Here is a 264,314-nt window from a genome sequence, read left to right as displayed (position 1 = left end):
AAAGAAGAGATCTACAAAATAGTATTTACAGGAGAGCGTATTTAGTAAAAATAATGACTACTTTGAGATTAATGGACTGATTACCATGAAATTTTCTATGATGCATTAAAATAATGTTCTTGTTCAACAGATTTTATTTCTGTAACATTATTTTAATGAAAATTGTAGATGTCTTTTTTTACTTTGAAAGAGCTTAAACGTAGAGGAACAGACATCTGCCTGATATCCGTTAATGCGTTGTAATGAAACAAACGCCTTTTCCGTTATAAACGAATAGCTAAGGTAAGAATCTCCGGTAAAACTTAGAGGAGTGTTTAGAGATAATCTAAAACAACATGCAACGAGTATTCACCCTTTTTTTTGATAAATTTTGTAGATGTCTTTATTTACTTTGCATTAATCATTTTATTCATATTATTAAATGAGTTATCTACCACTCAACCTCATCGCTGTCTATCATATAAATTAATTTATTTCGTTAAAAACCCCCAAAATATGTGTTAAATAAAATAAAAAAATTTGTTTTATTTTGTTTACTCATATATGTTTTTACGTACTCAAAAACTAAGTTATTTTTTATAGTTTTACACTAATAAATTAAAAAATCAACAGTAGGTACAAGTAATAAAATTACGTACAAAATATATCCCAAAACAAAACAATATAAACTGTAAAAATAAAACAGTATTATGTACTATAATAGTATAAACAATATAATGCTATAATGAATGTGGATAATACCAAAATTGTCATCAATGGCCACATGGATCAGAGGCCCGTCATCGTTAGTGGAAATCTTCTTGATGTTGTTTCGGAGTACACATACCTCGGCCTGATTTTGCAGTTAAGGTACCAACACATGCTAGTTACTAGCACGAAAGCATGCTACTATTCAGCAAATGCTACTTACTAGCATATGTGCAATAGGGACGTGCTACTATTAAATACTAATAATCCCAGCCTAATATACGTCCCACTGCTGGGCACAGGCCTACTCACAGAATGAGAGGGCTTGGGCTGTAGTTCCCACGCGGGCCCAGTTCGGATTGGGAACTTCACACACACCATTGAATAGCTTCGCAGGTTTGTGCAGGTTTCCTCACGATGTTTTCCTTCACCGTAAAGCTCGTGGTAAATTTCAAATGTAATTTCGCACATGAATTCCGAAAAACTCAGAGGTGCGAGCCGGGGTTTGAACCCACTATACTCTGCTTGAGAGGCCATAGGTCAAACCACTCGGCCACCACGGCTTGCTACTATTAAACATGCTTTTTCTGTGTCATACAGGTACAGCAGGTACTAGCATGCTTATTAGCATGCTAGTAACGAGCATAATGTAACAGTAGTCTTAGGTAGAACACAACTTTGAGAAGGAGGCCAAAAGAAGGATTCAGCTGGGCTGGGCAGCATTCGGAAAATTATGTCGAGTTTTTTCGTCAATTATACCGTAATGTCTGAAAACGAAAGTTTTTAACCAGTGCGTCCTACCCGTCATGACATACGGAGCTGAAACGCGGCTCTGCCAGCTATGGAACGAGCTATGCTCGGAGTTTTTCTGAAGGATAAAATCCGCAACTAGACTATCCGACACAGAACTAAGGTCATCGACACAGTTCATAGAATTAACAACTTGAAGTGGCAGTGGGCTGGGTCATATCTGTTGAAGCACCGACAACCGCTGAAGATATTGAGTGGAGACCGCGTCTCGGCAAACGTAGTCCAAGACGCCCTCCGTTCAGGTAGAGGGACGATCTGCGAAAGGCTGGTGGTAAAAGCTGGATGTGTCTAGCCGAAGACAGGGCGCAATGGCGGTCTATGGGGAGGCCTATGTCCGGACTGCTATTGGCTGATGATGAATAGTATAATCGATATTCTACTACTTCTATACCTATTAGGAAAAAAACAGATTGCTGTTCAGGCGTGTCGTTTCCAAAAAGCGGTAAGCTGCAAGCAATAGAAACTTAAGTACTTACTTACGTTAAGAATTTTAATTCATTTGCTGTCTAAATAAAAAAACAAACAAGTGTATGAAACCAATGTTAAGTAATATATCTATTTGTTTAAATATTTTAAGAAAAAACAATAATTTTCTCATAGAAATTAGAAATAATAAATTTGTAGATTGAGACATATGCAAAAAGTATGACGTATAAACGGACAAGTGGCATGTGACTTTATTGACGTCACAAGCATCCTGTCAAAGCTCCGAAGTAAAAGCGGATAAATTCAAATGTCCGTTTCTACTGCGATGTTTTTTCAAAAGCTAGTGTAGATGTTTTCTTTTACGTGCCAAATTTTCTTCATTATTTTGAAAATTTGAAATATTTTTTTAACAGACTTATAGATATGGTTGAAATAAGTTATTTTTTGTAAAAAAAGCATTTTTGAAAAAATGTAGATGTCCGTATCTACTTTGCTGCCATCGATACTATGATAATTAGTACTTACGAAATTAGTGCAAATAAGCATTAGGATATTCAATATTAGGAAAAAACTATATTTACATTATGGCAAACGTTATTATGGCAAAGATCATTATGACATAAGTTGTTATCCAATATAGATCCAAAATTGACATTCCACACCGCAGTGCTGGAGTCTCCAGTTTATATTAGGCAATAGAGAGCCAAATACAATAATATTAGGACTACGTAGTTTACAGCAGGTGGTGCATCAACATTAGATCAGATTATTAAAACTCAACAAAATTAACTTTGACTTCATAAGAATTTTATTTACCCAATAAGTGACCCTCACACTAATAAGACAAATCTAATAACGTATCACTTGTCACAATTGAATAAACCGTTTAGTAGTTACGAGCGAACATAGGAACATACGTACATACTTAAATATATATACACACAGATTCAAAACATAACCTTCGCTTCAGTTAGGGTAAAAAGGTACGTGGTAACAGAGTTGTTCGACCTACTAAATGGCCATTCAAGAAGGATCATGGTTTCGAATCCAGTCTCGCATCTCTAGTTTTTTTTTTTAAATATTCAATTGCTGTTCCCAATCTGCACTAATCCTCCGTTGTAACTTTTGTAGATAGTAAGTACCTAACGTCTGTTGTGCAGACTTGTTTATATAGTTATATTTTTCTTTATGTATTGTTACTCGAAATAAACATCTTTGTCAATGAACATCTTTTTGCTAACTCATATCTTACAAATCATTTATTTAATACTCTTCCAGCTCTTTCCACCAAATATAACAACAGAAACTATCAGCCCAGTAGTATACTGGGGTATACTACTCGAAGTGAAAGCCTGTGCTAACAGTGGGATTATAGGTTGGAATGATGATAACACAATACAAGCAATAGGAAGTATTTTGACTTAGCCGTATTCTTACCATCAGGAGACCCACTTGCTCCTTTGCCATCCAGTCGAATAAAAAATAAAAATAAATAAATTCTTGAAATTTATACTACAGCTGGGCGGAGCGCTATGGTTGGCGTCTACAAAAGTGAAACAGACGTGTGTATATTTTTATTGTATGTGTTTAGTTTTAGGGGTAGGGATAAAACATATGTTAATTTTATGATTATTTATTTATTAGTTAAATTATAAGTTGGTCATACAAAAAAAATGCGTCTATTGCGGCAAGTTCGAAACGACTTGTTGTTGAATTTAATCACATGAAAAAATTCGAGCGCTAGTATCTGTGGCTAGTATATATAGTCGATCTACTGCCTATTACTTGTATTGTGATGATAATGTGAAATTACTTATGTGTGGCAAAAAGAAGTAAAGCAGGTCTTACCTTCTCAGTGATCCACTGGAGTCCAATTAGTTGATTTTTAGTAAAAATTAGTCTAATTCCTGAAATTAGTTTTTTAAATTAGAAATGACTACTAAGTCGGTTTACATACACTAGTTATCTCTATCTGAACTCAAATTATACACTTTGTCACAATCACAATCACGTTGAAGAGTCCCTGTGAATTCGTGTCATTTACATGTCAAATTGCGTCCCTTTTCCTTGAAATCAATCAAGCAGCGTTGTTGTGATACATATAGGTAGGTACCTACGCAAAACATAGACATAACAGACTGCTAAAATTTCTTTCGGCTTTGTTGTTATGCAGGTATAAAACGCTCTTATCAAATAACAAGCTGTTGCCCGCGACTCATCATCATCATCATCGTCATCATAAACATCACATCATCATAAACATCACATCATCACCATCATCTGCAATACCCCTGGTGTTGCAGATGTTTATGAGCGGTGGTGATCTCTTACTGAGTCTTACCATCAAGAGACCCACTTGCTCGTTTGCCATCCATTCGAATAAAGAAAATCATCATCGTCGTGACCATCTTCATCTCATCATCATCATCATCGTTGTAGTTGTCGTCATCATCATCATTATCACATCATCATGATCATCATCATTATCATCGTTATCATCATCATTTATTGTATTGTACTTTTTAATAAAAGATTTTTGCTGACTGAAGTTTTTGTTGACTGTACTTGCATTGACATCAAAATTAGTACATTTTTGTACCAAATTTCAAGTCGATGCCATTTACCGTTGAGGAGTTCCGTCCTGACGATCGAGACGTCAGGCTGGTGGCTGGACCACTCGGGTGACACTACCAAATAATTGTACTGTCACAAGATTAATTTACTAAGTAAGTATGCCGACTTTCAAGTCTATCCTACTGAAAGTGGGTCAAATTCAACTTGCAAGGTTTGAACCGCACATACATACACATATTATATACATACATACATTGCAAGTTAAATAAAGCTTGCGAAAGAATAAATGAAAAATACTGACTGAATGTGTGTGTGTGTGTGTGTGATTCGATGACAGACAGCGCACCACCTATAACTAGCTACTGGCTGGAATCAATACCAATAGGTATAAAAAATATAATAAGTTTCTGTATTTTTGTTTGCTGACTGCACATTTTGTTTCGTTGACTGAACCTACTTACATTGTCATCCAAACTAGGTACGTCTCCGTATCACGTTTCAAGTCGATACCACTAAATGTTGAAGAGTTACATCATGCGGAGCAACTGTGACCGGGCCAATATAATTTCATTACCAGATTATTGTATTACTAGTTTTTACCCGCGGCTTCGCACGCGTAAACTATTCGGTCTGGTAGTTGCAATTGAAATTTTCGGGATTTCCAAAATTCCCCTGGAAATTTCCAAAATTTATATCGTGGTCTTCATTGAGGTTGTGTTGTGAATAACTGTACAAAATTCAAGACTCTAAACCCAGTGCTAAAATTTCAAAAAATTTCCCTATCCAAATTCAAATTCATATCATTTATTCCGTAAATAGGCCGCAATGAGCACTTTTACACGTAATTTTTTTAAATACCAGCACTTTCGGAAAGACCACCATTGCCAAGAAGAATGCGCCGCAAGAAGCTTGGCAGAAAGTCATTTTTTCAAAATAAAATAAGTACAAATAAAATACTTAAAAACTACGTAAGTATACAATTAAAGAAAAAAATACAAAATAATAATAACAATAATACACGGATGTATGGGGTCCCTTAGTTACAAAACTATCCCGTGAAAATATCGGGATAAGAAGTAGCGTATGTGTTATTCCAGACGTCCGGCTACCTACATACCAAATTTCATGCCTCTAAGCCCAGCGGTTGTTATTTCGAGATTTTATCCCTATCCCGTGGGAATATCGGAATAAAAAGTAGCCTATGTGTTATTCCAGAGGTCCAGCTACCTACATACCGAATTTCATAGCTCTAAGCCCAGTGGTTGTTATTTCGAGGTTTTATCCCTATCCCCTGGGAATATCGGAATAAAAAGTAGCCTATGTGTTATTCCAGAGGTCCAGCTACCTACATACTAAATTTCATGGCTCAAAGCCCAGCGGTTGTTATTTCAAGATTTTATCCCTAGGTATCCCGTGGGAATATCGGGTCAAAAAGTCACCTATGTTTTATTCCAGACGTTCAACTACCTACATACCAAATTTCATGACTCTAAGCCTAGCGGTTGTTATTTCGAGATTTTATCCCTATCCCGTAAGAATATCAGGATAAAAGGAGCCTATGTGTTATTCCAAATGTCCAGCTATGTACATACCAAATTTCATGTCTCTAAGCCTAGCGGTTATTAATTCGAGATTTTATTCCTATCCCGTGGGAATATCAGGATAAAAAGTATTCAATATCCAAGTTGTTTTTATCCAGGTTATAAACTATTTTTTTACCAAATTTCATCCAAATCTGCGTAGCCGTTTCAGCGTGAAGAAGTAACAAACATACTCACTCACAAACTCACTCACTCACAAACTCACTCACTTACAAACTTTCAAATTTATTTATTATTAGGATTATATATTTATAGGTACTAAATTTCAAGTCGATGCCATTAACTGTTGAAGAGTTCCGACCTGCGGAGACGATGCTAGCCGGACTACCAGGATGTCACTACCAGATTATTGTATTGTCACGCAAAATTACATAATCATTCCAAATTTCAAGTCAATCTGACTACTGGAAGTTGGTCAAATTATACTTGCAAGATTTGACTACAGACAGACAGACAGATAGACAGACAACGGGACAGGTGAAACTAAATAAAAGCTTGTAAAAAGCTTGTTATAAAAAAATACACACTTCATCCGAAAATCCTATACCTATAATATTAATTGCTATGATCATGGTTTACCGGTATTATAAAAATCTTACAAAGCGTAGGTACACTTTTAGTAAAAAAACACTCAATTTTATAGTATTAAAAAATGTGTTGCGACTATACCTGTGTCAGATTTCACAGCATATCCTATGCTGTAAGGATTATATTGTAGTCCTTTTAGCGCCTTAGATATTTCCTTCCTCCAGACAATAAACTTGTTTGTTTTTTGGAAAACTGTGGCTCTGTCCATTGGAGGTCAATTTTGCCATTGTGTTGTAGGTTTTACCGTTGTACGGTAAAAAATCTAGGAAACGAAATATGAGACAGCGCGGTTCTTCTACATTAAAATTATTGAACTGAAGACGACAATAAATTTAAAAATTACTGACATACAAATAAATGTGACTAGTGGTGATAGTCTGGATGACATTTCCATGACATTATATTTTTAATTATCTAACCAGCCAGTACTTCATTCTAAGTTTCTTTCAAACCTCTTTCATTCAGCCTATTTTGTTATGATTGCTAGACTAATATTACAACCGATATAACCTAATGCTTTCGTTGTTAGTGTCTTTTTTAGCGATTTTTTTTCTTTTTTAGTACAATTTTTTTAGGGAACGTGCCAACGGAACCCTATTAGTGAGAGTCCGCTGTCTGTCTGTCTGTCCGTCGGTCTGTTCCATCCCAGCCTCCTCTCAGAACAAGAGGGCTTGGGCCATAGTTCCCACGCGGGCCCAGTGCGGATTGGGAATTTCACTTCACACGCTTTTGCAGGTGGTAGGACCTTGTGCAAGGTCCGCCCGGATTGCTACCACCATCTTGCTCGCTAATCCTGCCGTGAAGCAGCAGTGCTTGCACTGTTGTGTTTCGGCGTGGAGAGTAAGACAGCCGGTGAAATTACTGGCACTTGAGGTATCCCATCTTAGGCCTCTAGGTTGGCAACGCATCTGCAATTCCCCTGGTTTGCAGATGTTTATGGGCGGTGGTGATCTCTTACCATCAGGAGACCCACTTGCTCGTTTGCCATCCAGTCGTATAAAAAAAAAACACGCACCATTGAATTGCTTCGCAGGTTTGTGCAGATTTCCTCACGAAAGCAGTGCAGGGTTCCGACTGTTACAGGGCTCTATCTCTTGAGTCGTAATAGTCAGACACTTGAAATTTTCACAGATTATGTATTACAAATACTAAAAACAGAATAAAATAATTATTTAAAGGGGGCTCCCATACACCAAATGACTCGCATTTGGCGGTTTTTTTGTGATAGGGTACCAAGGAATTCCAAAAAATATATTACTTATATGACCGCGGCATGGCGCTAGCGTCTACGCAAAATGTATGCAAAATATTTAGTTACATTTTACAACACGTGTGATATTTTGCCCGAGAACTATGAAAGTTTATCTAAGTTCAGGACTGCCAATGAAAGTAAATAACGCTAGGCTAGGTATTTTATCCTAACACCCGGTTTTTACTTACATACAGCCAAACCATTCAAATTTTGACCCGCTAAGTGAAATTGTAACAAACAAATTACACTACGCTTTTGTTGCGATACGCCATTATTTTACAAGCTTTTTATTAATTAATAATAAGTATAGAACATTCTTGTGTTGTTGACCCAAATGGTGGAACCGATGCAGATGTCGAAGCGCGCATAAACAGGGCTCGTGCCGCATATGCACAACTCAAACCGGTCTGGACGTCCCACGTAATAACACGGCGCACAAAAATCAGAGTTTTCAACTCAAATGTCAAATCGGTTCTCCTGTACGGGTGTGAGACCTGGCTCGTCAAGAAAGCAATCACCAGTAAACTCCAGGTTTTTGTGAACAAGTGTTTGCGTCGCATATTAGGAGTTTATTGGCCACGAACCATTACAAACACTGGACTGTGGGAGTTGACGAGCCAGAAGCCAATTGATAAGGAGATCCTATTGAGGAAGTGGCGCGTGTTGCGGAGACCCGATGCTCATCTCGCCAAGCAAGCGCTGGAGTGGCAAGCTGCTGGTAGTAGGAGGCCAGGCCGACCCCGAATCACCTGGAGACGGTCGGTTGAGAAGGAGATCTCCCTAATTGGGTACCATTGGCGAGACCTAGAAGCCACAGCACAGGACCGTGACGCATGGAAGTCCCTACTGCGAGCCCTATGTCCCTGCTGAGGGACTACAGGAATTCATCATCATCATCATAGAACATTCTTGAAGGCATCTAGTTGTTCAAGCAAGTTTTCATGTGGTAGAGCCTTACTGTAACCACTTGCTGACTGCAGTACAAATGGGCCGGCTTGACCGGAGTAGTACCAACCTCCATCTGAATACCGGCGTGAAATAGTACCTTTGCCCAACTCCCCCTCCCCTTTTATCCTGCCCCCATACCGCCCAATTTAGCCCCCCCCCTCCTCCCTTTTAGGCCGGCAACGCACCCGCAGTCCTAATAATGCTGTAGGTGACCAAGGGCGGCGGTGATCACTTACCATTAGGTGACCCGCATGCTAGTTTGCCAGCTATTTGATAAAAAGAGTAGATTGATGACCTCAAGAAAAACATTACTTTCTTTGGTTTGCCCTGACTTAAAAATACTGAATTTCATGGTTAATTGCACTTTATCGAAATGCTATTACTTATTCTTTGTAAATAAACATAAAAAAGTAAAAAAAAAAAAGAAAAAGAATCATTATGCGTCATCGAGTTTCGAACTCCTTCTCTTACTACATACTTCTAAGAATTGGTACCACTGAGCCAAACTAGGTGGTCACGTGACCGCCCGAAATAGTCAATACCTTTTTACAACAGATTATATTTGACATTAGCTACTCACACCACAGTAAAATGGATCAAATTTACTGCATCATACTGAAATTTAGGTATTATAGATCCTCTCCATTTTGTGATTTGCGACCACAATATGCCCATAAACTAACTATCCTCAAAAAATCGCGTCGAAATAACGTCTGTGGAAGAAATATGATTGTACCAAAGTTTGTATGGAAGACGACGCACCTTAAAGTTAGATTATTCACCAAACATTCGACTCCTGCAGTAAGTTGCTAAGATATTAACACCAACGCTATCTATATCTTATACCTGTCAACTTACCCATAAAGGCCTCATTCACTAACTTGAAACAATTCCCATAATGCTGCGTCCACCGGTCGGGTTGTAAAAGGGTCGGGACGGGAGTGTTCCCAACTGGTCCCTCAGGAACATTATTTATATACGAATACGCTTCCCGCTTTCCCGTGAAGTATGGACCCTAGAGTGAAGCTAGATAATTATTAGTTACTTTAATACGCTGAAAATAATTACTAGCAGAACCTGACTGCCGATGCGGTCAGAAGGTTCTCGAATGGCGTCCGCGGACCGGGAGACGAGCTGTCGGTAGGCCTCCAACAAGATGGAGCGACGACTTGGTTAAGATCGCGGGATCGCGGTGGATGCGGAAAGCACAAGACCGGTCTGAGTGGAGAGCCTTGGGGGAGGCCTATGTCCAGCAGTGGACGTCTTTCGGCTGACATGATGATGATGATGATGAGAACCTGATTCGGTTATGTAACCTGAATTACCCTAATTTGGTCTGGTGTACCAACAACAAACAACTTCAAGAGAACTTTATTTGATTTGCATAGCTTTAATTTTGTAATTCATTATCATTTTATTTTTAAGCTGCTGACGAATCAATCATTTTTTTTTACAGCGACATGCTGTATTTTTGATAAAAGAGAGCTAGTATCGATTTCTCAAATTCTGTTTGTGAAATCCTATAGTTAGCATTGACTTTGCTATCGAAATAGAATTAACTTTTTCTGTAATTTATAGCTGTTGGTTCTCCAAAATAAAAAAGTGGTTTTCTACCTGGCTATAATTTGGCAACTGTAGAGGACTTCTTATGGTGTATTAGAGGATAGAACGCTTACAATCACAATTTACAGCGCATTTGTTTTACTGTAATGCTGTATTTTTTTATTGGCAAATAAATAAATAGTTGCGTTCGTCTCATTCATATTATCAGGGCTAATAGTAGATTATTGTCGTGGCCTGGAAGTAGGCAATTGCTGGCTGAGTATGCGAGTCCGTTTAACTAATCGAAGCCAGCAATTGCTATTCCAGCCGAGACTAATATAAAGCTTTTCTCAAAAATGGTGAATAATTCTGAAATAGAATAAACTTTTTCTCAAATATATTGTAAAATTTAATTTTTATTCCAATATTTTTCTTATGCTTTCCCGCCTTTTTTCATCAAAAATAAACTGCAGGTGTATTTTTTCCACCGAAAACACCACAAGCTATTTCAGACCCAATAGAAAAGTCCGGAGTTTCAATAAAATATCTAATACCGGCCATTAAACTTGGCTGTATACGACTTGAGCCAACATTTCCATGGCCTTTTTAACTTAAAAAAAAAAATTAGACTGATTGCAGGCGCGCTAATTCATTATTCATCATTATTCGCCTGCAATCTTTTTAACTTTTTAATTTTTCGCTGACCATAAACTATGTACTTCACCTTCTGATATGTAAAAATAATGTCAACTTTTACGGACATTTTTGAGAAAAGGCCTTTCCATGTTTCGGCCCCATGAATACCTTTCAAATGACTGGGTGCCCATGGCCCCTGATCGGAAATCCGTACCAACAATGATAATATTACCATTTCTGTACCATATTTCTGTTAAGTATTTTCCTTTATTCGCTCTTTGTTTAAAATAGTATGAAACCTCTTGGCACGCACTGTAGTTTCTAAAAATCTGTAAAAAAAACTAGTTTCATGCAACAAAGTAGGTAGCGAGCTCGTTGTTAAAGCGACGGAAATTTTTGCCTCCTACAAACGTAGAAGAGGTGCTTATTTTTATTTAATGTGAATGTTTTCAGAGCTGAGTCGTGTTCTGCGGTCCGGGTGTTAAGGATATGAATGGAAGGATCGCTGGTGTTCAGAATATGAAGACATAAACTTTTGACACAACATCAATGTTACGAGGAATCTGTTTTAATGAACTATTAGAAACGCTTAATTTACCTATTCTCGCTCCACGCAGCTTTTTCCACTAGAGCAGTGGGCGTTAGGCCGAGGCCGCACTACGGCTAAACCGCCGCGGTTTTTAATCGCGTGACTTTTTTTATACAAGTAAACTTAAAACTGCCAGTGCGGCCGCTTGTATCAGTTTACTTGATTCACAAAGTCACGCGTTTAAAAACCGCGGTGGTTTAGCCGTTGTGCGACCTCGGTCTTTGTACATGTTTGTCTATAATAGCAGTTTTTTTACAGATAAACAGCCGATTTGTCTTTGATTTTTTTATCTAGTTAGCAATCCTGTTATACAAATCCACGTTGTTGCGGTTTACGGCTGTCGTCGCGAGTTCGTTTCAAGCTGCATAATAAGTACTTAAAATTTCGTGAATACCAGAGCTTGTTTAATTTTAAATTTTTAGCTTCAAATGTGTGGAAAATTCGGTTAATTTCAAAGCAGTTCTAGTAGACTTTTAGTAAAGAATGTTATTTTTTATGAAATTGTTTAATTACCTACCTATCAACTAAAAATCAACTAAGTATGAAATATTATCGATATAATTAGATTGCCAGTGTCATTACACCAATACAGGATGAATCACGGGGATAATCAAATTCTTAAATACAAGGTTTTATTCAATTTGTAATGTTCGCAAGTAATTAATTCAAAATCATCCACTTAAAAAAAACAAAAAGTACAGTTGGCAAAAAAGCTTCTGTCACAATTATTTTTTGAACAAAATCATAAATTTAAATAATCTAGTAGCCGACCTATCCGTGACCTAAACAAAGCGCAAAAGGCACAAAACAATGACAATAATACAGGCTTAATAAATTAACCATGATTAAATTCAAAACAGTATGAATATTACTTATTAACAACTGATGCAACAATAGCCATACCCGGGGCAAAAATTCCCATAAAATCACCCGCGTGGCCCTGCTGAATGGCCATTTCAAACCTGAATTTAGTTTGCCTTTAACAGACGTCAAGTTATGAACCAAGATATCATCTTTATTGTACTTATATATGCATGGAAATTAAATGTAGCCAGGAGAGTCCCACTCGGTTTTATTAAAGTCATTTATTTCCCAAGCTTTCATAACGTTTGGCAATATTTATCTAAAATGGGGAATCGCAAGTGCTTTTAAGTGAGCAAACTGAGAGGTAAACTAGCTGGGAAGTTGTCTAGACGACTAATGGTTTCCTTTGTAGCGTATTTTTATTTACCAATTTGCTTTATGTTTGTGTTCCAATTTGTTTTATTGGTTTCCACAAAAATAACGATTGTATGGTTGATTATCTTTACGCTGACGGAGACTTCAGATGTTACTCGTTTTTGCTCCAAGATTGTATTTGTATACTTATTTTATAGATAAGTACTCATCATCATCATACCAGCCGCAGGGTATCTACTGTTGGTCATAAGATAGGCCTTCCTCATAGACCTCTAGATGCTTCGGTTGGAGCGGCCTGCATCCACCGTGAACCCGCGGCTTTACTCTGAGGCCTTATTGTCTAACAATCTTATCATTATGGATTGTAGAAGGGATGAGGGAAAAGTTGCAAAGGTGTGCGGAAAATAACAGTTTCAAACTCCTTCAGATTGGTGCTAGAGTAGCAAAAGCGCCTGAATTAATTTAGTAAATATCATCATTAACTGATTAAATTCGTCTGGAACAGACGCGTAGGCCTGATGGATGATGATGTGACAAAAAGTGATTTAGTTTTAGTTATCAGTTAAAAACATAATTTAGTGATTTTACTATTTACTACATAATAATAAACAATACCGTAAACTGCTTCAACTTTGCCCTCTGGCCCCAACATTGCCTGAGTTGATTTAGAGTCGATAACTTAGCACTCTTATAGGTTTTAAACTTTTATCTACACGGGAATTATTATTACGGGGGGATAAAAGTTTTAAAACCTAAAGGGTGCTAAGTTATGGACTCTAAATCGAATCAGGCAATGTTGGGGCCAGAGGGCAAAGTTGAAGCAGTTTACGGTACATACATAATAATTATTATAAATATGCGTTTAAAATTTACCCTCTTGCTTGTAACTCCGCCTGTTTAACACTTTTCGATGTACAGTCGAGGATACTTACTTACCAGAGTGAAACCTTTTCATAATCAATTTCGCTACGATTTCTTTGGCAAATGTATGGGTTGTTAACATGACATTAGTAGCACGAAAGTTCCACCCTGGTACAGTGAAGGTCAGAAATAAGTGATCACTTTTGTACCTTGACACTCTCAGTCGTTACATGATTTCGTATGGCTTTTCAAATATGACGTTAAAGTGACATGACAAGGTACAACAGTGATCACTTATTTATGACGTTGACTGTACGTGATTCTGTTCCCTCGAGTGTACACTTTTTCATACATAGAGTTTGTATTTCTTCCCTCTATATTTCATTTGATATTTCATGCTTGTCATCTGTCACAGCCATAAACTTCCTTCTGTCAGTAAATCTAGCATAGCATAAGCGGAAAATGGAATACATTAGGAAAAAATATCATAAGTTTTCTTGTAAATGGGACTTATCTAAATGCTGTACATGTTGCGACATGGATCAAGTTTGGATGTGTGGGCGCAGCCTCAAGAAGCAGCTCTCGCTTGTGTCGGTCGGTAGTATTGTGAGTATCTTCACAGGAAAGCAGCGTGTGGCTGCGTGTTCATCAGAGATGTGAGGATGCGTTACAACAAACACACAAACATCACGCCTGTATTCCCAAATGGGGTAGCCAGAGCACACGAAACGATACCGCTTCGGAGCCACTTTTAGCAATTTTAGGTTTTAAGTGTGACGAAAGCGGTACAATAGTGACAGGTTGCTAGCCTGTCGCCTACGGTATACCTTAACCTATATCCTCAGTCGCCTCTTACGACATTCAGGGAAGAAATGGAGAGGTGTAATTCTAACCCGACACCACACGGATGCGGATGATGCGTAACGAGTAATGTATTTGTCATAGACCAATAGAAACGCTGCATATACCAATCCTCGTTCAGCACAGCTCTAGTGGAACAGCTCAGCAGAGCGAGGATGGCTAGATTTAGCATTTGTACTGATTCATGACAAACACATTCCGTGCAACGCATTCTCACACGTTTCTTGTATAAACGCAGCCTTAGAGTAAAAGCCCGTGAGAGCCAGACCTTCGTTACGTTACAAAAGTTGAGAGTTTCTCTGTGTGGGTCTCCAATAGGTACAGGTAAAAACGATACCCGGCTATGAAGTTTGGGTCACGATAGCTTTGGCAGATAACAAGAGATGGGAAAAACTAATCACTTGAGAGAAAAGATTGATATGTATCATCACTCATTTAGCTCGCTATATCAGTAGCTCGCAAAACGAAACGTAACGTTGCCTTATTGCTCATTCATTTTCTCAAATCACTTTCATGCTTGAAACTTATATTCTCCGTCGATGATATATGGTTGACAATAAATGACAAATGTTAGATCTTGACATCTAACATCGGAATGTTGTCAGCCATAATCGCATTATCTAAGGCACAATAAGAGTCAGTGCAAGTGAGCTAAATGATAAGATTTTACATTTGGATTTAAACTGATATACCTAAAGAGCGATACAGTTCAGGGAACTGTTTTCTTTTTTGTGTAGCTATATCATTCGCGAGCTACCCATCTCTACAGATAACAGATAGCAAAGGTGTAAAATAGGAACTTTTCGGCCCCTACGTTTCTCCGTGTTATATGACCTAACCTATTTCAATTTAGATGCTATTTTCAGGTTATATCCATAATAACGTTCCTTATTTCCATGACTTGGCTGATATACATGTCGGATCGGGACGACGTGCTGTACAACAACGCACCAATAACTGCGGCGCATTTGATTATTTGCCTCGTGGTCTCTTTAATGTCCGTCTACCAATTTACTATATCTGTCATGCTCTTGCGACAGACTATGGCGGTACGTATAAAGACAGAGTCTCTACTTTGAGTTTGCAATAGGTCCTATCACCATATTACAGATCTATTGAGTAATGTTTTTCCATCGTATTTTGTCGAATAAATTCGTATTTATCTTGTTTTCTCAAGTCACAAAGTAGATAATATGTTTCAGTAAACTTCAGTAAGCCGTGGTGGCCTAGTGGTTTGACCTATCGCCTCTCAAGCAGAGGGTCGTGGGTTCAAACCCCGGCTCGCACCTCTGAGTTTTTCGAAATTCATGTGCGGAGTTACATTTGAAATTTATCACGAGCTTTGCGGTGAAGGAAAACATCGTGGGGAAACCTGCACAAACCTGCGAAGCAATTCAATGGTGTGTGTGAAGTTCCCAATCCGCACTGGGCCCGCGTGGGAAATATGGCCCAAGCCCTCTTGTTCTGAGAGGAGGCCTGTGCCCAGCAGTGGGACGTATATAGGCTGGGATGATGAAACTTCAGTAAGCTAGTTGAGAAAGCAAGGTCAATACGAATTTTTCCGATAAAACACGATGGCAAAACATTATGCACTACATCTGTACTAGCTAATCCTGCCGGGTCTCTATGGTTTGTCTGAATTTAAAATACTAGTGTATCGTTAACCGTAATTCTTATTTGTCATGAAGTAGGTAATTTACTTCTGAAACAGTATTTTCTTTAAAAATATTATTAGGTAAAGTAACCTTACAAAACCTCTAGCATTATTAAAAACTTAAAATCAACACGGGTCTCTAGGTACGTTTTATGGAAAACGTTGGTATGACAAGTGAAATTATGGGAACCGGAGTGATTCGAACCCCGCCGCCAAGGTGCACAGCACAGCATGTGCTGCAGTGTTTCGACGTAGAAAGTAAGACAGGAGGCGAAATTACTAACACAGGAGGCATTCTATCTTAGCCCTTTAAGTGGCAACGCATCTGCACCCCTGTAGTCACTTATGTATGTACACTGAGTAAAGAAGTAATGAGATTTTAATAATGAACTTTAAATTAATTTATTGATACTGAATTACAATCTTGGAGGTAAGTATCGTTGCTGACAATTCTGTGGATGCAATTATGGCAATTTAATGTTATTTATTTTACTATTCACCATCAAGTGGCTCACTTGATTTATATTTTACAAGATTACCTGCATGATTATTTTCAGACGGAAGACGACGTTTTCTACTATGTTCTATGGTACGTGTCACACCTGAGTATTCTATCGATGTACTGGGCGTTTTTCATTTTGGAGCTGTACTTGTGTTTGAAGAGTCATCAGTACGGTATTGCTGCTGCCGCTGTGGTTGTAGCAGGAGTATATCAAGGTTATTATTTTTATGATTTCGAAAGCTATGGTTTTTTTAATCAACAGCAGTACTTAGGTATGACGTCACTGAAAAGTTGACAATGTTTTGACACTGGAAAAAAATAAAACGTAATGCCCGTAATGCAAACGAACTTTGTACAGTCAAGTGTAAAAATATGAACTTATTCAGTTTTTTTTATTCGACTCCTGATGGTAAGAGAAGAGATCACCACCGCCCATAAACATCTGCAACACCAGGGGTATTGCAGATGCGTTGCCAACCTAGAGGCCTAAGATGGGATACCTCAAGTGCCAGTGATTTCACCGGCTGTCTTACTCTCCACGCCGTAACACAACAGTGCAAGCACTGCTGCTAAACGGCAGGATTAGCGAGCATGATGGTGGTAGCAATCCGGGCGGACCTTGCACAAGGTCCTACCACCTGCAACCTGACCTGCACCTGTGTTTCAAAAATAAGTACCACAGACTCTTATTCCGACACAATGAGGCCGTAGTAACATATTTTTGAGTGGTTCGAATAGATAGGTACTTATTTTTGCACTTTCGCGCGCCTGTGGGAGAACTGATAAGTTTTCGAGATAAAAATTGACCTTCTCAGGGTCCTTCTCTTCAGGGTCTCCAACTATCTACATACCAAGCTGCTTCCTATGTACTCTAAAAGTGAAAGCGCGGAAAAACAAAAAACATCCTCAAATTCGCGTTTATAAATTACTTATGGAATATTCTCAGCTTAATTGCACACCAATTTGCAGGTTTTGAAATTACCATATGAATATTGTTGGTTCTAATTAGCGCGTACGCTTTTCAGGTGTCTACAGTTATTTCACCGTGGTGGTAAATGCAGCTCTGTACGCAGTCCCTTGAAATCCACGCCTCATATTTGTTCAGTAAGTAAGTAATTTTATTATTTAGTAGCCACAGTCGAATACAAAGAGATCTACATAGCCAAAGTTACAAAAATATGTAGGTAGTTGTATACTTCAGCTACGTTATCCAGATCCAAAAGGGTGGGCCGTAATGGCCATGGACAGGAAGCTATAAAATGGATGGCAACAGTATGGTAGACCCAGGAGACGCTGGTAGGATGACCTAGATATGTTCCTTACAACTGGCCGTACATCGCACACAATGGGGACGAGTGAACAAAATGAGTGAATGCGTCTTCAATATTTTTTATTAAGTAACCTAACCTGTTTTGGGTCCTACTGTTGGACGCAGGCCTCTCCTCTCTTGAGACTTTGTGAAAAGCGAGCTCCCGCCATTCAGGTGACAAAGTATCCAGTCGTCCCGCCATCTTCAGTATAGTTTAGTTAGATTTAGCTTTCCGTGTTCTTGTTTAGAAGGATACCGAAGCGGAGTTGCAGGGACAACCAGAGGCCTTATTGTTATGTCATGTCTAATCTAATTATTATAATCGTTTTCACCATTTCTTTCTGTCACACGGCATAAAATGAGGAAAAGAAAGAGATGATGAATGCGTTCGCGAACGTCAGAGCGTTAGACAATATGCATATTGTTCACTTTACCAAGGAAAATGTAACCAAAAGGACACCGAAAATTAATCCATCAGATTAACCCCAACTCTTAAGTCGAATTTTATTTACTCGTTTCGTAAAAATAACCCTCTTCTCAACTCAGGTAAATTGGGGGCCAATTAAACATAAAAGTAACTCCAGTTAACGAAGGGTGGTAATCAAGTAAACGCTTCTCATCGCCAGGTTGATTGGTTCGTTACTAAAGTAAATACGCTGCTTTAAACGGTGTCCTGGCTTTTCAATCATTTGCTGAGCGTTGAGGCGTTGAGTGAAACTTGGCCTCGGTAAAGGAGAAGAAGTAGAAGAACTATCATCGTAAACATTAAAGGCAAAGTGGTAGTTAGAGCAGACTTATCAATATAAAAGCCCAAGTTGACGAGTATTTGTGTAACTTTTTATTAAGTTGCCAGGTTTTTAAACGACTTTGCCGTTGTTGCTGTAAAGTCACAAGCTCCAAGAACACAGGAATAATTAATTGCAACATAGTCTCTTATAACCACATGAAATCCCACAGCATTAAGATTATTAACCTAATTGTTATTATTTTAACTAAAAAGTTTTACGTCAGATTTTAGCCAAAATTATTCATTTTCTAACATCCACCTTCAAACCTTTTTATGGAAAAATCATCACAATGAAAATTTGTGATTTGTTACTTTTGTGTTAATTGTATCTTTCTTATATAATACGAAGCCATGAAGATTCACGTTGCCTTCACAGCGCCCATCAATTTATCGGGATTTCGGTATGTTTTCATAACCCAATTCCTCCCTTAAACAGATAGTTATATAATGTATACTTAAGCGGTTACATAGCAATGGTCGTAAAGAGGTCGTGGCGATTAATGGGCCACTTGGGTTCTGTTGACCGCGACCAATCTGCCCCTGAGGGATCAACTTAAGAGTTCGGTGGGTATACTTAATTTAAGACATGCGTGCGATAAGGACTGGATTGGGAACTGCAGAATAAATTATTTGAAAGAGCAAAAAATAATTAAATCAGTTAAATAAACGCATTTTTAACATGAATAAAATTTTCATAATTTATCAGTAATTCCTGGGCGCAATTGTAATAAAGCATTTCTTGGTTAATTTTTAATTGCCCCGGGTTGAGAGCCGACCACGCCACCTCGGCGTCGGCTACATACGGTATATTTGCCCTGTCGCCATCCAGAGATAGAATATTAGCGACCAGGTCTGCCATCCCATTTGTTGATGCCAAGAAGGCTGGCAAGTTCACATCCCGCAAAACAGCCTGTGCCCATTGGTCATCGCTGACTGACTCGATCGCCGACTTAATGACTGGTTCAGTGATATGAACCAAGCAGGGGCCATACGCAGGAGGTAGGTTAACTTTGGGGCGCCAAAAAACTTTTGCATGGTGGTTAGCTTTTTGAATTGAGTTAGCACATAAGTAAAATCACTGCTAATATTGCGACACAAAAACTAGGGCAATCGCGTTTTGGAACACATAAAAAGTAGCTACCTATAATAAATAATAAAGTATTTAATAACAGCATGTGAAATACCGTTAATTTATTATGTCATTGGCTTTTATACTATTTTAAAAGATACGCTATTTAAGTTCATGTAAAAGAGGTAAGAATTCTCGTAATTTTGGCGAATCTCCAGCTAACCAGCCAAGCGGGCATGATTGAATGATTCTACTTTTTGCCAGAGGCGTAGATAGTTGCCGGGTTATTCCACTGTACAGGCGCTCGTGTTCTGCCTACATATATTAGCAAGTTAATGTACGAAGTATTCATACATTAAAAAGACATTTTACCGACATTTGTGTTCGCGATCGTGAAAATAAAAATGGCTGGAGCATGTTCTAGGAAGTGAAACAAACTATAGAATAAATATGCCTTTAAGGACGGACGTATTTCGACGTATCGGATTTGTTGCTTTGTATAGAAATGTGCGATGCTTACGATGCGGACAGGTGGACGCACTTATATGAGTTTCTATACAAAGAATACTACGATCCGTTGCGTGCGATGCGTCCGATGCGTACGATACCGACAAGTGGACGTTTACCTTTAAGCAGTATATTTAAAATAAATAGGTATATTTTTTTAAAATCGATTTTTCTTTTTGAGGCTCAGTTTCTCTATCGTTAGGCATCGGACGAAATAATGATCTAGAGTTTTCTCATATTCTAATTCTTTGTATGCCGTATCAAACATGCTGCTTTTATTTAAACTCTTGTATCGTGCTAAATAATCTTGAATCTTTCTGTACCTAATGTTGTTCATCTCAGTCATCATTCGTCAGTTTACATTATTAGGGTTCCGTACCCCAAGGGTCCAAACGGAACTCTATTGTTATCAGTCACGGGTCTGTTTATGTGTTGTCTGTCACATACGTTGCACAGTCATACGGTTTAAGAAATTGTTTATTAAACTGGATATTTCTATTTTATAGGCCTACTACCCTGTTGACCGCGACTTCGTCCACGTAGAATTCGCTTATCGCCATCCCGCGGGAGCTATACCATTTTCCGGGTTTAAAAACTATCCTATTTCCTTCCCCAAGACTTAAACTATGTGTATACCGCATTTCATCTAAATCGAATTAGCAGTTTGGACGTGAAGTAACAAACAAATAGACTTACAAAATTTCGCATTTATTTTAGTGGGATTACTCGAAGCGAATATCTACACTTCTACAGGGTGTGCCTATCTGTCCATGGGGCTTTAAATTCAAGGTTCGATAAGCTAGGTACGTTTGATTTGTAATATTTTCAAATAACTTGAATTTAGATAATTTATTGATCCTCAAAGATTAATCGTTAAATCAGTGTATCGGACATCGCTGTGTTATCGCTGTATCTTGGTACGGATGGGGCCTTTTAATAATTTATCATAATCATCATCCCAGCCTATATACGTCCCACTGCTGGGCACAGGCCTCCTCTCAAAATGATAGGGCTTGGGCAGTAGTTCCCACGCGGGTCCAGTGCGGATTGGGAACTTGACACACACCATTGAATTGCTTCGAAGGTTTGTGCAGGTTTCCTCACGATGTTTTAAATAATTGTTTTCATTAATTTGTCATTTCTTACATAAACATTTAAAAATGTGCTGTCGATTTTGTATTGTATCGCATATTGAAAATTACATTTAAACTGTATGAAAAAAATAAATTTACAGCGATCATATTTTTAAAAAGTTGCAGAACAAAAGTAGCTCAGTTATCCGATTAGAATCAAACCTTGAATTTAAAGCCAGTGGTCAGAGACTGCCTGTATACTCCGTACATTTTGTAGTAACGCTACCGAAACACGGGAATTAAATGGCTCGAAGGCAGTACGTGCAGATAGCGTCGCGCTGGAACCCTTAATCAACGTCGGCCGCCGCATGAATACTGAAAGTGTAGACTAGAAGACTGGGATGGCGTGAACAAGATACCTTTACTTAAGCCCAATTTACACCGCGAGCGGAGCTGACTCCGTATGGACACAGTTTAACGTAGGTACGATCGGTTGCATGAAAGTACTTACACCGAACCACTATGAAGTTGGTCGATGCAAGTTCATTATCATCATCATCATCTCAGCCTATATATACGTCCCACTGCTGGGCATAGGCCTCCTCTCAGAATGAGAGGGCTTGGGCCGTAGCTCCCACGCACCGTTGAATTGCTTCGCAGGTTTGTGCAGGTTTCCTCACGATGTTTTCTTTCACCGAAAAACTCGTGGTAAATTTGAAATATAATTTCGCACATGAATTTTGAAAAACGCAGAGGTGCGAGCCGGGGTTTGAACCCACGATCCCCTGTTTGAGAGGCTTTGATGTAAGTTAAACTAAGTCATTTCATTACTGAGTCCGTTCCGTTCTGCTTTAGGCTGCGTTTCCACCAGAGATGCGCGAGGAACGTGTTTGTCATGAACCAATATGCACGCTCCATTAACCTATCCTCGCTCCTCTGAGCTGTTCTCACTAGAGCTGCGCTAAGCGATAATGCGGTGATCCGGTTACAACCACAAACAAAAAGAGAGAGAAAGAGAGAGAGAGAGAGAGAGAGAGATTTATTTACACATATTCGATACACATAAAAATACATTAGATGGAAAGAATAAAAATAACATCGAATAGTATATAAAGTGGGCCCCACTCGGCATAATGTTACGGCAAGCCGCAACGCTGTTTTTCAGTGGGACCCATAATTAAAGAGTAAACTATGCAGAATGTTTTTCTACATTTTTGCCCGATGTCTGCGGAATGACAAGGAGTCTTATTATAGGTATTACCCCCTCTGTTAAACTTCTATGCTAACTCAGGTAGTATGACATGACAGCATACTAAGGTAAACCATATTTTTCGATGTATTTTACTTTTCACAGGTATTTAGTAACACGCTGTAGATATATATCGCTGATGAGGTTAATCCCTATTTTTTCCCACTTTTATTATATTTTTTAAAAATAATTCTACAGAAAGTAATATAACATTGTTAGATAGTTTATCGCGAAGGCTTAAGTGTATAAATCAATTTCCACACGTGTGCCCATTCAGCGAGTTACGCAAGTGTCGTACCTACGAGGAAAACTTTTCCTATGTCTCGTGTCCGGGAAGGGTTGATCCGGCCGATTTGTTACCGGCTTAGTTTACCAACAATTCGCCAATGAATAGATGAGAATTAATGTGGCCAACTATAGTTCAGGTGGTAATATTTACCAAGTATCTGTTTCCAAGGGTTCACTAATGTTTCACCGAAACTTGGTTTACAAAAGTTCATTTCACAACCAACGTTTCATATACTATTCATTTCACAAATATGTTGTTTTGAAAAATGTTTCGACTTAAAACATATCGTTTGATAACTAGTAATTCAGCAAATAGTATAATACATAAATGATTCATTTATGAACTTTTTAATACATAAACTCTTTGATTTACAAAACGACATTTAAAATAGATTGTTTTTAATAAATATTGCAACTACACGCCAACCAAGAAAAAAGATGTGTGTCATATTGCTGATGTTATCGCTTACTTCTTTTCTGATAGCAGCTCGTTTTTGTGTGGGGTCGCAGTTCTAACCTAACCTACTTTACGGGTGCCAGTTAATTTTTTGTGGGGTCGCATTTCTAACCTAACCTACTTTGCTGGTAACAAACTTCCGCCCAAATGTCCTGAAAGGGCTGAAAGTTTTAAAACGTAACGGCGATTTTATACTAAAGTTTATATAAAATTAAACCTATGGCAAAGAAAACAATACACCAAACGTTTTGTAGGTCATACGTTAGTTACTATTTGATGATGATAGTGTTAACTGGCGGTTAGGTTTAATGCCGTCTCTATTTGTTTTGTTCGAATAGACAGAGACGGCATCACACCTAACTGCCACTTAACACTAATCAATGGATGGTGAAACAGACCCTAAGTAATCTATTTGCCAAACCATACAATATTAAATGAAAATTTATTAAGAGACTATTCGGTGAAATGAATAATGATAAATTGATAAATGATGTATTTGTCAATCATTGGTTGCAAAATGAAAATTTGCTAAATTACTGGCGATGAAATGATAGGACACCGGTTCCAAGTCTCACGAAAGAAACAAATCGAAAGCAGAAGTAACATTTCCGAGTTTGATTGAATTTGAAAACAGCGATGTTGCTCGTCTGGGTGAGCAGTATTTGTTGTATGGGAATGTGTATACATGTTGTTGAGACATGCACCGGCGCATAGGTACGAGTATACGGCACTATTGGATACGCTTAACTATTGAGTAAGGACATTCAAAAAACAAATTAACTGTATGAAAATGGCAATAAGCTTTTATTTACCTCACAACAACGGTCGTTTGTATGTTCATTTATTATTATTATTACTGTTAGCCTATTCTGTCCCACTGCTGAGCAAGTATGATGTATGCTTATGTTTAGTACGGTCAATCATCGCAACTTTTTATACTTAACATTTTAACTTGACATTGACTTGAAATTTTGGTACCTACGGATTATTATAGTTTTATAGTTCGAAACAAGTACAGCCAAAAAATAGTACAACTAACGAAATTGCTTGTACCGAAATGAAATTTGTCCAAAATGTACTTATTTTCTCTTTAGCTCGGCAAAGTATTGCAACTAGCATTATTTAGCAAATGTATCACAATAGGAACACATTTTCATATGTACGGTCGAGGAAACTGAATTGCGTAGGTACCAGGGTGGGGCCTTTTTAGGGTTCCATACCTAAAAAAGGAAAAACGGAACCCATATAAGATCACTTTGTTGTCCGTCTGTCTGTCAAGATCTTTTTCTCAGGAACGCGTGAAGGTATTAAGTTGAAATTAACACCACTCATGCCCGCAGCCCCTTGAAGCTGTAAAATAATAAAGCTTCTACATTAACGCAATCAAAAGATACGGCCATTTGAGCCTTATTTTTCATACATTTCACAGTGGAATCAAAACCTATATAGGGTACTTCCCGTAGACCTAGAATCACTAAATTTGGCAAGAAGGAAGGTCTTACAAGTAAAGGAAAAAATCCGGAAATCGCTAATTGTTGCTCCATCACAAAAAAAAATTTTTTTTGATTACAAACTTATTTAATTTGAAAGCGATGATTTATTTCTACACTGTGCGTAGATCAAGGTGGCGTAGTGGTACACGCGTGGACTGTGGACTACGGTGCACGAGGCCCTGAGCTCGAATCCTAGAATAGTAATAACATTTTTTTTTGTGTTCGTTTATTTATTTTTCTTTTTCCATTATGTTAACTATTTTATATTCTTAGATATTGTGTTAAATATTTTCTATTTTATATTTTAGAGAAGAAGAACAATCGGATAAAACGGGAAAAATCTATTTACATATAATTTTGTAAGGAGCCCTCGGTGCGCGAGTCGGACTCGAACTTGACCGGTTTTTTTAATCAAATTTATTATGATTTTTTTGGCAGTTGTATAGAATGTCAATATGAAATCAATAGCACAAAGTTTCCACCCTGGTACGTACGTGATTCAGTTTCTTTGACTGTACTTTCGTTTTTAGAGCAAAAGTTTACGTAACGAAAGTTAAACTCAAACAGGGCGGAAAAATTACTATTAGGTGTTTTACGTATTTTTTCCTCTATACTGTATTTAAGTTGATTTCGTGCAAGATGGCGCTAACGACGACGTGCGAACTTACATTAACCGATAACGACGGAATCGCGAATAGTGATGGGATGAAGTAAGGAAAACTCATAAAGTCACTGAATAGGCTGTTACTGAACCAGTGAGATACACCTTTGGCCTCATCTGGACTTAAGACGTGTCAACGTTACAGGGGTCAATCATGGTCAGTTTTATGTAAAAAAACTCTAATTTCAAAAATATTTTCTAGCTCGAAGTGACAGGAAGTCAGAAACGGCACTAGACGTGGACATCGTGGACCACAGCCTACGGCCTCGCGGTCTAAGGGGTGCCAGGAACATTTCTGTTTTTTTTTTGCTTATTTAAAAATTTGTCATCTACATAATGTGTGATGTGCCATCATAGGGCCTAAAATAAGTAATTTATTTTGCTCACGCCAAAAACCACGTCCTGCGCCGCTACGGCAGGAAGTTTCCTAGCTTAGGGTACCTAATGTGTGGGTTTTTCTCTCTTAATAATAACTCGTGAAATCTATAAATTAGCATTGTACTTTTATGAACGAAATAAGGATTAACGATCATTATTAAGGCAAAAACCTAAAATAGGAAGAGACTCGAGTAGCTAAATAGGATATGATTTATTTGTTAAAAAAGTAGTTGGTAACAGAAAGCGTTACAGATATTCTTGGAGCTTTAGCATTCGCATTAATTTCCAATCTGACAATACCTAAGATTTTATCCACATCATGTAGGTCTAGTGAATGTTATTAAATTACCAAATAGGTACTTAACAAATCCAAAATCGAAATATTACAGAAGTTATCCATCACTAGGTAATCTTAACGCACGTGTGGTGCGATTAAGGTAGATTGAAGGCGTCAAAATGCCTTAGAGACAGAAGGTTGTATCAGCAATGAAAATTTCTACTAATAGCAACTTTATCATTTGGAACATACTTTTTAAAATGAAATGTCCCGAAAACGTGAATTAATGACTTTATACATTTGAAGTTTTGGCAATGTTGAATCTTCGATCATATAATCTTAACGTAACATGTACGGAACCATCGGAATTTGAGATAATTTGGATATATTTAGACTAGTTAACTAGTTTTAAATTGAGGATAATAATTAGGTTAATAGATTTGCTTTGAATATTAAACCAACTTAGTACCTACTATACAATGTGTTATTTTTTTGTTTCCGTTAACCTTAAGGGAACATTCAACATTTCCAATGGAGTTAATTTCTCCAAGCCACTAAGTAGTAACCTAGCTTTTACTATTAAAAAGATAATCAAGAACTAATTACGCGTAGTAAAACAGTGTAAATGTTCTCAATTTATGACTTTTCTGAAGTCCGTTACTAAAGTATTTTCAATTCACACATACATAATAAACCTATTTAGCAAAAGAAGGATTAAAGTGAGTTTTTGAGGTCGCCTTTTTATGTGTATCACTACACCAGGTAGTTTCTATTAATAAACTGAACCGACAGTCGAAGTTAACGGCAGTCAAGAGAAACACGGCGTTTTTTTACAATATTTATGCTTTATGAAACTGAAGGTAGATTTTTTTTATAATATGTATGTAATTGTTTTTTGTCTGGATTTATCAAATCCACATAAGTCTACAACAGTCGTGTGGAACACGGTATAATTATATGTGGGTACCCTGAAGCCCTGATTTTTTATCTTTTTAAATAGTCTGAGTTTTTCAATAATTCTGAAGGTGCGAGGAATTTTAATTATGCGCCGGTCGTCGAAGCACCTGAGTTATGGCGAGAGGAAATGTATTAATATAATGCTTAAAATATATTTTTAACTTCTCTTAGCCTTTGTCATAAACATAATGATTAAATATATCCTAAAGAAAAGTAATATTATATAAGTAGGTACTTAATAACTAGGAACAATAACTAGGATTTTATTACGTAAAATTACATGCTCACGAGATATTGGTATAAGACAATACGGTTGTATCTAACTAGGATACCAATAGGCAGTAAGCAAATAGTTATTTATTTTGAAATATTCTGTATTATATATTCTATATCTCGTGAATTTGACAATGTTTTACTTTATTCTAAATCCTTTCATTAATTTTTAGTTTTTTTTTCAGCGGTAACTTCATTGTTGATGATTTTTACGCACCAATGTATGCGTAAACTCATAACAATTAAATACCCAAAATCCAGTTCACAATTCACAGCGAACCGTTCCGGGATCGTGCATGTGGACATAATGGAGAAACATTTTTCATTTAATTTCCCGTAATGCCGTCATAAATTACTGCACTTTGGTATCTTTCCCCAGTTTAAAATATAAAACTCTGTTTTAAAGTATTCGGTGTACGCGTATAATGAGAAAGCATTATGGCTTTTTTTGTTTCATAAATTCCATTCAATTCCGGTTTGTTTTTTTGCTAAATGCTGTTTACGTCGTTTTAATTACAGAGTTGGAGCAATATTTGTAATGGTAACTCCGGTGTAATATTTTATTTATTTATCCAGTTTATAATTTGGATTATACCTATATCAAAGATTTGGCTTTTAGAAAAGGTTGAAGCAAATAGATTTTTTACTTATCTTATCATGCTTATGAAATTTGTATTTATGCTGGATGTAGGTAGCATGGAATGTCTTTTTATTTAATACTCAAGTGCATAAAGTAAATTTTTCATCTAAGACCAAGACTAGTAAAATAAAAACTACCAAACTTTTTAAATATTTTTTAAACTTTTCTTATCATGACGACGACAAATTTCTACTTTTATAAGCTTTGAGGAAAACTGTCAACATGGACATTGAAATAAAAATACCAATCTTCTAAAGACACGTAATATTATAATAGCATGTTATTGAATTACTTATTATCCGACCATACCACGCACTGTTATATTTACAAGAGATACCCGTGGGGTTCCAACCCAATTTACTTTCTATGGCTTTAGTCACCCTTCTGAGATGAAATTACAATTGATAGAAACTTGGACGTCTTATCTCCGCTATGGAGAAAACTATTTTTATGCTGTTAAGATTACTTTATTGGAAATTTATTTCTATTCTATGGGGCCTTGATGCGTATGGGCTGACGTGCGCTTTATTAAACTGTCAGGTTTCATCGCAAAAAATGTCAGTGATAGATAAGGGACATTTTGCGGCCCAATTTTGGGTTAATTTGAGGATTTCACAATTACATATTTTACAAGCTTTTATTTAACTTGCAATATATGTATGTAGGTACGAGTATGTACATACATATGTGTATGTGTGGGTCAAATCTTGAAAGTCGAATTTGACACTATATTTTTCTGGTGACAATAATACAGTAATTATTAGTGACATTCTGGTGGTGCAGCCAGGATCGTCTCCGCAGGTCAGAACTCCTTAGCGGAAATTGACAATGCAAGTACAGTAAACAAAAAGTGCAGTCAGCAAAAAAGCTTGTTTTAAAAATGTTTTTTTTTTTAACTTTAACTTTGTATGCCTACTCCATTGCAGTGACTCATTAATTAAGTTACTATAAGTACTTACAGACTAAACTGATACTATGAATGTTAAATCATATTAGTTTGTAAAATCGCAAAAAGATTTATTTTTCGCGATTGTATCGCCAATGCAGTTATAAAGCTGCACCATTAATCTAGTTTTCATAATAAAAGCTTAGCCGAGCTTTCGCCGACCGGAACCTATAAATCATTCAGGCTTCGAGGCTTTTGACAAAAATATAGTTAGCTTTTTGATGCAGTTCGTATCACGGTTTTACATTATTTTATTCCGGGATAAAAACTATCCTATGGAAGGACACATACAGGACTATGTAGGGAAGGCCCCGGGACTCAAATTATCTGTATACCGAATTCATCTAAATCGGTTCAGCGGTTTAGACGTGATGAGAGGTAACAAAAAAAAACAGACTTACAAACTTTCGCATTTATAATATTAATGGGTTGAATAAATTCAGTGTACTAAATATTAATACAGTAAGTAAGTATAAAACGGGTAATTTACTTTGAAAAAGATGTCTTCCAAGAGCAATCCAACCAAGACAGCGAACGGTGAAACCAAGCGTGCTTCAGTCAAAGGCAATTTGCTTTTGTCTGCCACAGGCGAGTCGCTTCCCGCTATAAAGAATAACCTATCCCAACCAACAAAATGTTGGAAAACCCCCGACTTTGCCACTTCAAAGTTCAATATCTCAAAAACGGCTGAACCGATTTTGATGATACATGTGTAAGAACCATCGCTAGAAAACCTGATTTTAAATAAAGAAACCGCATTCAATTCGGTCCTTTCGTTTAAGAGCTATGGTGCCACAGACAGACACACAAAGCGGTTAAAATTATAACACCCCTCATTTTGCGTCGGGGGTTAAAAATGACCATTTCTGAATATTCACTGATTGTGAGCGTTAGGCGTTAGGCGTTTATTGGAAAAAAGTTCCAAGTGTTCGTATTGTGCGTGTTTTTGACAGAAATATTCGTGAGACTAAGGCTGCGATACCACCAGAGATTTGCGAGGAATATGTTTTACATGAACCAATAGAAACGCTTCATTACCTATCCTCGCACAGCATAGCTTTAGTGGAAACAGTTGAGCGGCGCTAGGATAGGTAAAGCCACACGGCGGCCACGCCGTACAAAATTCGCGTTCTTGAATCTACATACGCACGATAATGTATATAGGTACACGCGTCAATGTGTGCGTAAGATACACAGGGCTGACTATCGCAAAACCCTAATAAGTGCTACCAATGACATTTAAAGGTACTTATAAGGTATGGCTTAGATAGTGCAAATAAATGTAATCGTTGATCTTACCTATTTATTTAAACCTACTTAAAATGTGTCTGTCTGTGTATTTAAGCATTATTATTTTCAACTACAACAGATGTCTTCACTACTTTTAAAAAAGCTCGTACTTAACTTAAAATTGATAATTTTTCTGAGTGAACTTTATCCATGCATTATTTGAAGGGTTGATTTTGTTGACGAATTGAATTGAGATACGAGATTTTTTCAAAGTAGTGACGATATACGACTACAAATTTAAACGAATTATTCCGTAGGTAGTTATTTAATGTATTAATAGCGATAATTTCAGAAATCATTATTTATTTAGAAAAAGGAAGTAGGTTACCGTTACCATTTCGCAAAATAATTGCTCCGGAACTTGGTGCCGTGTGGCCGACTTACATCGCGGTACTTTCCTGCGGTTTTCCTGCAATCTGCGCTTGAGGGGTGGGGTAACTCGAACCGCTGCGGGGCGGAGCGTGGCCATTCTGTACGTTAGTACTATTATATATTCCGTGGTAAAGCGTGGTATCTATTGCTTCATGAAAATTACATTCCTCGCAATCGCAACACATCCTCGTACATCTCTGGTGAAAACCCAGCCTCACAGAGGATAAACAATTTTTGGGCTGATAAGAGCCGAAGAGAGCGGTCTTGTTTCGCGATCGCCAATCTATCATTATGTGCTTATACGTCGTCTTTGTGCGGGAGTGAAACTTCACTTGCACTATTACTTACTCCGTGCCTGAGCGTATTTCACTGTAAAAATAGTACAGTAATTTTCATAAAGCATGTTTACAGTGCACCATCTTTCCCATTTCCACGGTACCTCTAAGCTGAAACGCTTTACCGAGTGCTAAGGAAGCGCGCAGCAATTTATGTTTAAGAGGCAGCTGAGTAAACATTGCAGGAGTAACACTCAAATTGAATCATAATCAACATGTGTAATGTCAGATTTGGGATTTTCCTTCGCGACGTGACGCGGTGAGACTGAAAATGTCCGCAAGTTGTTCAGCTTGGCTATAATAGACTTAATATAGCCAATATTGTATTATACCACTTGGTGGCGATCTACTTGTCTTATATGTTATGCACGTATAACTTTATAACCGACTGACCGAGAAACTGCACGCAGCTACGATTGAAACGTAGGTATAGCCAGAATGCAGTCTGTCTGTAACGACCATGAGTGTTTTTGATCACGTGGTGTACTTTATATATACGGGCTGCAGAGCCTTGAGCACCGTCGTAGAGTTGCTTGTCTGTCTGTTTTTTACCGAATACATTTTGGTCAGTGTGTGCAGGAATTACATGATCTAATTCCTCCATCTCCATTTTGCCAACGGACTTCCAGGCGGGGCAGCGTCTTCACTCTTATTTATCTAGTTAGTGTTCCATTGGGCCCCACGAAACGGTTTGCTTCATCTTTCATAATGCGAACTGCTAAGGAATAAATTCGCTCCCGTCGTCTGTATTTCCGCATTACAATCTAGGGCTCTTCAAGGCTAGAGTGAATAGGCTGTTACTGAACCGGTGAGATACACCTTTGGCCTCATCTGCACTTAACATCAGGTAAGAGATAGGGGTCAATCAGGGTCAGATTCATGTAAAAAATGTTTAATATGCGATGACTGAACACTGATAAATCTGATATTCGACATCCATAATATTATCTGGCCATCGTTCGTCTACCATTATCCCCCATATTTCGTTTTCAAGAATGTTTTACCCGACGGTTAAACCCACTAGATATTGGTCAAATTGTCTTCCGATGGATAGAGTAGTATTTTTTTTAAACTAACTATTATATATTATATTATCTATTGTGTATTATATTCAACTCAAGTGTCATAATGCTTCCTGCCCTTTGGTCCTACTAGAGACTACAGCGTTAGCGATAGTGGCTTAGCTGATTATTTTTAAAACAAATTACATTATAATGCCAGATTCATCTTTCAATAAGGTTGCCTTAATCTTCTTTGTGAACTCATTTGATCCGAAACTTATCGAAGGATGTTTACAAAGCTCACAAAATTAAAAACTTCAATCCCTACATCCTCAAATCCCGTTCGGCTATCAACGTATTCCTGGAAAACAAACAAGGGAAACTTAAAGATAAAAATAAATTCTTTGTCCTTATGAATCCCGGCTGAGAGCAAATTCAATTTGGAAAAGTGCGCCTTGAAATTCGCTCTGAAAAACAGCCAGCAAACCGAAAACTAGTCGCCATGGGATTTGAGAATTCATTTGAAACGTCGTTAAAACTTAGCCGTGGAATGTTATTCGAAAGACAAGGGTTTAATTTAATTACAGTGTACTTTCCTGTAGGGTTGAACGCGGGTGGCCGGAGTAAAGGTGGGCTTAAAAGGATACAGTCATGCGGACGAGTATCTATACCTAACTTTTTCCCAGAAACTAGGTAGGTAAAACGTTTTTAGGGTTTAGTAGGTGCCCAACAGGATCTTTCGCTGTCTGTCTGCATCTCTGTCTATCTGTTTGTGTGCTCATTTGTCTGTTTTTATTGGTACAGTGGAACGGTAACTTTATGGTCCATCCGAATAGCACTTTTTAAAATTTAAGTATCAGAGAAAAAATGTTAATTATGTATTTTAAACAGAAAAATAAAATAATTTATTGAATCAGGCGTTAACTTTGCGGAGGTCCATATCAATGAACTAAAATAATTTCTTTGCTCACACGCGACCTTGTGATAGCTACGTTTATGCAAGTTGTGTTTTGTTCTGTTACAGCTCCAAGGGGTAGCAGACCTATGGAGGGTGGTCCATACCATCCATTGGTGGTCCATTTTGATATTAAATCCAGCTGGATACATCCTCGTGCTCCAGAGAAAAAGGGTATTGACAGACGGACGGCCGAACGGACGAACGTACAGACATACAGACTGCACAACTAAGTGATCCTATAAAATGAATAAACAATAATTTTTTTTCGTTTTTTTTTATATCATTTTATTTTCCATTTAAAATTCCTATAAGGGTTCCATTTTGCCAAATGAGATCATCATCCCAGCCTATATACGTCCCACTGCTGGGCACAGGCCTCCTCTCAGAACAAGAGGGCCAAATGAGATATGAAACCCTAAAAATGTAAATAATCCCTTATGAAAAAATACTCCTCACACACACGCCACACTGTTTTACCACCCAAGCAGCTTGGATTAACCTTCCGTCACAAACAGGCAGTTAATAAAAGAAACCCATTAACTTGGCTTAATGGTGTATTAATTATTATGTACAGCCGTTTAAGGTAAGTGCCGGCATTAATGTTAATCCGCTAGCTGTTAACATCCTGTATCAACTTGGCACTGCATCTTAATAGCCCGTAGTTGATTAATAATTTATCGCGGGCGTGAAATATAGGGCATATTTATTCGTACATTTCACACATACATACGTAATACGTATGAGGCGGATTTATTGTTTTGTATCAACTTGGTTCTGCATCAGCCTGTAGTTGATTTATAGTTTATCGTGACTTGAATGCAGGGAAGATTTTATTTATACATACATTACACATATGTACGTAATACCTGTGGTAATACGTATAGTGTTTGATTTATTGTTTTACTAACTCCGCTCTGTATCTTAATCTGCACCTAAAAGCATAGTTAACTTATAGTTTATTGAGGTTTTAGTGTAGGGGATACATTAGTCATGTGTAAATTGCACATACGTTTGAGTTAAGTTGGGTTTATTGTTTTGATCATTTTGAGCTTTGTGTTAAATTCAGTAGAATCTCTGTTCTGCGTTATTAAAAATCAAAACAGAATCAGCTGACACATCTGTCATCTATGGCATTAGTAAAGCGCAATGCTTTTTGAATGGTCAATGGGTGTTAGGGAAGATGGACTGATTAGAATACAATGCACACGTCTAGCAGCAATTTGTAATTTAAAATGTATGTTTTCGTTTGCGTTTCAATCATGCCTTAAAAGATTCGCTCACCATGCTACTAGGTGGTTGAGTTTGAAACGCGTCAGCGTAGTGTGGTGGTGGTGATAGTTGGGTTTCTGTGATTTGTGGGGAGCTGTATGAACATATGTTATTTTTTTTGCATAGACGTAGCTATCATAAAGGTCGCGGGAATTGTTTATAATTCATAGTCTCTATAAGTATTTTGACTACCCTTTACCCTTTTAAATGTATGTATAAAATAAAAAATATATTTCTTATAAGTCAGTCCATTTCAGCATAGACATAGATTCCAAAATGTCATTCAAAACAATGCAACCATTCAACTGAGGCCTGCGATTGATATTCCACTATCCCGAGACCGAATTACAGGGTAACACAAATCGTAATGTTTGGCGGCCAATGTTCAAAGCCTGATTCTGCATAATCCCAGTAATGAAAATACATAATGCTGGCATGCTGCCCTCATTCCAAATGGTCTGAGTTAAGAGGAAACACTGGTAAAGAGCCGCAAGTAGAACTGAATTTTAACGACTGGTGATGAATAGTATACGCTATCGCTTTCACCAAAATAAGATAAAAAAACAAATAAAGTAACTTTTTGTATTATTTATTATATTTGGGTACAGCTGCACACTGCGCTTCTATTGTTTTGCTTTGCCATGCTTTACGTTACGATACCTTTACCTATGTCTTGTGATTGTCTAAACGGATTCACTGAAAATCAGCGTCTTTGCATTTCATGAATTGAAAATACAAACTGAAATATAGATGCACAGAAAAACAGAAAAATAAGACCATCACTGAGAATCGAAAGGTCCTCGGTAATCCGTACCGCGTGCTATACCGCTACACCACTAATCCCTTCCTTCCTTGGAATCACCCTTCAATCCTTTTTTGGAATCACCTCAACAATAAATTCACTATATGTTTGTTTCTTAGACAGGCTTTGTAAATACTGTAATATTGTTGTGATGTTTTTCAAAATAAATAAATCATTCATTCATTCATACATTTATTGACTGGAATCACATTGTCATTCAACTGACATAGTCCATAGTAAAGAACTCCGTGCCAAATTTCAAGTCAATGCGATCATTAGAAGTAGGTGGATTGAAATCCTATCTGAATGACCTCGCACGTTCCAATTCCCTCGATCGCCTTTTCCTGTTCTTACCTTATAAATTAAAAAACATTATTGCGTCTGTTCGTTCACTTATAAACCTAAATAACAGTTTTCTATCTCCAATTGTTCACGTCATTTTTAAACGGAAAAATACTACTCAAAAGTCAAAATAATTGTGCACGTGTTGCGTCGAGTGGCACGGGGTGGCTCGGGGTGACAATATAGAAAAGCTGTTGATAACGGGTAAGGTGGATAGGAAGAGGCCAGAACTATGGCACTATTCAGACTGGATCCACTCTGCCATAAATACCTCGTCCTACGATACCATCCACGCAGCCGAAGGTAAAATGGTCAGGCTTAATTAGTTCGGGAAAAAAATATTCAACAGGGCCACGACTCTCAGCATTGAGGATAAATTACACAAGAAGAAGGATTTATTTTACAAGTGACCACATGCAGCAAAATATTTTAAATAAAATACTGGAAATTACGTAATAATTTTATATAACAAAATAAGTGATATTCCACAAAATATAAGCGTTTTAGCTTCAAAATTTTAGTAACGTATCCTCTTAAAGGTGGCGTCACGTTTTTAAAGTCCATTAAACCACCCCTGCAATTATACCACAGGCTGTCTTTATTAAGAGTACGCCATAATATCCCCAAAGGAGTAGGTATACTACACAGTAGATATAGATACATTTACACTAGCGGGTATAATATAGAGTAACGATACGCTGCCTGCAGGCACTTATTTAAATTAATTTAGTTTTAATGTTATGCTTATTAGGCAACACGTGTAGGTAATTAAAAATGAATGTCTTGTATTTTAATAACAAAAGGTGGAAAATTATTGTATTAAATGGCTGTGGTACCCTACGGGCTTGACCTATAATCTCTCAGGCAGAGGATCGTGGGTTGGAATGTGGACTCGCAACTAAGAGTTTATGAGTTTTTCGTAATTCGTGTGCCATTACTTTTTAATTTACCATGAGTTATGCAGTAAAGAACACAGCAAATGTACAACAAAAAAATTAATTAGGCATGTGAAGTTCCCAATTTACACTAGGCCCGTGGGAACTACAGCTCCAGCCCTGTCATTTTGAGAGGAGGCCTGTACTTAGCAATGTAGTAACAAATGCCGAGACGATGATGATGGTGATGATGATTTAATTCTTGTGTTAAGATTATAGTCTGTTTCGTTTAAAAAACTATAGATATCTTAGAAATATCGTGATCAATTTGTATAAAGTTGTAACATTATATTTTATTCCGGTGTCATTTTACTTTGGCAAAAGATATTTATATTTGCGCCGCAGAATATCAAAGCTGCTTTTATTTTGTATTTACCATGTGGCAATAATTCAAAAATATGTGTTTGCTTCGGATTTAATATTCCTTATGACAGAAAGGAACAGGAAGTAGGATACGTAGGATACGATGTAAGGTATTACAGGCCCTATTCCGATTTGAAGTCCTATTTCGTTTTAATATTTATGAAGTACCCAATTATTGAAATGGATTTTGACCGCGCACTGGTTTCTTATTTTGAAATCAAAATATACAAAAGTATCACTGTTTTGCGTTTAAACAATTTTAAACGTAAGCGTAAGCGTAAGGGTTTAAAAAAAATGACAAAATAAAGACATTTATTATTATTATTGTTATTATTAATGAATAAGTATTGGTGCATGGATAAACGGGACTTTGGAAAAGGAAATCAATAAGACATATTTTTTGTATCAATTATATAAATTGCAATTCGATACTGGATGAACATGGAGCACAGTCTTGTTTATAAATTGCATAAAATCTAGGAAAATATTTTAATTAGAAGCCTGTGTTTTTTTCAACCTTTTCATTACTTTATTATATTTATAATTTTAATTTTTGTTAGTTACCTATGGCATCCTTGTTTTCTGTGCGTGCGTGCGTGCGTGCGTGCGTGCGTGTGTGTGTGTGTGTCAATATCAATATCTCCATGTATAAGCAACGATGTATGTTAGCTCCAAAAGATTTAATTTTATGTGTATATAAATAACTAGAAACCTAGAGCCTTGGCAGTCATATTCCTAGGACACCATAGAGTTGCACTAAGGACGGATTTTTCCACATTCGTGTAGGATAGGTAGCCAATCTATTTTTATTTTCTACGAGGGTGAAGCCTTGAGCCTAAGCTTGTTTATACAAGCTTTTGTTTAACTTGCAAAAAAAATAACTATGGCAAATGCCAATTATTTTCCCTTCCAATGTGCTATTATGGTTAGCACAAGTAACCTTAGCTAATTTTCTCTGTGTGGCTTTTTCTGACTAGTGCAAAAGAAAGAGACACGCTGATCACAACAAACACAAAAGAGCTGGAGGTGTTAGCCGTTCTGGGTTTCAGGTTTATTTATCTCAGGGGGATACTCTCTTTATCCTTTACGTAACATGAGTTCAACAGAATTAATGTAAGAAACGAAGACTAGCACACAGGTAACCGCGACAAGGTTTTGCGTCCTTTTCTAAAAGTTTTAGTAGAACAGAGAGGAACCGAGCGATAAACTCTTATTTTACACTTAATAAGTATCTACGTGCCTAGGAACACACACACGCACACTAACGTGTCGTGCAAAGAGATTGGTTTTCAAGATACCTAAGCAAGATATGAGGAATTTTAACCTTGACTTTTCTTATTAAATTTAATAAACTTTCACGTAACCTATTGCTTGCGGTTTAAGCTACGCGGCAATATAATAATATGTATGTATATTTTAATTCTTAAAATAAAATGTAGGTAAGTAGTCTATGTATACTTACCTGGGTTTTCTGTGCTGCTTACTATGTGTTGGTGTGCAATAAAGAGTTATGGTATTTTATTGTATTGTATTGTATTGTAGTCTATTTAGTAATAGCTGGTATTCTTGGACCCTGTTATAGCTTTAAGGTGATTTTCCACCGGCGAGGCGAGACGAGAATTGAAATATGTATGGCGCGCGAGAATGCATACAAATTTCAATTCTCGTCTCGCCCCGCCTCGTCTCGCCTCACCGGTGCAAAAACACCTTTATGCTTCTCGTTTGGTACTCGTTGCCCAGATTTAAGAATTTTACCTGCCTCTAAAAAATGCTTCACTCGTTGCCCAGATTTAAGAATTTTACCTGCCTCTATTTTTAAATACCAGGCGATATCCTGGCTACTCAACACTGCAAACCTCACAGTTGATAATTATTTTCCACTATCATGTCTAATAAAATAACCAATGACAATGAAGTTCCTAACACCACCTGGTTGTTGAACTGCACGCTGTTGATTTCAAAAATAGTCGCTTTTTATGTGTGATTTTAAATGAAAGTGACACTTCTGTTAGGTTGGACACACGTTGGACATTAGTTAGTACATTATTTAAGGCACATCAATGCCCCAAAATAAACTCATAACGTCGGGCCATAACGTGTAGCCTACGAATAGAACAGACCTTTGAAATTTTCTGTTTTTTAGACATACGACGAAACATTAAGAAACATTAAGCTTTACGGTATCTGATAAATCTTTCATAAAACACACTTATTTATAAAATAGATTTACGTAAACATATTTTTAAACTCGGCTCTAAAAATCTCGCCTTCAGAAATGAAAGACGCCTCTCAGATGATTATTTTTTGATATTTTCCTTCGGCAAAGGGCACGTTTTGTCAATAAGGGACATTCCCCCAATCGCTTTTTTTCGATTCAATACCTCATGCAAATATAGGGGAAATAGCATCCGCCTTTGATTTTTTTCTCGGTTTGTCAACAATTAAGCGTTATGCAAATAAATCCCTTAAAAAAAAACAATTTTCATATTTTCTTGCTTATAAAAGCTGCAAAAAAAGCAATCAAGTGTCTATCTCAGCTTAAGTCATTGTTCTAAATAACGAAATGGACTTTAAACATCGTAAGATAATGCTTATAAAAAAATTAAAGCTAGGAAGTTTGAGAGAGTTGCATAAGTTGGATCAATTGTTCTTTATTTGCAGCAAATGTCACTATTTTGTACTATAGGTTAGTTTTGCATGAAATAGTTCAGCATTCATAAAAATATTACAACTTGTCAAACAAAATCAACTGCGGGAAAAACTACAGGAAGTACTTCGGTAGATATAAGACCCGGTTACCCGCGAACACACATTTTTTGAATCAACTGCAAATATCCCACGTCTACGCACCGGCCATTATCACACGCGGAGGTGTGCAAATAAATCTTCGATTTTCCCCATTTTCCCCGACTCTAGTATGTTTCAGGGCTGAGTGAATGTAGACTTTTTGTCGCTGAGCAATACCACGACAGATTCGCGCCTAATGTCCCGGAAATCGCATTTTTGCTCGTTTTGAAACAATGGAGCATCGCGGCCGAAAGCCTCGCGTCATAGTTTCGGAATTTCTTTTTGGAATCGCGAAGCTGTCGAGTTTTTATGCTTCAACCCGTTTCAGTGCCCGTGAACAGATAAAATGGTGCGCTTTGTATTATAAAGTTTATGGTTCGTATTTAAGTATTGTTCGTTTTACAAAGTAATGGGAGTTGTAGTTTCTTCAGCAATAATATTGACGCTTGTTTGTATTATTTTAGCAATGATCATGTATTGTTATGAAAAAAATACTACCGAATTGATAACCTCCTCCTTCTTTGAAGTCAGTTAAAAATCGTGTAGATATTTTTTAAGAAATTCGTTCGAAAAGTAGTCGTAAAACAGATTAAAATCAAAAAACACTGTTTAAAAATTATCCTAACGAATGCCGCTGTGCCAAAAAGGAAGGATTACTTGAAGCCAGGCTTGAATGGGATTGCTGGCGCGTACTTCAGACAATAAGGCCTTAGTATTCCGAATCGCTATTGTAAAATAAATTCGCCGACTTACAACTTGGTCAATGAACGTCATCAAGATGAATTGCGGGTGAACTAAATACCGGATCCATAGTTTGCAGTGGGGATCGATCATAAACTATGTACGCCTCGGATTACAAACCCACGGACACGAGCGGCGGTCGGCTCCCGCGATATTAAGGTACTTTATGACCGACCGATTTTAGTTTAAAACTGTATACCGAGTTTACATTTTACGTTATTTGCGGACGTGGTCGTATACTTTGTTGAAATTTACAATGAGATACGGTACAGGAGTGGGAGTTACCGTACTTTGTGGGTGTGGGTATAATCAGATTGTATTACTAGCTGCTCTCACCGGCTTCTCACGGGCTAGGTTTATTGACTAATGAAGAAAAAAATACCAAATCTTCCCTGCAAATATCTTGTCCCACACTTTCTCTCTCTATTACGGCGCTTCAACCCTTTGTTGACCTCTCCAATATTTTTTCTCCATTTTACTCTATCTCTGCTCTCTTTTCTCTGCAAATGTTCTTTTGCACGCGACTGAGGTATTTCTCTACACAGTCCTTCCACCACTTCTTAGGTCTTCCCCTGAGCCTTTTATGTTGTGGGGTCCACGCGGAAATTGTCCTAACAGCTCTGTTGTTACCCTACTCACTCGTTTTATTATAAGGAATTATTTTAACCCTCTATTTTTTCGAACATTTTGTTTTATTAAATGTTATTATAACGGATAACTCACGTCTTAAACTGAGTTTAGCTCGACATGTTTCGGGCTATTTCGTAGCCTTCCTCTCAGCCGTGAGTCGTGCGAGCAGAGCGGTGGCACGTAGTGTGCGTGTTGCGGCAGCCGCCGGTTCGCGTGCTCCTGAGAGGAAGGGCTACGAAATAGCCCGAAACATGTCGAGCTAAACTCGGTTTAAGACATGAGTTATCCGTTATAATAACATTTAATATGAGTGAGTCTCACGGTAGTTTCATGTTCAAAACATTTTCTTTCACAAAATCCTTGTCCAGATAATTTCAGGATAACGTGAAAGGATAGATAGGTACAGCCGTTCTGAAGCGATACGTTTACATCCATCTGCATTTGATTTTTGGACTTTGTGTTCTGGATTTTTTTTACACTTTTTTCATTTCTCGTGAATAACATGCGGATAGTTTAATTTGACAATATAAATTGAGCATGCTAGGCACGAAATTAAGCTTAATTACAAAACGTATATGTGGTTTCCAAACGTCGCAAACTTCGGAGCGTAACTTTAAAATGTTACTACGGGTAATTTACTCAAAGTAAACTTCATGCTTACAATACAACAGCGAAGCGATGTTACACATTATTTAACTGCCCTGATAAAGTTTTCAACTGCCGGGAAAATACCTCTACATCTCCCTCTCTGGTGCAACGCTAGACCAATCATACGTGTCCAAATTGTCCCACCTTCTTCTTCTGGGTCTGCCTCATCGTCGCTGGCCGTTTACCAGTACTCGACCGAATGGCTGTGTGAGCTACCGTTGCCAGACATCCCGATTTTGACAGGACGTCTTGAGTTTTAAATCAAAATTAAATGTCCAGGCTCAGTCCCACTTTAATAACTCGCCCCTGGATAACTCGTTTGACTATGCATGCAGCGTGCTGAGGAAGCGCGTCCGGGTGGCACTCACGCTCTTTTCTTATTCCCATTTGTTTATATATTTATATTTTACAAAACGCACGATTGCTTACGAATGTCCCGCTTTCGACTAAAGAATCCCGCTTTTTTCACTCAAAAAGTTTAAAAATCCCGACTTCCCAAAAAATTCTGAAATCTGGCAACGCTGGCTGTAAGCCCACTTCTGTGCGTATCATATCATAACATCCGCCTGGAGAGAGATCTCTCTATTACGAGTATGGTGTCTTCGCTTTATAAGGTACGTGCGACAGAATTGTCCAACTTAGTCCCATTTCAACTTTTCAGCTTTTTTCCGACGTCAGCTTTATTTTAATTTTATTTATTTGGGGCATCAACAGAAATACAGTTGATTTATTAGGACCTAGGTACTAAACAGAAGGCCAATAACAGATGTCCACAGAAATACAGTTTAGCGAAGCATACTTAACACCCAACACAGACATTATGAGTTAGTATGAGCGTATATTTATTTATCGGAGCGTTTTGATATTCTACCGGTTTTATTACACCTATTTAATCGCTTTAGTTCATCGCTCTTTGACAGACTTTAAACTCGAAAGATTTCCCACGGTCATATTTTTATTGTATTGAAAAGGTAAACGCTACTGTTTTCTGCTAGACGACATGCTATCATTTCCTTAACAAATCGTCAAGCATTCCGCCAAAGTCTGATGCAGCATCCTAGTCTAACTAGTTCGCTCGTCTCATATTATAACAAATGGGTCCATATATCAAGCGGGCAGGTGGGCTTCGTTACACAGATCCCTGGTTGGGTAATTCCTTGCCCCTTTTTGGGATTTCCTCGGTTTTGGATTTTTGGGGCACAGATTCGATGATAGTTTTATTTATGGGTGTTGCGTGCGAGGGATTTATTAATTGATGCTTTTCTGAAATAATAGGTCCAGTAATAATTGTTAGTCAAAGACATTATGATCTCATTAAGATCGATTATGTTTTTTACAGAATATTAATGTATCAGTTTGACTATGTTGGGATTCGGGGGGCTGTATTACTCTTATATTATATATTCAGACTTATCTTTTACATACAATTTATAGTATTGAAAACTTATAAAAAAATACAAAAACAATAACAAGAATGAAGACAAATTACCCCCTTAGTTCCCCTTATAATTTAATCAATTATTCATTTTACAAAAAAATTAATTAAGTCTTCGAATAGAAATTTCACGTGGGTGTTCAATCAAACCCAAGCAATCTAATAACTTGCTGATATATTCCAGAGTAATTTGTAGATAAACTTTATAAACCATTTTGTACTAATGTAACCGCTTGCACACATGCGAAACGTGTGACCTCTTCTTTACACACCAATTTCGAGGCAAAAAGGTTCCGCGGTCGCCGGGATAATCGGATTGCCGGCAACTTGCGTAAATTGTTTTACTTGGCGATTAAAGTTGCCGCAATTACTGCTTGATTTACTCGCTTAGCGCGAAATTAGAGGCAATATACTACAAGTCAATACAGAAAGTATATATCCGGAGTAAATGAGAAGGTAATATAACTGTTTTAGATAATCCTATCGATCTTGCTAATATTAAAACTGTGAAATTTTAGTAGTTTGAATATTTAGTATTTTGTACAATGTGGACGTACGTTCACAGCTAAGATAGGCAATATATAAGCCATCTTAGAGCGCATGAGCGCCAAACAAATAATCACGAGTCAAAGTAGTCGTCATGGTCGCAATCAGTCGGATCATCATCATGATCATTCCACCACCCAAAAAAAGCGAAATATGTATATTTTAATGAAAAAACCCTTAACACACGTCTTAAATCAAGTTTAGCTCAACTTGTTTCGAGCTAATTCGTACCTAACCCTTCTTACCGGAGCAAAGCGACTCGGCGACTGCTGCATTTGGGTTTTTCCATTAAATATGAGTGAGTATCACGGTAGATTTATGTTCAAAATTTATAAAGCTAAGATCTTATCGTACTTTTTGTTCCATAAAATGACATAGTTATTCCCTGACTGAACGAGTTATTCGTAGAAAAAAAATCGCAAATAATAATTGATAACCATTGTGTATTTAATTGCTAGATAGGGTTCGATTATACCTTTCTTTGAGTTGGTCAGTCCCATCTTGAAATGTGACTATGAAATTTAATTTCATATACGTAATAAAATAATTCATAATCTGTTTTTAATAAGAAAATTTGTAATCTTCGCCAGAAAGTCCTTGTTATAATTTCTCCTAATTCTTGGTAATACTCGTAGTCCCAAATTACTTTAATTGTAGTTACAGTTACCAAAACTTAAATGAAAACTTAACTCACGTTGCTTCAATTTCTAGGAAAGTGACTTCTGCTTTAGGGCCATATCTCCCATCGTCCAATTCGAAATTTAGACCTTACGAATTTACTGGTAAAACTCACACTGGATGTTCCCGAAGTAGAAATGAGCCCTTTTGAAAAGTCAATCATTAACTCGCAACTTAACTTCGGTGAAGTTTTCACCTCAGCTTGGAGGTAATGTTCCTTAAACGTTTTCTCATATTAATAGTTCGGTCAAATATCGAGCGTGGTTTAAATTTAAAGTCGTTAAGGACTGTTTTTACAGACATCGTTTTTTCTGCGCGTATACGCGCTAGTTTAAATCGAACGCACGTCGTACTCTTGCGTGATCAGCGCTCGAAGAAAATAAAATTGCAAAATTCGAACTTCGTATCTTGCTGTCCAGTTTACGATTATATTATTTAATACGAGAGTGAGAAGGACGGTACGATACGAACTTCGATATTCGAATTTCGTAGCCCCCCTGTACGCGCGATAAGGTCCTCACTGAAAATCAGCGCCACGGCTTGCCTGGCCTTATGCTGAATCTGGTCGTTAGCGTCATGTAAGTCTTTATCCTTGTTCTATTGTTATGTTAATTGTGATGTTTTTATGGCGTTAAATAAATGTGTTTTCTTTCTTTCTTTCAGTTTAGTTTTTAGATAAGGCCCTCACTAAAAATCAGCGCCACGGCTTACCGTGGCATTATGCTGAGTGGGGACCTATTTAGCGTCATGTATGTCTTGTCTTTGTTCTATTATTATGTTAATTGTGATGTTTTTATGGCGTTAAATAAATGTATTTTCTTTCTTTCAAATAAAACACTATATTGAACGGGAAATAATAAGTGCAGCGACTAAAGTTTTATTTTGCATCCGCAACGGAACATCTGTTTTTGTATGTAAGCAATGTTAGAGTCTGTTAAAATTGTTTTCTAGATGCATTAGATACACTTATTAGAAGCTTAATATTTGTAGGCATATTACAAATGTAGTTGCTATATAATAATCGTCATGCTGATTTATAAAAACGTAGCTTGGATTACACAATTTACAGTCGCATGAAAAGTATTTATTAGGCGCTTAAAATTAGTCGCTGATTTATTAATTCAGAAGTCAAATAATTAAATTTGAAGGCAAAAATGTCAGTTTAAAGATTCTGCGTTAATTACAACCCCTATTGAACTACTGCGGGTCAAAGGACCGTGGTAGCCTAGTGGTTTGATCACGGAATTAGTTATAAGAGGAATATAATTATCATGCGAACTAAAAGCGTGAGCCGCCTTCGTGTAAAAGGGCGTATATCAAGGTTTACGGCAGTGCCCCAAAGTAGAGAACGCACCATGCTTCTCTAGAAGCAACCCACTGAAGTTTTGAAGTTTTGATCCCCTGTATCCGTTTTGCATAAAGTAAGTAATTTCAATTTTTAGCATCAAGTACACATAATTACTAAAACTAGTTGTATTCCAATATCTATTATAGGTATAAGTATACATGGTGTTAATTATAAAACTGAAAACCTCAGACACATTTTTTTATTACGTTAGCTTAATGCATTAATGGTTACACAGTCTTAGAGGTATTAATGTAGTGATTGTAAAATATTATTTTGATTTTACTGTTTATATCGAATCTGTAAATTATCATTGCAAAGCAAAATACTAATGCAACACCAGTCGCGCAATTAGGTCAACGGATTAGCTAATCTAATAACTGGGTCAGTGGTGTTTTCATTTGTTTTGGACCACTAACGAAGCCTGCCGACGATTTTCAATTGTCATTTTCATAATGTAGCTGTGAGAGTAAAATGCAAAGTATCAGTGACCAACCGAAATTTTAATTTCTGGTTCAACTGATTTCAGCGTTTGTACCTTGCTTCATATCCCTTTTGCTCCTGGGATGCAAAGCATACGGTTGCCATTTTCTTTGACGATACAGGGGTCTAAGACTCCACTTTGGTGCCTTTTTTACTTTTTTTTTCAGTGAACTAATTATTTATCTACTTTCATTGGTGATCCTATCGCTTTTCTAGAGATACCAATGATTAATACAATTATTGCAAAAGCGCTTACTGTAATGATTAGAAAGACATCTTGTAAAAAGATGAACTGAACGCATGTTTAAGAAAATATTCCTACACTAGAATCCTTCTAAAGTTAACTTTTGGTTTCAGCCAAAACCAAAGTAGAAACCGAAATTCGGTTATGGTTCCAGATATTAGTTTCATTTGGACACTATTAATCAAATATACCTAGTGCCATCCACGAAGACGCGTGATTTTGTCAAAATTAGACATTAATGACATTGTAATAAGAACCACGGCACGCGTCATCGTGAATGACTCTACCTATAAACATATAACGTAGTCATTGTGTGCAATTTAAACTCGGTGGTTTAGGCACTCAATGATTTAGTGCAGTTCGTAATAAATTGTAGTATTTAATTGCCATGTAAGAAGGAATTAATTAGGTAGCATTAAATCATAAATGAGAGCATTTTTACTAGTCACTAATTTTAATCAAAAATATCATTTAAGGTTAATGTTGTTTAATTTGAGATCATTGGTTGGTTAAGTTGAAATATAATGTTTTATGTTCTTCCCAAAGTAAGTATACGTATAGTAAGTAGGTATACGTTCTAGGTTCAGACATTTAAACTTGAAAAGTAATGCTAAAATTAAACAAACATTTTAATACCAATACTTCTCCTGGTTAGTGGCAATGTTATTTTATTAGTTACGAATATTACTGCTATTTCCATGTAGCTGATAGAGTGTGCGCAATGTCTCGACGAATTCTATGGTACGGGGTAACATAGAATATGATATTTCCATACAAATTATTTGGGATCAGTGATAATTTTCGGGATCTGTGATAATTACGCTCTGCATCATTATATCCTGCCTGCCTGCGATTTTTTGACAAATCGTCTTCTCAAATGTTTTATTTTTTTAGAAATGCTCAAATATAACAAAAAATAGATCGTACAATTTGTCTTGTCTATGAAACAATTTCACATAACATAACTAGACTGAGATTTCCTTAAAAGTATCTTTTCACCGGTGGATTGCAACTTCCCTCCCTGCCAGTAGTCCCGTTGATTTGTTACGACATTCACCAACTTAATTGCCAGGAAAGATGGCAATATTCTCTGGTGCGTTCTGCCAAATTGCTCGCTATGGGTGATTATAGTTTTAAGCGATATTATATCCATTATAATATAAACTATTTTGGCACTAAAGGCTGGGATGCTTATTGCGTGCTCGGAATGATAACAAAAGCGTTTAATTGTCTTACATTTCATTCCACTTTGCGGTTTGGCCGAGCATCCTGCGGTTTATGTTGCGATATCTATTAAGAACTGCTTTCTTTAAGCCGAGTTTAGACGTGCTAGAAAAATCGTGCAAGTTGCATTACATTGCGGCGCTCGATTGACCACTACAAACTCGTTGGCTTTACGGCCTCGCAATGCAACGAAACTTGCATGTTTTTTTTTTGCAAGTGTAAACTCGGCTTTATTTATCTGACTGCGTTAGCTAAACACTAAGAGATAGGTAACAAACAAAAAGGTAACAACGTCGTCGAAGTTATAAACAAGAGGAAGTCTCCCATTTCACATTGTATTAGGTACATTTTGAACATCGACCAATGTATGGTCGAATCATTTGGTTCCTGACCCACCGTAGAACGTTCTCACAGTAAGTGTCATAATAAATTCCTTTGTCAAGCAATGCGAAAATTTCCACAGTGTGTCATGACTCAGTTGGTTCGAGTGTACATAAACCTTTATATTATTATCTTATTTAAAAACTCTCGTAAGACATTTCCGTCAAATCAACTCGACCATTTTCGGAAATATTCTGGATTTTAAGACACAATGTACGAGTATGTCCGATCGGTTTTAGGTTTAATAAAGAAAGAAAGAAAGGAAACATTTATTCGTGACAACATAAGAATGGATAAGAATAAAAAAAAAGTGATAAAACATAATAGGAAGATAGACAGCCTTATCCTTTAGGAAAGCTATAAATGTAACGATTGGTTTTTCATGACCCACTTAGATAAATCTGGGTGACATTTATTGTAAAGTATTCGTTTAACCATACAATCAATGCGTGACACCGGCCAAATTCAAGTTGGAATCTCATACGAAAGATGTATCACACCATAGACTTTTAATGCCATAATTTCGAGCAAAAAACCCTTTTTTGTTATTATAGCAGCCACTGATATATATTTATTCAGATTCAAGGGATACAAAGCGGACGGATGGAGAGCGGAGTCATAGCAATACAGGTTTCCGTTAAGGCCCTTTAAGTACGAAACTGTAGAAAAAAATATAGTAGGTAAGTATTCTAATTTTAGCGTAGGCTTTTCCGTTTTTTTTTACTTGGCGTATATCTGCGAGATAAGAGACGAAGTTTTACTTTATCTGTAAGGATTACTTGGGATGCCAGCAGTTCGAACCTTTCATACAAATACAACGCCCCATGCAGCGGGGCTCGTATCGCATTTTCCACGTCATAAAACTAAGTGGATTTGGCGACGATTCAATAACGAACGTCGCCGCGGACTCGCACAATGTGTTAGTGGGGAGGTTTTGCTTTCTTTGAAACACAATAATTATGTATTTTGTACTCATTACGTAATGTTATGGTTGATTAAAAAAGCTTAAAATATTTTATTACAAAAACTTGTTACCTGTTCCTGCTATTAAAATGCATTGCATAATGTTAATAAGCACATGTTATATAGGTACAGTACCAACGAAATTTCAATTAGATGCGACCATTGGAAGTGGATCAAAATAAGCTGGTAAGATTTGAGCAATCAAGCTTGGTAAGCGGCATTTTTTTGATTCATTTGGTGTCGAATTATTTGATAAGAAAACCTATCCTAGTTCATGATGACGTGTTAAATTAGTCTGTAATCAATAGATGGCGCTGTGTGATCGAACGATGTGCTTTAAAAACGTTACCGTAACCTTTTTCCAGGCCAAACTCTAATATTGTTGATAGTATTTCTTCTAACGCGGACGAAGCCGTGGGTTAAAGCTAGTACACTCTAACTATGTTGATGCGGTTTACTACAATAGCAACGTCTTGCCATACACTAAGTTGTGGCATGACCTTCCCTTGGCAGTCTTCCCGATTAGATTCGACATTAGTCTATCTATTTTTATTGAAAGTCAGCAATGTATCAGTGACTTGACATAAATCTATTTATCCAAATAAATAAAAATAAATTGAAGAAATTAATGTTTGCAGCATCACTTCAAAGCCGCTGCAGTACCTATTTACCGATTACTGATATCTTGTATTAAATTATTTATCTTCTCGCACTTATTTTATTACCATGGATAAAAAATCACAAAAGAAAAGGCACTGAAGCGCCTCAATGCCAAGTATTTTTTCATTAAAGAGGTTATGTTGTAAATAGATATCTAAATGTAAATTTAATTATTTGTCGGCATACAACAAGGAACACGCACGCGGCGCACGACGTCGTTATTGCTTTCTACTCGTTTATGAAAAACGTGACAATATGGCAATACGAGTGGCGTCGGTGGCGTGATGGTGACCAATCGTGGTGTGATCTCTTTATTTAAACTTGTGAATGAGAAGAAGTATAAGAAGATGAGTCTACATTGGGCTAAGAAAAAATATAAGATAAATCTTTAGATAAGTCCAAATCTTTAGCTGTAGCATTAATACTGGCAAGAAACTTACTGGGTTGTGAAAGTGCTCGAAATAATTTATTTGAACTGTAGTAACACTGTAGTGTCACCTTTTTTTTCAACTTTGGCTTGACACACTGCCGCGTGCCTAGAAAGTCTGTCAAAGTTTTTATTGCCTTGACAATCATTTATAAAGCTTTTATTTAAACTATGTCAATTGTTTATAAATAACACTTATTTAATATATAAATATATTTAGGTATAAATAGTTAAAACAAATAATGTAAATTAAAAGTTGGTCGTTACATTGGAAGTTATATTCCTTTTTCAATTAAAATAAATCATAAAAATCATCCCATATTGAAGTAATAGTAATTTAGAGTGATCACTGTTTCAGTAAAGGTTCAGTAACGTAAGCGAAAAGTTCAACTCACTTTCGTTTATTTGCTCAATGATCATTATTTTCTGAAGTACCACCCCAATTTAAAATCAGCGCCCAGTTTTCGAAAGACTGATCGATTTTCACCTTATTAAAATAAAGTATGGAATCTATAATATAAAAGTGAACCGCCAGAACGGGGCAAAGAAAATTTTGACACGTTTCTCCCAAACAATGCATTGTTTCTCTGGAATTTTAAAGAACTTCGATTCTTTGACCTTGGGAATTGCGAAAAACTTGAGAAAATATGATATTGGGTGTGTACATTTTGTATATTAAGCAAAATAAAATCACAAGTTCGAATTTCGAGCCAAAAACGAGCGATTATCTATGCCAGTGTTGCCGTTCAGGGAAAAATTAATCTATTAATTATCCTGCATTGCAGTCTGTAAAGCTCTTTACCCATTCATTGCCGCGCGCCAGATTACGCTGGGCTTAGAGTCATGAAATTTGGTATTACATAGCTGGATGTCTGAAATAACACATAAGCTACTTTTATACCAATATTATTCCCACGGGATAGTTGTTCTTAACACAACACCTCAACGAAGATTACGATATAAATTTTGGGATTTCCCACAGGAATTTTGTAACTTATGCAATTGTAATTACCAGATCGAATAGTTTACGCGTGCTAAGCCGTCTATAAATAAAACAGAGTGTTACAAATTTGTAAGCTACGTCAAGATAACTATATAAGAGATAAGATCTTGCTGTAATGTCTCTACGAAGTTGTAAGCTTGCTACGGTCGCTACGCCGTAGCCTGACATTTACACCTGCCACTGTATATTTAATGAGCACTGTTATACTGTGAAAGTAAACGCTTAGAAAATTTAGTATTTTAACGTAGTAAAGCATTTTTATCATTGGTTAATCTCCCACCTGAATCTTGGCCAATGAGTAATAGTCAGTTATTAACCGACTTAAAAAAGGAGGAGGTTATCAATTCGATTGTACTTTATTTTCAATGTGATTCTGTCCGTCAGTTTGCCAGTGTCTAGGTATTCGGGCATTATTCAGTAAAAAAATCTAGAAAACAAGATATGAGAGGTAAGGGTGGTTGCACGATGAACCCTTATTTATTTTCTTCAATGTACCTATGTAAAACATCATATCTACGATGTAGCGAAGAAGCTAAAGTCACACTATTTAAAGCGTATTGTCAGGTTTTCTACATGTGCAGCCTTTGGACTAGTTTTTCGCAGAGGACCATCAGTACTCTGCGTGTTTAATACAACAATGTCTTTAGGATGCTGTTGGGGCTGCCCCGATTCTGCAGCGTGTCGGGGATATTCGTGCAAGTTAGTCGCGGACGACTTTTATGCCATAATGCGAAAAAGAATCGCCTCGCTGCTTTGCATTTGCAGAGTGCGGGTCATCTCCAACCCCATCTTGACCACTATAATGGGCAGGTATAGCTCCACTATCATGCGACACTTCGAGCATGTAATGACTGCAGTGAAATTTTTACTTAGTACTTATACCTATTTTACTAGCTTTTGTCCGCGTGGTATTCGGTTATCGCGCGCTGTTCCCTCGGGACCTGTGCATTTTTCCGGGATAAAAAGTGTCCTATGTCGTTCTCGGGCCCTTAAACTATCTTTATGCCAAAAATCACGTCGATGAGCCGCTCCGTTTGGACGTAAAAGACAGACAAACATACAAACACACACTAACGCATTTATAATATTAGTATGGACGTATGGATTTCCTAGTAGCTTTAAAAACTAAACTATCCTTCTACTATCCTAAGTTTAGTTTGTAAATTAACAATTATGGACCTCGTAGTTGTCCGAAATAAAAATCTTTATTATTATTATTATAAACCTATAAAATTAGGTATTGTTTACCTACAAATTTAAAAATTAGAACAACTTGAAGATATTATTCTTATTCAGCCACTAAAGTAGTTAAAGCTTTCCTTCATCTTTAAAATCATGAAACTCTTGTTTGAACAAAACTCTCCACTCAACGGATTGATCTTCATTCTTTCAATAATTCAAGTCTTTGGCAAATATGCAGTTGGGGCTGTGAAATATTAAAGGTAATCCCCTTACCTTAGGGTATGTACCGCCTCAACTCTATCCAAGTTTGCCGGATGCTTGCATTAGCCAGAATTTGAATACAGTCTTTCGTGCATTCTTCGGCGTTGTTGGGCGTTGAAAATTTTATAGCATTTGTGTTGGGCGGGTTTTACTGCGCTTCTGAAATTTGACCGATATTGGAAAATATTGGAAATCGTGTAAAGTTTCCCGCAAGCATACTATGGGAAAGGCCATTCAAATATATTCAACAAAACTCTATTCGTATGGCCGTTAGTGCGTTTCAGATGTTTTTAACCCTCGACGCAAAAAGAGGGGTGTTTGACCGCTGTGTGTGTATATATATGTGTGCTTGTGTGTGTGTCTGTCTGTGCCACCGTAGCTCTTAAATGGGTGGACCGATTTGAATGCCGATTTTAAGTACTTTGTCCTATCTTAAACTCGTGAGCCCCGAGGTACTTTATAAAGTACCAATTAACACTAAGAATAACGGCCGAATCTACTTTATAAAGTACAAAAAACAAAGCTGGTGAACCACGTCTAGGTCTTAAGTATTATGTCTGTTAAAAAAAATGAGGACTCGGGAGGATATAATATTGCAGGTACTGTACTTTTAGGATTATTTCACGGATCTCTGTTTAAGGTAGGTAGGTAGATGATGCTGGATAGCCTATCTTGAGTGTCATAAGCGGGTGAAGTTCAAAACGCTGAGCACAGTGCCGGAGTAAAGATTAGCAGTAGTGATAATGAAAAATTCTCTTTACTTAACTTTTTTCCGTCAGTAGTTTTGTAAAGTTAACTAGCATTTATTATGGTCCGACTCTTTAGTCTCCACACAACTGTAATAAATATTTAACAAAATGTAAACAAATCAACGTCAATTGGTGTCTTAAATATTTAAATTCCATTAAACTAGTATCTAAACATTTACGTTTCTGAATTGATATACACTAGTCAGTATTACAATGATAGATAAGTTAAATATATAAAACCATGAATGTACCAAATCTGGCAACTGATGTTTGTTTACATTTGTTAAACTCCTATCCACACCAAGTATACCTAACTGTAATTCTTTGATGAAATTGAGTTTGGCTTAGCCAGTCAGTTTCGTTAGTTGCCACGCAGTAGTCACGTTTAACAGAAGTGAAAATGGTTAATAACATCAATCCACGTCATTATACGTACTTACCTAACCATGAATTTTTCACCCCCGGATTAAAAGTTGAAAACAATTATTTAATACTATAAATTTACGATTATCAGATTCAGTCTAAAATCGTCATAAAATAACTCAAAAGCAAGCTAACGCGTAAGGGTTATTAAAAGTACCTTACAACATTATCTTCTATGTTCAACTTGTACGCGGTCTAAATACCTATATGTGAAAAATCTTACTGGTTACATTACATTGCGAAGCTAACGAGTTATATTGTGTTGAGCTAAGCTACACACGCAATGTAATTCTACTACACGGTTATCATATCGTCCTTAAGTTATGCCTTAAGCTGGTGTTAAAGTTTATCGTCAAAGATCGCCAATAAAAGTATGTAAAGCATATTACTTATATCTTTGTCGTAAATTCGGTCGTAACTATAAAATTTTGAATCGACCGGCGAAATGTCATCAATGTTATATTAGCCTAATATATAGGTATTTTTAGTACGGTTTCAAGGTTTTGCAGGAATTGAATTTGCTGAAGAAGACTATCTACTAATAGTGGTATAACTCTGTATTTATATTTATTGAATCAGGCGTTACTTTATTTATTTTATTTAGTTACTTTATTTTTTATTTATTATTATAACAGTATAAATCGGTTGTATTTTGTGCTAAACATTCCATCTATATTTATAACGTCTTCGTGTGTTAAAACATATTTGTGGCGTTATCTGGGAAAAGGTACCTTGTTGTCCGTATTGAGTTATTGATATCCCTATAATCTACATACATTTAGCTATCGAACCATGTAAGAAACATGCATGTAGGTTTAAAAGATATTTAAAAAAAAATGTTGAAGCTCAAAAGCCAAAAAAGGTGATTATGAGAAAATTGAATTCAAACTTATACACCAATAAAAGTATGTTATTGTTGGAAGTTACATAGATGACATGCTATTTGAGGAGTAGATTGTACGGGCTTTCAAGGTTTCAAGAAAATTTTGGACAACGGTTTTCCTATAGTTTACCTTGCCAAAGTGCATAAAGTAAAAAAAAAGGTTGATGGATTTTTTAATTTTTTTTTCTATTTATAGTATATTTCCATTGGATTTTATCGAAGGAAAAAATATTATGCGTAAATGGACACTAAATTAGAACTACTCCGTTTTGAATTAACGTTGTTTATTATATAAAAATACTTTAACAAAAATAACTTTGTTGTTTACAAATGTAACTAAAACTCAAAATTTCAATTTAAGTTACACCAAATTAGACAAATTAGACCAAATTATCAACAAATAAAATAGTTTTTTCAGTCTCAAAATTCAAGGTAAAGTTTAGTAATAATTTGGTACAATCACTATATATTTTCTAAAAGGTACCTTATCGTCGGTGGTAAAATATTTAGTGATTATGAAGTGATATCATTTGAAAACGACTAATAACCTACAATTAATTTTAATAGTCTTAATTTAAGAACACTGTAGGTAGTATTAAAACTCTTACCCTATAATTTTGTCTCAATACACTAAATGATTAACGTATTTGAAAAGGTACCTTATTGTCGGACGTAAAATGTTTAGTTACATAGTTGAGAATAAGATCTAAAAAATGCTTTTGATTTGTAGTTGTAACTATTAATCGTTATTATTATTACTATAAATCAACCTCTAAAGACCAGCAGGTGATAGGACCTTGTGCAAGGTCCGCCCGGATTGCTACCACCATCTTGCTCGCTAATCCTGCCGTGAATAGCAGTGCTTGCATTGTTGTGTTTCGGCGTGGAGAGTAAGGCAGCCGGTGAAATTACTGGCATTTGAGGTATCCCATCTTAAGCCTCTAGGTTGGCAACGCATCTGCAATCCCCCTGGTGTTGCAGGTGCCTAAGGGCGGTGGTAATCTCTTACCATCAGGTGACCCACTTGCTCGTTTGTCATCCAGTCGAATAAAAAAAGACAAATTGGCGTAAATCGTCAATAAGGGCCTGTCACACTAGCTATTCGCGGGAGAGTTGAAAGCGAGGCAAGCGTGCAGTGAATTCGCTGCGAACGTATAACGATTTCGCCGCAAGCGCGCAACGATGTCGCTGCTGCGAGCGCATGGCGAGTTCGCTGCTTTAGCGCCAAAAACGCCAATTGTAGACTTTCGTATAATAAATAGGGCGTCTTCGGCGCTAACGCAGCGACATCGTTGCGTGCTCGCAGCGATATCGTTTCATGCTCGCGGTGAAATCGTTACGCGCTCTAAGCGAACTCGCTGCGCGCTCACCTCGCTTTCAACTCGCCCGCAAATCGCTAGTGTAATAAGGGCCTAACTGGCTACCGCCTAAGGGTGGCCAGCTATTGATGATTTACCTTACTCTACTTAAACGCATTTTATGGTGATTCTTGACGTTTTTTACGCGCCGACAAGCACCGCAATGGGCCCGCGTGGGAACTAATGCCCAAGCTCTCTCATTCTGAGAGGAGGCCTGTGCCCAGCAGTGGGACGTATAGGCTAGGATGATGATGATGATGATGACGCGCCGACAAAGTACCGACGTCCGACACGTCTTCCAAACGATACCGAGCGCACAGAAAGCATTCAAGAGCGGCACCGACAATAAGGTACCTTTCTTACTAAACTTTAAGGGATGTTTTAACTCATAAAAATCGATTTAAAAACTTGTGTCTCTGTCAAATTAAAATTTAGACCCTGCTTATTAATATAGAGTAAAAAAAGAAAAAATGATTTTTTTATACTCTGGAACTACCTACTTAGTACTTAGTTAGTTTCAAGCAAGGAGTTTTGATAGTTGTTCAATAATTAACTATTTTTTTATAAGTTTTTTTTTTTACTTCTCACCCTCGTAAACTTCATAATTATGCTGGATCGGGCATACCTCGGCTATTAAAACACAAGTGATTCTTATGCATCTTATTTTTAAACGGTTTTGTAATATTAAATGATATTGTAACGGATAACTCAGGTTTTAAATAGAGTTTAGCTCGACATGTTTCGGGCTATTTCGTAGCCCTTCTTCAAGGGAGCACGTAAAGAAGGGAGGGCCCGTGAGTTATTCGTTACAATATCATTTAATATGAGTGAGTCTCATGGTATTTTCATGGTTTTGTAATAGTTATATTTGTGTCTCATCGTAGTTTTAATTCAAATAGGGTAAAACTTGTTCCTAAATCCTATTGTACTCTCGACTTTACTATCAACCCGCGCCTGAGTCTCCGGTACATAAAAACCGCTGAAGTAAAATGACACGTTTTATGCACTTGTTGTATAATCTACTATTTCAAGCCAAGTCTACACCAAATTGACTTTTTAGTTCAATATATCGCCCAGTGAAAATGTCACTTTAAGGTGGCACGATTTCCATACTAATATATTAACACAATCATGTGCGCTTGAAAGAATAATTTGAAACTAAAATCACATGTGTTGACTTTTATTTTGTTCTTTATTTGAGGCATTTTTTATTTACCTGAAGAAAGCTTTTGATTAATAGCTTAATCTAGATGATTATTTTAGTTAATTTTTGTCAATATGTGAGTGGACGGCGACAGTATCGTACGCCAACGGCTCGGTTAGTAGTGTGCGTTTCAGCTACGTTGTCAACTCGCTGACAATTCGATGCTAAGCGACGTTGCCAGATTTCGTTTGATTTTTCTGATCAAAATCACATAATTACCATTTCAGTATTTATTTTCAGTATTTATTTATTGCAACACCTTTTACAAAAAATTATAAAAAATGATGCCCTGTTGGGGCGCGGCAATTTTAAAATTAATTACATTAATTAACTTATACATAACATATTATGCTATTTTAACCTCATTTATTTTTTAGGAAGAGGTTTAAGGAACACTTATAAATTAACTTTATATAATTAAAGTATCTAAATAAACTACTTATACATTTATCTATCTATCTATCATTTTGTAGCGCGTTTCCCTTTTTTTATAAATATTTTTGCTGGCCATAGGTACAAAGTCCGTCAATCAAAAGACTGAAGCGCAACGGACAAATGCATTGCCAATTCTTTGGATTTCCGACAGAAATTAGGAAGAAAATCACATAACATGAACGTATTAACAAATAAGTACGGAAAATTGCATTAACGGATTATAAATTAGTAGTGATAAAATCAGACAAAGGCTGCATGGCTTGTGGCTTTAGCTTTTTCCATAAAATAAAAGTAAAAAAACTTCTCAATTGTCAAATGTCAAATTCGTCAAGTCATAATTTTTTGTTCGTTTGTTGTCATGACATTGTTTAAACTAATGGAGTAATTTTTTCCTAAATTAAATTATCGTAATTTGTCCTCGAAATTGGCTAATGTGCTATAGTCTAAAATGTGAATGCAGTTATATTTTCAAGTATTGAACTGAATTATAATTCACATTGGAAACTATGAAGCCACGAACTTTGCGAAAAAATTATATAAAGCATCAATACTCTGGTCTCGAAAAAGACACATTATAAGGAAATTAAAAAGTAAGTACAGTAGAGGCTGAGTACAACATACAACTTCTACCACCCCCGTGGGTACCGTAGGAATCGGCTGAAGGATAATATCAGAAGATGGGCAGCAGCGTTTTCCAAGCAACCCCACATAATATACTGCGCTCGCCAACCCGCTTATCAAACGTGGCGAGTATTGGCAACACGGGAAAATATGGGGGAGGCCTAAAGTCCACCGGTGAACGTCCTGAGGCTAATATGAAGATGATGACGGTGATGATAATATTGAAAACCATATCCATACTTCCAATATTAAAAATGCGAAAGTTTATGTGTTTGTTTGTATGTTTGTCCGTCTTTCACGTCGATACGGAGCGACGGGTCGGCGTGATTTTTGGCATAGAGATAGTTTTATGGGTCTGAGGGTGACATTTTACAGATTTTTTTTTACTGATTTTTTCCAAGTACCTACCTACCCAGCCCCTTGGTAGCGGACTTACTTTTGAGCCTCATATTATCGCGGTAATTTTAGAGTTCAGAGAAAAGTTCATTTGACAAAAAATGCTTCTTCAAAATATGTTTTGTTTTCATAAAAAAATATTTAATTACAGAGTGAAAAACACTGTCAAAACATACATTGTCGGCTGGTAAGCTGTGTATGAGACTGGCACAAGACTGGAAAAGTGGCGTAAAAATGCAAGAGGCACTCAGCAGTGGTTGTATGTGGGCTAATTTGATTGATTGATGTAAATAAATAAATAAAAACGTACTTAGTGATGGACTTTTTTATTTGTTGTTCAATAGAGCCTTAGATTACTACCCAACCAATTAAATTTGAAATAAAAATAAACAAGTCTAATTTCATATTTTCACGTGTTTTTCGATGAAGGAAAATATCGTGAAGAAACGTACACACACCTGCAAAATAATTAATGGTGTGTGCTATATTTCAATTCACACTGGGCCTGCGTTGAAAATAACGCCCAAGCCCTCATTGTGAGAGGAGGCCTGTATGTATGTATACGGATAATGATTATGACTAATTTTCTCATAGTATGTAAACTGTATTGTAAAAAATAAATAAACAAACGTTGAGTTACGGTCAAGGAAACTGAGTCACGTACCAGGGTGGAACCTATGTGCTACTAATGTCATATTGACATCCCATACATCTGCCAAAGAAACCACAGCGAAACTGAATATGAAAAGGTTCCACCCTGGTACGTTATTCGGTTTCCTTGACTTTGTAAAGGCGAACTTATCCCTCGAAGGGATCTCTATCAAGAAACCCTTGAGTGGATAAGGGGTATTAGAGTCTCATAGTAGGTACTGTAGTTGTGCATATTCATAGATAGATTCACTTAAAAGTAAAAAAAAAACAATATTTGTGCCTAAATTAGGTCTTATAAATTTTTAGCTACACATTTCAAAAAATATTAACATCATTAACCGGGATAACTAAAAGAAAAAAAAGGAAAAAGCTTTATTTTTCAACGGGTTTGAACCCGAACTTCCTAAGCTGTGCGTAGGGCAAACTCTAGCCTAATGCAACTAGGCCAATCTGCTCTCTGACCGTAATAGCGAAATTAACAAAGACTTTTGTTTACACCAAATTACAAGCATGTGTGCGAAAATATCTCAGTCGAAACTGCAGCGATCAAGTGAAAGTATTTTCTAAATTAAAATACATCTGAAACTTGGTAGGATATATCACAAATTTCACGCTATTGGCGGTATGTACATTATTTTATAAAAATATCCACATTTTCATTCCTAAAAAAAAAAAATACGTGGAATTTGCACACTAACGTCATCTACTGGCGCTGTAGTGCCTAGCTGACCGTGACAATCCACCTTAAGTTTCAGAAATTTAATAAGGCTCTAGACAAATTGAATTGTTCCTGATTCGTCGTACCTATTCCTGTTTAGTCGGATTCCTGTTTCGTCGCATTCCTGATTCGATCACGAAACAACGAACGATGCAGGAGGGATTGCTAGTATCGACTAGCAAGTTTTAATTTGATTTTTGGTAATACTTATTAATTGCCATTCTTTGGTGGCGAGTTTTTGCCACTGTTTTTTTATAAATTTCATTGTCCTCAAAAGTTTTCTCTTGAATTCTGAGCAAAGAAATGCCGGTCTAGATTTATTGGATTTAAAAACCCACTTTAACTTTCAATTTGAGAAGTCTTTTCGTTTAGTTGGCCAACATCAATCTGAGTTAGTGCAATCCATTAGTAAATCGACGCAGCCAGTCGGCACGCAGATTTAATTTGATGACAATAATGGATACAAATGCTCAAAGCTTCCCCCTTTTTCTAGAGCGAATTTCGCAAAAGTGGATCACACTATTTAAGTGCCGAAACTGTATTTTATTTTAAACTAATGCAAGAGTAATGCATTAAATGAAATAATGCTGAGTTATTTTTATTGGGAGCTCAAATGGATTATTTAAAATTTGATAATGTTCCACCTTGTTTTTTTTTTCTTACATTATGAAAGGTAAAAATATTTTGAAATAGAGGGTAAAAATGATATATGTTTTAAGTTTTTTTTTATGTTAAGAACGCAGTAACGCTTATACATTTTCTTTGAAATTATTGTGTCATACTTTCTGGCGATGACATGGTGTCGTACGGAATTCAAACTCACATCAAAAAAATGTACGAGAAATGCACGAAATTGTAACTACGCTGATTAAAAAGAAGGTATTACCCGTACTTACGAGAAAACAATGATCAATATGTCATCGCTAGTACCTAAGCACACTTTCTGGTGGGCGCTATCTATTTCATTATGTAGCCGCCGAGTTTTCAACGTTCTTATGAATCAGAAAATATGTACGAGAAGTGTACTTAAATAAATTTACGAAGACGACAACAATTTGGGCACAGCATAATTAAAACAGCTGAAACACGGGCTAACTTAAAATTATTTTTATGAATAAACATGTTTTTAATTATCCTTTACAAGAGTCTGGGTCTGTTCTAAAGAGCGGAGCTCATGTATTATGCAACGGCCAAGACAACACGTGGCTTTGCCTAGACAAGCGCTATGATTGGATTGCTACCTTGTGATCCTAGGATCATAGTATTACAAATGTTAAGTACGAATGTTTCTTCTCGAGTCTTGGATATTTAATATATGAGTATATATTTCGCTGGGTGAATGCAAAAGTGGCACAAGTAAAAATGTTATTGTCTCGACTTATGCCAATTTTGCATTCACCCGCCTACCTAGTAATTATAGGTACCCATACTATAACCTGATTTAAGCTTTTTACTAGGGCAATTACTTAGTGTCAATTGTACCATGATATTTATTAATTCTGAGTTATCAACAGCCAACAGGATACAAAACGAAACGCGAATTCCTTTTTCCCCATGCCAATTTTTATAAAGACTTTGTTACTTATGTGCGAAACTAGTGTGATCGCCACTCGGCACGTAAACGTACCCGCAATTCTCAGCGGCCGTGAGCTGATAATGGGCTATCCTTAGCTTACATAGCTATCAAAGTGTAGAAACTATAGCAAACTTTTGGGTAGTCACTGGCGTATATGGGCTTTGTTACTTGCGGTGTTTATTAGGTAGTCCAAATTTTTACATGATTGGCGGGATCAGCCGCATAGATGACGCTGTGTCACTTTCAATATTAAGCTGTTTTTTTTGTCAAAATACAATAATATGCCTTTACAATAATAGGTTACCTCCCATAGACGTAAAGTGGGGGTCTTTTTTTTCTCGACTAACCCTATATTGTGGGGTATCGTTGGATAGGTCTTTTAAAACCATTGGGAATTGCTAGACAATTTTTCTATTCAGTGATCTGTTTGCGAAATATTCAACTTTAAAGTGCAAATTTTCATTGAAATCGAGCGTCCCCCCCCTCTAAAATCTAAACTGTTGGGTTGAAAATTTAAAAAAAAATCAGAATGGTAATAAATATATCAAATTTACAAGGAAAATTATAGCAGCTAAGATTGCTCGAGAATTATTAGTAGTTTAAGAGTAAATAGCAGCCTAAGGTATAAAATATACCTAAACTTGGAAGATTCAGTACACAATACGAAATCCTTAGAAAAATATTATCTGATTTTTTTGTAATGGCTACGGAACCCTATCCTGGGCGTGTACAACACGCTCTTGGCCGGTTTTTTTATTCTTTATGTTTTTAGCTTTATTGTAATGCGAATGTTTCACGTAAATAGAGGTACGATTTAAAGTGACTTGTATACACTTCCTATGCAAGTTGTAGTGGCAATGGTCGGGCTACACCGCTCGAATAACAGATAACCGTTGGGGGAGAAAAGGCCTCGAGTGGCGACCACTAATCGGAAGACGAAGCGTTGGCAGGCCTCCCACCAGGTGGACTGACGACATCGTGACAGTTGCGGGAAACCGGTGGATGCAAGTGGCGAGTTGTCGTTCATTGTGGCGTTCTAAGGGGAGGCCTTTGTTCAGCAGTGGACGTCTTACGGCTGATGATGATGATGATACACTTACTGTGTAGTACAAGCTTTATATGGAGGCTATATTATCATTATCAAACGTGTGGGAGCTCACGCTCATATTCACCATCTCTTTCTAACCTCATTTAAATTCAAATTCAAATCATTTATTCAGTAAATAGGCCGCAATGGGCACTTTTACACGTCATTTTTTAAACTACAAGCGCTTTCGGAAGACCATCATTGCCAAGAAGAATGCGCCGCAAGAAACTTGGCAAAGTCATTTTTTTTTTAATAAAATAATCTATATTAATAATTTCGTACCGGTCTACGGTAGACTCGAACGAAATGCACATCAAATTGAAGAGCGTAAAAAATTGGATTGACAAATTTTTTACTCGGATTGAGTCGACAACTTGTAGGCGGAAAATTACGATTATCGAGTATTTTCAATATAAACTTGAATAAATTACTAAGTATATAATGGCGTTGCGAAGTAAACATGTCAAAGTCATCACATCAAAGTGGCGTTAGTGTCACGTCATCACGTGTCACAGGTGTCACAGGTTTGCATTTCGTTCTCCATTGTGACCTTTAAAGGGCCCCACACACGGTACGATTCGTCGATTTTCATCAGATCGATCGTACAGACGAATCGTACCGTATATGGGCCCTTTAGGTCTAATTTCTTTGATTATGAGACAGAGACATCATAGTTATTTGGGCAAATAAGATTTAGGAGAACTATCTACTGGTGAAATACTGATACGTAGGTTAGCTGTGAAAGTACGTTTGTGATAATATTAAGGCTGGGATCATATACTTCAGATTTTTCGATATGTACGACAGTCTTTACAGTGGTAAAATAAAAATTGAAACATATTATTATGAATCTACATTTTACCGAGCGAAGCCGGGTTTTCATCTAGTTACAAATAAAATACTTAAATACTACAGTATACAATTAAAGAAAAAATTACAAAATAATAATACATTCTATACCGTATACAGAAAGAATGGGTGAAAATTATTGTAATTCCAAGTCTATAGACAGACAATAAGGCCTCTGATTACGTCTTTAGAATCATCTGTAAACTTTCGTAATACACGAGACATATAATAATTATTTTTAGGATTAAAATGAAAAGTTTACTATATAAAAAATTAGTCTATCAAAACTGGTATACCTATGATGTTATGTCCTGCCGAAAGGAAAAGTACATTTGATAATTATTTTTATTCTTGTTGCAGTGTGAGTATCTAATATGTTGTGGAGGTAGGTGCAGATCAACTAATAATAATGTAATTTTAACCAGTTCCTTTTAAAAAAGTTTTTTTTTATAAAAAGATACCCTGAAAAATATCCTGTCAATCGTTCAAAGGTTAACTGGAAGAGACACCTTTAAGGGATAAGTTTGCCTTTGTACATCTTAAGTACATGTTAATAAAGTATTATGTTAATTTCATGTTTTTATGCACATATAATAAAGAGGTTACAATACAATAGGAAGGGTTACCTCTCTTGACCCTACAAGAGTTCAAGATAATCCAATTTAGATAGTAGTGACAGAAAGCCCAGGACGCGAAGATTAAAAAACTATCATCCGTCGCCTGGGAAACGGGCGTCTCTCATGAATATGCGAGCGGCCAACAAATGACGCCAGCCGTGTAAGTTCATCCCTTGCGGTATGTCCTGATTCTGTCGTATCAGAGTTCAACTGCTTCAAAACTTGAGGATGTTTCTGAAGCAATTTTATGAGAGTTTTTAACCCTTAAAAAGGTAGAGGCGATTTACATGCACTCAGTTGGAAATTCAACCTTATTGTTTTATTTATAGTTTACAATATCCGTTGTAATTATTGAAAATACTACTAGCTTTAAAAATATCCTTTGTCAGGTATGTATTCGATAGCTGTGGTAGTATGCTCCAATAAATGAGGCTTTATTAGAAGGAATCTCGTGTGAAAAGGCCCTTTAGGGTTTCGTTTTCTATACTCATCATGTATAAAAGTCATTGCAGACAGCATACACATTTTAAAGGGCTTTTAAAAGCTAGTATAGTAGTTATTATAGTTCCCGGAATCAGGCACTCGCGCCGTATGTTACTTAATCGTCATCCGTGCGGATCCGTTGATAAATTTCTAATTTCGGGTAAATCAGAGAGTTCCCGGGCGTGCGTTCACTGACACGCTCGGATAATCAATAATAGACGTTCAAGTCGTTCAATTACTAATGCCCGGTTCACATTATTCCAGTAAAATCGTGCTGGTAGGTATACATTGCGGGATCACAATCCAAACGAGTTACACAAGATCGGTCGAGCACCGCAGTGTCATGCCACTGGAACGGTTTTACTGGAATACTCGTAATGTAAAACGGGCATAAAGCACGGTGAAATTCTATGACGACTAATACACAGTCGTCATTTTCTTACGTTTACCAAGGGATGGAAATCTCATTTTAAAATCTTCTATGTCTTATAGGTACTTGAATAGGTACCGGTGAAATTGAAACTTTACTATGGCCGACCATTGCATATAGACGACAGGATAGACCAGTGGTTAGAAAAACTGACTACGAAGCTTTAGGTCGCGGTTTCGATCGCCGGTTGAGGCGAATGTTTGTATAAAGAATACGAATGTTTGTTCTTAAGTCTTAGGTGTTTGTATGTTATTGGTGACAAGTGTCCCGTGATCTATCTCTATTCTATACAAATAAATAAAAATTAATCTTAGTAATGTATGCCAGCCACCTGAGCAGGCAGGGTTTCGTCCTGGACTCTCGACCACTGATCACCTTCAAGCCTTGAACCAAATACTGGAAAAAATTCAGAAACACAACTACCCCCTTTATCTTGCCTTTGTCGATTACTCTAAAGCCTTTGACAGCCTTACCCATTCTTCCATTTTCGAAGCTTTGCACAACCAAAACATTGAACAAACCTATATTAACCTCCTCGAAACCATATACACCAATAGTACAGCCGCTATAAGACTGGATTCAACAGGACCATCCTTCCCTATACAAAGAGGGGTCAAACAAGGAGACCCGCTATCGCCCAAACTTTTTACCAGCACACTTGAAGAGGTCTTTCGGAAGCTAGCGCCGCGCTGGGAGGACAAGGGGCTGGTCGTCGGTGATAGAAGATTAACTAATCTTCGATTCGCTGACGATATAGTCCTCTTCTCTTCATCAGCTACCGACCTCCAAGTTATGCTTAGTGATCTAAGCAAAGCAAGTCTCGAGGTTGGACTAAGGATGAACATGTCGAAGACCAAGTTAATGACAAATAGCACCCAACGTAGGATTGAGATAAACGGTGAACAAATCGCATATGTCCATGAGTATATTTACTTGGGCCAATTAGTCTCCTTCCAGGCGAGGCAAGAAAAAGAAGTCGAAAGACGGACAGAAAACGCCTGGAGGAGCTATTGGTCAATGAAACACCTTATGAAGGGTAACTTCCCAATTTCCTTAAAAAGGAAACTCATGGATATGTGCGTACTACCAACTCTCACCTACGGTGCTCAAACTTGGTCTTTGACAGAAGCTCTAAAGTTCAAAATCGGGGTTTGCCAGCGAGCCATGGAGCGCAGCATGCTAGGTTTAAAACTCGTCGATCGGATCCGGAACACCGCCCTGCGCTCCATGACCCAAATCACTGATGTAGGTCGATCGGCGTCTAAGCTGAAGTGGGACTGGGCTGGCCATGTTTGCCGCATGCCAGACGAGCTTTGGGCCAAGATAACCACCGAGTGGATGCCTACCAACTCGAAAAGGCGACCTGGCAGACCTAGGCGGCGATGGCGGGATGAACTGGACTTCTTCTTGAAGGACTGGCCCTTGTATGCAGGGGACAGAGAGCAGTGGAAGTATTGGGGGGAGGCCTTTGCTCAGCAGTGGGACAGAATAGGCTAACAATAATAATAATAATAAATAATGTATGTACGCTCATAACTTGCGAACGACGACACCGAATTAGATATCTAATTTTTATTGTTGTGTTCGTTATTGTCAGGACAAGGTTTGTGCTAAAAAAAATTAAATAAAAATACTAGAACGGGGGCGAAGCCGCGGGCAACAGCTAGTTTGAAATAAACTATATCCCTTACTTCAAATATCGAACCTACTGTGCTAAAAATTAAGTTGTTTTAAATACTTGTGATGTATAGATATTAAATCTCTTAGGAGGTATATGGTGTATAGTCTCGTGCCGGATTCTCCTCAACCCTCAACAGAGGTTGTTTCCGTACCGGTGGTAGATTTTTTTTGACGTTCATAAGTGCTTGTTATAACCTAAATTGAATGAAGATATTTTGATTTTGACCTTGCACTACAAACGTCTTTGTACTTCGTCCGCATAGCAAAAGGTTGAAGTTAGTGTGCCGCTGCAAAGTAACGTTTCAATAAATCAATCCTTCCACTGGTAGCTACTGGAAATCTCCATTAGTGTAGCAAAGAAAACATCTTGTCTTCTATAGCTTATATTGTTTCTAATCAGACCAGACAGTACCTAAGGTTTCATTTGAAAAATAAAAGAGAATTAGGCATCGCTAACATTGTTGCAGTCCTCTAAGACATGTCCGCTTCTATCTTAGCCTACGATACACTGGCTATTCGTAGCCAATACCTTCAAAACTAGGTAGAATTCACTAACCAAACCGTAATAATGACGAAAGCCGTAATACGAGTATTATAAAGATAAATAAAAAGCACAGATAAATCAAAAACTAATAAGGGAGATAATGCAAAGTCATTAGTTGGTCATAGCTGGTTAGGAAAGGTTACAATGATACTTAAAAAAATGCATTCCTAGTTCGAATTACATGTTGACGTAGCTTAGAGATCACATAACTGTGGATGGTGGATGAGAGTCCAAAATTAATTTGGCAAGTAAGATCGTCGAAAGCCTGACAAGTCGAACACATGAATATTCAAGGGAACGTGTTATGGTGGACTTTGGATATTCATGGATTTATATGGATGCTCCTTTGAATATGTTGAAGCTACCTACTGGGTTATTACGGAGTGTTTGAATTAATAGACGCTGTTACTGTTAATAGACTGTGTTTTTGTAATGTAGTGTTAGAGGCATGTTACAATTGAGACAGGGATACTCTTTCTCTACCGATATTTAATAATAAGATGAACTTTGTTTGTTTGTATGTACCCCTACATAGTAATCTCCAGAGCCACATACTTGTTAAGTCATTTAAAAATATATTTTGCGTCATATGTATTGGTAGAGCCACACTTTCCATAAAGAAGAAAAATAGGAAAGAAGACAGGTATAATAAATCTTACTGCAATTCACAATTCTCAATTTATAAGAAATTCGTAAGATTAAATTTGTAATGAAATGGCAAGGAATAAATGTTCACATCGAATAAATGCACAAAATGCTTTCCCATTAAATCTGAATAACTGAAAGGCGAAACGAAATTATAGGGTACAGAAATGGTATGAAATTTAAAACTTTTGTTGGCAGCAATCGTAACAAATAATAGTGCATTTTCCCCTAAACGATTTAGGACAATGGCAGTTTAAGTCGAATGCTAAACACGTGTCAAACGTCGCGACATCGTCGACGTAGCGACAAAGCGAGAAATAAAATAACCGTCCACATGAGATAGGAATAGGGGACGCTACAATAAGCTTATGATGTTCAATGCGCGTGTCGAATCCACGCACCCTGTACATGCCATAGAACGCTCGGCGAAGTAAAAAACAGAATTAAGCGCATCAGTTACTAGCGTTATAATATATGATTGTAAAACGATTGTTGGTCCAATTCGGGAGCCACTTTTTCGTATTTAGACGTAGCCGTTTAATCCCAATTGATACGGATTACGCACATTTGTAAATCTTTTGGGTGAAATGAAAATAAACGGTGGAGTTTTAGATATAGATCATGAGACACCGTTTTGGAGAGTGGAGGGTTAGGTAACAAATGAGTTATAAAATATAATATACACCGTGGGCCCGAATAACCCGAGGGATTTTAACAGGGTATTTCTGACGATAATACGAGTAAAAATGTTATATGAACATAGGTTCAATTATGTACTTTAATTAAAATTATTTTTTAGAACAAAATAATTCAATTAAGCTTAGCACGGCCTTGTGAACAAGTCTTTAGTTAAGAGAGTGAGTAAGAGGAACCAACCTGACGTGACAATCAGTAATCATTTTTAACGTTGACATTTAGTAACATACTTAGGGTGTATTACACTTGAGATTTTTCTACTTATGATTTTTCTTAAATAACGATTATCTCAAAACGGGTTGTTATAGGACTACATGTTATACTACTTTATATACTCCAATTGGGCTCTTAAATCGATGGTTAAAATCCCTCGGTTATTCGGGCCCACGGTGTATAATAACTAATATTTTAAGCTTAAGTTATGTGGCAAGTGTATTGGCGCCTTTGCGCCTGGTATGACGCGGATTTTTTTAATATTGACTTGTATTTTGTATTTATAATCATCATAATCATCATCCATTCATTGAAGCCGTGGTGGCAGAGTGGTTTGACCTATGGCCTCTCAAGCAGAGGATCGTGGGTTCAAACCCCGGCTCGCACCTCTGAGTTTTTCGAAATTCATGTGCGGAATTACATTTGAAATTTACCACGAGCTTTACGGTGAAGGAAAACATCGTGAGGAAACCTGCACAAACCTGCGAAGCAATTCAATGGTGTGTGTGAAGTTCCCAATCCGCACTGGGCCCGCGTGGGAACTACTGCCAAAGCCCTCTCATTCTGAGGGAGCCCTGTGCCCTGCAGTGGGACGTATATAGGCTGGGATGATGATGATAACCATCATCAGCCTATGTTCGTCCACTGCTGAACTGCTGGCTGGTTTTGTATTTATATGTCATTTTTTTTGCTATGTTTGGTATAAATAAATTGTCTATTTTGCACCCATGCAGACCCATAGCTACTAATACATTATTAACTGTGTAGGCATTTACTTTTGAACTAGCTATAATTCGATGAGGTGAAAAGTTAAAATACTGCATTGAATATGTTCAACATAATTATTTTAATCAAACTTATTGAGCCTGTTAACTCTTGTAACCTAAAGTGCCTAAAATGAATGAATATAAAAAATATTACTACGTTCAACAACGGAGAACATCTAAGTACTTAAACTAACCACCAAAAAGCGTCAATAACCTAGTTAAAGTTGAAATGTTTACCCTGGCAAGTAATCTAATAAGGGGTAGGAAAGAATAGGTAGGATTTTTTTATTAAAAATAAAGCCGATATGCCAACACCACGTGCTCGGCTGTCATCGGAAATGACATGTGAGTGACAGCTCGGAATGACAGTGACAATCAGCGCTGGGGAACGCATGAGAAATAAAGAAAATTTAGCAACATTATTCAACGACAGTTACGACAGTGTTGCTAATTTTTAATGAGAATTTAAGTGACTTTTGCTAAATTAATTTTTAACTCAAATAACTATAACACATTTGTAGTAAATAAATAGGTGCCTGTTTTTAGCAGTAAAGAGTATTAATAAATGATGGCGTGATAGACAACAGTTAGAAGCAAAACCAATTGGCATTTAATAAAGTCCTCCGACAGGCAATTCCGATATTAGAGATCTGCAATAACGTGGTTTACTCACAGCAAGAATCAAAGTTTTTTTGCAAAGAAAAAAAGGGATTTAAACTTTTTGGAATGTTCAATAGTATATTTTTAATAGGGTTACTTAAAAAAAATCTATGCTTCTTAAGAAGTAAAAATAATTATAGATAAAAATTAACATTTTTGGTTTCTAAAGATTGAAGCACTTTATCTTTCTATTATCTATTAAATCAAAAGACGATCGAATGTAATTATAAATTAACAACATTACGTTAATTATCTATCTCTTTATACTTCTTTACTTAAATCATAGTTAATGCACATAATAAGCCTGGTCAAATCGCAAAGTAGAACCAAATGAACGAAAAAAAATATTAACATAGTAAACTATGTTTAATATCGTTTAGGATTATAATCGCATGCCGAACAAATCTAACGCGTATACATGTGATTCTATTTACAATTTACATTATCTTTGCGGGTACCTACACCTGAAATCACAACCAGAACGAAAAGGAACGTATCCGGAATGTCATGAATCGGAAAGTAGTATAGAACTCGCATTATTTGCAGACAGTATAACTTGCAATAAGTAATTTGGCAACCATTACATTTTATCTCCCAATTTTCGATAGTAGGTTTTGTTATCTCTTCTAATTCTGACTAGATTCTGGGACGGAACCCGAGCGTTGTTCTCGGCACTTTTACGATTCTTTATTGTAGTTTAGATACGAAGCCCATGAATGGTGGGGTGGGGGCGATTTAATTGCACCCTGGCGCGCCCATTGGTGCGTTCATGTGTGCATTATTGGAGCTACTACGTCTCTGTTCACCAACTATAAACTACAAACTCGCGTAATCTTGCTCGCTCCAAGTTGGCCAACATGTTAGTCAAAATGTAAAGAAACGGGACACGGTGAACTTATTTTTCTCGAGTCTGAAACTCTTTGATACCCGTGTATCGCTGAAGATGGCTTTGAAAGTCGATCTTGCGAGCTGAGGAAATATAAGTATCATATCCGTAGTTGTAACACCGTAGATTTTATTTCGTTTACATTGCAAGGATTTGAAAATAAAACTATTTTTAACCCCCGACGCAAAAAGAGGGGTGTTATAAATTTGACCGCTATGTGTGTCTGTATGTCTGTCTGTGACACCGTAGCTTTTAAATGGGTAGACTGATTTGAATGCGGTTTTTTTATTTGAAAGCAGTGTTTCATCAAAATCGGTTTAGCCGTTTTTGAGATATTGAACTTTGAAGTGACAAAGTCGGGGGTTTTCCAATTTTTTGTTGGTTATTTGAACTGATTCTTCTTTTACTTTCTCACAAAAATCTACTTTTTATATTGTTAATTATGTAATTTTGTATGAAAAAGGCTTTCAAATGCCCTGGGTTTTTCTCTATTACAATCTCTAATTTCAACTTTCAGTACATAACTTTTATAATCTAAATTGTTCAAATTATTAATGTCACATAGCAATAGGTACTACATGTCGAATTACAAAATTAAAATTAAATCAAACTAAATAATTATTAGTTATAGTTTTTTATAATTGTCAGGACAATATCTTTGTACCTTAACTTACTTAATAATTACAATTAGTTATTTTTACTTACATATTTATGTTGCTATTGTATAGATCCTTTTTATAAGCCTTTTTTCTCTCTTAGATTTAAGGAAACGAAACAAGTAAAAAATATCTCTAAACTTACATCACCAACTTGTAATGGCAACGCGACGATTTGAAAAGAAAAATGGACAGGAGGGGTGTAAAAATACTATGACAAATGCAGTTTATTGAACGTGAACCTGAAATCGACAGGTATTAAATTGATTTGTGAAACTTCTATGGCTAATCAACATTTTTACCGACACTAATCTGTCCGCGACATTTTTCAAACAATTGCAGATTTTTGTAAGTAAACATGTTTTTTCTGTAATTTAATAGATGGTGTACATGAATACATGCCATCCTACGTAAGTTCAACCTATTAAACCATCGAAATATCTTGTTGGAAGTACGATTTTTGGTAACGTTTACATTATATCTTTCCCTGAGATTGGCTCACGTTTGACCGGTTTTTATTATTTGGTGATATGCAGCATCATTACGAGTTTGACCAAAAACAAAAAGCAATAAGGGGTCCCCATACCTACCAAAAACATATTATTTTTCTTGTCGTTTAATTTGACTAGATACTTATGTAGATGCTTTGAATTGAGTGCAGATTTTGAAGTAACTATTAAAGTTATGTATGGAACCCTCGTTCTACTAGTCCGATTCTGATTTTAATCGACACAGGACTCGTTCAGCGAGGACCCGGTTAAAGAATCTAGATCTAGACCGACCTCTTTGGGCTACACCCTCTGGGTCTTTTACCCTCCACTTTGCCCGTCACATCAATCATACTTGCTCGTACTAATAAAATAAATGTAAAATTTTGTGCGTGTGTCTGTTTGTATCTCTTACAAATTTGCCGGGAGTATTTTAGGTATGTGCAATTTTCATGAACACCACGATGTAATTTTTAAAAGAATTATTGTGGGAATTTAGTAAAATCCTGGAATTCAATTCAACTGCTAGATCTAATGGTTTACGTGCGAAGCCGCGGGTAGAGGCTAGTTTCGTATTAAGTGTGTCATTATAGGTGGAGCCACCAGGGTTGAGGTCACGCACACAAGAACGTGTGACGGCCGTTTCACTTTTGCGGGGACACACACCGTGTATGCATTTTCATTTTTGTAATTTTTTGTTTTATTTGTGTTGTTTATTTTTTTTTGTTGTATTGTGTGTGTTTGTGAATGTGAATAAATGGTTTCCTTTCTTTCTAATGTAATGACAGTGAAATTTTTGACATTCACTCATTAATTTTATTCCTTTTCCTTTTATGCAATCAGTAAATTTCTTCATGTAGCTATGTGTAATCACTTCACATTCACTTCAACTCTCATGGCACTGCCTATATGAAAGCTTATTACGGGTGAACATATATGGAGATTATTATGTAGAGTTACGATTTGGCTCGTTCTATTTTGGTCGACAATGACCTGGTTACTGATCGATCGCCCTTTGCGGTAGGTCACTCCACTCGCGAACTGTGCAAGTGTACTTTCCTCAGAGAACATACGAGAATAACTCGAAGCTTTTTGGATCGATTCAATCACATGTAATAGGCCAAAGTTTCAGGGTACGAGTACTTTAAGCGGAAACTTACACACACCACAATGTCCACTGTTCAAGAAATATAAATACATATAATTATATGTTACGGGATGTAGACCGTGTTACCTTAATGAACTCCTGCTATTTCCTGTAAAAAATAAATTAAATATTTATGTAAATAACCATGAATTATTCAAAACTGTAAATGCTCAAAAAAAAAACTCGTAACGACGTTATAGTCCAAAACATACAAAATAATAAAAAATACAAAAAGATAATCTTGAATCATTTGGCTTGTGGTGCACACTGTCAATTTAACTGTTAAAGGTATTTCTTCCAGTTTATGTGTTTCTCTCTCGTGTGTATAAATACACAGCTTTTCACCTATCTATTAAGATTCGATAATTATGAGAAAACATCATAATTTGACACCTCATTAGGTACTAACTAACCCCGTTTCAATTGTAATAGAGTGTATTCTCTCGTTCACACTCTCTCGTTCCGTGCAAAGAATCGCGTGCCTGTCCTCATGAAAAGCAAATGACGTACATTTTTTACGTCAAAATCGAGGTGGAAATGGGATTTCTCGTTATCGGAACGTGTAAACAAAGGTTACCTAAATAAGTAAGAGAGTGATTTATTTTTCTATTAGTCTGAGCTCGTTATTCAAATATACTTTGGGAAATTAATTTGGTTACAATCGATAACTTGCTTTGGTTAACATTTAACACAAGAAACCGTTAATTGATACGTAAGTAGTTAACGCAGTAGTTATTATATATTTTTAATTAAATATTAAAAATACAAAACCATACAAAAGATTACGTGGCCCACCGGTGATGCTAATAGCAGCCAACGTGTTAAATTATTTTGAATTGTTTTATCAATATATCTTGGTAAAATATTATTTCAAAACAAAAGCTTTTGGTTGTAACTAATTTTGAACTTTTTTCAATTATTTACCACAACCGGATACCCGTAACACTTATATTTCAGTGGCAGAAGTACAATTATGTGCTATTATTCATTACGGTACTAACACGAAATGTACGTCGCGCCTTTAAAAAGCCTTTAGCAATCACTCTTTGACAGAACTAGTAACATGCGATGACGCAAAGGCATAACTATGGTTTATATCAATCCAATTTATGAAAAGTGTAAACATAGAAAAATGACCCTATTTCATATATATAAAGACGCCATTTTTATCCGACCATAGACATTTAGTGATGTGAAAACCGGGAACCTAGTGCAAAATAATTGATCTGTTCAGTAAATCGATTAATTTATTAATTGAATACTTAGATCAAAGTTTTTTGTCTACTTTATTATTTACAATACTTGATTTAATTCCAAAGACTGTTTATTCAATTATAAAAGCAGTAACTATTTTTAAATTTTAACGTAAGTAAATAAAAATCGCTTATTAAATCGAGCATTAATCGATTTTTAAAATGTAAAATTTTCCACCATCCCTACGCTAGGCTATGCTACTACAGATTATACCCATGTTTCATTCAAGAAATCCCGTCAGATTTTGACGAAGATTTTTCAAATAAAATCAAAATTATCTATCTAAGTATACTTACACGACTACAGTCAAGGTACTAAGATAGTTTCAGATCACTTTGAAGTTTGACCACCACCAACCACTGTTCATCTACTTCTGCTGCTGACTGTATAGTTAAATCAATCGAAATGTCATTAATATACTAAAGACAGGAGTTATAATTAAAACTTTGAATCTACAAAAGTGAGCCAATTACACAAAAAAATTACCGGTTTTTTCATAAAAAGAGAATAGGTAGTTAGTTTTGGTTTGACCACTGATCACCGGTTGGCATGTGGTTCGAACAGGCAGCCAGCCGTCAGCACTTCAAATTGTAATGCATCAGTAAGTTTGGTGGGTAGTACTTTCCAATTAACGTGGGTAACAGATGTATAACAATACTGCCCTCACAAAGCAAAAGGCGGTAGGTATCCCAAAAAAATCACTTGGTTTATTTACATGTAGCTTTGAGTAAATACTCAAAGACATGTAAGTACTATTGTGGACCTTAAAATAATTCTGTATGAGATGGTAGATATAAAAAAACTTAAAAGTGTTTTTTTTTTATATCGGCAACCTATCATAACATTTCTTAGAGCAACGTGGGCTTCCTATGGAAGGGAGTAGCCATTCGCCGCGTTCCCCTCTGTCAAAGTACAGGCCCAACTGGGCATATGAATTTTATAAAACAAGGCGCGCTCGGATTTCAAACTAGACCAAATCGAGTCGTGCAAGTGAACGCTGCAGTGCTAAAAATGCCGAATTGTTCAGTTTTCTGCTGTAAAAAAAAAGATATGGGACATCAAGCTTGCTAAAACATGGTGTTACATTTCACATGTAAGTAAATTGTTATCGTATTATTGCTATTTAATTACATTTAAACAACAGAGTCGTACATTATTGTCGGATTCGTTTACCAACATTGAGTCTGCTAATCCGTACACATTTCGGACCGGTCAAGCGATAAATCCGACTTTCGCCGATGAACAACTTAGTGATGTTACTGTCAATGTGTGAGTTTTGAGTCATCTGTACACGAATTATGAGTGCATTGTTGGATTAATTATGTGTTAACGTCGTCATTACAGTGAGTTGGCAGTTTTGTTTTTGCATATAAGTGTGCGGAGCTGCACTTGTGTGCACATTTCCCCCCGCAACAAACGCCAGAACTATTTTAAAGGTAATCTACCGCTAAGGCTGCTCCCTTCAAGTAGGAAGCCCGCGTTGCTCTAAGTAACATTTAATTTTAGAAGTCACGACTTCTGTTGGAAAGTCTACTTGTATAGTTGTAGTATTAAGTATTTATCTTTATTAGCAATATACTTGCGTAATGAAATCTAAGATTTTTTTCATCCCGGCGGGCGGGGCGTTTAACAAATCCCATAGCAATAGAATTTTTATCAGGCGTATTTCCTTCAGCAATAGATGTTATCACTTTTCGCCTCTCTTGCTATTATAATACTTGGTTCTAGCTGATGCTATGGTGCTAATCTGAAAAATGTAATCTCTTCTGAAACACAATCCCTGGATGGAACACACAATTTTTGACTTAACTTCGTATAGGTTAAACTGGGAAAATAAATTTAAGGGCGTTTTAGCCATATAAACGTCTCGCTCTTATAGCTCGCGTGTCATTTCTATTCCCTTTTCGGTGGTTGAACCTTTGATAGTACAGTTGCAATGGTACGGTACCACCTTGCGCATTAACTCATGATGCACGAAGGGTAGATAGCACCCGACTGAATCTGCCCTACTTACTTTGCAATGAGTTAAATTTTTAACTCATTAATTAGGTGGGTTATGTATTGACCTATTTAAGAGTACGCTGGGTCAGTAGTATAAACTATGAGAGATAGCGAAATCTGTTCTTAGGAACCATGGCGTCGATATTAGATTTTTTTTTAAATGGCATTTAATTTTTTTAATAAGGATTCATTGTATTGTATTTTATTGTAACATCCATCCATGCTAACACATAAGTGAACTGATTTAGTTGAAATTTGGTATGGAGAAAGTTTGAGACCCTGGATTGGACGTAGAATAATTTGTATCCCGGGTAACTTCAGAGTTCGCTTCGAATAGCGACAAATAAATTCTTCGCAGAAGTCGCGGGCAACTTGTCAAATCAGTTACTTCTCAGCTGTTATTTTGTTCAACGCATTTTGTTTGTACTTTACTCAAAAGCATTGACAACATTATACTTACCAGTACTGTTTGTACTTAATGTTTCCTTTATGTACCGCACTTATTACAATACATTGTTATTCAATAAATCTCTGTTTCCCTTAAATAGCGGTGCCATATAGCAGTTTAAACGGTAACGTTTTCAATAGGATTCCGTGATTTTCTAGAGATATGTGTTAAGACAAGCTCAACTCTTATTTTGTTGCAAGTTTAACTCTTATTTTGATAGCTAAATAACTTTTGAAACATTGACATTCCCGACAACGTTCAGAGTAAGAATTGTCATACTTAAGTATTCACTTTCGTTTACTCTCGACATATTTTCGCTGATCACGCACTTCCTCTCAGATACCAAAGGATGCATTACTTAACAGTAAATGCAACATGACTCTCGAGATCTTTCGGAAATCTCGCATGTGAGTCGAGTCAATGAGCGTCACTTTATTCATACCTACTGGCTGAGTCATTCCAGTCCCGCGTCAGTCGAGACAAAGAATAACAAAACGTCTCAACGCAGGGGTGGTTAGGCAATAAATCAAGAGACATCATAAATACTACTCTCCCCTCCAAGGGTAAGAAGTGTCGCATTTTCCAACTCATAACGTGGGACTCTAATGCAGTCTTAGAAATGCGGTTTTCTGGAGAGCGGATTGTAAGGAATTCGGAAGTCCTTATTGAGTTTTGGAATCTGAAATGTAAGTAAAATACAAGGTGAGAGTGCTTATAGAATCAGTGCAAAATAGTTTGTTTTAAAATTATTCATCCCAGCCTATATACGTCCCACTGCTGGGCACAGGCCTCCTCTCAGAACAAGAGAGCTTGGGCCATAGTTCCCACGCGGGCCCAGTGCGGATTGGGAACTTCACACGCATCATTGAATTGCTTCGCAGGTTTGTGCAGGTTTCCTCACGATGTTTTCCTTCACCGCATAGCTCTTGGTAAATTTCAAATGTAATTCCGCACATGAATTTCGAAAAACTCAGAGGTGCGACCCGGGGTTTGAACCCACGACCCTCTGCTTGAGAGGCGGTAGGTCAAACCACTAGGCCACCACGGCTCGTCAAACCACTAGGCCACCACGGCTCGAAAAATTTAAATTATTATGAATCACATATGATTCATTATTTGAATTCTAAAGAGTTTACATTTAGACTATGCGCTGTCGTTGAGATCCATATTAAAATTATATATGCATTATATATGTTGTAGTACAACACATAGGTACACATACAATTAACAGATAACAAGAAAAAGAAACGTACAAAGCCGAACTCATCCCTTAAAGTGATTTCTTCTACCTTACGAAACCTTTCCTTACCTTTGAATGAAATACAAGACATCAGAAACAAGACTAGAAACTACAATGAAAAGATAAAAGAGCCGAAAATCTGGCATGGCGCGAGAAACGTTTAGCATATTATGATCCTACCTAAATAGTTTCAGAGAAGACTGTCACTTGAGGCATGCCAAAGAGGATTTTTTACATCACAATTAAAAAATATCCTAGTAGTGACACGATACGGGCCTAGAATAGATACATCAGATCATGAGTAATCTGTAGGTACTCGAATGGTTTTACTCGTGTTATGAAACTCGGCATAGAAATGTTTAATTTTGGATTTGTAAAATATTGCGCGGATAGTCGGATTGTCCAGAGCATGTTGGTAGAGTCGTGAGATTGTTCGTGCCAGAAGTTTCACGAATAGGTCTGCGGCCGTGACCGCGTCCGCTGCTGGCGGTACCGGCGGCGCGCACGGTGTCGCGCAGGAGCTCCCCGCTGCCGCGCGCGCTGACGCTGCTCAATGCGCTCCTGACGGCAGCACCTAAGTGTGATCTGCTCGCTAGTCCTTGGTCGACTATATGCCATGAATGTCTGAGATTTTGTGAGGTGATGGATGATAGGCAATCTAGTGTTTTCTCTTAAGTTCTTTCTATTTCTGTTTTTTTTTTGTGTATAATTTTTTAATTTCGCGGCGTATTGGTAAATTACTGTCATGCTGTGTAATTTTATTGGAATAAATAAATTAATTAAGTTTTTTGTGGTAAAGCCAATAATGACTTTATGATTTTAATTTTAAAACGACACCTCAAGCATAAGTGCCACCTAAAAGGCAAATTATTTCCACGAAAGTTACACACCGGTTAAATCGACTTTTCATCCCGTGTCTTGGAGTCGAGCGTTAAAATAAGATAACTGTAACGGAACTATATTCCATTAACCTGAGTGCTCGGTAATATCTAGCAAAATGAGTATATTTTATAGTATCTCAGAGTCAACGTCATTTTAAAGTTGGATATCACCGTACAATCCGTTAAGTGCTACTCACCTGATTTGTTCGAGAAACTGTCAGCTCAAGACGTGAAATTACGTGAATGTGAATGTCAACGATAAGTGAAAGTTGAAATAACTTTCAGTTTGTGACAGTTTTCATTAATACATTTTGGTATTTTAAAGATTTCAGTCAAAAAAATCCATAAGCGTCACAAAATCCATTAATGTAATTAACGAGTGAACATTAAAACCCCTTAGAATTTGATTTGGTGTTTCTGATAGTTAAGCCTAATAGCAGTCTAAATAACATCTGGTAGCATCATGAACGGTTGTGTTGCTCTGAGGACGAACTTTGGTTGAGTTCGAAACGTGTAAGTGTTGTGTGGTGTTCTTGCAGTTGTGGAGGTGGAGGTGCTGCATGTACACAAGTTGCATAGACTTAGCTATCATAAGGTCTCGATTGAGTAAAGTAATTGTTTATAATGCATTGATATGGACTTCCGCAAATTACCACCTGATTCAAAGTCAAAGTCAAAGTCAAAATACCTTTATTCAATTTAGGCTATAACAAGCACTTATGAATGTAAAAAAACTGCCACCGAAAAAATTATAGTTGAGCCTGTAAGTTTTGTATTGTTTAATGCGGAAGAATAGGAGGGAGGATTTTACAGTCGCCATCAGAGATTTCGGAGCAGCCAAGGTGATCAAACGTGGGACGTATACCACCTTGGCCGCTCTGATGGCGAATGTACAGTCACCAGCATTAATATCTGCCACAGCGGAGCGTGCAAAATAATCTGACACGTCCTTCCGGCCCTAGAAGTAGAGTCGTATAAGATATTTATGCACGCTTGTTGTGTCAGATATTGGTGCTGGTGACTGTACCATCAGCCAAATATGTGGTCTACCACCCTAAAGCTGATAATCGTTTGCATGTCATAAAACAATAATGCCAATAGACGTGTCTGTCAACTTGAAAGTTCGACTTTAGCGACATATTCATTTGATAGGAACTTGTTTTTTAAATTGTCAGACCAGAGACCACTTATTTGGCTGATGGTATAAGTTAAACCAGACGTAACCCTATGGTGCACGGTTAGTAGCGGAGAAATAAGATTACAAAATATACTTGTTCATCGATTATGCACTAGATACCGTAAAGTACATATTAAATAAGTGAAAAACCAAAGATAATTATTATGTTCCACCAGCACTTTTGCCAGTCATTAGCCATTAACATGGTTTCACTTCTTGAATACCCATAACTCGATCAGTCTTAGGGCCTGATTCACCAATTGTCGACTAACTTTAAGTGACGGATATCAGTGATGCAGTCTCTGTTTGTTTTGTCCGAATAAACAAAGACGGCATTACTTTTATCTGACACTTAATCTCGTAAGGCCCAACGTCCTTAATTTATATACATAAGTCAAAGCTAATGTCCATTTCACTAATTGGCATTAAGTTTCAAATTCTATTGATCAAAATTTGAAGTGGGTCTTACGAGGTTAAAAACATAGTCAATGAAAATCATTGTAGGGTTATTTATTGCATCCCTATTCTTCATAATAATATAAAAGTGATATACACACTTAATATGCACACTTTTCACGCGCGTGCTGACGTGATTGATGTCTTTTAGTAAGAGTTTTAAATTGAACCTGCCCACAGGTGGGTGGAGTGCTATTAAAATACAATTTATACCTTTCAGTAAACAGTGACTGGGGTGTGGTTTCAGAACTTAGTTAACAGCAGTTGATTTGCTTTGATTGAGCATTTAAGTGTTCTTACTTGTATGTCGGTAGATTTTTAGAATGGAAATATTTCATCATCATCATCATCATCCCAGCCTATATACGTCCCACTGCTGGGCACAGGCCTCCTCTCAGAACAAGAGGGCTTGGGCCATAGTTCCCACGCAGGCCCAGTGCGGATTGGGAACTTCACACGCACCATTGAATTGCTTCGCAGGTTTGTGCAGGTTTCCTCACGATGTTTTCCTTCACCGCACATAGCTCGTGGTAAATTTCAAATGTAATTCCGCACATGAATTTCGAAAAACTCAGAGGTGCGAGCCGGGGTTTGAACCCGCGACCCTCTGCTTGAGAGGCGATAGGTCAAACCATTAGGCCACCACGGCGAAATATTTAAATAAGATAAATTTTACCCGCGGCTTCGCACGCGTAATTCATTAGATTCGACAGTTGAATTGAAATTCCGGGATTTTAATTAATTAACTTTGTATAATGTTTTGGACCATTTTTCATTAATCATGAATCACAACAATAACATTTAATACACAACATTAATCACTTGTTCCATAACATTACATAAAACATCCGCGTCAAAATTCTATGTACGAGTAATATTTCAGACATCCACAGGCCTAATACATATAAAATTTCATCCAAATCGATCTAGCCGTTTTAGCGTGAAGGAGAAGGAAACATACACATACTCACCAACTTTTGCATCTAAATATGATATTAGTAGGAATGTTATAAGACTAAATTTTATTTTTTCTTCGGAAGGTTTATTTGAGGTGCTAAATAGCAGTTTTGAATATAAAATCAATTAGGGTGGCTACTATGAAATGGCAGACTATACATATACCTAGTGCCATCCACAAAGACGCGTGGTTTTGTCAAAATTAGACATTAATGTCATTGTAATAAGAACCACGGCACGCGTCATCGTGAATGACTCTACCTATACATGATGTAAAAAACTAGTGGAATAAAAATCTAATTAAAGGTACCAACACAAAAATCATTCCACTCTTAACAAGACAGCAGAGGTTCTTCACAGCAGAGGTTTTTCCGAACCGGTGGTAGGTTTTTTTTTTGACATTCATAAGTGCTTGTTATAGCCTAAATTGAATAAAGATATTTTGACTTTGACTTTGACTTTGACTTTGACAAAAACACAGAGGTACATAATAATGGGCAATTATTTCGTAGCCTGGAACCATTTTCATAAATAATAAAGTTAGAGTAAGAAGCAGATGTCTCAAAGGAAAGTCTCATTGCTACTTGCAATGATGCCACCCACTCTCATGAATTCGTAGAAACAATTACCTGCTTATTTCTCTAATATTCTATTTACCTAGATTCTTTCAACATTTCCTTGCTTTGCATTTCGTCACTCAACAGTCGAAACGTGGAAGTAATTTTAGAAATACAGATAATCATATTATTCTGTCTGACACAGAGGCGATTGCATTCACCATCTCTTTCTATCCTCGTCTTATACCGTGTGACAGAAAGAAGTGATGAAAACGATTGTGATTCCAAGTGATCTGATCAGAAACTCGGGTGATATAAAATTATGAACGAGAATCGCGAAAAATGAATATGATATAGGTATGGCTATTACGTGTATACAAGAGCTGCGTCAGTTACTTCAATATCATTTGTGGTAAGTACTTGGTTTGGATGTAAACAAAACAACGTCAATTGGTGTCTTAAATATTGAAATACCCCCATTAAACTATCTAAACATTTAGATTTCTGTATTGAAATACACTAGTCTAGTTTGTATTACAATGATAGATAAGTAAAATGTATAAAAACCTTGAATGTACCAAATCTGGCAGCTGAAGTTTGTTTACATTTAGTTAAATATCTATCCAAACCAAGTATAAACTTGCATGGGTTCACTTTCGTGTTATAGTGACCTAGCCTTTGGCAGTGGCTTTGGTCGCGTGAATCATTCACTTAGTTACCTCTGGTAGTTGAAATGAAAATCTGAGATTTCACTAAAGTCCTTTTGGAATCACGAAATTTCTAATCGTAAGTAGTTCTTATAATTAAGTAGTTTTATGGTCCCATCATCCTATGCTTAAAATTTTCTCTACTCTAAAATCTAATTGTACCACTTACGAATTTTAATACTCCAACCCAAATGATAAAAATTAAAAACCTCGCTTGTAATCAACTCAAATTTCGAAACAGATCTCCACCTCGACACCTAAATTTCACACATGATTGCGGCTCCATATTGCTTTATTTAGATTTAGGTAACATTTTCACCTTCCCTTAACGATATCGGCGCGGATACGGGCAGCCGAGCGTGAGTAATCCGTCGGGACATCGCTGGGGTGCAAAAATTTACCCCAACGAAAGCTGTCATGGAGACCATAGACCGAAACTTTGAGATGTGGACTAGTTGGATTGTGACTTGTTTGGTGTTGGACGTGCTTTGACAGAAAGAGACAGCGTGCTGGCATTTGAGATGTCCGAAGGCAAATTCTTGGGAGCCATTTTTGCTGATACATTTTTAATTATGTTTCAACATTATACTTTATATTTTTATACCTATCTTTTTATTTGTTGAAAGTTTAAAAACAGACACGAAGATCCTATCGCTCTATTTCTATGTCATCTTCACTAAGTTAGCTTATCTTATTCGGGAAGGTGATAATTCAATAAATATTATTGTTTAAACGAATACATACAGACAAAGCATACAGACCAATTCTACCTGTGCCAATTGACGCAGCTATTTGGCATGGAGATTGTTTGAGGCCTAAGAAGGATAGAGGATAGTTTGAAGCCGAAAAAGTCGAAATATCTACGAAATTGAGAATATAAAAATATGGTGCTACAGCCACGCCTCGGAACTATAGGATGCTGTTTTGCTATCCTGAGTCAACTCACTGTCATTTTGCAATACATTGTCAACTGTTACAATTATTTTCCAAGGGTTGACATTGTATTGCAGAATTAATCAGGGTTGACTTTTTTTTTTTTTATTTATACAAGAAATAAAATAAAGTTCACAATAAGTAGCTTAGGAAGCGAACTTAAACCGAGCACGGTTTATCTGTCGCTGCATCGCTTAATACTAGACTACATTTAAATAAATAGGTACATTTTAGTAATTTAATTGACACGCTATATTGCATAACAGCGTTCTATGAGCCTAACAATCCGATTATTATTATAACTGGCTACAGAATCAGGCTACACATCCACCAGAGCTGTGCGAGAAAGTGACGTGCGGGAAAAAAAAATCCTAGCCTGTAGCTGTAGTGAAAATGGGCTTAGCGAAGAAATGTTTTAATTTATGTACCTAGTTAGTTATACATAAATATACTAAACAAACCGTGCATCCGAAGACATACCTAATTTAAGCTTTCTCACTCGCTCTTTCTTTATTCGTCACTAGCCGTTACCCACGACTCTGCCCGCGTAGAATTCGTTTATCTCTGGAACTATGCAATTTTCCGGTATAAAATCTATCCTATGTCTTTATCCGGGACTTAACATATCTGTATACCGAATTTCATCTAAATCTGTTCAGTGGTTTAGACGTGATGAAGTAACAAACAAACAAACGTACAAACAAACAGACTTATAAACTTTCGCATTTACATTATTAGTGAGATGGGATAGTGAGAAGTGGGATTTTAAGATAGATGTATTTTTGTCCCGGGTCATTCAACAAAAACTTTCACGCCGCACAACTCAGACAGACCTACAAAAAAAGCTAGAAAATCGTGCTGGAGATGTCATAAAGTTCATTTTCGAGTGATAATAGTCGGGAATCTGTCCATGATAGTAGTGGTAAAGTACTTTATTATTATTACATGGAATAATAGAGCACTGGCGCTATCTTCCACAGCTTTGGTGGATGCACAGCCCAAGAGAACTACAAAAATAGGTACCTGACAAGCGCCTCATTACTCCTAACAAATTCGTCACAATTTAAAAGCTTCTGTTGGATTACCGACCTCATTTGGAATTTAGGACGCCCCACCGTAGATTTATTTCTCTTACCCAATTTATTCTTTCATCTAAATACTGACAAATTTTTTAACCAACAAAATGAGTCGGGGAGAATATGATACAAATGGAAAAATCCTGTATAACAAGTCAATAAATTCTTTGTTCTTTTTGTTGTGTTATTGTTTTTATTAAAAAAGAAAACGCTCATACTGTCTACTGTCAAATGAAATCTAATTTGTCGTTATTAAAAAAAAATAGAAAGTATTTTTGAGGCGGTCCTTTTTATATAGGTGGGTAGATCAACTTTTTCTTGTACCTCGTTGCCATGGTCACGTCCCCTAGACAACTCTTTAAAACCACGAGTTTCAATATTTTAATTCTATATGTTAAAATTCATCGAGTATAAATTTTTGCCATACTTAGAAGCTCATTATTTTATAGAATATCTCCTAAGCATATGAGTCGCATATATAAAAGCAGTTTTTTTTTAAGAAACTCTGTCACTGTTGTCTCTTGGACAACGGGACAGAATAACAAACAAGAAAAAGTTGATTGACCCAGGTAGACTGTGCTTGCATCGTCGTCCAATTCAGTGAAACATACTTAGCAAGTTGAATGAAAGCTTGTCAATAATCTAGTCTGCCAAGAAAACTCTATAGTACCTAGATGTCTTTAGCTTGACAAAGAACTCGGTCATAAGAAATTAATGTCACCAAAAAGAGCGTTATGCTTTTTTCTTCAAAGTGCATCGCCGCTGCATCTCTGTCCAGTCTCTTTTACGAATCAAAAACTTTTTTATTTATGAAGGGGAAAAATGAGCATGCGGGTCACCTGATGGGAAGCAATCACCGACGCCCACGAGGGGTATCACAGGTGCGTTGCGGGCCCTTTGAGATACTGATAAGCTCGTTTTTAGGGTTCCGGAGCCAAAATGGCAAAAACGGTACCCTTATAGTTTCGCCATGTCCGTCTGTCTGTCTGTCTGTCCGTCCGCGGCTTTGCTCAGGGACTATCAATGATAGAAAGCTGTAATTTTGGATATACATGTAAACTATGCCGACAAAATAAAAATTACAATTAAAATTTAAAAAAAATATATTTTTAGGGTTCCTCCCATAGACGTAAAGTGGTGGTGATTTTTTTTTTGTCATCTAACCCTATAGTGTGGGGTATCGTTTGATAGGTCTTTTAAAACCATTAGGGGTTTGCTAAGACGATTTTTCGATTCAGTGATATGTTTGCGAAATATTCAACTTTAAAGTGCCAATTTTCTCTAAAATCTAAGCCGGTGGTATAAAATATACCTAGACTTGGAAGATTCCGTATAAAATACGAAATCCTTCGAAAAATATTACTTAATTTTTTCGTAATGGCTACGGAACCCTATTTTGGGCGTGTTCGACACGCTCTTGACCGGTTTTTTTTTTAAGATCCCTGAGCTGTACCGATCCGATCGGGACACACTTTAACAAGATGCTGGTTTCATATTTTTGACGTACGTGGAAAAAGTTTTGCTTAAAGCGGATGGTGCTAGATTGTAATGTTGATTGTGTCTGAAAGGAATCGAAATTGGTATTTCTCACTCAATCGTGTGTACCTCTGGGAGAAGTTGTGGGAATGCTAGATTTGGACTTCTCACAAAATAGTTCTTCCGTGTTCAATTTGTTGGAACTAGTAAAGGATTTATTTCAGTTACCTGAGTACATTTTAACCAATTTAAAGTGGTTTAAATTCGTCTGTAACTATGTTTTTGTTGTATTATGATTGTTGATGTCTTCGCCGGATGTGAACAGATTTAGATACCTAACTCATTTTTTGTGATAGAGTATGTCTCAAAGTTGGACTCATAATAAATCAATTCGAATTCAGTTTAGCAATTTTTTTGAGAGAATTATATTCCTACCTATTTGAATACTTTAAAATCTAAATTCTTATTGGAATCTAATTATTCAATTGGAATCTAAGATCTAAAGCGTGGAAAGTGTTGATATTTTCTAAAATAAAGATTTGGAAAAAAAATGAAGAGTAACAATTATTAATTTTTATCTCTGAACTAGTAAGTAAACCTAGATTTGTCTAAAAAAAATATTTTTTTTTGCTATAGGTAGCAAACACTGGCAGTAGATCAAAATTCATATTTTGGTAAGATTGAAAGCTAACAAATAATAAAAATAAAAATTACGTATTACTTTGTAAAAGCGTTATTACTTTGTAAAAGCGTATTAACACCAATAAGTACCAATTGACTTAGGAGTATATTTTAGAAAATTATATTGAAAAACAAGTTTCTTTGACGATAGAAGTTAATTCCTTTGAAACTAATTTGGAAGCTATCCTTAATTGTCAACTTAGCGAGCAGTCGTGGACCCAAGGATCCCTCCCCATTCGGTACGGTGGTTTAGGGATCCGCAAAATTTCGGATGTCGCGTTACCAGCCTTTTTGTCGTCAGTCCATAGCTCGATCAGTCTCATAGGCAAAATCCTACGCACAAACTATGAGATCTCGGACTTGGAAGACGCCAAAAACGCTTGGTCAATTGCTTGCCCCAGTCAAAATTTTTTCCGGAAAATCCAAAATCGCAACGGAGCTGGGACGACACTATATCTAAATTATCCCAAGAATCACTACTCCGCGAATCCTGCACTGCTGGACGAGCCAGATTATTAGCTGCAGGCACAAGAGAAGCTGGTTATTGGCTCCACGCGCTCCCCTCCCGAAACATGGGCACCTTCCTAGAACCCAATACCCTGCGACTGTCGGTATGCCTACGCCTCGGGGTCCCGGTCTGCGCCCCACATCGGTGTCCCTGCGGAAACGACGTGGACCGGCTTGGGCATCACGGTCTTTCCTGCCAGAGAAGTGCGGGTCGTTTCTCAAGACATGCTGCCCTTAATGATATTATCCGTCGGTCTCTTGCTACGGTCAATGTGCCGGCTATTTTAGAGCCAACAGGCATATCTAGAAATGACGGCAAGAGACCGGACGGAATGTCGCTGATTCCGTGGAGTATGGGACGTGTGCTAGTGTGGGATGCAACTTGTGTTGACACACTGGCCCCGTCTCATCTCCACCGAACATCAATAAGGGCAGCAGCAGCAGCAGAAATGGCGGAAACTGCCAAAGCAGGAAAATACAGTGGTCTCGGTGCCGAATATGATTTTGTACCTTTCGGCGTCGAGACCCTTGGTCCGTGGGGCCCTGGCGCTCTGAGTCTCTTCAAAGATCTCTCAAAGAGACTCAGAGATACCACAGGAGACCGAAGAGCTGGCAGTTTCCTCGCTCAACGCATCAGTCTTGCGATCCAGCGGGGAAATGCTGCCAGCATCTTTGGTACCATGCCGCAGGGTCCATTTTTAGATTTATTATAGTTTTAGTTTATTTAATTTTATTGTACCTAATATACCTTTTTTATAGTTGGACCTGTATTGTTCTGGAAATATATATATTTAGAAACCACTTGTCCTCGTTAGGGTGTTGGGTTGGACGTCGCGTCGTGCCTTAATGTAATGCCTCGATAATTAGTGCCTATTCATTTAAAACCCTTCTTAAAGGCTCAATTATTTTTATAATTATTTATTAAGGTTATCTGTCTAGCTAGGCTAATTGGGGATTAGATCAGACAGCGCTCCGACTCAATTTATTGAATAGTTTATCGAAATTCCTAATTTAGCGATTATTATGTTTAGTTAGTCGAAATGTTAACTTCGTTAATTAACGATTAGCGGATTAACGAGTCCAGCTATGTTGAAGCCTAAGGTCTGACTTGGCTTGTTCTCATATACAAATTATTATTAAGTACCTACTAAAACAATCATGAAAGAGCCCTATGTTCCAGCAAACCAAAGAATAAGAACTTACAGCTTTAAGAGATGAGAAGGCTATAATATAGTTCGTATTTGAAAACTAGCCAAGTCCGACCTTAGGCTTCAATATTATCATCCTAAGTTATAAGAAGAAATGATATTTTAAGTTGTTATAAAATATTTTATATTGTTATAAATAAATTTCAGACTGTCCATTGAACTTGGCACCTTGGCACTTGGCACCCATTTAGATCTCACTTTAGAGTAGTCAGGGCTTACGTGTTCTACCAGTGTGGAACAGAAAATCCCGTCGACGGCAAATTGGCAACCCTAACGAAAATAGTCTCGCCTAGATTGATTCGTACCGAAAGCGAAATGAAATTCGAGCATCATATTTTATTTACTTTGGTCAATAGCGCGTTTGTTATCGTACCTATGGGGAAAGGTTTAATTCTATTTGCCCAGTCAAAACAAGGGCCTGATCCCCTTTCAATTAATTTAGCCGAGCATCCCGAGGCATGCTTTTTATTTTTACCTGCGTCTGGTTAAATCGAAAATTGGTTGGGTCTATTAAGGTTACATGCAAATAAGATGTAGAATTCTGTTTTTTTTTTAGCTGAAGCACTTCTTATTCTTAACTAGCCAGAATGTTCAACCATTGCCAAGCAACAGCCTTCACTGTTACAATTCACTTGTCTCTGACCACAACAAGACAAGTGATATTTATTAATTCAAATAAACAGCAACTATAGCAATCCTATTAGAATTAGGGTGAAGACCAAAAAGTTGCACACCGTTAAAGTTATAATTTCCATACAAATGTATGATTAATTTTCGTGTCACAATGGAAAAAGTTAATGGAAATTATAACTACCTGCTAACGCAGCTTTAACGGTGTGCAACTTTTTGGTCCTCACCCTTGGCCTTCACACTTCACTTAAGGATTAAGTAGTAGTTATTTTTTTGTGAAAAGTATGTGTATTTTTCTATTGAAATGAATAGCTTTAACTTAAAATTTAATTAGCAAAGTTATTTTTAATAAAATAAAATAAGTACTTCTACTCTTTTCATCGTCATGCTAAGGGTTGTTAATTTACCTTTAAATCGTTTATCAATGAAGTATAGCGACGATTGACTTGATGTATTTATGTACAAAAGTAGGCAAGTTAATTTTTTCCTCGTAAAAAGTGGGTTATATTACAACGAGACCCTACCTCGATCACATAACAAAACAAATTAAGCTGTTTTGGCGATGGTGTAATTCGATAACTCCACCGCCCAGTGGGGTAGATTCGATTAAGGAAATGTTTGAATTTTGTTTCGTTTAACTAATTAGATATTTGATTCATCCTCAGAACGAGTTTTTGTTTTTGTGTAATGTGTGGGGACCTGTTTAGCGTCATGTATGTCTTTATTTGTTCTATGTTTGTTCCTATGTTTGTTTTTATGGCGTTAAATAAATGTTTTTTCTTTCTTTCTTTCTTTTCTTTAATTTTCTACTTATTGTCGTTAAGAGTCGTTGTGCCGTACATCAGGAGTTCTGACTTCACTTAAATTCTATTTATTTTTATTCTTAGACTTCATGAAATGTGGTGGTACCTATAAGGCTGCGAACAGTTTTAACCACTGTATCTTATGCAAACAAAACAAAATGGACAAATACGCCCATGAACTAAATCTAATTCCCTTGGTGCTCCAATCATCGTTCTTAATTTATTATTTTAATGGTTTTATTCATGGATCTTTTTTGATTTTAAAAATATTAGAGAATATATTACTACTAATATATACACTGAACATGGAAAGATGCCAGCAGTGTAAAAAGTATGAAAAATTACACATTTGAATTAGACAGTTATTAGGGTTCAAATTCTTCATAATACTCCAGAGTGTGTCACGTCTTGAAGTTCCTATGTATATTCAATTCTTCATAATTTCAACCTGAACCTGTTTTACCGGTCCTAGTGCGGGGCACAGGCTTTTTTGAAAAACTCAAATATGCTACTGGGCTCGAACCCATGAAAGGTGTTTTAAAAATTTGTTTGAAAGGTGGGCTGCCATGAAGTTGTCATAAGCAAATATACCACCGGTTCGGAAAAACCTCTCTGTTGAGAAGAATCCGGCAAGAAACTCAACGAGGTATATTTTTTTAAACAGATTTACAATATTCATCATCATCATCATGGGAACTTCACACGCACCATTGAATTGCTTCGCAGGATTGTGCAGGTTTCCTCACGATGTTTACAATATTATTAAACCTATAACCCTACCTATAACCTATCTATACCTACATCACAATTACATTATAGTCTTTATTTTTAACGCAATAGGTTCGCCAATGCGGATCGGATCTATAAGAAACATATTTTGCTAATTCTTGAGTTACACTACAGTTGGGGCTGGCGCTACTCAATTGTTCTTCAAATCATCACCTGCCATAATCTTCATTAAACAAAAGAAAATCTTAATTCAATCACAAGCCGAATGCAATGGTCGGTGAGAAACTTCAAAAGTCAATTCAGTCTATGATTGAATCCAGAGGTCTATGAAGATTTTAATGTGAATTGTGTAGATTAAAAAACTTTCACCGTTCTCTAGCTCTGTGAGTGACAGCATGATGAAGCAATCCCATCAATAATTTTGATTATCAAAAGAATTTGATAGGGCGGGGAATTCAAAGGCTATCATTAAAACAATAGCTTTATATTTATTTATCTACGCAATCTGGTATTTTGTTTGCAAGCTCGCGGTAATTTTTAAAAGCAAATTTTTGGCAAAGTGTAAAAGTGATGTGGGTATTTTAATAATGACATAATTCTATTGGAATCATCAGAAAAATAAAATAAAAAGCAAAATATGACATTGGTCATGAACCCCGATTTAAATGTAAGTATGTAAAACTCTTTGTTCAACAAAAATAGACAAACAAACACAATTTACAAACTTTGAGATATTATGTACAACGGTTGACTTATCCTTTTAAGGGATACCTGCTAGAATTTCAGAAATAGTGGAAGAAACAACTTTAATTTTATAACATAACATACGCGTTTGGAACGGAAGACGTTAGGTATGTTGCTGATTTATTGATATAAAATATGGCTCTAAAATTTAAGTAAGTCATCATGTGCAGCATGCCATTGAGTTCAATCATTGTCTTACTCTAATCTAAATAATACTAGCCACAGTGCACTTATTTATTGAATTACCATGTTGGATTGATACAAAAAGTCAAGTCCACCATTCACTCAGTATGTAATCATTCATTCGTTGAATTTATATACATGTTCATTCAAGTCAAGTCTTTGCTCTGCATTCGAATACGAGCGTTGTGCTGCACACACTTGTCTTTTATTATATTAGCCTTACCCTACCAATATTTACTTATACCAGATAATGTTCAGATGATGACCTTACTAAATTCGCACAGAAAAAAAACCTCAACCGACTCTATCTATACTGCCTTCTCTGTCTTTACTGCCTTCAACAGCTTTATCATCAAGCCTTACACAAGGATACTTGAGAACCTACTTGAAAACCCAGCGCCCAGAACTGGATAAATGCTTCACGACCTGTTTAAATGTATCGATACCTAAGTCCGGGAACACGGTATAGGGTGATTTATTTCAAAGGGGTGTGAGCTTGCGGTAACAGGCGTGAAGTTCACTCCTTTAAGCTGATCGCGAGCCATTAGTTACTTTTTGATTTGATAGATGGCGTTGCTTTGTTCTAATTCAGAAGTAGTATTATTTCCACGGCGCAGGATATATCATACGAGTGGCGTTACGTGGCCTTTTTTTAATTAACGTGCGTTAACGCTTTTAAACCAGATTCAGTCGCTTTTGTACAAGCTTTTTCAAAATTTTTGGTGCTACAAACGTGTATTAACGAAACGACAGTTTTCGCATAAAAAAGACCGTACGACAAACAGAAACACAGACAGACAAAGATACTTTCGCATTTATAGTATAAGTAAGAAGTGCATATGTATGGATAGACCGCCATAATATGTAAATTGTGTCAATGCCATTCATGAATAATTCACGATGTACCTAATCACAATCAGTCATACCTATATAAGTATGTGTCAAAAATTACCTCGCTGTGCCTCGGAAAAATAATAAAATGCCCAAATTTACATTGTGTTTGTAATTGCGGGTGTGTTGGCTCTGATGACGCCAATGTAGCCATTATAGGTATTTTCATCTCTCCTGTTCGGAAAGTTTAATTTTCATGGGTAGATAGCCGGGTGGAAAATTGCGTTTTCATCTCTAGGGTGGAAAGTATTTTATTTTTAATTTTTTGATTAGCCTCGGAGTCGAAGATATTAGTTACGTTACGTCAATGATACTTTTTTTTTCACGTTTCGGCATGGCCATCTAGATGCACGTTGTGACCAAGGAGTTTATATACCTACAACACTGGAGGTTGAACGCCGAACATCCGTTTGAAACACGATATTAATTGATCTTTATTACGTCACGAACATATTCTATCTCTTTCTTTAGTAAGGTTAAGAAAGAGATCGAAGTCATTCGTGAAATGTGAAAGAAAGATATGGAATATATATTATAGCTTATTTTATTACTTATTTATATAAATAAGTAATATAGGTCAAACTTCTTCGTTCGGCGTTCAACCTCCAGTTTTGTATATATATAAGCTCCTTGGTCGTGACCAACTCGATTTTTTTTAATACTCGGCCGTGGCAAGTGGCCAGTCGAAAAGGTACCGTTGGAGGTTGGATATAAGTAAATTCAATATATTATTATTCTCATATTTTGTATTATATTTTACTTTCCTCACAGTCGAAATGAAAAGTAACTCGGGTGAAATTATCCATTTCCCCTCTTACCATCAGGAGACCCATTTGCTCGTTTGCCATCCAGTCAAATAAAAAAAATAAAAAAATAACTATAATCGAATATCTCGGGTGAAATGGGTCACTTTCCACCCTTTGTTATCAATCTACTATTTATTTGTTCTCAAATGTAGCCAGTTTCGACTCATGACTTTGTAAATTAAAAAAATATGTATAGGTATAGTTTATTACAAGTTTTGTACTGGAATATCGATCTCATTAAATATCAAATACCTGTGGATTACGGATGCCCTGTCTAGCCTGTAGATTAAAGAGCGTTACACACTATAAGTATTAATGAGTAAGTGCCTATATTAAGTAATTAGTACATGTTATAGCTCAGTGTGTGACGCTTTCATTCTACCCATTTAAAGGTTTAAGTATTAGGTAAAATAGGGCCAAAATTATAAAATTATTTAAGGTTGCCTTAACCGAAATGAAAAACATCAAGCCATAGTCTGAGTGTAGCCCCTGCATACAAGATTCACTGCTGATGGTAGGTACAACGTTGACGTTAACTGTGGTTGCTTTAATAAGCAAGTATATATTGTGCAGTATAGTTTTATTTAAGTATGTAGTTATATTCTTTTTAATTAATATTAAACGCAAACGTTACACTACAATGTAATATAAAATAAATAGTTTGTTTCCACATTACAAGACCGCGAAGCTAATAGCTTATTAAAGTACCTCTAAAGATACGACAATATGAGATGAGCAACCAGTCTCGTTTGGATCCTTGCTACACTTGCATAGTTTGCGTGCCAGCTACTCTGCAGGACGAGCCGCTAACTGCCAGTCTGACGCCGTGTAGTTCCGCACTCGCCCACCGCAACGCCGTGTCGCTTCGGTCGCGCCAGCCAGTGTTGCTCAGAGCTCAGCGGAGGCGGACGCACGCTTCCCGCTTCTCCCGCTCCAATCAACTTCACGAAACAAGTTTTCCTAATCCAAATCTCAGGAAGAACCCACCAAAGTTTACCATCACAATGAACAACAGTGAAATACCAATTAGACTCACCGTTTAATAAGTTTTAATAACTATTTTTCGTGCGATTAGTGTTTTTATCTTTATCGCATGATATTGTCGAAGGTGTAACAAAAACGCGAGTGAAATTGTTTATTGTTTTGAAACAAAGACACATCTACCGTTGAGTAGTTTGAATTTTTATGTTTTTCTTGTTTACGAGGACGCAAACCAATAGCGTGTTGAAAAGAGACAAGATGAGGTCTCGCGTAGGAGCGACAGGTGCGGTGGCCGTGGCGTTCGTCCTGGCAACTTTATCAGGTAACTAACTTTTTACAAGCCATTGTTGAAGTACTTCAACGCTTGTTATTTTGCCAATAGGATATTGCTAACGTTTAATGTCAATATATGAGTTTGTAAATTTCTGTATGACTGCTACAGGAATGTTTATCTTGAATTGTTTTTTTACTTGGGTCACCACGCACGTGAGCTATGTGAATCATATCAATAACGATTTGTAGGTTATGTCACTATTAAAAGAAGGTGGGCCGGCTCAACGGACCGGTGCAATTTATTATGTTGATTAATTTGATTTTTAATTAATGCGTGAGTCGTGTGTATTATCTAATTTGTTAAGAATACCTATTGTGTGGCGTTTAATTTGTTGGCTTTTGTAATTTCTCAGTGAAGTAGAAAAGCTTGAAATAGGTATTATGGTACTTAGAAGTATTTTAAGACTAGCTTTTGCCAGCGGCTTCGCCCGCGTGGAATTCGGTTGTCGCGCGCTGTTCCCTCGGGAACTGTATATTTTTCCGGGATAAAAAGTAGCCAATGTCACTCTCTGGCCCATAAACTATCTCAATGCCAAAAATCACGACGATCAGTCGCTACGTTTCGACGTGAAAGACGGACAAACATACAAACACACACTTTTGCATTTATAGTATTTGTATGGATGTATGGATTACTTATAAAAAATACCGATGTAACATCTACCTGCAATTAAAATTATATTTGAAAAAAAAAGTGCGGTAGTCAATAAAATTGTAAAGGTCGATAAAGTATTCTTTAAAAGGTAGGTAAAATACTTAATACAATATAAAAAAAAACAAGATAAGGTTTCAAATAAGCTTGGTTCTAATAACTATAATATACATAATATATTTAAGATGAAAATTACCTGGGGAATACTACCCGTTAGCGACATAAAAACATACTTTTATAAATCCTTACAGCCCAGACTCAAGTTGAGGAGACTGTTACAGTTTATATAAAAAATGCACTAACTTAAAAAAATACTTATGTAGTGTATAGAAATAAAAATAAATTTGGGGCTCAATAATGGCGGCAAGCGGTCCCGAGGGAGAAAGCATAACCGCCATAAAACTCTAGGGACTTAAAGAAATTGAAGAAAAAAAATAAAGCTCGAGCATCGAATATTTACTTCCTCAACAGCGTGGGAGAGAGCAAAAAAAAACTGTATTTTAAACAGGCCAGTTTTCGCTATGAGTCAGACTGCCTACAATTTTGTGCATTCACCTAGTTCTTGTAGAACAATTAGCAACCGAAGCGGCCTGACTGAAACGTGATGATTACAGCGACAGGGCGAGGCCTAGTTGTGCAAAAACCGTTGTCGTCCGTTATGCGCACAGGTGACGCCACGGAAACGCGCTTTCCAGGAACAATAGCAGACTCTGCTACATTTGTTCTGGGTGCATCCGTGCGTTACTTTCTCGTCCGAGAGCCAGCAAATCAATCAATCGGAAACCTGTATCCGTTCTTTTCGTTTGTTTCAACTAACTGAATCGGTTTCGCCACCTTAATTTAATTTGAAAGCATCACCAATGGTAGCTATTAAATTCCTAAATCAACATTTATTGGTAGCTCGCTCGCTAAAGTGTTGTTCGACAGTGATTACTTCCTTTATTTCTTTGTGATCATCTCAAAAGATGAGATTTTAATGGAAGTTAAATATTATTGCTTTCAAAAGCGCCGACGCTTCTAGCTTATTCTTACCTCATTAGTTTAGAAGGTATTTCGATTTCGTGAGAATTACTCTCAGTAAACATCTCACTAGCTGGGGAGAAATGCTATTATCGAAGGTTTAATATTTTTGCTGAGCGATATAAGAAAATATAAAGTAAAACTGAAACATGAAGGATACATTTAATACTGGAGTAGTGTAGAACCTGCAGAACTTGTGGAATGTTCGGTCGGTATGCCGCGTGAGTTTCTATTAACATTGATACTAGCACGATACACGGGTACATATTAACTGAGATACAAAATAATAATCACGAAGTCAGCGCATCTGCCGTGTCATTAGCCTCAGTCATTTAAGCCTGTTAACGCTGCGGTGCTTGCTGTAATGGCGTTGACGGCCCTTCCACGGTCGTGGTCGTTTTAGATTATGACTAGCTCGATGTTCTAGGAAACAGCAAACTTTACAAATTACACGATAGTTTAGATGCTATCAGTGTCAAAGAGCAATATTCACGTGTGACTGACGCCACTAATGTTCCGGCGTCGACGTTTTGTCTACAATTTGGGTAAATTTCACAGCTTTTGTGTTTGCCGACAGTTTAACGCACAACCAACTATTTCTGATAGTATTTGTTTGGAGATCTTGGAACGGTATTGGATAAACCCTAACCGTTGCGTTGAGTCCATTAGAAGTTATTACACGAACTTCCTGAACGCAAATAGTAACTGGAATCGATAAGATGCGCCAACGATTAGGCAACAGGGAAATCGTTACCCATAATAAATACGAAATAGTGTCTGAAGAGGGATTTATGGTTTCGAATTATAATTTACCGATACAATAAATTCTGATTCTACAAATTCAGACATGCAAGATTTACGGTGTCGTAAGCATGGCCGTTTCTTTCTTAAAATACGAAATGCTAATGCGGCGTAACGCTTGCCCTATTTCATGAAGAATGAAAAATGTGCACGTCAGCATTATTATCATGGGAGTTGGAATCTCTCAGTCATAAACTTATGCCGTAAAACGACAATTTCGAAAGTGGGCTTGAGTGCACGTCTCTTATTATACCCAAACAGTAAAGTAAGCGTGATATGGGTCGCGATGATGAATCACACGACCCATGTATCATGGCGACACGTAGCGTCGTTGTCGTTATGACGCTAACTGACAACATAATCTCGGACGCAGCCCCGCAGGTATACGAGATGTCATACAGAATCAGGCTTAATTTTGAACCTGATTAACATTTTCTCCGAACAACTTCTAACTGAAGATTGATTTTTTGGAATCTTTTTGTATTTTTTATTTCAATTCCAAATTTATGTTACTTTTACGGTCATCCCGTAAAACCTATATCGAAAATACAAACTGAAATATCATCTATATTTTAGTTTGTATTTTTGATATAACTTCTAACTGGTTGCTACGAAAATTAAGATCCTAGGAATCCCAGAAATCTTCTTGTTTTTAAAAAAAGTTACAGATTTTATCAAACCTGCATTATCTACTTTATAGTTGGACTTATATCCACATACAGTGCCCGAAGCATAATAAATAATTTTCGTCTGCTTGAGAGTGCAAGATGAAACCATAATTTAATAAACAACTTTAAATTGAGCAAGATCCTGTCCACAAACGTGAAATTCCGACTAACTAGATTGCAGTTTATATCACGTATTGTTTGTTTAATGAACTCGGCGTTTACGCGTTAGTGGGGTATGCGATTGATAAAGATTTATCTTATCTGTAGCAGGTCATACAACAGTAGGTGTAGCGCAAACTTCAGCTGATATTGTATTTTTACCGGTGCCTTATCACTTGCAGTGCTGAATGGACGTCTCTTTAATATTGGAATATTTTATACTGCGTTTATTGCTTATCTCCAGATCATAATTACCTATCGTCGAATGAGACGCGTGAGATTTTTAGTTTTATTTAAGACGGAGCTATTTATTGGTCAACTTATTAAAAAATGTGTATTTACTATTTGAGATTTTAAAGCAAAATTGAATTTCTTAAAGGCTTAAATCCATGTTTAAATTCAGCTTAAATTTATATTCTTTCTCACAGTATTTTGCCATGACAAAGTATTTAAATTGAATGATCATTTTTAAACACAAAAGCCTCGCCCCGATGAAACTACCCATGCCCAAGCAAACTTTTCTTTACTTCCGTTTTCCTTTTGCATCCGCTGACACAACTATCGATATCGCTTTCGTATTGGGAATGGTGGAGTAACCGGTGTGACCAGTTGCCTTCCTTGGACTGGTTTTGCTGCAGCCAGGAATTGTAGCTAATAATATCCGCGACCATTTCACCCTGCTGACTTGGTTTTGCTATTATATCAATAAATTTACAGATAACGTCCTTTTTGCGTTATTGAATGATTTTATGTGCTAGAAACCAATTGAATACACTTAATTTTAACATAATTTCTATGTATGTATGTATGTGAAAAATTGTTGCTAGTCGATTTTAACGAAATTCGAGTAATCGGATCAGCTTTTGAATTTCGATATTTATATGGAGCTCCGATGACAATGAATAAAACAGTATCATCAAGAAAAAAAGCATGGTTTAATACTTATATTTTTGTTCAAAATTTCGCATGAATCCGAAAAGTTTACTTAATAATATGATCCGGATTTCAATATGTCCAACTCTTAACTGAACGATTCAAACTTTGCCAAAAACTTAAAAGAATTCTCGGATTTCAAATTTCCTCAGAAGCGAATTTTATACAAAGTTTTACAATGTGAAATAAATTTCACAACGCAATAAAATTTTGAACCTTAACTGCTGGCTGTAACACGCTCATTTAGTGAAGTAAATGAGGCTTCAAATCTTCGTGAAATCGTTACGTCAAGAATTCGTCTCATAATTTGCTTCACTTGCACAATCTGACTTGTAAGGCACTAATTTTAATATTAAATGCTTTAGCTTTCTATCTTACGTCTGAAAAGTGTGCAGGGTTCAAGCGTACATTTAGTTTTTTTTTTACTTTGGCTAGAGCGTCGTTCCACCACGGTACACTGATTTCCCTTTGATGCTGACAGCTGAGTGTGACGGATCGCCAGTAAGTTTGATGTCATAATTTGGACTTTCTTTTACTATGACATGGAAGATTTTTTCGTTTTATCATGGCCGGTGTTCTAATGATGATTTTTGTGAATGGTTTTTGACTATTTTTCTGTTCTGTTCGGTGGAACAAAGGTTTTTTTTGTAGAAAGATGAAATTGCTTTGATTGTTAAATTGATCGACTGATTTACTTTAAAGGGTAGTCGGTAGAGGGTTCTACACAATTTTGTGCTAGGTATATATTTCATACTGGATATATTTGTCTCACTTTTTCTTCAACACTTTGTTCTAGAAGTTTTTTTTATCAACAAAATTTGTGAATATACATCATATTTTCTATAAAAAATATTTTCGAGAGTTGATTGTAGGTACATGTCTTGTACACTATACGATTCAACTGCTGTTAGAATGGGATCTGTTCGAACTTCACTCGCTAAAATGACAATTTTCCACTTGCTAGATGTGAAAATGTGCATTTTTCTGAAATAAATATTGTACGGTATACCTATGTAGTGTAGACACAATCTTATTTAGTAAAAAAATCCCTGTGACCAAATATCTTTTAAATGGCGTTTATGGCGCTCATGCCAATTTCACGAAATGAAAGTTCGTCCAAAAATCAAATTCAATACGCAAAAAAGGCAAATGTTACTAAGTGGCAACATTCTACCCAGACTGCGAGTAAAGTTGTCAACAATACCTACCACCCTTGTAGCAGATGGATCACATGGTTGTTCTATTTCTCATTGTACTACTTAGAATAATTAAGTTAGATATGTCTGTGAAATGTCACCAAATTGGTTTAAATCGATTCTTCTGCACGCATTGCATCCATTTAGTTGCGATTAAGATAATTCTGAGTACACAATGCTACCGAAATTAATACCTACCTATTATTAGTTATTGATACTACTAGTCTAGTAGTTGGCGACAAAAGCCGTTCCATTTTGACATTCGACATTTAAAAACTCGTCGACTCGTGCTCATAGCATTAAATTTTACGGCATTTTAAATTGACATGATCAACGCGAGCATATCAAAGCTTAAGACGGCCCGTAAATCATAAAATAAAGAAGACACTCATGAAACAACAGATCTCTTGTACTAAATCATTAATTGATACCGTTTAATAACAGTTTAGTTATCAAAAGACACGGTGTGTCATTGAGAAGTGACGTGTGTGGGAATTTTAAATGTCGCACTTCTTGTTAAGCATGGAGATAAAATTGTTGATCTCATTTTTTTAGTATTGCTACGTGAAATTACTATAATGATCGTGGACATTATGATATTAGATAATAAAAAATTAAAATAATAAAAAATATAAGAACATTTCAACTTTTACGTAGGTATCATACGTATTCTTATACAAGATTTCTGTCGTTGTTATTTATTATGCCAGTATACTAGAACATTACTACATCTAGTATTACAGGGCCCAATTGCATAACAAATTACAAGCTAATAGTATTAGCGATTTTGTATTTATACAAGTAACTAAGTAGCCAGTAGGCGAGTTCTAATTGTTGTTTTTACTTGTTTAATATAATTTCGATTTATACGTAAGTACCTTTTTTTAGGGTTCCGGAGCTAAAATGGCAAAAACGGAACCCTTATAGTTTCGTCAAGTCCGTCTGTTTGTCGGTCCGTCTGTATGTCACAGGCATTTTACTCTAAAACCACAAGATGTATATCAATGAAATTTGTGGAGTACAGATGTCTTGTCAAAGCCGCTATTTAGTTTTGTAGTTAAATTACAAAAATAAATATTTATAGGGGGAGAACTCCATACACGAAACAGAAATTTAAAAAAAAAATGTTTAACTGATCAACGTGTGGCACATAGTTCGACAGCTCTTTTGAAAAGATAGTAAGGTTTTTAAAAAACTTTTTTGATTAAGTGAAGATTTCCAGAAATAATCGCTCCCAAAGTAGCAAAAATTGTGTCCCCTACTCTATCTTGTAAACCGTTTGTTCAAAAATATGGAAAGGTAACGCTTAATAAATACTTTTAATGATAATTGGTTTCAACATGATCGGATATACCATTTTTGAGTTATTGCCGAAAAACTGCGCTTCTCAACAAAAGGACGTAAGTGCCGTGAAGATACGCTTTTTTTCTGGTAATAGATTTTAAGACTGTATTAAGTGTTTTAATTGTGTTATAACGCACATAATATTACTTAATTTTTTTTCGTAATGGCTACGGAACCCTATCTTGGGCGTGTCCGACACGCTCTAGGCCGGTTTTTTTACAGGTGACTTACATTTTCGACATTCGTTCTCTTCTTTATTCCTTAATGGACCCTGACAATAAGACACCGATAACATGTAAAGTATACCTTTTTGTAAGAACACCTTAGTGAAATTGCCTTGACCAATAGTGGCTCACTCATTCACACAACGGGTTGTGGGTCCGGTGTATGGTAAGCAGAGTGTGACTGCCGACTGGCCGAGCGAGTTACTCGGACCTTGACGGGGTTACATGCCTGCAGTGCTTTTGTATGCAGAAGTCGGTTAATCGACAAAGGCGAAGACATCGACTTAAAGACGATTTAAGTCAATAATTGAAATAAGTTCCACGTAAAAATTACTTGCTATGATTTTTCAAACATGTTTACTTAAAACAATTTTAGTCAAGACTCAATAAATGACATCTAAAGATTTAACTCAATTTCTTACATTTTTTAAAATTTTCCTTTTATCCTTACCTTTTCAGTAGGAATGAATTTTAATTTTTATAACATCCTGTGCATGCCACGAGAAATCTATCAAGTTTATTTTGTGAATGAACTTTTGAACTAGTATGATATTATTCAAGGCATTGTTTTTTAGCAGATATGTTATCGACATCGGTCATTTAAAACTATTTTAAGCATTATAATATATATATATATTATTCTATTAGAGAAGAGATAGATAATTAAATAATCTACCTCTACACCTCATACCTTTTTATATTGTATTATTATTCTATTTCGGATATCATAGAAATGAGTCTCGCAAGCATGAAATTTGTTGTGGGGATTTTCGGGGGCGAACAATTGATCTATAAGTGGCTCGGCCTTATTTTTGAAAAATGCGTGTTTTCTATAGTATTTAGCCTGAGCGAAGTTGGGTCGCCCAGATACTATGTCTATGTTAGTTACAATAAAGGAAACTACCTACCTATTTATTTATAAGGAATTTTCCTTTTGACAGAGGATTAACAAGGTACTACAGTGAATAGTAAGTCCGCTTTAATATACCAATTCAACGGTTCTTTCATCGCAATGGAGATTAAACGAAACAAGGTCAAGATAATTCCCATATTTTATCGACCATAAAGTACACAAAGTAAGTGCTTATGTTTATTACTCAGTTGAGACGTGCGACATATTTTTCTCACACACACACACACACACACACACACACATACACACAAACATCACGCCTGTATTCAGAGCACACGAAACGTACCTCTTCGGAGCCACTTTTAGCAAGAAGACTTTTAGACAAGTTTGACAAAAACGGTACAATAGTGACAGGTTGCTAGCCTGTCGCCTACAGTATACCTTAACCTATATCCTTTGTTGCCTCTTACGACATCCACGGAAAAAATGGAGAGGTGTTATTGTAACCCGACACCACACGGGTACATATTTTTCATGTTCATTAAAATTATATTACTATCTACCGCAACTATTTTTAGTATTATTGTTATAATTTATCGATGAACTGGAAACTCAGTGGAAAAACCCTCACGCGTCAGCAAATGAGGTGCACTGTATTATATATCCTGTAATTGAAATGTAAATAAAAAACGCTAAATGAAATGCCGCCCAAAGTAAGGTTCAAAACCAGTGTGCAAAGAATCGTTTTAAAAATCTGACTGAATTGTTCTTAAAAACGTGCCGACAAATTAAAATGGAAATCTCATTTTATACCAGAAGGTTAGAAATAAAAATTATATTGAGATAAGCCGCCCATTTAATAAGGAATAAGACTTTTCCTCTCAAATTGAAGCAACAAAATCTGCGTCGAAATGGAAAATCTTTCTAATTATTCTCTCTGTTTTGATTTAATAATCTGCGTTGCTACATTCTCTGGGTTCTTCTGATGTTTCAGCAATGTTGAAAGACGGAGGGTTCCATGTTTCGCACGTGTGAAGTGTATAAATGGGAGCCGTTGCTTCTCGCACTGACAAATGGCTTATTGGAAATTGTCCCGAAACAAAATTGATAAAAATGTTTTGCTGTTGTTCAGATTTTTTTTTGATGGAAGAAAATGCATTTTTCGACAAAACAAAATACGTAGTTAAATACTTATTAGATAGACACTTATGGCTTGCCGCAGCATTATAATTAACTGGGTTTAATTCGCGTTTTTCAGCACTTTAAAAAAAATATGATTTTCTGTAAGTTGTTTTATAATGCTTAGGCTATGTGCAGAATTTGTAGATTTTTTCTTTCTTCCTGTATTTTCATTGAAAAGTGTTATGGTCATTTCACTTGCCAGTCCAGTTTCACTTAGACCTTGTTATCTCAGGGCAGTGAAATGTCACAACTGTCATAATAAGGGAGTTTAAGACTAATTGGAACAAACAAAATAAACATTATTTTAAGCTACTGTAAATAAAATGTACTGAACCCTTTTCAAAGCACGAAATTCCTTTGGTGCAATTGGGAATTTGATAATAAACAGCATTTATATAGTTAGCTGGGATAGTAGAAATATGCGGTAATTTTAAAATAAAACGAATGTGAACAGTAAAATTGCTTTACTTATTTTAAACAAATAAATAAGTCTAAAGTTGTCGGATCACCCTTGACCAAGAAGGTCTATACATATAAAAGATTAGATATGATGTCGAAATATACTAAGCGGCACAAAATTTGGCCCACTCTCCATACAAAATTACCTGTTTCTGCATACAGTCAAGGGCAAAGATATCGACACGGCCAAAGTTACAAAAATATGTATACACGACTTTATGCACTTAACATTAAGGCCGTGTATACATATTTTTGCAATTTTGGCCGTGTCGATATCTTTGCCCTTGACTGTACATGTGTGGGCCAGATTTTGTGCCGCTCAGTATATTATAGATAGAACTATCTAGGTATAATGTGTGAATGTTTAAGTGAAATAATTGAAATGGAAGCTTAAAAACTTAAATAAGTTCTTGTAATTGGTAATTGACATTTTTTAAATAGCAATTACTTTACCTACTGAGAATAAATATCAAACTGCCAATTGCCCCCATGTTTCCCTATTATGACGTCACTGCCCTGAGATAACAAGGTCTGTTTTATTAGACATCGCCTAAAACTTAAACAGTACCTATATCTAAACCAATCCGAAATTATCAAAAGTAGGTAATAGTTTTTATTGAAGTAGTTTCAATTACAACACTGTTAATAAAACTAGTTACGTTACTATTTTATACGCAGACAAGATCTTATGAAAACCGAATAAGTAAAAACATATTTTGATACCATCAAGGTATAAAAACCTATGCACTGTTACATATTTTAATTAAAACCGGTGTGAAGATAACACACATACTTCATGCACGTTCGAAGTAAATTGTTAAGTAAGAAGAATACATTGCAAAAAAAAAATGCCTAGCCACGAGTGAAATGCATTAATTTGCATTGTTTTTTCTCACAGAAGCACAAATTTCGTTGTCGCGGTTGTTTTCCCACCATTGTATAGTCCCTGGTAATGACTGCTACCTTTATCTTCGTGATCGCAATGGTCGCTATGTTATGAACTTTTTCAGAGCACTTTGAGCTATTTAAGTAGTTACACAAAATAATCATCATCATCATGTCAGGACATATGTAGGCCTCCCCCATGCTACACTAAATGTTAGCGAATAATTATCTTCTTTTGCTACGTCTTGCTATCATTTTTTTTAAATATACATTTTAAAATTGTTTCAACTTGGGGTTGGGTTAGTTTACCTTACACATTTATACATTCCCGTTAATGTTTGTCATAATATGTTTTTTTTTAATTTTATATTTTTCCTATTTTAGTACACCTAATGTGACTATGTCAGCTTATGTATTTTAAATTGTGGTTCAAAGTATAAATTACGATGGAAAACCTTTACTGCAAGGGTGTACAGTCAAGCTAATTCCATCATCTACTGAAATATTTTATATTAATTTTAAAAAATTAATTACAATAGTCAAAATATTTTTAGTGTTTTCAAGAGAATCCATTTCCAAATCTGTACGGCCAAAAAATTACACAATATTCAAGTATTAAAAAACATGTTCAATTGTAATGTTCTTGCTACTATTCATAGTTGCGCTAGTTTTCGCTTCGGTAACTTTAACTTTTATCAAAAGGTCACTGACTTGTTAAATAATAACAACTCGCAATTGGTAGTTTACATAACCCGACTCTTTATTCATATCTCTGATAATTTCTTAATTACTGGTATAACCAGATATTTACATAATCCATCTTTGAATTGCTTCCGAATTACTGTTTCAAATTAATTTATAATACCGACGTTATCTTTGCTCTTATATTTGTAATGATACATTAACATCTTCATTGATGCTATTTCGGTTCATAAGTGCATCTTTGATAAGGGTGCTTCATAATTCAAACTGAGCATTTAATTGAGTCAGGACATTAACCGCTTGAGTATGATTACAAGATTTAAAATAACACTTGGCCGTGAGTGAATCAATGTAGTAAATGTACGAGCACCATTCAATAACTGAGAGGTAGTCTGACATTTCAATTTTATTCTATGGAATTTTGATATTTTTAGGTGTTATAGGTGTTATGTAGAAAGTAGTTGCACACGCTTACTCCAATGTTTGTTGTATCAATAACTGAGTTTTTGCCTTGAATTAATGTTAAAGCAGGAACTAAAGTTAAGAGACAGTTAGAACCCATTACAGTACTTACTAATAGTTTTTGTATTTTTTTTGACAACTGTAATTTCGTTGACTGTGCTTACTTTGTCATTCAAACTTACGTATTCGTACCAAGTTTCAAGTTCATTCCATGAACCGCTGAAGAGTTCCGTGCTACGGAGACGATCTTGTTTGGATTAATAGAATCCCACGATGACCAGAATTCTTATTAAATAAACATAAGTAAGTATGCCAAAATTCAGCTCAATCGGATACCGTAAAGTAGTACAAAAATTAATTGCAAATTTTGAAACCACAACTCCTAAACCAACAAATAAACTGACATATCTATCAAAATTGCATATAAAAACTAGATTATTTTGTCATACTTGTCAAAATACTTATCTAACATGGACTTGACACTTATTTGTTGCTAGTTTTTTACTTCAAATAGATGAAAAAGTCTTATTTTAGTAAAATCCTTTGAAGTACTTTTATTTGACGCCACAGGTGCCTTTTGTCGGCAGACAGTTCTCAGCAGGCGGGTGGGTGTCCAATGACGCCGTATCGCAAAAAATTTAGGAGCCCATCCCACAATAAACTGTCGCCGAACTCAAGTGCTAAACCGATATCCATTTTAAAATATTGTTGTTTTGCGTGTGGTCTTGCTGATGCAACAGGGTTAATGCAACATTTGAGTTCTTTATACCTTCCATAAGTAATTATGATATACAATAGTAATAATATCCCAAAAGATTTTTTTTTTGAGATAGCTCCTTTTGGCTTAGGAGGGCAGTAGGTATATTCTATCTACGTAGGCATAAAAACAATCAATTACTACGTGCTTCATAAAGCACGTCACTTCGGAACGGCTGTACCGTATTAATATAACAATTTGGCAAATACTTACTATTGAATATTAAGTTTTGACCGACTATTATTCGTTAGCTTGTAAAACTTACTAGGCTGTGATAGTATTAAAGATTTTTTAAGATAACGGTTTAGCTTCTGCAGAAAAGGCATTTTCTCCCACCACTTCACTCCTACCCCTGGGGTACTTGATGGACTACTTTGTATCTCTTTTTTTTTGTTATTATGTATTTTTGTGTCTGGAATATTTTTTTCATTTCATTTCACTCGTCTTTTACAAAAATTAGCACTCTTAACCCTGATATTTTGCAAACGGATCTCTAAATCGAAAAAAACTGGTAATGTTTTTGAAATACCTATCCAATAGATACTCACACTATGGGCTTAAACTAGAAAAAAAACTTCCTCGCTTTAAGTGAGGGAGATGTGCCCTAAAAATTTTATCTATAGATTTCTAGCAGTCTTCAAGTTAGGCCGTCAACGGACGGATGGACATGGCGAATATACATGGCTTGTTAGACTACGGAACCCTAAAAAATTGTGATTGAATGAGAGAGAAGATTACAACCGTGAGAAGCCGGGGCGGGTAGCTGGTGTTTAATATGATAAGCTTAACGATGTGTTCGGATTAATATTACAAATGTATATGGGATATGGGATAAGCCGACCTATAAAAGTTTAGATGGCATATTTAAATCATTTCCCAGTGATTCCATCATTAATGCAAACATCATCGAATCGAAGTAGGTTGGCTGCGAGCCAAGAAATCCTACTCGACCCAGCTCAATGCTTAATGTTAGGCTAATGACCTCCGAACTCGCCATAGTTGCCAGTTACGCCGACCTGCAGCAGTTAAGAAAACATTAAGGGAATAGAAGGATAGTGCGGTGTGAAACTGTTAGAACGGTATCAGGGTTACTGGGGCACGGTTCAGTTTGAAGTGATTTCTCACGGTGGACATTGTCAACGCGTCGATGCTTACGAAAACATGTAATTTACCTTTACAAGGCTCATTACTTATCTGGGCCTGTTTGATATGAAACCGTCCAATTTAACTACCTACATATTTTCGCGGTGTGTTCGCTAGTGTGTTCCAGCTTTGAATAAGACAGCCAGTGGAATTACTGACACAGTGGGTATTATATTTCTTCTCTCTTATTTTACAATGTCAATGGATTGTGATGTTTATTCACCATCAGGTCATCCATCACCAAGTTCTGCATCTACATTTTATGGGTCTACTTTATTTGTTAAATGCAGTTCAATGGACAAAATTGGTTAAGATTTATCGTGGTTGACTTGATATAATGCAATTTTCTCGTAAATGGTCAACTTCACGGGATTATCACAAAATAAACCTAATCTAGCTAAATCAATATGTAGATTACCTACATGATCAAAAATATTTTTCGAGATAATAGCTTCTCTGAACATTACATTATGTTAAATGAACCATTATAAATGTTGACTAATTATGCCCATTGATTTTCTGGCAAATGTACCTACGGCACATTTCATTTATCATACATACATTTTCTTATTCTCCGCGACCAAATCTTCGGTGCCTAGGTATTATAGCATTTATTAAATCTTTCTAACAATCATTCTTATTATCTCGCTTTAGAAAGTCAAGAATCACGATAATGCTTCGTCAGCCCGCCAGTTTCATAAATATTAATGAAGCCCACTTGTCTTTGTAAGTTTGTACGATATTAAAATGAATGTCTCCAATTGCTTGTACCCGCGCCCGCTTGCGGTAATTTTAACTGGTTATTAGAGTATGCTCCATCATTGTCGGAATACGGGAGACGGGACACGTCACAAGTATGAAAATAAATTAATACGCTTATTAAATATGTGGACGAATAACGAAGTAAATTGGAAGGTAATTTTACAAAGTTTGCGTGGATTAAAATTTGATTAAGGTCGGTTTGACGAGGGTAAAAAACTAATAGAACAAATGTTTAATTACTTCACCGAATGAGAAATAATTGTGTGGATAGATTTAATTATGTATATATAAAGTTAACGCTGGAAAGGGTTTTCGCTACCTACGCTTTGTTTCCGTTTCAGCAAACGGGGTTTGTTAGTATTCAAGCCAGATCTCTAGACAGACTTGCTCGTGCTAACACTTGCTTACAATGAACCGGCGACGCTTGAGAATTTTAATCGCTGCCTTCCCACAAAACTTATACTGTTTACTTATTAGTCGCGGATTTAAAGTTTGCTAGTACTCTATACTATTTTTTTTAATTCTTCGCGATGTACAAAATTAGCTAGAAATATTTCAGCCAGTGACTGTTTAAAGTCAGTTTAATACTCTCGAATAAGTTCATCTTGAATTTTGTTATGGTCTAAGTTCGATGTGTAACGCGTCAAAGACATGTCGTCGACGATACTGCAACGCCGCGTAGGTATCTGACTAGAGACAAATTTTGCATAATTTATTGAATCAGGCGTTACTTTGCGGAGGTCCATATCAATGAACTAAAAGAATTTCCTTGCTCACCCGCGACCTTACGCCGCGATAGCTAAGCTTATGCAAAATATGCGTGTTCATGCAGTTCCTACACCTCCACGCTGTAAGAACACACACAAATCACACAAACCCATCTATCACCACCACCACACCACACTGACGCGTTTCGAACTCAACCAGAGCTCATCTTCAGAGTAACACAACCGTACACCATGCTACCAGTTGTTGTTGACAAATTAAAACGGTGGTTGTGGTTTGTTAGTCTAACGTTAGTTTGGTCTAGTGTTAGTTTGGGTGAAAAACCAAACACTCAATGAAATAAAATCTAGATTCACATTTGTCCAGAAATTCCAGAATGTATTTTATACCGACCTAATTGTTGTTTGTTAAATGAGTATTGTTTTCTAGCAATCTTAAAGTAAAACGTGAACTACTTGGTAGCATTAAGTATCATTACCAGGTTATTGAACTGGCACGCGTCTGCAATAGATTTGCTCCATTTTTACGATCAATTGAAAACTCGTATCGTTCAATCTGTTGTGGAGGTAAGATGACGTGCTTATGAACGATCGAAGAGACTTATTCGCGTACCAACATGGAACCTCTAAAAGATAATATTTTAGGTAGAATATCCATGTATGAATTGTTAACAATTCGATACAAATATTTTTATTGAATACAACAAATCATTAAAAACGCCACACGCGAGAATTAACACGCAGAAACAAGGTTCCATCCTGTTTTTATAACGAATATCCATTACTTATTATACCTCATCATCATCAATAGGTAAATCTTCGAATAAAATGATGTAATATATACACTATGATTGTTACACTGAAGTAAAAGTAAGATTTTGTAAAGAAATACTATACGATATTCGTCTCGTATTTATCCAGGAGCTTGTTAAACTTGAGTTCTTCCATTAGCTGAATGCCATAAAAAGTTATGTGTTTTTAGGACAAATAGTGTTAAATGTGTCAAGCGGTGGGAAGTTTACGACGTGTCCAACGAGATCCGGCAATTAGGAACATCCGAGGAAGGGGACGTCAAAACTCGTTAATGTGAAGTTAGAATTTTCTTTCGACCGTGCTGCAGTGAGAGAAGACAGACAAACTACGTGAAACTAGAGACTGTAACTATAACTTTGTTTCACGCACAGTTTGGAGTTAGGAAAGATACGAAATAAATGTAGCTATAATAGGTTTTAAAAGAGACTAAAGAGCGGTAAAATCGACTAGAATATTGCAATGCAACAGACTTGTTAGTACAACACTTAAAGTGAAGAGATGACTAGTTAGAATGCGGATACTCTTAACGCTGGATAGGATGAAACCTTCCAGTGAAGGGGTATAAGTGAAGTTCATGGTCGTAGTTTACCTTTCATAAGTCGATTTCTTCTAAATAATAAACGGATAAAGTTTTAAAAAAGAACTGTAGAACGGAGATAAGGATCAGATGGAGGATTGGATCTCAATTGACCTCGTTACATTTAACGATTTAAAGATCATCAGATTAGAAAAATGATATTTATTATCCTTTATATAGACTTATAGAGACATTAACGCGACTAATGGATGAATACAATCAAAAGAATTTGATGATTTATAGAAGTGCGTGCAGGTAGATATTTGAGATGTTCCTGTAGACTCAAGGAAAAAGTGTTCTCCGTACCTATGCCATTTTATCATCTACCATTCCAATTACAAACTGTTTTTAGATAGCATTATTATTTATAATTATGTTTATTGTTACAAACAACACAGCGGTTAAAGAATTTAATTCAAAAGAACTATGCGTTATGGTAATAAACATCGGTTAATGCTGGGATGCGGTTTTCACTTCACCACTTCCTATTCACTGCGCTTTTTCTCCACTTTCACATTAACATCATCATTTTAAATATAGATAATTAAGCACGTGATAAATAAACGGGATAAAATGAGCACTTTACTTATTTATTTTCATTATTACAGGACACCGATTTTTGTATCACATTTCGAAAGTTATCATTTGAAACTATAAAAAATCCGTGTATTGCTACAAAATTACAGTTGTAAATCAATTTTCATTTTGTTTTGACAAAATTGATTAGAGGTTGCAGTTTCCTAATATTCTATTTAAAACTCACTGTCTTCACCAATTTCAAATAAGCATTTTCGAGTGACATTATCCCAAAAATCCCCACCTAACTAATAAGCCATTGACTCTCTTATTTATACTTGCTATACTAGGTATAAGTAGTTCTTATTATATCATCGCAACTAGTGGCTGTCTAAACCAAAAATATCCCGTGTCCTTAACAAGCTCTATTACACCATAAAAGATTGAATAAAAAGAAATTAACCGCTGTGTTTACGACGCTTTTTTAATTTAACAACGAAACAATGCTCTCATGGCATTCTTCACACATTAGTAGTGAGTCAGCCGTTATTAACTGCCTGGTTTTTGGGCACCGTATATTGACTTTAACGAGTAATACATCCGCTGGTGTCATAATGTATCGCGTTACTTTGAATAAATAAAGGGGACAACAATTAAGGAGTACGGAGTGCTCATTTAGACCCATGCTTTTAGGCTCGCCAGCTGTGTTTGCTTTCATAATGAAGTCCGGTGAGTAAGGTTCGCGCGGTTTACATTTTTGCAAAGCTGGTCATTTAATTTTAGCTAAAGGTAACGGTGAAGCCTGCAGGCTTGACGCAAAACATTCTACTTTTCTTTGAAATTATGAAGGTTTTGAGTTTTAACAAGTATATGGTTTGCAAAAATGGTTTTATGGGTGTGCTTATTACCTATTAAAGTGGATGTGCCAACGGTGTCCTAAAAATGTTATCAGGCATACGAAATTTAAACAGATTTTGTATACTATTTGAGAATTTGGCTTTTTCTAGCTTTTATCATGTTAAAATTTTTTCAGAAAGGAAAAAATTTAAACGTGAAGGTAAAACCCGTCTCAACGATGAAGATTAGAATAAAAAAATGCGTAAGGATGATGATGAGAAACTGAAAACGATAAGAAATAACAATAAACTTCGCACAAGACGTAGCTCTGCTATTGTTAGTTGGACCGAAAGCTGAGAAACGTTATTCATACGATTCTAATTGCAATTCTTACTTTTCTCACGATACTGCACAATAATTTCTGTTTTGCGATATATATATTTATATTTATATTTCTCGGATCGGCTCGTGCGGGCCTTTTATTTTACAGCCTGGACACGTTTTAGTTTAACGTTTTGGTAATACATATTTGCTGTCTTTACATCTGGATTCTGGACGGTGATCATACCGACTCAGCAATGAACAATGAATTTACTCAGTGACTCAGTGTATTGGAAAATACTGAACACGCTAAACCATAAAAAACACGAGTAGACCAGAAACCAAATATTATTTGTTTTTATTAGCAGCTTGCTCAACAAATTCTAATCGATTTTTGACTGGTTGGACTAATCCCCGGTAGTATAGTTGGTATGACACCTTTGGCGTGTAAAGCCATATATATTTGATCGGATAGTGTAATAGATACATCGACTTGCGGGAAGTTAAAATAACACATCAACTATGATCTAAGTTTAAGCAATATTTAGCTGTAAAAGCTTGTCACCGTTTAGAATTGCGAATAAATTAACAGAGATGTGCTTAATTGACACAATTAGTGGTACATCACGGCCGCATTCCGCTGTTCTAGCTCGGTGATCTAAACGCCGGTTTATTTCAACTTGTCTAGAGAATCATGACGTGATGAGGTTCATGATTTTTTTTTGTTAATCAAGAATATGAACGTTTAGCAAAAATTGGCTCGACTAGGTTTGTCGTTTATCTACCATCTACCGCAGATTGTACCGCTGCCATCTCTTTAAGCTAACTCTATACAACCGAGATAGAGGGATAAACGGTGAACGGTTTGTTTGCACGATTTTTAAATTAAACGGGCAACAAGTCAAAGCATGCCTACCTTTTCGCAACTTAATGATTCTAATTCAGAGACTTTTAAATACAATCAATTGCATTACAGTTAGCAGCGGCAAACACGAATGGTCAGGTAAGTATGCTAGTAACTCTACTTTCTTAAAAAAACACTTCCTTAATTTATTTGTATCAAGATATAAGTACCTTACAAAAAAAACTCACACCTCCACGTCAATACAATGAAAATGTGTAATGTATTTGCTTACATTCTAACGTTGGATTGTTATATCCTGTATTTATTTCGTCTATATTTTGTTTATCAACATTTTAACTGTATGGACGAATGGACATGATACCTGATGTGTGGGTGTGGTTGAGTATTGCTTCTTTGACTCACTATCGAATTCGAATGTCATTGCTAGGTATTTAGAATAAATCTTTGAAAAGAATGAAAACAAACATGCGGTTATTCTCCAGATGGAATCAACACCATCATTAACTATAAGCAAAGCTAAGAAACCACGACACAGCGTAGATTAGAAGATTTGAAGTATTCTCGAAAAGCTCCTCAGTAAATGGGCCCAAGCAAAGAAATTTCCTTGTAAGAGATCAGAAATGAGATAAATATGTAAGTATACGGGACCCCTTCCCTATGTTAATTGTTGAGAACAATTGGAAATGTGTTTCACATCCCTACAATTGAATAAAGGTTGGTTAAAATACTTTTTACGGTTGAGAAATGATCATAATTGCAAACAATCGGATTCACTTTCTTCGACAGAAGTTACGTTAGCGTTACACTTTCACGTAGAATAGGGCTGTCATTGTATTAGTTTACCAAAATCATCTTTTTTATTTTTTCATAGTTCTGCTTTATCCATGGCATATATTAATGCCAATCAAATAAACTTGAAAATTAATTAAATGACTAACGCTTTGTTTTCGTGAACGAACGAATCTGTCGGCTCGACTGACCACGACTGCGCGCGATCGGCGGCTTTTAGGTATTTAGTTTCACATGTCCGTTGTCTCTCTTGCCTGATTGACTTGCAATTTGGAATACTTATGTAAATCGCGTGACAATACAATAATCTAGTAGTGACATCCTGGTAGTCCAGCCAGGATTGTCTCCGCAGGACGGGACTCTTCAACGGTTCATAGCATCGACTTGAAATTTGGTATGCAAAGTGCAAATGTAGTTTGGGTGACAATGCAAGTACAGTCAACAAAAAGTACAGTCAGCAAAAAAACTTATATTAAAAATGAGATTTTTATAGTTAGGTTATTTCAGTTGCGTATGCGCTGCCAAGCGAGCACTGAGCGGCGAGTTATGGCCGCGCAATGAACAGAAAAAACGTTGGCCGTATAACTGGTTGCTTCTAGTCATCGCAGGGTAAGGATGCGTTTCAACCAGAGATGTGTGAGGATGTGTTGCGTGGAATGTGTTTTCCATGAACCAATAGAAATGATTCATTTACCTATTTAGCCTCCCACCGCTAAGCTGTTTCCTCTAGAGCGATGCTGTGCGAGGATAGATAGGTAGCTAAATAAAGCGTTTCTATTCCTTCATGAAAACACATTCCTCGCAACAAATCCTCGAACATCTCTGGTGGAAACTCAGCCTAAAGGGATAAAACTGTAAAATTGGACTTGTAAATATAATTCAATTAATTTATCCTTTAATTTTTGTACCATTTTTTTATTAAATAGAAAAAAGTAACAGTTTACATAAAAAAAGGAAGAATAATTATAAATATAAAAATATTCAGCCAAATGCTCGTCAAATTAATAAAAAAAGTATTATGGAAAATTTAGTAAACGTCATTTAATTTTTGTGCCGCTTTACTGAAATTTACATTCCGCTTTCATACGCTATTATGGTCATATTATAATGGTAGTAACTTTCAGTATCAGAATGCATTGTGCATCATTCTTCATTCGTCACACGTATGCGAACATAATCAATCTTGGCAGGTTCATTCATTCATACTTGTCGTCTGGCGAGGTGCACGCGAGTGTTCCGTGTTAAGGTGTTGCATTTGTCCGATACACGTCTTCCATGGCGCTAAATTTCAAATGCAATTTTCTGCATAGTATTTATATAAGGAGAGAGGTAAATAGTTTCCATGAAATAAATAAAATAAAGAGTTTTATGATATTTTTTTTGCAACTCTTGATCGTGCCTGTTGCCTCTGCCTGAGACTTAGACTGACATTATTTGGACATTATTGTCGTTCTCATAGTGGGATTTAAGGAACTTGCTTGAAATTTTGCACGAATCAAACTAAGTATATAGCGTGAATATACATTGCGTAGGCACATATGTACTATAAGTTGCATCGCGGTTTCAATTGCATTGTAAACCTATCCTAAAGACACATAATAAATAATAGTTCTTCATGAGAAGAAAAAGATTCAAAGAAGGCTGCGTAATGACCAGCATCAGAGGAAAATTTTCTTGACATAAATTTTTGCAGTTAGTATTGAAATACTATCATAGTAGAATAGTTTACAAAACATATTTGTATTATCAAGCAGGAAACACCATAAGCTAGAATATGAATAGAACGCAGTATTCAAGACGTCTAACTACAGGATCAACGGGGGCCGGATTGTAAATTCAAATAGGCCTGATAAACACGCTTTCAAAGAGGTTTATATCCAGTGCGCATCACATAAATATTAGATAAACATATTCACATGGTACTATTTACATGATAACATAAATATGTGCATCGATGCATGATACAAGTTAGCTATTTAAAATTTAAATGCGTGTTTTCGAATGGACTATTTTCACGTCCAATCACCCACAAGCGGGGAGGCATGATGCTAAATTGTTAAAAAAAAACAATGGGGCCACAACAATAGCGCGCGTGATGTAAAGGGCGTCTCAGGAACGGTTGTCGCTCAGCATTGTTCTGCCCCTATAAGACAGCAGGAGCTGACGGCTTGTGGGTTTAAGCACAGTTTCCACTTGCTGCTTTGACTGTAAATAATAATTGCGAACTTTGAAAGAAAGGCAATTAAGCCATTACTTTGACTGACAAAATTTAATAAGTTAACGGCTCACGTTCAAACCTTTTCCCAAAAATTCTATATTAAAATTAATACAAAAAATCTTAAAACATCATTTTACATAATGTTTAAATACTTATTCAGTGTGTAAGTGGATAGAATTTTCGTTATAAGATTGAAAACTCCCATTTAAAATGTGTTACAATACTAACGTACCTATTTTTAAATGTTCATAACTCACAGATAGTCTAACCACCATTTACTTACGAGTACATATGCTTTTCTTCTTTTTGTTGTAAAGGTCGCCTTGAAGAGATCGCTCTGAATTCATTTTGTTTATCTTGCAATTTGCAACTTCTTCTCGTTCATTCACTTAAAAATCAATAATGATTCATTCATTCAGGTGATTTTGTTCATGGGTCTAATGCCGAATTTATTTTCTATCCTCGTTCTTAAATTGTAAGTATTCATTCAGTTGAAAGCCGTGGTGGTTGGACCTATCGCCTCTCAAACAGAGGGTCGTGGGTTCAAACCCCGGCTCGCACCTCTGAGTTTTTCAGTTCGTAAATTCATGTGCGGAATTACATTTGAAATTTACCACGAGCTTTGCGGTGAAGGAAAACATCGTGAGGAAACCTGCACAAACCTGCGAAGCAATTCAATGGTGCGTGTGAAGTTCCCAATCCGCACTGGGCCCGCTTGGGAACTATGGCCAAGCACTCTTGTTATAATGAGGCCTGCCCAGCAGTATTATGATGTGCGGGGTCGCTTGCCTTTGTCTTGCCTATCGTGCTTAATGGTAATTTCATTTTGGAAAAAATCCATAGTAAGTACCTACGTATGCTATGAATAGGTGATTGATTTGAAATTCATATTAATATCTTAGCTACGTTACTTAAAATGCAATGTTTCGAAATATCTACTCGTAAGCATCACTAATACCGAGGGAAAATAGCTATCTGCGTAATGTATTACGCATTATCTACAAGACGGATTGCTGCTGCGATCAGATTTCAAGTGCATCTTGGGATCTTGTTCTTGACCGTTTGTAATTGAAGCCTGCGAAACTCATTAATGAAAGACTTGATTGTATTATACCCTCCTACCCACCGACGCGCACTTAAATGCAGAATTAACTCACTAACACGGTCAACTTGCGCTCAGGTTTCGTCTGACTCGTGTTCCACGGGCGTTTGTGAGAAAAAAGAACGTAAAGAATGGTCTGTTCTCAAAAAGTAAAACAATAAAGCGTCGAGGTTAAACTGGGCTATGAAATGTGGAGCTTTATCCCGAGTATTACTTTATTTTTAGCGCAGGTATCTCGGAGGAACCTTGCCCACCGGCCTAACCATGGAGCTAAATAAAATTAAAAATCTCTATGAAATTCTTCGCGTTCATCCCACGAGCTTCGGAATGAATCTTTTGTGCTACGAATGCTTTAGAATGAAGTGGTTTCATAAATTTAATGCCGAGTGCGGAGAATGACGGGGTCGTAAATTAAAGTTGAGCAGTACGGCGATAAGTTTGTTTTAGTGCAACCGAAATGAATGTGTGATAAGGAGTTATGGGGAGCGGTCGTGTAACCTTTCGGTATCAGCCATTATTAACATTGCGTTGCCTCTCAGACGAATGGCACCGAAGATGTGGAATCAAAAGAATTCTCGGCCACAAAGGGTCGTTCAGCGACCCCGACGGCCTCGGGAACGAGCGGCAATCGGAACGCAATGCGGAATCGCATAACTGAGATGACATACTGTTCATTTCTTTATGGCGTTTCGGTCAGATGATTTGCGACGAACCTCGATACTAGTACCTCGTATACTAGTATCTCCGTGTTATAATTTTGTACTCAACTAACATTCGTGTAGGTGTATTGAATCGAGCCACCCTGATGGTACAGAACGAAATGAATAAGATATTGGTTTTAGGTCGTTATCACTCTTTTCAGAATAAATGTATGAAGCGAGGAAAAGTTCAAGATCACTGTAATTTCATTCCACTGTTGATTGATTATTGTCTGTGTTTCGTTCTTGAGTATGCTTTTAGGGACTTTTGAAAATTTCTTTTTATAAGATAAAATTGAGGGCTCCTACATTAACTTTAAATACTTTTACTGAATCGGGAGCGTTGGCTGGCTTTAGTCCAAAGTGCTTTGTTTTTTATGGGCCGGGGTTCGTTCTACAGAGCCAAGTGACCCGTTCAAGTGTTTCTGATTTTTTGTTCGTCTATGCCACTTTATGACGACTTGAGCTTCCCTTTTTGGTGCTTTCTGGTTTACTTTAATCACCGTCTGCACTGAACTACTAACTAACTTCAATGTACCTATACGTGCATAAAAACTTCTTCCTTTTCTTATAAACTTTGTCAAAAATGCTTCATAAAATTTCAAAAGATAGAACGAGAAGCGTAGAAAAATTGACATGTCAAGGATTATGAAAACCAGGCAGCCAGGCAGACATCTATGAAAAATTGTTTCCTTTGTGTATTTTTATGTGACAGTAAATCGATGAATTGCGGCTTTAATCAACCATGGGGAACAATTTTTCCTGCAATAGTGTCATTAAGCTCAGTATTTCTTGTGAAATGGTGTTATGGAAGTTATTTAACTTCTCATTGTTTCTGAATTAAATGTTATTCAGTATATCGAAAATACAACAAAAAACAAAACAAGACACAATTTAAAAAAAATGCAAAAAAATGAAAAAAAAAATTTTTTTAATTGAATTGAAATTGAAAAAATTGAATGAATTTGCAAAAAAATTGGAATTCAAATAAAAAATACAAAAAGATTCCAAAAAAAAAAACAGTAGTAGTGTTTTTTTGGTAAAATCACTTTTATATCAATACATTAATTTGCGAGTACTGGGTACATCAAGGTTTAAATTAGTATTAACTTTTGGGACGTCAAGCGATTTTTTTTCTGTGTAGCTGAATTTACAATTTAAACTCTTTATTATTAAACGATTCTTCAGTTTGTTGTTGTTTATTTCACACCAATATAGATATCAATCAAACCAGCTGATATCCACCCACAGATTTTTCTTTTTAACAACACATTACCAGTACCCTTAGTGTAAGTTTTCGGTTACAAAGTACGTCTCGATCGCGTTCGCGTTAAAATCTCAATTTGTATGGAAACACGAACATCGCAAACGTTCCGCTAGAGGCGCTGTTCGTGTTTCCATACAAATTGAGATTTTAACGCGAACTCGATCGAGACGTATTTTGTAACCGAAAACTTACACTAAGGGTACTGGTCTATTGCCAGCTTCATCTCTACTGTCTCTCAGCCATCTACCAGATATCACCTGACCAATTAGCCGATGGTATCAACTTTACAATATATAGGTATTTATTTTATAATGTCTTAAACTTTCCTGATTTTCTAACACACACGAGTAATATTTACCTCGACGTTTCGGCAACATTACAGTGGCCGTGGTCACGAGTAGACTTGTAATGTTGCCGTCCTTAATCTTTAGGATGAAGTCCTTCGTAAAATTACTATATATAAAACTTGATATATAGACAACTTCGTTTAATCACAAATTTTACTTCGTACCTATTTCGTCCATCAAAAGAAAAGCTGTAATAATTATACAATGTACTTACATTTGAGAGATGGATGAAGAAATTTCCATCATAAATAAAATAAATATACTTAGTCAAAATACCACGCACAGGACTTATCACGCGAACACACACGAGTAATATTTACCTCGACGTTTCGGCAACATTACAGTAGACTCGCGTCGAGGTAAATATTTCGGCCTGATCTTGGTCTAATCTTCAGACATATTGATACTAAAAAAAAAAAAAAACACACAAACATCACGCCTGTATTCCCATTCCCAAGTGGAGAAGGCAGAGCACACGAAACGTTACCGCTTCGGAGCCACTTTTAGCAATTTTAGGTAGTTTGACAACAAAAGGTACAATATTGACAGGTTGCTAGCCTGTCGCCTACAGTATACCTTAACCTATATCCTTTGTCGCCCCTTACGACATCCACAGAAGAAATTAAGAGGTGTAATTCTAACCCGACACCACACGGGACTCAAAACAGTTCTTGCAATTTAGTGTAGAGCCTTAATAAAATATAAGTAATGCTCTGTCATATAATAAAAAAAAATTAGTGCCACTTTTAATCGCAAATAAATGGCCTTTAAGAGGACATCGTAAACTTCATTGAAAGATTATACTTTCCACTAAATATATTTACGGCACGTACTCGGTGGGTGGTTTTATTAAACCACGTACGGCCATAACTTTATACACATTTAGTATTTTTTAGGCAGTTTTTGTAACTATATAGGCGTTGACAGGTCTCTCACCAAATGAACTGACGACATCGTGAGATTTGTGGACAACTGTACCACTACCATGAGTTTACAGTGACCGTACTCGATAGCGACGGCGTAAATTATTTGTAGAGGCGCTGTACAATTCTCCATACAAATAATTTACGCCGTCGCTATCAAGTACGGTCACTGTAAAGTCATGGTAGTGGTACTGGTGGATGCGAGTGGCAAGTTGTCATTCATTCTTTCTTCCTAAGTCGAAGCCTTTGTTCAGTCTGGCTCATGATGGTGATGAATAACTTTATAAACTTAATTCACGGTTATGCTCGCATAACCATTATAAGATCTTGTGGCAGTCGAATAGAAAATCCGGTATTTTCAAAACTTATCCACAAAACAAACAAATCTTGCATCGAGCGGTCCTCCTTTGATTACGATAAGATGAATATCCAAAATGTCATGTCTCTTGACATAGCAGTAAAGGTTTTGTGATTTTATATATAACTAGTTTTTGCCCGCGACTCCGTCCGCGTAGAAGTATGAAAAATAGTTCCCAGACAAACATTCTCAGACCTACTGAATATATACACAAAAAATTTCATAAAAATCGGTTAAGCCGTTTCAAAGGAGTTTAGTCACAAACATTTTTGACCTGAGAATTTTAAGTTTTAAAAAGAGAAAGATGTATGACATGGGAATATTGGGTTAAAAGGTAGGCTACCTACGAGTCAATTAAAACAATAAAGCTAAAGTAAATTAAAAAAAAAAGTTCAAATCCGTCCAGCTGTTTTAAGTGTCAAAGAGTATAATAAACATCAAGCACGCATGCACGAATACTTTATATATTCGTACTATAGGATTATTGAAACTTATCTGGGGTTGCTAAGACGATTTTTCGATTTAGTGATGTGTTTGCAAAATATTCAGCTTTAAATTGCAAATTTTTATTCAAATCGAGCGTCCCCCCCCCCTCTAAAATCTAAACCGGTGGGCGGAAAAATTTGAAAAAAATCATGATGGTAGTAGGTATATCAAACTTACAAGGAAAACTATAACGGTTAAGTTTTCTTAAGAATTATTAGTAGTTAAAGAGTAAATAAATAGCAGCCTAAGGTATAAAATATACCTGAACTTGGAATATTCCGTACAAAATACGAAATCGTTAGAAAAATATTACTTATTTTTTTCGTAATGGCTACGGAACCCTACTTCTGGCGTGTCCGACACGATCTTGGTCGGTTTTTCATATTCTATCTATATCTATCCATATATACTCGTATATCTATATCTTGATGAAACATATGTACGCGCATAACTTCCGAATGACGGCACCGAATTAGATTCCGTAAACTCAGGATTCTATAGTCCCTAGCGTTTATCAATAGTCCAAAGGGACTTTTTAACATTTCGAACAATTACAGAACTGCTAACGTTTAGGAGGTTCATCGTGCTTTCTCAATTGGATTAGGCTGCGATGAACCTCCTAGATAACGTTAGCAGTTCTGTAATTGTTCTAAATATTTAAAAGTCTGTTTGGACTATTGATGAACGCTAGGACTATAGAAACCTGAGTTTACATTACCTATTTTATTGTTGTGTTCGTTATGGTAAGGACAAGGTTTGTGCGTAACAAAATAAAAAAATAGACTGGAACGGAGGCGAAGCCGCGTACAACAGCTAGTTTAAAATAAAAAAGCTTGCCACAGCACTTGCAAGTCGTTTTAGTATAAGACAGATCTTGACATTTAAATAGAACTTAATTAATTCGAAATTGACTTTAACTTCTAACTTTAAATTCAATTGAGCTCAATTTGGCAGAAATTAAATTAGGTACTTAATGATTAACCTACAAATCAAATCACACGTCAAAAACAAGTGCTCTTGATTTGATTGGTTTAGAAGTGACATGAAGATCAACATGAAGCCATGACGTAAACCTCAAAATGCGAATTAGTCTTTATAGCATGCGGGCGAAGCTACGGGTGGTGGTAGTATAAAAATTTAACGGGTAAGTTAGTTATTACCTATTGCACTCGTAAAGTTTCCTTTTAATTGTAGCACGTTTGAGTATTATTTCAACCAATATGATTGTCTTAACCACCCACACAGGCCATACATTAAATTAACAATATTTTAAATTAAGCCGCTTATACTCGTAGCATGGAAACCGTCGATTGAGAACTCACATAAAATAAGCCCCGTTGTCTGTCTAGAAGCTTTGTTACAGTTAATTAACACTCATGAATATTGCCATTGTTAGTTTTATGATACTTCAGCCCTATTAATAACTGTTTTAATTGATTATAAAGTGGAGTAGCTGCTCTTTAAATAAGGTTTTTGCTATACAAAAGCAAGCATTGTTACGGAAAAATCGAAAATTATAATCTCGTTTTTACCTTGTCCCGTGGGAATTTAGAAAATCCAAAAGTAATGTTATTATTGTTACAATCATACTCATACTACTACTTGTATGCCAAATTCGACAATTCTAGTAGTTATAGTCCCGTTGAATCGAATATAACACATCCTTCTAGGGCAAAAAGGTTTGAGCTTGGAGGCGAGGAATCAGTCAGTAAGTAAGTGACTCAGTCTATCAGTCAGGAGTTTTCTTTTTATATGTTTAGATTTGAATTCTGGTAATTCGCACGAGTTTCTTACTGTTTCTTTACAAAATAATTAAGGTGCAAACACCATAAAAGTAAGATTGTAAAAAGTAGCTAGCTTCTCTAATTCAAATTTGCAAGAAAATCTATAGACAATAAGGATTTGCCTCAAGTTTCTCTAAACAAAGCAAGAAGCGAAGCGTAAAATTTATTCTCAATTTTATCACCACTGTTCCGCGCCGCCTACTCTTTTGAGTCCTTTACAGTCTGCTACTTTAAATAATAACATTTTACGTTTTGTACTGTGCGTCGGTGACTTTAGAGTTCGTATTGCGTGGTATAACTGCAACTGCAGTACAAATGCAGCCAAACGCTACCATGTGATCTCTTGGAGGCGATGGATAAACAAACAGTTTGAAATTGTTTATGTTCTGCGGGCAGGTTTATGTTGGTGATTAACATGTCAGCTAGCGGTCGTTGTTCTCTACTCGATTGAAAAATTAAACGTAATTAACTAAGTAGTGTGTTATTGCCTTTATAGTGTGAGCATTCTAACCCCGTAATTTTTGATTTAGTGATTATTCCGGTACAATTCGCAGGAATTGTGATCTCGGCAGGATCCAGGTGTTAAGTTCATTTATGTTTAAAAGTAATTTTACAATTCATTTATGCGGGTGCAAGATAGGGTAGAAAAAAATAGTAGGATGTAAAGGTGGCCTGGAAGAGATCGCTCTGAAGCATTAAGGCCGCGTATTGCTTACCTTAGAAAATCTCTATGTATATACCTGTGTTTTCTGTGCTGCTTACTGTGTTGGTGTGCAATAAAGTGTTATTGTATTGTTTGTAGCGGTGTCTGCCGCGTCTAGTGATGATATTTTACATGTAATTTTTCTGTTTCAGGTATATAATATGTCATCCGATCTGACGGTTTATATCCGCATTCATTACACTCAAAGCCAGGTATTTATTTAAGCGCTATTCGATGCTGTTACTTAATAAAACCTAAAAGGAAATTTACGCCGGGTTCTGCGCATAAAACGATTTCCAGCATTATCTTAATTTTTCTCCACGCTCTAAAGTACGAGTATGTTATGGAAATTACACATTTTTAATTAAAAAAACAGTTAAACAGTGTCTACATTTAAAGAAAAAAACAATTCCAAAGACTTTATTCAACGCTTTATTTAACCAAAGTTGCAGAATTTTTACACTAGATGTAGTTGAATTCAAATGAAGAATGTCCGGAAGTTCGACAAAGTTGGAAGCCCGAGGGAGAACGTAGTGTGCGGTCATTTGTTGACGGAACTTTAGACCGAGGGGAATCGAGCTTTGGTCCGTGGTTTCTTAGTAGAAGCAGATGAAGATATGTACCTTACCCTACCCGTACCTCAAGTAATAATTTATGAAAGTCTGTCTTAGTTATTTCGCTATGCATTATCGGGACAGTTATACTTATGTTAGTTTGATTAGAATACATTGTTTTTTTTTCATCGCAGTTCTTATTTCAAACTGCAGTCACGAGTCACGAGTCAAAAACTCAATGTATGGAAATATTTGTCAACCAAAGTTTCAATTTTTTTTTTAATGTTCAATCAAACTAACCAAAGCGACTGCTGAAAACATCACCTGGACGTCCACTGTTGAACAAAGGTCTCCCCCTTAGAATGCTGCAGCCAGAAATTCGAGTAAACGACTACTCGCCGGTTGCCAGCAATTCTTGCGATGTCGCCAGTCCACCTAGTGGGAGGCCTACGAACGCTTCATCTTCCGATTCGTGGCCGTCTCTCGAGAACACTTCTCCCCCAACGGTTATCTGTTCTTCAAACTATGTGGCTCGCCCATTGCCACTTTAAATTGCGTATTCTTCCTATGTCGGTGACTTTAGCCTGCTGAAATATTCAGAATTGGGATGCACCAAAAAAAATAACCTATAGTTTTTATTTTATTTTTGGAAAGAATAGGATATTTTAAGATACCTTTTTCATTGTTTTTGAATTTGGATGAGTATTTAATTTTTTATATTTTTTTACGAAATACGCTGGATGACGTCACAGTGAGACAGCCACGTTCCATTGCCTAGAAAAATTCAGGTCGTACATAACATAATCTGTGGCATTACAATTTGACAATAATTCAAGCACGGCTTAGGGTCCTAAATGAACCATGACAAATAGTTTTATTTATTTCTCTTCTTTTAGCTTTGATTATTCCTATGTTTGTTTAATGGTGTGATAGTAAATAGATATTTTTATTTAAATCTGATATTTAAATTATTTTGTATTAACTTGTAACGTAGGAATTTAATAATTTAATTTGTAAAAATACATTGGAAATACTCGTATACATTTCGGACTTTACGATAAATGACAACTGTTTAAAGCCGGGTGCGCATCATGTGATTAAAGTTCTATCTTTGTCACTCTTTGCTATTATAAGCAGGACAGCAACATTTCAAACTGTCAATTTGCTTAAGAGTGTAGACCTGCTTTATAACTGCCTTTGTGACGAGACACTGCAGGGGTCAAATGAGGGTCATTACTTAAATTTTGTTTATTTAATTCAGTTTATCACATTTTTGGAATCTGATTTCTGAAAACGCTTCACAAAGCCTATTTCTCCAAATGGTTTTCGATTTATTATATGTTGTCAAAAATTGGGACATCCCAATTAAGTAATTTTCCAAACACGTATGCTTAACAGAGCAAGGAATCGGTGATTTAGTTTCTAGTAAATGCAATACGATAACATGAGCATCTTCATATTATTATGATGATGATTTAGGTATTTATATAATAGTGGGTATTACGAGTACGTGGAAAAACATCTTGTAAGAATTACAAATATGTATGAGCAATAATGTTTTCAGTTATGAAATAGGTATTCGTACCGAGACCATTACACAATTTTTCCTATTCACGATATTACCGATGTAAATGTGAAAGGGACCATACAAAACCGTGTCTTTGAGGGAAAAGCGGAAAAATATCAATAAGCTTAGCTTTTCCCTTTCTCAGTTTACTTAACGTAATATTCTTGTTGTAAGAAGCTTGGCCTTTGCGATATTTTGCACTTAGTGAGGTCGGGGGAGTTGATCTAATTGATGACAAGACAAAGCCATGCACTCTTGCAAATCAATTGTTTTTGACTCTTTGTATTAAAATATTTTTTTGTGAGTAAACTTTGTTTGCAAATAATAACACTGAAACTGACAGTGGCATAACTGTAGACGTATATTGAAAAAACTGGTCCGCAAATTGGGTGTAGTGGAAGACCATTGCCTCAAAAATCAAATAAATCAAAACGTCTATTCTGTAAGGCTGCAATGGGCTCCTTTATGTATCACTTTTTATACTACCAGCGTTTTCGGAAATACAAGACATGACTTGTGGACCTTGGTTTAGTGCTTAAGCTGAGAGTCCATATTATTTATAGTATTGAAGTTTGCGGTAGTCAACTTCTCGACGCAATCGAAAGCTTTGGAGAGGCCTAGTAGTAGGACACGATTTAGATCAGTCAAATCCATATTTTATTCATACCAATAATTATTTATATAAAAAATAAAACACAAAAATTAACTAAGTCAAACGGGCTTCCTCTTCAAAAGGTAGTGCAGCGCGGCGCATTGTACCTAAGACGCTGGCCGCGTTTCCCCGCCGCACTGCGAGGCTGTCTTTTGGCGAAGAAAAAGCCTGCTCTTAGGTCGCCAGAGACGCTGATTAGTTTGTCCGACACTTCTTTTATAAACTTTTCAAACAAAACTTACCTACATTTAATTAAGTTTAATTACCTACTAAAATGGCTTCATTTACGAGGAAGAAGCAATAACTACTTTTATGTTATAAAAGCCAGATTTTCAAACTCAAATTGAGGTGTCATAGGTAAATAATTAAAATGGACAATTGATAGAAGTTTTTTATTGATTAGTGTAATTGTTTATCCGTGTCAGAATTAATAAAACAGACATATCACATCTCAATATTGACAACCCATCAAAAACTTTCTAAATCAAATATTAATGAGAAACTTTGTCTAATTAAATAGTAAATGGTTTTGAATGGCAACTTCATCAACATTTTTCATTACTTTTAGAAATTAAATTCAATCTAACGGAATTGGTTTTATTAATTCAATTTGCTGCGTGATGTTTTGGCAGTTTAATTTCATACTATCTTGAGAATAATCTATTCCACAGCAACATGAAGAAAAACCGACCAAGAGTAATTAAATTTCATCCCCACATGAAAAGTTTCGTACCACCAAACGGATAGTTGTCTGTCTGTTTATTCCACGTGTCTGTGTGTTACAGGACTGTACTCGTATCCTTTGACCGTAAGGCTAACAGTCAAGATTTTCACACAGCATTATAGTGTAATTCAGCTATTGCAAAAATAAATAACTGAAACAAATAAAGTAAAAAATTAAAGGGGTTTCATACAAAACTTAGGAATACAGCCCCATTAGGCCCTTAGGAGTTATGAAACCCAAAAAATGCAGCATAAGTATATCACAAAAAAATCAAAATGGTTTATTAAAAGCTTATTAAAAGCAAAAACAAATTACAAGAAGGGTTTCCGTTGGTTCCACACTAGGGTTCTCCTGTCACGTGGAAACCTGATTCGGGGTACAAACACCTGATTTTATTATTATATTGATTATAATTATAAATATGTAAATGCTCATTGTTTTTTGTTTTTGTATCTATGTTTTTTTCTTCTTAACGTTGAATCTGCTGTGTTTCTGTTGTTATTTTTTTATTGTGGCAATAAATTACCTTTTTTAATAATATGAGTTGTCATTGTACTCGATCATTCGCTTTATAGGTACTGAACTTGTTAGCTCTACGGTAGAGCAATGAAATTACGAGCAACTGCGCATTTTTTCTTGCATTTACAAATTAAAATTAACTTGGTAGGTAGTTCTAATGTTCAATAAGCCAATAATACTATGGGAGTGTATTCTGCAGCCAACTGTAGCAGTCTGTGTCTTGTGTTAGATTTGCTCCCGTATAGACTGGCGTAGACAATGGATATTGTTACTGCCGTTTGAAACCATTACTTTGATATTGGAGAATATTCTCAATGTTCGATATCCTTGGGATTTAGTTTCTGTATACAACAATTTTGCTTTATCCATCTACATCAAAAACATTGAAGTCTAAGTAAGATAAAAGGTAAGTTAAAAAGTTCTTAATGTTTTTTAATATTTTTAAATGTTGTTGTTTTGTTTTGCTGTATAAACCAAAGTGTAGTTAAGAGTTAAAAACTAACTCTTAATTATACTTTGGTTTGTCTATGATACATGATGAAAGCAACTGCATCGAAATATTGACAGTGAACTGTCAAACGTAATCTTAATCTACATCCCGTAACAAATATATTTAACTGAGGCTTTAGAAGTCGAAAGATGACAAAATAAATAAAAAATCACGTCCTTTAAAGCACAAAATAGACATCAATACATTGACCATCTGAAAAATATATTTTATACTTCCACCGCAAAAATAGCTCACTTTAAGCCAGCGCCATTTAAGATTTTCCGTACAAATTTAGGCGATCTCTCCCCCTTTAGGTAAGCGGCCGACTTAAGCCAAAATGTGAGGAATTTTTATCACAACCCAGCAGATGGAAGACGCAGTATGAATTATGTACGTGCAACATTACTCTTGGACATATTGTGGGGTCAGTGACCCGAGTCATACGAGATTAACCTTTGCTTCAAGTGAATTGCTGTTTAGTAGAATGATGCTTTAATTAGCACGTCAGTTGTTTTTATATCGTAATCGTTCGTGGAATGGTAATTTAGAGCTGGTGTTTCGTTGGTTGATTGTGTTACCAGTATGTTTTACAAAAAGTGTTTATTAGTTGTAAGGAAAAAAAAAAAAAACACTACAAAAAAACAACTATACAATAAAATAGCTAATGGTGGATAGGTAATTTGATACAGATAGATATATTATTGGGTTCATATCTTACTAATATTATAAACGCGAGAGTTTGTATGGATGGATGTTTGTTTGTTTGGATGTTTGTTAGTCTTTCATGTAAAAACTGTTAAACGGATTTGCATGAAATTTGACATACAGGTAATATACACCCTGGATTAACATATAGGCTACTTTTTATCGCTAAATTATGTAAGGTTCCTTTGGGATCAAAAAAGGTTTAAGTTACATACCAATTCTGCGCGAGCGAAGCCGCGGCCATAAGCTAGTATCTAATAATCAGAGTTAGATTAAAGAAAATTTCATCATGTAGAGCAGAGGTTCCCAAACTTATTTTGTCAAACGCCCACTTTGAAAATCAGTTATTTTGTAGTGCCCCATTTTTTTCACCTTAAAAACCTCAATAACATAATTAGTCTCGCCTAATGAAGGCACAAAGGTGAAGATTTTTTCTGGGCCCCTAACCGCCCCCCTCTAGGTCTCCAGCGCCCACTTTGGGAAAGACTGATTATAGAGCCTTAGGTCCACAATCAGTTATCAGTTTTTGACAGACTAGGTACTGATTTTAAATTTAGAATTACTTAGGTACTTTCTGGCTAGCATCACAAAAAGCTGTTTCAGGTTTCATAAAAAAACAAAGGACTACCTACAGTGCAATATTTAAATGCTTTTTTGTTGCTTAAAAAAACAATTTCTGCTCGGATGTACTGACATTGTTATTAACGTTGCGTATAGCTTAAGTAGGTAATATTTACGACCCGGTAGTAAAATTTATTCAAACGAGGGTGTAATACAAATAAAAGTTTATGAGTTCTCGCTACAGCCATGTTTTATTATTTGGTGTTCCTTGCTTTTTCCGATAGTAGATAAAATATTAGTTCTTGTATGAAATATTAAAAATGTTATTGATCTTAATTCATTATTTTAGTGCCTTAGTGTTTGCTATTTTTTGATACGTTTATTAAATTGTTTTTTTTTTTATATTTGCAAATTTGTGCTTGGTTCTTGTTTACTAAAAAAGTTAAAGTTTGCTCTTAATTTAAATAATGATATTTCAGGATTTTACGTTTGTACATAACAAATCGCATCTAAATATTATTAAGTATTAGCATAAACACACACACACACAAGAGCATTAAAAACGTTCAATTAAAAAAACCGCATTTACCATTCAGTTGGTGGTCCTTTTTCAAGAGCCGCCCACATCAGAGCAGTCAGACCCATCGCACTCGAACGCAATCAAGTAATGCATAAACACCATCGCCACCCTTGAGACTCGACTCCCAATAGGATCGCAATACGCATTAACTTAACTGTTTTACAAAGCCTTACAACGCCATAGCCTTTTAGCATTTCGCCCTTAATCCAATCCGAGCTGACCACATCATTAATTTTCTACAATATCGCACCCTACCGATATTTCAGTGCGAACTATTTATATTTCGCGCTAACAAAAGCGCTCTCCATAAATAAAGGAGGTAACCCCACCTTGCCTTTGATACGGGCCCTTTCTTATTTTGATGCGGTGTAATGTTACTCCTAGTGTATCACTGGCTTTGTGGGGATGTGATAAATCATTCAGGTTCGCGGCGGAGTGCCTCGGGTCTTAGTGTGCTTCGCTTTTTTCAATTTGTCATCTTACGTACCTGTTACTTTGGTTCATTTGGCAAAGGATTTAAGTTACAAAAAAACATATAAATATTTACAAGGATTGGCTGGTCGTGATTTCTTTTAGTATTAGTACCTATCTATGTAAAAACAAAAGTTCTGACTGGCTGACCAGCTTATCTATCATATACCTAAGACCGATTGTTCGAAACTTCCACAAGAGTTGTGTGATGGATTCAAATTTAGTTAAAAAAAATGTTAAATCAGAAACCGATTGATCTTTCCATTATGTAACTGAAAAGGAGGTTCTCTTTTTTCGATTAATCTTTTGTGTTCGATGTCTTAAAAATGGTCCTATGTGAAATTAGCTCAGTACCTAATACTATTCACATTTGCACCCGGTTAACATTTAGGTTTAAGAAAAAACGTTATTTGATTGAACGTATTATAAACCCAACTTATTTAAGAAAAAATATCTGAACCATCCATTAGCTAGAGTAACTAGAGTACGAGTCTATTTAGTATGGCGCACCCGCTCTAAATTCTAAGAAGCACGCCATTGTACTATGATAGACGACCGGCGTCTGCGCGTTGACGACAATCAAGAGTGATTAGGACCACTTAGTGAAAGCTATGGAACTCGGTCACTCACTCTTCCCGATTTCAGTCTGAACGATCTAGATAAAATCTAGTTACACAGTTTTGTTCTTTGAAAATGTGTAACTGTGTGTAATGTGTGTGTGTACTTTCCTACGTTAAAAATTATAAGAAAGAATAGGGTAAGTCATTAAAATTTGAGGTAAATATATCATTCAGTTTGTTATTAAATCAGTAAATCACATAAACTTATAAAAGGAAATGCACTTGTGAATAACTTAAATGGCTTTAAAGTTTTTACAAGCCAAGTAAAAATCTAACATTTTCTTAGATTTAATTTTTTTTTGCTTTACTTTAGTCTGAATGCGGTGCCAAAATGCGGTGTTCCTTATTAAATTTAATTTTTAATTGTAACATTTTCCAGGCTTTTGGAAAAAAATATGGTAACCCACAATTAAGGTAAGATAGCTGAGGCACACCGTACTCGTAACACATTCAAACAATTTTGTAATTATCTAAAAGGGACAATTTAAGATAAAGTTCGGTTAGACATTTAATTAGTAAATTGTACAACATGTTGCTGACAATCCTTCTAGTCTGGAAGCTGGTTGCAGGTGGTATAGGACCTTGTGCAAGGTCCGCCCAGGTTGCTACCACCATCTTGCTCGGTAATCCTGCTGTGAAGCAGCGTGCTTGCACTGTTGTGTTTCGGCGTGGAGAGTAAGACAGCCGGTGAAATTACTGGCACTTGAGGTTTAGGCCTCTAGGATGGCAACGCATCTTCAATACCCCTGGTGTTGCAGATGTTTATGGGCGGTGGTGATCTCTTGCCATCAGGAGACCCACTTGCTCGTTTGTCATCCAGTCGAATAAATAAAAAAAAGCTCTCAGTTAATTACAAGAACAAATTACCACATACCCAGTACCATTCCGTGAAATATCTTCACAGAAGCCCGAGTACAACACTTGTATGTCCCATTTTAATCTCAAAGCATATACCTAATTCCAGGTAATATGTAGAACATGCCAGCTTCACGTTCTACAGTTGCCAATTGATTAATTTGCATGGCTTTGTCGCCTGATGAATTCTGGTCGAATATGGCTTCGTCGATTGCAAATGACGGAAACTTTATCATATACAAACCAAAAATCAAAATCAAAATCAAAATCATTTATTTTCTAACAATGTGTTTACAGTTGTTGACGAATCCTCCTTTTAAGTTTAACACTTGTATTAGGAGGTATTCGCTCTTTCGTACAAGGTCGTGATTATGCTAAAAAATAAATTCTAGAGTTAAATTAATTACAACTAGATAATAAACTAGAAAAAATAATAGTAGATGTTTGTGTTTACGTGTGTGTAGATTAAGGTAGTAATAGTATTTTGTATATAGTTTTAAGTTTATAACAAGCGTGTGTTGGAGCGTGTGTGTGATATGTGTGGATAAATGAGTCAGTAAATTCTCTTTCGAGGTACATGATGCTAATGTACTTGTAAGATTGATTCGGTTTCCTCGTAGCTTTTACCTTTCAGCCAAATAGATATTTGTCTTTTACATGCTGCATATGTTTTATTATAGATTTTATTTGTTCTGTTAATTTTGTTATATAAATAAATAGATTGTACACTAAACTGTCTTTTAGCAAAGGACGTCCTAGCTATAGTTCGTTGCTTAATTACCTGGTAGGGGTTACGTTTTTTTAGTATCTCCCTATCCGGTATTGTATTTTTGTGAACCTTAAGAATACAGTTCAATATATATAACTGTCTCACTGAAAGAACGTCTGCATCTCTGTAGACGTCTATCGTACTGTATCTGATGTTTTTCCCCAGAAGCACTTTGAGAATTAATCGTTGTGCCCGTTCAAGAGCCATAAGTTTATTTTTGTGAGTACCCCCCCATACCGATAGACAATATAGAACAATTGATTGTACCAGAGTTTTATAAATGTAAACCAGCAATACCTTATCAGCTATGCGCCTGAGATTTCTAAATAACCATATTAGTTTTCGGATACGATTGGCAGTTATCTCTATTTGTTGGTTCCATGAGAGTAACTGATCGATATGGATACCTAAATATCTAGTGGAGGTAACATGATTGAGGCTAGGGCAAGAACATGTATTGGTAGGATGAATTGAGCAGTTATGGGCAGTTAATTTAAATTTAGATTTATCTGGTTGAGTAGAGTTTAAGATTGAAAATGTTATATAGTTGGTTTTATTAATATTTAGTGTGAGTAAATTTGTTTGGAGCCAAATTTTGACCCTAGACAAACCCGCTTCAGCACAGGCGAATACCTCCTCCCAAGTATCTCCATGGAACAGGAGCGCGGTATCATCCGCATACGAAATTACTAGGCCATTAGTGAGTTGTATATTGGTGAGATCGTTGATGTAGCTCAGGAAGAGGGTCGGTCCTAGCACACTACCCTGCGGAATGCCGTAATGGGAGGAGGACTCATCTATGCTATAAACATCACTGTTTAACTTAACGCGCTGTGTTCTCTCTTTAAGGTAGCTCGCAATTAGATTCAAGAATTGGCCACGGATACCCATAATCTCTAGTTTGCGTATAAGAATGGGGACAGAGACGGTATCAAACGCCTTTTTCAGGTCGAGAAAAATGCATAACGTCTTTTTTTTATTATCAATAAGCTCCGTAATAGAGTTTGTTAACTCTAGCACAGCCTCTTCCGTACTTTTAGCCTCACGAAAGCCAAACTGTCGAGGTGATAAAAGATCAAATTTGTTAAAGAAATTTATTAGCCTATTATTTATTATTTTTTCTAATATTTTTGAAATCGACGGCAGAACCGAAATCGGTCTATAATTATTAACTTCTTCTCTGTCCCCATCCTTGTGCACTGGATGAATAATAGCGCGTTTTAGAGCAACAGGAAATATTCCCTGTGTGAAGCAAAGTGAGCAGAGATGTTTGATGATAGGGATTAATTCCGATTTTGCCTCTTTAATGAATGATGTCGGAATGTTATCCCAGCCTACCGCTGATTTGGATTTCAAATTTTTAATTATTGAATCAATTTCCTCTTCCTCCGGCTCAATTACACCAATAGAACATGCATGTGAAGGTAAAGAGTTAAGATAAGCTGCAAGATTAGAATTTTCCATTCCAGGAGCAACAATTTTCTCTGCCAAGTGTTGACCAATAAAAGCAAAGTGATTATTGACTAAGTTTGCTGACAAATGGGGAGACTCGGTTAAGTTTATCAATTCTTCGTTTTTAGGTCTAGTTTTTTTCAGGTTTGTGATGTTTTTTATTGTATTCCATAAACTCTTATTGTTATTTTTAGCCTTATTAAGAAGATCTCTTTCGTATGTCTGCTTTAGTTTCTTTATTAAATTGTTACAGTAGTTCCTATAGCGTCGATATGTTATCAAAAGAATATCATTTGTGGGGTCACGTTGCAAATTCTTCTGTAATTTATTCCTATGTTGAATACATTTTAGTATACCAGAAGTAATCCAAGGTTTTAAAGTTCGTTTGTTGCAAGGAATTTTAACTATTTTGGTACTTTGTGCAATTGCACTTTGAATGTATTTAATTAATGTATTTGTTAACAGATCCGGGTCTTTGATTTTAAGTAGCTCACTTAGGTTGTTTTTTTTAAACAAAGCAATAGCATTAGAGTAGTCTATTATGGTTTTAGTACCTAAATTGGATGCATTATTTGATTTTGAATAGATGTTTAACATTGTCATAGAATGGTCAGTAATAGTAGTGTCCAGTACTGCAGTCTTAGAAAAGTATAAATTGGGGTTTATATTTAGCATAATGTGATCTAGGCAACTATTTATCGAGTATTAAATCTGTGAGCCGGCAATAACCCATGCGAAGCCAACATGTTAAGGTAATTGTTAGTTAGGTTATTTTGTACCAAAAGATTAATATTTATATCACCAGTGATGACAACATTATTGCCCAAACGGCTATTTTTTAAGAACATGTCCAGCGATACAACAAAGTTATTTATATTCGTGTTTGACGGTGAACGATAAATATATAAAATTTTAAGACATGATACCGAGATCTGAAGACATGTCGCCTCAGTCAAGAATACTTCCTTTACCTGGTGTGGGCTAGAATTTTTTATATACACAACAACTCCATCATTTTGTGTTACTTGTTTTGTAGTTTTGTAGCAAGAGTAATTGTGTTTTGATGGAAGCGGTCTATCCCCAATAAGTCGGCACTCTGTAAGAACCAATACTTCCGGTTCGTGTTGGAGTGAACTTATATTTATATCTAAATCGTCAATATTTTTGTAGATACTTCTAATATTTTGTGAAATTATGGAAAAAATGGGTTTCTTTTTGGCAAGAATGAGGGTAGATCTGCGATACTCGATGTAAAACAATGGTTGTTGTCCAATTCGTCCAATTCACATAAAATATCATCTTGTAACATTAAATAAAAATAAACTGTCAATGTTGTTTAAACTGATGTTTGAAAATATAGTGAACACCAGATATTTGTATATATAATATATATTTTCTCTAAGTATTTTGTTTTGGTATAAAACCGTGTGCGTATGAAACATAATAATATACAGTTACTTAGTATCGCACTCGGAAATTCTCCGTTCAGTTTTTTGTAGGTATTTTGTTCAAAATAAATAATTAGTTACAGTTTCAAAAAGGCTTTTTAATTTCCATATTATTAGTCAGTCTTTTGAGTTACGAAAAACAGGCCGCTACTACTCGTATGTGTACCTACTATTAAATGTATACTCGGGTATACATTTTAGTGCCGAAATGTGCCGAAGTGACGACAGGTGGAATTTTAACTGGCTATATCTTCATATATTTTTTTATTTGAGAAAAGAAAAAATACTTGTGAAATATTTTCTTATGATCTAATTGACGGACTAATAATTATGATTAGTCTCAGTATAATTTGACTTTTGGTGGTTTGGTTATATCATCCATTATAGGCTTAGGTAAGTGAATATGTGTCCAATCCTATGGACAACTACCGTTGATACGTAGTTGAAACATCCCGGCTTTCAACAATGTGAACAGGTTCATAAATGATTTCATTGCTTTCAAAAATGTCATAACTAACTTTTGTAATAGTTATTTGTGTCACAAGGGAGCAAAATGGTGTATTTACGGCGAGGGCGTAAATTGAATCCAGAATGTAGCGAAGGATTCTACAATAGAATCCTGAGCGTAGCGAGGGATTCTAAAGTAGAATCCTAAGCGTAATGAGGGATTCAAGTGTTAGCGCCCAAGATGAAAATAATTTATCTCCCGAGTGGCTCATACAACTTTTCACACCGAGCATTAATAAACTTGAAAAAAAATAATTCTTAATATTATTAAAGAACAACCAGTATAGTTTACAATTATCAACTTCAAAAAATGGCATTTGCAATAAAACACTTAGAAAAGCCTTGAACAGAAAAGTTGCACTTTGCTCCCTCTCGCCAGGGAGAAAAAGTTACTTTTCTGAAGGAGAGGTGTGAAAAAGTATTTTTCAAGCGTATATTCGTACAAAAAGTTTTTATTTCAGTAGGTGTAGGTACCTAAGTATTGGTTAAATATTTCCTAATCGTTTTTAATATACAATAAGGCAGTTATTAAGTGTTTTCTGGCAGCCCCACTTAACTTCCGAACACTGCTCAAGATAAGGTTTTAAATATAGCTTGGTCATTCGTTCAAGTGTTCTGCCGGTGATCGACGTTTGACTAAGGGCCAGGTTCAAGGGCGATTGTATGACTCTAAACTTCATACATAATTTGATTCCCCAGCTTTATTCCAAAAATTGTTTATGCCGATAAGATAAATGTCCTAGTGTTTGACATGCTAATGCCCAATAGAAGACACACTGCAGTCACTTCATTGCTAAGGATATAAAATTATAGATGGGAACTACTACGACAGCGACCGACTGGTTCCAGGAGACTTCCTGGCGTTACTATTGAAAATTTTAAAGTCTTGCCTTCTTTGAAAAGTTTGTTGTTACCTTTTTTTTCAGACTGTAATTTTTGATGATTGTATCCTACATCCTACCTACACTTACGAGTAGACCACAGGAAGGGGTTAAATTTGACTTTCAACATAATGTGACCCATTTTTTATCTAAGTATGTAAGTATATTTATCCGTTGCCTAACTAGTATCCATAGTACAAGCTTTGCTAAGTTTGGGACTAGGTCAATCGGTGTCAAGTGTCCCATGACATTGATTTAGCTCGGCAAGTTAAATAAAAGCTTGTACTGTGCAACAATGATCGTAATACATAAAATAAACGTGGGTGACGTTTGCACGAGGGCGTTTTTTTAGCTTTATATCTAGTGCCTTAATCTCAAAATAACAAGTAAAAACCACGAACGAAAGATAAAAGGAATTATTTTGCAAGATACACGCATTTTTTTTCCAAATTCATTGAGATCTTTTTCATACTGTAATAGCAGTGTTAAGTATATTTAGCCAGTGACATAAATAAGTATACAAATTCACCGGTTGACTCAATATAACTTATATTACTTACTTATATGACTATGTATTTTGCACTATTTTTTTTTTATATATTTTTTTATTTATTTGTTTTTTGCAGTGTTAAGTGACTGTTTAAAATAATTGAATGCGTGTTATTTTTCATTTATAAATAACCAGATTTTGCCCGCAGCTTCGCCCGCGTGGAATTCGGTTATCGCGCGCTGTTCCTTCGGGAACTGTAGTATGGATACATAAATGAATAAAACGCATTAATACCTACGAGTACTAATGTTCGCATCTGCATCACTTGCGACTGCCCAACTTAATCCGTTTAACTTCAGAACAGACTACACACACGTATATTATGCGGGGAAACTTTTGATAAATTTCAACTACATACTTGTATAAATTAAATTCACAAATTCACACGTTGCTATGAACAATGGAGCTCTAGAAACTTTTCAGCGAGATAATAAATTTATGAAGTTGCTCGCACAAATAAAGTATAACATTCTTAATCGTGTTTCAAACTTTAAACTGCCGAAATTACGCATATTGCGAGAAAATTTAATTAGTGCCGACAAGTTTTAGTCTAGCGTTAATGAACAGCTACTTTAGTTTTAAACTGTGTTAAAATAAGTACCTATAAGCAAAAAGTATTTTTTTATGACAGTTTTTCGTTTAACGGTTAATTACATTATGGTTGTTTAGTCGTTGACTGCCTGTCTAGTCTACCCGTGACCATGACGATAGTAAGGCGAAGGCTACACATATAATAACCACGGCGAATCCTCCAAAATAACCATAGTGATGGATTTCAGCCTTACATTTGTACTTTATAAATACTGACATCCGTTTTTCGATAAGTATTAGATCAACATATTTATTGTCTAGCCTTCGCCTTGTGCGTTGAAGTATTGGGCGTTATTTAAAAGTATCGCAGTTCACATCCCATAACCCATATTCTAATAGAGTCCATTTGATTATTGAGATATTTTTTTATATGTAAGTTCTCAAATTCGCGCTGGGCCCGCGTGGACACTACGGTCCAAGCCTACTTATTCGAAGAGGACGCTGAGATGATGATGATGACTTAATTGTGAACGAACACGTATCAAATTATTTTTTTGTTTTCAGCACCTAACTTATGCCGCTTCAATATCCCTTAAAACAAACTTGCCAAAAACGCAACTCTCAACAAAATTATTTGTTCTTCCAGTTATTATCCAGCGAAGATTTGCTTAATCAGTTCCAACAACTTTGAACTTGCTTGCGTTCCGGGTCGAATATTTTATAATTAGGGGGTGTACATTAAAATTATTTCGCTGAAATGAACTTAAAATAAGTAGGGTTGGTAATTACGAATCAGAGAGTTGGGAGTTTGACGCTTGTTTTGATTTATGAGGCAAATTTTCCCATGTGTAATGTATTTTGTGCCCACTTTGTACCCTTTCCTTTCCGTGTAATATGTTAAACGTGTCTTTTGTAAGGTTTGTTTTGGGAAATTGGTTACGTGGTCGTGTTACATCAATCCACTTTATTCGTGAATAATGAAGTTTTCAATTTGTAATGTTGATTTGGTCGTTTAATTTTGAATTTTAGCGTGAGTTGTACCAAGTCCCTTCTTACCATTAAGGTATAATTTTCACTGTCTGAACAGCGCAATGTTAGTACTGTTCTGACAGTGAAAATTATACCTTATGGAAAATGCTAGTTACGCGGTATTGCAGTATCACCGACGCATTATCATAAGTCATAACCAATGTCAAGCTATACCTTGACAAATTCGTATGTGACGCTCGATAGAACCCTGTTGTTGGAGTCGGCATTTGCCGCACTTAGGGCGGTTACAAACTAGCGTTTTATACGCGCATATAAGCTCGTTTTTCGCTTGTACGCGCGCACAGGTGCGGTTTTGTTTTCTTCGAGCGTTGATAATTAAGTAAGCTCGTATAAGCGCGAGCGAGAACATGTCCTTTAGACCAAACACGAGCAAAGACGCGCTCGTCACGTGCGTTCGGTTTAATGTAGCACGCGTGTAAGCACGTGTGCCAGAAACGAGCGTATACGCGCAGAAAAAAACGCTAGCCTGTAACCGCCCTTATTGTAAAAATAATAATAAAGGCAGCAGTTGGCTCCCTGCGACAGGGTTACGAACGAACATACGAACATACGTATGTACATACGAACTTGTCAAGGTATAGGTATTCATTAAATGCCTTCGATTTTCATTAAAGTTAATGCAAAGATATTCCAATTGATCATAAATTATTTAGAATCTGTTATCCGCAACTCTCGACGACTTGTTTCTCCTTTATTCTTCCTCCATTAGTATTGCAAATAACGAACAATAGGTACCTATTGAAAAAAACTGCACAGAAAATTGCAGAAAATAAACTTTTAACTGCTGTAGAGTGTTGATTCTATTACCCACGGGCAGTTAAATGTAACTAGATTGCAGGAGTTTTGCTTGTATTGAAGTGGACTTTCGGATTAAATTTGTAGTCCGAGACGTTTTTGTTCCTACTAAATCTATTTATGGTCTTTTATTTAAATGTTTCTTTAGGTAACGGTTTAACCGTAATTCATATACTTAGATTTTAACTCGCGCGTTAGCTACCGAGTGCCGACGCGCGAGTGTGTAAGGTTTCAATTACATATATTACAAAAAAAAACCTGATTGATTAACTTACTTGTCATCAACAAATCCTTGGACCTAGAAAGCTGGAATTTTGCAAAGTTCCTTTTACGAGGCAAAGAATAAGGACGGATTTTGCGAAATTTTAACGGAATAGAAAATAAGTAAAGAAGGTGAAGCCATGTGTAAAAACTATAGTGTAAAGTTATTTGAGTTCCTATGTCTGCAAAATTGTGACAGCTTCATTGAGTGAAAGTCATAAGCAGTGAATATTACTGTAATCGCCAGGGTATGATTTTAAACGAATCCGTCTATAGTTTATTCGTACAAAAACAAAAATAACAATGTCTTTTTAATCGGAGTCAATAAACGTATGGGTTGTATTGTAATATGTATATTGGGTCGATGTTAACCCTTTCTAGGCATAGTGCATCTAGCGACCATAGTACATAAATGTATAGTCAAAGAAATTAAATCACGTATACCAGGGTGGAACCTGTTCGTAATCAATTTCGCTACGATTTCTTTGGCAAATGTACGGGATGTCAACATGAAATTAGTAGCACAAAGGTTCTACCCTGGTACGTGATTCAGTTTCGTCAACTGCACACAAATATTCGACCTTGCTAAATTTACAATATGGCACAAAATCAATTGAAGTCGTTAAAATATGATTCGTTCTTAAATTAATCCCTCATAGGTAAACAATATAAAACTATGATTCATTTTGTAGTAGCGTATCTAATTTAGCGGGGCCTGGAAAAGGGTGAAAAGTTACGTGAATAAAATATATGAAAAGGTGACTTCGGAATTGTTCTAATGCTGAATTAAATGTTTTATATATTCATTTTGCAATACCCTGTATAGGATTGAATCTATGTCTATTTTAATTCTATGTTCCTTAGCAAATTCACTATGCACGCCGCATATTCGAGCCAGCGAAACTTTCTTGTGCTTCGCGGTTAACAAGCCGTGCACTGCATCGACTCCCAGAACACGATTTATTGGAACCGTCCGAGGTTCTTGTTTAGACATTCCCTTACCTCTATTTCCAGTACAATTTATTCGAGTTTCAATTCAAATATACACCAGCCCGTTATTTATTAGCCTACCAAATTTAATTTACCGTACTTTACTTAAGTTTAAGAGCCAAGTAAATATTTCTTGGAACGTAATTCGGTTGGTTAATTTGTCTGACTTGTCAAAGCCGATTTAGCTTCAACAGTTAGCTGATACGTAAGAAATTCAATATACTTATATGAAAAAAAAACTTTGCTTTAGTATACCTAGTGCCATCCACGAAGACGCGTGATTTTGTCAATATTGGCCATAAGAACCACGGCACGCGTCATCGTGAATGACTCTGACCTATGTACTCGTATAGGCATGTCGAAGTAAATACTTGAAAAGGACTTAGATTACTTTTTCAGCACGACATAGATATTAATTAAGAAAATTTCTGTAATTTATCCTTCAGTATAGAACTTACAAGGTTTTCCCCTTATTGCCTTCATGAATTGTTTAGTATCCTTTGTTTGAATTGTGACATTAGAGACACTTAGTCGTATAAACGTCTCGACTTCGTGCTTTATTGGAGGGTGGCAATGTGTCACTCTGTCATCAGTATTCCTTGATACCACTTTATCTTTATATACACTATTCAATTACGAGGACATAAGTGAGTAATTTTATTTTTGCTTACTTGACATATGTGGTGATGGTGATGTTGGCCTTGTGGTATGACCTATGGCCTCTCACGCAGAGGATCGTGGGTTCAAACCCCAGCTCGCACCTCTGAGTTTTCAGAAATTCATGTGCGAAAGATTTGAAATTTACCACGAGATTTACGGTAAAGGAAACCTGCACCAACTTGCGAAGCAATTCAATCGAGTGTGTGAAGTTCCCAATCCCCACTGGGACCACGTGGGAACTACGGCCCAAGCCCTCTCATTCCAAGAGGAGACCTGTGCCCAGCAGTGGGACGTATATAGGCTGAGATGATGATGATGTGATAAGTGGATTATAAAACATTAATCTTGTATCTTTTAATTCTTGTGTATTTCCTTATTTATTTATATCGAGGATCTCTAATACGAACGAATTAAGATGCTATGTGGGGGCATTTGGGAGAAAACAATCGATCTAGCTCGGTACTATCTCTGGGAAAACGCGTGTTTAGAATTATAATGTTTTATAGTGTACTGAGCGAGTGGACACAAAAAAAAAAACATATTGAGTTGTTGCTTCATAGGTTAAAAATATGCTTGCAATTTCGCTGACGTTGATATTGTGTGTGTTTTTTTTGTGTACATAAATATCGACCCTTAGTCATCCCATTGCGAGAGTCCACATTGAGACAATGCTTCATACAATCAATGAATCAATTAATAAAAACATTTTCGCTTTCACGCATTAGTAAATATTGGCATTTGTCGATATTGTACCTAATTCTAGTGGTAAAATTTTGAAATGTTTTATGTAGTTTTCATATCTTTATTCATTTAAGGGCTGCTGTTTTAACTACTTGAGTCTTCAGTTTAAGGTGAACTTTTTGTGTGATCTCTAGAATTATCGCCACATGGCGTTTTATGGTATTCTTATCATTGTAGCTGCACACTTGACAAGCCTTGAAACATGTTTGGTTTAAGATTATATTAACAAACAAATTAAGATTGGTTTTTTGGAATCTTTTTGTATTTTTTATTTCAATTCCAAATTTTTACTTTTACGTTCATCCCGTAAAACCGAAATTGAAAATACAAACTGAAATATAGATGCACAGAAAAAACAGAAAAATAAGACCATCACTGGGAATCGAACCCAGGTCCTCGGTAATCCGTACCGCGTGCTATACCGCTACACCACTGATGGTCAACGATGATGTAGATGCAGTGATGGTCTTATTTTTCTGTTTTTTCTGTGCATCTATATTTCAGTTTGTATTTTCAATATCGGTTTTACGGGATGACCGTAAAAGTAAAAATTTGGAATTGAAATAAAAAATACAAAAAGATTCCAAAAAACCAATCTTAATTTGATTGCTTAGAAACGATATCTCTTGTCCGGGTGAGCGGTTAGTTCCAAAGGAATGCCGAAAAAGTTTGAGGGCTTACGGCATAGATGTCGCTAGCGTCGCTGCTTAAGTGACTAAGTAAGAAACACAAGCTGAGATATGAGGTGCATAGGGAAATTCGTGTCGGTACCGTTGACCATCAGTGGTGTAGCGGTATAGCACGCGGTACGGATTACCGAGGACCTGGGTTCGATTCCCAGTGGTGGTCTTATTTTTCTGTTTTTTCTGTGCATCTATATTTCAGTTTGTATTTTCAATTAACAAACAACTTATAGTAGGTATACAAGTCAATCATTATTAGAAAAATATGATTTAACTAAAAAATTCAATGTATTTTGTATTTACATTTGAGCCATGATAATGTAATAAGCAATAATAAAACGCTTCATGACACACATATACATTAATTTCAACGAGTTCTTAATTTTCAAAGTATTTTTCCTTAACCCTTTAACCGCTACTGTCTGAATTATAAGGCAAAAATTATCCAGCTCATTTCACCGCAGTCTTATAATTAAGACAAAATGTCATATAGTTTCGGTGTAGGTGGCGATACGGGCACGTACGAATGAAAACGTATTGGCGGTTAAAAGGTTAAGAAACATACTTCCAATGTAAGTGTAATAAGCGGAATTAATAGTAAAGCGATTTCCAATAAAAGTAGCTTTTCATTAGCGGAAACTGAAATGGTTTCGTAGAACAGAAAGAAGTATGTACCTAGGTATTGCTTTAATGTAGCAAAGATAGTTCCGTTATATCTCGTATATGAATATTTGGATTTGTTTCTTGATTCACAGCGGACACAACCGCAGTAGGTCCAATTTCAATTAAACTAATATAATTTTAAAATTTAGTTCCATTCATCCTTGCGATGATTTCAATCCAGAACACAGCGTTACTGTAGTATACTATACTGTACTATAAGTTAAAAAAGTTTGTGTTACATTCCGATAATGAGCAGAGTCTAAACTACTACGCAACACAACTTTTTTTGTCTCTCATTTTAAGAATACAACGTCATATGTAGGTATGATTTTGTAACAAATACATTATATTTATTACCTACTTTGGCTATTTGTAGTACCATAATCAAGTTTATTGTGATCAATTAAGGAGTATGTGTCCACCACTATAATATATATATATATATATATATATATATATATATATATATATACTAATATATATATATTTATAATATACTAAATTTATTATAAAATACATTTCATTCTATTTATCAGACCGGTGCAGATCTTTTCAAGTTCGGATCTTAGACCAATTAAAATACAAACTTACTGTGTTTTTCACCACTATGCCCTTTGTTTATACAATTAGAGCTTCCGCCGACAGCTAAGTGGTGATATTGCTTTGTCAAGCATCGACAAAATCATAACAGTTTTCCTCACGCACTTGTTTACTTAGTTGGCGCCAAATTTTCTGGCATCTCAATATCTAAAGCTGCGTTTACACCAATAATGTTCGAGGATGTGTTGCGAGAAATATGTTTTTCGTTAACCAAACGCTTCATTTACCTCGACGCGCTCCACTTAGCTGTTTCTACCAGAGATGTGCTGTGCGAGGCTAGGTAAGTGAAGCGTTTCTATTGGTTAATGAAAAACACATTCCTTGCACATTATTGGCGGAAACGCAGCTTAAGAGAAGTTTCCCTGCCGGCCGCGCGGCCGCGTTATTTTTTGGTTTGGGATATTGCTGTCTTTATCGCTCGTAACATAAGCGCTCGCAGCCGTCCCCCCCCCATGCCTTCCGCAACGACGTCCGTAATTTATATCGAGATAGCTGTAGGCTTTTCAAGATTTGGGCGGTTGAATTTTGGGTTTCGTTGTCCTCATATTATACGAAAAGTATAGCACAGAAATCAATGATATTTTACAATCAATATATTCATTATATTTTCTAAGCCTGTGGTTTTTTGATTTTTGTAAAAATGCTTTATTAGTCTGTAATTTTCGTGCAAATTTGACATCTTTTTTTTGTCGACTTTTGAGCTCCTGTAATTCTGATCATCATCCCAGCCTATATACGTCCCACTGCTGTGCACAGGCCTCCTCTCAGAACAAGAGGGCTTGGGCCATAGTTCCCACGCGGGCCTAGTGCGGATTGGGAACTTCACACACACCATAAATTGCTTCGCAGAAGTGTGCAGGTTTCCTCACGATGTTTTCCTTCACCGCAAAGCTCGTGGTAAATTTCAAATGTAATTCCGCACATGAATTTCGAAAAACTCGAGAGGTGCGAGCCGGGGTTTGAACCCACGACCCTCTGCTTGAGAGGCGATAGGTCAAACTACTAGGCTACCACGGCTTTTATGTAATTCTGATATTACACATTTATACGAAAATCTGAAAAATCACGGGTAAGATAATTACGTCTAGTCCATACTTACAAAATTTCATCTATTTCTGATGCCTATAGTTTTCAAATGAGACCGGGACTACGTTTGTCTTAATAGAACTGCGGACAAAATGTCACTGGAATTTTGCCGAAACCAAGAGACGAGTGGAAGGAGAAAGAGAAGTTAAAATATATTTTTAAAACGTAATTAATTTAAACAAAGCCGCCGATCGAGTGTAGGTACCTATTTTGATGGACGCTAGTCAAGCTTGTATTTATGCTTATGGAGTGAAATAGAACGCTTTAGAATTAAACGAACGAAATAAATCCGCGTAGCGATATTTCTGTGCAAACTGTGTAAGTTGTGATTTACAAGACCAGTTAATCAAAATACACAATAGACCATAACTTCTTGACGAATCATTCTTTTCCCAACGCCATGCGCTGAAATATGATTTAATGAACTAATTTGCACCTTGAAAATCCGAGGGAAGGAGTATTCCGCGAAAATCAACAATAACCCCGTATTCAGATTTCGCGGTAACACGACACGCCTTGTTTGCATCCAAATGCCCTTTCTCTGCATTGCGATTAAGCTTGTGCACACGGCAGTTCATGGTCGTACGTATTTAAATTATAACTCTAATGTTTTCACGTTCCAGGAGTTGTATTAGTTAGTAAAAATTATTGGGAAAGAGAAAATAAATACAAATGATCTGATTCGTGCGGTAAACTCTGTGTATGCAACAATGGGCTAGTGTTCTCGAAAATTATAATGAGTCCACCAGTTAGATTATCCATAAACTATTGGACGCGTTGTTTTTCTTTTGGCAATTAGACAACAGTAGATTGTACAACCACTTTACCCGAGCCATTTTACCCGAGGCGTTCATATAGCCACTCGACCCGGTACGGCGAGTGTGTATAGACACGTCAAGGGGGAAATGGGTTTTAACTTTAATGCTCAAGTTTTAAACTCTGCTTTTCACTTCGATTGCAAGGAGATGAAATAGCAATAGTGGAAACAATTGTTTACTTACTGTGTACCTTTTATTTTTCATGCATGTTTTATTAATTTATTTTGATTAAAAAAATATATTAAAAATGATTAAAAAATTATGTACAAACTTTTTGTTTGTGGCTGTTGACACCTGATTACCTTGGTCTTAGAGGAAGATTTTACTTTATGCACTAGAGCATAAAAAGTCGCTTTATGTCGCCTAGATCCAGCATAAACACGAACTTTACGAGCATGAGAAGTGAAAAAAAATTGATATAGACGTCACGGGCCCCCACTCCGGAACTTTGATGTGCTACATCGTTATCATTTTCTGTTTGATAGACAAAAGAAAAATTCGTGTCTTATATTTTCTGACTCAATTGCAAATGTCAGTGCTCATCTTGGTTCAATAATAATAACCACCCTGAACTAACTCTCTTCTTTTTCTCTTTTAAAATATGGCTTTTCTGTCCTAATTAATAGGACAATTTCGCCAGTGTCAAAGTAAACTCTCTTTGAGAGGGACGTTGTGCGGTGGTTGTAGTTTTTGCAACTTGATAGTAAAATTCCAGAGACCACATGGAGACAACTTGCGCATTAAAAAATGTCAGACACGAGAGAAATATAGAATTTTGTGATCACTGTTCACTGTTAAGGTTAATCGCCGCATAAAACACTATAAAAAATTATACTTCAACTAGCCAAAGAAACAGAAATAGCAAAATTAGATATTGTCTACATCCGCCATGTCTGAATGCTACAAATCGAATCCCGAACTAACTCTTAGATCGAGTCTAAGGCTTAGACGATGGTTCATTAAATATCACGCTGATGGATGTCATGCATGACTAATGCGCGAAGCGAAATAAATTATTTCATTTCATAGAATGAAAATGTAACTAGTGCGACTAGTAACTTCGTCTTCAATTAAAACGTAGCTGTTCGCATCAACATTACAGCGCGTCATTTTAGAACAGAAGTATTAACATAGGTACCTAATAGATCTAGTCGTCGCAAGTGACTGAATAAAAAACACTAGTTAATTATAAATTGTACTCCACATTATAGTATTCACTGAAAAAAAAATTTGCTAATAGTAATATAACTGAGTGACTACAAAACTAAGGCCTACTAGTAGCTAAAAGTTAGGCGATGTCTTACAAAATCAATTTTGCAATATTAGCATTATTTTGATTCCTAATTAGTACATTTTGGATAAACGTAAAGGAGCGAAACCAGTTCAGCTATCCTTTCTTTTCAGTGTTGAGCATAAACCTTGTTAATAGCAAATAATTGTGTAGGTGAAATCTTTGCCCAGCCCCCTCCCCCCCTTGGAATTATTTACTCAGTTATAGGTAGAGTCATTCACGATGACGCGTGCCGTGATTCTTATTACAATGTCATTAATGTCTAATTTTGACAAAATCACGTGTCTTCGTGGATGGCACTAGGCATAACTGTCCAAAATGTGCCGTTCATTCGAAGTCGCACCATACGCGTTCCCTCCCCCACTATTTGTTATTGTAACAAACGCCCAAACATCCAGTTTGTTTTGGCTGCAAAGAACAAAGACTTTTCCTCTTTTCTTGACGCGATTTTATGTTGCGCTTTAAGTTTTTTACGGTGTAAGCATTCGCTAATCCGACGTTTATGTACCTGAACAATGGCAGGTCACTTTGAAGCGATAAGCTCTTTGTTAAAGGTTCTTAGAACGAACAGTGTTTTAATCTTATTATTGAGTCGGAGAGCAAAGCAAGACGTGAAACTATTACTTAAAATCTTAGTAGATCTATCCATACACATACCTACATTCTGTGATGTAAGTTTGTTGGGAGCGTTACCGTAAAACACTACTTGTATAATATGTATGTGTGCGTAACACGACGGTGTTCTTAGCCCGCTAAGTATCGATACCGTCGGTATCGCATTTAAGCTAGGGATGGGTTATACCTGCTAAATCGCGTACCAGGGCTTAAAAGTACGTCCACGTTCTCATACCGGGTGCAGAAACCAGGTATCAAAATACTTTCAATGTATTTTCTGTCCAACGCAACGAGTCGAATACTTGCTTCCTTGCAAGTTTAAATTAAACCTCGTTGTTATACAGATAAGATTCAAAATATTCCAATCAAGACGTAAAATACTTTAACAGTATTTTATTTCACGTATAAGCACAATCTGAACCTTATGAGTATGAATATATCATATCATTTTGCATTTTGGAATTTTGACGTAGTAGTACTTACTTTGAAGGGACAGTATACTTTAATGGAAAAATACTTTCAAGTCTTGCAAGTATATCGGGTTGGTACCTGGTTGGTATACTTGCAAGGAAATACCTGGTATCAAAACCTGGTAACGTAATTACGCACCATCTCTACTTTAAGCAGCGTTTTTACCAAGAATGTGCGAAGATGTGTTGCGAGGGATGTGTTTTTCATTATTTAACGAGCAAGTGGGTCTCCTGATGGTAAGAGATCACCACCGCCCATAAACATCTGCAACACCATGGGTATTGCAGACGCGTTGCCAACCTAGAGGCCTAAGATGGGATACCTCACGTGCCAGTAATTTCACCGGCTGTCTTACTCTCCACGCCGAAACACAACAATGCAAGCACTGCTGCTTCACGGCAGGATTAGCGAGCAAGATGGTGGTAGCAATCCGGGCGGACCTTGCACAAGGTCCATCCAAAGTCCAAGTCCAAGGTCCAAGGTTAAGGTTTCATTAACTAATAGAAACGCTTCATTTACACTTCCTCGCGCAGCACATCTCTGGTGGAAACAGCTGAGCGGAGCGAGGCGAGGTAAATGAAGCGTTTCTAATTGGTTCATGAAAAACATATTCCTCGCAACACATCCTCGCACATCTCTGGTGGAAACGCTGCTTAAGACATCTTGTAAGAGCTTTGCTAGTAATATTGCAGATATACAATAAAGTGTATTAACATTACCAATCAATTGAGGTACATTTCATGAGCTGTCAACAGACAGTCAAAGATAGTGGAATAAATGTTTTATGGTGTCAACTATCTTTTCTTCATGGGGGGCCAGAAAGTTACCGATATTTTAGAGGAGGGCCAGGACTACACCGTTCTATACTTTTTATGTTTTTGAAAAATAATGAAATTATATTATGATCGCGGGCCATGTAGGTAGGTAGGTACTATTCACTTCGAAGGAACGTCGGCGGGCCGGATTAAATCCCTTCGCGGGCCGGAGTTGGCCCGCGGGCCGTACTTTGCTCACCGCTTTAGACACAGATTCTGTTTAATCAACTATAGCTGTGGAGCGCCCCTTCGCGAGTGAACGGATCTACGAGTATAAACGCATTTTACGTGCAGGTAGAACAGAAATATTTTGCTACAGTAGGTACATTTTTGGGCCCTCCATTGAAAGTAGGCTAAAGCATAAAAGAACTTCATTATCAACTTTGTCATACTTTTCCTAATTCAGTATTGGCACTTGCACAGCTTCGTAAGTATGTTCGCGAGGGAAATACATTAAAAATTTCCTTCATCAATAGACCAAACAAAAACAGGATAAACTTGAGCAACGTTTCCGAAATTGAAAGCGACAGTTTTCTTTGAGGAGTCGAAGTGCCTCCGAAGTTTTGATTTATGCGCATTTTGATGGGCCCGCCGGAGTTTAGGTAAACACACGTACACAATTTGTATGAAACTTCTTAATCCGTCGTCGATTTTGAACGACCTCTGTTTAGTTGTTTACAAAACAAGTTCGGGAAAGAATTATGAATAAAAGAAAAAAAATACATTACATTTGTTATGCTATTTATAATATAAATATGAATTGACGTCACCTTGAATGACCGTTGAATATGTTTGATAGTGTTAAAAAATATATTGTATATATTATGTTTGTTTATAAATAAAAATACAGTTTATTGGCACAAAAAAAAAAGAATCGATAACTTCCATCTTTTTTGAAGCCAGTAAAAAATATAGCGGTACCGTTCATAAAACATAATTTTTCAACTGCAGCACCGTAAAACACAACTGAAAAAGAAAATGAACTGCACTTTTATTTTAACTTGGTTCTTCGCTACAAAACGTTTTTACATTACAAAATTAAATGATCATCCGCAATATTATATAGCCTTCTACAAACCGTTTTTGATTATAACAACTGTATCGTCGAAAAGCTTTAATTAATTACAAAAATCATCATCTTCTATATTCTAAATCATCATATCGGCCTATGCTCATAATGAAAAAGCTCGGGCAGTTGTTAGTATTACGTTGGCCCAGTGCGGAATGGCGACTTAATACACAGCATTGAGTTTCTTCGCAGGTGTGTCTAGGTTTTCCTAGCACCAGAATAAAAAAAAAATTAAACATTTTTTTTATAAAAACTCAGAGTGGCGAGCCCTGACCCGAACCCATAATCCTCTGCTTGAGAGACATTAGGTCCAACCAGTTGGTTACTAAGTACGACTTCGTTCGTATTCTCCAGCCTGCATCTGAAATGCCTTCTATCGCCTCAAAGGTAATATTTTTCAGTATAGGAAATACTCGATTTTTTCAAAATACTAGCGTATACTCGTATTTAAGCGTATAAGTTTCTAGCGTATATTTTAGCGTATATTTCATGCTACTTTTAGTACTTTTACACGTTAAAAATTATATTACAATAGATCTAAGTACTTGTAATATGAAAGCCGAATTGTAAGGCTTTTAATTTGATAGCGACGGTCTAATAGTAAATCAAAAAGGGCAGAAGCCATATCAAGGAGTCCTTTGCGAGTTTGCTATGGTTTCACCGGGTTTTGTGGCTACTCATCGAGTTGTATGAAAGAGGGTATACCACCAGTAAATTAACTTGTAACCTTATTAACTTATTGAAGCGAATAGACGACGCGAGTCAATGAACTTATTAACATTTTTATTAAACGTCTATTGATATCTTCTGATATTATATTGAAGTCTTGAGGAAGGTATTTAATAAAGAAAATCGAAAATAATTTTTACCTATTTATATAGTCTCCAGCCAGGCTCTTATTTATGTGCGAAATTACATTTAGAAATTACCATGGTGAAGGAAAACCTGCACGCACATCCGGAGAAATTAGATTCGAAGTTCCCAATCTGTACACGAGCCTGTGAGAACTACGGCCCAAGCCGAGAGAAAGCATTCTGAGCCCAGCAGAGGGACGCGTATAGGCCGAGATGAATCTCTATATAAAGCTCCGTCACTTCATTAACTAAGAGTACCTACCTACTTTTCCATCGCTACCGTTGACACCTTATGATTCTATTCTTTGACAGTTGACATTCGAAACGTTCTTGTTGACTGTGTCACTGTCGGCGGTAGGCCCGCTGGTACGAGTACATACAGCTATTGTCAAAAGTGATTGTCATTATAAATATTATCCCACTAACATTATAAATGTTCTTTGTTTGTTTGTAGCCTTATCACGTCTAAACCGCTGAACTGATTAAAGTAGATGAAATTCAGCACACAGATCGTTGAGTTCCGGGGAAGAACATAGGATAGTCCCGGAAAATTGCATATTTCCCGAGGGATAGCGAACGAATTCTAAGTGGACGCAGTCGCGGGCAACAGCAAGTGATAGATAAAGATAGATACATAGAATAGATAAAACGTTTATTTGGTACAATCACCTGCATTAATATCTGCCACAACGGAGCGAGCAGAATACGTCCTACCGGGCCCTAGAAATAGTCTTATCAGATATAGGTACTGGTTACTGTAGGTACCTACCTACTGCAAATCAAGTTTACAGATACAAAACATCAGTCCCAACTTAAATGTTCTACATAGATAAATATTTTCTATGGTTTATGTGCGCTGCATTACCTAGTGTAAAAGGGTCATGGCTCACTGATCAGCATTGCTCATAGGAGCAAAATACAGATACGAGTATTATGCCACTGATTACAAAATTTGTGCTTTAGGTAAGTTAAGCACAATGAGGGAAAATTAATAATGAATCAGCACATAGCCTCCAGTTGACTGAGTTCACAATTAACTACTTGTAATTGGCTATAATTAATTCGTACCTAACCAGAATAACTGTTGTCGACATGTGGATAATTAATATAAAGCAATACTTTGGTCGATAAACTAACGATTTATAATAATTAGCTCATCCACATATTACAGAGAACTGTCGTACGTTGTTTCTCGTTAATAGGTATATGTTATTAAATTGTTTCTAAGAATTACGGTTTTTGCTTTGTCATTGTCAAATTTGAGCCCAGGTGACCAGTTTCACACAACAATCACAGCTCTAGTTAGCGTACCATACATGTATACCTGTATACAAGTATTCTTTATGGGATTGGTACCATAAATCGATACACATCCCTAATAGGCTACCTACGCTATGGCTAAAGTCAAGTGTTGGCCAAAGTTCTTTAAAAAGTAATAAAACTAGAACTTAGTAGTTTTGGTGTGATTTGTATACTAGGTAGGTACTTGTGAATTCTAAGCACAAAGTGTGTAAGCGACTTTTTAGGTTCTCCAACATACTTAGTGTTTTAAAATTATACGTCCAATTCATTAAACCACAATTTCGATGTTCCATAATAGGTATTACTATAGGTTCCAATAAACTTACTTGAATAGACCTAACAGAAGTGTTATTAATCAATTTAAGTTTTAGTCCGATCTTCGATCCGACTATGCGAAAAAAGTACCAACTTGGCAGGTGTGAAATTATACCTTCTTACTAGCCATGCCTGACACACAGTGTCAGCAATATCAGAAATATTATCATGATATTTAAATTTCATACGAAAAAATATCCCAATACTTGTCAAAACCCAGTAAATAACAGGCACAAAACTTTCTAAAATATGTCTCCGATCGGAGATAACAATATTTGAGTATAATGAAAATGACGCAGTATTTTGTCAAGTGCCGTTATCAGAATAACGAAACCTTTCACTGCTTTAATACACTTTCTCTTAAAAATCAATTTGTTACGATCCACGGGGGCCAAAACAAAGTACCTGTAAACTTAACACGATCACGCCTGACTCCATCTTGATAACTGAATTTATAAGTCCGAGTTAGAAAGTACGCCTTTTGTTTTGACATGAAACGCTAAGATAGGTTTAGATATTCCCTTTGTTAGTGAATTAGATTATGTTTGCGAATATTCAATCAATACAGGCCGGGTTTGAGCTAATGATAGGAGTATGTGCTAATTGAATTAGATTGCATAAATGGGACACGAGAGCAGAGATTATTTTTATGCCATTGAATTGTAGTGACGTAGATACTTTGCATTAACTTCATTCTACCTAAAAAAAGCTACTATTGAAGTAAAATAATTTATGAAGCAGCAAATAATAAGTTTGTACATAATCGTATTTCCATGAAAAACAGGACTGATTTTCACGAATAAATTTTCGAATGTTTTAGTGCGTACTTGTGCTGTATGTTTTTTGTGTGAAAATACACTTTCAAAACTTATCTTTTGATCGCGTGAACTTGGAAGCTTCATATTTTTACAGTTGTAAGAGACCTTATGAAGCCTTATAAAAAATCATATATTCCAAGGCTATACCTCTACACCAGAGGTTCCCATTTTTTTTTTCATAGACCACTTTCAATGTTTTACTGTTTTCGGCAGACCTCCTGCTATTACTACCAAAATATCCGTTTTTTTTTTCACGCCAACGTGGTCCACCAGGTCCACTTTGCGAACCTCTGCTTTAGGCGTTCCATAAAAAAATCTTGTCTTGTCAGACAAACAGATGGATAACGCACTGGTCCTGTAAGTTTCCTTTTCCTTTTAAAATACGTAACTATAAATAATATTAACTTACCTGTAATATAAATCACTACCCCCTGTTCATTCAGCCAATACCTACCTACATACGCTAATCAAACACCACTTAACCAAACAATGTCCCGAAACGTTCGTTCGACGGGCCAGCTCAAATCCTAACATTGTCCGCTTGATCTGTCAGAATAGCCGAGCGTACGTGAGTCGTGTTACAACGTACGGCCTTTGTTGGATTGAGGAAATTGCATCTCTCAAATCCTATTCCAGTTCGAGAGTTCACGCGCGAGCGCATACCGCAGTTCATTTGACAATGGCGCAGCTTATGCAAGCGTTGACTTTGGCGAATCAGAGTTGGCGCTTTAATAATTTATGGACTGAAATATCGATACCTTGGGGCTGAAAGGGCGTAAAGCACAAAACACAACTTTTCAGGAGAAGCAAAAAAACTGGAAATAAATAAATAAAAGAAAATTATAATTTTGTTGTTTCTAATGTTACATAAATGTCTTCTATTGATGAAGAGCTTAGAATTTCTTGTAGTTTTTTTTAATATACTCCAATTGGATGCAAACTGTATGGCTACAGAGATACGTGCGCTATACGCCCTGGTGAAAACGCAAGGATTGAATCAGATGTACTTTAAGACTGAGTAAACTTTTGGTTCACAGGGGTGTAAATCACATTATCACAAATTTTGCTTTCAATGGGTCGTATAGGACAGTTCAACTTCTTCTTATCGCAACAAATGAGGCAGTTTAAAAGGGTAAAAAAAAAAACGTATTATTCCATACTTCTAATTATATTAGGCTGCGGTCCTATGAAATCAAAATAAACGGTCAAATATTTGGTGGTCGTAAAGAAAACTTTAATAAATTACAGCTTTTACGCCGTTTGTCTTAAATTTTTTTCGAGGCAATAAAGGGAGTGTAGAAATATGGGTAGTAATAATTGTGTTTAGGGACTAAAACAACACCGGTCGTACTCGTAAAGGACATTTTTGAACGAATTTCCTTTCGTGGATTATACAGATCCATAGAGAGAAAAAAACTGTGTAAGATGCCATAGAGAGTGCCTTTACGCGCAAATTTAATGTCCTTTACGCCCTTTGAGCCCCAAGGTATCGATATTATGTTGTATGTTCTTGTCTTTGTATATGTGCTTGGCATTTAATCTATTGATTTTTATTTGATGTGTTTTATATTAGTAAATAATTGACAGTTATCTTTTGATTTTTAATGGATACACTGTCAAATCTGAGACTTCTTTAGATACCACGAACACAATGTAATTAGGATAGGACAGAGGCACTGGGCCTAAATTATCAAAATAATTGTTCATTTATAAGCAGATAGCCGATAATAATCGGTTAATTATCCGGTTATTATCCACAACATAACGTGTAATAAAAAGTACTATTAGTATCGGAATAAAAAATACATTTCTTATGTTTCTTATGTGTGTCGTAAGAGGCGACTGAGGATATAGGTTAAGGTATGCCGTAGGCGACAGGCTAGGTACCAACCTGTCACTATTGTACTGTTTTTGTTAAACTTAAAACCTAAAATTGCTAAAAGTGGCTCCGAAGGTACCTAGTGCCATCCACGAAGACGCGTGATTTTGTCAAAATTAGACATTAATGACATTTTAATAAGAACCACGGCACGCGTAATCGTGAATGACTCTACCTATAACGCTTTGTGTGCTCTGTCTAGTGCCTACCTCATTTGGGAATACAGGCGTGATGTTTGTTTGTGTGTTTCTTATGTTTGGATACACACAATACCTAGACGTAATGCTAAAAAAAAATACGTACAATATTACCCGCGTTCGAAATACTCTATACATACATTCACCGTACGCATAAGACAAGACACGCGGGTATGAAAGTAATAAGAGATAATTTATATTCCCATAGCAAACAGATCTCATTTTCATTGATAAATATCAATTAAAAACCAAATCAATTATCCCGTACAACCTTGGAGAGAGTCACGAAAACGCAATGCGTTGCCAGTACTGACTGGTTAAATAAACACGCTGGCTGTAGTATCTGTACCAATACGCAAAGCTTGAAGGATTCGCAATTTTGTTGTTTGACATTTTCAAATATAAATACGTATCACGTGCGCCCGGCTTGGGTGGCGTCATTCGAGTGCAGTTTCCAGGGTTCCTTCCTGTGTGTCCCCTGCACGACACATGCTGAATTTTTATAGGCTTTGACGAACCACTGCGAAGATATTGAACCGAAAAACTGAAATAGATCGTGTGCGGTGTTTGGGGTGGGCACTTTAAACTTTGAAACTGCTATTTTCTGTGAAGGTACTATTACTATGTTAATATTATTCGATCACTATGAATACGTATATAGGTACCACGGTTCATTCAATATTCTCATATTTAATAGTCTAACTTCAAATGTGCTACTACCATTGTTTTGGCACTTTTCAATTACTTAATTAAGCTAGAGATAAGAAAATTTCATTGCGAAGGCATGCATAGCTTTAATAGCATGTAAAGAACATAATTGAACAACAAAGAACAATTTTATTGAGTCATTATTTACATTCGAATCAATATTCATGAACGAAGAACGTAATTAATGTTCCATCTAATACCCGCAACAGATCCTATCACCGTTTTACTCATGGGCTTTGTTATTTACAGCTCTTCATAAGAAATTTCTGGAAATAACAATATAGGTACTTTTAGGGGAACACGGTGATCTATATGCAAATGTTATAACCCGCTTATTATATTTCCCGGGTCGGGGAAAACAGTAAGCCGTGGAAATATAGCGGAGATACTACATCAAATTCTATTGAATAAACCGACGATGTGGGCGAAGTTTAACAACCATATTCATCTCGAATTTGGAGAACGTCAAGGGCTTTACGTGAAAAACATGTTTACGCGATTAGCGTTCTTCTTTTCAGTAAATCGAAGACGCTTTGAAAATTTTGATAAAAAGGACTTTGGCCTGTCAATCTTGGTTTCCACAGACATAAAACTGCCCCAAAAGAAAATAAGAGCCACTTGAATTTCATGGATAAAATACCTTAAATGAAAAAAAAAGTTTGTTTTTTATATGAATACATTTAATACAAAAAAGTATTAGTGCATCCCTTTTTAGTCAAGAAATGTTTAAAAAATCATGTTTCTCTGAATTTTGCTTTACCAAAGAAACTTAAGGGGTACTTAGGTACCTATGTTTTTTGACTAGTAAATGGTAGTGTAGAGGTACCTAATATGATAGCATTCAGGCCTTTTAACTGTGAATTAGAGTCATAAAACTCGACAGCTTAGATAAAATTAGAATGTTTACATCATTACCTCGCAATAACTCATTCGACGAGCAATAAAACAGTTTCATCGAGAGTCTAATGATAAAGACGTTAACACAAAAAACAAGCGGAACCTTAATTGGTGCCTATATTTTATTACAATGCGTTCTATCTTAGCTGATCGGTGTGGTTAAAACAAACCGCGAAATTTTAAATGTAGATGGTGAAAGTAACAAAAGTGATAAGGTACTGCCCTGTATTTTTATTTTATTACCTTCTGTGAAAGTCGTTTCTTAACGAATTAATCCAGGCATGGCGGCTGAGTTGATTCGCTTTGAGTCGCTTCCGTACTCGCACAAACTCTCCCTAGTTCGGAACCCTCCTGGAATTCCGTATTCATTTGTGGCATTACATTAGGCGTATTGTCCCGAAATGAGACGTTGAAAGAAAATACAAATGGTCCGCTTTTATTAAGTTTTTGGAATGCGATGCGGCGTGATGAAAGTTTGTTTGAATCTATTTTTGTAATGAAGATATGTCTTCGCGGCTTTTATCGATTGATCACATGCTTTTTTCTTATTGTACAACGTGTTATTTTTGATTTCTGCTAACTTTGGGAAATAAATCTACATGTCATATAAAGTTAGATGCTAGAACCTAACTCTTATTGCTTTTTTTTATTCGACTAGGTGGAAAACGAGCAAGTGGGTCTCCTGATGGTAAGAGATCACCACCGCCCATAAACATGTGCAACACCAGGGGTATTGCAGATGCGTTGCCTACCTAGAGGCCTAAGATGGGATACCACAAGTGTCACCGGCTTAAAAAAGTAATCAATTATGCTTAGTTAAACAGTGTAAATTTAACTGTCTTTCATGTCACGTCAATGTCACGCGTTAACTTTATGGATTTTACAATTTGAACTTTAATAATGATTGTGAAGTTATCTACGAAAAACATTTTTTTTTCGATGTAGATGATGATGATGTTGTGTTCCTTTGAACTCAGCCGTCTGTCGAAGTTAACGGAAATCAAGAAAAACACGGTTAAGAGGTTCCCGTAAGGAGCAGGCAAATCCATGGTGGATACAAGTCACTTACAACGTAGGTAGGTAATAAATAAGAAATTGCAAACAGTACAATTTTACCGGCGTGTTAATTTGTTCTCGTTGTAAGACGATATAAAATAAAGTACAATGTACAGTAATCCTTAAAGATTACTGCTCCACGGCATCGAAAATCAAAAAAGAGAATTGTAACAAAGCAATCCAGAATTGCGCTTTTATTAAATCAAATTGAACACAGCACTCCATTATCCTTAACGTTGAAAATATCCAACCAAGTTGATATTTTTCACTCCTTTCAGAAACCGCGACCAATATCATGTCGCGCTTCATTGTCTGCCCCTTACAATACGTTGCTGTGCTTCCTTGAGATATTGAGTTTTCTCTTTACTATTGTGTTTTTGAAATTTTCTCGAATAAGGTTTTCGTTTTGAAGTAAACAGTAGAATTTGAATTATTAAATATAGGTAGCTGACTTTTAAAGAGTTCAACATTTGTAGTGGTCGGTGTATAAGAAGTAAATTCTGCCACATGCTCGTACCATCCCTTTTTGTACTTTGTTTACTTTTTACTTGTAATGTATATTACCTATTACTTACAAAAAAAACTATAGAAATTACACAGCGACAAAGTGACGTTTGTTTCATTATTTACTTGTTATTTTCCAATCACAGTAAATTTCAATCAGTCAACTTTATTTTTCATAACTACTAATAACACAAATCAGACCAAATTGCGGACCTCATAACTTAATGAACTTCTATTTACGATAATTATACAACCAATTCTAAAATTACAGAATATTTCAGTACATGTTAGTTTGACCGAAGATGTAACTGATGTTTTTACAGCTGAATTTATGGCTCCAAATTTAATGTAGTCACTCTGACGCCGTACACATATAACATCGACCAATGTATAAAAACATTTGTCAATCACAATAAAAGTATCCTGAAAAACATTTACAGGGGTGTTCAGTCAAATTAGATCAATCATCTGATAAAATATATTATTTTAAATATATACTTTGTTGTGCAGTAAATTTGTCGAGCATTTCTTCCTATTTTTTTTATGGTAACCTGGTACCCAATTTCGCTCCCACACAAACTTTGACACGTGTAACAGATGTGTGTTTACAACAAGTAAACTTAGCTCGCCTTCTTGACTTGCAAGAACTGAATATTCAAATAACAATCGCACGCTTCAAAATATATTTAATTTACATGGAGCTCCCAAGTAACCGGGTCGACCCTAAAAAACTGTCTGATTACATATAAAGCCGTAAACGCGGGGTGTCCTTTAATACCCAATAATAATAGACTCGTCGGCCCACGTCACGGACTGAGTAAATGTATCAAAAATTATTGGCATGGAAAATTGAATCCACCCCCCATACCTGCCCTGTTATTTATTCGGAATCAGAAAGCCGACCTGATTAATACGCCTTCCTGATTAAATATTCCGAATATCAAACCCCGCTTCGATGCGAAGAAATGAAAAAAATGTTTTCTGTAATTTTACAGGCCTATTGTTCGAGATTTCTTTGTAATAAGGGAAAGATGGGAACGCGGTGTGAATACAAAGTATAATTTTTCGCTGTCCGGCTATTTTCGATGTTTAACACTTATTAAGTAAATGGACCGGCCTCTCATAGTAAAAATGCACTACTACTAAATAACCAAATCTGTATAGAATGACGTGAGGAGAAATTTATGGGAACTAAGTGTATACATTTTTGAATACATTATGTTAAGACAGCAGAATTCAGCGTCGTAGCTAGGTATGCGTGTGTGCCTATTACCTCCCTCCCTAAGTCAAATAGTGCAAAGATTAGCTCAAAAGAACTAGGCAAATGAATCCTCACCTATTTATTGAATTTACATAAACGTTCAATTCATATAACGTAACCATTATAGGCGGTCATTTTTTGCTAGTATTTAGTCTGCAATCTAGAGAATGGATATAACAATTCGTCACTACTTTTAAAAAAGCTCGTATCTCAAAATCGTAAATTTTTCTGAGTGAAGTTTATGAACGTTATTTCAAGGGCCACTTTTGTTAACGTATGGATTTAAGATACGAGATTTTTTCAAATTAGTGACGAATTGTATATCCCGCTAATGGGTTCAGTTCAGGTTAAAAAACAAAGACGTTTAGTTTATTCATTAATACAATACAATATTACATCAAAATTTAAATAAATGTCAAGTTACAAGAATTTGTATTGAATACGTCAAGGGTAATATAATAAAATAAAAAAAATGCTAAAAATAATAACATACAGAGAATACAGACGGTGTGCTATAAAGAGGTACATTTGTGAGTTCAAAAATAAATGTCCAAATTACTGGCAACGGTTGATTGGCGGCACCGATGTGTGAAATGTGAATATCAATACTTGTGCATTGAATTGGACTAAATTTATTTAGGCATTGCAAATTGTAATTAGCGGGCAACTGTTACTGACATATTAAATATTATTTTATTCTAACTTGATATCGAATGTTGGTGTAATTTAAAGTGTGTATGGCGTTCGATGTGTTTGTTTGGTGTTTGCTCGTGTGTTCAGTTGTTAAACTGAACAAAATTTGATCATGAAATAACATACAGTTTGAAACGCATTAGTATTTTGTATGGTTTTTGTAAAGCCCAACTTGTGTGACACAATAAAATATGTAATATTTGATCTGCATGAGGAGGAGGACGAGTTGCGTGTTAACATATTATGTGCCGCGCACACAAACCGCACCTTCGGTAGAACAAGGGCATTTTTCACTTTTTTTTCTAATCTTCTAATTTTTCGATTTATAGACAATGTAGCCCTTCACTACCAAAAGTACGATATGGACTATTTTTTCGATTTCTAGACAATTGCAACAGTTATAGCAAAGAAGCAAGATAAATTTAGTGTTGTTCATTTACAGCCTGACAAAAGAAAAGTAAAAATAGTTTTTTATGTCTTTTCGTTCTTATACGTTAATGTGAAACCTTAAAACGGCTTCATGTTTCTGAAAGTTTGTGTAACACTTAATTGGATTTCGTTGTTCGGCTCCGGGCACTGTTTCCACGCGTTATCTAATTTATGTAATAGTTAATACCCTCTAGAAAACGTTGGTTAACCGGTTGACAGTTTAAATCTAAAGTTAGTCTATTTACTTGACTATGTGGATAATGTCTGTAAGTAAATATGTAAAGTTTGATTATCCGCTACAAAACTTTAATAGCGGAGAAAAAAAGTTAAAATATTGTACTGTTTAACTAAATAAATATCACGGTACCTCTTGACACCGATTGATCTAGTCCCAAACTAAGCTTGTACTTATAATAATAATAATATTTTTTATTGGTTTTAAACAGTATCTCACACTTTATATAAATAGTTTGACTTAAAAACTAACAATCATGTCGAACACTCGTTATGCTCCTACCCTCAACATGAAATAGGTACTTAAAGGTATATGTTATACTAGAGTTTACCCGCGGCTTCACACGCCTAAACTATTAGATCTAGTAGTTACAATTGAAATTCCGGGATTTTACAAAATTCATCTGGGAATTCCCAAAATTTAGATCGTGGTCTTCATTGAGGTTGTGTCTGGAAAAACTATCCAAAATTTCAATACTCTAAACCCAGCGGTTGAAATTTCAAGATTTTATCCCTATCTCGTGGCAATATCGGGATGAAAGGTAGGGGGTAGCCTATATGTTATTTCAGATGTCCAACTACCTACATATCAAATTTCTTGATTCTAAACCCAGCGGTTATTATTTCAAGATTTTATCCCTATCCTGTGGGAATATCAGGATAAAAAGTAGCCTATATGTTAATCCAGGGTATATTTTACCTGTATGCCAAATTTGATCTAAATTCGTTCAGTAGTTTTTGCGTGAAAGAGTAACGAACATACATCCAAACAAACATCCATCCATACAAACTTTCGCGTTTATAATAGGTATTAGTAGTAGAATAGTACGATTATTATTTTAACACATTATTTTAACTACGGCACTTTGTTTAATAATTGCGTACTGATAATTTTTTAGCCAACCAGATTATACAAATAACAATTTGCTAGAACTGTTTATATTTAAAGCGTAATCCAAATTGACAACAAAAACACTAACTATGGGTCTTCGGCAACTGATAAATATACTCAAGACTCCACAACAAACATTCGTAGCAAACTTCGGGTTCTCTGACCACTGGGCTTATCTGGCCAGCTAAAAGAGCGATACAATTAAAACAAAGAAATATATTAAGATAGACATAAAAGAAGTGAAGTTACACAAGCTTAAAACAAACGAAGATCATTTTTTGATCAATTCTTATAAACTGATTGCAGTTTTTAATCAATCAATCAATATTAAGTCAATAATCACCCCTGTTTACGGTATCTATGGTAACTCATTCAATACGCATGGAATGAATGGAATGACGACCCGACCGGGCACTCATTCAAGAATGCCGCGCACAGACCTTTAGTGCAGTATTACAGATAAATTGCGCTCTGTGGTTTTTAAAACATTCAGCGGAACGAAGTTTAGGTCCTGAAAGCATTTAGTGGACTGCTGTGAATATTCAAAAAGCATTTAGAGGACCGAAGTGTATTCGCTGGGTGCGAAGTACTAGGTGGGGGTAATGAAATCTATCGCAGCGCTAATAGTGGCCAAAAGTAGAAATAATGTAGGTTCTGTCATCTGCCATACTCATATGAATCTGTCATTAACAAAGCAATTTGTGTAGACTTAACTGCCTAAAATTAGTAATAGATGTTTGTCTTCTTGAATTATTGAACACAGTCCCTGTTTTGTTCTTAATTCCTCTACATCCCGGACATGTCCAGCAGATAGCAGATAGCAAAAATATCGCTTATAAAAACTATTGTAATTTATAAAATTGTAAACAATACACAATTCACAAAATATATCTACAAATTACTCCAATCGTGACTTCAAAATCATTCTATGACCATATTGCTTAACGCACGGGGAAGCTCGCGATCGGATTTACCATCTCTTCCTACCCTTGTCCTATATATACCGTGTGACAGAAAGAAGTGGTGAAAACGATTGTGATTCCAACTGCGTTTAGGAATACAACAAATTTGTATGCACCTGGCCAGAAATAAATGTATATTTAATTTAATAAAGCCTGTACTGTATGTGGGTATTCGTAATGAGGCTGAAAGGAATGCTGATCATCAAAGAGTATGCGAAGATTTTTGGTTACCGCTTGTCTATCCAAATTACTGCCAGCCAGTTAGTTATTGTACGCCAAAGCATTATTTGTCTTGTAATGAATGAAATAACAAAACACAATGCGGGATTCAACTGGAATATCTCATTATGTCTAAATATTGTCCCGGCGGTAGCGTCAATGTAAACGTCCCTACGATACTTAAGAACTAATTGGAAAATAATATCCACGTTTCAAAATAAAAAGTAAAATATTATTATACAAAACTATTAGGTGTAGATAGCTACTTACTTACTTAGAGTCGCCATCTTTATTTTGTTTTCCATATAGTACAAATAACACGCTCAACGTTTTTTGGACTAAACGATCCCGGAAGGGTTGTCAATCAAACCTTAATAAAATCAGCGTTCCGAAATCTCTCATTTCTCGGCTCAACGTTCAACCGTATTTAGGCCCGCAAACTCCCTTACAGCGTAAGTTAAGCAACATATCTCCGAGAACCATCCATCACACGGTTCGCGACGCCCCTTATCTAAATCATCCTTAAATAAATCAAGTGGAAAATTGAAAACCCTCGCTCGTCCCAAAAACTAACTTTGATTAACTTAATTCATTCACCTGATTAAATAATTCGAATTCGCTCAAAGCTTTGAACGAATACAGTGGTTTCGATTTTAGGGTAGGTATCCGTACGATTAAACGTTTTCGATTGTGACTTCAAAGGCAAATGCTGCCTAGGGCGACACGTCGATGAAAATACTGAAAATACATTCTGTTGATAAGATGAAGGCACAGTTTTTGTACGAATATGCTGAAGACGTTTATATTTTTCAATTTTCTTTTTGATTGAATGAAAATAGGTATATGTCTAGGCATAAATAGGCATAGTTAGTTAACAAGCGTCTTTGATTATTGAACGGATGAAACTACGATACAATAAACTAGTGCATTACGAGGAACTTTTTTTTTATTCTGTTTATTAAACCTCTCCTAAAAATATAACAATTCAAAAGATAAATGATTTAATTTATGAAAAAAATATTTGACGATAGCTACCTTCCTATTATTTATGATTATGATATTTCAAAAATGGCCATAAAAATCCTTTTTTTTAATGCAAATTTATGTTCAAATCATTTTTTTTTATACATACAGATATAAAGACAATGTATACGATAAGCATATCATTATTATGACTGTGATGACGTTGCCCTATCTATATATTCAAAGAGATCAGTGTCTTTTTTATATATACAAATATATAACAAATCACAGCACAGTTTATTGCTTTTTGAGCGTGTGATCTTTCCATGCATCAATTTCATGCACATGGTTGTAAAATAACGAAAATTAAAAAGGATTTTAGTCTGTACATGTGTTATTTTATTCACGGTTTTATAAACTACAACTTTTTTATAACATTCACTACAATGTCTTACGTGTGAAATTAGTGATAATTGTCTGTTTTTACTCTATTTTTTTTTCAGTGCGTGTGGTATTGACTTTTGTAAACAAATTCCTCTCATTTTATAGCTCTCTCCCAGTCATTTCATGTGGATACAATCATACTAATGTTATATTTAAATGAAAATTTTTCAGAAGATAAGTTTTATAACTCATGCAAAACGGCTCGACGGATTTGGATGAAGTTTTATCCCGAAAATTTGCGTTGCGTGCGTTCGCGTTACGCTCCACTGTGACAAATATTAATGCAGGTGACTGTCCACGTGACTGTCGCGCCTTTGCCTTTCCTCCCCCTTTTATATCTGAAAAAAAAAACACTAACCATATTCCGTGCGAAACAATTGAATGAGCATAAACACTCATAAATCGTTCACAATCTACGAGATAAAAACTATTGAATCTCAGGCATTGTGCGAGGCGATGGTATCGCCCCCATTGCACTTATCTTGTCGTGCTGCTCGATATAAAACAAAATTGCATTGCAGTTTGACAGTTTTTGTAAAGAAGCTGCCCTAGTACAGATATTCGTAGTCGACTGAGATTTTTTTAAACAAAAATATATATTTTTTGGATGCCGCGGAAACTTTTTCTTTTTAAATTAACTGCAGATTCTAGTAAATGAAGTGAAGTAATTTTGACTTGCTTTCATGTATGGAATCTGCACTGTGTACGTAGGTACGTCCTTGTTGCGAATTTTTCTTATCTGTTTTTTTACAACAACATACAATTACCTTCCTACTTACTCACTGATACTAAATAAACTTGTAGGTAGTGGAACTGTCACACATAATTTACTGTACTATTTTCTCAATAATACTGAAAATACATTCACGAATCTAAAGTGTCGCAATGCATATCTGCACATCTAAGGAAAAGGCTCCCGTTGATCGTCTAAACACCGAAGTGGCACAAAATGCAACATTCTGCATCTCCGTTCTTCAGCTTCAGCAAAACAAGGACGCAATGATAAAACTTGCAGCCTCTTCTGGCCGCGCAGATGCTATCTAGAATGCGGGTTGATTCTGCGACTCCTTAGATGGAATTAAGATAAGGGTGCGTCCACACTCGGCACGTCGCGTAAGTAATTGGACGGGGCGTGTGGGGTGGCCTTATCGGCGGTCGTCAATCGTAATAAAACTCTGCAAATCGACGGGATGCAAGCCAATGGCGGTACGATGCGCTTTTGATTTTGATGCAATCGATTAAATGGGTGCTCCAACAAGATGGAGCGAACTTGGTTAAGATCGCGGGATCGCGGTGGATGCGGAATGAGTGGAGAGCCTTGGGGGATATGTCAGCAGTGGACGTCTTTCGGCTGACATGATGATGATGATGATTAAATGGGTATAAATATTTATATCAGTTTTTGCATTTATATGTGAAAACCTTTGCAGGACGCTCGCTTTGGGATATTAAGTAGGAAGACCACTTGTTGCGATGCTCTTAGATGAATATTTGAGCGTTTCGACCGGTCGGATAAACGTCATTTTACCATCACAGATTTAGAAGCGAAACGGCAGGAGAAGTCACAAAACTTTAATCACTTTAGAGTTAGCATCGGTATCATTTTTAGTTAAAAAAAACCTAAGCATTATCTCTTTTGCTAATACTGGTAATGACGAAAAAAAAAACGCCACTAAAATACTATGTATGTATTTCACTATTAACCCTCCTCTGATTTGTATGTTTAAATATGTATTTCAATAATTCTACTTCACATCAGCGTCTAAATGTAAAAAATATATAAAGTCTGATATTACTGGTACTTTGAGACGGCTTTCGTGAGATCTCTACAGTTACTATTCTATTAAAGTATTTGATTCACATCATCTCCAGTACAATGTTTCTTATTATTGTTTCCTCATAGTATGTTGTTTCTCGTAGTCAAATGAGGATCAGTTCATAATTTTCACAAGTGTTTTTAATAATAATACGTAAGACAACATAGGTCCATTTAAAAAACAAAATCGAATAGAATACAAATAAAATAGAATATAAAATGAAATTACATAATTATTAATGAAACTTATTTTATTTTTACAGGTATGAACTGTTTTTCACTATCTGGCTGCCAAAGGACGTCTTAATGGTAATGTATACATATACCGGTATTATGATGAATAGTTGCAGTATTTATACTAAAATTAACTCATTGACATTTCTAGGGAATGCAGAAACTTAAATAAAGTCTTAAAAATTAGTTTTTTTATAATTTCACTTCTTGTTTCAAGCCTAAACTTGCTAGGTATAAACAACTAGATAATAAATTTGAATAATATCAGAAGGTGTATCTTACTTATACCTATAATAATAACTCTGCTTAAATACACAAAGGCTCTCCCTCAAAATGAGAGGGCTTGGGCTTTAGTTCCCGAGCGAACTCAGTGTGGATTGAAACTTCTCACTTGTGTGTGCAAGTTTCCTCACAATGTTTTCCTTTACCGTAAAGCTTGTGATAAGATTCCGCTTATGAATTCCGGTCAGACTTTTAAAACATGGCATCCTTAAATTAACTTATAGGTGGTAGTTGTGCTCTATAATGTTTCGCAGAGAGCTTACCACATTCCGAACGGAAAAAATGTAGGCCTACGTAACGTAAAGTTTTCGTAAGCCCTCCATAACCCGACTTTAACATCAGTACAAATAACCACTAATAAATGTGTCGTTAAAAACACGGATATATCTTACGAACAGGAAATTGTCGGTTGGCTAGACAGCCGACCCTTAGCTTCATGTACTCCCAAATTAAAAGTTCAAACAGTTTTAATTAATATTTCCTAATGAACACAACATGTGGTGTGGTATTATGGTTATGTTGGAGCACGGAACTGATGATTCAAATCCCTCGCGAACCGACAGTAGTTTATTGAAATGTCAACCAATCAAGCTAAACAATACGGTCATTGTTCACTTGGTCAATAAAATTTAATTTGATCCCCAAAATTCATAGTCGAACCAGAGCATTTATTGCCAAAGTTCAATGCCTCCATTGTTACTCAAATACAAATTAAAAATAAGTCCGTTATTTTTCCCAAATAGAGAACAAAGAGTCGTTCTATTTTTGAAATTCGGTTCGATCGGTTACGTCATTGGACAAAGCATTTTCTTCAGAAAGCTGTAAACAAATGAACGTAATGAAACAAAGATTAGTTACGTACATGTTCCTGCTATATTTTTTTTAGTAATTAGTGTACTGTGAGTGCGAGGTTCGTTTATAACATGCCATGCTGAATTTCAGTCCTTTATAATGAAACTTGTGTACCTTATATCGAAGCATTTCGTGCATTCATTCGAAATGACTGTTAGTAACGTCGTGAATGGCCTCGTAATAAGCGCTCATAAAAAAGTTTTGCTCCTTTTTCGAGAGATTTGATAGAGTTTTTTCAGCATGACGCAGCCACTTTACTCTCAGCACTTTATGATGCTCTCAAGTTATTACTCACAAGAAATTATGTCACACATTTCGGGGATCATAAAATTCATATACCATACGTTGCGTGGCTTATTTGATTTTTATTGTTTTTCGTAACGTCATTCAACACGTGTAGCTCTTTTAATATGGATTGCGTAATGATAGAGCAGATGTTTTATTTCGTAACTGTAAAGTAATTAATGATTCGGTAGCTTCGTGGAAATGTGGTAATCTTTTGTTTTGGACAGACAAGAAACTTTACGTAAACCGATCTTATGCTAAGATTAGTTACAGTTGCTAAAATTGTAAAGTAATTGCAGTGCTCGTTATGTGTTTACTTAACGACGGTATAACTGTTATATCTCAGGCCAGATATACTTACAAAGATATCATCATCATCATCATCATGGCAGCCGAAAGACGTCCACTGCTATACATAGGCTTCCCCCAAGGCTTTCCACTCAGACCGAACTTGTGCTTTCCGCATTCACCGCGATTCCGCGACCTTAACCAAGTCGTCGCTCCATCTTGCTGGAGGCATACCGACAGCTCGTCTTCCGGCCCGCGGACGCCATTCGAGAACCTTCTGACTGACCCCATCGGCCTGCCAATGCAATGTGCCACTTCAATTTCGCAATTCTTCGGGCTATGTCGGTAACCTTAGTTCTACTGCGGATATCATCATTTCTAATTCTATCCCGCAAAGAAACCCCGAGCATAGCCCTCTCCATAGACCTCTGAGTGACTTTTGAGTTTTCTCATAAGGCCCATCGTTAGCGCCCACGTCTTAGATCCGTATGTTATTACAAAGATATAAAGCTTCTAATTAACCGAGCATTGACAAGCATGCAACAGCCTTGATTGCCTAGTGGTTTGATGTATGGCCTTTCCTAAAGCAGAAAAAGTGGGTTCGAACCCCGGCTCGCACCTCTGAGTTAATTGAAATACGGTAAAATAACACATCGTGAGGAAACCTGCACAACGTACGAAGACAATCCGCACTGTACCCTGGAAACTACGGCCCTTTCATTCTGAGAGGAGACTTGTGCCCAACAGTGGGACGTATATAGGCTGTGATGATGATGATGGTCTACTGTGCTACTTTCGTAAGGGCCTGGCCTCATCACCACGGCGCGGCGTCGCAACCTGAAATGGCAAATGAAAGAAAATTCAAAACATTTAGCGTGTCGTTTTACGTCATTTAATAAAATTATTTACATGATAAAGTTCTATGTGGCCTCGGATTCAAATCGGTTGACTGTTTAAAACAATAATGTACTCGTAGTTAGCCAAATTTTGCTCATTTGCACTACTAATAAAACGATCAAAAACCACTGACGTTAAGTACTCAGTGAAAGTAATTGCACACAAATTGCCTGTAATATGTACTCGTACAGTAGAGGGCTAAGATATCGACACGGCCAAAGTTACAAAAATATGTATACACGACTTTATGCACTTAACATTAAGGCCGTGTATACATATTTTTGCAACTTTGGCAGTGTCGATATCTTTGCCCTTGACTGTACAGGCCCTATACTACGAGTGCAATTCTAACTGCGTATCTTGCCGTCCCGCTGACGCTTATAATATTTAATACGAAAGTGAGAGGGAAGATATGATACGAATACGAACTTCGATTTTCGAATTTCGTAGTAGCCCCCCGATTACATAGAGCTCTTTTGTTACAGCGGATACGTCCGACGTCACACGTTCACTTTCAAGTGACGTACAGAAAGAATTATCGCCTTTTACCGACAAATCCAGGCCGGAATATATTTAAACTGTCATCGCGACGAGATTAATTTCGGTTGTAAGATTTGTATGGGATTTTGAGTATTAGTATAACACATGTTCGGGGTATAAAGCGTTCATTAAAATTTAAATTTTAAGAATTAAAGTTGTGGCTTGCCAATTAGGAGGCAATACGGTAGTAGACGCTATGAATGCTGTGCCAAAGACATTATTCGATGTAGGTACGAGTATTTTGTCAAATTGTAAATTTTTAACACTAACTCTTTGGCTTACTTTATTTCTTCTATCGCCTAAGACATTGAAAATTTGCTAATGTTTACATTATTGAGGACACTGTTTTTGTTGACTTTGATAGTTGAAACTATATATACTGCCCTCCTAAGCCAAAAGGCGCTATCTCAAAAAAAATAACTTTTGAGTTATTATTACTATCGTGTAGCTTAAAACATTCTGTATCACATGGTGTAAATTACAGAAAAGCGTTTTTTTGAGATAGCGCCTTGCGGCTTAGGGCAGTATATAAATTAATAGGTACCTATAAGTAATATAAATGAAGCACTACTTTTTAAACTATTGCTATGTGACGTCAATGTTACTGGTCAATTTTCGATGCTTTATTTGACATCTTTAGTGTAGTGAGCAATAAAGTATTGAGTATTGAGACCTACGAGTAAGTTAAAGGTTCAATGTGATATATGTACTTATATGAAATTATAACTACAGTCGTTACAATTCGACCAAATCTTCATGGTTAAAATACACGATATCTTTATTTATTTATTTATTACGAATACAGTTTTTATCGCGTTGTTGGTCCACATGCTGATACTATTTCTATCAGAGAAAACTGTTGCAATATCCAAAGCATACATTTTGTCTACCGCCAAATCTGAGAAGCATGCAAATGGCACAGCCGATTTGCCTAATGCTTTAACCACAGCATATAAACAATATATCACTGGAGTCGTATGTAACATTTAGTGTTAGAAAATAGCTTACGGAATCCTTGGTCACAGTAAACCATAAATAACAATTACAGTACATACGCGTCGCAAAGTTAGACCGACGGGGGGCGCGCCGGGGTGCCTCTTGGGGTACCTTTATGGGGTCCCTTACTTTATTTTACGTTGTGTTAATGCACTTTACTTATATGTACCTAGTTTTATGGGAGTATAATAGCTGTCCATAGGTACACTAGGAAGCTAAGTAATTGCACGTAATTTATGTAAAAAGTTACGAGTATGATGCCCTCATAACACTTAAATGTCAGCCAGTTAGTTTAGTAACCAAATTAGAATGTAATGTGTGAAATATGCTTCAACTAAAAGGCTTAAACGTGTCTTCAATAATAATTCTACAGTTAAAACGTTTCCCTTGTGCAATAGTCAATGCTCAGCCTAATCTTCTGCTCTAGTGAACCACACGGTAACACGTCAATTTGAAACGTTAGCTCGCCCTATAGAGCGGTAGTTTAAAACCACACCGGATTCCCATTGAGGAAAACTACTCAATTTCTAGGTTGAACGGGAATTCCCTCCTAATCTTCAAATACTTGGCTTCAAGAAGGCGTATCTATTCAGAAATCAGATCCTTTTCAAAACGCGGGTACTTATTTCCATACGCTCTGGGCATGTTATTGAAGAGTGCTTCTTTGAATTGCAAATGGGCCGGTCCTTGGGCGGGTTTCATTGAAATGTCAATTTGTTTTCTATTGGGGTTGCTTGTTTGGTTACCCCGGGACATATCGCCTTACTATTGTGCACCGCCTTATGTTTGACGCATCTCCTACTTACTCTCGAAGAGCAACATTCTCGGCCTTTGTTTGCTCAGTCGCCCTCGCTTCCTTGCCACACTCTGTATTCATTGAGTCGTAAAATCAACTTATCGACACTTCTAAACTTCCCGAGCGAAAATATGATTCACGTTTTGGTCGCGCGAAATAAAAACTCGTCGTTAAAAACTTGTGAAAAAGTTTAAATTGAAGAGTGCATTTGACAAAGTACCCTCCAATTTTAAGGATTCCTTTTTTATTGTGGACTCTTTTTTATGGTAAGGGAGTTTGCGGTGATCGCATCCTGTATATCCGACCATATCCGGTTTTTATTAGAACGGGTGTACAGAGTGGCTTCTGAGAGCTTTTGTGTCGACTTTCGATATCGAGTAAGCCTCTATTGTAAGCTATATTATGTCACCCGCCATCGAGTTTTTTTCGAATCTTTTAAAGCTTTGTTTTCCTGGTATTAAGTATTATATTCTGTTGTTAGGGAATTTGTCGTTGTAAAATAGGGTTAAAGAATAGAATTAACAACCTCATGTATTGTCATATTTGTAATCATTTTCAAGTATAGCGTATATTAGATACTCGTAACAGCTGAAAGTCTTTCAAAGTCCAATAATATTTTTTCACCAAGTCATGTTGCTCTTAAAGCGAAAGGAAACCATATGAATGAGTACAAACGAGCTTCCATTCAATCGTATGAAAATGAAATGCGCTACGACATTTTTGTCTCGTGAGTGTTCAAAATTCTGTTTCGGCATTCTGGTTTGCATTAAAATTCACTCCCCGGAGCGCGGCAGCTAAAATGTTTTTGTTGTTCAGCTCATTCGATTCCCTAATCGAATTAATGAGGCATTCGTGCTCGATTAAATCTATTAACGAGTTTTCTTTGCTTTGATGATTGTAAAACAATTAACATAGCGAATTTATAAATTAAAGCGCCAAAGAAACTTCAAGGGAATTCCGTTTGTCAATGCGCTTCATTAATGGAATACAAATGCGAAAAGATTTTGATCGTAAGGTAAACGTACTAGTGCTCGCCACTGTCCGAATAGTTGGCATCTTCAATCTTATGTCATTAGCATTAGAGATGACAGCAGGGTGTCGTCTATTGGGCATCAACGTGTCGAGCACTCGGACGTTTACGGACGTCTAAATGACCATGTTGTATTTAAGAGGATTGTGAAGCAAAAGTGTAAACTAAATTTTTCACACAAATGGTGTTAACAGATTTTAACCCCCTAAGCGTTATACAAGTCTACGAGTAGGACTCTGTTAAGTAACTTAAGCTTCAACAGTCGGGACCCAATAATGGGAATTTTTGAGCTGGTCATGATTTTGAGTGGGTCTCAACTATTAAGTTAAGTGTACGTTACTTAACTACTACACTACTAGACTTGTTATCCCTTTTAAGGGTTCCGTAGCCAAAATGGCAAAAACTATCAATGCTAGAAATCTGTAATTTTGCACGAATATATATGTTAACTATGCCGACAAAATGGTACAATAAAAAATTCAAAAACAATTTTTTTTAGAGTACCTCCCATAGACGTAAAGTGGGGGTGATTTTTTTTCCCATGCAACCTTGTAGTGTGGAGTATCGTTGGATAGGTCTTTTAAAACCAATAAGGGGTTGCTAAAACGACTTTTCGATTCAGTGATCTGTTTGCAAAATATTCCACTTTAAAGTGCAAATTTTCATTAAAATCGAGCGTCCCCCCCCCCCCTCTAAAATCTAAAACGGTCGGTGGAAAAATTTGAAAAAATCAAACTTACAAGGAAAACTTTAACGGTTAAGTTTTCTTGAGAATCATTAGTAGCTTAAGAGTAAATAGCAGCCTAAGGTATAAAATATACCTTAACATGGAATATTCCGTACAAAATGCGAAATCCTTAAAAAAATATTACTTAATTTTTTCGTAATGGCTACGGAACCCTATTTCGGGCGTGCCCGACACGCTCTTGGCGGTTTTTTCGATTTTATTTTAAGTTTTTTAAGGCAGTCGGGATTTTTGATAAATAATTTACTTTGATAAAGTAAAAAGGTATTTAATGTTGCTTGACTTTAAATAGGAAATCTTGTATGAAAACCTTATAATTATAACGGCTAAATTTAAATGTACCTATTAAAAATAGTAAAAGGACAAAAAATTATTAGATTTTGATTGAATGTATCAAAAATTTTCGTTATAATTATAACCGTTATCACTGTTTAGTATGAGAAGCCGTGACTACACAATAGTCTTGAAAAGTAAACACGACCACCCATGCAATAAAACAATGAGTTAACACGATCTCTGTACTTCCAAAGCTAACATGAGCACAAGGTTAGGTACAGTAACTTACGTTGAGTTTTTCTAAGGTTTCTTTTTTTAGGGTTCCGTACCCAAAATGGCAAAAATGGAACCCTTATAGTTTCGCCATGTCTGTCTGTTTGTCTGTCTGTCTGTCTGTCTGTCTGTCCGTCCGCGGCTGTGCTCAGGGACTATCAATGCTAGAAAGCTGTAATTTTGCACGAATATATTTTTTTAGAGTACCTCCCATAACCGTAAAGTGGGGTGATTTTTTTTCTCATCCAATCTTCGTGGTCTTTTAAGACCATTCCCCAGGGGGTTTCTAAAAAGATTTTTCGATTCAGTGATTTGTTTGCAAAATATTCAACTTTAAAGTGCAACTTTTCATTAAAATCGAGCGTTAAGTTTTCTTGAGAATTAGTAGAAGTTTAAGAATAAATAGCAGCCTAAGGTATAAAATATACCTAAACTTGGAATATTCCGTACAAAATACGAAATCCTTAGAAAAATATTACTTAATTTTTTCGTCATGGCTACGGAACCCTATTTCGGGCATGTCTGACACACTCTTGGCCGGTTTTTATTATATTTGGTCGATGACCTGTCCACCTATCTCCCATTTAAGTTTGTCGTACTACTTATGGGACATCCTGTATAATGAAATAATTTTTAGAATTGGTACAGCAGTTCCAGACATTATTCTCCAACAAATATTCTCCAACCAAGAATGTTGATTTATCATGAGAATAGTATCATAGATGACTAGCGATAGTAAAGTATTTAAATGAAATGACATAGGTAGTTTGCTGATTACCTGACGTCATTTAGTCATTTGCCGTCAGCTTGTAGTCTTTTGTTGGTACAGGCGATATATAATCAATCGTTCATAAAATTACGTGATATCTAGTGTTAATTTCCATTCCTATTAATTTCTTGAGCTTTCAGTAAGACTGCCAACATTCAAAACACAAGCGAATGGTCGAATAAATCTGGCGCTGTCCGCAACTGCAAATAACCGGGGTGAGCTGTTTAGAGAAACAGCTTGTGTTTACATTCGCACACTGTAAGCTGCTAAACTACAAGCGCTAACCCTAAATCATCCACCATTTGTTATTCTAGGTTGGGTTTTATTTAGTTTTTCTTTTTCAATTGATAAGTTGAATGGCCTATGAATGTAAACAGTATGATTCAGTCCAGTTAGCCGTGTTGCAAAAATAAAAAGGATAGTTTTGTAGACTGTAATTTAAATTCTAGCTGTCATTTTGTTTTTACGTTTAAAGATGGTACAAAACTTGCTTCAACAACATCTTTTCGGGAGCGCCAAATTTCATACCGTAATTTTTGTCCAAATCATCGTTTGTATTTTTTTCCACTGAAAGCTTAGTTTTTTGAAAATTTAAAATTGTCATCCTATAGAAAACTATAGGTTAGGTTAGCTTTGTTTTATAACAATTCTGATTCAGAGAAAAAAGAGTTATGACTACTTATGACAAACTATCGTTCGGACAAACATTACATTCGGACTTCCAATAATTATGCGAGCCGATATGGACCCCAACTTCTCGTTTCATAAGAATGAATTACACCAAGTTCCTTCTATTACCAATTTTAAATCGACCGTCAAATCTTGCGGAAATTTACTTAAACGGAGATTTGGGGTTTGCTTTGAATTGGTTATCGTTATAGTAACATGGTGTAGTGCAGGTCGCACTAAGTAGTCCAATATTCTGTGTATGGAATTACCAGATCGAAATATGTACTTTAATATTATAACATATTTCGAATTATTTTCAACATCGCTATTTCTCTCACTGTCACATTTTAAACTTCCAAAATCTCTCTATCTTTGAAACCATAATTGACGCCGTTGACGGTAATTCATCTCAGTCCCCACATACTGTCACGTCACTTGCAATATCAGAGCAAACAATATCTAATTTATCTGAGTTTCAAGCGGCGCGTCAGTCACCTGTCCACCTGTCTGTAGCCATTTCTGTTCGTAGCCATTTAATCCCGACCTACCCATTCCCTCTAATGGACGAGGTCAAGTCCGGCAATCACGGGGGCGAGATCAAATTAGCTATGTAATGAAGAGTTTGGCCAAGGGAATACCACATTAATTATGCATTTAGTGGTGAAAGTTGTATTTATTGCCGAGTATGACTTCGTGTTAAAGGTAAGGTCAACCGATAGGTGGTTTAATAGTAGAAAATGATAAGCATAATACACGCTAATCTTTTTAATAACAATTCAAATATTGGAAAGTTTTATATTAAAAGCTGTGAGCGTGGGTCTAAAGCGCTCTCATTTTTCAACGCTTTAAAAACTAAAATCACATCATATAGTTAATGAAATATTTGTTGCTATCTTTCCTCAGCTTCCAGGTCAATAAAAATGATCTACAACAAATCACACTTATCATACTTCTATTTGTTAGTGGGTGCTTCTTGCATTAACTAAGTAATACATACTACAATTTTAAATTTAAGTTGACACGACTGTGAAATTGATGCTTATGTTTACCTAATGGGGATAAATGCTCAATTGTCAATACAACATCAGTTTCGCAAGGTTAGTTTATTTGCGGATGTCGAAAGACAAAATTGGGCAGTTAAATTGCAATATTTTCGGGTTTGCAAATTTTGAAACATGTTGTTGTAGTGACCTAGACTAAGTACTGAGTTGAATTACCTTTGCATTCTCAGTTCTTGAACCATCTTCAACTAGTAGCGTAGTCAATACGCATGAATGGCAATTAAGTACAACTTAAAAAAGTTAGTCAATAATCTACGCAAGTAAAGTGACAAGTAGACTGAACATTTCGTTTATTTAATCGTACGGTTACACACAATACTGACAATATTCAACAATTTAGACCATCACATTCTTAACGCCTACATTTTTGTAGACTACAATCTGTTCCAAAGTTCAGTGTTCAAAGTTGAAAATAAAGAATAATTATTTAGTATTGTAAATAAAATGAATCAAGTACTTGATTATTCAAATTCAGCCATTTAACGTCGGGACGGTGCTGAATGAGCTTTAATCTCCGTTCATCCTCAGGACGACCCATTTATTTTCGGAGCAAGATCGTATGTGTATCAAAGATTACACAGTTTCCCACGTCACGTCGTATCGAACGAGAACTCATCGGCCGTAACATCCACAGCAGCGTGAATTAAAATATCAGCACATGTCGATCCCAGCCGTTAATGGCGGTTTCAACTTTAAACATTTTCATATCACAGCGCAAAAAACAAAAATGTAGGCGTATTGTTTAACCTTTGAACGCGACAGCGACTGAGCTGAAGAGCCGTGAATTTTATCAACAAAAGGTTTCCGCGTTTCATACGAAGTGGTGATATCGCATGCGGCGATTTCGCTGTTCAGGTATTTCAGCCGGTATTTTAACTTTATCACTTTTTTGAGTTTTTCCGTTTTATGAATGCAATATTTTTTAACACTATGAATGTCTATTGTTGGAAAAATAAAGCTTTTTTTAGGGTTTCGCACCCAAAAGGTGCCAACGGAACGCTATTACTGAGACTCCGCTGTCTGTCTATCTGTTTGTCACAGGGCTCTATATCTTGAGTCGTAATATATAGTTAGAAACATAACATTTTTACAGATTATGTATTACTGTCGTCGCTATAACAACAAATACATACTAAAAACAGAATGAAATAAATTTTTAAGGGGGCTCCCATACGTGATTGTTTTGCCGTTTTGTGTTTAATATTAATAACGGCAACCGGTAGGTAGACGCTTGAAATATTAACAGAATCTTTAGTTGTATAATCACTTTAAAAATTAATAATTAAATTAAAATAAAATAAATATTTAAGGGGGGCTCCCATACAACAAACTTGATTCTTTTGCGGTTTTTTTGCTAATGCCTATACTGTTATCTAGATAATGGTTCGGAGCTTTTTTTCGTTTCTATGGTCCAAACGTTACATATACATGAGGAATTCGGTGTATTCGGTGCGTGCTTCTCACAATATTTTTTAATATTCTCTTTTGAAAACGAGTAAAAACTAATATCATAGGAGAATCGTATCCCTTTCGATCAATTTGTGAAAGTGAGCCATACATCAAGAAGGCAAACGCCGCATGATTTATGACCACAGGAAACATCAATTGCTTCATTCGACTTCATTGTTTAAATTTATTTACGCTTGCACTTTTTGTCGAAGCGAGTTCTGTTGTTCTTTCATATGTATTGAGTGCCATAAAATGAGTTCTGAATGATAGTTAGGTATGTTTTATTTTTAAAAACAGTATTTTTTTACACCATGATGATGATGATGACATCATACACATCTTACACATTGTGATGATGATGATTTTTTTAGAACTCCAACAGTCTTTACTACCGTATTCTATGTGTGAGATGACATTTCCAACAATCCTGAAACGGCATGGTTTCGACGCAAAAAGAGGAGTGTTCTAAGTTTGACCGCTATGTGTGTCTGTCTGTCTGTCTGTCTGTGGCACCGTAGCTCTTAAACGGGTGAACCGATTTGAATGCGGTTTTTTTATTTGAAAGCAGGTTTTCTGGCCATGGTTCTTAGACATGTTTTATAAAAATCGGTTCAGCCGTTTTTGATATATTGAAATTTGAAGTGACAATGTCAAGGGTTTTTCAACTTTTTGTCGGTTAGGTTATTTATAATGTTTGAAGCACATTCGACATTTAGTCGCAAATCTTCAATTTTAACACACGTTTAAAGTATTATCCAAATTATAAGGAAAAATTTCAAACGCTTCCCAACCCAACTTTTTAAATGCATGTAAAAGAAATTTACCAACTCCGTACCCAGCGCATTTAAATTCTTAACTTATTCCAGGAGAAAAAACATTTCTAAGCCCGCGCAGTCGAATGACTTGTTAAGTGTAACAATAAGCCCAATGCTGTTGAGTGCTTCGTCTGCTCCCCTAATTCACTCACTCATTCACTCACTGACTCATTCGATGTAATGGCATAACGAAGGCATTTGCGCTGAGACAAATTTATCAATAATTTTGACTCAGTTGATCTAATTAATACTGACACGATTTGTTTCCCGATTATCTGTAACGCCGTCGATTCCATATCAGAATCAGAATATTTTTATTGTATTTATAACTGTGTAACATATCGCACGTTGTTAGATGTGTGATGTGTGTTGTGTTGTGTGATGTGTGTTCTGTGTCTTGCGTTTTTTTTTAACTTGATTTGATTTTGTCTTTTAATTAATTTATTATATTAGTAATAAATATAATGTGATTTTACAATTGGTGAATTTTTTGCAGGAAGACTCGCGTATTTTTCATGTTGTCAATGTGAACAAGAACATAGGTATCTTAAAACTTCACTGTTAACTTCAGAAAGATAGTAATAATCCTTTGAAAAATCGTGAAAATTGCTAGCATTTTTTTGTCCAGTATTGCCACAATATCAACGTTTGTGTAGACAAGTCTGAAAGTGATTCCTTGAACAAATGCAAACCTTCAATGCAAATTTATAATGATGAAATAAGCAGTGACAGTTTTCAAGATAAACGCGATCATTTCGATACCAATGTTTGAATCCGAAGCGCTAAGTGTCATTACGCGAGATATATTTCTCATCGTCATTATCTCATGACTCATCTACTGAGAAATGGATTACATTTTTGAGTTTCCATTCCATTGCCCCCGTTGCCTGGGGAGGCCTCAATTTGACTGATGATACCCATCGGAGGTTATTTTCTTAGATTAAATTTGTAATTTCTTTTCGCAAACAAATTGCTCATTGGTAGAACGCGAGTATTTTTCTGGTCGATACGTGCCAGACGTTTGAACTCATTAAAACTGCCTTGAAGTTTAGTGTTCGCTGTTGCTTGTTTTTTTGCAACTACGTGTAATTCTTAGTGCTCAGAAAGTAAATAAAACCAGAATAATACGCAGAATGGTTCATCAAATAAAGAGCTTTTTCCAAAGAGAATTGAATACTTATTGAGGAAAATAATTGAACATAATATAAATGTACCCACATAAAACTATTACGAACGCATCAAAGGCTCAAAGCTATCTCTATTTATGCAGACGTTTAACAAATACCTACCTACAAATCGGACCAAAGAAAAATCAGAGGATATAACAGTCTAATAACAATAACAAATTGTGTAATTAATCTGTACATTTGTAATGCTATCTCATAATAAGCTTTCTCCCCATCGTGACAAGTATTTTTACGAACCCCGCTCGATCAGGCTAACTTAACAATCGGAACGCCCAAACTTATGTCATTAAAAGATTGAAAGATTACTCGTTCACTTGTTTGGGGTAAAAATCACCCCCAAGGAAGATTTATCTCATTAGTTAAATGGTGCGTCTAGACTCAGCGGAGAGTTACAGCGACTTGTGAAATTTTGGAGCTCTTTCTTTTTCAAGTAAGGGTTGAGTGGAGAAAGGAGTCTCGCCGAGAATTGTTTTTGGCTAATGGCTGTGTTAATTTTTAACTTCATGAATTTTACGTTTTAATTTAAAAGCGCCTCTGTTATTTATGCGCCTTGAATAGATCTTTAATTAAGTTCCAGCTACCGGATATTGCACAAGCTGCATTTACATTCTGTGTAGAACAAGTTTTTATCTTGAATTACAGTGTTTCATGCAGGTTCCTGAAAAAAAATGTGTCTTTTTTATTATGAGAGGGAGGCAAACGAGCATGCCATACCAGGTGCCGTGCAAACGGTCATCTGATGGGAAATGATCAACACCACCCAAGAGTGTCAACTACTCCAGGAGAGTCATTAGTCTGTTGCCGGCCTTTATAGAAAGCATAAGCTCTTTTCTTGAAAACCCCGATGTCATAGTTGTCCAGAAACACTGCTAACGGAAGTTGATCTAGTGTATCTAGAAAAACTGAGACTTAAATCTCCGATTATTCGAACTAAATCTGTACTATATCTAAACGAAAAGAATTACATAATCACTGCCGATCATATCTTCAGTCGCAGTAAATACTCGGAACATCAGTTTTTATGAGATTAGATACGTTTTACGAGGCCGCTGTATGAAGGAATGCCTCATGTCCCGTGGGGTAAGGTTATTGGAAAACTTTGTACTGGATTAGATTTGATTAGACGACCTCTGCGACCAGAATAACAAGATCTAACGGCACTGCGGAATAGTTGAAGCAAGAGTCGCGAACAATTTGGATGTACAGTTAGAGTTTGAAATCGTAAACGTCGATAACTTAGTTTGTCAGAACTGCATCTGTGACGGATAGTTGCTAATTTAATTGTGCGATTCCTGCTTGAGTTGTTCTGAATCGAATGGAAGCATTGCCATGTACGTATATGAGTAGGTAGATAAACATTTAGTGTATTGATGTGGCTAGTGTTTTTTGACGCGATGCATTATTGAATCTTTTTCAATATTAAATTGAGTTTGAGTTGATGCAGGCAGATTTGCAGGTAGTAGTAATATTACTGAAAGATAAGCTAATAAAGCCTCCAAACTTAAAGAAAAGAAAAAACTAGACTTTACTTAGCTAATTGTAAATAATCCTTACTGTTATTATAAACGCGAATGTAATGCTGCCTGCCCGTCTGTCTGTTACCTCTGCACGCTTAAACCGCTGAACTGATTTAGATGAAATTTTATTTGGAAATAGTTTAAGACCCTTGAAGGACATAACATATGTTTTAATCCCGGAATATTGTATCGTCCAGTAATAATAAATAACCGAAATCTTCGCAGACGAAGTCGCGGGCAACAGCTGGTCCAATATAGTTATTTATCATGAGACCTTTTAGAATAAATTTGAAAAACTCCGATACCGCCATTCTAAGGCAGATTTTAACGGACTCTTGGCAGCGCTAACACCGTTATGGTTATAAAAAATTCATTAAATGCTTTATTTTGATTAAAATATTCATCGATAACAAGCCTCTAATATTGCGAGTCTATCAATCATCAAGCAGCGTAAGCAAATGCTTGGTTTTGTAACAAGTGTCAATTTCTCACTTGAAGAGGGTATAGCCTGTTATTATGCCTTTGACAAGTTAACGATGCTGCCATCCTTCGACACTTTGTGAAGGAATAACTGGGAATTATAATAACATAGGACGGAAATAAATTTCATAGAAACTGACTAACATAGACAATGGAACTACGTATTAACAGATAATTAGAGAGTCTATTATTAGATACGAATTGTTATTTGTGTTTATTTACAGTCAGATCGCAACTTTATGTATTGGTTGTACATTTTTCTCATTATGTACCCGAAGTGGAAGCAGTTGTTATTTTTTCAATTCAGTAAATAGGTAAACAGTGGTTCTCGAAACATCAGCAAGCTATAGGATGTTGCGTTTAGTAAAATCTGCTCATACAATTCAGGACTAAGGACGTTGGGTTACTATGTCATTTACAATGTTTCTATTTATCTATATAAGTATGTTTATCCGTTGTCTAGTATCCATAGTACAAGCTTTGCTTAGTTTGGGACTAGGTCAATTGGTGTCAAGTGTCCCATGATATTTATTTATTTTCGTAAAAATCTGAACAGTTTTAAAAGTGACTAACAATCTACTTAAGATTAAAGCTCGCCTAACATACAAAGCTAGCTAAATTTAAATTCAACGTTGTATTTAAGCATCAAAAAGTAGCACAACGATATAAGGGCAACGTACTACATAAGTAATAATGTTAATTGCCAGAATAGTCCCAACCCACCTAACTATATCGGTAGTCATTCACGATGACGCGTGCCGTGGTTCTTATTACAATGTCATTAATGTCTAATTTTGACAAAATCACGCGTCTTCGTGGATGGCACTAGGTATAGCTCAGTTTATATAACCGATTAAGATATAAACATAAACATAGATAAGACGCCATCCAGCGAGCAAGCATACTTTACGTCTATATCCAGTTTTGTTTGACTAGAGGCCCCGTAATCGCTTCTTCGCCACTGTTTGTACCCCAATTCAAAGTGCCCTCTCAGAGTAAACAGTACGTGCTTCCATCGTTTTCCAGTCGTCTTAAGTCTCCACTTGAGTTCCAACATTTAAGCCAAAAATTCCAATTTACAGATAAGTACAAAATTCGTTTCGAACTGAACAACACTTGCAAGTTCTGTATCTCTATTCACTTACGAGTACAGTCTGTCAAGGATGAGTTTCTATTTTCTTGAAACAAGTAAGATGAGACAAATGTGGTTTGTTCTGTTCATTCGATATGTTTCTTTAGGTCATGTTTGTTGTTATCTACTTCTCATGATTTTATTGATACCAACTTGCTTAGTATACTAAGTGACGTAACGAGACATTTTACTGGTTTTAAATCATTAAGTATGGCGAACAAGCCGATGCCAATTCGATTGAAAGTGCAGATGCAAAAAGAGTATGTTCCAATATTTCTTAAAAAGTTTTGTGGACGACAAACCAGGGATGTCTGTATTGTATTACCTCCATATTTGTGTTCTCTATCAATAGTTCCTTCGTCCACCTTACGCAGCAAAAGTGGCCCTTGTTTATTGTGTTCCGGCCGGTCACGTAAACAGATACTTTTTATCTTTTTCAGCGACAATTTGAAGGCAGTGCGCGGCGAATTTTTGCAACCCCACTCTTAATTTAGGGGGGAAAATTTGACGTAGATAATACCTTAGTAAGGCTTAATTAACTTTATTAGAATTTATTTGGTGAAACGTGCCCCGGAGCGGTACAGAGCCCTTTATCCCTGGCGATGGCAAAACGGCGAAATCTGCTTTCAGGCACGTTAATGCGTTAATGCGCTTAGGCCGTACATTGCTATCTTTTAATTGCTTTATGCTGGCTGGATAAAAATATTGCGTTGAGAACACCTTGTTACGTTTTTCAAATTCGCCACAGGTTTTTTTTGGTGCCGATTAATGTAATCGACACATTTCAGTGGCAACGTTATTTTGTACTTATAGAGACAATTTAAACTTTAGTGCCCAAAGTTAACAAAGCCTAGACTAGACTCTCACCGTACTCAAATTTTATCCTGAGATGAGAAGTAAATAGTGAACGACACAGAATCTAAATTTAAATGGAACATTAAACCTTTGAACGATCATTGATACTTTAAAAAAAAAACTGATATGATTTAACCACAGCCGGTGGGATGTGAAAAGGGTTTATCAAATCGATCTCGCCAGAAACTACCCTGTTATGAGCTGCGTAGGTACCTACCTCCGCGGTAATACCTTAATATAAATTAGTTTTCAGGGGAGCAGCGGGTAAATTGTACGTAGATACTCGAAATAAAATGAACAAAGGGCTGCCCTAACTTTGTATTCCTAATAGCTCATATTGCTTTCTTGATTGTTTAAACGCTTTCCCCTTTTCTGTATACAATTGGGTGGGATTCATTTCATTCGGAGATGTTCGTAATGGAAGTTTTGCGGACGATATTCGTTTTTTTTTGTTTCGAATAACTGTTGCAACAATTCACAAACATGCCGATTAAAGTTACTTCAATTGTGTATTGTTCACGGTTGAAATTTTAAACAAAACATTGACGGCTGTGGTGCAAAATAAAGCCTTGGTACATGATGGATGGGTAAATTTTCCTAAAAGCTAGCGGCAGAAACACTGAAAAGCGGGCCACTAAAGCATTCCACTCCATCCTGCCAATTTTAAATTGTCAAGCGAAACACGGTTTACGCTCTATAAAATCCACACGCGTTTGTTTCAGTTCTTTTGTTTACGTAAACCAAAAAGGTTTGAAACAAAAGCGAATTCGCTCAACTTATTGATGTCATTTGCATCGGAGTCTGGCTTCGTCTGACCGATGCCTCTTTGCGGGTTCAAAGCCAGTGATTTACCATGTCAGGGGAGGCAAACACTAGACGCGGAATGTCGGCATTAGTCAGTGTTGAGCGCAAGGGCCCCGTAGTTTGTTACTCCTGCATGGAGGAGGCGATTATTTGACCATCATTTGGCATTCAAGCCACGCTTTTCCTGAAGAGGTTTTATTCTCGACACTGTCCCTTCTTATCACTTTGTCTCGAAATAGAACCGGCTTTTTTGTTTTGGTCATTCGGTAGTCTGGTGCTTTCTTAAACTCGCTATGTTATCGTCACTATAAGGTACCCAAGACTGGATGAGATTGATCGTGAACTGTGATTGCTATCAGCTCATAGAGTATTTTTATTCATTACGAGATTTTATCACACTGCTCAAAAAACATTAGCCGTTCACTGAACAAAAAAAAATACAAACAGCGGAACTTAGAACCTCCTCCTTTTTTGAAATCGGTACTATTTGATTCTTAGATTCGGTACTGTTTTTGTATCCACGGTTTTTACAACTTAATTTTTTCACTCTGCGATATTTTATTTTCGTTTTCTTACGTTTCAGGTACGGCATCATAACAAATTGGTAACATTCTTTTCATCATACCGCGCGTGAGTACCTATTGTGCTGGCTGAGTGCACGACAGTCATCAGTTTAAATTTGTACCGACGTGCTCCGAAATAGGAAAATGGATGGATGGACCAGACCGTCAAATACAGTACAATACGAAGCCTACGAAGCACTCGCCTCTCACACGATTCCAATTTACCGTCCCACGGGAAATAGTAACAGCGTGTTTAATATTCCTGCGTAGCAGTTTCAGTAAAATTTCAAGTCATATTTACTCCCAGAAACATGCAACGAAATCGACTCCATTTATGAGCAAACATTCATGAACGGTTTTCATTTCCATCCATCCACGGAATGGATGTGAAATTTATGATTCCCCGAACACGCGTTGCCGGATACTGTTAAAACAACCACCACCAGACACCACCACCAACACCAGATAAAAATCAATGCCTAAATGAAAAAAAGGTTTTACTGGAAACCAATAAAGTTGGAAATCACGTGGTTGCAGCAACGCCTGCTACCTTTGTTACTCTTGTTGTAAGTAAAAACATTTGAACAAAAAGGTTTTTAAACCGTTCATGAGACTGGGAATCCTATTGGTCTTGGGTATGACGCGCGCTGTCGTCTCTTTCCTAGTGGTTGAATCAGTAAAGGACGCACTGACGGACAAACCGCAGACCTGTTCGATGTCCCTAGTCTATATCGTTTGTTTGGCGATCACGCAGCCCCACAAGTGCAGGCGAGGTGTAATTAATCAGGCTTAGTATGTATTGCGCTAATGCCTGATGCTAATGAGTGTTGCGGAATGGGTATTCCATTAATGCATACGGATTGAACGGGTTAAAGAAATGTTTACTCTTTTTTTAATAACAGTGGTATAATTGAAGCTTTTTTTTTAACTATTTGTTCCAATAATATTTTTTACAGAGGAGTTACAACTAAAGGCTAGGATGCTAGGATACCCTGTGTTACAGGAACCTTACAAAGTGATAAGTGATACACTGTTAATTGCTAGAAGTCGCACAGAGAAGACTAAACTCCCCGCTCCGCAGCAAGTTCTTTATATTGTATGTGACATATCTGTGATGCCGTTTCTGCTTATTCTGTGCAATTTCACAAAAACAGAATCATAAAATTATTTGACACATAACACACACAGTTAACAGAGAGCCGTAAAAAGCGGGGTTAGGCTGATAGTGCATTGAAAATCTATTGAAGTAAAGAAATAGAGAAATGAAAGAGTTGTCAAGTTTATAGTGAACTAGCTTATGCTCGCGGGTTCGTCTATGTGAAAAAATATGCGATAGTTTAATATCCCATAGGAATTTCGAAACGTACGCTACAGAATTGAGTTCATGTGATTCAGTGGTTTTGGCTGTGCGTTGATAGGTCAGAATAAATGATTTTATAACTATTTACAGTTTAAAGCAGGAAAGACAAAAATAATAATAACATGTGCTACAATTTTATGTGATTACGATAAAGAATCAGTACCTATATCTAACCCCGTCTAACAAAGCACGACACACAAGTATACAATCGTCTAAATACACACAAAAATAATGCACCATCAGACGATAGTGCAACAATTATTTTTAATTTTTGGCCATTCTAAGCCCATTGCTTCGGATCTTGGCAACGTGGTATGCATCATTGACTAAGCTATCCGTCATTTGACAGCGCGACGACGGAGAAAGCAAATGGTGCGCGTCCCTCTCTAAGGGGGCTGCGATGCTAATAAAGAGAGAAATTACTTTACAAGGTAATGTTGCAAAAACATTACTTAATAGTAGATTGTGTCTTAAGGGCGGTAAACAAGGAATTACGAACGAGAGTCTAATAAGCCCGAAGTCGAAGACTGAGGGCTTTAATGAGTCGATGTTCGTAATTCTAGTACCGCCCGTGCGACATAGAATGTTTTTCATCACATTTGCGAGTAAATTTGCAATAGAAAAACTAAAAAAAATCTAAAATTGCCTATACCGCTGACTACGCTCTTGGCAGCGCCAGATCCGCTAATAATAATGATGATTGAGAATAATCATAATAATGATTCTTGAGACCACTTTGAAAACAACACGCGAAAATATCGGGACAGGTTTATTTTTTTCGTGCGATAATATTTATCGGTCTTGTGTGAATTTGGCGTGGGAGTACGAAGAAATATAAACGTAAAGTTCAAATAAAAGTCTAGTACCTCTTAACAAGTTATCGGCAACTTAACTGAAAAAAATTACCGTGGAATAGAAAAAATACTAACTCCATTGGCATGCTACGAGTATTAAAGCTAAAACTGTGTACTTATTGTGCTAAAACTTCTCTTGCCGAATGGGTTGTTTGATAGCTCATATACTGTCTGGTAATCTACAAAAGCCAGTTCAGATAGCGATAGCCAGTTTGGAAAAAAATTAGGTACTAACTAAAATCAATATGAATTATATGTTTTCTCTGTTCAAAGGCGTACAATTTGTTCAAGAGCCGCGACAAGTGAATTATGTTACTATCACTCTTGTACACCGGGTGTGGCCTGTAATATTTGAAAATAATTAAAACATAGATCATACTCGTCAATACGAACAACATTAGTTCAGTGACTTTTAAAAATAATTCTTTTTTTAATTTTTATTACATTTTAAAGTTTATTTAAAAAACCAATGTAAAGCAAAATGCTTGATGTTTGTAGCGTGACATGCGACGTCAGTTGTGTTCTAGGATGGCGTACATTGATAGCAGCATTTAATTTGTATGATAAAAAGGAAAATCTAAAGACTCTATTATTTTTAAAAGTCGCTGAACTAATGTTCAGTTTGACGAGGACGTTCTATGTTTTAACTTTTTGCTCGTATTACAGGCTACACCCGGTATACATAATTGTACATGTGTTTTCTATTTTGCTTACTATGTATTATGTCTTGTAAGGTTTCAATTAGCATCAAATGGCTCGAATTTACGTGATCTAAACTATATAAAATACTACGAATAGGTACAAACAATTAAATTAACAATCAATACGTCGTGTTTATTGACATAGATAGAACGTCAACATACCTGAGTTAAGTTTGTCATCTAAATCGTTTACATCCGCATCGTGTTCGTGCTTATTCTGAACGGAAACGGTCGACAAAAAATTGAGAAGCAACAGATGTGCGGTCCGTTTTTTGCGGGTAGCAGGTGCTTCACATAAAGTCCGGTCTGTTTTTGTTGTTATCAGCTAAAAGGTAAATCGGAACTAATGTGATGCTAAAATATACGGGTTAGTAGGTAGCATTTCGTCTAAAAAGCATCTGGTCTACTTAGCAAATTAGCAATTGGTCTAAGTAGCAAGTGGTCTAAGAAGCAATTGGTCTAAGTAGCGAGTTGTCTAAGTATCAAGTGGTCTAAAAAAAAATCTTTGACTCACCGTCGACGGAGCGCGGAGCTCCTATTCCGCATGGCTGAGGCGCTTTGCGCGTTGACGCAACTCTAATTCGTATTTTACCGGAAAAGTACTTATTTATCGTGTTCTCTCAATTATCTAGCTTCAGTACCTACCCATCGTACAGCCGTACATTTTTCATTTTGACATTTGATATGAAAACGTCACTCATTTAATAAAATATCGATCGTCACTAGAAAGGGTTCCAAATTTTACCTCACGGATCACCAAAGGCAAATGAAACGGAAAAAATACCTTTCATGTTTATGATTACGATTGTGAATTTAGAATCGGAATGAGTAATGGAATACAGTTTGAAAGTTCAAGCCCAGTGATTTAATGTAACGGAAGAAATCTGATTGTTGAAGCGTGTCGTTCATTGGAATTACAGCAGATTAAGATGATCCCGTTCGATGGAACAAAATCGGTTGAAGTCATTAATGACGTTTTGTGTTACACTAAAAAATAAGGTTAGTAAATACCCGATACGCCATAACCAGTAGCCGAGTGCCATGTGGCGCCGAATAATGCTGTTAAGAGTTTAGAGATGTACGGAACTCTCGGTGCGCGGGTTCCACTCGCACTTGGCCGGATTTTTAGAAAGGAAATTCACAAAACCAATAAGCGTCGCATTGTCAGTATAATAGATTTATCTAATCGAAGGTTGTTGTTCTATTACACGAGCAACCTACAAAACCATCGAAGTTCTTCACAATGCATTAACATATGTTTACTCTTGCTTCACGGTTTCGCAAACTAAACTAACCCACTATCCCATTGTTGCGATAAAAGAACAAAAATTCCACAAAGCAACGCCAGTAGTTTATTCACAAATTGAGGTACAATGGCCAGCCTTGTGCGGTGCGTCGGGCTATTACACTGGCCTATGATATGACCTTTATGTTTATTCAAATTATTCAATATGCAAAATGTGAACTAGACAAAGCTTTCAAATATAATAGGAGTAGATGAGTAAGTGCTATAATTTTAATCTTACTTTAGAAAAGGTTTAACGGTGATTTGAAATGGAACATTTATTGTAATAATATACTCTGGTATTTTTAAATTCTTTCATGTATTCCTTTACTGTCATTTTATTTGTGAAAGTCATCGTTTAGAACTTGCAGTAGCCAACTACTATTTCGGCTAATAATGGTTGAATCGGGCGACCTGTCGGTGAAACACTGCTGTCTCCTGGGAACTATCCCGTCCAGTGATGCTAGGAAGGTTTTTTCTTTTTGTAAATGTTTTTTTTCCAAGCGGACGCAAAATGCAAGCGAAGCGTCTCCGTATCAGTTTGGACAAAAATGCTTTTGTATAATTGTCCGCCGTCCACCGTCCAGCTGTACGGTTGTCTGTAACGCTCTACAAAAGTCCCACTATCTCACGGGATCTCCACTGGTTTCGGGTATAAAAAGTATCCTAAGTATTAATCTAGGTTAATCGCTGTCCAGCCGTTTTAGCGTAAAAGTAAAAAAAACAAACAGAGAGACATAGACACACAAACTCACATACGCGTAGGATTACTCGAAGATCTGCCCTAAGCATTGTGTCCCGTTCCCATCCTGTCTTGCCTAAGCTCGAGGTTCAGCTCTCGGGCAAAGTGATCTAGAGACAAATGAGGAGCAGAGCACCTGATCCAGTACATATGGGACCGAGGGGACTGACGTTGTCCTTTAATAAATTAAATTGGGCCGTTTGCGCAAGGGATCTATGTGTAAAGATAATGCGAGCTGTCATACGAGATGGATTGATAATTATGGTTACCGTATGCGGGAAGGGATGAGTGGGAACGATCTGTTTCTGCGGTGTTATTGACTTTATAATTGTGTTAGTGAAGAGCGGATGCTCGAATAATATGAGTTACGTGTGAGAAACTAACCCTCTCCGGACCACCTTGCAAAACAAGGCCCGTGCAAAGCAAGGCTTGGTCACTACTGTAGGAATAAAAATAATCTTGATAAACTTTTTGCAGTTTCCAAAAAAGTAGATAGTACATAGCTAAAATTACAGTGCAATGACGATATAAAACCAAGTACAAGTGCTGCATTTCTTCGATTTAAATAAGTAACTTGTTTTTTGCGATGGTCATGGTCACGACAATTTTCTTTTCAACTTCAACATGACGGTTTAGAAATATCGGAAACTTTCACTGATTATGATATTGCTAGAAGGTCGAGCCTTCCAGACTGAGTCACAGATGACTCACGAACACTAAAAGTAGTTTTCTTATTTATTCCTACAGCAGTAAAAATTACAGTACATTTTTCGCAGGTAGTAGGACCTTGTGAAAGGTCCGCCCGGATTGCTACCACCATCTTGCTCGCTAATCCTGCCGTGAAGCAGCAGTGCTTGCACTGTTGTGTTTCGGCGTGGAAAGTAAGAGAGCCGGTGAAATTACTGGCAGTTGAGGTATCCCATCTTAGGCCACTAGGTTGGCAACGCATCTGCAATACCCCTGGTGTTGCAAATGTTTATGGGCGGTGGTGATCTCTTACCATCAGGAGACCCACTTGCTCGTTTGCCATCCAGTCAAATAAAAAAAAAAGATATAAATTTTGATTCTTGACTGGAGTTTAAGATATTGGAACATGTTAGCCAATCCAACACGGCTGACAGGAAAAAGGCCGGTTGTGATACAGAAATTAGCCGTTCTTTTAGTGTAGATAAATTACTGAGAGCGTGGAATTGTATAATAATATTTAGTGGTAATGTGTGTTTATAGACATTGGAGAGGGAGATCTCTATATTGTTGTCTCTCTTACTCTCTCTCACTAAAGTGAAATGCCTATAAATACACAATACCACTACATATAAAGAGTTTACATACATAATAATATGCAATTCCACGCTCTGGGTAATTTGTCTATAGTAATGTTAAATTTTTTGTCGTGCAACGGTCTTACTTTTTGAACTTCACCCACTTTATATAGTTTTGTTCTGAGTAGAAGTAAATATTCAAAACTATTATAAAGCCCAATTGAAGTTCTGAATAGTAAAGCAAAGAAGCAAAACGGTAATTAACCTAGCGTTAAAATCATTTTAGTGTTTCAGAAGATTATAATAAAATAGATATTATTTACCATCGAACCAAGCATCACTTCCTCAACTAACAGACAAAAAGAAGATGTTGTTAGGAACGAACAGCTTTATTATTCGCAGTTTCGTACGTGCCAGCTCGTAGCTTTTATTTCTCAGCGAGATGTGTGCAAAAAGTCTCTCTTTGACATCACGTTTGTAGGAGAACACGTGAAATTGTACACGTTTGTACATCCAAACCAAACACTTATTTACTTATGTAGTATTTAATCATTGTAAATCTTGGTTTAGTGTCAAAACTTTCAAATCATTTTTTTAAACAAGTTCCTGAGTGCAAGTACTTCCTACTATTAGTTTTGGATTTTAAAAACCGCAGTCTTTAATAAAGTATTCTAAATCATTATGAATAGGTACTAGTAAGGGGCACTATTGGGGCCCTTTATACTTAAATAACAGCAAACCCAGGACCGTTCTCAAGTTCTAATTTCACACCATCTCAAATTGTTATGTTAACAAGTGCAATTACAATTAGGCTAAGTCGAGACGACGGCCATTACAGCCACAGCCGTTTTGACCACATCCCCAAGTCTTGGCAATTAGTTGCTAGACGCCGCCGCACGTGCTGGGGCGCCACTGTCGCTCGTTACAACTACGTGAGACTAACTAAACCTTGTTACCGTGGTGCTGTAATTTGTGTATGTGTGGTTGTTTTGCTAATCGCGACTTTGCGAGGGATCCATACTAATTTATAAATGCGTAAGTGTGTGTGTTTGTATGTTTGTCCGTTTTTCACGTCGAAAGGAAGCGAGGGATGGACGTAGTTTTTGGCATAGAGATAGTTTATGGGCCAGAGAGTGACATAGGCTACTTTTATCTCGGAAAAATGCACAGTTCCCGAGGGAACAGCGCGCGATAACCAAATTCCACACGGGCGAAGACGCGGGCAAATAATAATAATAATTCTTCATTCATTCATTTCTTTCTTTATTTTAATGTTTCTTTTCTTTTCTTTCTTCATGTTTAATATATAATGTTATACCTATAAGCTTGTCTGTTTTTTGTATTTTTTTGTTGTGCCGAATTTTAGTAAATAAATTTATTCTTTTCTTCTTTCCTAATCGTGTAGATTTGTTTGGAATGAATTAGGTTCATCATCATCATCAATACTTAATTAAAACTAATATGATCACACATAAGGAAACAACCTATTTGTAACCCGACGCAAAAAGAGGGGTGTTATAAGTTTGACACGAATCTCTTCCCCTCTATCTGTCTTTGGCATCGTAGCTCTCTAACCTATGGACGGATTTTGATGCGATTTTTTAAAGTGATAGCGTATTTTCTTGCAATAGTTCTTAGCTATGTTTTATTAAAATTGAATGAGCCGTTTTTGAGATATTGAACTTTGAAATAACAATGTCGGGTCTTTTGAACTTTACTAAGTTGCTTAGGTTAGGTTTTTTGACAAGAAGAAATTAATTATTAATAAAACATACTCGTATGTTGTTAAAATACTCAGAATGTCTTTTTGCTTCATAGTTATACCTATCTTAACAATATTTTTATTGTTTTGGCTCAAAAACATTTAAAAAAACGTTCAAGTAACATTTATACCCGTGTAAAAACAAAATATAAAATAAGTTTCCTCAATTAAAATGCGACCTATTTCCAGAGCAATAAAGCGGCCTTTTTTCAGGGTTCGTGAAATTAAAAAAACGGGGGCACCTCTATATTCGCGATTAACTTTATTACAATTCATTTGGACAAACGCCCGCAGCCTACTAATGTCACCCTTACCCTTATCCTTTGCCAGAATCAGGCCGCTTGGGCCTAAAGAAATGTTTAAAAAAGAAATATATGAAGAAATGTTTAAAAAAATACCCAATTAAAAGTAATGGTTCTTTTCTTACATAAAGCTATCATAAGGTCGCGGGTAAGCAAAGTATTGTTTTAGTTCATTGATATGGACCTCCGCAAAGTACTTAACACTTGCATCAATATAATAATTAATTGTTGATCTACATGGTATTTAAATAGCTCTGTTAGCGTAATATTTATGAGGTTCTGTAGCATGAAAAGATTGATAAAACCAAAACACAAATCACCAATAAATGGAACTGCCTATTTATTACATTTAAGGTTTACACGGACCGATAATGCGTATAATTTTGATATATTTTTATAATGTTTTTTCTCGTGGATTGTATTAGTATGGTACGTACTAGGTACTTACTTACCTAAAACAAACTACTAGTATAAGTACTACTATTAGTATAGTAGGTGCCTGCCTTCCGACACCTAAACTGGCAAGACTACATGACAATAGAACATTTAAACACATTGACCCCTTGCTTTTTTCGCGATCTCGTAATGGAATAAAAAAATACTTAGATTAACTCATTAAGTTGCCTTAACCGATAATTTTCTGTATTATCGAGCCAAGTTTTCTCAAGCCCAGCAAATAACGGGTGTTACTCAAAGTGGCTCATTGTATTTATTTTTAACTCCAATATGCTACTTTCATTAAATAATTAGTTGCAATGACGTTCACTTTTCAAGTAATTACTACTATATTATATCACTACTTATAAGTTTACTGTATTACAAATTATTATTACATCGATATTATTATTTACTTATTCGTTAGGCAAACATATAAAAGTTATAAAGACCTAATTCTGGCTCTCAGCTTATATGAACCCTAAGGGCACATTGTATTTATTTTTAACTCCAATATGCTACTTTCATTAAATAATTAGTTGCAATGACGTTTACTTTTCAAGTAATTACTACTATATTATATCACTACTTATAAGTTTACTGTATTACAAATTATTATTACATCGATATTATTATTTACTTATTCGTTAGGCAAACATATAAAAGTTATAAAGACCTAATTCTGGCTCTCAGCTTATATGAACCCTAAGGGCATGTATACAGCCACAAAGGTTATTTATAACTTAAATAATTCTAATAACATGTACATTTTAGTCTATTGTAAAAGAAGAGCATTCGGAATTATATGTCGAAAAAAAAATACTTAGACTACTGGTGATATACTCACTTGCCTATTTCGAATACGATCAAAACTACATTGGTTTTTGTTTTTGGTCTCTTAGTTGGCCATTCCTTATATAATGACTCCCATTAATTAATTAAAAGACTGAGTCCAATCAAAATCAAATTCCTCGACGATTTGCTCGTTCATGTAAACTTAGCAGAAACTCAACCAACAAAGCGTCAGTAACTTCAGTGCACCTGACTCTTGCAGTAAAGACAGGGTTCTAGGGTATCGCGAGGGTTCCGTTTAAACTTATACGTAGGGTTCTGCAGGGCTGCATTTGACGAGTGCCGCGGGCGGCACCTCGGAAAATTGAACGGGAAATATAATTGGAAAATTATGCGGCCCCCGCCACTTTCCAGTTAGTGCATCTACCGGTTATGGAGTACCGTGGGGTAAATATTGTTTTCGCGTGTTAATAGGTTTAAAGGTGATGAGAGGATTTTAAATTGAAAAATTTCAGGTTTTTTATCCGAATGAGTATCACATCACTACGCTTGTGATGTCGATGTCGAGTGAAGATAATTTCTACTCTTGATAATGGTCACTTTTGTACAAAAGAAAAATACGATCAATGTATGGACTTAGCAATAATTTATTTCATTTTAGTTTAGGTACCATAGTGTTGCTAAGATGTCTAGCGATTTTCTTTTGTTATTAAATACTAGACGTTGCTCGCGACATCGATCGTTTGCGAAAAATTCGCCTGTTGAGCGCTCTGAGGAAAAACTAATGATTCGGTATAAAAGGTATCCTATTATTTTTTCTACACTTCTCGTATAATATTATGTTTGCAAAGTTTAATGGCGATTGGACAACAAGATGGAGCGACGACTTGGTTAAGATCGCGGGATCGCGGTGGATGCGGAAAGCACAAGACCGGTCTGAGTGGAGAGCCTTGGGGGAGGCCTATGTCCAGCAGTGGACGTCTCTCGGCTGACATGATGATAATGATGATGATGAATGGCGATTGGTCGTGTAGTTAAGGCTTGACAGGGGAACAATCAAACTCACTTTTGCAAGCCAATCATTTTTTACAAGCTATCCAGTTTTTACAAGCTTTTATTTTGAGTATGGTTGACATTATATTTAAAACTAGCCGTTGCCCGCGACTTCGTCCGCGTAGTATTCGTTTAGCTATCCCGCGGGAACTATGCAATTTTCCGGTATAAAAGCTATCCTTTGTCCTTTCCGAGGACTCAAACTATCTGTATACCGCATTTCATCTAAATCGGTACAGCGGTTTAGACGTGATTGAGTAACAAATATCCAAACATCTCCACAAACTTTCACATTTATAATATTAAGTAGAATACAATAGATTTACTGTAGTAAATAAATCAATTAATACCAGCTTACAAATCTACTGGCGAGCAAGCACTTCCAAACTAATTCTTAACTGAAAATCGAGGCTGCGGACAGCTCGACATATAAAATTGTTTCGAAATTCGGAGCAATATTCTGTTGTAGTTAGGTACCCGTATATATAGTTTCATTCATTTTAGAGTCTGTTATTAGTTTTAAGTTAGAAATAACCCATTTTAAGTGATCTCGTTAGCCGTTAGTTCTTCCGAAAATATTATTTTTGTTTTCTTTATCTTATTCGTCATAGCTTTTTACGCTTATTAGCTACTATTATCTACTATGTGTAGATCCACAGGCCGTGCAGAACCTATTTCACCAGTCGCTGTTGTTTGAATTGCCCAGTGCATTCTTATATTATACAGAATTCGGGATAAGATTATTATGGCCAAAGTAATTTTTATTTGAATTTCACATAAAAATATATTTTTTCGACAACTATTAATTGATTGATGTTTCATTGGATATTTATTTATTAATGAAAAATCGAGACCTCATTTTGAAACAAAAACATACGCATTGAATGCCTAAATATATTTGATCTAATACAAAGCTGCATGGTTACAAGCTAAATAAAAAAACATCTACCCCACAACATTTCCATTGACACACTGTCACTTCCTGCTTTTTTGACATGTCACATTTTCCAATTTCCCGACTGCCGTTGTCACATTTGTCGCGGGACTTTGTAATAAAGTTGCCAGAGTGGTAATAAAGTGGTTCGTGGTGCTTCAGCCAATTTCACTTGCCGTAAATCAACCCGTCACTTTGGAGAAAGTGTGTGGAGTATTAAATGAATATAACCCTGTTTTTCATCGACGACGTTTAACACTTTTGCAATCGATTTTACTAGCTGAGATTGTGTTCCAAGGAAGCGACAACTCTTTAGTTGTTTGCTTAGTTGTCGTTCTATTTGTTTAGTCGATGGCGTCATGTTAGTCGTTTACTTAAACGGAGTCAAGTGGACCGACACTGTTAATAAACTGTTTGCGATCAATCTCTATTTTACGCATAGTACCTCTCTGACTCGTTGAAAGCAAATAACAATTTTAATCTCTACTAAATTCAAAATAAAACTATATTTAGAACGTAATAAACGAAACTTCGCAATATAATTTCCCCTAACTCACGGGATTCCACAAATCACATTAGCTAACACGGGCAATAGTTTTAAAACACCCAAATACGTTACGGGAGGATCCACCAAATTTTCCAGCCACAATTACAATTCCTGTCTCAAGAGATTCGTGTTACTATCCTCATACGTCGCACTTAAATAATGGGAGGTATCTTACGGCTACACAATTTACGGGTGTTGGGCTGGAACTAAACTTGTACTTAGTTATTTATGCTGTAACTTGTAAGTTTGAGTGGGAATTTGAATTAAGGATTTGTTTTCAAACACTGTAATCGTTTTAGCGAGTACGCTGTCGATAATGTGGAACATCTTCAGATTTTAATGTCTTAACAGAGGCGCGGGGCACGTTTCGAGCCCCTCGGTTGACAGCTAAATGTTCAGCAAACAACACGTGATCGGAAGCGTCGAGATCAGCTTTCTGAGTCTTTACATACGGGCACACGCCGCTGAAACTGTTTGACTCCGGATTACGGAATGCTAAAAAATATCGGTAAGCTTTTGGTAAACATGGTGCGCCGAGGAAGATTTGGCGCGTGAGCGTGAGATAAAGATTCTTACGGTAAAAATAACGTTTAACAGTAGAAATCCTTATTCGCGCAAACATTTTTGCAGCCTTACTTATTTTTACAAGCAGACCTGCAAAAACCTCTCGATTGATCTTTTCCAATTCGTACGCTATGCACCGTCACAATGTACCTGCAACTTGCACGATTTTTCTTACAGATCTTAATTGGGCTAAGGAATTAAATACAGAGGTCCCAACGAAAATCTGCATTTTGTCAAAGTTGAATACTGTGAAGTCACGATGCCTTATTGGCAAACATGGGGGTGTATAATTAATCTGGTCAGACGGATGGTCGGGTGCGAGGTGCAGAATACAAATCACTGACGCCGAGGGACCTAGGACGTGCAATGAACGATATTGCGATGATAATGAAATTGCACACGTCGTTGAACAGTGCCGCAAATTAGTAGTTTCGTGTAAATGAAGCCGCCCTTTATGATGTAGAGTTCGTTTGCCAGGATATGTGTATAGGTTATAACAGAGCCATAGTTAGCGAGAGTTATGTATGTATGTATGTAAATACTTTATTGGACATAAAACACAGAAATAATACAAAGAAAACAACAAAACAAAAGAGTAAAAAGGCGGGGGTATGTTGGGTTGTTTGAATTGTTAAGTTGGGTTATGCTACATTTTGTAAATATTTAAAGGACTAATAAATCAGCACTAAAAGTTTGCCATCTCAAAAACTTCATTTATTCTTTTCTTCACTTAGTTATTGCTAAGTGATCATGGCAGATTAAATATTAATTTAGTATTTAGTAAGGCACTCCCATATTTTGCTAAAAATACTCTCGATCTTCTATTTGTATTATTAAGTATTATTTAAAGTTTGTAGTACACTGTCGATACAATTCTAATATGCATCTTCAAAGCTAGACTCCCAATCAATATTTAAGTAATTAAATAATTTTAATTACGCTTTTCTGAAATCGGAGCGTTTATCTTCGCAAAACAAATTGGCATTCCACGCGGGTCGGCGTTTCCCTTTGAAGTTCCAAGTTTTATTGCAATGCGTACAAACGCAATAATTAGAAAATACTTTTACATTAATTAATCACAAAAAAAAATATTTTATCGAGCCTCCTTCCGGCGCATTCAAAAACAGAAAACAAATTTACGTCAAGACACGACAGTGATAACGCAAATAAAAGTGTGAGAGCGAGAGTTAAAGTAAAGCATCAACTAGCACAATACATGTTTGGTTGTTCACGATCCGTGAATTTCTTCATGTTCATGACTAAAGTGAGCTTAGCGGCGAGAATTAACCGTAATCGCTGCGTAGGTGGGCTGCCAAGACGACCGCCAACATCTGGCCGTTGAGACATCTTGTCACATTGTGATAAGGTTCCTAAATTGACCATCCGAAAATTTAGTCTGTTGACGACTGTACTCGTTCCTTCATTGTAATGACGGCAGCTGACCCTGTTGGGACCGTGTCGTGACGTCATCAAATTCCCGAGACCACCCGACGTTCCCAACCGCAATCTAATCCACCAATCAAACTCATCCTTCTTTATACAACCGAATATCTTCGTGAAAGTCAATTACAGTTGAAGTTCAGGTAATAAACAAATGCGGGGAAGGCATGTCGGTTTGTTTGCGGGCAATAAACTGAGCGTTGCAGCGGGCGGCAGGCATCAGCTAGTAATTAATGGTCTGACAACAAAGACAGGGGTGAAATTGGATCAATTTGCGAGATATTTCGCGATGCTGAAGACAAATAAAGTGGCAAATCAAATGTAGTACGCTAAAAATATTGCTTGGCTAATTACTTTGGAATATATTAATATTATAAATGCCAAAGTGTGTGTGTGCGTATGTTTATTACTCCTTTTCGCTAAAACGGCTTATGAGTTTGGATGATATTTAAACGTCCGAAGTATATAGCTAAACGTCTGTAATAACACATTGGCTACCTTTGGTATTTTCGTTGGACAACCTCTCTAGGTTGTGTGTGAGAGAAGCGTGAGTGTGCTCAGAAATTACTCGTACTTTTGCTAAGAACTCTGCTGTACCTACTACTACGAATTCTTGACAGACGAAGTTGTTAGTAAAAGCTAGTTGTAAATATAAAATAGGCTTTGATATGTAGATGTAGTATAATTTACACAAATTTGAATCGTAATATATTACCCCAAATATTAAGTTTCATACTTTTAGCTCGCACAGTACAGTCAGAACGGTTTCTAAAAACGACTCAAATTTATATATCCCATGGGACGCCGTAAATATCCAGAGCAATAACGGAGTCCAAAATGTTCCCCATAAAAATTCCACAAATTCAGCACATATTGAGTGGTCTCCATTTTGAGTACAATGGGTTTCGGAGGTGGCATCGACCCTTGTATTTAGCTATTGTTTTAAGTGGGCTACACTTCGTTACGCCCCTGCACTCAGCGGAGTTTTTGAGATCAGCCTTTTTATATTTTTAGGAGACCCTCACGCTAAACTGATAATGAAGGCGGAGGGAGCCGAGTTTAGTAGCATTACCCCGGAAATTTATTGTGGCGGATGTACTTTCGTTTACCGTAAATAGGTCCGTTAATGGTAATCCCAGGAACTGTAGCACCTGCGAGGTTCTAAGGTTGTATACGATGATTTTGTGCGGAATCATTTCGCTTTTCTTCGATTACAAGGGCTTTGCAAGATGAGTAACGTGTCTGCCCCAGGTGCCTTCGTGGCGCGACCCTCGCAGCCAAACAAACCAGTGGAGTAATTTATCTCATTTCCCTCAATTACGGCCTTTTCTGAGACGGAGTCGCATGTCAAATGGGGTGAACCCGGTTGTCAGATCTCTGTGTTCTGTTTACAATGTGTGATAATTAAGACTATGGCTTTTCTTAGTAGTTATTTTCCGTGTACTTTCACACTGCTATTTCTTAAATTTAAAGATTTCTGGATACATAGTATCAAAATTAATCAAAATGAAAGTATGCATTTTTTTATATCAAGAAAACAGCTGGGAAAGGAGCATGCGGGTCACCTGATGGTAAGTGATCATCGCCGCCCATGGACACCTACAGCATTATTAGGTCTACGGGTGCGTTACCGGTCTAAAAGGGGCTCTACCACATAATAATTTTTGTTTGGTAAATCGATCGAATCGGTTAGTATAAAATAACAAATTTTGTTAAGATGTTTTGTTACTCAATCGAGTAATAAAATCTAAAGTTCTAAACCAACTGAGATGGAAACTAGTCTATAATATATGGAGATAGTTTAAATCTCGGGGGCTAGTTTTTATCCTGGAAAATTTTATGATTCCCGCGGGACAGCAATAAACGAATTCATTGCAGACGAAGTCGCGCGCAACAGCTAATTCATAACCTAACAAGTGTATCCCATTATAATATTTTGTATAAAATTTTGTGTTAAGATCGTAATTTGATAGGTAGCAAAGCTACTTATGTGCTTAGCTGTAAAACCAACTTAACCGCTTCCCTAGTTCCCGGTTTAATTATGCACGCAGCATTAATTTTCGGCTTTTCGTCTATCGTCAACAGATTTCGGGATTTTCGTCTGCAATAGAAGACGGAGTACAAACGTGTTTGTTCCAAGTTTACCGAAGTTCCCCCGAGCTCATCGGAACCGAGGGGAAGGTGGGCTTAATTAGGAAATAATGCCTTCGCGATTAATCACAATACCCTGTTCGTACCCGCACTGTTTTATTCTCAACTTGTTCCAAAATAATGCCCTGATTGTCGTGCGGTCTTGAGACTGATTTCCAATGGGACATGGGCAGGGGACGTCTCCGACAGACCTGAAACTGCTTCGGTTCGTTGCGCCGATGTATTACGATTTGCCTATTGTAGGAAAGTCAAAGGTGATGTTAAAAGGTGTTTAGGGGAAAAGGGTCGTTTTTTATATCGAGTCCTTTTTCTGTCTCGAAAAGGTTTCACTGACTTATTTACACATGTACAACGTGAGTTTGGGTTCCGCACACAGCCGCGTTTCGAAATTCATGTCTACGTACTCGTAACAACAGAGTCTTGCTAATGAATTATCCGTCACGCATCCGCAAATCCAACCGAAGAGCTTGTTAGGAATTAAATGAACATAATTGGTAATACAAAACCGCGTGGGGAACCGGGGCCGTTATGAAGCATACAAATTTTCCGCAAACCCTTTAATCCGGCGCTCGCTTATTTCACTTGTCCCCTCGTTGGCGAATTTGTCCGCGTCCCCTCTCCCGATGCCCGTTGATGTAATTTCTGGGATGCCTCCAAGGTATAAATGTCTGCAAAATTCATAGAAAGCTTTGATGCGGCAGTACAGTACAATGTCTTTTTGTAAGGTGAAAGTTTTCTTGTTAAATATTGCGCTGGGGACCTTCCCAATCGAAAATTTATGGAGATGTGCACTTGTTTACTTGCAAAGTCGTGAAAGGTTTTTAAAAATTGAAATAGTGCAGCAACAGGTACTTGTGAGATACATTCCTATTTTATGTTTATGGCAACCCGCGCAAGGTGTATTTTCATAGTCAGATGTTCTTCCGATAGAAAATTGGATACTTTGTACGTGTACACTTTCCACAGTCGGCGGGAAACCCGGTCTTTCATATGGGAATTCAATACAAATTCCCCTAGCCAATTTGCATGCTTGTGTGCAGGAGGTTTTCCTCAAACTTATTTTTTTTATAATATGAAAGTTCACGTCCCACGTCCGTCGGCTTTCATCAAAATCTTACTAAATCAACATAAATCTTGTTTTTCGCCTCGTTTATTTCCATGAAGACCGACACGCTTTTTGTTTAAGAATTACGTCGAAAATTTATTGCTGAAATGACTTTTCCGATTTACTTTTTACGTAGGTTGTAGGTTGTTTTGTTGTAGACGTAATTTTCCTGGATGTATCGTATAAAATGCAGCTCGTCGGAAAACTCGTGGAGTGAGGGGCCGCGGAGACGTGCGTTGCATACTTAAAACATTGTAAAAAAACCATGCGGCTCGACTGCAGAAAAAATACATTTGTGATTCTGAACAAATGGTACTGTAATAAGTTTCTTGATGCCTATGTAGCCTCCCAGCAGCGGGCGTTGCGATACTTGTCAACAGCTTAGAATGCTACCTACGCACGGTGAATATGAGTATGATATTAGAAATAAGGGGCTTGTCGTAAACCCTATGGAAATTTTATTAACTTTTTACGTTTTATATGTCTTGCCATTTGCAATTTAACACAGGTTGAGTAGATGTGATAAAGTATGAAAACAGTAGAACACAGGCTAGAAGGAAATTAATCATTCTCGCTATAAATAACAACTCGAAGAATTTGATGGCTTAACTTCGAGTAGGAATCAGAGTTTTTTTTTTAGTTTTCCACCGCGCTTTTGGAAAGACCATTATTGCCTAGAATTGTGCGCAGTTTCTATTGACCGACTTAAAAACTTCAAATTTAAAATAAAATACAGATTAAAACTGCCAAATGAAAGTAAGTAAACCCATACATAATTCGTGTAGGTACCTACTCTAATCGTACAAAACTTCTATCAAATTCGACTTTGTACAATTGTACCTTTATCTTAATGTTTTTCAAAAGGGCTAAGATGAAAAGCTCCATAAAGGCCCAACCCACGCCGCTCGCCGCCATGTGTGGGTGTACCTAGGAAAACCTCTGAACTAACGAGGCGTGCTCGGATGAATGGCGCAGACACCCTCGACTACATCTCACGTACAGATACGATCTGCGGTGCGAGATCTAGATACGAACAGCACTAATGGACATAGGTGGGATATGGTTACAGGATTTTTGTTTATTTTCCACCGCTAAAATGTTATGAAATACCGGTAATTTATTATGTTTTAGGTAACGGATTCAAATGGGGTTGTAATTGTACTGATAGATAATACGCAATGTGGCGTCATGTCGTCTTTGTTTTGTAGAGTGCTGCTGTTTTTGGAATTAATACATATATAATCCCGTAATAGTCAGAGGCTCTGCGCTCGAAGTTGTTGACGACTATGTATACCTGGGACAAACGGTCCAGTTAGGTAGATCCAACTTCGAGAAAGAGATCACTCGTCGAATCCGACTCGGCTGGGTAGCGTTTGGGAAGTTGCGCAGTGCCTTTTCGTCCAAATTACCGCAGTTTGAAGTCAAAAGTCTTAGACCAGTGTGTATTGCCAGTGATAACATACGGATCTGAGACGTGGGCGCCAACGATGGGCCTCGTGAGGAAGCTAAAAGGGCTATGGAGACGGCTATGTTCGGGGTTTCTCTGCGACATGGAATCAGAGATGATGATATCCGCAGTAGAACTAAGGTTACCGACATAGCCCGAAGAATTGCGAAACTGAAGTGGAAGTGGGCGGGGCACATTGCTCGCAGGACTGATGGTCGATGGGGTCAGAAGGTTCTTGAATGGCGTCCTCGGACCGGGAGACGGGCTGTCGGTAGGCCTCCAACAGATGGTAAAAATCGCGGGATCACGGTGGATGCGGAAAGCACAAGACTGGTCTGAGTGCAGAGCCTTGGGGGAACAGCTAGTATAAGTATATTTGAAAAAAACTAGTTTGCGAATGTCGCCGTTCAGAACTCGAAACAAAAGATCGGGTTTCTTTTTCTTTTTCATAAGAATCTTTAAGAAAACGAAGAAAACTGACTAATCCTGAGCGACATTCACATTTTGGTTGTCCTGTATATCTTCTATCGGATATATGTAGATGTAGGTAGGTACATGTAACTAAAATGCTCAAAAACATGAAAGTTTAGTTTTAGATACTATTGATGTCTTGACCAATTAGAATATTTAACTTGTTGTAATAAATCACGTACAAGTCTTCAATCTTTCAAGTCTTTAAATTTTCCAACTCGCATAAGCTTAACTTTTTTTAAAGGTTGTTCCTTATATGAATTTTAGCTCGGAGTTTACCTACATTTCCCTGATGTAACGAAGTTTAGCAATATATATCATTTCTCGTGGAGAACGTGGTTTGGGAAATTGAAATCTGCATTGAATCACCACAGCAAGTTTTGGTCGTATGGTTCCGGATTTTAAACGTCCGAAGTCTAAGGAAAACCTTTACTATGCCAAACACGTTGTGAATGTTGATGTTATATCTTATAAACATTTCAAAGGTTTCACATAAATAAACTATACATATATTAACACAGACACACAAATTACGTATTGTAACAGAAATCACTTATTGAGTCAGTAAAAAAAAAAACTGTATCTACTTGTTAAATATAGCTACGAAGACGCATTGTCTAATATCATCGCACTAGCATACGTATACGTCTCTGGCTTCGTCTCTGTTGCAGAATTCCCCATCCTCTGGTTTTCTTTTTATCAGCGCACTTACTTGTACAAGTATAAAAAATAAAATATGACAAATGAACTTCAAAATGTAATTATACTTTTGTTCACACTTCCCAGCACAGATAATGCTGTAAGTACTTAATAACAACTAATTAACAACTTTGGCTGTTTCTAGTTACGAAAACGCGAGCAAGCTTTATTCTTTAGTGCGGTTGAGTCTACTATTCGTAGGGTTGAGTATAACTTTTACTAACATACTACACAGATTTAAATCAGCATAACTTTTCATACCCATAAGTGGAAAATTTCTAAACGCCTTAGGAAGTTAAATTAACTACCTACTGTTTAAAGTCTGATTATTTTGTCTAAAGAACAGTCTTGCCGTTTCTTTAAAGAAATTGCTATAAAGTTAAATTAAGCAGCTGAATCGTAGTTTAGCTCACTTCAAAAATGCTTGTTGTTGTCTTTAAAATGTGCGACATCTATAGAGCACATTTACTTAATATTTTTGTAGAACAATTTGTTTCTACTTTTTAATTTTTTGCGATTGAGAGTGGAACTAAATTATGCGCTGAATAACATTTAAAAAAAAACCGGCCAAGAGCGTTATATTTATATATTACTTATTTCCATTCCAATCGATTACTTTACAAACTATGTAATCCCATTTCTTTTGTCCTCAGGATGTTCAGCACAAAACCTGCGAATATTCCCGCTGCAGAAACAGCAGACGGTGGCGGTGGGCAAGTCAGTGGTGCTGACATGCCAAGCTGATGCACCGGATCCCGCGCTGGTTACACAGCCGCAATGGAAGGATCCTAAGGGGCAGATTATCAATGAAGCAGCGTAAGTACCACCCGTAATGTGTCAAGCAGCAAGCAACGCCAACCAAGCCAGTGTGGACGTATTACCACAAAACACAGATATTTGTGAAGTCAATCTCCTGTATGTACTTCACTTTTCATACCTACGCTCGGCGGTCGCTCTAAGGTTGTCAACTATGGCTTATGTACCAAAAAAACTATCGTGGTAGTGGCACTCGTATCTAGTTGTTTGATTTATTGTCGAGAATGAAACGGGACGAATGGAAATTATTTCATCCACTGAACAGTTATAATAACTTTTTTTTGTTGCTCCATTATTGCACAAAAAAGTTCACAGATGCGTGTCTCAAGCGAATGGCACTCGCGCTCGCACTGGTTCTAACCGGTCCGAGATATCGTCTCCGTGAGCAATGTCTATGTGTGCGTTGCTTGAGCGCACTTGTATGGAGATTGATTTCTGTGTTTTGTGGTATTACGCTGACACACTACATCTAACACTCGTCATGCAGTCAGGCAACTACAATGAAAGGACCCAAAATACAATTCATCAATGAGGCAGCATGAATACTACCAGTAAAATAAAGACAGTCTTTATAGAATAGCTGCAAACGCAGAGCTAGTCGACTGACATGAGAAGCCATGTTATAATTTAAAATACCTTATTTCATTCTAATAATTTCTAAACAAAAAGTTTTCTACTGAAATGTTTTTCGGTATAGTGAAATAAATCCTTAGCAAAAATTAGGGCATCAAGAGTCATAGTCATTTTGCTTTGCTACTATTAAGACAATTGAAGATCAGTCCTGATCCTGATATAGTGATATATTACCTAACATGGTTAAATCATTCGTACCACGCATTTTTCAATATTCAACAGCTCCGGCACTCGACCAGAAATCTACACGGAGCCAAGCCCAGCGAAGCAGCTGCAGCTGCTTTACATATCGTCAATAACTCCTGCCATGGCTGGAGAGTATACGTGTGTCTCAGCTTACACCAACGTCCCGATGAACGCTAGCGTCGTGCTGGATACGTTCAGTATGTACTTGGAATATTTGTAGTAGCCACTTCTCTAAGTAATTGCTTCTAGATACCATTAAATTCATGCAATTAAGAGAATTACCACGCGTGCACCTATACATATCGTCTGTTATGTTTCCACAGCATATAGTGAAAGTTAACCATTGTAAATGTTAGAACCATTGAAACATTAAAAGCAAAATCTTTTATGGTTTTGTTAATTCCAATGTATAATAAAATAAAAAAATCTGCTTTTATTTCAGTTGCTATTACGTGGTCCAATGCCAATGAAAATCAGTTTGCTACGAAAGGAAAAGACTTCAAAGTGATGTGTGAAGTTACTGCTGAACCTTCTCCGTCGGTTGACTGGTTTAAAGAAGGAACTCCTGTAAGTTAATATTGCGGAAAATGGGATTTAAAATACGAAGTTTGACCAATATTTACAGACATAGTTACTTATAATACTATTTTTTTTAGATTTCGACTGGAGAGAGATACGTAATCCACACTAACGGGCTTATGATAAAGAACATCGAAGAAAGCGACGACGGAACTTATACTTGTCGAGCTGTTGTTATACAGACTGGTGAACTCGCCGAAAGAAATATCAAGCTTGAGGTATTTTGAAAGCATTTATTATATATTATACTGAGAAGTTTTTATTTAAGCCTAACACTAAAATTAAAATAAATAATGAATTTCAGGTTTACACCGCACCAGAGATGGAAGAACGTGAATCAAGAGTAGAAATCAAGGAAGGAGGATCAGCTGCTATTACATGCAAAGCTAGAGGAAAACCCGCGCCAACCTACTCTTGGATCAAGGCTTCAACGCGAGAGGTATTACATTTTATAGTTTTATTTCAAATTGATGCAACAGTAACTACAGTACTGATAATCACACGACAAAACTTTTTCAGAATTTGGCATCAACTTCTCGATTCAGTGTAAATGAAATTACTGGTCTTCTAACATTTGATAGAGTAGAAGCGGGAGATTATGGAAAATACATCTGCAGTGCGGTAAACCAGGCTGGACAGAATGAGACGGAAATCGAAGTTGAAGTTCTTGTTCCGCCAAAGATATTTGAGTTAAAGAACATGACCGTTGCAGAAAAAGTTGAAGGCAGATTAGAATGTAAAGCAACGGGTCGGCCAGCACCTCGAATCAGGTTCCGGAAACTATCGAACACCGAACCTTTTGTCAATGGTCCAAATGATGACGGAAGGTAGAAAATCTTCAAATCTATCCATCAGTTACATAGTACATACTTCGTATTTTAACAATGTATTAATAAACCAATCACACTATTTCAGAATCAACATCGAAACGAGCTCTCATCAAACTGGTGATCAGATGCAGACCAGTGCAGTGATTTCAATTTCTCAGTTAAACAGAACAGATGATGGTCTATACGAATGTATAGCAAACAACGAAGGTATTTTTATGCGGTGTATAATCGTAGATTATTGTCGTGGCCTGGAAGTAGGCAATTGCCGGCCGAGTATGAGTATTAAACGGACGAGCTTGCGAGTCCGTTTAATTAATACGAAGCCAGCTATTGCTTTTCCAGCCGAGACTTATATAAAGTTTTTCTCAAAAAATGGTGTATAATAATTCTGAAATAGAATGAACTTTTTATGAAAATATATATATAACATTTAATTTTATTCCAATATTTTTCTTATGCTTTCCCGCCTTTTTTTCATTAAAAATAAACTGCAGGTGTATTTTTTAACCGAAAATACAACAAGCTGTTTCAGACCCAATAAAAAAAGTCCGGAGTTCCAACAAAATATCTGATATCGGCCATTAGACTTGGCTGTATACGACTTGTGCCAACATTGCCATGGCCATTTTAACTTTTTTTTTTTTTTGTGACTGATTGCAGGCGCGCTAATTTATTATTATCGAGCTAGCGCGCCTGCAATCTTATTAACTTTTTAATTTTTCGCTGACCATAAACTATGCACTTCACCTTCTGATAATATCTTCTAATAAGGTCAACTTTTATGGACATTTTTGTCAAAATCTGTTACAGTAATAATAATAAGTCATCTAGTATCTGTTATAATAATAAATTTGAATTATTGAAACATTTTTCCAGGTGGCGAGGCAAGGAAAAATGGACATTTGACGGTTGAATTCAAGCCTGTGTTTAATCCCGAATCGAACATTCCTTTGACATGGAGCTGGAATGCTCAGCCTGTTAATATAAGCTGTGTTGCGGAGAGTATACCTAACGCCACAATTAAATGGAGGTACGAAACTAGTTCCTTTTTTTTTTTTTTTCTTATTGCTATCGTGTAGTTTGTTCTTTTGTGTGTTCCTTCCGCTGCTGGACAAAATTCCCTTGTCGTCTGCCACATACAAACAATTACTATTTTATAATAATTCTTTTGTAATAATGTTTCAGATTCCACGAATACGATTTAGTCGAAACTCCTCAGGTCAGGATCTTTGGAGCAGGACCTTACAGCCATGTACTCGTGACGCCTACAGATCGTAGTTTATATGGAGTTTATAAGTGCATAGCCACCAACAGGCATGGTGAAGCAGTTCACACCACTCAACTAAGGGAAGCATCTGTACCGGGGACTGTGGTTCAGGTAAACATTTGCTGTATAAGCAGAACTAGATAAGTATGAAATAAAGTTTTAGAAAGCAGAACTAAATAGATACGCACAAGGAAAGCTTTTAAAAGAAAGGATATTACAGTATTTTTGTTTTTTGTAGGCGCGTCAAGAAACTCTCACAGCAACATCAGTTTCCTTTAACATTGTCGGACCTGCTGAAGAAATGAACCCACCAGTTCGAGCCTTTGCCACTCAATATAAAGAAAGCGAGAACTTTGACTGGAACTTCGCTATGAACCGAACATGGTCGGTGAACTCTCCGTACGTCGTCGAGAACTTAAAACCAATGGCCTCGTACGACTTTAGGTTCGCTGCTGTCAATATCGTAGGAGCTGGTAGCTGGGGAGCACCCATTACTGTTATCATGCCTAGAAGGTATTTATGTATAAAAATATTTCTATTTGTATATCCATTAATGTTGTATAAATTTTCAAACAAATTAATGACCACCTAGGTCGCCCCCGGAGAAACCAAAATGGAGAGAAGAGCCTGCAAGTCCTGAAACACTGATTCATGGAAAATATGCCGATAGATATGAGTTGCAATGGCGAGTGCCTGCTCACAATGGTGAACCCATTGACATGTATGAAGTGAGCTATTGTCCGGTAAGTGTTCAAAACGTAATAGAATTAAAAATAAAAGTTTTCTCTTAACTGACAAATTATTTGTTCATCAGGTGTTAAAAGTAAGCGGAGAGTGGCGGGTGGGGTCTGATTCTCAATGTTTTACTGAGGAAATTAAGTCGTATGAGACAATCAATTACGAAGTGATCGGCTTGCACCCTGACACTCGGTATCGCATGCAAGTCCGGGCCCACAATATCCTGGGATTCTCCAACCCCGCACACCTCTACGTCCAAACTGCCCTCGGTGAGTACAACCAAGAGAGTAACGAGGTGCCTCTTCGAGCTGGCTTTTACGACGTGTATACAGCCCCTAATCCCTACCCATCTGCAGCATTCACGGCTGCGTCTTCTTCATTCATTATTTTTGCTTTAGTGTCTTTGTTTTTGTGACGCGTGATTCATAACTTTTAAATAAGTGCAAATAGCAGTTTTTTTTGAAAATCAACCAGTTCAGTTTGCTCTTGAAGAGCACTTACAACCAAGTTGTTTTTGTGGACTATGATTTTCTTGTCATATGATTTTTTTGTGTAAGTACAATTTTAGTATTAATTATTTTTTAGAAAGTTTACTTGTACATTAATTTGTATTGTCATGGCTCTCATCTGTTTTTATTATTTTTTTCTCATCATCTGTGTAATGTTTAATTTTAAAGTGAAACAATAACCTTTATTTTACTTTTTTAAGTCTTGCCCTAGATAATAATCCGTATATTTTTCTTAATGATTATAAGTCGATAGACGGTACAAAATAAAATAATAACCTGATCATGTTTTGTGATTTATTTTAAAGTTCGATTGTGTTGGCATGATTTAATTTAAAATTGTGAGTATAACTAACTACAGTTTGCATTTAAAATATAATAGCTTTTTTTTAATCTTATAAATTTTGATTTAAGTTGGCAAATCAAGATGTTATATTTATGTTGGTGTTAATTTATTACGAATGGTGAGTTAATTATTTCTTGTTTCATTTATTTTTCGGTACCTATGTAATTATTTTTTGTTTAATCATCGATCGTTATTTTATCGTATCAAATATTTTCTAGGTAATCCAAATGGAAGTCCACCGAATTTCAGTTGGACTCACACTATAATGGAATCCGTGATCGCTATATCACTAATGAACTATTTAGTATAAAGTAGTCAAAAAATCATCAGCTTAATAACTAAAATAAGGCGACTGTTGTTAAATAGGAGAATAAACTTGTGATAAGCAATAAGTTGGTTTGTAAATAAGTATTCTATTTACGTTAACTATCATTAAATGATTTGATATGGAATTATTTATATAAAAAATATGACTATCGTACTAAATAGTTAAATGAAATTAAAAGTCGGGGTTTTATTAGTGGAATCCATCTTATATCTTTAATCAATAAGCATTTGAATATTGATGTGTCAAAAGATTAAGTAATGAATTAGATAGAGGAACCGCTAATAAATTAACACTGCCAAAATATAACGTCGTATTAGTGTACATTAATAAAATATGCATAAATGTAAGGTTTTGAAACTTCGTGAGTGGCAGATGTGTGTAAAAGTTTTTGATAACTATTTTATCTTTTTAATAGATTATTGTGAAAAAAAGTTGTAGTAATAATTTGAAGAATGTCGTCCAGCAGAAGGATTAAAGGGGGATATGAACTATTGAACGTATCGAAGGTTAAAAAACTCAGTTAGGGAATAGACATTTTGGAATAAAAAAGGATTCGATTGTGATCTATTAGAAAAATGACCAATGTGAAAAAATAATAAATGTTTCCAAAACAAATGTTTACTTATCATTTTTGTTCACTTTAAAGAAAATGAAATACTGTTATGAACCACAGTACTTCATTTGATGCCAAGATTCATCATCGATGTCTTAGTTTGAAGCATTTCTTAACCTGAGCAAAATTCAAAAGAAAGCTGTCAAGATGCTTGTCAAGACATTAATTCATTAACCCTTGAATGTCGATCACCCGACCAGTGTTTGTGTCGCCCTGACCGTCCCCGGGTAAATATACTTTGTATTGATAAATAGATAATAGTTAACAATTCTGCTGTATAGTTTCCTTTGGAATGATCCTAATTACTATACTGCATGATCCACATAGCTGTGTACACCTATAAACAATTGTGATACCCTTTCTCCCTTAGCATGGTCATAAATAACTACTTATAATCAGCGTCTATATCAACCAAAATAACATTGTCATGTTTCCATTTATTCATACCGATGTCTCTTGTTAAGTCATTTTAGATGAAGTAAAACGTAGTATTTTTTATAATTATGGGTCTCTAGGTCTTCATTTAGTTTCTCGTGTTTATTTTATCCACGCATGGGTTGTTCGATCCTTGGAACTGCCAAAGAACTTCATTCGGATTCATAAAATTACGCAACTATCTGATAAAAACAATATTTCACTCCTCGTTATCTGGCAGTTTCACTTCACATATTTTTTTGATTTTATTCGTTAATCGTAGTGATACAATGTTGTTTGAAGTTATCAAACTACTAATCCATAAAGTTAATATGGAAATTATTGATAAATTCAAACGCAAAAATGATCATCGAGTATTATAAGTAGGGTTTATGACTGGAGGTGATGGTTATTAGATTCCCATCTATATTTTGTTTTCAAACTCAACCTTCAGTGACAATTTAGATCTCGGTATACGCTTCAATAGTTCAAAATTTGTCATGGGGTTTGAACATTGTTTATGTTGCGTTTATTGAAATTAATTGGAATGTTTGCATCTTGACAACTTTTCTTTACACTTTTATAAACATTTTAAGTATTATAATTTGTGCATCATTGTCTATCATTTTCAATAATCATCGTATTTAATTTTCATTCAAACCCCATTTCATTCTAGCGGAGAGCTTTCTATCAAACAATACTGAAAAGTCTTAGTCGACGCCTTTTTCTCTAAATTGGTGACAGGGTGCACGTTTTCTTGATCTGAAAGCACTCCTCTTTGATCACCATGGAGATTGTAATGAATGTGCTTCCAAACATCCACAAAAAGAATTTTAATTTGTATTTTTGCACAAATCCTGATAATTGCATTTATTACAATCACTTTCATGTCATTAACATTACAGCTTTTGCGACGTGATGCACAAACTAACCTTAACTGAGCAGTAGACTCCTTCAGATACGAGTATACGAATAGTTTAAATTTGAATTTAGTCAAAAAATAATTAATGCTGTCATATTCTGCTGAAATGTTTACTGCTCTTCTTAATTTAAAATGTTTTGCAGATTTCTATAAATATTTTTAATTCGACAGGTGTCACTTTCTCCGGATACGCCCCTCCTCAACTGTTGTCAAGCGGAGCCATCATAGGGTTGGCATTAGCCGGAGTCTTCATCTGTCTCCTCATTGTGGACCTCCTGTTGTTCTGCTTCAGACGCCAAGGCGTCATCGCCAGTATCTGCGGTAAACGCGCCAAGAAGCACAAGGACGACGAAGCCAAGTTGGGAAGGTACTGTATCTGTTATATTTTAAATTTTTATTTTATCAATGTTTTTTTTATTAATTATTATCTTTAGCACTTCATCGGCATCGTAACAGTCTTTCATAATGTCCTTTGTGTTAACGTGAAGTTCCTTTTATTCTATCCTTGGAGTGTTAGTGTCGATGAGAGATGTTTCTGCCCGCTAGTCTGTACGGTTGGCGTTTCCCGCTCCCTTATTGCAGCACGAAGCCGCGCGCGCCGCCTTCCCCCGCGCCCTTGCCGCCGCCCGTCAAGCTCGTACCAACTCCGACGTAAGGCTTTAGTTTGTCTGCATGCTTTGTTTGTGCGGATGCCACGGCCAGCTAATAACTAAGTTATTATTAGCTCTTGGCCCTTGTAAATATTGACCGAAGCATTACGCTTGCCAAAGCCTCTTGTACATACCGCTCTGGATTTAGAATCGGTTGTTTTTAATTGCGTAAATATGAACTCTGCTTTTGATTGGATTATTTTATGTAATTAGGTTTCTATGTAAATACTTGTCCTTAAAATTGAGTCGATATTGAGATTCACGAGTCTTTAATCTTAAAATATTACGGAGAAATTGTTTGCTTAAATGAGATTGCCTTGAATTCTCTTTGTGTGTCAGTTCTTGCCTGGAACATCTCTTTCGACAATTCATCCTATTTCATTTTCATTACAACTTTATGTTTGTTTTGTTCATAATTAAACCAATTGCACTTATAGTATATTGCACTATTAACTAATATGAATATAATATTGTTTGTCCCCACGCTGCCCTTGGCCAACGTAGCTATGTTCCGACCACGCCAGTGTAAGAAACCAAACTGTCTCCTAATATTTCATTTTAATTATATCATGCAGTGTATATTGGCTTTGTAGTTATTTGTTGTGTGCTTGCTGTCGTTTATAACCTTCAGATATTCACCCCTTGTTTATTCTCACTCTACCCGTTTTGAAATATTACACAGAGGCTACTTAAACGTTTAATTATCTAAAGCTTACGAGAATACTTAATACAAATTATTGGGCTAACTTTTTCTCGTGTGGCTGTGTAAAGTTTCATCAGGGAGACATCACGATATCATTGTAATATTTAATGTTCTTGAAAAAAGTCACTCAAGTCTAGGGTCAGTCTATTTTGGACTTACAGTAAGTGTTCTAGCTACCTAAACCTCGCTACTACCTAGTTAATCAAAACGAATGAAAACTGCAGTAAATGTAAGTTTTAATTCGCACACATTAATTGTTATTTTTAACGTAATGTATGTAGTTGCACGGATCTGTGCAAAATTTATGGATATTTTTTTAAACTGTAAAAATTTGCCTATATCTAAATATATTTTAGTGTAATGTTCATTTTGCTAAAATATAGTTCTAGGGAACCTTGGATTGGAAGTTTTCTTACATGTAGTTAATTGGCTATTGGAATGGTGTGCTGCCATAATATGCGTTTATGGAATATATTTAGGAAAGACAAGAAGTTTTATTTTCCATTAGCATGATTATTTTTTTATATAATAAACCGATCGGTTTATTGAAGTGTTTAATTTTTTTTCTTTACATATTATTTACTTAGCATTGATAAAATTCTCGGTATGAAACTGGATTGATAAAAAATATCTTAAATTTATACAATTTTGTAGACCTTCATGATTACGTACGCTTGATGAAATACGATTAAATAATGTCAGCTTTATTTTTGTTAAATTGTCTTCTTGTCTTTCTTTTCAACCCAGTCCTGTGGTAGGTTGCGGTGTTAATCATTTATATCTTTACAGAGACGAAAAGGAACCACTCAAAGACACCGGAGATGATGCATTGAAGAGGAATTCTTCGGTTGAATTCGACGGGCGACGGGTTTACGCCACTAGTGGGGGACCGATCATTGGAAAGAACTCCGCTGTTTAAAGAAATTAATCTGATTTTTATGGCCGGAACGACACATTGAAAAACGCATATTTTTTATAATAATTAGGTACGTCTGTTTTTTGACGAATTTCCTACCTACCTACCTTTAATCTAATATACCGATAATATTTTTCCTATTTACCTTTGTTTGAGCTATGACAGAAACAGGTAAACAGTAAATCTATTAATTGCAATATTTAAACAATCTGTCGTTCTTAGCTCAAAATATGTGACATCTCATGTAATTTTATATAATGTTAAGCCTTAGTTATGACAATGCAAATGTAGGACTATACATTAAATAATATCATGACCAAATTCTTAACAATGGCCGAGGTTTATTTCTACCTTTAGTTAATTTTCAGCCAAAGGAGATAATTTTTGACGTGATACTAAAATTTCACCATCATCATAATATCAGGCATAGGATGTCCACTGTTGGATAGACATAGATCTCTCCCATAAAGCTCCAGTTGCTTCAGTTGGAAGCGGCCTGCATCCACCGTGAACCCGCAACTTTAACCAGGTCCTCTGTTCATATCGTTGATACTAAAATTTACTTGACAAATATTATAAATTATCCCAAATATATTCAAACCTTCGTTAGATGACTTTTGGTGATATAAACACCGGCCAGGTGCCCTATTGTACTAAATTATTTATGCCATTACATAATAATTTAAATATTTTCCTAATTCAATTCTCCTGCCTAAATGTATAGATCCTGCATTTGCATCGCCCTTTTAATAGTGAGGAGGTAAAGCTTGTGTACATGTGATGAGCGCGACCAGTATTTATAAACTGCCAAAACGAATTTGTTACTTACCATTTAAGTACGAGTACATACTTATTCAGCTTTACTATCCTGTCTTTAGATATAATTTATTTATTGTCACTTATTTTAATTACACTGTAACTAATATACCATATCGCTTATATTTCGATATCCACCGAACGCGATCTGGATCACAATTTATGATAGAATAATAAATTTCGATCTTTTACACTATAGCCGTTTGGTAAGGTACAAAACGTGCCTTCTAGAGTATCTTTATAATGAGGGTATTTTTATATTTAAGTGTATATACACGTTAATTAGGATTTCAAGTCACAACGCCTATGGTTGATATAAATTTCCATTTTTATAACATCACGAACTACATCATTATGATGACGCCTGCTACCTACCTAATAGATTTATAAATATTATTTCTCAAGTAAAATACCTATTCATGTCTCTCTAATTATAGTATGTTAATTCAAGTTTCTACGCCTTTAGTGCTTTGCAATGACCTAGCCCCAGCGCTAGTAAATATTCGAGAACTACAAACTCTGCCGGGAACATTGTGGTATCAGGATCTTAAGATTAATACAACCGGTAAACTCAGTACCTCGAACAATGTTATAGCTTGTCTGATATTAGCCGCTATTTTTATTTTAGGTAAGGCTTGTAAATAAAGTATATTTTAAGTTCTGTAAATATTCTCTAGGTTATCTCTCTTATTGTTTTATTTTCTAGATTTAAATGTTTTATTGGGGTGACCATATGAAAGTATTCCTGTAAAATAATGTTAACTTGTACGCAAAGTATGCTTTTTGGAGTATAGGTCGTTAACCTTAACTTGTGATCCCCGGTATAAAACTGTGTATAACATGCAAAAACTAGCTTATTGAAGTAAGCTTATATGTAATAATGTTTAATTTTATAAACATCTTAAGGTTTTCATTAAAAAGTAAACAAATCTGACTAAAAAAGACGCGAAATTCTTAAGTATTTTTTATCATGGAAATTTTTGTACAAGTAAGCCCTTACTTATATACGATTAATGATCTATTTATAAATGAAAAAAAAAAACACAGAACATTTGAAGGCCCTTTTTAGTATAATTTGTACCTATTTAACGGTATCTATTTTAAAATTCGAACAAAAGAGCTTCTGTTTTTCTTCCGAAGTTTTACTGGTCTGTAGTAAATTAGCACACTTTGATCTTACGAGTCTACAAATATATATAAAAAATATATAGATGATCGATCATGTAAACACAACCTTATTTTATAATATCGTAGTTTATTCTACTTTCTGTCAATCGGCATATGACAATGATAGATAGAGATAGCAAATACGATTGATCGCTAACGCTTAAGACATTATAAAGTTATGTTTATTGAGGATTACAGTAAGGTGTAAAAGTGGGCTAATTTACGAGTACATCACAATAATCAAAACTAGCCAAAATCTGAGACCGAATTATCTTTATGGTACTTTAAATTTATTAATCGTCGAAGCTTATACGTTATTCGCATGTAATGTCTGTATGGATGTCTGTATGTCGGCTTGACGGATAACGGTGATGAATATAACTGAAGCACATTTTTATAAAAAATAAATGTCTTAAAAAAAATTCTTTGTATAATTTTATGTATCCTTTTGCCAAATCAAGCATGATTATTATGAAAATTTTTAAACAAAACAGAGTGTTTTAAAATGATTAGGGAATATTTCAGTTGATGGTTGGGTTAGTTCTACTTAATACCACTGTAGGTACCATCAGCCAAATTATGTGGTCTACCACCCTAAAGTTGATAATCGTTTGCATGCCATAAAATAATAATGCCAATAGACGTGTGTGTCAAGTGGAAAGTTCAATTTGAGCGACATATTAATTTGATAGGCACTTGTTTAAAAATTGATAGACCACTTATTTGGCTGATGGTACAGGTTCCTCATCATACATTTTTGCTTTCAGGTGAAATCAAACAAAATTTGATTCCTGGCCCACTATACAACCTCATCATAGTAAATATTATTATTAATCTACAGCCAAATAACGTAAATTATTTATTTATTTATCAATGAAAATTCTAGTATTACAGTGAAAACACCAATACGCTATAAAATCCCGATAAATGTCACAATGACAAAGTTCCATGGTGGCCTAGAAATCACAATCATGCTGGGAGGAGGCCTGGGCCCAGCAGTGGGAGTCCCACTTGACGTCCTACTGTGGGACATATATAGGTTGGGATGATGATGATGATTATTGATGAACACCTTGATTTTTTCAACCCGATGGTAAAGTTTATGAGACATGAAATTTATTTTTCACCTTCACCAGGATGACCATTAAACTAAATTTAAAGCACCATTAATATTAATTTATTCTATTGAAGTTCCAATTACGAGCTGTTAGAGGTAGAAAAATGACAATGCCCATGATTTATTCTCGTTAGTGAACCCTACGGTGTTTTGCCGCCTTACTGATTACAATGTAATCTTTTGTACGGGGATGCGCAGGGGCACGCGGCAAGTATAATAGAATGTTGGGCAACACTTACTTACTTATTTAATGATTAGTGTTGTAATTTTTTATCGATAAAGTTCCACGCGTTCTCACTTTCGATAGATGGGAGTGGAAAGGAGAAGAGATTTTATTTATTTATTTATGTGTCAACAAAAATTACAGCATTACAGTTAAAACACCAATGCGCTGTAAAATTCAAATTATACAAAAAATAATAGGTGCACAAAATGACATATAAAATATTTACACAAAAATTACATACAAAAAAAACTAATGTTTGCCTAGCAGCGGGACACTAAAATAGGTACAGTCAGCTGCAGAGAAAAGGTACTCCCCTGTAACGGTGGTATCCATACTTACCCTCGCTACAAGGGCGTACCCTTTCTCTGCAGCTGAGTGTACAAGCAAATGTGCAGGTCGATAGTGAGCGGTTCATAAGTTTAAAGGTATTAGATAAGCATTGGCTTAAAAATGGATAAGGACTCTGTTCGCCCTAAGTTAATAGGTAAAGAGTTTCACAACCGCATAGCCTGAAATGTATAGAAATAAACATAAATTTAAAAATAAGGGATAGTAAGGAAAATGTTCTGAGAAAATCTTATGGAAGTGACGTAACACGTAAATAAATCGCTCTTTGAATTAGCAATAAGTTGCAGGGTTAAAGAGAATGTTGAACTACATCCGTACCAAATATAAGTTAATTCAATAAGTAGAAGTGGGTAAAATTTGACCTGAACAAGCAAACAACCATTTCATAATGCGTCACTAGCACAACTCTCGGTATAGGCATCGCCAAAAACGATTAATGAAAATAAAAACAATTATTTTTTAAGAATAGTTATCGATATTTTCCATCACTATCGATAAACTATGCGTCACGGCGCAGGGCGCAGTCAATCGACGCGGTTTAATACAATTTTACCAACTACATACCATGTTTTGAGAAATGGATGGAACAATGACACTCCCCACACGGTGTAATTTATAGTATGGGAGGTAGGGGAACCACCCATGTCCTTTTAGCACAGGGTGAACTTGTGTTTTGGAAAATATCGTATGACATTTAAAGGTCAAGATTTGATTGAAAATAGAGTGTCGGAATACATTTTGAATTTTGACGTAGGTGCTAATATAAATGCGAAATAAAGAACACTGTTTAACTGGCTGTTACCTCTTCACGCTTGAACAGCTGAATACCATCAGTAAGTATGAAACCATGAAAATAATAGTAGATTACTGTAGAGGCCGGCAACTCCACCTACCGGCCAAGGCTTGTGTAGTGCTTTTCTCAAACATGACATGAAATAAAATAAAAAGAAACAAGAAATCAAGCTGGCGGGACGCTAGTCTCGTCGCCCTGTTGTGGGGCTGCTGGCGAGGCGGCTGCGGGCAGTGGTGCTGGCGGCGGGCAATGGCCGCAGATCTCGCGTTGAAACAAAAGACGGTCGCATTACCGGCCAGCGGCCTAGAAAGTTGTATGAAATCTCTTTGCAGGCCCCTAGAGTGACCGCGCGCAGGCAGCGAGAAACAGCACCTGCAGCGTGATACTTCCCGGCCTATTATTTGTAACACAACGTCAATATTTCATGTCATGTTTGAGTAAAATAAATTATTACCCATGCACTAAATATAATCATTTAGTTGTGTGCAACCACAGTTTGTTGGAGGTAGGTAATGCAAATTTGCGTAACTAGCCAATAAATAAATGGCCTATTTCCAATTTTTACTGTAAATACTGTGAAATAAAACAAATATTGAAGGGACTCTGACTCAACTTCGTATATTAAATTTTATCCAAATAATGTTTGATTAAATTTGAAAGAATGAAATAAATAAATTTATTCACAACACAACAATAGACAACACTACACAAGACACAACAATATTATTAAGTAGGATAGTATAGATAGTTAGTAAGATGGTAAGTATGTGTCATTGCGGTTGTGAATCGGACACTGGCTCAGCATAATGCTGAGACGTTAAGAACGCCCCAGCGCGAATTTAGATGTGTACCTATCCAAAATATACCCAGCGGCTCAAAATTTGGCCCACTCTACATACAAAATTACCGATTACTGCATACATTTGAGGGCCAGCTACTTTGCCGCTCAGTATAGTTTAGTTTATTTATTCATTCAATACATCATTACATTATAATTTACATAAATGTCAGTTATAAGAATTTGTATTGAAATCGTCAAAGGTAATAAGAAAAAATAAAATTCTAAGCATGTTAAGCATTAAACAATTAAAATTAGACTGGTTCTCCTCAAGGGATCCTCAGACTGAAAACACATTGAAATTTATATAAAGAATAATGGCGAAAATGTCAAAAATTATTAAAATTTCACATACGAGGTTAAGTCAGAGACCTGTCGATATTATGAAAAAAAAAAGTGAAAATGAAAATATTTTATTACTTTTTTAGGTTTACAATATACGGTAACAAGGTTGGGACTTCCTAGTAAGCATAGGGATACTTGTGTCAGGAAGTCACGCTCTTCTATAAATGGAAGTCATTTCTTAAAAAAGTTACTAATCTCTTTATTTAACGCATTCACTGCCACCTGACTTGACTTAACTGACCACAGGTGCCACCGACGCACATGTGCGTTCAAAATGTATTAATAATTATGACAGCGGCACTGGGGGGAAGTTCCAAAAACGCATATATGCGTCGGTGGCAGTGAATGCGTTAGTAAAAAAACTTGCACGAAATCAGCTATTATTAATTCAATATTGTGTAGTACCTATTGATTTTGAACGTTTTCGACATCCACTAAAAGGTGAAAGGTGCAACAGCAGCTTGCAATAAATGCAAAGTCGTGATTCTCTATTGCAGCATTAGCGAATCTAAATCATTGTATAACTGTAGAATATTCCTTAACTAGAGCATAGAGTCAAGGTCATCTTGGAGCCATTAATTTTTATGTAAGGGCTTCATACCGCTTAAAGGTCACAATTACCGCAAACACTCCTTATCAAGATCGTAAATAAAACCCACGTGAAACCGTTTTTAAAGGGTAAAATAATTTAGTTTGTATGATAAAATTTCGAATTAGGTGCCCAAGATTTTATATTTTTAGCAACTTTGTTTTTTGCGTTTTGTGGACTCAATGAAAATAGAATTAGTTTTTTTTCTCAAGTATTGTGTCTGCCCGTCCAGCATCTTGAATATTGCGGAGTTAAAATTAAGCCAAAAAATTATACTGACAAACTGAAAAACTGCACCTTTTTATGTCCGTTGAATCGGTTCGATTACAACTAAAACTAAACTATGCCTGAAGTTTTTGCCTCCCTGGAAAACAAAAAAATTCGAACATCCGTTCTTATTGCATCTCTATTTTATCCTAATGGAATAATTATGTGTGCCAAAGCTCGTTCTAGCAATGCCCATTTCGTTTGTCTGTCCAAGTGATCTTCTTTACAAGTCTAATTTCTTAACCGTTCTCTTATGAATTCTGTCTCGTGAAAGAGCTACTAGTAACATACATTTAGTGCCGATGCAATGATTAATAGACTCATACCTAAAATAAACCTTCGAACAATGACTATTAAGAAATTACCAGAGACATTCATACCAACTAATAATAATCTCCCCCTGACCCACCAACACAATACTGTCACTCTCCCAAACTTCAAATTCGCGATAAACGCAAAATTGCCCCCGCACTAAGCCATATCGGAGAACGCAACAATTAGGGCGCACACGCACAGGCTTAAGTGCGGTTCATACTACTCCCTTTTAAATAATTACCAGGGTAGCAGATGATACGGATTAACCGGAATAGTGCGCCCCTAACGACGTATGAAAAATAAAATGTAGGTCGGTCTTATTAAAAACGGAATGGCTTACAAAACGGGAGTGTCGTTAGTTAATTAGGGGTAGTTAATTGGGAATAAGGGCAGATCTACTGGGATATGTACAGTAGTTTTACTTTAATTCCTTGAAACAAATGATTCTGGTAAATATACGGAAAAACTCCTATTCAGTAAGTAAGTAATTTATTATTTATTTATTTCAACAAAAATCACAGCATTATAACTGTATACAGTTAAACAAAACAAAAGACATAAAATACATTAAAAAACCGGCCAAGAGCGTGTCGGACACGCCCGAAATAGGGTTCCGTAGCCATTACGAAACATCTCGCTAGGATTTCGTATTTGGTACGGAAAATTCCAAGTTTAGGTATATTTTATACTACTAATAATTCTCAAGAAAACTTAACCGTTATCGTTATTTGCACTTTAAAGTTGAATATTTTGCAAACAATCACTGAATCGAAAAATCGTTTTAGCAACCCCGTATTGGTTTTAAAAGATCTATTCAACGATACCCCACACTACAAGGTTGGATGAGAAAAAAAAAAACCCCCACTTTACGTCTATGGGAGGTACTATGGGAGGTTTTTATTGTACCATTTTGTCGGCATAGTTTACATATATATTCGTGCAAAATTACAGCTTTCTAGCATTGATAGTCCCTGAGCAAAGCCGCCGACGGACAGACAGACAGACATGGCGAAACTGTAAGGGTTTTGTTTTTGCCATTTTGGCTACGGAACCCTAAAAACTATGGATGATTAGGGATTTTTGAACGCGTTTTTTATTAATATATTATGGATTGAACCTTTGATTGACTGTATTTTTTCTTTTTCTTGATTATTTTTGTATTGCAGACTATAGACTCATGTAGACACATGGAATTCCACTTGCAAGATACATAAAAAACACGATACATAAGAAACATAAAAAATCGCGATACCGCGTTTTCGAAGGAAATATTGATGTTATTTCTATTTCACATAGCTACTTTCACATAGTCACTCGTCGTTTGTGAATTGGGACGCATTATGCAACACTAACCAAATCAATGTTCCAATAACGCTCTCTAAACACTAGTGCTTCATTAGTTTATGCACCCATCAGACGTGCTCTATCAATTTAGTCCAGTTATTGACATCCGAGAAATGTGTTATCCATCAAAGTGCCAAGCAACCCCATCGCTGGGGAGCTCGATAAAACAGACCGCCGCAAACCCAAGTTCTGAAGCTATCACTCTTCTAGAACTTAACGATAATGCGAGTGAAGAATAATGTTCGTGTAAAACTTTATAAAAATGGCGCTCGTTACTCTTAGAAAGAATTAAAGTTTTTTTCTTAATAATGCCTAATTTCTAACGATTTGTCTTCCGTTTGTTTTTTGTGGAATGCAAAAGTAAGTACTAAGTTAAATCTACACGGTATTTACCAGTAAAATTTCGTTAGTAGCTTGATACTGCGGCTACTTATAACACTTATACCTATTTCAGGCAATAATAAGAACTGTCGGAACTATAATTAGTTACTGTGGTGTGGCTGAAGTGAATGATTGCTGGTAAAATCAACTGCCTAACGCCAACAACATTTAATTTAGCGGAAAATGCAAAAAAATATTATAGCCTACCTACCTATAATATACCTATAATATTTTTTTTGCCGCATTTTTAATTTGAGATAAATAAAAAAAACAAATCTATTTGTCACAAGTTTTCTCGAGACTAACACAATTAAAAATTCTGGTATGGTGAAATAAAGATTGGTTAGGTACTCACATATTTTCATGGTTGCTTTATAATTTACTTAGTAAGGAATATGTGTACCTACGAAGAACTACCCTATTTAATTAACTCTGATCGCTATAGGCTGCCAATACAGGGTGCTCCACTCATCGCTCAGCGGAGATTAAACTTTTTGTAACGTAATATATTGCTACGAACTATCCAAAATAGGGTGGGATTATAAAAGAAAAAACTTTAATATTTTAGAATTAATTTATGTAACAAACATGCTACCGTGATTATAGTACTTTTCGGATAGGATGGGTACGGTGACATTTGCGTTTTATCCATTCCACGCCACGAACGTTTCAGGCCAATAATTTATAAAAAAATATTCTTGAATCCCGAAAGAAGAAAAAAAAAATTCTATAGCTTAAAAGATTTCGTAATAATAATAAAAAATCACTTAAAAATATATTATTATGTTTTAAAACTAAAAAGATAAATTTTAATCTCGTCAACTTTCATCGTGTAAAACGGAACTCTATTTCAATAGAGCTTGACTTTGCTTATCGACCGAATCGATCCCACAATCTTGTCAATTCGTTTGACGCATCATCTGTCAATTAGTACGAGAGCGAAGGTCCTTAAATGAGTCTTTGTATCGAGTGTTTCGTATTGTTTGATGTTTTGAACTGTTACTTTGTTATTTAATTTTGTTATTACGGTTTTTGTTAATTTTTTTACCGTTATTAGTTTTGATATAGAAGCCAAAGAAGACCGCATGGTTTGTGAGATCCCGATAGACAAGCAAAAACACTTGCTACGCGGGTGAAGCCGCAGGCAAAAACTAGTTAAAAAAATAAACTATCACTAAGAAAATCGATTACACACCCTTAGCATATAAATATTTAGGTACTCGAGAATCTCAATACATTGTCACAACCCTTTAATTGCTTAATGACATGTGTCACCGCACCCATCCTATCCGAAAAGTACTATAAAAACTGTAGTGTATAACTTCAAAAGGTTTAATTCAAAAAGCTAGTTAGACTAGCAAAGGCTACCAGAATAAACTATTAATGAGAGGAATAATTATTGTTAATATTTCTTATCACAACCAATGATGTAACTTTTTTCCCTTTCGGATTAATATCCCACTAATATTATAAATGCGAAAATTTGTAAGTCTGTTTGTTTGTTTGTTACTATTACTGAACCGATTTAGATGAAATTCGGTGCACAGATAGTGAGCCCCGAGAAAGGACATAGGATAGTATTTATCCCGGGAAATTGCATAGTTCCCACGGGGTAGCGATAAAAGAATTCTACGCGAACGGAGACGCGGGTAATAGACTACATAATACTATTTATTGTTTTCATACATTTTACGAAATTATTATGGTACTCGCCCACCAGTGAAATATAATCTTTATTTGAAGAATAAGATCTGCAATAAGCTACTTTTCTAACAATTAATTCGAGCTACACTTCGGTAGAGCTGGGAAAATAAATGAATATCTGGTGGGATGGCTAAAACATCTGGTTAAAAAACCAGGCTATCAAAACACCAGTTCTATAAATATTTAATTGATTTAAGCATTACTTTGCGGAAGTCATTACCAATGAACTGCATTATCTTATAACGTTTTAAACTTTCGTGATTCTCATTATCCATTATTATTTTTCTCATTATTATTTCTTGATTTTCTGTATTATCTTATCTTGCTTCTCCGCTACAAATCATGCACTAGAGCTCTACGTCTATGCCTATGTTCTTCAGTGGTTTAACGGAAGAACTCGGTCCCACCAAATTGCCTTACTTTTTAACGTAACGTCAGAATGTCAAAGCTTGTTTATATTAACTGCAAAGTATAGCATCCAAAGAAGTTCGTAACTCGCTTGATTTTTCCATTTCTCTTATTATTACTTCTATATGAGTTTAATTCAATGAGTAATTACAACGCTGTATTTACAAAAGAACAGAGGCCTTATTGTCTAACACACTTGCAATGACAATCGTTTTCACCTCTTCTTTCTATCACACGGTATTGATGAGGGTAGTAAGAGATGGTAAATGCGATTGCAAACGTCAGCGCGTTAGGCAATACAGCCTCTGGTTGTATTTCCAGCTAAAAGTCTTAGTTAGTAACTGGCGTTTGGGTGTCAGTGTAATTACCACCAATTTAGAAACGTCCTTCGTAAAGCAAAGCCGGCAATAAATAAACATCGTAGTGACACGCCGAAACAAAGTTAAAGCTCCTCGGCGGTTACGGTACGAATCGTGAAATTGAACGATAAATAAATTATTCGTGACGGCCGCCAAGAAAGTTAAAGTTGGCTGCATACCTTCCTGATATCCAATACAAAACTGGATCTAGCATAAAAAAACATGGAATTGTTTGAAGTTTAAATGCTCAAAATTGTATCATCCTGTGTCTATAATCATCTAAGTGTCCTTGGATATTTGATCATAAATTAAAGTAGATATTTTAGATATTGAAATTTTATTGAATTTTATTTTAGCGGAGGCTCGCTTAGCCTGAGTCGCGTTGCTCCGAAGACGAAGGGCTACGGATTAGTCCGAAACATGTCGAGCTAAACTAGATTTAAGTCGTGAGTTATCCGGGTCATTATATTTAATATGAGTGAGTCTCACGGTAGTTTTTTATTGAAATTTACATAAATTCAATATGAATTCCTGGAAAAACCACCTAATGCAGAACAACGCTAAGTAATCCACATCTGAAGGGTCATAGACGAATGTAAATCATCACGTTTCTATCGCTTTCTAGCAACAGCGCTGTATGAACGGCTAGAAATGGACATATTAATCCAATCGTATTTGCCCCGGCCGATCCTTCGACAAACATGGGGCCGGATTATGACGTTACTCTAATTGACGCCATTTGGATCGGAGAAACAAAGGGGACTGTGGCCTTAGGATAACAGTTGTTACATTCTGGATTCTCGATTTGTCTGAACCTACAAAGGTATAGTGTATTTCTGCAATGTTTTAGATGTTGACAGCTTTACTAACTATTGAAGTTGATTCAGAATCTAACCACCACTAATTTTACAATACAATACAATACAATAACTCTTTATTGCACACCAATACAGTAAACAGTACAGAGAACACAAGTATATACATAGAGATTTATACAAATATTCTGCTTTAACAAATTAGATATCATGAATTTGCATTTGCTGTGTTTGTTTCTGAGACAATGTCAACATTGCTAGTGGTCAGAAGATCTAAAAATACCCTATTAAAGATTTGTCATCACGTTTGTTTATAACTCGAAGTTCGTGTCGTGCGGTCCCTCTGACACTTGTACTATTTAATACGAGAGCGAGAGTGACGGTACGATACGAACTTCGAGTTTCGTAGTAGCCCTGCAGATGTTCCCAGGACTGACACTTACTCAAAGAATAGACTGCAGTCACGAACATACTTGTTGCTCGATTCTTTGCACGAATAGCGTTTATTTTCCATAATTCCTGCGGGAACTGTGCAATTTCTGGAACTGTTAGCCCAGGATATAAACTATCATAAGTAGGTAACACATTTCATCAAAGCAATTTAGTATTACATGGTTAGCACTTTGTTACAGCAGTATAATAATATACTTCATTCTTGGCTTATCGTTCATATACATTCTCTTTCAATTTTTTTTTATTCGACTGGTAGGCAAACGAGCAAGTGGCTCTCCTGATGGTAAGAGATCACCACCGCCCATAAACATCTGCAACACCAGGGGTATTGCAGATGCGTTGCCAACCTAGAGGCCTAAGATGGGATACCTCAAGTGCCAGTAATTTCACCGGCTGTCTTACTCTCCACGCCGAAACACAACAGTGCAAGCACTACTGCTTCACGACAGGATTAACGAGCGAGATGGTGGTAGCAATCCGGGCGGACCTTGCACGAGGTCCTACCACCTGCAAAAGCAGCAAGCAGCATGCAATCAGGTGATAGTCTATAGATAGGTACTCAATTTGTACAAAATGCAGTCGGTTGAGATTGATGTAAACAACGCCGCTATCTAGTATAGCTGGAATTAATTATTAAATTTATTTAAGCTTGGTGTAATTTACTCGTTTGTTTAGTGTACCAAAGCGGAATTAGCCACTAATTAACTATTAGCTGGTTGGGTCTATTGCTTAATTAATTGGTAGGTACTGTATTAGGATAGCACTGGTTAAATTAATTGAATAACTAGGTGAGACAAAACCGCCAGGAATAGACTCCATAAACGTAGTTTGACGAAAGCCTTCTACTTTACCTTGCTTTCATGGCATTCAGATCATTAACGCGTTTTATTGTGTTAATCTCCTTACAATTTTCAGATTTAATTCTCCTGACCTTTTAACTATAACAGCACTCGGGACACGCTAATCACTAATAATTATCTCGCCATTTTAGCCTCATTGCAGTGTCCGTGAGTTTACTCGTGACCAGGTGACTCGTGAGGCAGATACTCGTAGGTAGTTGACGACGAATCGGTAGGTTTGTGGCTGGTCTTAATTTTTACTTTGCAATATCATTCATTTAAGTTATTATCTCTTTTTCAACCAAAAATCTGCATGTTTTCTCCGCATATCTAAACATATTTTAATATCACAGTGCTTGTTAGTAGGTAAGTATTTTCCGCTCCACGGCTTCCTAATATGATTTTCATTTATCGGAAAACAAACCCTTAAAAAGAGTTTTATGCCCAGCTCTTTAGTATCGCTAGCAAACAAAATGACCTAATAAAAAATAATCATACCTATCTACGATGTAATAAATATACAGACATAATGCAAACCATTCTCTGCTATTTTTCTTGTAGCGAATTTCACATTACATATTTTACCTCTCTACATACCCCTTTTTTACACACTGGAGTAAAATTGAAACGAGTAATTATTCTTTCTATTCTCACAGTTTCACCTAAAACTATATTCTTCGTCTTCAATGTAATTAAACATATATCCGTTTCTAAATTGTATTTATAACCAATAAATAACCATATCAAGTGTCGTGTCAACTTTGTCACAGAACTTTGTATTCAAAACTCCGTCAAATCGATTTAGTTTTCATTAGCTTCGGGTGCACAAAGGCTCAGGTTCGGGGTTAGAAAATCGGCGTGACCACACATTTATCAAACTCGTGACCAGTTGGACCCCACTATGTACCGGAGAAAGGGGCAGTAGGAGCTGACTTCAAATGGGTTATTATACAGTTCCTTTAGCAAAAATAAAAAGTAGAATAGTTTGCAGAAAATAAAGGAACTACTGCGATTACTTAATCCCTACAAATATAAAATAAACGTATGAATTTAAGCTAAAAAACTTGTGAAAACAGCCAAAAAACCAGGACGACGTAAAAATTAGTCTATACCTACTCATAGAAATAACGATTCTGCATGATACCGAAATAATTGCGATTTTCTTTTTTTAATGCAAATTTATGTTTTTGCGGGATAAAATATACTGAGCAAAAAGTCTGGATCTCAAATTTATGCAGAGTAATAGGTATTTTGTATGGAGCGTGGGCAAAATTTTGTGCCGCTGAGTAAATTTAAGTAGGTACCTAGATATCGCAGTCTTATGCCAATATGACGACATAGTCTTTGTAGAATCATTTATAAAGGAATACAAATAAATTTCTGATGAGTATCTAAATCTAAAATCATAATCGAGCTTTATTGAGTAAAAGCAAAATATTAAATTGGCATTTTAAACAGTTCAATTGAGGCTTAAACCTAATTCTTACTTGCTGGCAAAAGTAAATCTCAATTTAATTTTAAATCAATCTAATAATTCAAAATGTACGGAAATATTTTAGATATGAGCCAAGCTTAAGGACAAAATCTAGATTATATTTTCCCCGCAAGAGGCAACTTGCAGCACTGGCACTTAGAAATCTTATTTAAGTCTTAAAACCCTCTACATCTAACCTCAGTCACTTCTATCTTAGCCCAAAAACAAATTAAAGCCTGACCAGAAGACTTCGCCATGAAGTATTCGCCATGTTGCGGAATTTCATTGGAACTAATTTCTTACACTGGCAATAATTTTAATGATTGTCAGTGTCACTGTGGCGGTTTCTTTGAACATAACAAAAATGCCCAAAACGATTAGTAGTTAACAACGGATCATTGTAAACAATGTTTATAATAAACTACTGAAAAAAAAACGCTTGGGGATTGGGAAATGAAACTATTTCACTACAAAACCTTTCCAAATTAACATCATAGCTAACAAGGTAAACGTTGTAGACAAGTCAAGATGTCATTGTTCCGACTATACTGAACTATTGCCATATAAATAAGAACAATAGCGCCCTCTTGACAATAGTCATATATTTTTGGTTAACCTTTAAAAAATAGATAGGGGCTATTAATGCGGTAAGAAAAACACTAACGAGCAACAACAATTTTAGCATTGATTCTAATTTTCAACCTACTGTGGGTTTGCCACACTATAGTAGCGACTGTCGCAGATGGCCAGCCAATTGACTGGATTCATTTCTATACAAAATCTCACCTAAATCTCGAATATTGCTAGCAACAGATGTTGTTTGTTCGATAGTTTATCAATTTGTTTGCCCCCAAACTTATACCATTAGTTTACAAGTTTACATGATGTTGAAGTACACAAACATTATGTATGATATCTGTTTTTAGAAATGAACAAAGTTGTTTTTTTTCCGTTTTTTTTATATATATATACAAACCAATGCAATATTAGGCCTCTAAATTGAACAACATAATTATGATTAACAGGCACCATAAAGTAAGTAACTAAGCAAAAGGTGGTCTAGAGCCTGAGATCAATCTTATTACGTCAACTTTAATGTAATAGAAGAAAAAAAACAAAAATCTCGTTAAACATAACCATAATAATAATAAATTGGTGATATATAATAATAAGAAGGTGCGGCCCTCATAAGCCCTCGGCATTTTCTGTACGAGTTCAATTGATACTGCACTGTTTTATTCAATCCTTATGGTGTTCAAGTGTTATATACCGTTCTAAAACATTTTTATATACATTTAAAAAAATGTTATACATTGTTATCAAGTTATATAACTTTTAAAATTGTATATAACGTGATAATATATAATATATGGCGTTATATAACATTTAATACCCATGTGGGAGTGTTTAAAACATTTAACAAGTTGTAACAAAAGTTATAAAAATCTGATCCGGAAAGCAATACTCTACCGGAAGACTATTAATCGTCCTTCTCTTATTGGCACAGTGGCAACAACAGCATCTCGTCATAAATACAATCAAGAGTTATCTTCCACGCAAAACATCTCATTCACACCTTATTTTATTTACGGCAGTGTTACAAAAGAACACCACCTGATAACTTTCACGGCTCCAATGGATCATTACACATTCACTCAACACAATGGATTAGTTCTTAGCTTTCAGTACAAATATCACAGTCAGGCGAGAAATTACTTTACCAAAAGGTTTTATGCCATTTACACTTCATTAATGTCATATTTTGGTTTGGTTGCTTGCACTAGTGTTGCCAAAATAGTTGAATACGATAAAAAAGTATCGATAGGCCTATCCTTAGTATCGATATTATTACAATGACAGCTCGGAACGGGACAATAATGGACAGCAAAGAGTATTAGTACCAATATAGAAAAAGAGTGGCAACTCTATAGTCAAATTTGCATGTACCTATGGTAACAAGCGCTATCTGGTAGCTAGCTGAAGAACGAAATCTGACATAACACACACATGTACATGCACGCACACAACAAGCTTAACGTCTATAAAGCCCAGTTTAGACCTGTAAGAAAATTGCGCAAGTTGCATTACATCGCGAGGCCGGAAAGCAAACGAGTTTATGGTGGTCACTTCACTTGGTCACCCAAGCGGAGCAATGTAATACAACTTTAAGAAAACAGTAAAAAACAGATAAACTTACATTCAGGTGATTCAGGAGTTGAAAAATATTAATAATCAGCCTAAATCGAATTAGATGGTAAAGTATCGCGGTCTCTTGAGTCATTGTTTAATTAATTACAGTTAAATAGATTCTTAAATAAACCATTATATTTAAAAAATCAAAAACCCGACTGCCTTAAAAACTAAAAGGAAGAAAATAAGTTTAGTTGTACGTACAAGTGGTGGTGATGGTTATTTTGTCCTAATGGTCTTCTTTTTTTTTCCAAATTGATAGTCTGTTTGTTCTTAACAATGAATCTATGTTCATGATAATGGTATCTACTGGAGACTGTAACACAGTGAAAACTAACACAGTCTCCAGGGTTCATATTGTAATTATACATGTGTTTTGAACAATAAAGATTTATTATTATTATTATTATTATTAGTTGTCTAGAGCTCTGTCAAGTAGCTAATTTAAATTTCAACAGTCTCCCGACCCATTATTGCCAACAATTTTTGAGCTGGTCACGATTTGAATGGGTCCCGACTGTTGAACTTCAAATTAGCTACTTGACAGAGTTCTAGTCCACTAAACTTATTTTCTTTCTTTTAGTTTTTAAGGCAGTCGGGTTTTGATTTTTTAAATTTAATGTTTTATTTTATACTTGTTTGATATTTCTGTGTAAATGGTAGATTAAAAGTATTATAACCTATATAATATATTTAAAATGGGCTAATTATTAGCATTATCTTGTATTGTACTTATATAATTTTCCTGTGGGATCCGAAAATATGTATGTAAAATCCTGAAATCTCAACTGTTAAGTGAGACAAAAATTTACATAATTGTTCTTTATACAAAGTAAATACAGTGGAATGGAATTAAGTAAAATTTAAAATTAAGTAATAAATAAAAGTTGGAAACCCCCGACTTTGTCACTTCAAAGTTCAATATCTCCAAAACGGCAAAACCAATTTTGATGAAACATGTCTAAGAGCCATCACTAGAAAACCTGATTTGAAATAAAAAAAAACACATTCAAATCGATCTACCCGCTTAAGAGTTACTGTGTCCCAGACAGATACACAGACAGACTGACAGACAGACATACATAGCGGTCAAACTTATAACACCCCTCTTTTTGCGTCGGGAGTTAAAAAACACCCGAGCCAAATTTCACATTTCTAAAGTTAGCTGTTGAGATTTTTACATTTACTTATGCTGATCCCGTGCCGTGGAATGGAAATATCGGAATAAAAGTAGCCTTCGTGCTTTCCTATCGCTTTTTGCATAGTAACCCCTGTTTCACCATCCATTGATAAAATTTATCTGACGGATAAATGTGATGCCGTTTCTTTTTGTTTTGTTCGAATAAACGGGACGGCATCACATTTATCCGTCAAATCAAATTAATCAGTGGGTGGGAAACAGCCCTTAAAATAAATGTCATAATCCGTGTAGCCGTTTTATCGTGACAGACTAACAAACGCACACACACGGGCACGCACGCACACACGAACTTTCGCATTTTTAATATTACACGATACATTATCGACGACCGGATAGACCAGTGGTTAGAGAACCTGACTACGCAGCTTGAGGTCCCGGGTTCGATACTCGGTCGGGGCAGATATTTGTATGAAAATGTATACTTGTTCTCGAGTCTTGGATGTTTAATATGTATTTAAGTATGTACCTATCTATCTATTTAAGTATGTTTATCCGTTGCCTAGTATCTATATAACACAAGCTTTGGTTATTTTGGGACTAGGTCAATTGGTGTCAAGTTTCCCGTTTATTTTCTTTATTATCATTTAACTTTGACTTTAGTCAAAGAACATTGTACATTGAATAGAACTAATTGAATTGAATAGAACATTGTAACATAATAGAAAGTTATTAAGCCCCAAGTTTCAATAATAATTGGTCCAATAAGAATTACCTATTCAATTTAGATAGAATTTTGTAAAAGCTTCATACGCGTCCTTCGTACAAAAGATATGCGAACTACGTAAACTACAATGGACAAACTTGCGATATAATGAACTTTGTATATAGGTACAATGAGCCACAAAAGTGATAGCATATTTACTAGATTGCGTCATTGACTCTCGTCAATGACCTCTCGGTCCGCTTGACGCAAAGACAATACAACCTCTGTATCATTCGAACTTCGTATCTTGCCGTCCCGCTTACGCTTTTTATTACGAGAGTGAGAGGGACGGTACGATACGATCTTCGAATTTCGTAGTAGCCCCCCGGTTTACTGCTTCATCATTTGATGAGACAGTCTTGCTTGAGATTGGCTCACCCTTACTAATATTATGAATGTGACAGTAAACTCTGTCTGTCTTTTTATTTGTCTGTCTGTCTGCCTATTATTTTATGTAGATAAAATTTGGTTAATAATGCTACATAGTGTGGTTTGACCTATGGATTTTCAAGGATAAAATTTTATATCTGAAACTGGATTTTCACTACTAAGCTTTTCGAAATGTATGTAGAAAATTACACTTGTTTGCCATGAGCTTTTTGTTAACCTTTTAACCGCCACGAAATGTCGACATGGCCACTATGGCACTTTTTTCAGCTGTCGTGTTTTACCGACCGTGGCGGTCAAAGGGTTAAAGGAAAAATCGTGGGAAAGTGCATACACTTGCAAAGCAATTCATTCAATTGTGAAGTTCCAAACAGCACTGTGCTCGCGTAGGACCTACAACCGAAGCTTTCTCAGTCTTTTATGCTTACATTCGTACAATCTAAAACTGGTTTTTATTTATATACAGAAGAATTTTACAGAAAACGTAAAATACCATGGCGTACCAATATGACCGTTTATCATTCTACGGCGACAGGAGACGCACCTGCCTTGCCTTGCATACGTCGCACAACATCACTTATTCACACGTCACTCCTCGTCCAGTCGTCACCAACAAGCATTGTCGCCGACTGTACGAGTACATCAATAGGCTTTCATTCGCTTTGTAATCCGATGACAATGTGGACCCATATTCAATACTGAATGAGATGGATTCGCAGTATATGCGGTATAAATAGATATTTAGTTGGACAATTTCATCGCATACAATAATCCGGGATAATAGTTTAATGGGCTTAACTAGTAGCTTAATATTATACTTTATTTTACGGGAGCGACAAAGTTCGCATACTCTTCGCGAACCGTAATTTTTGTCCGAATCATCTTTTTTCATATTTTTATTCCCACTGAAACCTTACAGTTTTCTGAAAATTTTAAATGGTCATGCTATAGAAAACTATAGGTTAGGTTAGGTTTGTCTTATAACAATTCTGAACAATTATTGAATCCAGAGAAAAATGAGTTATGACAAACGATCGTTGTAACAAACATTATATTCGGACTTAAAATGAGTATGCGAGCCAACAAATAACTTATAAACCATAGCTAACTCCTATCAACCTTGTATAGAATATGAAATTAAGTGCAATGTAGAGGAAAACTGGTATTAGACACAATCAGGTAATTTATGTAATTGGACGATTATAAACAAATTTAATTAAGGTCATCGCTCATCCACGTCTCTTATTTCGTCTTCTAGAACTTTTTACCGAACGTAACTAAGTACCTAATTGGACAAACAAAATTTGTAGCATAAGTTTTTGATTTAAAAATGTCTGGAGTCTCCGCCCCGTCTTATGGTACATCTTTTGTGTAACACACACTTTTCATTTATGATATTTCCAAATGTAAATAAACTTTATCATCAAACATTGACGTTTAAATAATAATATTCAGTTTGAACAGGCGATATAATAAAAGTTATAAGTGCTAGTTACAATTTTACATGCCCCTGTTAATTATAATTGTTAAGTTTCTCATACACAAAAGTCACAACTATGTAGAATTAACACTTGATAACTGCTATTAAACAGGGGCCTGGCCATTTCATACAATATTCTGCCACTTTATACAATTACCTTTCAGATCCAGCCATAAAGCAAAATGGCAAATAATACGTTCATAACCTAACTTAATTGACCCGTGATTTCTTTAGCTTTTATCTAAATCGTCATACTCTACTGAGCCACTCGTTGGTCAAATAGAGTAGAACTAATTCAGCAAGGGCCGTAAAAGTACCTGAAATAGTTTCTGCTCCGAAAACTCCATAAAACTTTCTTTAAATATAAAGCCGGGGTTATATTAGAGCCACGCCGCGTGTCGCAACGCGTGGGATTGCAATCGGTTACATACATTTCGTATGAACGTGGTTACATTAGCACAGCCCCGCGTGTCGCCGAGCGAGCTGACGCCACGCAGACCGCTCGATTCCGATCGGCGTGGGCTAGGTGGTAGGGGAAGTGACGCGTTGGCTCGCTCCGCGCTAGTATAATCACCACGTGGCTACGCGCATTCATACAAATTAATCAGCACGCGCGGCGACACGATACTGTAGTATAATCACAGCCCGTTGAGTCAGGCAGCGTTGCGACACGCGGCGTGGCTCTAATATAACCCCGGCTTAAGAGTAAAAAGGAGGCCACATATTAGGTAAATAAAAGTGGAGAAAAAAACCTACCTCTTTGGTCCCTCGAGCCGTTGTTTTGATGGGGTCACGTACGAAAAGTTTTTCGGTATTTAGCGAAGGCTTCAGCGTTTTATTCGAGCAGAAATAACTGAAGAATGATTTGAAAAGGTAAAAGATTTCGTCGGATTATATTGAAAAGAAAAGCTGTAAATGTTCGCTAGATTATTATCTGAATGGCGGATTCAGAGTACAGTGCGAGCAACTAAAAGGTGCTGTTTTTCTTCTTTGAATAAGCTTATTCTAAGGTCTTATGTTTAGGAATTTTGTTGACGGATCTTAATTATTGATGGTCGTCGGAATTTCATACATGTAATTGATCTGATTGGAAGTGGTCAAAAATCGTTTGTTTATAAGATTTGAAACGGAGAATTTGCTGTATAGTCATACTTGTTAAGGCCATTTTTTGGCCGGATGCTGCACTTCGTGAAGAAAGCAAGCCGCTTTGCACAGTGATAGTACAGACTAAACTGAGTGATTTGACTCGCAGCAGCGGAAGTTTCACCCCTTAGGAACAGAGATGGCGCCACTTCTTTAAAATATTTCAAAAATTCTACAAGCTAAAGTAATAAACCGATTTCAATGTTTAATATCTCAAATGAGAGCCTATTATATACGTTACTTATAAAAAAACAAAAAATAATATTTACAAAAAACTTTTGTCAAAAACGCCATCTTAAGTTTTTTTTCTTACCTGATTTGTAGTTTTACTTGATTGCTTAAAAAAACTGTATGCATATGAATGGTTTAATGCATGTACATATTACTGAGTACATAACGAGTATTTAAAAAAAAAAACCGACACGATACCTATCATATTTAACGAAATATGACAGTTTAAATGTGAGCACAATTTTCTTTAAAAAATATTTCAAAAATTCTACAAGCTAAAGTAATAGACCGATTTCAATGTTTAATATCTCAAATAAAAGCTCATAACATTCATTGTTTACAAAAATATATAAAAAATATTTTACTGTAAACTTTTGGCAAAAAACACCATCTCAAGTTTTTTTTTTTTTACCTGATTGGTAGTTTTTATTTGATTGCTTAAAAAAACTGTATGCAAAATGAATGGTTTAATGCATATTCATATTACTGAGTACATAATAAGTATTTAAAAAAAATTGACACCGATACCTATCATATTTCACGAAATATGAAAGTTTAAATGTGAGCACAAATTTCTTAAAAAATTCAATAAATTCTACAAGCTAAACTAATAAACCGATTTAAATGTTTAATATCTCAAATTAAAGCTCATAAAATTCATTATGTAGAAAAAAATATTAAAAAAATATTTACTGAAAACTTTTGGCAAAAACGCCATCTTAAGTTTTTATTTCTTATCTGATTGGTAGTTTTACTTGATTGCTTAAACACATTGTATGTTGTATGCAACATGAATGGTTTAATGCATACTTATATATATTTCTGAGTAAATAACAAGTATTATAAAAAAAAACCGACACGATACCCTTCATACTTCACGAAATATTTAAGTTTAATTGTGCACGCTTTTTTTACAAATAAATTTTCAACGAAATTTCAAGTGAAACTAGTACTCCGATTATAATGTTTAATGTTAAATGAAAAGAAGAACGAAATTACCTAATTTATTAAAAAAAAGTTTTTTCCTGGTTTTACGAAAAAATATAATTACTTTAAAATTAGTAATTATTAAGACAATAAATAAAACTATACCGTTTCCGGCATAGTTGGTTTCTGAGATGTAATATATATTGCTTAGTAGTTGGCGAATTTATTTAAAAATTAGCTTTTTATGTGATAGGTAGGGCTACAGCTTATAGATATGTCACATTTGAAATAAAGACTATGAACATCAATGTTCATCAAATATTTAAATTAAAACCTATAAGTCCTCTTCGGGTTCATCGGCAGATGTAGAACTGAAAGGAAAAGTCGTTTTGAAGCACTTGTGCTATTCCAATACTACAAAATCACAGATCTTTTAGACACGGACTGTGTTGCTGTAATTACTGTTGAATTATTTTTGTGCCTAGTTGATTACCATTAGATCTAAAATTTTGTGCCTACCTGTGGAAATCAGTGGTCAGCATACAAATAACCCTGCATTGAATATTATATTAACTTACTTTTGATTTGTACAGCCACCTTTGCAGGATTTACACTGGGCAGTGCATGGTAAGCTGACCCGACGACACCACAACGCATGGTATCGCAGCCAGATTGCAGCCACAATACTTAATGGTCCAAGAGGCTTACTTTCCTTTGCCAACTCTCTTTTGCCTTAGTCCATTCCCAAGAAGATGGACATGGTACGGAAACTTCTGGTTTCAGAGCGTTTCTCCATATTTGGCCCGCTTGGTAAGCTGCACGCAGTGTATGTTTATAGAGAGCATGTCCATACCATGTCCATCTTCTTAGGGATGGACTAAGGCCAAAGAGAAGGACTCCAGAATTGTCGGCAGTTATAGCGATTTGGTCGCAATTAAGCCTCTTGGACCATTGTGGCTGCAAATCTGGCTGCGATCCATGCATTGTGGGTGTCGTCGGGTCAGCCAGCTTACCATGCACTGCCTATTGTAAATCCTGCAAAGGTGGCTGTACAAATCAAAAGTAAGTTAATATAATATTCAATGCAGGTTATTTTGTATGCTGACCACTGATTTCAACAGGTAGGCACAAAATATAGATCTAATGGTAATCAACTAGGCACAAATATAATTCAACAGTAATTACAGCAACACAGTCCGTGTCTAAAAGATCTGTAATTTTGTAGTATTGGAATAGCACAAGTACTTCAAAACGACTTTTCCTTTTCAGTTCTACATCTGCCGATGAACCGCAGAGGACTTATAGGTTTTAATTTAAATATTTGATGAACATTTATGTTCTTAGTCTTTTATTTCAAATGTGACATATCTATAAGCTGTAGCCCTACCTATCACATAAAAAGCTAATTTTTAAATAAATTCGCCAACTACTAAGCAATATATATTACATCTCAGAACCAACTATGCCGGAAACCGGTATAGTTTTTATTTATTGTTAATAATTACTAATTTTAAAGTAATTATATTTTTCGTAAAACCAGGAAAAAACTTTTTATTTAATAAATTAGGTAATTTCGTTCTTCTTTTCATTTAACATTAAACATTATAATCAGAGTACTAGTTTCACTTGAAGATTTCGTTGAATTTATTTGTAAGAAAAGCGTGCACAATTAAACTTAATATTTCGTGAAGTATGAAGGGTATCGGTGTCGGTTTTTTTATAATACTTGTTATTTACTCAGAAATATATATAAGTATGCATTAAACCATTCATGTTGCATACAACATACAATGTTTTTAAGCAATCAAGTAAAAACTACCAATCAGATAAGAATAAAAACTTAAGATGGCGTTTTTTGCCAAAAGTTTTCAGTAAATATTTTTTTAATATTTTTTTCTACATAATGAATTTTATGAGCTTTAATTTGGGATATTAAACATTTAAATCGGTTTATTAGTTTAGCTTGTAGAATTTATTGAATTTTTTAAAGAAATTTGTGCTCACATTTAAACTTTCATATTTCGTGAAATATGATAGGTATCGGTGTCGAATTTTTTTTAAAATACTTATTATGTACTCAGTAATATGTATATGCATTAAACCATTCATGTTGCATACAGTTTTTTTAAGCAATCAAATAAAAACTACCAATCAGGTAAGAAAAAAAAACTTGAGATGGTGTTTTTTGCCAAAAGTTTTCAGTAAATATTTTTTTATATTTTTTGTAAATAATGAATGTTATGAGCTTTAATTTGAGATATTAAACATTGAAATCGGTCTATTACTTTAGCTTGTAGAATTTTTTGAAATATTTTTTAAAGAAATTTGTGCTCACATTTAAACTGTCATATTTCGTTAAATATGATAGGTATCGGTGTCGGATTTTTTTGAAATACTCGTTATGTACTCAGTAATATGTACATGCATTAAACCATTCATGTTGCATACAGTTTTTTTAAGCAATCAAGTAAAAACTACAAATCAGGTAAGAAAAAAAAACTTAAGATGGCGTTTTTTGACAAAAGTTTTTTGTAAATATTTTTTTTGTATTTTTAAGTAACGTATATAATAGGCTCTCATTTGAGATATTAAACATTGAAATCGGTTTATTACTTTAGCTTGTAGAATTTTTTGAAATATTTTTTAAAGAAGTGGCGCCATCTCTGTTCCTAAGGGGTGAAACTTCCGCTGCTGCGAGTCAAATCACTCAATTTAGTCTGTACTATCACTGTGCAAAGCGGCTTGCTTTCTTCACGAAGTGCAGCATTTTGTCTCTAAACAAGTATGACTAGTAGGCATACAAGGCAATGTATATAAAAGCTTGTAAAACGAGAAATCTAGGTTTAAAGGAAGCACTTCAGTATTTGAAGCCCTAACGCTACATATGGAGTTCCTGTTTTTTTGCTGAAAGAGAAAGACATATCCATCTTGCATTAGGTTACTTTTATGTAGGGGAATGGTATCTGCTATGCCGTTTTTTGTGACTTGGATTATTTGCTGTCCATTATTATTTGCTAAGCAGATATATTAGATATAGAGACATACGATTCTCAAAATAATATTTTCTTTTAATTTATGATTGTACTCATTCACTGTCTTCGTGTACAATGGTTCATTCAGTCACTGTGGTCATTTCATACGGTGGACGCACTTCTCTGTCTCAGTGCTAACTACCTGCAATCAGTCCTCATCACCACCCGCCGACCTCGACGACCACGTGCGAGGGGTTCGTGACTCCACCCCGTACCGCGCCGCAGGACACTGGGGCCAACAACTGCGGACAACCTTGTCTCGACGGCCGAGTTACCTCACTGGTTGCTATTATTACGCTATGGTAGAGCCCTTCATTAATCAACATGCTAACTGTACAGTCAAGTTCATAAACCTGTGAGCATAAATTTGATCAAAAATATCTGAACACGCTTCTACGCCGTTAATAATAGTGTCGTGTTCAGATATTTTTGATCAAAATTTTGCTCACAAGTTTATGAACTCGACTGTACTATAATACCACACATACTATTTCAGGTTAAACGTTAAGGGTAATAAGCAAGTCACAAAATGCAAAAAGGAACCAGCGGAACTTATTCGCGCTCCACATACCGGCGTAGTATATGGCGGCGAGGAGCAGGAACTTTGTTCCCTCCTAACATAAACTACCTATAAATTTCCCGGAGATAAAACGCACGGATGTTCAGCATAATTTAAAACGTGCACGAACACACCGTATTAAAAATATCATAATGGGAATGATAAGGCATTTTTTGTTTCCCGAATCTAAAACGGCGATTACTTTTGCAATTTACTTTTACAATCTTACCGCGTACAAAACAAATGTAAAAGTTTACAACCCTTTTATTTGGCACGTAATAAAGTTTTACGATATGGCATTTACTTAACGGTCGAGTTGACCCTCCTCGCCCCCGGCTAGAAAAGTTTATAATTTAATTATAACACCCTTAGGAGCCGTTATCTAGCAAATCTCTTGCTTAGATACCGTTGCCGTCGCTATGGACTGCACGCAACTAGCAATAATAATTTGAATTTGGAAGCTTAACTTTGGCATAGATAATCAGTTTTAACGTAGTAGTAAAGGTTAAATAACGAATGAGACGCAGAATGTGAATGAAGGCAAAATTAAACAGTAGGTTATATTTAAAAGTGAATGGTATCTTTACATGGATTTTCGTGCATTACAAATATTTAGAGACGTTCATTGCGAGTTTAATAAAATTAGTTTTATTATTACCTAGTTACATAGGATTTTGTTTCTATGTATGAAATACAATAAAACGTTATTTTAAACCCTAATTGCCAAATGAATAGGTACAGTAGCTGTTGCTCGTAATTTCATTTGCGTTCTGTGGAAAGTTTATAAAAACATTTCTGGGATAAAATATAGCTTATGTTATAAATGAAAGAATTATTATAATCGGTTCAGTAGATTTCCGTTTATCCATTAAAAACAAATACACAATCAAATATTTTCCCTTTATAATAATAGTTTAGGTATATTACTTATCACGTAGAACTTACAAAATAATTAAGGCAACATTTCGTTACTCTACTTAAACTTGGCAGCAGAGCTCTCTCCTTCCATATTTTATTCCGAATTTACTGCACATTATCGTTCAACTTTGCCAACTTTAAAGCTGTTGCAGTTGCAAAAGACCCTAGGGAACTATAAAGCTTATTGATAAAATTTTCACAAATGCTTTGTAAACTACACCAATTTCACATCTACACCTATAACATCTTATATTTATATATCTTAATAGCTATATTTATTTATGCTTTGAAAGTGAAGTTAACAACAATATCTGTTTTTATCACTTTTATCAGCCGTGAGTTTAATAGAAATAGAATTAGTGTTTTTCATTTGCAACGCCGGTAACGCACCTGTCACACCCCTCGTGTTGCGGTTGTCTATGGGCGGCATTGACTGCTTCCCATCAGATGACTCACCTGCTCGTTTTATCCCTCTTAGGTACCTATAGATTTTTGGTTCCGCCCGACGGGATAAAAGCCCGTATGACCAATCCACCGAAAACTTTCGCTGATCGCCTGAAACTGATCATTTGCAGAGACCATAAATTAAGAAATACAAGTCCATTCGCTAGGAAATTAATTTTTTTGGAGTTATTTTTTACGCAGCATTGTTTATATTATGTATACAATTGTTTTCCGATTAAGTACTCTCTAGGGAAATGTGCAATTTCCTATAAAACTCCCCCATGAGCTTTACAGGACGCACGGTACGGTATCTATTAAAATGATGGGAATAAAACTGAATTTAATATGACTGTTAAAAAAACATTACAATTTCTCTTGCAATAATATTGCCATACGAGAAAACTTAATGCACAATATACAAAAAAATATGTTCACCTTCTCCATGGACGTCTCGTACTTACCTAGTTTTTTTACTTCATTATCCTTTAAATCTCCACGCCAGAATGTGACGTGCGAGAAGTACTTAGCAGTTCATAATGGTAGAAATCTGATGTCTCCTGCAAAAGTTCAACCGGTCTAATAGCAACGCGATGCCCTTAACGATTAAACTAGTCTAAACTATTATGCTCGAAATACACTTGCCTGAAGCTCGCACATTTTCGTACAAGTAGCTGGCGCACGTACGTCAATCTTCATACAAAATGACACAGGCGTGCAAACTACTTATATACATGAAAATGTATGAGCTACAGGCATGTGTACTCCCGGCCTTATGCTAGCTGTTCAGGTGAGTACAGACTACAGACATTAGGCTAACTATTAGGGGCCGCTAAATGACGGCCAAGACCAGCGCCACGGGGATCTAAATGGCCGTCTTTACTCCTAGAGACGTCGCGCACCTGCGCTCTGTTTTATCGAGCTCTGTGAGTACGACGAGTAACAGTGGTGATAAGGGCGCCTGCAACGGCTTTCCTTTCGATCTCATCATAATCATCATCATCATATTATCATAGTAGGAAATCCAATTCTGAGATTGTTAGTATTTTTTTTTATTCTACTGGATGGCAAACGAGCAAGTGGGTATCCTGATGGTAAGAGGTCACCACTGCCCATAGACACCTGCAACACCAGGGGGGGGATTGCAGATGCGTAGTATGATGGATACCGGGATTCCGGGAGAAATCCATACCAAAAAGCCGGGATTGGATTTACTAATCATAGATCTCCAGTTCCTTCGGTTAGAAGCTGTCTGCATCCACCGTGAACCCGCGGCTTTAACCAGGTCACCCATCCTTTCGCTCTATTGATGACAAAAATTATGGCCACCTTTATAGTGTTGCCAATCGATAATCGAATATCGATTGTCCGTGGGCAGTCTAAAGTCCTGGCAGCCTTGTGGTTCGATCTAATGGCCTTTGCGATACCTAAACCGATTTTAACGAAACGTGGCTAAGAAACACCGCAAGGAAACTAGCTTTTACGTAAAACTGCACCAGAATCAGTCCATCTGTTTGAGAGCTACGATGCTACAGACAGACAGACATTCGTGTTAAACTTATAATACCCATCTTTTTGCGTATATGGTATAATAATTAAGAAACGACATTTTTTAACAAATGCGCAAGGCATTTCGTCATTAATTCATCATTAATATAAGTACCTAAGTACTGACTAGTTTTTAACCCCTTTTTCGTTTTTGCAATATTCAACTTAGAAATATCTGAGATTTTTTCAACTTTTTTAAGTTAGTAAGGTTATGTGATGTTTATGGGCGGTGGTGATCTCTTACCATCAGGAGACCCACTTGCTCGTTTGCCATCCAGTCAAATAAAAAAAAAAAAAAAAAAAAAAAAAAAAAAAAAAAAATGTAACTTGAGCCGAGTACCAAGAAAAATCGTGCAAGTTCCATTACATTGCGAGGCCGTAAAGCCAACGAGTTTGTAGTGGTCAATCGAGCGCTGCAATGTAATGCCACTTGTACGATTTTTCTTTCAAGTCTAAACTCGGCTTTATACTTGTTTACGATTGATTTAAATTGTCTTGTTGCCAAGTTTGATCAAATTATTACAGCGCCGTGTGCTGTTGCCCTAACTTGAAATTTCCGGGAAACCCGAAGTTAGGGATGTTCGTTGTACCGCTTATTTAGGTTTAGGTAATACTTGGTGTATCAAAGGTAAAAGTTATATTACACGGAGTCGGGTAATGCGGCCACCGAGTGCTAATGGAAGATGTGGGTGTAGTAAACATGTTGCTACGTCGTTTTCACAGGCGTTGTAATTATTTTAGGCCAGTACCCAAAATTAAAATTAGGAATTATTATGGGACTAGCTCTTGCCCGTGGCTTCGCCGCGTGGAATTCGATTATCGCGCGCTATTCCCTCGGAAACAGTGCATTTTTCCGGGATAAAAGTAGCCTACGTCACTCTCTGGCCCATAAACTATCTTTATGCCAAAAATCACGTCAATGTACAAAACGGACAAACATACAAACACACTTTCACAATATTAGTGTATTAGTAGTATTAGTAAAATATTAGTATGGATTACCCAATTCGAAGCGTATTTTGCAGAGTAGATTCGAAAACTTTCGTATTCGGTAGTTTTTTTGGTTAAATTATAAGTTTTTTTTGTGTATGAGTTTCTGCTTGTTTTCTTGTGGATGTTTAAAAAAAACTTCTTGTCGTGGCTTAGGTAGGTAGCTCGAAAACATAAACATCCTTCGAGCAGTCGGGTAAAAATACGTAGGCACCTGTAACTATGTCAGAGTTAGTAAATAAATAAAAATATAAATTTAATTTTTATACCTAAGTATAAGCGTTTTATCGGTTTTATTATACCTACTTTTTGTTAACTTAAATTGCATTGTCACCATTGGGTTAAATTAAAACTACTGTGAAACGAAAATTATTAATAAAACAAACATATGTTGGCATATTTCTGGTATAGGTATTTAGAAACTAATTCGTGGTTCCTTTTCAAGGAGAGCCCGAACAGAAAGTCGATTGAATCTCCCACACCTCGCCCTGTTCGCTTCAAAAGGAACCAAAGATTGGTTCGAAACAATTCGGTTATATTATTATCTTAACTATTAATATTTGAAGACAAATTTATACATAGAATTAGGTAGTTTAGTTACATACCAATATTGGAAGTTAAACAAAAGCTTGTAAAAATACAGACAGTCATTCCACATTGTTTCTATATATCTTATTGAAATCTCATTCTAACTACATAACCGTAACAAATTTCCAGTTGCTAGATATAACCGGTGGTAGATTTTTTTTTGACATTCATAAGTGCTTGTTATAGCCTAAATTGAATAAAGATATTTTGACTTTGACTGTGATAAAAACGACTTTTACATAGAAAGTGGGTGCCTACTTAGTTACGAGTAAATACGATTATTCTCCATTGTTTATATTTTTCTCTGAATCCAAATTAAAATTCAAATATTAAAGAGTCCCATGCAAAAATCTTACGACCTATAAAATCTTATTGTAAAATTGGCCTTGTTTAACACAAACAAATCCCGCTTACCACCTATTGGGCGGAATAACGATACAAAAGTATCCACCCGGCATTCATTCAGCGTAATGCTTGTAATAAAATTATTCTTTCTCTGAGCAATATTTAATTTTATGGAGTGGAAAACGTCTCCGCGAGGGGGCGTATAGGACAAAAGCATGATTTGTTACAGAGATGGATATCTCTAGGAAAATTTCATCTAACAAAGCTTATGTATTAAAGAATATTCTCCAGCCTTTATTCATTTAGCCGGGGATTTTGAGAATTTTTTGCTACCCTTGCTTGGCTAATGCCAAAAAAAACTGGACTTAAGTTTATTGTTCGGGTTACCTTTGTATTTTTTCTCGGTATTTATTTCAGAATGAATATTTATTCGTGATTAAACTTTCAGTGTTCCTGTGTTTCTAGCTCGCTTCAGGTTTTTTATATTCCTGGTCAGCCTTAATACAAGTTTTGTGACAAATGTAATTTTGTTGATGAAACTTTCATTGTTATCCAACTTACATACATATATTTATATATACTAAATTTCAAGTCAATCTGACCACCTGCAAAAGGGTTTAATTTGATTTTCTAGATTTGCCTCACGAAGAAAGTTAAATAAAATAATAATAAATAATAAAAGATTATCACAAAGTATACTCTTTTTACATAACTTACTTACCAACCTACGTTATTACTTACCTCCCACCCGTTCAGAATAGGATTAAACTGTGGTTATGAAATTAATTCTGTGTATTCTGAGAGACTTAAAATTTACGGAGGGGCTTGACAACGCGAAATAATGGGTTTTTGGTAGACATCCTCAAACCAGCCTCACGTGAGCATGTACTTTTAATTCAAAGCCTCTTAACGACTTACTGGGTATACCCAAGGACCTCAGTTCTTATTTATAGGTATCTGAGAGAAGATTTTCATTCTCATAGCTTATTAATATCATTTTTTTTATAATGGTGCTCCCACATAGCAGTTAGAATGTTAATAGTAGCGTTATAAAACATTGTTGCCAAGACGAAACAAAAAGGCGGGGTACTACCTACCTTTTTTCGAACCATTTCGTCGTATTTTCATATTTTTTATGTATGTATGTATGTAAACTCTTTATTGCACATAAAAAATAAAAATACAAATACACAGAGAGGAGAACAAAGGCGAGCTTATCCCTAAAAAGGGATCTCTTCCAGCTAACCTAGCCTATTTTTCATTAATCATTAATTAGGTCATTAGGTAGCATCAGCCAAATAAGTGGTCTATAAATTTTTAAACAAGTTCCTATCAAATGAATATGTCGCTAAAGTCGAACTTTCAAGTTGACAGACACGTCTATTGGCATTATTGTTTTAAGATATGCAAACGATTATCAACTTTAGGGTAGTAGACCATATAGATATTTGGCTGATGGTAGTCTCATTTGTTTACAGTTTCTTTGTGCTGTAGTGAGATGGAATTTTCATCTTATTTTTTTTATAAAACGCATTAGTACGTTACGCACTTATAACATAAATTGCACAAAATCATCGATTCAAAGTTTTGAACTTAGTCGAAGCACGAAAGACGGGTTAGTATCATTTTGTCTAAAAAAGTTGCTGGTTTAAGTAGCATCTGGTCTAAAAAGCAGCTGGTCTAAGTAGCAAGTGGTCTAAGAAGCAACTGGTCTAAGTAGCAATTGGTCTAAAAAGCAACTGGTCCTCCTAACCTGTTTTTGTCGAAAACTTGAAAAAACATAGGTTAGGTTAGGTTAGAGTTGCATAAGGGGCGACCACTAAGGTAGACCACTTGATACTTAGAAAAGTTGCTACTTAGACTAGTTGCTTCTTGGACCACTTGCTACTTAGACCAATTGCTAATTTGCTACGTAGACCAGCTGCTTTTTAGACGAAATGATACTAATCCCGAAATACTTCCTTAATTGTTTTAATGACATACATTGACGTACTGTTGGGAATATAAAGCATAGCTTACTAAACCGAATTTATATTCGATTAGAAAACAATTAGTAAGCTAAGTGAACCTAACGCTGCTAGTTAGCTGGCTGGGACGCTGTTTCCATCTCGCTACTTAATATTGTTTCCAACTATTCATTCCGAAACGAAGGAATCTTGGACCGTAAAAACGTTGCATTAGTTTCTGAATGCTAATTTATTAGATATGTTTTGATGAGCTCTCGATATTTACCACAAAGCCGTCGCCGGAACTAGGGCCGCTGAGTAACGTTGCTCCTAGGAAGAAGGGCTACGAACTAGCCCGAAACATGACGAGCTAAACTCGATTTAAGACGTGACTTATCCGTTACAATATCATTTAATATTAGCAATCCTCATTCCAGAGCATTAATACCACTACTACTAAGTACTAAGTCAAAACCGTTTATAACGACATTGAAGGGACAGCAATATTTGGTCGTTATACGGTTGGTCGTTATAACCAGTGTAACTTTGGTATGTAAAAAAAAACTTTATTTAATAAGACAAAATTGCACAAGAGAGGAAGTAAACAATTACAAAGAAATGAAAACTTAGGCTAAACATAGCACAATTAGATCATAGCATAGCATATAAGATCGTGTTGTAATCGTATCGGGTCGGGTCGGGTCGGATCGGGTCGTTATATCCGATATGTCGTTATAACTGGTGTTGCTATAAACAGTTTTAACTGTACTATTATTATTATTATTATTGCTATTACTATGTACTACTTCAACACGCGAAACTATTGACATCGATAAGGCGACCCTTGTCAGTTTCTGAATCCACATTTGCAGATTAAAATTTACTTGCACCTACTACGCAATTTATAGAATCGACAACATATAAATATTATCAGCTACAATACTGACATGTGGTGATTAGTCACGCACAGCAAACTTTACTGCTATTAATATCAGAGTGACCCACAGTTGCCCTCACCCTCGGTATTGTAACGTCAATTAATTAATTATCAACCAAAAGCCAGACGGATTCGATGTCTAGGTAGCAAAATTTCATTAGATAGATTGAGTTTGCCGCAAGAACAGTGTTTGCGAAAGCTAGTGTAAGGTACGTACTAGTGCTCGCCACTGTCCCAATAGTTGTCATCTTTAATTTTATGTCAGTAGCAATAAAGGTGTCAGCAAGGTGCCATCTATTGGGCATTAGCGTCGTGTCGAGCACCTTACTTTTTTACATTTTTTATTTAGTTTCACCAGTCTCGTTGTTTGTCTGTAATCAACACTTGCAAGTTAAATTTGATCAACTTCCAGTAGTCAGATTGACTTGAAATTTGGAATACTTATGTAAATCGCGTGACATACAATAATCTAGTATTGACAGTCCGCAGCCAATTCTTTAACGGCTAATAGCATCGACTTGAAATTTGGTATGCAAATGTAGTTTGGGTGACAATGCAAGTACAGTCAACAAAAAGTACAGTCAGCAAAAAAAAATTTTATATGGTTAGGTTAGTTAACAGGTTCCCTGTCCCGAAGTAATGTGCAGCGTTCTTTTGACACGTCCCCATAGTAATGAAAGTAATGTATTGTCCCCATAGTAATTTTCATTGGTTATCAAAATGTGGTTAAAGAATAAAAATAAAAATACGTACCTAATAAAATTTATTATTTATCGAAAGAACAACTGCATTATTTACATCACTGGTCATGAGGCACATGGACCTCGTGGACGTACCAGTAAAGTCACGCTTTTTTATGTTAAATGATTACCGTCGCCCATAGACATCCGCAGCACCTGGACCATCAGGACTGTAGATGCGTTGCCGGCAATTGAAAGACTAAATAGTTATTTTTTTATACTTTACTCAAGAAACTATCCAATTGGAAAACAGTAGGTAAGTCTATGTTTTTTTGTGCTTCATGAAATCTAATTTAAAATATTACCTACCTAATTACTTCAGCATTGTTAAATATTAACATTCACATATCATAGAATTTAATTAAAATTGAATGAGATGCAATTATAATCTTTCCAGCGTTGTTTATGCCTTCTTAGTGCCCGTTGTTTGATCAATAGTTCAAGATACTAATAGTCAAATATATTTTAAAATGTTTTAACTATTGTTATGTATGTTTGCCATACGTTTATAACTATTACTTTGTTTAACTACTGATCAAACAACGGGCACTTAAGAAAAATGTCCGTCCATTGCTTGTTTTACAAAATTAAGTATAATTCACCAAACAAACAATTTATTCGAATTGAGTACCTAGTGAAAATAGCTATATTTCCGCCAACGTTTGAGCCTGGCTATTTAACGCGGAAAAAGCTACCTGCCTCCTGGGAACTATGCCGTTATCTGACATAATGAAACACATTTTTTGATTTGAAAAAAATACTGAAAAACAACGTATTTCGTGGACTAGACTGATGCGAGAGCGACATGTTCATCCACAGGCCGGACAAGAGAAGTTTGCGGAGGTTGGTGCAGCCGCATTGTTGTCGTTTCTGTCTCTTGTCAGCAAGTGTCTGGAACCAACTCTTCGTAGCAATACTTAACTAACTTGGTATGTTCTAACATAAGTATAAGTATACACAGTACACTGTACAAAACTGTACTCTTTTTACAGTACAGTATACAGGTAAAAAGAGTACAGTTTTATAAAACTGTAATTAAATTAACATAATCAACCGTTAACGACTATACTTTTATTAAATTTGTTTGTCTAAAAAAAATCATATAAAACTTTCCTCCATCTCAGTCACTAGAAATCGGCTATGAAAAGTTTGTTATTATTCATAACAAAGTTCAAAATCTAGGACGTAAAAACTTGAAACTTTTCTGGGTATTAAACAGTTGCTGAAGCTTCTATAATTTGTTCATCGCGTTAACTTTCCTCAATTGGTGTTTAGCGTTAATTTTGAAGCAGATAATGAAGTTCAGGGACTTAAGTCTCAAGTGAAGTTAAAGGTAAATAATCAAACAACAAGTAGTAAGGTATGCCATTTTAAACAGACTGAATAAATAATTTAACAGGCGAGAGCACCAGTGTCGTAAAAAAAGATCTCTTTTCTATACCTCGAAGTAGGACATGTTATGCTAGAAATATGTTTATTAGGCGTGCGTGTGGCATTTTTAATAACAATGAAAAACTGGTGGACGTTGATATTTTTGATTGTTCACTTGAGATGCTGAAGAAGGCTTTCAAGTAACCAGGCTTTAGGTTAGTTATAATATTAATTTATATTTCAAACTATTTGTTTTCAGCTTTCCTGTCTAGTTTCACTTGCAGGGAAGTGAATACATAACAAGTCTGGACTTGTTTTCTTTTTATGTTTGTTACATATATACCTACCTATCAAAATTCTATTATTATCATTTCTTTCTTTGTAATAGCTGTCTGCTAACATAAACTTTTAAGGAAACTATAGGTCTAGATTGTGTTAATTTAAGTCTGCTCATAATTCTGTAGAAGACTGTTTGTTTCATGTCAATAAATAAAAAATAAAAAATTTGGAAGAAGCTTGCATCACGGGTGTCGCCAGCCGATGGCCCAGGGAGGAGCAAGTTGATATGGAGAATGAGAAAAGTATGTATTGTAGGTATTTATTGGAATTGTTGAATTCATTCGAGTTAAGGTTTCGACGTACAGGAATGATCGATCAAGCAAGTCAAGTCAAAGACTTAGGACTGGTTTGGTTGCTCTACATTTGGCAACTCTTTTCGAATCTCTAGGGAGGGTGGGCAGCTGCCCCTCCCTGCTCCCCCCTGGCGACGCCCATGGCTTGCATTGTGGTAGTCAAGTCCATAAAAATGACAGCAATATTCATAACTGACTAGATTTTTAAGTTATGATTTTTGAACGTATAAGACGTTATTCATGATGGTGCTTAAGCAACAATTTGCTCAATCCCACTAATATTATAAATGCGAAATTTTGTAAGTCTGTTTGTTTGTTACCTCATCACGTCTAAGCCGTTGAACCGATTTAGATGAAATTCGGTACTATACAGATAGTTTGAGTCCTAGGAAAGGACATGAGATAGTTTTTATCTCGGAAAATTGGAAATTTCCCGCAGAATTGCGATAAATGAATTGTACGCAGACGGAGTCACGGGAAACACGCTAAGTAAGTTTTTTTTTTACATAAAACTGACCTTCATTGACCCCTATCTCAGTGATATAAAAATTGCTTTTGATTTATTTGACATGTGAATAATTGAATTTGATGTATAATTTGACGACCGGATGGCTAAGTGGTTAGAGAACCTGACTACGAAGCTTGAGGTCCTGGGTTCGAATCCCGGCCGGGGCAGATATTTGTGTGAATAACACGAATGTTTGTTCTCGGGTCTTGGATGTTTAATATGTATTTAAGTATGTATTTATCTATATAAGTATGTTTATCCGTTGCCTAGTATCCATAGTACAAGCTTTGCTTAGTTTGGGACTAGGTCAATTGGTGTCAAATGTCCCATGATATTTATTTATTTATTTATTTAATGTTGGTATTTACGAGTAAAGAACGGATTACCTCATTTTAACCGTAGGTAATAGTTTAAATTGAATAAAAAAAAACTCTGCCAAGTAAAAGAACCCTTTGCGTCCTAGAGAACGTTTTGATATTGAAAAAGTTTGGCTCAAATTTTAAGCGCACTTAAATTACATTTTAAGCACTAAATTTTAATTTAATGTGGTATTTTTATTTACTTGCATTACACAAATGTATCTACCCAATGCCAATAAAATAAATTTCCTACTTACTAAAAAGAATCCCAAAAATCTGTTTGAATTAAAACAAGTCACAGCAATCGTACAAGAAACAGAAGATTTACAGTATTTCTCTTAACGTTCACATTATGCCTGCTAAGGGAAATATGTCGGTGAACGAAGGATATAAAGAATTTATTTAGGGACACCGGTCTGTCTCGACTCCCGACGTCGCCTCCTGAGGGACCAGCCACTGCCCTTTGTTTTTATTGTACAAATAAACGAATTTTATTACAGCGCTGATACTTTTAGATGGGTCAATTATGCTATTATTTAAAAAAAAACGGCCAAGAGCGTGTCGGACACGCCCGAAATAGGGTTCCGTAGCCATTACGAAAAAATCAAGTAATATTTTTCTAAGGATTTCGTATTTTGTACGGAATATTCCAAATTTAGGTATATTTTATACCTTAGGCTGCTATTTACTCTTCAACTACTAATAATTCTCAAGAAAACTTAACCGTTATAGTTTTTCTTGTAAGTTTGATATACTATTACTTACTATCATCCTAATTTTTTTCAAATTTTTCCACCCATCGGTTTAGATTTTAGAGGGGGAGGGAGGGGGGACGGTCGATATAAAAGAAAATTTGCACTTTAAAGTTGAACATTTTGCAAACAAATCACTGAATCGAATAATCGTTTTAGCAACCCTCTAATGGTTTTAAAATACAAGATTGGATGAGAAAAAAAAATCACCCCCACTTTACGTCTATGGGAGGTACAGTAAAAAAAAATTTTTTTTAATTTTTTATTGTTGCTACCAGCAGCCTAAGTGATCTATTACCAATTTTTAAACAAGTTCCTATCAAATGAATATGTCGCTTAAGTCGAACTTTCAAGTTGACAGACACCTCTATTGGCATTATTATTTTATGACATGCAAACGATTATACCATTTTGTCGGCATAGTTTACATATATACTCGTGCAAAAATACAGCTTTCTAGCATTGATAGTCCCTGAGCAAAGCCGCGGACGGACAGACAGACAGACAAACATGGCGAAACTATAAGGGTGCCGTTTTTACCATTTTGGCTACGGAACCCTAAAAAAGGTAAAGTTAATGAGTTTTCTAACAGACGTTAGAAGTAAAACTCAGAGATGCTAGATCCGCTCTAAATAAAACAGAGGCAGATATACCGCAAAGCTCTCTATATTCCTTGGCCTGTAGTATATAGTAGGTATCTTCACACGAGATCTTCCGATTTTGAAAGACGTAACTGTTTCAACTTAAGCTGACGATGAAGCTTACCTTGCCTGTGATTAAAGTCGAGAAGAAGCCAGCAGTAAGCCATAAAATCTGCTAGAAAATGCAATACAGTTAAAAATGTGGCGCACTTGGACAAAGGCATTTTTTTTTATTTTTTTTATTTATTTAATAAAATCCAACCATTTAAATGAGAAAAAGGACTGCCTTTCTGTAAAATTTGACTCTGCTGTTCTATCGGACAGCCTAAGTATCTAAGATAGTATGTAAGATTCCATCTACGAGTATAAAGATAGAAGACCTACATCAAGAAACAAAGAGATAAGAAAAAAACAAAATTCAGAACTTCCACTGACTCATAGAAAGAAATTCAGCTCTCTCTGATGTAAACATACTAAATAATACATACCTATCTAAAATACGAGAGTAAAACTGTTCTAAAACTAGTTTAGACGTTATGGTATCCCTTACTGCTAGCAAATCTAATATACCATGCTTGCAACGTGCAGAAAGTAGTATCCAAGAGACCATAGCAAATGCTCCGTGGTTCTTCCAAAATGACTAGATTTTCTAATATCTGAAAGCTCCAATAATTTAGGCCGGAACGGAAAAGTATAAAAAGAAATACGTGGAAACGTTTGATACTTCATCCCAATTCTTTGGCATACTAACTAAAAATTTATCTTGCTGTGAAGAGGCCAGAAAAGAAGGACGTTTTGTAAAAGATCAGTAGAGGCGCTGCCCCTCCCCCCCCCCTACTACAGTGTCTCACTCAATAAATCAGTTTATAGTCTTGCGACTGATCGCATCAACCTTAAAAAAGAGTGCGGATTCCAAAAACGACCAATCTATTTCATATTCTATTAAGCAACGACTCCAAACAAAGGCTCGCTCTCTTTGAAGTAAAGAACTCAGAAAACAACTTTTCCAATTGTCAAAACAAATTCAAAACTTTAGGTATAATCTCCAATCTCACACGGTCAATTTGCGATCCGCCATACGTTTCAATAAACCCAAACTCCGTAACTTGTTAACCCCTAACCACAGTTCGTAATAAAAGGCTAAGTACAGTCCAGAGGTGAACGACCCTCATCCCTTCGGACACCTGCTGATTTTATTGACAACATACCTTGTTGTTTCTTCCCCCTACCACCCCAGTGAGACTAAAGTTGTTATTTTGGTCACATGAGTGTGCGGTTTGTTTGAAGGCTCAGCGTAATGAGGAAGTGTTTTTGATGTTTTCTGGCCGGCTTTTACTAACAAGCTCTTTTCTCTCATTGTATGAAAGAAAACTGAGCTATTGATTTTAAAGGTGTTTTTGTCTGTTATAAACGTTGCTTTAGTATAATCCGATTGTGTTTTGTCGCATCAAAACATCCCGACTATATTTGGGTCAAAAATCCAAATACTACGAAAACAGCGCTGCAGCAATTGACTCAGTTAATTGAGTGAGACATAGGTATTTCTAAAAATATGTACAGTCACCAGCATTAATATCTGCTACAGCAGAGCGTGCAAAAATATCTGACACGTCCTTACGGCCCTAGAAATAGAGTCTTATCAGATATTTATGCACGCTTGTTGTGACAGATATTGGTGCTGGTGACTGTACGTTAAGATTGCAACAAACAGGCCATATTGTTCGAAGAACAAATAACCGCTGGGGAAAAAAAGTTGTCAAGTGGCGACCATGAACCGGAAGAAATATTATTAGCAGGTCTATACTGACAACACCACGATAGTTGTGGGCAACTGTTGGATGCAGTAGACAAGTTGTCGTTCATTGTGGCTTTCTAAGCGGACGCTTTTGTTCAACAGTGAACATCTTGCTAGGCTTATCTTATCTAGGCTTATGATAATGATGACGATAGTTTGAGACGTTAAAGCCGCATTCACATTTATCTGTCGTGTTGTGTTGTGATGCTCTCTGTCTCTCTCTTTCTCTATAGCTTGTGATGCGACACAACACAAGCCGTCACAACACACTGCATCAGATAAATGTGAATACAACCATATAAAATGTACGAAACCGATACCGTTCTGATGCGTCATGCTCATGCGGCTTAAGGCTGCGTTTCAATTCAACCATGTTACGAGGATGTGTTGCGAGGGATGTGTTTTTCATTAACCAATAGAAACGCTTCATTTACCTATCCTTGTTCAGTATAGCTGTAGTGGAAACAGCTGAGCGAAGCGAGGCGAGGAAAATGAAGCCTTTACCTTGGTTCATAAAAAACACACACCTAGCAACACATCCTCGCACTCTCTGGTGGAAACGGAACCATGAGTTCAGAATGTTGATTTCATCTCTCGAACAGTCACTCAGTTTATTTTTTAATTACTATGAAAATTTTGTATAAATAAAGAGAAAGTTGTGCCTTTAAAGTCTATTAAGCTTATCCTTATCATAAAACCGGCCAAGAGCGTGTCGGACACCCCCAAATTAGGGTTCCGTAGCCATTACGAAAAAATTAAGTAATATTTATCTAAGGATTTCGTATTTCATACGGAATCTTCCAAGTTTAGGTATATTTTATACCTTAGACTGCTATTTACTCATAAACTACTAATAATTCTCAAGCAAACTAGCCGTTATAGTATTCCTTGGAAGTTTGATATACACACTACCATCCTGAATTTTTTCAAAATTTTCCACCCCCCGGTTAAGAGTTTAGAGGGGGGGGGACGCTCGATTTTAATGAAAATTTGCACTTTAAAGTTGAATATTTCGCAAACAAATCACTGACTCCAAAAACCGTCTTTGCAACCCCCCCTAATGATTTTAAAAGACCTATCCAACTGTACCCCACACTATAGGGTTGGATGAGCAAAAAAATCACCCCCACTTTACGTCTATGGGAGGTACCCTAAAAAAAATTTTTTTTGAACTTTTAATTGTACCATTTTGTCGGCACAGTTTACCTACATATTCGTACAGCTTTCTAGCATTGATAGTCCCTGAGCAAAGCCGTGGACGGACGGACAGACAGACAGACAGACAGACATGGCGAAACTATAAGGGTTCCGTTTTTGCCATTTTGGCTTCGGAACCCTAAAAACAGTTGTCATAGGTACAAAATAAGGGAACACTATAACCTAAAAGACGCCAAGAGAAGCTCGATCGCCCAGATACTTATAATTATGTCTGACCATTCCCTAAGGGCCTGTGATAGGAAAAGGTACCAACATAGTAATAATAGTCCGGGTTAAGCTCGCTCAGATGTTAAATATAGCTAGTATATTGTGAGAGTATGTATACTTTCTCCCGAACCAAAGTCCCACTTGGGAGTTGGAACGATCTTATTCCGGAAAATTATAACGTTTCTGCTGTATTTTGTAAAAACAGTTTGAACATACTAAGTAAGATGACTGAAATTTCCATGTTTATTTTATTGCCTGTATAATACAGCTTGCCTTAGTCTATCCATTGTTGGTATATGTTAATCTAGAGCCAAGATCAGTTGTTTCTGAATTGGTTTTAGTTTAATAATTATGACTCTATGTAGGTACATTATCCCCATTGATGATAATGATGATATTAATCAAACCTAACCATAAGTCAGAACAAAAACTGGCCAAGTGTGAGTCAAGCCCGCATACTAAGGGTGCCGTAAATCTTTAAAAAAAAAATAAGTTTAGGTTTTGAGGTGCCTGTTTAAGTTCATAAAGTACAGCCGTAAATAATACGGCTCTTGTATTACCTCCTATTTTTTTGTTTTATTCTATCTTCGTAGCGATTAAACATAAGTACAAAAATTAAAATTGTAAAAAGAATCCGGAGCATGAGTCGACCTCAGGGAAAATATCTAAACTACCTTTAAATCAAATTATAAACAAAACATAACTAAAATACTACGGGACCCTCCTTTATTTTATTATTAGTGGCAATAAAAACGCATACATGTAAATGATAGCCGAAACAAAGCCTGTAACAGACAGACAGACGGTCAGACAAACAGACGAACAGCAAAACGACAGTTAGTAATAGGGTTTCATTTGGCACCCTTCGGCTACGGAACCCTAATAAACGAGTCAGCTAGCATCCCTACAGCGGTTTGACATGGCCTCTCAAGCAGAGGATCGTGGGTTCAAACTATGAAGTTTCCAATCCGCACTGGGCCCGCGTGGGAAGGCCCAAGCCTTCTCATTCTGAGAAGCCTGTGCCCAGCAGTGGGACGTATATAGGCTGGGAAGCTGATGATGAAATACGAAAGAAGACGCAACCATAAAATATGTCATGTCATTATTTTACAGGCATTTTTACGGGCAAATGAAACACAAAACAGCACAAGAAAATCTGTCTCTTAGAGCTGAACTCCCATAATGCACCGCACCTCCTGTATGGATACTTCTATTTTATTTTATGTTGATCCCGAGCTCCCAAAAATGACTGCTAAGGGAACAGTAAAGCTGAAGCTTACGCCGCCAAAACACGTTTACTAACCTGCCTTACGGAAATAAAGAATTCATGCCAAACAGAATTTTAAATGCGCGACGGAACTATGCGAAGAGTTTGTTTGTCGTGTTTCTTACGTAAGCTTTATGCTTTTTTTTTACATCCTTTGATGATCTGATATTGACTTATTTATCGAAGTTACAGTAAGATAAACGTTATACCCGTAAGTGATTTTCTGTTTTTTTTTAATGATAAATCCTACTGATATTATGAATGTGAAAGTTTGTGAGTTGGTGTAGGTGTGTGGGCGTTTTGTGACTCCTTCACACTAAAACAGTACTGTAAAACGGGGTGAGAAAGGATTGCACTTGCTACTTAAAATTTCCGGCTCAGCTTGCTTGCATATCTCCGTGAAAGACGGACAAACATACATACAAACACACACACTTTATAATATTAAGTATGGATTTTTTATCGAGGTTTGAACTTCAATTTTGTCCCTACTCACCCCGTTTTACGGTATGACGGATTTGGGTGAAATTTGGTATATAGATTGGTGGACGTCTGGAATAACACATGGCTACTTATTAGTTCGATATTACTAATAGATCGGGATTTTTTTTCGAACTCGAAATCGCAACCCCTTTAAAATTAGTGACATTAAATTTGACGCAGGTGGCATATGTGCAAAACCTACCTAAATTAAATAAACGACGCAATCTCATGGAATTTTTTTTAAAATACCGGAATATTAATCCAACAGTTGGATCTAAATGATTTACACGTACGAAGCCTAAAGTTTAAGTATTGTTATAACTTTCAATTAATCGATTTCCATCTTCAAAAGCATCGACTTCACGCTGCTTTGACACAGGTTTCTAACGAAGAGACAGCTTGTGTCCTGTCTCAAAACTTTTGCTAAAATATTTTTACATCCAAGAATTGGTAACAACATCTGGAAAAATTTAAGAAAATATCCCCGGAAACGTATTCTGCGGCGCGTAAAATCGGAAATAGCGGCTCGCATCGCGGCCACCCCCAAATCGTTCGACACTAAATCAGACTCACTATAAAAGTCGCGCTCCCGATAAAATAATAAATATTGCTTATGCATTTTATTGTACTTTCCTATCACAAATCTCTTGCCGCGTTTACCAAGCTTGGTTTAGTATGGAAATTAAAATAATGTTCTCGTGAATATCGGCGGTGTTACGGTTACGAGCGATTGGAGATGCTCTGCATATTGCAGGGAAGTTTAAGACTGATATCTGTTTGTTACTAACTTTAAATTTGTAATATTTAACTAAATGCACTTATGAAATAGGGGTACATTTTGTTTCTTTATGTTTTTATAAAAAACAGCGGGACTAGAATACTGGCAATTAAAAACAGTTCTTCATCATTCCTTGATCAATGATCACGCTAACCCGAGCAATTGACTAAGGTACTTACATAACTACGGTGAAATTTATCAATGTGGTTACGAAACATTTATTTTCGAAACTTCATTGTTTATATTTTGAAATAATGCTTAGAACTACACGTACATAATATGCGTTACATTTGCAGTGTTGCCATGTTATTCTTTGCAGAGTTGGCTTGGCTCGGCTCTACAATATAGGTAACAATTTCATTTAAAGTTTTTGTTTTTTTTTAAGTGAAAATTTTATCGGTCTCACTGTATTTAATGATGTAATTTTTTTTTAATGTATGATGACCCCGATGGTCCCAAAGGAAGACCAGCGCCGTTCGCAAGACCGGCAGATTGCTGATTTGGGACCATTTCGTGGCATACATAAAACTATTTTTTTCTTTATTTTTTTTTATCCATTGTTCTTATGTTTGTCACGAATAAATGTTTCTTTCTTTCTTTTCTTTCTTTCTTTATTTCAAACTACAGAATCCTAAAAATTATATTACAGATTTTTTTACATTTAAACGGCAACAATGGAGAAGATAGAAAAAAAGAAATGGTAGCAACTGAAAGAGGTCAATGTCCAAGATGGGTATCCTGATGCGAATGAGGCTATTCTTGCTTGGGGTATTGCTGGATAGGGTTTTTAAAATCATTATTATGTGTATGGTCGCGAAGACTATTTTTCGATTAGGAGATTCGCTTGCAAAACACTAATTGTCATTTTTAAAGAGCTGATCTTTGTTAGAGTCCCCTCTACAAGCTGGCTGGAAACATTTCAAAAAAATCGTAAATGTAGCACTTATAATGAATTTAAAAAGAAAACTACCACAACTAAGTTAACGTGTAATACTCTATCAACGTTACTGAATATTTGAAAGAAAGAAAGAAATATTTATTTTGGTTCCATCAGTGTACCATCAGCCAAATAAGTGGTCTATAAATTTTTAAACAAGTTCCTATCAAATGAATATGTCGCTAAAGTCGAACTTCCAAGTTGACAGACACGTCTATTGGCATTATTGTCTTATGACATGCAAGCGATTATCAACTTTAGGGTGGTAGACCACATATTTGGCTGATGGTACCACTACCTTATAGTAATAAGACATTACCCATTATTTGCCGCATTTAAACTGAACCGCACTTGACCGGTTTTCTAGTGTTCTTTAACTTCAGTATAAAAAAAATATGGTGATGATGATAAACACAGCGAAATTCAGTAGCACAAGCCATAGCTATAGACTATAACGAACAACGCAGTGGGTGTCGAGATGCGTCAGCTTGTTAGGAGTAATTTCATCTCAGCAGGAAGCCTCTGACTCATGGGATACAATAGTCTAGAAAAGAGGAAAATTAAGTAAGTATTTATTCTTGAGCAGAGAGAAAACGAGATGACTTTGTTTCGAAAACACCAAATACATTTTTAGGGTTTCCTACTCGTAATCCTACAACCTTTATAGTTTCGCAGTGTCCGTTCTTCCGTCCGTCCGTGGCTTAGCTAAAACACTGTTAGTGCTAGACAGTTGTAATTTTGCACAAGTAAATAATAAATGTCAATCACGCCGAAAAACCGATAAAATTAAATTTACACATTTAAAAAAAATCCTGGCCTAAACGCAAAGAATGGAGTATATAAAAAGACTAAGAAAAACATTAAGTTTTAAAATGCGAATTGTTGTTAATCACGGCTAGTAGATACTATTTCTTTAAAGCAACGATCATATTTACTTCCATAATAAATAAATACCTAAATAAATATCATGAGACACTAACTTGACATCAATTGACCTAGTTCCAAACTAAGCAAAGCTTGAACTATGGATACTAGGTAATGGATAAACATACTCATATAGATAAATAAACATACATAAATATATATAATAAGCATCCAAGACCCGAGAACAAACATTCGTATTATTCATACAAATATCTGCCCCGGCCGGGAAGCGAACCCGGGACCTCAAGCTTCGTAGTCAGGATCTCTAACCAATTGGCTATCCGGTCGTCAATAATTGTGTACTTTGTTTGTGTGTTTTATTTTTAATTTTTAATTCTTCCTTCACTAGTAGAAATAATATTTACACTTTTCCTGATATAGTGTTGAATTTATTTATTTACACTTTAATTTAAAACAGTTGTAATTTCAAAGTCACTTGATTCGAGCTATTAAATTTATAATTTATTTATTT

At 36.1% G+C, this 264,314-nt stretch overlaps 2 protein-coding genes across 8 annotated transcripts; both read left to right on the top strand.

The window, feature by feature from the left end:
- The first annotated feature begins 14,140 nt into the window (after positions 1-14,140).
- LOC141429930 (uncharacterized) lies at positions 14,141-33,264 on the top strand. The gene is made up of 5 exons (XM_074090488.1): positions 14,141-14,299; positions 15,421-15,603; positions 16,766-16,797; positions 17,736-17,814; positions 33,097-33,264. Exons 1-5 carry the CDS (start codon positions 14,156-14,158, stop codon positions 33,262-33,264), a joined length of 606 nt encoding a protein of 201 aa, XP_073946589.1. The 5' UTR covers positions 14,141-14,155.
- Positions 33,265-94,419: 61,155 nt separating this feature from the next.
- Positions 94,420-219,461, top strand: Fas2 (neural cell adhesion molecule fasciclin 2). 7 transcript variants are annotated; one of them, XM_074090193.1, is made up of 17 exons: positions 94,420-94,889; positions 207,273-207,435; positions 208,291-208,451; positions 208,697-208,821; positions 208,911-209,051; positions 209,138-209,272; positions 209,353-209,660; positions 209,749-209,870; positions 210,540-210,693; positions 210,849-211,041; positions 211,169-211,443; positions 211,523-211,673; positions 211,745-211,937; positions 214,969-215,164; positions 215,380-215,448; positions 215,952-215,972; positions 216,940-219,461. In XM_074090193.1, exons 1-17 carry the CDS (start codon positions 94,772-94,774, stop codon positions 217,067-217,069), a joined length of 2,655 nt encoding a protein of 884 aa, XP_073946294.1. In that variant the 5' UTR covers positions 94,420-94,771; the 3' UTR covers positions 217,070-219,461. The 7 variants fall into 7 exon arrangements, with proteins under 7 accessions (XP_073946294.1, XP_073946292.1, XP_073946293.1 ...); XM_074090191.1 differs by having other exon boundaries at positions 215,344-215,448; XM_074090192.1 differs by lacking the exon at positions 215,952-215,972 and having other exon boundaries at positions 215,344-215,448.
- Positions 219,462-264,314: the final 44,853 nt, after the last annotated feature.

The sequence above is a fragment of the Choristoneura fumiferana genome, chromosome 7, assembly GCF_025370935.1.
Source record: "Choristoneura fumiferana chromosome 7, NRCan_CFum_1, whole genome shotgun sequence".
Lineage (NCBI taxonomy): Eukaryota > Metazoa > Arthropoda > Insecta > Lepidoptera > Tortricidae > Choristoneura > Choristoneura fumiferana.
Note: the sequence above shows the minus strand (reverse complement) of the source record. Positions and strands in the feature narration are given on the sequence as shown.

Coding starts and splice junctions, on each gene's coding strand:
- LOC141429930 (XM_074090488.1), top strand. CDS start 14,156: ATGGAATACATTAGGAAAAAATATCATAAGTTTTCTTGTAAATGGGAC. Junction 14,300..15,420: donor TTGTGTCGGTCGGTAGTATT/GTGAGTATCTTC, acceptor TGCTATTTTCAG/GTTATATCCATAATAACGTT. Junction 17,815..33,096: donor CCACGCCTCATATTTGTTCA/GTAAGTAAGTAA, acceptor GTTCTGTTACAG/CTCCAAGGGGTAGCAGACCT.
- Fas2 (XM_074090191.1), top strand. CDS start 94,772: ATGTTTTTCTTGTTTACGAGGACGCAAACCAATAGCGTGTTGAAAAGA. Junction 209,661..209,748: donor GGTCCAAATGATGACGGAAG/GTAGAAAATCTT, acceptor ACACTATTTCAG/AATCAACATCGAAACGAGCT. Junction 211,444..211,522: donor ACTGTTATCATGCCTAGAAG/GTATTTATGTAT, acceptor ATGACCACCTAG/GTCGCCCCCGGAGAAACCAA.